The 237,269-nt window shown below is 42.1% G+C and overlaps 11 protein-coding genes and 1 long non-coding RNA gene across 30 annotated transcripts; 5 read left to right on the top strand and 7 right to left on the bottom strand.

Moving 5' to 3' along the window:
- The first annotated feature begins 7,320 nt into the window (after positions 1-7,320).
- Positions 7,321-42,412, top strand: OIT3 (oncoprotein induced transcript 3). Of its 2 annotated transcripts, none has more exons than XM_081913156.1 (9): positions 7,321-7,502; positions 12,402-12,776; positions 15,610-15,720; positions 19,703-19,825; positions 22,476-22,598; positions 26,990-27,150; positions 29,730-30,145; positions 38,304-38,403; positions 39,856-42,412. In XM_081913156.1, the coding sequence occupies exons 1-9, from the start codon at positions 7,433-7,435 to the stop codon at positions 40,030-40,032; spliced, it is 1,656 nt and encodes a 551-aa protein (XP_081769282.1). In that variant the 5' UTR covers positions 7,321-7,432; the 3' UTR covers positions 40,033-42,412. The 2 variants fall into 2 exon arrangements, with proteins under 2 accessions (XP_081769282.1, XP_081769283.1); XM_081913157.1 differs by lacking the exon at positions 7,321-7,502 and adding an exon at positions 9,417-9,449.
- On the bottom strand, positions 32,944-54,007 carry PLA2G12B (phospholipase A2 group XIIB). Of its 5 annotated transcripts, none has more exons than XM_081913211.1 (5): positions 53,659-54,007; positions 49,274-49,362; positions 46,564-46,729; positions 43,079-43,198; positions 32,944-34,482 (listed from the first exon to the last, which is right to left on the bottom strand). In XM_081913211.1, the coding sequence occupies exons 1-4, from the start codon at positions 53,894-53,896 to the stop codon at positions 43,080-43,082; spliced, it is 612 nt and encodes a 203-aa protein (XP_081769337.1). In that variant the 5' UTR covers positions 53,897-54,007; the 3' UTR covers positions 32,944-34,482; position 43,079. The 5 variants fall into 5 exon arrangements, with proteins under 5 accessions (XP_081769337.1, XP_081769336.1, XP_081769338.1 ...); XM_081913210.1 differs by lacking the exon at positions 32,944-34,482 and adding an exon at positions 38,586-39,538; XM_081913212.1 differs by lacking the exon at positions 32,944-34,482 and adding an exon at positions 40,051-40,234.
- Positions 54,008-58,503: 4,496 nt separating this feature from the next.
- On the bottom strand, positions 58,504-68,715 carry LOC309370956. The gene is made up of 2 exons (XR_014168762.1): positions 67,643-68,715; positions 58,504-59,396 (listed from the first exon to the last, which is right to left on the bottom strand). It is a non-coding gene; the product is annotated as an uncharacterized lncRNA (long non-coding RNA).
- Positions 68,716-68,761: 46 nt separating this feature from the next.
- Positions 68,762-96,213, bottom strand: P4HA1 (prolyl 4-hydroxylase subunit alpha 1). 4 transcript variants are annotated; one of them, XM_081913094.1, is made up of 15 exons: positions 95,945-96,213; positions 91,320-91,441; positions 89,716-89,812; positions 89,063-89,214; positions 87,607-87,744; positions 86,373-86,615; positions 83,539-83,747; positions 83,218-83,394; positions 81,045-81,115; positions 75,200-75,299; positions 73,893-73,946; positions 71,337-71,402; positions 70,455-70,523; positions 69,496-69,592; positions 68,762-69,031 (listed from the first exon to the last, which is right to left on the bottom strand). In XM_081913094.1, exons 1-15 carry the CDS (start codon positions 96,196-96,198, stop codon positions 68,961-68,963), a joined length of 1,920 nt encoding a protein of 639 aa, XP_081769220.1. In that variant the 5' UTR covers positions 96,199-96,213; the 3' UTR covers positions 68,762-68,960. The 4 variants fall into 4 exon arrangements, with proteins under 4 accessions (XP_081769220.1, XP_081769222.1, XP_081769221.1 ...); XM_081913096.1 differs by lacking the exon at positions 73,893-73,946 and adding an exon at positions 73,777-73,834 and having other exon boundaries at positions 71,337-71,398; XM_081913095.1 differs by lacking the exon at positions 81,045-81,115 and adding an exon at positions 79,605-79,675.
- A 1,322-nt stretch (positions 96,214-97,535) lies between these two features.
- Positions 97,536-116,859, top strand: NUDT13 (nudix hydrolase 13). 6 transcript variants are annotated; one of them, XR_014168708.1, is made up of 11 exons: positions 101,191-101,278; positions 102,722-102,824; positions 103,689-103,828; positions 105,070-105,177; positions 106,332-106,438; positions 108,114-108,239; positions 109,261-109,372; positions 111,696-111,850; positions 112,623-112,847; positions 115,067-115,125; positions 116,375-116,859. XR_014168708.1 is itself a non-coding variant. In XM_081913036.1 (10 exons), the coding sequence occupies exons 3-10, from the start codon at positions 102,724-102,726 to the stop codon at positions 112,815-112,817; spliced, it is 1,044 nt and encodes a 347-aa protein (XP_081769162.1). In that variant the 5' UTR covers positions 97,536-97,665; positions 101,330-101,423; positions 102,722-102,723; the 3' UTR covers positions 112,818-113,003. The 6 variants fall into 6 exon arrangements, 5 of the variants coding, with proteins under 5 accessions (XP_081769162.1, XP_081769163.1, XP_081769160.1 ...); XM_081913036.1 differs by lacking the exons at positions 101,191-101,278; positions 115,067-115,125; positions 116,375-116,859 and adding exons at positions 97,536-97,665; positions 101,330-101,423 and having other exon boundaries at positions 112,623-113,003; XM_081913034.1 differs by lacking the exon at positions 115,067-115,125 and having other exon boundaries at positions 116,375-116,803.
- Positions 116,860-116,883: 24 nt separating this feature from the next.
- Positions 116,884-126,875, bottom strand: ECD (ecdysoneless cell cycle regulator). Its single transcript, XM_081912974.1, has 14 exons — positions 126,798-126,875; positions 125,604-125,812; positions 124,873-124,990; positions 124,462-124,549; positions 123,973-124,151; positions 123,036-123,228; positions 121,877-122,005; positions 121,448-121,573; positions 120,714-120,799; positions 119,770-119,876; positions 119,440-119,623; positions 118,141-118,208; positions 117,614-117,831; positions 116,884-117,391 (listed from the first exon to the last, which is right to left on the bottom strand). Exons 2-14 carry the CDS (start codon positions 125,800-125,802, stop codon positions 117,167-117,169), a joined length of 1,920 nt encoding a protein of 639 aa, XP_081769100.1. The 5' UTR covers positions 125,803-125,812; positions 126,798-126,875; the 3' UTR covers positions 116,884-117,166.
- Positions 126,876-126,931: 56 nt separating this feature from the next.
- Positions 126,932-144,817, top strand: FAM149B1 (family with sequence similarity 149 member B1). Of its 5 annotated transcripts, none has more exons than XM_081912970.1 (16): positions 126,932-127,072; positions 127,843-127,938; positions 128,872-129,004; positions 130,204-130,346; positions 130,823-130,942; positions 132,264-132,434; positions 133,826-134,013; positions 134,436-134,569; positions 135,081-135,134; positions 136,484-136,596; positions 137,305-137,529; positions 140,532-140,649; positions 141,139-141,264; positions 142,245-142,326; positions 142,430-142,564; positions 143,810-144,817. In XM_081912970.1, exons 1-16 carry the CDS (start codon positions 127,023-127,025, stop codon positions 143,875-143,877), a joined length of 1,956 nt encoding a protein of 651 aa, XP_081769096.1. In that variant the 5' UTR covers positions 126,932-127,022; the 3' UTR covers positions 143,878-144,817. The 5 variants fall into 5 exon arrangements, with proteins under 5 accessions (XP_081769096.1, XP_081769095.1, XP_081769097.1 ...); XM_081912969.1 differs by having other exon boundaries at positions 143,807-144,817; XM_081912971.1 differs by lacking the exon at positions 135,081-135,134 and having other exon boundaries at positions 143,807-144,817.
- A 544-nt stretch (positions 144,818-145,361) lies between these two features.
- DNAJC9 (DnaJ heat shock protein family (Hsp40) member C9) lies at positions 145,362-151,080 on the bottom strand. Its single transcript, XM_081913045.1, has 5 exons — positions 150,770-151,080; positions 148,663-148,803; positions 147,352-147,606; positions 146,601-146,687; positions 145,362-145,877 (listed from the first exon to the last, which is right to left on the bottom strand). The coding sequence occupies exons 1-5, from the start codon at positions 150,947-150,949 to the stop codon at positions 145,758-145,760; spliced, it is 783 nt and encodes a 260-aa protein (XP_081769171.1). The 5' UTR covers positions 150,950-151,080; the 3' UTR covers positions 145,362-145,757.
- A 2,425-nt stretch (positions 151,081-153,505) lies between these two features.
- On the bottom strand, positions 153,506-161,407 carry TFAM (transcription factor A, mitochondrial). The gene is made up of 7 exons (XM_081912573.1): positions 161,239-161,407; positions 158,939-159,072; positions 157,540-157,610; positions 157,238-157,387; positions 155,642-155,737; positions 154,982-155,038; positions 153,506-154,153 (listed from the first exon to the last, which is right to left on the bottom strand). The coding sequence occupies exons 1-7, from the start codon at positions 161,301-161,303 to the stop codon at positions 153,899-153,901; spliced, it is 828 nt and encodes a 275-aa protein (XP_081768699.1). The 5' UTR covers positions 161,304-161,407; the 3' UTR covers positions 153,506-153,898.
- A 2,776-nt stretch (positions 161,408-164,183) lies between these two features.
- UBE2D1 (ubiquitin conjugating enzyme E2 D1) lies at positions 164,184-190,797 on the bottom strand. 2 transcript variants are annotated; one of them, XM_081913060.1, is made up of 7 exons: positions 190,571-190,795; positions 172,589-172,652; positions 172,466-172,497; positions 170,282-170,359; positions 169,154-169,259; positions 168,733-168,826; positions 164,184-167,018 (listed from the first exon to the last, which is right to left on the bottom strand). In XM_081913060.1, exons 1-7 carry the CDS (start codon positions 190,592-190,594, stop codon positions 166,973-166,975), a joined length of 444 nt encoding a protein of 147 aa, XP_081769186.1. In that variant the 5' UTR covers positions 190,595-190,795; the 3' UTR covers positions 164,184-166,972. The 2 variants fall into 2 exon arrangements, with proteins under 2 accessions (XP_081769186.1, XP_081769187.1); XM_081913061.1 differs by lacking the exon at positions 172,589-172,652 and having other exon boundaries at positions 190,571-190,797.
- Positions 190,798-193,181: 2,384 nt separating this feature from the next.
- On the top strand, positions 193,182-200,536 carry CISD1 (CDGSH iron sulfur domain 1). Its single transcript, XM_081913063.1, has 3 exons — positions 193,182-193,330; positions 198,183-198,388; positions 200,128-200,536. The coding sequence occupies exons 1-3, from the start codon at positions 193,300-193,302 to the stop codon at positions 200,215-200,217; spliced, it is 327 nt and encodes a 108-aa protein (XP_081769189.1). The 5' UTR covers positions 193,182-193,299; the 3' UTR covers positions 200,218-200,536.
- Positions 200,537-205,299: 4,763 nt separating this feature from the next.
- Positions 205,300-227,465, top strand: IPMK (inositol polyphosphate multikinase). Its single transcript, XM_081913410.1, has 6 exons — positions 205,300-205,794; positions 211,506-211,591; positions 215,148-215,244; positions 216,038-216,210; positions 219,185-219,266; positions 220,627-227,465. Exons 1-6 carry the CDS (start codon positions 205,587-205,589, stop codon positions 221,244-221,246), a joined length of 1,266 nt encoding a protein of 421 aa, XP_081769536.1. The 5' UTR covers positions 205,300-205,586; the 3' UTR covers positions 221,247-227,465.
- Positions 227,466-237,269: the final 9,804 nt, after the last annotated feature.

Genomic DNA, 237,269 nt, shown 5'->3' with positions numbered 1-237,269 from the left:
TGCAGGAATCACAACCCCTAAGGGATGATGGAAGTTGTGGCTCAGCAACACCTGAAGTTCCCCAACCCCTAACAGTGGAAGCGGGGACTTGTTCTATCAACCTGCACCTTCCTTATGCCTGCTGATCGCAGAGGAGGCTTCTGTACAGCTCTAACGCCATTAGCAGATGGTGCTGTAGGATGTAGGTGCTGACCTGATGTCCGGACAGGTGAGTTGCTGCTGCTTACCAGGAGAAGGAAGGAGGATGGTGGCTGGTGCAGAAGGAGCACCAGATTGGCTGATGCATTTGCACCACACTGACTTCGATAGTGCCTTGCTCCTCCCAGGAAGCACCAGCCAACTCAACAGCCGAGAGGTGAAGTAAGCATCTCCCACCGGACCAATCTGCCTGCAAATGACTACAATAAGATTGGATATCAGGAAAACCCTTGCCCGGCATGTTGCAGTGCCAAATTCAAAACAAGTGAAAAATATTCGTTTATTACCTACACTGTTGAGATTTCCACCATGCTTGACATCTGGAGTTGTTTAGGAACCTTTAGGGGGATAAAATAGACAAGGAAGCAATAAGATTAAGCACTGTCTTCCACCATTACACATCTTTGCTTCAAATTACACACTCCCAACACCTCTCTGCGACAGAAAGGATGTGTGAGCTAAGATCTGCGAGTTCAGTTGTTTAACTTGATCTTCCCTGGAAGTGGCTTTTAGAGGAAGGAAAAAGCACTGGCCCACAAATGCACTGAAAATTAAATGAATAAGCTGCCAAAACCCGCTCAAAACCACTACATGACCTACCTCCACATTACCAAGATACACCTTTTGTTGTTGCCTCTTTTAAAATCTGTGAAGCAGGTGAATTGTTTGCAAGTTGCTTTGACATTTTTCATTGTTGGGAGGAAAAGCCCTGCTCTCTTCCCCTCCATTTTGCCAGAGCGCCCAGGCACCCATTTCCAGCCCCAATTCCTAAATCTACAATCCCAGGATGGGTTCTGTCAAGCAGGAAGATGAAGAAAAATGCAATGGGGTTTTACATCAGCAAAAACCATCTTCACCTACCCCAGAGGGTGTCTACAGTCTCTGCAACTCTTAGCAAGTATCACACTACCTCAGGGGTCAGCAACCTTCTTCAGCCGTGGGCTGGTCCACCATCCATCAGACCATGTGGTGGGCCGGACTATATCCTTTTTTTTGGGGGGGGGGGAATGAATTCCTGTGCCTCACAAATAACCCAGAGATGCATTTTAAATAAAAGCACACTTTCTACTCATGTAAAAACACCAGGCAGGCCCCACAAATAACCCAGAGATGCATTTTAAATACCGTATTTTGTGCACCATAACACTCACTTTTTTCCTCCTAGAAAGTAAGGGGAAATGTCTGTGCGTGTTATGGAGGAAATGCCTACGGGTGGCTGGGGGGATCTGCTGCAGTCGTGAGCAGAGGATCCATGGTTCCTCTTCCTTCCCTCCTCCGTGGCTCGCTTTGAAACAGCAAAGCGGGAGAAGAGCGGCTGAGTGGGGAGGAGAGAGGGACAGAGAGCCTGCTTGCTTTAAAGGAGCAAAGCGGGTTGGTTCCGGTTGGTTCCTTTAAAGCAAGCAATCTCTCTGTCCCTCTCTCCTCCCCACTCAGCTCGCTAAATACCAGCAAAGTTTTTCAGCTCGCTAAGCCGGGGATGAGCGGGGAGGAGGGAGAAAAGCAGAGCCTGCTTGCTTTAAAGGAGCAAAGTGGGAGAGGAGAGGGGCCTTCTCCCCTTATACCCCTCTTCTTCATTATTAGAAGCATCCTTCTCCACCCACCCCACACGTGCTTCTTCTCCCTTTAAACCCCTCTTCTGCATTATTAGCAGCATCCTTCTCCATACACCCCACGCGTGCTCCTTGTCCCTTGAGCATGGATCCACATGGATCCTCAGGATTTTTGCACTGGGTCACCCCAAATTCACCATCAGATCACATAACATGTCCATGGCTACATCTTGCACCAAAAAAATCACGCACCCACTGTTGCCTGGGGCTGCAGTGGTGCAAAAACGTGGTTACAAAGCATGGATCCACATGAATCCTCAGGATTTTTGCATTGGGCTACTCCAATGTCTGTGGCCACAGCATGAACCACAAAAATCATACATCCACTGTTTCGTTTAGAATATTTTTTTTTCTTGTTTTCCTCCTCTAAAAACTACGTGCGTGTTATGGTCGGGTGCGTGTTATAGAGCGAAAAATACGGTAAAAGGACACAGTCTACTCATGTAAAAACACTCTGATTCCCGGACCATCTGTGGGCCAGATTGAGAAGGTGATTGGTCTGCATCTGGCCCACGGGCCTTAGGTTGCCTACCCCTGCACTACCTGGCCAAACGTGACCTGTGCTTTGATATTTAAAACCTCCAGCTGTCACTCAATCCATTGTTGGTGAGAAAGTCCTTAAAAACTGAGCTGCCTTTTGCCCTTCATTGACCATCAGAAAAACCTGCAACTGACCACCTTTGCTGTGTTACTCATGAGGAGACCAGACACAGGTTTGTAACTAACTAGGTCAGCATTGGTCAGCTCCTTTTATTTTCAGTCTGTTTTGTCTATTTGTCCTCTTCCTTTTTTGTTCTCAATAAGACGTCATATAATTTGGATGCTGGGGTCTGACGTTAATGCCAAATTTTAGGATTCTGGTAATCACCCATGTGCCTAGGTTGTTTGGTTCATGCTACAGAGCATGGAAGTTGATAAGAGAGGCACAGCCTGCTCTGATTCCAGGGAGAGCCAGAAGCTGGTGCTACTTTCTGAGTAAACTGAGAGGGATCTGGCTGAGAAGTGCAGAGTGTACTGTCTCAGACATTTTAGTACTTCCTTGGGTGCTCCAGAATTCTCTCCCATCCAGGGGCTTTCATATGGAAAGGTTGCAGGGCAGCAATAGCCAGATAGTTGAGGTGCAGCATGACTCCCCTACAAGGCAATTGTGCAACAGTTGTGCCAATGCAGGCACTCCCCTCCTTCCCCTTATGTTACAATTTGCACCATCAAGCACAATAATGCTAGGAAAAATGGCCACTGTTACATCTAAGGAGACCCCCATCTCCCAGTGTGCAACCTATCATGCCGGCTAGAGGTATAAGCAATAAACCAGCATTGCCCAGCTCACAGGAGAATTCCTTTAGCAGTACAGTAAGGCTCAAGTGCTTCATAATCCAATACAAGACCAGGATAGTGAGAGGTGTCGTCACTTGGTCCCAGGCATCCATCCTCCCCATTGGGATTTGGGCTTAAAAGGCCAAGGAAATTTGTGGGTGTGCAGCTAAGGTGTAGGCAAGCCCAGTTTATGAAATTGTACATTACCGATCATGGACCACTACTAAGGACTTGGCTTCCAGTTCCTAGCACTGTAGAGCATGAGCCAACATGTGAGAACCTTGACTCCAGTCTTAAACCGACATATTTATTATATGCATTTATGTATGTAGTAGCATTCTGTTACATGAGAACCATTTCCTGTTAAGTGTTCCAGCCGAAACACAGATTTCCACCTCAGTGAGAACTACGCCTTTGGTGAGATTATTTGCAGAGAGGTATGTACACAAACGTGTCAATGTGGCTGTTTTCCCATCTCCAGCAATCTTTCCCCCGACTTGGCTGCTTGCCTACAATTAAAATCAGCAAAATGTTTCATTTCATGGCTGTAATCTGAAGATAGCTGATTCCAGGATTTTTTATTATTATGTGGCATTGATCTAATACGTTTGTGAATGATTAATATTCAGGCGAATATTCCATTTCAGGGTGTTTAAAGCTCTTTTGGAATTATAGCTTCCTGTCCACCTTTCCTTCTTTGCTCTGTGGTTGTGACAAAAAGTAACCTTTCAACAAATACCAAGGAAACCCTTCTCCTGGTACAGCCATCTGCAAGAAATTATATATGCAGCCTCCTCTCTATTGGTGACTCCTATTGTGCTTCATAGGCAGTGCTATTTCTCTAGAAAAAAGGTGACAGAACTCATAATGAATGCCTCTCTTATTCTCTTATAATGGCAATGGCGCCCACCTGAGATGTGCTGGGACTGAGTTCTGGTGAGTTCCAGCCGAAAAAAGCCTTATTGATAGGCTGCGCTACTTTGACCTGCATACCTCCCTTTCCTCATCACTCCTTTTGCCTCTCACGCTATCTCTGTGTGGGCAGCCTACTAATGGGTACATCCCATAATATTAGTATTATTTAATAAATAATACCAATCACTTTATCTTGTCCAAGGCAGCTAAAGCAACCAACCAACCAACGACATTAAAACCAATTGCTGGGGGGGGGGGAGAATACATTTAAAACACCCTACCCACATCTAGAAGACCACAGAAAGTTTAAGGCTAAAATGTTAGAGGTAAAACTGTGATGTATCTAGACCCTCCAAGTGTCCCTATTTTTCAGGGATGTCCCTGATTTGGAGAAGCAATCCCAGTTTCTGATTTGATCCCAGAATGTCCCACTTTTCCTTAGGATGTGCCTATTTTCATTGGAGAAATGTTGGAGGGAGGTATCCTACCTCTGAGCCATCTGAAGGCAATCCTGTATAGGGAAGTTTTTTTATATGTTTTAGATTTTTTTAAAAAAATGTTTAATGTTTTATTATTGTTCATATATGTTGGAAGCTGCCAAGAATGGCTGGGGCAACCCAGCAAGATGTGTGGGGTATAAATAGTAAAATTATCATTATGAAATGGGCATCCCTATATTCATCGGAGAAATGTTGGAGGGTATGAATATATCTACAACCTCCATAGTAAAGTATAAGGATGGGGCACTGAAGTGAGATTGTTAAGACAGTTGAGTTTATTTCCCAATTCCATAACTTATCTGCTAATGGTTTCCCTTATTTTATCCATTTTTCTGCTTTGCTGCCTCAGCACTCATTTGCTTTGGATTATTTTTTCCTTGTATCCATCTTTGGTTTTAGTAGTGTTTCAGTTAAAGGCAGGTGGTTTTATTCATGTATATTTTTAACTTTTGCCTGGATAGAATATGAGATCATAAATCCCCAGTGGAACTTGTTTACCAAAATAAGGTCTTCCTAGCTCCTTGACCCCCAGCAATCAATCTTAGAAGCATGTCCAAACTTATCTGGAATATGCAACCTTCAGTTGACTGGCGGCAAGGCCTTGCCACATGTGGCTGGTTCTTGGTGGCCTGAAATAGAGCTGCAGCAAAGTGCTGTTTCTCACATTTCCGTCTCCTGAACCAATGTGAAAGAATACAGAAGGTGAAAACTTCACATTGTTTATGCAAAACAGGATAGTGAAAACGAGGCTGGCAAAGTTCCTTCAATTGGCTGTATAGATGCAGCAAATCAGGACAATTAAGATGGATGCCAGAAAATGGTTGTGCGCCTCTGGTAGAGAGGCACTGTGAAACTGTGGTTGTTTTTAATGTTCTGTTTTATGTATGGTTTAATGTGCTGTTGCACTATCTTGAACCAACAGGATGTAAATGAATAAAGTGGATCCAAGGACAGTCTGAGGCACTGGCCAGTTTCAAGGAGGCGTGATAGAAGAGCTCTTGACAGAAGTACATTTGTGCTTATTCTAAAGCAAGTAGCTGAAAGGCCAATCCTTAATTAAATCTGGCAGAGAAATCTCTGGAGGCTAGGAATCTCACCATCAGCGGGTGATGGAGGACAACATTTCTGCACAATTTTTGTCTTCAAGATTGGGCAAACGAGAGGCTGCTGACCCCTCTTATTCTAAGGGTTTCTCATTGATCAACTACCCTGTAGTTACTACAGAGATACAACTAGTCAAAATGAATAATACCAGCCATCAAGCATGAGCTGAGGCAGGCAGTGAAGAGAAATAACATTTTATGTGTGTGCGTGCTTCAGATCAGAAATTCAGCTGAAAGTTGTCATTTTTTATTTTATTTGATGCTAAAACGAAGACTATATCAGCCTCCAACAACACATAACTTCCCTTGGCTGGCTGTACGGGTGACCTTTCAATGGGACTTTTATGTTTTGGGAGCTGAACGCTGAAGTTCTTACTGCACAATCATTAGAGACCAAGGACACTTTCTAATGGTTGTGCCGTAAGAACTTTGACCTTCCTTCTCACACCCCTTTCGCTAAATGGAGACGACATTAGAATGAGAGCCACGAGTAAGATTTTGATTTGCCCTTAGAGCGCTCCATAAAATAGGCAGACTGACCTTTCCCCAGTGTGGCTGAACAAGTAAACATTGCTGAAGATGCTTCATTTGTGGCTGGTACATATACAGTGGTACCTTGGGTTAAGAACTTAATTCGTTCTGGAGGTCCGTTCTTAACCTGAAACTGTTCTTAACCTGAGGTACCACTTTAGCTAATGGGGCCTCCCGCTGCCACTGCACCACCGCTGCATGATTTCCATTCTTATCCTGAAGCAAAGCTCTTAACCCGAGATACTATTTCTGGGTTAGCGGAATCTGTAACCTGAAGCATCTGTAACCCGAGGTACCACTGTATAATATATCCAGCCACAAATTCATTTTGAGGTAAAAAAATTATGAAACAATCTTTCAATTAAACAACAACAATGCACCCCTATTATGCTGTTTATGAACACCTGCTACCCCTGCCTCAGAAATTTATAACAGCAAATGGAGAAGAATACACAGCACTGAGTTAATAGCTGGGTGTGTAGAGGCTCAGCCCAAGAGTGTGTCTCCTTTCATCTGTGAAAGTGTGGGTGCCTCGCCCAGCTGTTCAGCCCTGAAGGGGGGCAAGAGACCTTAGTATGGCATCCAGCTAGTCTCCCTCAGTGGTAAGTTGGTCTCAGGGTATGGTCTGAAGGCATGTTTTGCTCTATTTTGGCAGAGAGGGGGCGGGGGGATTGGAGTCTCATTGTCTCTTGCTCTCCTATTTCCTCTGATTAAGACACTTTGCTTGTCCTTTCCTCATGACAGGAAACAGAAAAAAAATAAGATGGAGATAATAGCTAGGAGCCATCTTCCTCTCTTCCCACATCTCCACAGGATGCCTGGGTCTCCTTTCCTCAGTGGTCTTTCCAGATAAGATAGCAGGTGTGTCACTTTAGGGCACTTGGACAAGAAAACAATCAGAGGATGGGCTTGGAAACAAAATGAATGTATCTGCGTGTGGGGGAAATAACCCTCTTTGACTCTGAACGGCAGAGCAGCTATGGGGCAGGTCAAGGCTGCAGTTGGGCTCTGCATTCCTTACAGCCTCTTCCTCTGATAAAACCTCCAGGACCCTTAACAGACTCTCTCTTCATGCGAGCTTGCTTCAGGACTCCAGAACCCATTTGGTGTGTCAAGGAGAGAGAGAGAGAGAGAGAGAGAGAGAGAGAGAGAGAGAGAGAGAGAGAGAGAGAGAGAGAGAGAGAGAATACAGGTGAACCCACGTTGCGTGCTTAAAAGGGATTATTTTGACAGAGCACGTGGCCTTGGTCAGAGGGGGATGTTCCTGTTTCTCATTTTGTCCTTGTACCTCCCTGCTAAAGCACAGCCCTTGCAGGAGAACACAGTGGGTAAGTAGACGCAAAGCCATTTATTAGACACTTTGGCAGTCAGTGTTCTTGCAGTGACTTTGCCCTCCTTTTAGGTCTTTTTCCAGCCAAACTGAGCTGTAGTGAACATAGTCCAAAGTTAGCATTGCATGTCAATTGCAAAAGGACCTTGCATTTCCTCTAACACTCTTTGCCCTGAATTTCTTACCGGTGGGAAAATGTGAGCCTTCCCCCAAATATTATGTTTGCCCTGTAAATCTCACAGGCACCTAAACCTAAATCCTAGATTTCTTTTTTTTTTAGAGGCTATACTGTCTGACTTTACATGCTGTTGATCAGAATGAATATATTGTAGTTTGGTTTTTATATTTGATGTACCCTGTCTGAAGGGTGGGTTAAAAATGAGATAGTTACTGCCTTGGATTCTAAGTTGCTTCTCTGTTTCATGTAAGGGAGAACCAACGCCCCTAAACCATATCCTACACCTTTCCCAAAGGACTACAAAAGTCTTAAGATGAAATATATTCTGCTTGTGAGAAAGAAAATGAAATATGATTCTTTTCAAGAAATCGAAATATCCTGCCCAAATCTAAACCGTCATGGCGTTGTCATAAAAACTTTGAGGGCTTCTCCTTACTCTCCTCCACCTGCATCCCTGTGCACAAATCTGATCCTGGGATTTTGGGTCTTAAGGATAGAGAAGAAGAACAGTTTCACTGAGCCAGCAAATTAGTCAAGTTGGCCAACATCCTTCGATATCACCCACTTTCTCAACATCTGTAGAAGAGATTACCATGCTCCCATTCACCACTGAGACAGAATCTGCTCAGTGGGGGACTTTGAATCACAGGTATGCATGGGACACCAAATTCTTAATTTGGGTTCTGAGGCATAACTTCAAATGTGAGAGTAATGTTGAAAAATCCCTGTGGTAGGAGGTAAAATTCAAACAGTTACCAACACCCCATTCTTTGTTCCACCGAGAGCCTAACATTCAAACCATCACATAATGTTGGCTATATGATTGCCTTGTGTATTTTCCCACCGTGGAGCAAGAAAATCTGTGAATGGTGTGTTTGTGTGTATGTTGACTTTGATTAAGAAAATGTCATAAGCACAGACACAGAGAAATACATACACAGAGCTGCATTTCAAGGTAGATTTTTTTTTTTAAGCCAGGAGATCAATTGTGGATTCTCCTGCATAACGTGTCCATTAATTCTTATGAGTGTGAATTGCAGCCACTGCAATATCTATAATCACAGGCAAGTGAAACAAGAACAAACAGTCAGCAATCACAGTTCGTCTGTGTCCAAGTTGTTTTCTCATTAGGTTAAAATGCATATTCTTATTTTCAAATGGCGCTACAGACATTGCAGAATTCCTAAAATTTGGGTTAAATAATGCAACAGTAGCGGGAGAAGCCCAGTGGGAAATAAAGCATCAAAAGGTAGAAAAACTTGATTTGTTCAGTTTTGCTGTGTGCCTAGCCAGAACAATTGCCTTCTTTAAGAGTGAGGATAGTGAAAAGTAATGGATTTGCCTTACTCAGAAAAATATTAGCATAAATCCTGCTTTAATGGTGGACCTGACCAGTCATGGTTAACTGGTGCTTAATCAGGTGTTAAATATATGCAAAGATTTAAGCTGCAAACTTTCACTGCAGAAGCTGTTGGGGGAAGATTAAATACAGGCCTGATGAAAAGTGAAATGAATATTTTTATTACATTCTTCTCTCTGGCGGCTTCCACTTTAAATCTCTATGAAATCCTGCTTCTTAGGAACAGGTTGACTCAGATGCCCTTTGTACATACACAAAGCTCCCACTGCAGGCAACAGCATTTGTGCATGATCAATAAATAGATGGTGCTTAAATGAGATATCTCACCATCATCCAGTTAGGAGAACTTTATTGCAATAGGAGATACAAGCAGAGATGGAGGGCATGGAAAGAACCCACCCTTGAAGGCAGTTCATCAGCTTTACCTGGTACAGAACTGTGGTGCATTTATGAAGAAGGAAGGGTCACAAGGAAAGTAGCACCACTTTCGTCATATCTATTCTGTGCTGACTGTGGTTAGCTCTCAGGTTTGTACTGTGTATCACCTTTAAAACATCTAGGCCCTGCATCCCTAAGAAACTAGCCTCCCTTGAGGTCCTTTCCAGACCTGCAGATCAGAGGGAGAAGGAGGTTGCTTGGAACATGCAGGAGGTCCTTTTCTGTGGTGGCATCCACACCCTCTAGGCCTCGATGCCTACTGAGATCCACCAAGTCACCACATTATATTCTTTCCACCGCTAGGTGAAAGCATCCCAATATGCAAAACCTTTCCTTGGCTATAAAAGGATTGGTGCTGCTGTATTCTGTTTTAGTTATTGCAGTTTTCATTGTTGTTGTTGTTTTTGTTTTGTATATATTTTATCATGTTTTGAATATCATTTTGGCTGTGTGTGTATATCAAACTCTAAGCAAATTATTAACATCAAGGACCAGGGCTGGTCTTTAAGGTCTATGAAGACCTTTAAACACCTGGGAATGGAAAGTATGTAGGAAATTGGTTTGCAAGGTGAGGGAGAACTGCAAGTCATTGCGCCCGATAGCATCGTGAGTCAAGTGTTCTGCTCTGAACTGGGGAGATCAAAGCCACTCTCGTGAACCATTGTCAAGGAGCGCACCATTCTGCCTAGCAGAAAGCACAGACACAAAGAAACGGCAGCTTGGATACCTATTTTAATCTCTTCTTACTGGCAGGAGGCAAGCCAGAGAATGAAGAGGAAGGGCCCAATGGATATGCCAGGGCAAGGAAAGGTGACAGAGAAGATAGCCTCCCAGGATGAGGCAGAGACATTGCAAGACAATTTCTAAGTGCAATTTAACAGACCTGTGGGCCAGCACTATAAAGCCCCCTTTGTAAAATATGACAAGTTTTTAAATTAAAATATAGTGGTGGGTGGGGTAGGGGATAATATTGCTTTGCTGGAAAATAGTACCCAAAGGTATTATTTGATTAAAACGTTTAGAATGAAATACTGTGGTCCCTGGAAAGCCATCTCAGGTGCCATTGGAAAAGCAGGCCCACTGCTGGGATTCCTCCCTAGGAACTTTCCACCGTCATGGGTGCTTCACAGGGGGGTGGGATTTCAGCAGGGGTGTGTGCTTGGCAATAGCCGCAAATCTGCAAGGTCCTAGGTTCCTTCATTGCTTCTCAATGCCCTCTCCCCAAGCAGAGCCAGAAACTACATCAACCCAAGAGCAGACCATTGTAGGGAATTAAAAAAAGGTGCTTGGTGGGGTGTCCCACACCTTAAATGGGAAATAAATCTAATGGCTAGATCCAGTACGTGAGATCATTTTATGCAGCCCTCAGAGCCCCTACTAAATTTTAACCAAGTTCAATGATGTTGGTTTTAATGGTTTGCTAAGGAAGGGGAGGGGGGAATGTGTGGCATTAAAGTATCTTGAAATGATTTAACAACAACAAAACCCTACAAAAACAATTGGAGCAAATTATATATATATATATATATATATGCTTTCGTAGATTTTCACGGGTACAGGAATGCAGGTTTTGGTGTCCTCGGGTGTCTTCCCGTGTAAAAGTTGGGGTGTCTAGGCGACGTTTCGACGAGGTCTCACTCGTCGATGCACCAGCCTGAAGATGACGAGTGTGAGGGGGGTGCAGCATCCGGAGGTGCCACCATGGTTTGGCTACTGGATGGTGTCTGTAATTTATCTGTGGAGAGGGTCTGGGTTTGGGTCTGGTGTGGTTGATTGGTGATGGCGTTCTGTGTGCCTCTGGATCTGGTGTCAGTTTTTGTGGGGAGGGCTAATTTCCAGATGTCTGGCAAGCGGGATGTGTCGTCACGCTTGTTCATGTTGTGAGGGTGTTTCTCTATCTCGATGGCTTCCATGATTATTCTCTTGTGGTGATGTTCCATGTTAAAGAGCAATTTGGAACAGTATTTATAGGAACTCAAACACTGAGATCCTGCTCTGTTCCAGTAACAAGAAGCCGAAAGCACCAGCCTGAAGATGACGAGTGAGACCTCGTCGAAACGTCGCCTAGACACCCCAACTTTTACACGGGAAGACACCCGAGGACACCAAAACCATATATATATATATATATATATATATATATATATATATATATGCAGGTTTTGGTGTCCTCGGGTGTCTTCCCGTGTAAAAGTTGGGGTGTCTAGGCGACGACTTTTACACGGGAAGACACCCGAGGACACCAAAACCTGCATTCCTGTACCCGTGAAAATCTACGAAAGCAAATATATATATATATATATATATATATATATACCAATTGCAACATAGACACAGACTGGAACAAAAGGCTTGTTGAAAAAGAGAGACTTTCAGCAGGCACCAAAAGGACAAGAGATGTTTAACAGGAGGGAGTTTTGAAGGGGAGGTGCTCTCATGATAAAGGCCCGATTCCTACATTGTACAGAATGGACCTCCTGATGAGATGTTATCTGCAGGGGGCTCTCTCTCCTGCAGAGCACAGCGATTGGCTGGGTATATAAAGGGAGAGATGATTGCATCTCTTTTTATGGAATTGTTTGTAATGTGTAACTTAATGGGTGTTAACTTGTAAATGGGAGGCTGTGCTGGAGTGTGCATGCTCTGCAAGGGAGAAGATCTTCCTGCTTTGTGGGCATCCGCTTTACAATGAGGTTGAGGACAGTTTGTGACTCTGAATCAAAGGTCAGTCCTGGGTCTGAGTTGTTGTGTGGAGGATATAATGCGCTCCAAAATAGAGAATTTGGCCCTCTCTGCCTTAGGCGACTGATTATTTGTCTTTTGCTAATCTTCGTTTCACAAGGCTTTCCTCACATATTCTTGGCCTGTATACTGTTGTTCTTTTGATCGCCACAGGGCTCTCTCTTCTTCCCATGTTCCAGCTCTTGATCCTTGCTCTGCCTACATCAGTCTGAATGAACCTTGGAGGAACACCGAACACCACTTCAATGGCTCTCACGACCAGCCCGAGTGTGACAGCCATGTTGACGGGGAATGGTACCGCTTCACTGGGATGGCTGGCGATGCCATGCCCACCTTCTGCATCCCGGAAAACCACTGTGGTACCCATGCTCCAATATGGCTAAATGGTAGCCACCCTCAGGAGTCAGACGGCATTGTCCAGAGGCAGGCCTGTGCCACCTTCAATGGAAACTGCTGCATGTGGAACACAACGGTGGAGGTCAAGGCCTGCCCAGGAGGCTATTATGTCTACCAGTTAACCAAGCCCAGTGTCTGCTTCCATGCCTACTGTGGGCGTAAGTGACCCCCCAAAAACTTCCTTAGTTGTAAAGAGGGATTCCCCTTGGGCATATAATAATGTCTACAACTTAAATGAAGTTCTACGGTACCTGTGTTGTCATGTATGAAAAATCCCTTCATTCAGTTGTTGATTTCACCGTGGGGACTTCTCATATAAAGTTGTTTTCATTCATATATAAAAAAATATAGAACAAAGCTCCCCCTCCTTCCTCAAGCAATTTAAAGCTGGATTTCCAGTTCATCTCAGCATCCCCAGGCAATCTAGTTAATAGCTTCCTGTTGCGTTATTCATTGGTATTTATAGTTTATCACTGAGAAATCTATTTTAGTAATTTATTTCTTCTGGAAAACAATTCCCCCTTGTGCATTGCAATCAGCTGAGGAGGCTTCCTTTTTTATGGTGGGGCTAGAGAATCCTTTCTGAAGTGGCATCCTCTTGCTGAAACTCTTTCCTAGAGAAGGGCAGCTGGCTTCATCCCCTTGTGAACTTCTGGAGGTGTGGCCAAGACCTTCATTTTAAGGAAAGCTTTTGCATTGCTGGATTACTTCATGAGATACCGTAGATTGCTTGCTTTTAGCTGCCTTGTGTGTTTTATACAGCTCTGTTGTTTTGGCTCTTTTTGTAAGTGTTTAAGTTGCTGAACATTTGCCCTTAAACTGGAGAAGACCTGGGTTCAAATTGATGCCCAACCATGAATCTCACAAAGTGACCTTGTGTTATTTTCCTAGCTCTCAGTGAAATCTACCTCACTGGGCTTGTGAGTTTACAATTTGGATGGTAAGGGATCACATATCCTGTCCTGAATTCCTTAGGATGTTGCTGGACTACAATTCCTATCATCCCTGGTCATTGACTATGCTGGCTGGAACTGGTTAGAGTTAAAGAGTCCCACAACACACAGAGGGCAATAGATTTCTCATCTCTGCTTCGAGAACACCTAAAGTAACTTTTTTAAATACTGGCCTATTTTCTAATCTGAATCACTGCTCTCAATTGACAGATGTTATTACTGAACACATTTCTTGTACAACAGACTGAATTAAACTGACACTTTAAAAGAAAGGAGTTAATTTTCTTAAAAGCTGAATAAAACACTCCTTTCCTCCCAGATAATAAAAAATCATTTTTATTGCATTGACGACAAATTCAGCCTTCTGTTCTGGCTCTTACCTTGAAAGTGGAATACACACAGACTGGCTTTGATACAGTGATCATGTCAGTTTGATTTATTCAATGCACAAGGCCATACAACGGGCCCTCAGCCATCGCCTCCAATCATAAAATCTGCGAGTTGTTAAATAATCCCGAGGCACTGACAACTGGATTTCTATTGCAAATAAATGTTGGAGCTATTTGGGATTCCTGCAAATCAGGAATGCGAAAGATGCAAACTGTATGTCACCTTTAAAAAATGCCTCACCTTGGAAAATGTTTTCCTGAAGACAAATGTATTGATTTTCTCCTTTCATGCTCAAAACCTTATCAAACTGAGGTTGCACAGATTAAGGGTTTTGCCAGTACTAGAATCAAATCAATACAGACTCCATGGCTCAGGGAGGGTCAGTATTTGGGCACCAGTGTTTTTAATAGCCATACCAGTCAGAGAATTTCAGCTGGATGAGCTTTTCAAATCCAACTGCTTCAACTGATATTGAGGAATCATCTCTGCTGAAAACAAAACAACACAACCCAGAATAATCAGAATATATCATCAGAAATATTCTTTTCAACGTGTGTTACAAAAATGTTTCTACCACAATTTAAGAAGGATATTGACAAGCTGGAACGTAAGCAAAGGAGGGTGACCAAGTTGATAAAGGATCTGTAAACGAAGCCTTATGAGGAAAGGTTGAGGGAGTTGGGTATGCTTAGCCTGGATAAGAATAGACACAGAGGAGGTGAGGTAGCCATCTCCAAATATCTACTGGTGTAGTGCCTGATTCAGACATACAAGCTTAGCACTGTCGCATCTAGTTCAGCCCTTCACTTGCACCCTATTAATGTAACTGTGAACATGGAAGGTAATTGCATGTTCAGACCCAGAGACCTCCCCACTAAATAAATTCACACATGACTCAAATTTTAGTTTTGGTTGTTGGCAGAATTTAGGCCACAACTTTATTGATTCCAGAAGGTGAGTGGTTGCATAGGCACTGGTTTGACTAGTTCCCTGCACCCTTGCAGGCAGCGCTGACCCAGGGCACCAGCATAGGTCAGCCAAGGGTGAACACCTGGGAAGAAACACCTGGGTGTTCACCACCCAGATGCCCCCCTGGACTTAGGTAAGGGCACAACTCCCTCTCAGGGGTTGACCAAACCAGTTGAGTTGCTGGATTCCTTTAATGGAATACCCTTCACATAGGGATGGCAAGACTGCTCCCCCATCCCTATCACCTGAACCAGTGCCTATCCGCAACCCTACAAGTTGTGACGATTTGCTACACGGCAGGCGAAGCCCAAATGGCAACAGCCAATCAGCCAAGTGGGGAAATTCCTGCCCAACGACAGACAACACACGATGGCATAGCAAGGTCAAAGCACAATGCCCTAAAAATAGGGAGAGGTGGGTGAGTGTTCCGAATGCATGAGCCGTGCATGGGTCCCGTGCATGGGTATAAATAGGTCCCTCGATCCATTTGGACTGCGCCCCATTGGTCAGATTGAACCCAACACCGAGGGACCTACCAATCGGGTGTTGTGGCTAACCAATCAAACCCACCCACAACACAAGGGTTCAATCTCCAGGTCTCACCGCAACACGTGCCCTCTTTTAGGGAGGACACGATTTACTCCTGTATGTTTAACTATCCTCCTTTGTAATTCTGCAGATTTCTATGACATCTGTGACATGATAGATTGCCGGGGTTCTTGTTTGGACACTGGAGACTGCACATGCTCTTTAGGAACAATATTGGGGCCTGACGGACAGACATGCCTTGGTAAGGAAAGACGCAGAAGAGGAGACGAAAGAAGCAAAAGGGAAGTATCAAGGCAGTGGAGAGAGAGAGAGAGAGAGAGAGAGAGAGAGAGAGAGAGAGAGAGAGAGAGAGAGAGAGAAGAAATGAGCAAGTAGCTGAAGGATTCCCCCTCTGCTGTTTCAAAATTCTGTTCATTGTTTTTTCACGATCAGTTTCAGAGTGTTGGATGAACTTTTCACAAGTCATGCTTGCCATTTGCTAGTGGAAATGCAAGTCATCAGGAGTAATCAGTGTATGAGAATGGACTGGAAAACAACCACTACAGAAACAGAGAGGAAAAAGTTAGGAAACAAAGAAGAACGTAGGAGTTAAAAAAAAGAAAACATCTTAAAAATGCACTGCGTCGTGAATCTTAGCTACCCATACTGTAAATCCTTTGTAAATAGGTAAAGGGACCCCTGACCATTAGGTCCAGTCGTGACCGACTCTGGGGTTGCGGCGCTCATCTTGTTTTACTGGCTGAGGGAGCCGGCGTACAGCATGCGGCCAGCATGACTAAGCCGCTTCTGGTGAACCAGAGCAGCGCATGGAAATGCTGTTTACCTTCCCGCCGGAGCGGTACCTATTTATCTACTTGCACTTTGACGTGCTTTTGAACTGCTAGGTTGGCAAGAGCAGAGACTGAGCAACGGGAGCTCACTCCGTTGCAGGGATTCGAACCACTGACCTTCTGATCAGCAAGTCCTAGGCTCCCACAGTGCCACCGGTGTCCCTTTGTAAATAGATCTGTGCAAAATACAGAATAGGAACAGTTCAATAGTCAAAGGTTAGAATAAATCTTTCTCCTAAGGTCTAGGTGCTTTCCTAGTAATCTACCTTCCTTCTCTCTGGCATAGCATGGGCACAGGCATTCAGGAGATCTGCTCTAACCATAGAGCCAGTGTACCATGTGGACAGTCCAAATGTGTAAAGTCCTATGCGCATAGGGCACAAACAGATTGGCTGTCTCCATATGGGGAGTAGAGAGTGTGGCTGTGCTCCAGCGCTGGATCAGACTTTTCAAATACGGTCCATACTGGCCCAGAGCAAATACCAAAACTGATTTGCAGCAACCCCAACCCAATGAATATGCAATCACTAAACTGGGTGTGGAGCCAGCACAAACTGTTTGCACTTAAGTTTGTTGTTGCACCCTTGGAAAACCCGAAGAGATCTCAGCTTCCAGAGGAGAAAAGTGGACGAAGGCAATATTTTGGGGACTAGTTAGGAGGGCTGCGCATTGTTTCCATGCTGCCATGACTACATCCATGGCTTAATTATCCTGGCATCTTGGAGACTGTGCGGAAGCATCTAAAACCTCAATGTCAGACAGTAAATGCTTAGAGCCAGTCAAAGGGCAGCAGCTTTGCTTGCAAAGACCAAATAACATCTCAAGGTTAGTGTAAAGCTAGTCTCATACATATTCACAATCCCAGCACACACCTGCCTCTCATTAGAGACTTTTCCTCTGCTGATCTGTTCAAGTCCTCTCTCACTCTTGGTCAGGTTGTCTCTTATGTGCCTGCAGCCACCAGGGCCGGCCGAATCATGAGGCAAGGTGAAGCAGTGGAAGCCCAAGAGTGCCCAGTTGGCCCTGCCTCCTTTGCAAGAAGCAGCAGTGCCTGTTTCATAATAATAATACCTAATTTGCACTTCATGAACCAGTCTGTGAACTGAAACGCAGCTGCAATTTGAAATTGGCAACTTCTCCTTATTTTGTGAGGCAGTTCTCCAGCAAATAAGCATGGATTAAAATGCATATATTAGGGAAACTCTATGAATGCAATCCTCTCATTCTTCTGCCTGAGATCTCTGAGGCTTACTCGCCTTCCTAATTAGTTTCCTGAGTTCTGCATAATAACAACTTCAGGTATTTTTCAAAAACCATCGCTTTCCTCCTTCCCACATTCTCAAGTTTTCCTTCTGCATTCCCTGTTTCCTAATTGAGGATCCTGGGGAATCTAGCCGGATTGGGTTCTGGCAATGCCACCACAGCATTGAACACCATCATCTGAGAGGTCTTTCATCAATCAAGTTAACTGGTTTAGCTTTTCATTCAACATGCGGTTCCCTGGCTATATGCTATGAATCTAAATTCTCAGCAGCTCTTTTTGAAATTCCTTTTTTCAAGTTTCTTAAGTTACTGCAGCAATCTTCAAGCCATTTATGGCTTGTAAAGTTTGGTTTAATGCCACACTGCCTACTAGCGTGAGCTCTGGTAAATAACAGCTATTCTTTTAAAAAGCTTTTGAAGATCTGGGGTTGCTTTCAGATGAGCATTTGTCATTCTGATGTTTACTGAGCGTTCAACCTGATCTGTATACGCAATGTTTGTGGGGAGGTTAGATGGTGCCAGCTATTTATTGAGCATTCACTCTAATTTGTTTCCATGGTGGGGGGACACGGGTGGTGCTGTGGGTTAAACCATAGAGCCTAGGACTTGCCGATCAGAAGGTCAGCGATTCGAATCCCCGTGACAGGGTGAGCTCCCGTTGCTCAGTCCCTGCTCCTGCCAACCTAGCAGTTCGAAAGCACATCAAAGTGCAAGTAGATAAATAGGTACTGCTCTGGCAGGAAGGTAAACGGTGTTTCTGTGTGCTGCTCTGGTTCGCCAGAACCGGCTTAGTCATGCTGGCCACATGACCCAGAAGCTGTACGCCGGCTCCCTCGGCCAATAAAGCATGATGAGCGCCACAACCCCAGAGTCGGCCACGACTGGACCTAATGGTCAGGGGCCCCTTTACCTTTACCTATTCTACATTTTTCTGCATCACATTCCTTCTCTCAAAAAATCATTTTAAGGGAAAGCCCATTTGTTATGCAAAAACACCAAATGAACTTTAATTGAGCAACTTGAATTTGTGGACATGTAATGGAATTCCACTCAAGGATAGACACAAGTATAGAGGTTCTCTGGGTTTCATCATTGATTAACAGTGCAACCCTACTCAGAATTAAATCCTACTGATTTCAATGGGATTTGCTGCCTAGTAAGCACTACTAATTAATAGAATGCTAATAATAGGGTACTAATGAATCTCTTGTCCTAATAACATCTCCGCTATTCACTCTATGAAATCTGACCTAGTTCCTAGTCTTTATGCACATAGCTGACAAAAGGGATGGCAAAAAACCCCATTGAATTAAAATGCCCTGGAAAGGTTTCATTGAGCTATCTAACTAGAAAAAGAAGATCACTTTCAAGAATATGCTGAATACCTCCCTCTTCTTAGCCCTCTGGAATTTCATGGAAGTTGAAAAACTATAGCATATTTTCATCTAGGAATCAGTGGTCTGGTTTGTCTTGATTTCCCCTTCATCTTTTCTAACGTTAATTTAATTGGGTACAGGGATTTCCAGCATTTATTAAGCAGATTTTCCTCTATATTACTCTACAGAAAATGTAACATAGGGGTTGATCTACACACAGGAAAAACCCACTATAAATAAGTCAGAAATTAAATTGTTATAAAAGAAAAAAAAAACGCTATGGAAAATCGCTTAGAATTCCCTCCCTCCACCGCCATCTGGTGTTGTGTGTTTATAATGCATTCAAAACACAGTTTTTTGACTAATGTTGCTGAGTCCAGATTCAATGAGATTCAAGCTGCACCCAAAGTACTCAGTATACTGCATGTGTGCTGTGTCATGTAGAAGATTCACCCCAAAACAAACAATGGCACAGACATCTGGTTCATATAACTCTTCCGTTTATTTTTGTGTGCCCATGCCCATGTGTGTAATGCAAGTGGGAACACGGCTGTTTCTTTAGACTCAGAATCCTGGCTGTCTTTTCATAACATGTAAGGTGATCCTTATTGCTAGCCTGTGCCGCCTAAAGAAAAAAAAATGATTCCCTGATTCAGATTTCATTAATGGAGCAATTAGCTTGCATATTACACTTCTTAATCACCAGCTTCATATTGTTAAGTTGTGGATTTGTGGCTCCTGTTTCCCCCCACAGATGAAAATGAATGTGAACGGAATAATGGCGGTTGTAGCGAGTTCTGTGTGAACCTCAAGAACTCCTACCGTTGTGAATGTGGAGTTGGGCGAATTCTAGGGAAGGATGGAAAGACTTGCCAGGGTGAGTAAGGATCCCTTGCTCCAGGTCTTGCATGCTTTTTTATACCTGTGACTGACTCCAGCTACAAAAGCTGAGGCTGGTGAACAGACTCTTTGGCTGGGGTATTGTTTAGGGGTTTTCGTTGGGGTGGGTGTTGCTGTTACTCATGCTATTTATTTGTGTATTTTTGTGTCTATAATCATGGTTTATGTGGAAATTGTTCAACTTGCTTGTGTACTTTTTGATGTTTTATTAATTACTTATGACTACTTTTGTTATGTTTGTGTAATTCTTTTCATTTTGTAAGCAGCCTCAAGCATGGAAAACTGGCATACAAATAAAATGATGTATGTATGTCTCCAACAAAACACCTGAAAGGTCACAAGTTTCCCATCCCTGTCTTACAGCATGAGTTGTCTTCCTTAAAAATAATAATAACTACAGTGGTACCTCGCAAGACGAAATTAATTCGTTCTGCGAGTTTTTTCGTTCTGCGGGTTTTTCGTCTTGCGAAGCACAGATTCCCTGGGTATTAACGGTTTTAAGAAAAAGGAAACAAACTCGCAAGACGTTTTCGTCTTGCGAAGCAAGCCCATAGGGAAATTCGTCTTGCGAAGCAAATCAAAAAACGAAAAACTCTTTCGTCTTGCGAGTTTTTCGTCTTACGAGGCATTCGTCTTGCGAGGTACCACTGTAGTTGAATGGAACAACGAAAGAAATGTGAACTACACAATAGGAACTAGAGTACCATAGCAGAGCCCTGTATTGTTAAACACTTCCTCGGTAGCCTCCCAGCTGGAAATTAATGTCATATGATGTTAAGTGCAACTTTACATTTGCTGTGCAGATTTTAAATAAATGCAGCCAGCATCAGTTCTTTGGGACTGCAGAAGGCAGGAAAGTGGGATTTAATCTTCCCTCTCCCTGATTAAACTTCCAAGAATAAAATCTCTTCTGAAAGTGCTGTTTACCTTGGGTAAATTATTGGTGCTATGCCAGTAATTATTGGCGCTTTCCACCAATGCTGTTTCCACTTTTTAAGAAACTGGCACTTTTTTTTTTAATTGGCCCTGGGTTGTTGTCTGCGAATGAATGGTGGAGGGACCACAGGTGTAACCAAGGAAGAAGGCCCTTTAGTTCATCCTCTTCACATTCATGAATAATATACTTGTATCTTCATAATCTAACATTCTGGCCTTTGGGGGGAAAGCACTGGTAGCATCCATTTTAATCATTACTTTTTTGTTTTGTTTTTACTAGGAAGAGTAATTGTTTCCTTTTCAGTAAACGTTGGGAAATTTGTGCTTGCTGTATAGATAGTTTTAAGACTCTGAGGTAATAGGTGACATTTTTCATGCCTTCAATGCTCTCCAGGGAATTTATTGAGCAATATACAATCGAGTTGGTCGGTTTCATATTTACTGATATGCCATGTGGTTTATGAGCCATTCCAGGAAAGATATAATTCACTTTGCAACCACCCCAACATCCATTGCACAGCCACAAAATCTTCAAAGGATACCATTGGTTTTAATGGTCATAATCTCAGAGTGGTGGGGTTTCCTAGCCTAACACATGGGCACTGATTTAAAGCTCATTTGAACTGCCAAGACCTTGTCAGTCTAAGAAATGCCTTGGATGTTTTGAAAACTACCTGGAAATTTTTCATTCTTTCCATATGTACAGAGACTACCCCAAGGCCCACTCTCCACTCCCATCCTGGTGCCCTCCAAATGTTTTGGACTACAACTCCCATCAGCCCCAGCCTGCAGGATGCGAGTTGTAGCCCAAACTAGCTGGAGGACATTAACTTGGAAAAGGCTGCCTTAAAATGGTAGCTGGTCCGTATTTGCTACCGACTGTAAGCTTGGCAGGATCTCCTTTAGGCATGCATTTAACGGTTAACTGTACAGTGGTACCTCTGGTTATGTACTTAATTCATTCCAGAGGTCCATTCTTAACCTGAAACTGTTCTTAACCTGAAGCACCACTTTAGCTAATGGGACCTCCTGCTGCTACCGCACGATTTCTGTTCTCATCCTGAAGCAAAGTTCTCAACCCAAGGTACTATTTCTGGGTTAGCGGAGTCTGTAACCTGAAGCGTATGTAACCTGAAGCGTATGTAACCCGAGGTACCACTGTACACTTAAAAACACAAGTTGTGAAGCCTAAGTTTTACACATTTTAAAAACTTCTTTTTTTAAGAAAACACACAAAACTGAGAAATTGTGGGTGTCTGCAGATTAGGACATTACATTGATTCACAGGGAGCAGGAAGTGTGTGTGCTGTTTGCTGCCTCTTCCTCCAAATTGCTGTAACATCCAGCAGAGAAAGTCTTATGTACAAGTGTCATTTAGATTAATGAGAGCTGCACAAAAACCACAACCTACTTCCTACTCATGTTCTTCCACCATTCATAGTCACAGTTTCCCATTCATGTTCTATTCACAATTCCCATCCATGTTCTTCCACAGTTCCCATTCATATCGATGCGGCTTAGAAAAGATTTTGCCCAGAATGATTTCAAAAGTTAATGGTATAACATATGAAGGTTTATACCACAGATGCAATTGCTATAAAATTCCCTTATGGGCAGATAGAGACTTTCATCACAAGCTGATCTGGGTTGAGCACAGATTTTTGTGTGTCTGACTGTTATCTCTATCCTAGAAATTGAAGGTTGCCACAACAACAATGGGGGCTGCAGCCATGTTTGCATCACGGTAGAAGACACCTACCAGTGTGAGTGCCCACGCGGTCTTGTTTTGTCAGATGACAACCACACTTGTCAAGGTAGGACAACGGAGATCGCTAGCGACAAATAGTACATTGTGGCTGGTGCAGGAGAATGTTGCTGGGGAGCAAATGCACCACCTGATTTCTTTGCCCCCACCCTATTAGAAATGAAATATATTTTGAAGGAGAACCTCCTGAACGCTGAGATCAGATCAACCCATTCCATCTAGCCCTGTACATTGAGGAAGATCTCAGTTATGTTCCCTGACCTAGTTTTGGTTCCTCAACACTTGTCTTGGCTGTGTGCTCACCATGGATCCCTCTTCCCTTGTTCAGTGGTGGTTCTGCTACAGTTCACTCCTGCTGAACCTCCCATTTTGATGGGCAAACACAGTATCCGACACCAGCCTGTCACAGCAAAATGCTGACCCACCTGTGAAATTATGCTGCCCCGCTTTTGTCAGAGGCATTTGGCGGGTTCATCCTGCAGTAGTTTCTTCTTCAAGGACAATAGGTGGGACAAATGTCTCATATGCCCAATAGTGGGCTCATCAGCTTGAATATCTAGTGCAATGGCAAGACTCTCACATGCTGTGCTCCAGAACAAATGTGTTTAAGGAGCAGCCACTGCACTTTATTAAGCAAAACACATTTATGACCACACATACAATAGTTTATGGGAACATAAAATGTAGACCCTGCCTCCAACTGCATAAATACAGCTTTTTATTAATTCTAATTAGGTGCATGGTGATAGAGTTGGTAACAAGGCCAGCAGTTATCCAAAGCAGTTTGCAAATTAATGTTTCACTTTACACTCTTCCTGTAAATTAGGAGTCAACATTACCCTCAATACTGCTGAAAAGAGAGTTATTATATTCCTTGATCAGCTAGGAATTGTTTACGTTTGAGAAAGCACTGAAAGAAATGTACGTTTCTGGGACAGCAGATATGGAGAGGGGAGGGGGCACAAAGACAGTGCTTGTGAATGTTGGCAAGAGTGCGTCTTCAGGGGTAAAGTCAAACTGTTGGGAGAGTTACAGTTGCTGCTATGGCTATGGAGAACGGTATGGGGAGAGACGTGTTTTATTGGAGGTGGGGCAGATGAAGGCATCTGGTTTTGCTGCTACAGATGCAACACAGTCTTTCTTCTCTCATACCTTGGATGGCCATCAGTCATGGATGCTTTAGTTGAGATGACCCTTAGGGTCCCTTCCAACTCTAAGATTCTGCCATTCTATGATTTGCCTCAGAAACATAAGTTGGCCTTCATATGTAAGGTTGGATGAGGGAAAAAAGAGGCCTGGATAGTACACTTTCTTATGTCCCCCCCCCACTTTAAAAATAGCTTCCAATAAGAAATACATATTTTCTGCCCTTGCCTTACTTGCAGTGGCGTAGCGTGGGGGGTGCAGGGGGGCCGGCCGCACCGGGCGCTACATCTGGGGGGCGCCCTCGCACTCGCAGCTCTCTGCTCGAGTGCTAAAATCCACGGGTTAGGGGGCGCAAATTACTTGCCTTGCCCCGGGTGCTGACAACCCACGCTACGCCACTGCTTACTTGATTAATGAGAGACAGGCCCTCAAACTGGGATCCAAACAGCAGAAAAGCACCAAGCATGCTCATTTATCAAAGAGTTTATTGAATGACTTAATAAATGTCCTAAATCAGGTCTGTGAGCTGATCAATTCATCTATGCAAAGTTATCCATCTGCCAGGTATTACTGGAAATGGTTTCCAAATTGTCCCTCTGAAGCTTGAAAGTAATGTTTGCCTCTCCCTTCGCCGCCCCCCCCCCTCCGGCAACCTCCTGCTTTCTGGTTTGTTCTCTGGTATGTGGGATACATAGATTCCTCTTCATTCTTGTGTATCTACCAGAGCAGTTGCTGAAAGACAGAGAACCTTTGCCTTTTCATTTTCTGTTTCTTGGATTGTGGTGTTGTTGTTGCGGGGTGGGTTGTGGTGGGTATTCTTGCTGTTGCTGCTGTTGGTTTTTTAACTTTATTTTAGATTTATGTGGAAATGATGATTTTTGTGGAAATTGTTCAGTCCGGTTGTCCATTTTCTGATGTTTTATTTATTGTTTATGGCTACTTTTGTAATGTTGCATTTACATATTTTTTTTCACATTGAGCATGGTCTGAAAGGAGGCAAACAAATAAAATTATGTATGCTTCAGTCACAACAGCACCCTTGATGAAGCCAGGAGGGAGATGCAGGAATATTACTCTTCTGCATACGTGTGTTCACACTTCAGCATATTGTTTCTTATAAAAACTATTTCCTGGACTGGGCAGATGGTTTAAAAAGTTTTGAACAGTAACATTTGAGGAAAAAGAAAACCGTATTTTATCCAAGATACCAGGAGTCAGAAATCAATGCATCAACTTTAAATGGGGGCAGCACCTGTTTTCATGATTCTGAAAAACCTGGCAAAATCAATGCCTGCTAACTGTTACATTAGCAGGATTCATAAATCTGTACCTTTCCGCACTAAAAATAATTTATAGTCTGTTCATCGCTCAAGCTTGAAAATTATGTGTCAGTGAAACAGTGAAGATTATGTTTCAGAAAATTCCCTAAATATGGATGACAGTGTGTTTGTTTTCCTTCAAATGTTTCCTCACAGAATGTATAGTGATGGCAACAAAGAACACAAACTAGTTAAACTCAAATGGGTAATTATGAAGTGAGTTTTCTGCCTCAGTCAGTAGTAAACTGGAACTTTAACCCATCAGGCTATTTGTGAGGATGGGGAAACATTCCTTGAAAATGTTCCTTCATTGTATATAGGCTGATGGGCACTTTTGATTCTTAGAGGACACTTTATTCTCCAGATACCACTCTAAGGGCCAGAATAATCCAACACCCTCATGGATAGTTAGACTTGATGATAAGTGGTATTGCCTAGTTAGTAAAATGTTCACATATGTAACTAAGGTCAGCAATATGGGGTGAGGCAGGCTGAATAATCAATGTACTCCCAGAGCAATCCTTTCAGGAGACAAATTGGCCAGTGGCTCTTTGCCTATCCAGAATACTCATGAGATAGAAAGATAATGTAACCTTATGCAAAATTGACACAGACACTGGCCTACATCCAAAAAGCTGCTTAGGCTGACACAAGGGGCTTGTACTATCCAAATATAGGTTTTTTGCTTGACCTTTTAAATTTTAAAAAGGTAAAGGTAGAGGGACCCCGTTAAGTCCAGTCATGGACGACTCTGGGGCTGCGGTGCTCATCTTGCTTTACTAGCCGAGGGAGCCGGCGTACAGCTTCCAGGTCATGTGGCCAGCATGACTAAGCCTCTTCTGGCGTACCAGAGCAGTGCACGGAAACGCCGTTTACCTTCCCGCCGGAGCGGTACCTATTTATCTACTTGTACTTCGTGCTTTCGAACTGCTACGTGGGCAGGAGCAAGGACTGAACAATGGGAGCTCACCCCGTTGTGAACAGCTGGCTAGGCTATGTCACAGAATTTTCCTTTCTTTAAGTAGTTTGTCACACCGCATGGAAAGGTGCCGTTAGTCTTTTGTCAAACTTTCTGTTTTACTCATTTCACAGTGCCTTAAAACAAACAAACAAACATTTTATTTCAGTTTTTAAAATGAGAATGACTTTTAAAAAACAAAATACAACAATACAATGCAGCTCAGTCAAGTTCATGTCAAGATTAATAAACATTTCATCTGTCTAATTATATAACAAAATAAGTGCCAAGTGTAAGATACATAAATTAAAGTAAACTTGGTGTGTGTGTGTGTGTGTAGGAATCCATCAAATACAGTTTACCCCAAGGGATCTCTCCAGAATGTTCTATGTGTTGTCAGTGAATTCCAGACATGTTCTCTCTGAGGTAAATATGAAATAAAACTGTGCCATTGGTTTCACAGTTCTAGGCCAATGATACATTTATTTTTCATTATTCATATATACAATAATATATCTTCTTGCCTTCATGCTACAATGGTAGTCTGGCAATTTCTTAATCTGTGAAGATCAGGTTATTGGTGCCAATGCAATGCTAGCCATATGCAGCATCGCCACAAATGGAGGAGAGTTTCCTATCTGGAAGCGATCTTGATTTGTGGAAGATTAGGATAAAAATAAATACCTCCCTCTAATACTGAATCATCACAAAAGTGCACATGACACTACTAGATCTCAGAAATACAACGTAAGCACAGTTAAGCTCTCATCCTGAGGGGTGAGGATGTCACAGTAGAGAAGACAGACAGGTCTCTGGGGGATTAAAGAAGCTGAATCTAAAGCTTAAAATAATCATCACATTTTACAAGCCGGCAGATCAAAGCCAGGTTTCCACCAGGCAAGATGAACCTATATCAGGGAGCATTTGCTGCAGATAAAAGAGGCATCAAAGGAGGACTCATGCAGTTTCTCTAAGTTTCATTTCCAGCTCACTCACTAGATTTGCTCTTTCTTACAGTCCCTGTCCTATGCAGATCTACCTCCATAGAGGTGAACATCCCTAAGGATCTAGTTGGAGGGATGGACCTCTCACTCATCAATGGTTCCTGCAAAGGAGTATCCAATGGAACACATGTCAACATCATCTTCTCCCTGAAATCCTGTGGTACCACTATAGATGTACGTATGAATATTAGCTTTTTCCTGTTGGCTGGAAAGATGTATCTCCATTAGAGACTATCAGTCCTATAACATTGATTCTGTGCAATTCTGGTGCATAGCTGTCAACTTACAGATTTGAAAATAAGGGATCAGCAGCCAAAATAAGGGATTTTCCGGCCCCCTCCGAGCCAAAGGCAGAAAGCCCAGCCAGCAGCCAAATGAAGCCTCAAGCGGTGGTTCCCACAGTGCAGCAACCCGACTAAGGGGATGCAGCAAGGAAAACCACCATCACCTCTCCACTGGGAAGCGCTGAGCAAAGGCGAGTCCCCAGGCAACGCAGCCAATTTGATTGGCACAAGGCATGCAAGCTCTATCCCCCAGTTGTTCTTAGACTCCTGATTAGGTGAGCAACGCAGCCAAGCAACACAGTTGGAGCCTCCCTCCTCCCTGGCCAGCAGGCAGGGAGGGAGAGGAGCTGCTTCCTTTGAAACCCGGGAAATTTAAGGGACATCATCAGTAAGGGACAGCAGCAGGACACAGCGCTAGGATAAGGGATTTTCCCACCAAATAAGGGACGGTTGGCAGCTATGTTCTTGTGTATGTAAGAATATTCTCAAGAGCACATTGACACTGAAAATCTACATTGGTTTTACTTCAACCTTTCCAGAACAATTCCAGGAATGAGTGTTTCTTTTATATTAGATTTCAGTATTAGCCACACCCTTATACCCAACAGCATACTAAATAAGCAAAAGAACAAGAAACACCTCTGTTAAAATTAGTTTTTAAGAAAATATAGTTTGTTATTCACCTGGCAACAGAGGAGACTGAAGCTGCCCTTTGTTGGCTGACAGAATAATGACACCAGCTCTCAGCTTCCTCAGCTGCTACCGATCAATCTTATAGCTATTTAATCGGTTTCCACTCTCTTTTCTGTGTTTAAAGTACATTTAAAGTAAGGTTCTTATGTATTTTTAAAGTACATAAGAAGAGCCCTGCTGGATCACTCAGACACCCGTCAAATCCAGCATCCTGTTCTCAGCATTGTGCCTCTCACAAGCTTTTTAATGAAAATTATCACAGCTGGAGTGATTACTCTCTCTTTTTTTCTTATAGCAATTGACACACATTCAATTCTGAAATTTGGGAGAAAATTCTATTTCCCTTATATTCCATATTCCATACCTGTTTCGCTAAACATCCACAAACCACTGGAAATCTTGTTTGGCCATCCCTAACATTTCAGCATGCTCACACACTTTCCCTCTTATCTTGGTTAGCATACAGACTAGAAACATGTTTTTTTCTAGCAGGTTCGTAGCTTGGGGGCACTCCTGGATCCTTTGTTGCCACTCAAGGCTCAGATGGCCTCAGTGGCCTGGAGTGCCTTCCATCAGCTTTGGCTGGTGGCCCAGCTATGCCCCTATCTGGACAGGGATAGCCTATTTACTGTTGTCTGTGTTCTGGTTAGGACGCGGGTGGCACTGTGGGTTAAACCACAGAGCCTAGGACTTGGCAATCAGAAGGTCAGCGGTTCGAATCCCCATGACAGGGTGAGCTCCCATTGCTCGGTCCATGCTCCTGCCAACCTAGCAGTTCAAAAGCACGTCAAAGTGCAAATAGATAAATAGGTACCACTCTGGCGGGAAGGTAAACAGTGTTTCTGTGCGCTGCTCTGGTTCGCCAGAAGTGGCTTAGTCATGCTAGCCACATGACCCGGAAGCTGTATGCCAGCTCCCTCGGCCAATAAAGCGAGATGAGCGCTGCAACCCCAGAGTCAGCCACGACTGGACCTAATGATCAGGGGTCCCTTTACCTTTACCTTATGCTCTGGTAAGATTACTGCAATACGTTATACATAGGACTGCCTCTGAAGACGCTTTGGAAACTTCAGCTGGTGTAGAATTCAGTGGCCAGGTTGCTCACTGGAGCAAGATGGTTTGAGCATATTACCTGGTCCAACTGCAAAGTGATGGTTTTGACCTATAAACTTTAAATGGCTCAGGACCACAATACCTCAAGGACCGCCTCTTTCCATATGAACCTACCCAGACCCTGAGATCACCTTTTGAGGCCCTTCTTTGTGTTTCTCCTCCTCAAGAGGTCTGGTGGGTGGCAACATGAGAACGGGCCTTCTCTGCAGTGGCTTCCTATCTGTGGAATGCTCTCCCCAGGGAAGTTTACCTGCCGCCTTCATTATACACCTTTAGGTGCCAGGCAAAAATATTCCTTTTTAACCAGGCCTTTGGTTGATCTGATTGACATCCTATGCCCTTTTAAAATGTCGCGGGGTGGGCATTATAGGATTGTTTTGATTATATATATTGTGGTTTTATGTTGATCTTTTCTGTGAACCTCCCTGAAACCTCCAGGTAAAGGGAAGAATATAAATTCAATAAATAAAATAATTAGAATGATTTTTAAAAGCAAATTTTGACAGTACTGTAGAGTTTCTTGTTCCTAGGAAGCTGTCTTCTGTCCCTCTCCCCCTGCACTCTTACAGATTCGCTCAGTCATAATAGAATTGTTCCTCTTCACATATTTCCTTGTCTATGTCCATCTGGCTTCACAACGTTATCTTTCCTTCTCTGCCCTAGGTGGTAAATGACAAAATCATCGCTACCAATATGGTGACTGGCTTGCCCAAGCAAACGCCTGGCAGCAATGGTGACATCATTGTCCGCACAGGGAAGCTGTTGATCCCTGTGACCTGTGAATTCCCTCGCCACTACACCATGTCAGAGGGCTACGTCCCCAACGTGAAGAACTCGCCACTTGAGATTGTGAGCCGCAACCGGGGGGTCTTCCCCTTTACCCTCGAGATATTCAAAGACAATGAGTTTGAAGAGGCCTACGGAGATGCTCGCCCCACCCTTAAACTTCGAGATTCTCTGTATTTTGGAATTGAGCCCTTGGTGCATGTGAGCGGTCTTGAGACATTAGTGGAGAGCTGTTTCGCCACCCCTACCTCCAAGACTGACGAGATCCTGAAGTACTATTTGATTCGAGATGGGTGAGTGTTGGCGCTGCTTCTTTCATTTCCCTGATGTTCAAAAACCCCTGTTCTCGTTGCTGTTTTGGGTCTCTCAGAGCATGGAGGATAACAGAAAGTGCTACCCCTTTCTCAAGGCAAAATGGTTTTTTTCTGCTGCCCATCAGAACAGTCGCCAGCTGTCATGGCTACCCAGGCAAAGCTACCCACGTCATAAAAAGGAACCAGAGGGAGCCGTTGGGTGAGCAAATGGATGTCTTACAACTGCAGTTACAGGAGCCAACTCTCCCTGTGATTGTAATGACTGGTAATTAATTTGGTGCCAAGAGTTAAAGCCATTTGCCCTTCTTTGTAGGCCATCTGGTGACCCACCATTAGAGCATATTTAACCAATTAGCAGAATTGTGATCTTCAGTGATTGGATTACTTCAGTGGGAAGCCTGCTTAAGGCCCTCAATAAGGCATGGGACTTTCCCCCCTTGCAAAATATTCCTTTATAAAATAAGTCCACCTGGACTGGAGATGTACATACTGTAAGTACTCTGGACTTCTTTCACATCTTACTCTCATTATTTGAAGAGGCCATTTTACACATTCCATTTCCCACCCCCAGTAGCAATAATCCCCACCATAGCAATTGCTGGGGCATAGGACTCTTCAGATATAAGTCAGCAGAAAGGATTTGACCAAGTGCTATAATATATACATAGTTCCATCTCTCCATCTTCCCAAGAATGAGTTCCTGGGTAGACTCTTGCAGGGTCAGTTTTCTTGTGAGGAAAGCATTCTGGAGACTTGGGTGACATGTTTCTGCACATAGAGACCAAACAGAGAGTGAAACAGAAATGCTTTCATTCTCCAATCATGAACTCTGTCCTTCCCACTTCTATGTGCTTCTCCTGCAGATGGGGACAAGGATAAATTGCAGTGGCCTGGCATTGCCCTCAAAGGCCTTCAAGCCTATTCTTCACCATCAAGTGCGAAGTCATATGCAAGCCTAGAGAGTTTTGGGGGGTCGAGAGAGTCATTCTGCAAAAGCAAAGAGCATGTTCGCAGCAACATGTGTAGTGGCTTTTAATTGAATTGTTCCTCAAGCAGTTAGCAGTATGTCAGTATCACTACATCAAGACTTATTACTGTTTGGCCCAAGGACTTCTGTGTTTTCTATACGGGTGGCTCATTAAATCTACCAGGATTCCTTCAGGCACTCCGAAACCTCAGGCTCCAAACATCCACTCACTGCCTGCAACTTGGAACATTGTGAATGGTTTGTATGTATTTTTAACGGCAGCAGCAAGGAGAAAAAGAGGAACAACAGATGCATAGGAGAAGACAGGAGGCCGAGCTCTGGGGCTTCCAGAACTCCATGTTAATCATGATGAGCAGCTCCTCCTGTTAAAAGGCTCTGGTATATTTATGGCATGTGTGTCCTGCAACCCGATTGCTGCCTTTATCCTCTAGAGGGCATCTCGAGACAGCAAAATGGAGGCTGGGTGTGATGGAACAGGCATAAGGCTGGCTTCAACATACCTTTTATTTTTATTTTTGCCAGTGTCACAAAGTTGGAGATAATTCTCTGAGCTTCAACGAACAATTTTTGCCGGCTAATGGCCAAAACCAGGATTCAGTTTCACAGATTTAATGCATGGGAGAGAGGGATATGATTAGACATGTTTCAGTGTTAGGAAGGAGAGTGCTGAAATCTTTGGGCACTTATACCAGCTGTTGCTTCAATCTGTCCCAAAATTTATACGGAAACAGGTGAAATCTGTGCCTAGTCCCAGATTGTCTATCAGAGAAAAAAGGTGGGGTTCATGTGGAAATAAGTTACAGTAAGAGCTGTTTGCCAGTAGAACAGACTCCCATGAGAGGTGGTGGACTCTCCTTCAGTGGCCACCTGTCATTTATGATCTGGCTGAGATTCCTGCATTGTAGTTCAAGGTGACTCGGGGTCCCTTCCAACTATACAAGACTAACCAAGAGAGAGACCCCTTCCTGGCTAAGAGTGCCTCTCGCTTCAGTTGCCATTGGAAAGAAGTGTTCAAAAGCTCTGTGAAGTGCACTCAAAGACACACACATACACAGTCCTGCTTGCAGGATTAAGTACCCTCCCAAGCTACACATTTGGGAGCCTTGTGAGATATTTCTGTTGCTAGCCTGCTGCTCCACTATAGATGGCAAGCAAGTCAGGTTGGCTGGATGTTTCCTCACATAAAACACCTCGCTTTGCACATAAAAGACCAGCAAGTCAGGCAGGAGGACTAACTTCTCTTGCTGGTATCTATGTGCAGACAAAGCTAACTACTTGCACCACCACCAATATTATTTTTTTTTACTCTGGTTTCTCCTCAGATCGTTTTTTCACCCTAATTTCTTTTTTCCAAAAACATGTCTTTGTATGGATTGCTTCAGAAATGAGAAAAATTCTTCAAAATATGAAGTAAAACTAAAATATTATCAGAAATTTATAAGATATATCAAAAACTAATTTGTGTAAAACTTTGCCCCTCAAAGGTCAGTACTACTGCATGCCTCTGAGGGCAGCTACCTAGTTGGCCTAATGACAGTACTGGTTCTGTCTATGTGAGGGGAGTCTTTAAAATGGAGGAACATCGAAGCATTTGGGGTGCAATCCTAAACATGTTTACTAGTGATAAGCCTCATAATGGGACTTCCTTCTGATTAAACCGGCATATGATTGCACCGCCAATCCCCCACCTTCAGTCTGAAGTGTTCCAGAGCAGCAATAGATACTGATCATGCATTCCCTCTCTTGTCAAATGAACACACAATCACAAGGGAGTGACTCTGAGACATTTATTTTCATGTTCTTCACCTGCTGTTTAAAGCAAAGCAAAAAGCATCCATACCCCCAAACTGTATAATCAAAACTGAATGTTATACTGCTGTACCCTTGGGGTTTAAACTTGTATAAAATACAAGTTCCCCAGGGGGAGGCAAGGCTAAAATCTGTCACAGCAAAAACAGCAGAAAGTCCTGAAGCACCGTGAAGACTAATAATGTTATATTGTGGCATATTTCATGACTTAATCTCTACTTCAACACATGCAAGGCCTAAGAGGCCTATTTATTTATTTAAAGCATTTTTACCACACGCTTTGGTCAGAAAACAACTCTCAGGACAGGTTACAAAGATCAGTAGTAAAACAGACCTGGTGTACTATTTGACAGACATGACACATAAGCAGAAGGAATGGGAAGAGAGGAGGAGAAAAGCAAACTCGTGCATTACTTCTTAAAGTTGCAGTTCTTATAACACTAAGCTAGGATGGAAATAATTCAAGGAGACTGGTGGAATGGCTGCAGTTGAGAGAGAGAGCATAGGTGGCTGGTCTCCCAGCAAAGATGATGAAGTACCGTAGTTTTGATTTTCTTCTTTCCCTCTGCTCCTCAGTCTGATGTACAGGTACTTTCATTCCAAACAATTAATGAAATTTCCTTTCAGGATTGTTCTTTTAAACGGTACACTTTTGTAATCAATTAAGAACCAACCATGCCTTCAAGGGCACCCTTATTGATGAACACTTCAGTAGCATCTGGTGTTTACCTTGCCTTCTAAGATATGTGGGTATTTGTCTTTTCTAGATGCATCTCATAAATTGTATAAATTCCCTCTAGAGATCCATCTTTGTACCTGCTGCCTTTGGAGCAATTTTAAAACTGCTAACCCTAAACTCATTTTTTAAATAGAAAATTTGCCAGGCACGTAGCCTGTGGTCTGTGAATAACTGCTTGATACCGACTTCATAATTCTTTATTAGATTGCATATAAACAACCCTCAAATATGTAGGCTATTTCCACGCACAAAAAACTTGTAAAGAATTTTTTTTTCTGCTTTGCTGAATTTAAGCAGAATTTTCTGTTTTAACATCTATTTTTAGGCACTGATAAGGTCAATATCCTAGGGAGTCTGAAAAATAAACACTCGCGATAAAGAATTTATACACCATGTTCAGGCTGCATCTGGAGAACTGAGGGAGAAATTCAGTGTCGCCCAATGTTAAGCCTTCCATCAGGACATTTCAGCTTGCCAGATGGAACATTCTTTTCAGTGGGGTGGGGGGTGGGCTGCCAACCCACCTAGAGCCAATTTCATAGGGGGGACCCTGATGTACAGACAGAAATCCCTGCACATGTCTTCTGCCATTGGCAACTGTTCGGTGAATTCCACCCGAATTACAGTGCTCACTTCTGGACACTACATATTGTAAATAACAACAACAACAACAACACATTGACAAAATGGAGCTTTTTCAGAGAGTGGTTATTGGGATGGTGAGGAGTTTTGGAAATTGAGTCCAAGGAAAACCAGTTGGAAGAACTGGGAATGCTTAGCCTGGAGAAGAGGAGATGAAAGAGCGTTATGATAATAGACTTCTGTTACTCTCCTATTTTAGGGTAATCTTCCTATTGGCAAGAGTCAATTAGTCATTTTTAGAGGAGAACACACTGGAAACTTCAGTTTTATTCACAAATTCACTGAACAGGTATCGTGGAGGTGTGGAAGCCAGGTTTTTCTAGTCCTAAAGCAACATTGGTAGTCCTCCACAATCCAAATGAGGTCCCTGTGAACTGCTGCCACTCAATCTTCCTCACACAACTCATTCATACACTTGCCTATTCAGGCAAAACTTGTAGTTGCGATCTACATTCCAGGTGTCCAGTTGCTTGCTGTCTCTCTCATATATCTCTAAACACCCCACCCATCTGAGTGCTTTGCCCCAGCCACTCTTCAAATGGCACATCATGTCCCAGAGGTGGTGTTGTTGTTGTTTAGTCGTTTAGTCGTGTCCGACTCTTCATGACCCCAAGGACCAGAGCACGCCAGGCACTCCTGTCTTCCACTGCCTCCCGCAGTTTGGTCAAACTCATGCTGGTAGCTTCGAGAACACTATCCAACCATCTCGTCCTCTGTCGTCCCCTTCTCCTTGTTCCCTCCATCTTTCCCAACATCAGGGTCTTTTCCAGAGAGTCTTCTCTTCTCATGAGGTGGCCAAAGTATTGGAGCCTCAGCTTCAGGATCTGTCCTTCCAGTGAGCACTCAATATGTCCATGGAGTTTTCTTGGCAGGGATACTGGAGTGGCTTGCCGGTTCCTCCTCCAGGTGGATCACATTTGGTCAAAACTCTCCACTATGACCTGTTCATCTTGGGTGCCCTGCTTGGCATAGTTCATAGCTTCTCTGAGTTATTCAAGCCCCTTCGCCATGGCAAGACAGTGATCCATGAAGGGGTGTTAGTTTGAAGTGATCCAGTTAGTTTGAAGTGATCCAGAGGTGTTAGTTTGTTGTAATATGGCATAAGCTTTGAGGAACATAAATCACAACAGTATATTAATTTTCTCTACATATACGGTATGTTAACCTTTAGACAGCGAGTGCCTGGGATGTGTATCTGCAACAACAACAAGGTTTGGAGCAGGCTTCATATGTCAACTAAAACATTTCCTCCTTTTTGGTGATAATATAAGGAGCAATCAAGTGGCAATCATAATGACTAAAAATGTAATTAAATCCTGCCCAATGAGCCCTTTCTTTCCCACCCCTGGATAAGCAGTTAATTAGCTATTTATGCCATAAGTCCAAGTATTAAATATCATTATACGCAGGGGAAGAGCATAATAGCTCAAGTCTGTTTCTTTCCTCTTCCTATCTACAGCGTTTAGAACATTCAAAGTCCACATTCCTGAGATTAGGTTGCTGGAAAGAAAAATGCCATGTTGTCTTATATTGCAAAACCAGATGGCTTCTTTCTTCTTTTTTTCTTTTTGAAAGGACAGGTTACTGAAAAATAACATCTCATAACATCAATTAATTTTTTTAAAAATCCCCTTCCAGAAAAGATTCTGCTCCTGTAATAAGAAAACACCAGATACAATACATCACATAATTCTGGATTGCCCTCTTCTCAATTAATTCATAGCTGGGGCATTTTCCATAGTATTATATCATACTTTTGAAGGGAATGACATTTACAGTGCATACTTCATCTACTTCCTCTGAATTAATTCCACTAGTTTCAATTCTGGATTAACTGGGTTGAGAATAAGATGCCGTGCCATGTTGATGGAAATTCAGATGAAAACCTACTAAGATAACTGTATGACTCATCCATTTTTTGGTATCACAGGCACCCAAACCTCAGAGGTATAATCATCCCTAAGAATCTCTGTTTGGAGAGAGACAAATAGTTCTTGTGGGAACCAAATACAGCTTGAAATAGGCATTGCCTTGCAAAGTATGCATCTGACTGATTCATTGGCACCTCTGGTCAACTAGATTTGGCAGGCCTGTGTGGAATAAGTGTAGAGCAAGGACTTGAAGGCAAAATGTGGTCCTACAGACCTCTTTATCTGGCTCGTGGGACTCTCCCCCTCTTCCTTGCTAGAATTTGCCTTGAACTCTGATAATGTTTCTTGCTTAACTGGATGTTACCTGGATGGAGGCCATAGAGAGGTGTGCGTGTTTGGATATAGAAACTAGCCTGCTATACAAAGGTAACGTTCACATCCATTGCTCTGTTCCCCGTTGTCTCTGGCCCCACTCTCCATTGGCATGTGGCCCCTGGGAAGTTGTCCAGAAGGAAATCATGGAATCATGGTGCGCAGCCTGGGAGTCATTTTGGACTCACAGCTGAAGATGGAGGCGCAGGTGAATTCTGTGTCCAGGGCAGCTGTCTACCAGCTCCACCTGGTACGCAGGCTAAGACCCTACCTGCCCACAGACTGTCTCGCCAGAGTAGTGCATGCTCTAGTTATCTCCCACTTGGACTACTGCAATGCGCTCTATGTGGGGCTACCTTTGAAGGTGACCCGGAAACTGCAATTAATCCAGAATGCGGCAGCTAGACTGGTGACTGGGAGTGGCTGCCGGGACTACATAACACCAGTATTGAAAGACCTACATTGGCTCCCAGTACGTTTCCGAGCACAATTCAAAGTGTTGATGCTGACCTTTAAAGCCCTAAACGGCCTCGGTCCTGTATACCTGAAGGAGCGTCTCCACCCCATCATTCAGCCCAGCCACTGAGATCCAGTGCCGAGGGCCTTCTAGCGGTTCCCTCATTGAGAGAAGTGAGGTTACAGGGAACCAGACAGAGGGCCTTCTTGGTAGTGGCGCCCACCCTGTGGAATACCCTCCCTTCAGATGTGAAGGAAATAAGCAGATATCCTATTTTTAAAAGACATCTGAAGGCAGCCCTGTTCAGCGAAGTTTTTAATATTTAATGCTGTACTGTTTTTAACATTTGATTGGGAGCCGCCCAGAGTGGCTGGGGAGACTCAGCCAGATGGGCGGGGTAAATAATAATAATAATAATAATAATAATAATAATAATAATAATAATAATAATAAATTATTATCATCATCACCACAGAAATGTAGAAATGTACATCTAGTCCAAGAATCATTTCAAACCCATGGCCCTGAGATTAACAGTCTCATGTTCTGTCTACTGAGCTATCCCAGGTTCAAATGCAGCCCTTGGGCTGAAAAATGATCCTCAGCCTTTATGTAGACCTTCAAGATTTGTGCATATCGTTCTTTCAAGCCACCTTTAACTATGGTTTGTTTCCTGCCTTAGTACCTACAATCCAAGCTGCAAAGCTGTTACAAGACCCAATGAATCAACAGGATAAAGAAAAAGGCTGCTGTGAAAAATTACTTTATTTTTGTGATAATTTGGTGTTTTTGAGAATAATCAGAAAGGGAAGGAAGAGATGATGATGTTTCCAGAGCGCCTTTAGTTCTGAAACTATATTCTTTGAACTAAATGCTAATGTCTGCTTGAGCCAGCTCTTTATTATCTGTTTATCTCTGGTCAAAAAGGTGAACTGAGGATAATCTTGATTGCAATACATTGGCAAATTACTTGGCTTTCAGGGGGGGGGGGAGAGAGGGAGGGAGCATGCTCAGAGATCCACTGTGCATTCTGACAATTTTTCTGGCTGCTTCCCCCCTCCCCCAATTTCTGGCAGTGCTATTGATTCTCACTTCTGTTTTTCCATACGCTCTTCTTTTTTTGATGTTATGCCACTAACACATCTATTAAGCAAGGAGAGCCAGCTTCTCTACCCTGCTGCCTCTGTTCTTGGAGGAATGTGCTGAGATTTCCCCACCCACAGTCTGTGAAAACCATTAACATTTTTCTTTTTCTTCAGCTGTGTTTCTGATGACTCTGTGAAGCAATACACATCTAAAGATCATCTGGCCAAGCACTTCCAAGTGCCAGTGTTCAAATTTGTGGGTAAGGACAACAAGGTGAGTGAAAATGCGTAGCAGCTGCTCCTTTAGCAGTTTGCTAGCAAAACATCTGACACATGCATGGACAATAGATGCAGGAGGTGCCCTTGAAGGATGCAAATCAGAGATGCATTGCCTTCTTCCAGTTCTTCATAAGGGATTTCACTTTAGGAAGAGGATAAGGATAACAGTTTGCTGGTTCCCTGACTTCTGCTTTTATTTCATACTTTCATACTGACAGTGTAGGAATGACAAAGTGGGTGATTGGGAATATATATATGTATACAATGCACACACACATATAATGCAATAGGATGATGCAATATTGTCTCGGGCAGCACTGGCCTCTGTCCCTCTTTCCTTCACTCCCTCCTCTGATGCCCTCTCACGTCTCTGCCTCCCAAAGGCTTGCACAGCTGTTTGTTGCAGCAGCCCTGGTTACAAGCTCCTCAGGCGATTGGTCCTCTGGGGCTGGCCAAGGGGTGCTTCCCAAGCCCCTGTGGGGCAGTGTGAGGAGGCACCTCTCTTTGGAGGTGGAGCTCAGAGACCAGGGGTGGCAGCTGTGGCTGCCCGGAGGACTCCCAAGGAGAGAGGAGAGGAGACTGAGGAAACACTCCACAAGGGATGGTATTTGCAAAAGGGTGAGAGGCTCTGCCAGCTCTGCAGGCAAGGGGTGACATAACCGGGCTCCTGAGCCCCATGGGGTGCTGCAGAAAGAATGTAGTTGGTCAAGGGAGCCGTGGACTCAAAAAGATTGAAAACCACTGGTGTAGATATTCCCTCTACTTGGAAAAGAGACAGAACTTTGTTGAGTGCAGCGGAAGCTGAAACTATGTTATCTGTTTAGCTTGTTGACACCACTTTCAACTCCTGTTCAGGAATTGAATACTGCTGCAACCTAAAATTACGTACAACCTGTCTGGTTTTAAGATCACCACCCTGATCAAAACGTTGTGACCTATCTGTTATGCTTTTTTCCCTTTCTTATTTAAGCTCATTTTCAATGCAAACAATATGCAAAACATGTACGCAAAAGTCTGGCGGTTTGGAGTGGAGGTGTCTGCTGGATCAATACTTAACCTGCTTTGTTTTATGGCATAAAATCCCAGTGCAGCCTTTTCAGTCGATTTCTTCTTCTCGGGAGCAGACTACACTGAAGATAGAAGGAATACTAAGCCCCAGGCAGAATTATTTGTAAGCCTCATAGCCTAAAAGGCTCCGAGCCTAGCAGGTTGCTTCTCTGAACTTCTGTTTCAGACATGCCACTGCAGAAGCCTATAGGTTGCATGTGGTTGTGAGGCAAAACAGGGTGTTTTCTGAGTTTCTGGCTTCTGTACAAATACTGCTACCCCCCACCAACCTGAATTGTTTCCTTTACCTAGCAAATCCCTGGATTCTGCAGATGTGCATGACAGATTCCCCCAGGCCATTTGGGATGCTTCATATTTGTTTATCTCCTTTTGTATTCAGGAAGTGTTCCTCCACTGCCGTGTCCTTGTGTGTGGAGTGACAGAAGAGAGGTCTCGCTGTGCCCAAGGCTGCCGCAGGCGGATGCGCAGATGGGCAGAGTCAGAGGAAGAGGAAGCCAGTCACATGGCTAATAGCATCCTCACAGGTGGTCCCATTAGAATTGACATGGAGAAGTAGATCTATCTCAGCCTTCACCAGCCTAGATCCCACCAGACTATGACCCCCGTTTTGGGCCTACAGCCTCCATGCTGCTTGAGGCTGATGGGAGTTGTAGTCCAAAGCATCTGGAGGGCACCAGGTTGGCAAAGGCTGTCTTATCTTGTGAACATGCTGTCTCACTGATGCTTTCTCCTATGTACCTTTGATAGTGAGCAGTCATCTGTGTTTGGCAAGAAAATAAAGGCAACAAACAAAACAAAACAAAACCATGTGATTTCCTCTTTCCCCAGCGAAAGCCTATGATCTTTGCTAAGGTCAGATTAGATGCAATCTCATCCAAATGCTGTTTGATGTCTGATAATGGATGGTTGGAGCAAAATTAAATGGGCCATTTGAATCACAGGGATGACAATGGTACCAATTTTTGTTAGAAATCATTAGTTCAAAGAGCATGTAAAATGTCCAGATCTATAGCATTTTCATGAACAGGAATTTGGGTTTTTTTACAAGACTACACTGACATAGAGGAGGGGGACACTGTCTGCAACATACCAACAACTTAACTAGCACACTTTATCATTTTTAGGTGTTGAAATCAACACAAACTAAGGGGTGCAGAGGGTGCAGAGTGGTTCAAAATCTAGGAGTTTTGAACCACTTTATAGTATTTAAATGGTGAGATCCTATATCATCATGACCTAGAAAAATCTTTCCTAAAGCCAGATGAACCAGTGGCATAGTAATTTGCAGTCTGGAAAGGTGTTGAAGCTCTTCACAGCGACAGATTCATGAACACCAATCCAAATGTCAGTGTGATAGATCTCACCCAGTAAAAGATGGCTGCATGACCACTGAAGCTCATAGGATTAATTGAAGTTACTGGATTCAGTGAAAAGAAGTGCAATGCAACTCTATTACTGTCTGCTCAGAAGTAAGTACCACCTTGTCCAATAGTGCTTACTCCAAAGTAAGTGTGAATAGGGTTACCAACTTAGTCTCTATTTCCTATTCAATAAATTCTGTGGACTTCAGTGATACTGTTGGGGAACATCTTTCTCTATAGTCCACAAAGTACTTATGCTAGAACCAGGGCCAGTCCTACCATTAGGCAGAAGGGGGCAGCTGCCTTATGCAGCAGATGCTGGGGAATGGGCAGCTGTTGCCTTCAGGGGAGATGCTGCCTTCAGGTGTAATAAAATTAAACTTCCAGTCAAGTTGGTTTCAATATATAGAATGGGGGGAAGGCTCCCTTTTGTCCTTCAACACAAGCAGGAAAATGCCTTTGGCAAGCTCTGGCCAGGAAAGTCCAGAATTCGTGTAGTTCCCCTTTAAAGCCTTTGCATTGTCCTCTTCCTATATCTTCTCTCTACTTTTTGTAAGGATTATTAAGAAATATTTTGTTGGTTGTAGCCAAATGCCTTGCATAGGCTCACAGTCAGCACTGATGTAAGATATATGCACCATGTGTTCAAACTATATAATCTACACTAAAAAAATTAAAAAATAATAAAGGCTTGGAAATAGGTGCTGAAAATTCTATATGTTTTAACTTGCTAACTGTGTATTACTAGGAAGTTCATTAATTGTAGCATTCTTATAGTGTGAAGCTCCATTCTCCATCCCAAATAACATAGCATTTATGTTTTGTAATGTTTTGATCATATTGCTCTCATCATGCACACCTATTGTTAGGAATTTAAAACATAATGATAAAAGACAGTATAGGAAACTGATGTAGGGCTGCCATTATCAGGATTTCAAAGGTGGAATTGACGTATGGGGGGAATTTCCACAAAGCTCAACAACTAACTGATGGACCTACCAAACATCAACCCAGATGGAAGAATGAAATATTGGGAGACAACACACTTATCGCAGGATAGCCTAAATAGGGAGGGGGGTTTATTTAGTTATGGGATCATGGAAAAGAGTAAATACTGTACTGAAAAGAGTAAATTGTGTAAGGCATTCATAATGTAAATGGACGGACAAGTTCAACAGTGTTAAAAACAGCTCCAAAAGTTTCAGATAATCAAGAACCAGAGAACATAAGTTTAGGTACAGCAGGATATGTTTAGAAAAAGAATCATGGTGTTATTTTATCAGAGGGCAACAGGCAAAATATCAAAAACGTTCAAATTTGGGACAAGTGGCAATTTGTGTTTACAGAGAAATAACCCAGAGGGTCTAAGAGTTATATTTTGGAAGAATGAGGATGGTTCTAAAAAAATATATAGTTGTGCCACCCGAAGTTGTAAAATAATAGTAATCCTTTGTAGCTAGAAGAGTGCATCGTAAATGTTACTGGCAAGCTCTGATGTTATTTTGAACTATATATGTTATTTAATAAAAGTTAGTTTTACAATGGCCTACCATAATAAACTTTTCAAATAGTCAATATACCTTTGTTTCTTGTTATTAAGCAATATGTATGTTGCTTCTCTTTAAGTGAAGCAATGCCTTGATGGAAATAAAATTAAGAGTAACTTCAAAACCCACACTGTGATCTTGTCATTGTTCCCTCTTTTTTTGTCTTTTGGGAAATCCCCAGAACCAGCCATTCTGTGTGCTGTTGAGTAGTCCATGATCCAGGACTACTGGTACAACCCTGCACCTGTTTTTCCAATAGAATGGGATTCTCATCACCCTTGACTGGCTCTACACCACTATGGCAGCATTAAATGTCTGGTGATAACAGCCAGTCGGCTGTGTGAATATTTGCTGCGGACATGTACTATAGCCAATGTCACGTTTTCTCTGTATCCTTTGTCACATCTGGAATGCTCACACGTACACACATCGCAGTTAGTCTTCACTGAGGTTTGTCATTATGCCAAACAGATGCTTTGGGAAGGTGAAAGAAGATGTCAGATGGAACAGATGAGGGTGCCGGGCCAAGGCAATCGGTTCCAGTCTTCAAGCTGCAATTAAGGCATTTGCAGTGATCGCAATGATCTGCTCCCCTAATGTAACCGCTGCCAAAAATTGCACCTGTGTAGGGAGTAGAGTGCGGAAGTGGGCGCATGAATTCGGCGCTATCGCTGTCAGGCAGTTTGATGCTCACCTCACAACTCTTCCCGTTCTTCCTCCTGACAAATGCAAGCGCTTCTTTGGCTGTCCATGAAAGGACGGCAGCCCAGAGTCCTGACTGTTTTAAATACGGCGTCGGCTACTGATTCACATGCTGGAACAGAGGAGAAAGAGGAGCATGTCAGGGCCAATCAACAATTTTCACTGTGCGCCTACTGAGGTTTGGTCTGCTTCTCTATAGGCAGCTGCTTGTCAAACAGACAGCTTCATGATCCATCATACCAAGGGGAGCTGGTTTAGCTTAATTGGAACTGCCAGCTGAGAAGTGCTAGGCTATGGAGACACCCTTTACATCCAAAGTGCATGGTTTCCCCTAAAGAATTCCCAGGAATGGTGCTGGGAACTGTAGCTCTGTGGTGGTAAGCTACAGTTCCCAGTTTCCTGTGTCTGGTGTAGCTGATAAGCAGTTTGTCATTTGCACTGCAAATTTCTTTGTTTATTGCTAGGATTTCTACCTCACCTTTCCACAAAATAGCCAAAGACTATTTTGTGGATGCTCACTAGAATATCACACTATAGTCCGGGGGTGGGGAAACCTTCAGCCCAGAAGGCCATATCTTTATCTCCCCTGAACCTCTTGGGCCAACTTTGCCAGGTGGTGATGGGGAACCACTCACTTGTCAATCATCTGAAGTCATGATGATATTGGGTTATTGACGCATGTCATTGTTGACCCATGACGATGGTGCTGTGCCCAGTTCTACCCAAACATCCAACAGCCAGCTGATAGCTGGGTGCTGTGCCTAGGACTCAGCAAGATTTCAAAGCCCAGTGCTTGGGAAGCAGGTTGTCAGGCTGGTTGGGAAGTGCTGCACAAAGCATTCTGCAAGTTCTCCCCTCAGCGCTTGCCAAGCATTAATCATAGGGTTTGCAAAGCCCTTTGCGTAGCGTTTCTGAAGCGCTCACCATCTGGTTGTTGGGTGCTTTGCAAGCACTGCACAAGGAGCTTTTCAGGCACTAGGTGCCTGCAAAGCCCCTTTTGGCCAAGCTCCGCCCTTGCCTTCCCCATCAGGTGTAGGGCAGGTGGGCGTAGCTTGCCCCAAATGCCAAAGCTTGCCAAATGGAGAAGTCTGGCAGGCCAAATTTGGCCTGTAGGAGAAAGGTTTCATACTCCTACTATACTTGACTGTTCCCTTTCTTATTAACAGTTAAACAAGATACTACATTTATAATCAGACTCTCTCACCCTTCTTCTTTTTAAGTAAATAGCAGGTTTGTGTGCATGTGCTGCCTCCTCGAGAGGTCCGAAGGGTGACAACACAAGAATGGGCCTTCTCTGCAGTGTCTTCCCATGTGAGGAATGCTCTCCCCAGGGAAGTTCACCTGGCGCCTTCATTATACACCAGGCAAAAATGTTCCTTTTTAACCAGGCCTTTGGTTGATTTGATTGACATTCTATGCCCTTTTAAATTGTGACTTTTGGGGGGGGCATTATTGTGTTGTTGTTGTTTTGATTATGTATTTTGCAGTTTTATATTTCGCTTTTATTCTGTGAACTGCCCTGAGACCTCCAGGTATAGGGCGGTATATTAATAATAATAATAATAATAATAATAATAATAATAATAATAATAAAAGGTTCCTGCATCCCTGGCAAAGATGTGATCTAGGAGTGCAAGGGGAAGACCCATAATTAAGTAGAGAGTTTCATTACTTCAATTCAATGTAATTTTTGATCCTCATGGTGCAGAGGAAATCTAGGAAAATGGAAAGCTGGTATATCTGAAAGGTTTGAATGGCCGACGGGGAAAATGGTCAAGGATGGTTGAAACTGAGCAACACCTGCAGATTCCCCATCCCTGATGCAAGTGATGAATTGCTAAGATGCTCACAGTACATAATCTTTACAGGGCAACTGGCATGATTTTTTTCTTCGGTTTCTAGTAGGTTGTGTACACCTATAAGTACTAAAACCACACACGTTCCATCATCCTAATGAGACAGGAAGCCAATGATGAGGGAAACTGTCTTAGAGAATCTGCTGAGCGTCTGCATCAGCAGCTCTGAACTTCCCCATTTATCTTAATTGTTACACTTGGAAAATAAATTAGTGACCCCTTTGCCATCTAATTGCTGGAAGCTGAACCAGAGAGGGGTAAATGGTGTTGGGGGCGGGGAGAGAAAGGCTAGACACTGTGGGAACAATATTTTTCAAAGCAGCACACATTAGGCAGTACACTCCTCCCCCTCCCCTGCCCACTTATTAAGATTCCTAGGGAATCTTTCTAAAAATCTGCTCATCTATACAGGAGGAGTGAAGGGGGAGAAATTGATTTAGTTCACATTTTAATGCTAAACCCCCAAATTCTCCCACTACAATACTGAGATGCTTCTTGGAAATTGGCCCATCTCCAGATTTTGCACTGCATTTCTCCAGCCAAAGAATATGTACAAAAATGTAATATTAATGAAAGCTGCTCATAAAAACTCACAGTGAAGGTAACATGCCTTCTGTTGGGGGAAATTGCTCTTGAAAATGAATAAACTAAAAAAAAAAAGTTGACTGCGACAAGGTGTGCATCAGGAGAACCGCACGTAGAAGTGCATACAAATATGCCTGAAGACTTCTTTTTTTTAAAAAAGAAAGGATTGAAAACATATGTAGAAATACAAGCAACCCAATTTAAGACTGGAGAAATGGGAAAAAACAACCAACATGGACACATCTTCCTATCCTTACACTGAGGTAGCTAATTGGCAGCTGATGAACCCAACATTTGCCTGGGGTCAGACACAGACTACATGTTTATGGCCACATCACAACATACATTTAAAGCACTACACTACTACTTTAATTATCCATGGCTTCCCCCAAAAGAATTCTGGGAGCTGTGGTTTGTTAAGGGTACTGAGAGTTGTTACAGGACCTCCTATTTCCCTCATAGAGTTACAGTTCACAAAGTGGTTTTACCTAGTTCCTAGGCAGCTCTGAGAATTGTAGCTTTGTGAGGGGAACTGGGGTCTCCTAAGAACTCTCAGCACCCTTAACAAATGACAGCTCTCAGAATTCTTTGGGCGAAGCCATGGCTGTTTAAAGTGGTAGCGTACTGCTTTAAATGTATGTTATGCAGCTTATGTTTGCCCAGTCCATTTGTAATAGCTCCTGCTAAAGTGTGGTGTCTGAAGTGCTAGCAAGTATCTTTGGTGCTTATTAAAATATAATTTGAAATACCATTACCTGGCATTTTCAGAAAGTAAAATTAAAATTATTTTGCTTTCCCAAAGCAGTTTATGTGCTTCTTCATCAAGCGTAGACTTACCAAGCTAAAGGTTGTCCAATCACAAAAATAATAGCCGATTTGAATTCCTCACACCCAAAAACATGTTTTTGAGACTGAAGAAACTTCACCCCTTCAAAGGACATTCCGTACTGCCTCATTCCCACCAACTGCTTAGGAAGTCAGCCATCACTGAGTTACACTTCCTTCCACTTAATGCATCCCTGGGTGGGAAACTCACCTGCCACCTTGGAGACGAAGCCAAGGCTGCGCTTGAGGTCGGAGCAGATGGACTGCAAACACCAGCGAAACTTGGCATCGCAGCGGTATTTGTTGGCCCCACAGGTATCATAGCATATATCCAGCTGGTTGCAACACTTAGTCATGGCAGGGATACCCATATCCAGCTGTACATGAAAGGAGAGGGAAGAAAAGATTCTCTGACACACAACATTGCTTCCCTCATATTTCTTCTCTGAATGCTGTTTATAAAATTTAATTTTGCATGGATTAGCTGCAACGGATTGAACTGCCTGATACTGACGGTTCTTAGGAGACCAACAGGATGAGAAAAACATGCTGCAGTGAAATTAAACAATAGCTAAACCACAGAGTCTAGGACTTGCCGATCAGAAGGTCGGCAGTTTGAATCCCCGTGACGGGGTGAGCTCCCGTTGCTCAGTCCCTGCTCCTGCCAACCTAGCAGTTCGAAAGCACGTCAAAGTGCAAGTAGATAAATAGGTACCGCTCCGGCGGGAAGGCAAACGGCGTTTCCGTGCACTGCTCTGGCTCGCCAGAAGCGGCTTAGTCATGCTGGCCATGTGACCCAGAAGCTGTACACCGGCTCCCTCGGCCAATAAAGTGAGATGAGCACCGCAACCCCAGAGTTGGTCACAACTGAACCTAATGGTCAGGAGTCCCTTTACCTTTACCTTTATGCCTATCAAATAACCATGTCACTTGTCTTGGGAAACAATGCCATAGTTCCTTGAGCAGAGCTAACATGGTGTCCTTCAGATTTTGTAGGCTCCCAATTCCCCTCAAAGGAGTAACATTGGAAGCGGCCTCATACCAAATCAGACCATTGGTCCACTAAGCTCAGCAGTGCCCACAATGACTGGCAGGAGCTCTCCAAGATTTCAGGAAGGGGTCTCTCCCAGACGTAGTAACCTTGTTGGTTACCTTTGTCTTAAATCAACCTCTGGCCAAGGCTGATGGGAGCTGTGGTCCAAACCATCTGGAGGGCACCAGGTTGGGGAAGGCTGTCCTAACATGTGGTTGCCCATGGCTTTTGACTACAGAGATGGCAGTTAATACAAGAACAGGCTTGTCATCATCCACCTTCGCCACAGATGATCTGAATATGTCAATGAACCACACATATTTCTTTTTTTGGTCAGGTAACACCCTGAACACAGTGAAATATATTTCATTTGCTGACCAGCATCAAAGAAGGACGAATCTTCTCCAAGGAAACATCAAGCCATTTATGGCGAGGCTTCCACTGACAAGGAGCAACTCACGTTTACAGAACAAGGGGACACTGTCATTTATATAGGGTTCTTCAACATCAACTTCGTTGGACTGGTTATGTTGTGCGGATGCCTGATTATCGTCTTCCAAAGCAAGTACTCTATTCCAAACTTAAAAATGCAAAGTTTAATGCTGGTGGTCAACAAAAGAGGTTTAAAGACTCTCTCAAGGCAAATCTTTAAAAATGTGGTAGAAAAACTGACAACTGGGAAACACTGGCCTGAGAGTGCTCCAATTGGAGAACAGCCTTCACCAAAGGTGTCATGGGCTTTGAAGACACTCGAACTCAAAATACTCAAACGAAAGGGAGAAATGTGCTAAGAGGAAGGCAGGTTTGGCAAACCCTCACCATGACCAACTCCCACCTTCTTAAAATAACATAGCACTTGACACACAATTAAGATAATGGCGATTCTCAACTCTTTTAGCAGCTAAGGCAGGCCCGCTGATAAGAGAGAAACAAAGAGCAGCCTGCAGCAGTCTGGAGCAGGGCCAAATCTCTCAGAGAGTTTCCATAGCATGCGGCTGCAGCAATTATAAAATACTTCAAAAACTGACTGGGTCAGTTAAGATAAAATATAAAAGATTAAAAGAAGATTAAAAGAAGTCCGAAGAGCACCAGTAAGCGCGTCTTACCTCGGCGCCATGTTGGCCCCTCCTCCACCTGGAAGCCTATGTCCCCACTGTGGAAGGACGTGTGGATCCAGAATTGGCCTCCACAGTCACTTACAAACCCACTGTTAAAATCCTGTTTATGGAAGACAATCTTAATCGGCTACGAGTGATTGCCAAAGAAGAAGAAAAGAAAAAGATATTGCCCATCAGCCTCAAGCTGCCAGATGCTGAGTCCCTCTGAGGCGATGGTGCCAGTTGGCATTTAGGACCAAAGCCCATCAGTTACAACTCATGCATTCCAATCTGGTCCACATCCAGGTACCATGTCAGCTCTTTGGAGTGCTTTTCCACTCGTTTTTATTACAGATCCCGCTTTCTTTCATTTTTGCCTTTCTGTAATTATGAAGATAATTGGAGTCGTGAATCCTGCATCCATTTATGCAGTTCCCATCCAGAGGATTTATTTGTTCACCACAGCAGCCACCAACAGTTGGAAGCTAAATGCTCGGGTGACTGGCCAATCAAACAGTAAATTATACGGGTAGCAGTCAGTTGAGAAGTGATCGCTTTGTTTGCCATCAGCAGCCAGCCGTCACCTCTGGCACACACAAGGCAGACAGCTTGCACTTGACATCAGGATGAGAGTGGCTGTCTGGGCAAACATTGAGTGGGATACTCTTCCCATTTGAAGAGCCTGGACAGATCAAGGGACAAAAAGCACCAAGCAATCACAACCCTGCCTGAAAAGGCAAGTGTGGTTAGTAAATCATTTCACTGGGTAATGAGATGTTAGCAGTACATACACTTTCGGGTACCTTGAGACCCAGGAAATAGGAGCTGCAGCCATTGGGTTCTGGAGACTTGTAATCTGGCCTGGCCATTGGTGCTTTCCCTGTAAGACAAGTGGATAACACACCCAAAGAAAGCATTAATAGTTCTAGATGTGACAGCCTTGGAAAGGAGGACTTTGTACAAAGCTTATTGCAGGGCTGGTGAGCATCAGGAAAGGACTGGCTTGGCTTTGCCAAAGAGCAAGGAATCAATTTAGTTGGGCATCCTTGGGAACAGGACTAGAAGCAACAGCTGAAGGCCCCAGGGGGCTGGAAGGGCCCTTTAGCACCAGGCGGTAGTGAAACTTGAATCCATCTATGGTAGCCACCTGATCTTTTAAGTGGCCCAAGATGTAAGTCCCTGGAAACCTCTAGTGTTCATTGATCTAATGGCCAGGGCATTGCATCTGGGTGATGTAAGATGGCAGGCGGCCACCATAGATAGGAGTCAAGCTTTGCCTCTGTACAGAAGTGCTGCTGCACAGTAGAAGGTACTGAGTGATGTCACTGCTACAACAAGCAGGATTGGGCCCTGCCCTCGTTGATGGATATTGGAGTCCCCTGACTGGCACTGTTCCAAGTGTCCCCCATAGTCTGTTGCCAAACAAGTTTCATAATATAAAGTTGAAGTCATTCATATCTATACATATCTATATCTTTTATTTCATGCTATTTACAACAGACTAGAATTGCAATTAAAATTTAATTTTGCAAAGGTGTTTTTAAAAATCTAGCAAAGTGGTTAATTCCAACACTCAACATGTAAAACATCCATTTCACATTCAGAATTGAAATACTCATTTTGAAAGGGCGTTTCCTGTCAAAATTCAAGTGTTGACATCTTGTTTTTTATTTTATCTGATGTAAAATGTAGTATTTCAAAAGATGTCAACAGTCAATGAGCAAATATGTGTCTCCCATAAGTAGCATTGCATGCCAACAACCCAATACTGTGGGTTCCTTGTTCTCTGTATGATCCAGTTCATGTATACAATGGAAATGCAACTAGGTCAAGAAATACAATGCATTTCCATCTCAGGGTTTTTGTACCTTCTAAAAACTTGGAAGTCCCCCAAACTTGTAAATATTCCCCGTGTGTGTGTGTGTGTGTGTGTGTGTGTGATGCCTTTTGGTTGCCTAAGCAATGACACTCATACCCTGAAAATATAGGAACCATTCTCTCTTTGTTGCCCTTCAGAGTGGTAGGGGGTGGAAGAGTGGTCTGAGGTACTGCATTATTTACTCTCCAGGAGCCAAATAGTCTGTGGAAGTCCCTGTACTTCAGATACGGACAGAAAGTTCTTCAAACTTTCACTGGTTGCCAACCTAGCTGTCAGCATTCCAAGAACAAATGAGGGGCAAGATGCCATAACCCTCGATGACATGTCAGATGCCATATCATAACAGGATAAATCCCTCCCTTCATTTACTGGCACCGGTCCCCCATCCCCTTGGTGGATGAGCCAATGGAGATCATTGTGAGATCCTGTCTTGTGGGCACCTGGTTGGCCACTGTGAGAACAGGATGCTGGACTAGATGGGCCTGGGGCCTCATCCAGCAGGCCTCTTCTTGCCTTCTTCAAGGATGTCCCACACATGACATGGCTGTTAACCCAGGTTTGCAGTTGAATGTACACCTGACGAACAGCTGAATCTTTGATGAGCGTACTTGTCTGCATTGCATTAAAATGTACAGTGGTACCTCGGGTTAAGAACTTAATTCAATCCGGAGGTCTGCTCTTAACCTGAAACTGTTCTTAACCTGAAGCACCACTTTAGCTAATGGGGCCACCTGCTGCCGCTGCGCCGCCACTGCATGATTTCTGTTCTCATCCTGAAGCAAAGTTCTTAACCCAAGGTACTATTTCTGGGTTAGTGGAGTCTGTAACCTGAAGCGTATGTAACCCGAGGTACCTCTGTACCTCAGTTTTCGAACAGCTTAGTTCACGAACAACTTGGAACCCAAACGCTGCAAAACTGGAAGTAGGTGTTCCTGTTTTCAAACTTTTTTTCGGAAGCCGAACGTGCTCCATTTTGAGTCCCCCTGTGTTTCCTGTTGCGCTGCTAATTTGCATTCCCCCCATTGTAATTCAAACCTTGCAGTGTTCTAAGGTGATATTTGGAGCTTATATTTGGTGCTTTTGTTTTTGCTATTTATTTTGTCTTTTTGTTTTTTGAGGCTTTTTCAGTTAATCTGTTTTTGTGACTGTGTGGATCCCAGTTCAGCAACTGACTGACTGACTGATTGATTGATTGACTGCAGAAATGGATAACAGCCCCCTATGCAAACAATGACTACCATTTGTGCAGGTAAGAAAGAAAATTAATTTTAATTTTTATCATCTACAATACTGTTTTATTTATTTTATAGTACAGTAAATTGATTATTGATTTCATTTTGTGGATCAATGGTCTCATTAGATAGTAAAATTCATGTTAAATTGCTGTTTTAGGGGTTGTTTTTAAAAGTCTGGGACAGATTAATCTCTTTTGCATTACTTTCTATGGGAAAGCATGCCTTGGGTTTTGAACGCTTTGGTTTTGGAACAGACTTCTGGAACAGATTAAGTTTGAGAACCATGGTACCACTGTAATGTGTGAATTGAACCCAAACCATCTGTAGCACTGGGCAGCTGCACATATTACAGAAATACTCAGTCTGCTTGTTGTTTTTTTTAAGATGCAAAGCCTTGAGGAGTTTTTGTGACCCAGAAAAGAAAAATCAAGGTGAATAACAACCGTCCACTCTGGGGAAAGAAATGAGCAGCGAATTGATTAACAGCTCCTGGGGACTCCATTGGTACCAATTTCAGAGGTTAATGGAGTGTGGGAGGCACCATAAAAGCAAAATGTATGGTTGTAACTTGTTAGTCTCAACAAAACAAGAAAAAACAAAGTTTTTGGCCTCCAAAGAGATTGTGGATGTTCTTCACTATCCCCAAACCATTCTAGACAGCAAATGTTTAGTGTTTCTACTCCTAACGAATAAATCTGAGCTGACCAAACCAGCAGTCTTGGCTGTTTTGCTTAAGGCTCTCTATCTAGTGACACAAACAACATGCACAGTTCCGGAAGCTGCATGCAGATGGGAACTGCCCATGTAGCACTAGCTGGTGCAAGCAATTTCTAACCCAGCACCTGGAAGCCTGATTCTCGAAGTCCAGTCTTCATCAATCTGTTGCCCTTCAGATATTTTGGATAGATGGGGATGATGGCATATCCTCCAACATATACCCCACACATCTTACTGGGTTGCCCCAGCCACTCTGAGCAGCTTCCAACATACATAAAGGGATAAGAAAACATTAAACATTAAAAAAAACAACCCTTCCCAATACAGGATTGCCTTCAGACACCTTGGGGGTTGGCTGACTCCGTACCCCCAACATTTCTCCAATGAAATACGGACATTGTAAGGAAAAGCACGACATTCAATGATCAAAACAGAAACAGGGATGGATTCTCTAAATCAGGGGCATCCCTGAAAATTAAGGACACTGGAGGGTTGTTGTCCTAAACATCTGAAGGACAGCAGATTGGCAAAGGCTGCCCTGATCCATTGAACTGGAGAAGACAGGTCTGAATTTTGAAGTATGTGTTGCCTGGTTCAGGGAGAAGTCAAAGGATATATTTATCCATTCTAAATAGGTGAAATGAGGATTACATAAACTATGTTAATGATGATGGCTTGGAAACTTCAAGCAGTATGTAGCCCAGATTAACAAATACGCCTAGCCAAAGTGTGCAAGTTCATCAACCATAATAAGAAAATGACAACAAGATGGCTATGCTCTACCTCCAAGTATACCAGCCACAAGAGTTGCTGTGCTTAGGTCCTGCTTGCAGGGTTGCCACAGGCATCTGGTTGGTCACTGTGAGAACAGGGTGCAGGACATTTTGGGAGCCCTGAAACTTGAATTGTTATGGGGGGGCCCTTTGCAACCAGCAATGAACTAACCACTGTTACGTTCTTCAGTGGGGCTGTTCACCTTTACAACATCTGTGCTATTGACTCTCAAACTTTGGGGTTATTGAAATGCATGCAGCAACAACAAAATAATCAATTTGAGTCGTGCGACTCAATTTGCATCTACTAGAACCATTTTTTAAAAAAAGCATTGTGGACTAAAGTCGCTTCTGGGGCCAGTCCAGGATTATGGGCCCTGAAGCTTAATCTTCATTACTTTCAGAGCAGATCCACCCTTGGCTGGACCTATGGACTCATCCAGCAGGCCTCTTATATAGGAAGCAATATTCTGGTCAACTATTGAGAAGCTGATATAGGTTTGAATTTGCCCAGGCTATCACTAACTGAAATGAAACAAGTGCTAAATAGAAGGGAAAGAAGAGGAGCTTACCATATCTACACCGGTACTGGCAGACGCCGTTCTTCCCTCCTAGCAGCTCTGATACGTAGTCTAAATAGGCATTCACAGTCTCAAAGCCATCCCGGATGGTCCCAATACCCCAATCTGAAAAAGAGGCTTCCTCGGGCACTGCTGATGGATGGGCTGCGTTGTCCTGAATTGTCTCTTCAGTGCCTGTCCCCACGGCCAGAGACATGCAGAGAATCAACAAGACACCGAACAGTTTCATTTTGAGGCAAATCCAGGCACAGGGGAAGTTTAGCGAGACAGTGAGGGGTTAGTGAAAAATGACAACTGAGCTGCTCCGAAGGTTTTACACGGCCTGTGTGTACACCCTTCTCTGGTGGACTTTAAACGCTGCTGCTGGGGCAGCAGGATGAGGTCACCACAGTTAAGAGAGAGCACAAAGTTCAGATACTTTGGACGAAGCATAACTCAGTGCAATGGGTCTGTTGCCCAATATTTAAGGCTGTTTTATTTGCTCCCAGGATCACCCTGGCTCAGAAGATGGCACAGGCCAGGTCCTGTAACCCCAGAAGAACTCCAACAGCATAAAACACATCTGCTTCCAAAGCTCCTTCAACATCTCCCATCAACCCACCTCACTCTCCCCTTGTTGTTGTTTCTTTTCCCTTACTCCAGCACTTCTCAAGTAAAATATGAAGCAGGGAGATGAGGTTGTGATCAGTGGAGCCTAGTCTACCTCCGTTTGCCCTCTTTCAGTCTTCACTTGCCTTCCTTCCTACCTGCAACCATTCTAGTGGTGGTACTGCTTGCCAACCTCCTTCTCCTCAGCCTCAGACCACATTCTCACATTTAAAGAGCTATGATACTGCTTGGCGATGGCTCCCCCAAAGAATTATGGGACCTGTAAGGGTTAAGGGAGCTGAGAATTGTTAGGAGGCCCTTCTTCCACTCACAGAGCTACATTTCCCAGAGTTCCCTGAGGAGAGGTGTTGATTGCTAAATCACCCCGGGAACGGTAGCTCTGCTATGTGCAGGTATTTCAAGTTACGGTAATTACAGACACACGTGTGCGCTCGTAATGTTGACATACACCAGTCAAAGGGACAAGGAAATGGAAGGGGTGTGACTACAGTCACAGAACTGTCCTCAGTCTGAACACTTGTATGTGGATGGGGGAAAGCATGATAACATCAACATGCAACCGGTGGTGTGAAGAGCCTGCTACAATTTTGCTTCAAAAAGGGTTGGAACGAACAGCAGCTATAGCATCATAAACGGGAGAGCTGTAAGAGTCTTCTGTCTCCTGTACCTGAGTTCAATGGGACTTACAGGGAAGCGCATATAGGATTGTAGCCTAACAGATTTGTTGCAGCATGAAACAGTATGTAAAGTTAGTGTAGGTTAGAATTTAAAGCTTATGCCACAATACATCTGTTAGTGTTTGAAAGTGACATATGACTCTTTCTTACCGCTCTCCTTGCTCAGGACTGGTTAGGAAGGAAACAAAATCAGTCTTATCTCTCTCTCTGTGTGTGTGTAAGGCATGGGGCAACCCAGATACATATCAGTGAACTTCATTAGCCTTGGGTCATAATAGCTGCTGGCTGATACCAGATTTATTCAGAGAGTTCCTGACCCAGCATTGACTTTATTTTCTGTTTTAAAGACTCAAAGGGGAGAATTAGCACACATAGATGATGGTGGTGATGATGATGATGCCTTTCCCACCAACTGGGACTCATGGAGGCTTATAGCTAAAATAGAAACAGCTAAAAACATAAGGGAGGGGAAGCAATAATTTAAAAGTCAAATAAACATTAGATAGATGATAGATATAGATAGATGATAGATAGATATAGATAGATGATAGATAGATAGATAGATAGATATAGATAGATGATAGATAGATAGATGATAGATGATAGATAGATAGATGATAGATAGATGATGATGATAGATAGATAGATGATAGATAGATAGATAGATAGATAGATAGATAGATGATAGATGATAGAGATAAATAGATAGACAGATAGATGATAGATAGATGATAGATAGATAGATGATAGATGATAGATAAGATGATTGATGATAGATAGATGATAGATAGATAGATAGATAGATAGATGATAGATAGATAGATGATAGATAGATGATAGATAGATAGATAGATATAGATAGATAGATAGATAGATAGATGATAGATAGATAGATAGATGATAGATATAGACAGATGATAGAGAGAGATAGATAGATAGAGATAGATAGATATAGATATAGCTAGATAGCTTGACAGATGGTAGCTGATAGATACAATATATTAAAACAGACATATAATTGCAATAAAAACATCATAACACCAGCCCTTTCCTTTAAAAGAGTCCATTCCCAAAAGGCTGTTTTAATAGATGAAAGTCTTCACCTGCCAGCAGAAGGACAACAAGGAGAGCCAGTCTAACCTCTCTAGGGAGGGACTTTAATTGTCTGGGAGCAGCCAATAAGAAGGCAGCAGTTTGGGAAAATATGATGTGAAACAACACATCTTTTTACTGTGAAAGGAGTCCGGGTGAGTCCGGCAAACGGCATTATATGGAAAACTTGCCCAATACCACAGAGTCAGCAAAAGCCCCAAAAATCAGGGACAAATTTGCTGCTAAGTGGATACCTTCATTCTACATACCAGCCAAGGGAAGCCTGCGATCCCTCAGTCTGCCTAGCGCTAAGGAGAGACACTGTTGCTGTGCTTCTCCCTTGTCTCCAGGATGAAGGCAAGAAAAAAAAGATGGTATCTTTTAATGGACTGACCCAAGCTTCCAATTTTCTGCAAAGTCACGCATTTAGATCTGGTCATGAAAGCTTGCAAAAAGCGTAACATTAGAGGTGGCATGATAATTTTTAAAAAAGCCGTCGTATATTCGTGAAGAACCTCTTCGTATCTCCTGCTTATTCACATATATTTTCCAGTTAAAGCAGTTATCAGATTGACGTGACCTATCCAGAGCAGATTATGAATGCCCTCTGGTTTTCCTTTTTTTTTAATTTTGAGTATCTGTTATCAGGAAGTGCTGAGGCAGAGGAAAAAAATCAGGTTCAAGAGTCATGTTGCCCAGCCTGCTTCATTTGAAGGAGCAATTAAAGTACCTCTGAGCTGAATCATCTCTCTGCATTCAGGAGGGAGCTACAACGGCACTGTTTTCAGAATCCTTATATACAGGTTGACACTTTTGCTTTATATGGATCTGCCTGTAAGCCCCAAATATCAAATGTGCATCTATTGAACACAATTTAATATATTCAATCCATATTTAACATGTCTCTTTGCTTGGCTCTCCTCTTAACACTAAACCATGATTAGAACAGGGCTTGCTCGCTCTTTTCTCCCATTAAATGAGAACACTACGAACAGAGTCTTGCAATTCGTCACCAGCCATGTTTTTCTGCTGCTTCCTTTAGCACACATTTAAAGTACATTCTGTGCACATTTAAAGCCCTTGGCTTTCCCCTAGAGGATCCTGGGAGATGTAGTTTCCCCCTCAAAGAGCTACAATCCCCAGCATCTTTTAACAGTCAACAGTTCCCAGTATTCTTTGGGGGGAAGACACGTGTGTTGAATGTGCTTTCAATGCACGGGGTGGTAATTTGTTGTGTTAATAATAGCGCCACAGTTACTCTTCAGCCTTACGAAGAATGATGGAGAATCACATAACTGGCGTTTGTATCACACCCTTCCTCTGGAGAGTAAAGCCAACGTTAAGACCCTCCATTTTGTCTTTACAACAATTCTGTAAGGTAGGATGAGGAACTGTGGACAGCCCATAATCCCCTAGTATGCTGCCTTTTTGAGGCCAGGTAGGATCTGAACACCAATTTTCCAGTCTAGGTCCACTCACTTGCAGTAAAAGCAGTTTTTGTGAAGACTTTTGATTCAAAAGTGCCTGTGGCACCAGGCAGCAGCCAAATTGCCAGTTGAAGGTGCTGATGAGTTATGTGGCCCATTTTACAGAATGAAGCACTTCCTGCAAAGTGTTGCCAAGGCCTTGTGTCTGAAATCCTGACAGCTGCTGGCTGTCTGCATTGATAGCACCAAGCTAAATGGACCAATGACTTGACTTTGTGGAAGGCAACTTCCTGCGTTGCTTTAAAAAGCTGCACCTCAGTCATATCTTCAGTACTACATGAGTGTGGGTATCCTGCTCTAAGATGCATCCACTGTATGGATTTAAAAACACCACATCTGTATGATTACTCTAAAAGAGAAATGTGTTTCTAACTTAGAGAAGAAATGAGATGGAGTGGTAGCCAACTATGCATTACTCAGAGTATACCCATTGAAATGAAACATGGCTAAGTCAGTTCCATTGATTACGGCAGGTATTCTCTGAGTAAAGCTTAGTTGAACACCACCAAATATAGGACAAAATGCATTATCCCAATTGGATTCCTAGAAGACAAATTTGTCTTTGCAGTCTTTGCAGAGTAAGCAGGAGCCAGGAATAAGACATGCGGAAAAGTAAACAGCTTCAGCTTTGTACAGTTTCACAGGCAACTGGTTTCATTTGGCAGCAGGAAAAAAATACAGGTTCAGAGAAACAGGTGGGTCAATTGGCCAATCCTCATTATCAAATGATGACCTGAGCAGTATTATTTTGCTCACAATGTTTGCTCCTTTAAACCATCTTTTTAAAAATAACAGTGGGAAGTGAAATGATGATAAACTGGTTCAAAAAGTTCCAGCTGTATTGCCATGTCTAATGTTTATATAGTTAACACTTGTGGGCCCAAATTCACTTAAAGAAATATTCAGATATCACATCAGGCAGTTCAGTTCCAGCTACGAACGCAACTAATAAAATGATTTGTGCAGTCGTGTTTAACAAGTTAATTCAGTATGGCTTTTAATAAAGAGTGTGCTGTACCATAATGATTGCTTCCGATTAAAAGCTTTCCTCCTTACATTGGGATGAACAATGAGCGCAGGAGAGATAAATATTCAATGCTGCAAGGCATCCTCTGAGAAGGGGGTGCAGGCAGAAGCAACGGCAACAACCTGTCAGCTTTCCATATCTAGAATACAGATTTGTCAAAACTGGAACAAGTCTGGCTCATGATAGCTTCACATCTCAATTTTGTCCATTGCAGTGCCAAATGCAGACCTGTTGAGTGTGTTATCAGTGGCTGATTGCCTTGTCCCTGAATTAACACCTCTGCATGGACCCGATCCTAAACTTCTGCCTTCTTGTGGCTGTACTCATTTGTGAGAAAGGCTTGTGGAGTAAACCCTGAGGGGAAAATCTGGATCTGCTGCCTTGTGGGACATCTTTGGGAGAAGAAAAGGCTAAGGAGTCAACCCTACACAAATCCAGAGTGGACTCCCTAAGAAGGTAGGACGGTGCCTTCTTACCACTACTTCCAACAACTCCTTCAGCCGAGTAAGTGCCAAACATATCCTTCTGCTTTCCTTTGGATTACATCAGCAAGGCTCAGGGGAGGGTTGTGTCGCCTGGGCAGCCCACGAGTTCCACACACACTGCCCTGAAGAAGTCACTTTGGTGTTGTTAATACAGCAGAAATGATGCAGGAGGCAGCAGTTCTATGTTCCTGGTCTCTGCAGCCATAGCAGGTGCTGTGATTCTCCAGAAGTTCGACATGAGGCGCACTTCATTCTCTCTCAGGACAGACGAATGTCAACAGAACGTGAACCGAAGCTTGGGAAATTCCCAGTCAGCTCTGCCAGCTCCTCTGCTTTTCTCTGCTGATGTCACCTGTGGCTATTGTGGTCTCACAGGGAATGCAGCCTGCGCTTTGAAAAAACAGACTGGCTGTTGTGTGAGCTCGTGGCTGTTGTGATAAAGCTTAAATGATGCAAAATGGTTGTCGCAGACCAAAGACAGGCAGCTCATTAGCACCTGCCCCTATGGCCGCTAACTAAATACACCATGGTGTATTTACTAATTGCTTTAGAGGACAAAGTTAAAAAATGGCCTAGGAACCAAAAATCTGAAGGATCTCCTAATCAGTTGAGATTGTCGCAGCCTAATCCGGATACTTTCAGTTCAAATCTATGTTTGAGTGGGGGCAAATCAACTGATTTCAAAGGAATTCCTTTCCAGGTTTGTGTGTGTTTTAGGGTTTCAGCTGCACAGCTTGATCATAATCATCTTTACCCAGAGATTTCAATGAGATTTTCTCTTAGCTAAATATGTATGGGAATATAGCATATGCATAGGATCAGGCTGTTTTATTTTTTTTTCCTTTGACATTTTATCAAATCTGGTATCAGATTGGCAAAGTGCTCCCTTTTGCGTAACTCCCTGACCCAGTGCCAAGGGCTTATTGGTCACCCTTCCTGGACAGCTTTGCTTTTCTCCTCTCCCCCACTTCAATGTCAGCAAAGACACAAAATACCCCACCACAGCTTTTTCCTTCTCTCTCATCCCCTCCAAGCCAGAAACATACCTGCCCCTCACTGCCCATTTGAACAATGAACTGAACTCACAAAGACATACAGTGGTACCTCGGGTTACAGATGCTTCAGGTTACAGACGCTTCAGGTTACAGACTCCGCTAACCCAGAAATAGTACCTCGGGTTAAGAACTTTGCTTCAGGATGAGAACAGAAATTGCGCGGCACCAGCGGGAAGCCCCATTAGCTAAAGTAGTACCCCAGGTTAAAAACAGTTTCAGGTTAAGAACGGACCACCAGAATGAATTAAGTTATTAACCCAAGGTACCACTGTATTGCTATGGTTTTCAATGGCTGGCAGACTGGATTCAGAGAGGATAGTGCTTCAAGGTGTTTTAGCCTGCTGCTCACAAAAGTGAGAAGATGGAAACGTAAACTGTGGGGTTGGGGGGGAGCAAGAACAGATTGCAAATGCATACTTCAGATTGGCTCAGAATGAAATGCTTGCATCTGATCGGTTGCAGCAGCTCTTCCTAAGCGCTGCCATAATTATCTGGAACTTTCAACGGCATTTCCGAGGGACTCCTGATCAATCCCCTGGGGGAATTGGGGGACATAATCAAAATGGAGGCCCATAGGGGTCCCCTGTTATTATTTAAAATCCCCTGGGGACAGGGGCGAAAGCATAGGGATGATTGTGATTGGTTGTGCTGCCCAGAGATGATTGGCCAATAGAAGAGATGGACAGAAACAAGTCAGTGTGTCTCTAAATGTTATGTATTGAATATGAATGTAAGGTACCGAGAAGGGACTGCAGTATAGCTTGGGGAGGGTTAGGGTGGGGCAAGTGCCAGCTTCTGCTACAAGGTATGTTTTGCTGATATGCTCTGGGATAGGCAAAAGGTACAGATATTCAGCTTGCTCTAGAACCAAGATGACTGATATAGTTCCTTTGGAGGAATTCAAAGGCTTGTAATTTGCAGCTCCATCACTGATAAATATACATACAGCGAGTGGAGAGACTAGCAGACACGAAAATCTCAGTCCACCAGCTCCCTCAGCTGGCCATGCACCCACAATTGCAGGGAGAATCTCTTTCATGTGTCCTTGAATTAGTCAGGCTCTGTCATTTCTAAACATGTTGATACAGAATCTCTTTAGGTGCGCAGCAGCACAAGGAATGATCTCACTGCTGAATACATCATATGAAAGCAGAGAGGGAGGGAAGTGCCTGAGGCCTTATAGATTCGCAAAACCAGATAACTGTTATTGATACCATATAGCCTAAAGAAACGGTTGCTACAGAAATTTGGGCTTCACGGCAATAACATTTGCAAACGAACTGTTCGAGATCTCTAGATGACTTTTGAGCAGCTGGCCACTGCAGCAAAACCTTATGGCTTAAGCTTGGCTCTGAAGATAACTTGCAAAAAAAATTAAATACACTGAATGGTCCTTCTGCCCCCAGATCACTAGACATCTACACCCCCCTCAATAAAAAGCTTATGTGGATGATGTGGGAGGCCTTTTTGAACAATGTAAGATGGGTGAAGGGGTGGGAGGAATCATCCCAAATAAGGTTTGGATCCGAACATAAATTACAGAAGTTAACAGAAGGAAAGTTTACCACCACTTACCCCAGCATTGCCTCACAACCAGATTAGTCAAGAGGGCTTCCCCAACTTTCCAGAGCTTTCTGCAAGCAGCTGAAGGTAGAAGGAATGGCAAACTTTTCTTCCATGACCTTGCTATAATTAAACTGAATTTTAGGAAGTTTTTGATACTGAAATCTGATTGATTGATAAAAGGCCTATATAAGATGCAACTTGTAACCTGAGTTCATAGGATCAGGACCTAACTACCCTCTGCTCAGAAGCTACACTTACATAAACATCTCTCTTTGAACGTGGCAGTTCCAAAAACTGGGTAACAGAACATACAGGAAAATCTTCACTTTTATTGAGAATCCAGACAAACCACTTCACCACAGCTTCATGCCACTTGACTGAAGAACTTTTTAAGTACCAGCCAACACTTAAAATAGGTTTTCAGAAGCAGGGGATTCGGCTGCCTCCCATCTTATGCTTTTCCTTAATGCAGCTGCCTCCACTCTCACAACAACATTGCAGAATGGAAGGATTGATGCCTATATTCATTGTATATGTGTTCAGAATCTAGTTTATAGGGACATATTTGTAGAAGCATTTTTAACCACAGGCTTGCAACAGCATCCCTATATGCCATGAAAAACAGGATAGGGTCAGTTGTAAAAGATCAAAACGAACTAAGCCAGACCAAGGTTAGCTGTATATTTAGGGCACTCTTGGCACCCTTTTTTTTGGGGGGGGGGGAGGAGTTGATGAAGTCACAGATCTAGTTTCTAACAGGAACTCTACTCTGCAGCCTCTTATAGTTGTTTTAAGTGCGAGTCTTTTAGTTCGTACGCTCTTACAGTTGTTTTAACTGCATGTTTTTATTTGTTTTTAGTTCTTATCTGTTTTAATTATCAGTTTTTATCCATCCATTATCTGTTTAATCTTGTATTTTAGTCAGATGTTTTATCCTATGCTTGTTTCTTTGCCCTTATTTGCTCCAACATTTATCAGTAAAAAAAAAAAATCCTAACTGCTATTTTATTTATATGTTGTTGTTGTTTTATCCTGGTCTGTGACCGTAATAAAGTTCATTCATTCATTCAACAGGAACTAAATTTGCTTGTACCTATTGCAACCTGCAGCCTGTATGGGACGCGGGTGGCGCTGTGGGTAAAACCTCAGCGCCTAGGACTTGCCGATCGTATGGTCGGTGGTTCGAATCCCTGCGGCGGGGTGCGCTCCCATCGTTCGGTCCCAGCGCCTGCCAACCTAGCAGTTCGAAAGCACCCCCGGGTGCAAGTAGATAAATAGGGATCGCTTACCAGCGGGAAGGTAAACGGCGTTCCGTGTGCTGCGCTGGCTCGCCAGATGCAGCTTGTCACGCTGGCCACGTGACCCAGAAGTGTCTGCAAACAGCGCTGGCTCCCGGCCTATAGAGTGAGATGAGCGCACAACCCTAGAGTCTGGCAAGACTGACCTGCAGGTGGCTGCTCAGGAGTTTAAATCTCTGGGCATGCTAACTACTGACCTGGCCAGCTAAGAAACAGGTCTGATGCCTCATCTTCTGCTTAAGTCTTCCTTCAGGCCATAGAAAAGCTAATGGCAGCCCATTTTTAAATTTTCAGCTTCCTTCCCAGTTCAGTTTGAAATGAAGTAGTGAAGCAACTTCCCATTCAATGGCAGCAAGCCATTTTTGCTCAGACGTAGCTCTTATCTAACCAACCAGAATGCTCCATTTGTTTCAGCAGCAAGAGCAGCGCTCCATTTGCTTTCGAGCCACTCCAAAATCACAGGGCAACAGGCTTGTGTCACATGTTTAAAGTATCTTACTCAAAGATCCCATGTCTGGTCCATTTCACTGAAAAATCCTGTGAATTAAACAGAGCCCCCCTTTCCTGCAGTCCATATCCAGTTCTGGTGAATGTTATCATTGCTCTGAACCTGCGGGAAGTAGCCAAAACTATTTAACTATCTAGCATTGTCCATAATTTAAGTCGCGAGATACTATAGAAGAACTGGATTGCAGTGGAAAGCAAAGTCACACCACACTTAAGGGCTGATTGTCCCTATTAATGGCAGAGCTTTTTATTTAGAGCCTGGTATTTTTACTATATATATGATTACCAAAAAATAATACAGTAAGGAAATTTCTGAAAATATCATCGTTGTAAGCCAAAACAGTTGTCATTCATACTTCACAGAGAAGTGCATTCACTTAAGAGTTAAGCTCAGTCTAGTCATGGAAGTGAAAAGTAGGTTTAGTACTTGTTCTTCTTCCACCATGAGGAATGATCCTATCCATTTGCAAAAGTGAAGTGTTCCCGCCCCCGTAGGAAAGGGGAGGCATAAAAGCAAACTTTTTCCAGAAGTAAAGGAAGTACTCTCTTATGTTTCACTTATTCAAACATCGTGGTGATTCACTTTGTAACAAGTGAGCTGATAAACCAGTAAGAACCAAAACGCAAACCTCCTAAGTGCCTAGCCTCCTAAAATCTTACAAGACCGCCTAGAAATCCAAAATATTAGGTTAGATTGCAAAAACAACCCTCATGGATGACGCAACATTTCTTATCCAAACACCCAAAAATATTTAGATGTTTCTGTGATGCATGTTAAGTGTGTGGCATAGAAATACAGCCTTATATAATTTAAAAAAACAAACTACTGGTACTTTAAGTACAAACTCCAGAAAAAACTCTTTTAACACAAATGGATTTCCTTATGTATCACACCTCTAGTTAATCAACAAGAGGTCTCTATTGTTTTGACATGTTCTCCATCTTATATGGCTCGTTTTGCTTTAGCAAAATCCAAACCAAAATTTTAAGCTTCCATCCACTATCAAGATGCCCCACTGCTTAGCTCTTGAGATTTCTCTGCAGTTCATAGTCAATCACACTGTGCAGTAACTCTTGCTTCTTTTAAATGAAAATAAAGAAATGCATTCTTACTTGTTTGGGGAATGGAGTGCTACCATGCAGTTTAAACTTGACAGGAGCAGTGCTCCTAAACCCAGTGTGTTCCTTTGTGTTCCCCATGACCCTTTACAATTCATGGGTTGGGTTTTATTATGGAAAGAAAGTGCATTACTTTTGCACACAAAGAAGAGTGTTCTGTATTCTAAGGACTATGTTCACTATAGCAAGCAAGTGGAGAGTGTTTGAATACAGCATTCAAACACCTATCCTGTTTTGCACAAACATATGGGACCAGTGTTAGTTTCTCCCCCAAGCTAAGAGGGTTCAGCTTTGATTGGTGGCCTTTAAACAGTCATATAAAAGTAATGAGAGATGGAACACCCTTTGGTGAAATTGGGTGTTCCACATTTCCCCCACCCCAAAAAGTTTTGAAATCCAAAACTCCCCAAAACTAGTGGTTTTCCAACTTCACTGTTGGAAAATGTGCCGAATGGAGGTAAATCACTGAAGACCCCTTTTCAATGGAAGTCCAAGTGTATCCTGACTCATTTGGCAGAGTATATTTAGGAATGGAGTGCCAACTGATTGGCAGTACTACTGTTTCTCTACCATGGAGAGAAAAGCCAAGGATAAGAACAGCTGTTGAATTTTAACTTGCCAAGAGGAAGAAATGGTTGAACTTCTGTATCAGAGCAGCTCTAATATAGAACATTTTAAATACCTAAAAGGATTAAGTTGGCATCATCAGCCCATCAACATTTCCCTCAAGGATAAAAGTATCCTGATCGAACATGAATTCATGTCTATAGCATCTTCCAAGAGGCTCATTGTCACAATCATTGCTCCTGCAATACTTCTCAATTTACGCATGCCCCTTTTGGCTGCACACTCCACAATATAATTAAGCTGATGTATTTTACACTTGGAAGTAATAGGCACTAAAAGCAATGAGAGCAAAATGAGTGCTTCAGTTTGAAGTAAATTGCAATGTTTACTGCTTTACCTTAAAATTGTCACTGTCGCACACTGCTTACAGATGTTCTTAAATTAAATCAATTGATTATTTTTAAGTAACCTGAGGCACCCTGAGACAGCTGCAACAAGGAATTTGGGGTGTTTTGCTAATCATTCCAATTAGCTGCAGTTTACCGTAACGTATAGACTCGGACAAACTGTGGTTACTCTTAACTGTGGTTAAAGGAAAAAGCCAACTTCAAACCATGGTTTACAAGCTTGGCATGCTCCCTAAACCATAGTTGAGGCTAACTACAGTTTGTCTGGGTTTGGGTGTAAATGGTAAACTGCTGTCGATTGTAAACAGAAATAAAAACAAACATGAAAGCGTGCCATCTCCTCCTTATGGCTGTGCTGTGGTCTTGGTGGTGGGGAGGAAGTTTTTGAAACTGAGGTTCGTGTACATTAACACTGTGCTATAGTTAGAGTTACATCCAAATCGAGTGGCAAGAGTTCAACGGGAGTTACCATAAAGTAAATGGGCACGGAACTACAGCCTTTACATAATCAAAGGACTGGCCTTTGCTATGACAATTTAAATGAACTAATTAAAGTTATTCTCATATATGTGGATTCCGTCTTCAGATTATTACAGTTCACCCAGGCAATGTGTGTAATCTCCAATTCAAGGTTTCCAAATAGCAACATTTTCTGACTTAGCACACCGCAGCTTCATGTTTTCAACAGTGGGGCTCTCTTCATTCTGGATTGTGTCTGCAGTTATAGCTTCACTCCAAAGGCTTGTTGTTTTTAACTGCAAGCTGCAGAGCCTATCCACAGGCAAACCTATTTCTGAATAGGTGGCATGGTACAGTGGTACCTCAGGTTAAGAACTTAATTTGTTCTGGAGGTCCGTTCTCAACCTGAAACTGTTCTTAACCTGAGGTACCACTTTAGCTAATGGGGCCTCCCGCTGCCGCTGCACCACTGCCACATGATTTCTGTTCTCATCCTGAAGCAAAGTTCTTAACCCGAGGTACTATTTCTGGGTTAGCAGAGTCTGTAACCTGAAGCGTCTGTAACCTGAAGCGTCTGTAACCCGAGGTACCACTGTACTATGTTTCAAGTAGACTCCCATTTTAACTCAAGTTCCTTATTATTCCTGTAATGACTTGTGCTTATGCACCACAGAAAGGCACAAATAAGGCACAATGAGGAACTTCAATGGAAGAGGCATACTTTCCCAATGAAACAAAATGCACCAAGGAGCTATGGTGCACTCAAAATATTCCACCAAAAAATGTGAAGACATACATTGACATTTTAAGGCCGTGGGGCCATTTTAGAAATGGCTGCACTGCAGTCAGAGTAACACACCTACTGCTCTCCAGGGCTGAGTTCTTAATAAAACTAGTTTTGCGTGTTTGTCGCAGAAGTGAGCTGTACATCTTGCTAGTTGTCTTTCCTTTGCCCCCGCACCCTGCCACTAAAGCATACCCTCCTCTAATTCCTAGAGCAAGATTTGCTTTTGCTTTTTTATTATAAGGGAAACAGTTTTTCTAGCTAACATTCAATACACTATTATGCACACCAGTTATTTTGACTGTAAAGCTGGTAGGCCTTGCTCCATGACTGAGGTACAAGCTTTGAGTTCTCTCTTTGTATTACAGTGGTATCTCGGTTTTCAAACATAATCTGTTCTGGAAGACCATTTGAGTTCCAAAACATTCGAAAACCCAATATGGAAAACTCAACACAGAAGCTGTGTGGCATGTTCGACTTCTGAGGCGTGTTCGAAAACAAAAGTATTGACTTCTGGGTTTATGGCGTTCGAGTTCCGAAACGTTCGTCAAAAGAGAGGTTCAAAAACAGAGGTACCACTGTATATCTGTCTTCACCACAAAACCTGGCCAGTATTAAAGTGTGAAAGTACGGGACTAAATGGTTCTCTTTGCTTCAGATTTAGCATGCCATTTATATACTCTCTGTCTCTCCACAGCTTGCAGCAATTTTGGAAAGCCAGTGTCTGTTTATGACACCACAGAATCAAGATGTCATTTACTGCTACCACAGGAATTTTAGGCTGAAGCAAGGTCTTTCAATTAGTAGGTTCAGCTGCATCAGAAACACTTACCTACCTTGTCAGAAGAGATTCTGTATAGGAACCAGCCATGTCTGTCCCAAAATACTGATCCAACTATTGCCAGGAGTAAATGTGTACACAGTGGATTCCAAATCATCCATCTTTGTTCAGGCACAACTTTGGCTGTATTTGACAGCAAGCATCAAAGATACACCAGGCATGCTAAAAGGCTCCAATCAGAGACTTGTCTATAATAATGAAAACCCTTACTCAGAAGAATAAGGAAGACGGCTATGACTAACTTCTTCAGAACTGTGTATGATGCAGAGTTCAAGTTAACATCCTGTGTAAACACAGCCCTAGTTTAGGTAAAAGGCGAGTAAACTGAAACAGAACACATTCAGGGTCCGCAACATACCAAAGTACACGAAACAAAAAGCTTTCAAAAGGATTTAGTATTATAAATATATCATCTTTGTCACAAAACACCTCAGCTGGGGAAAAAGTTTGCCATTTTGGGAATGGAAGTGTGCGTCTGCTCATCATACAAATTGTTTTTATACAAATCAAACTCCGAGACTAAGGCACAATGCTGTGTTTTAAGCCCACGATGTTCTTGTCTCTATGGATCCATAGTGTTTTTTCGCTAGTTACAAAACGATAAAAGCAGCAATCGATTTTTAAAAGGAAGAAGCTGAATCGTGATATGGTTCAGAAGAAGATTCATACTTGGAAAGCAAGTCCTGTCCCTCCCACAAAACTCTTCTTGGAAAGTTGCAAAAAGTACAGAACTGCTTGAGCAACTATATACTTATGTGCATAACTGCTGGCTCACTTCTTTTAGGATCACCGGCCAGGTTCATCCAAGCGGCATTCTTTTAAATATAAAAAAGGAAGACTTTCTGTGTTTGAACTTTCACAACGCTGGAAAAGTCACCCAGAAAGTTAAGGCTCATGGACACAGCCCTTGATCTTTTGCATTCGATGGGGGAGTTTTGCTACGGATGTCAATGGGATGCAGCTCACAGCCCTTGTCTACAGTTCTATAGCCATGGTCAGGCATTCTTAAAAACAAGGAACAGAAGTGGAAGACATGTATAGCATCTTACCCTCCAAGCAAACAAAGTCATTTTGGCCATGGAAACTCAAAACATTCAAAATCAATTACACTCTCTCTATAAAAAATTTAAAACGGTATATTAGCAAAGACATTTGTCCTTATGTAAAAGAAGGTCCAGAGATGAAGAACTGGTTGGCACTGGAGACAAAAGTTGTAGAGGAGTGTTAGTGTAAAACTATCAGTGTTAATCAAGGAAAACTTGGGAGAAAGTTGCAATTTGCACAAAAAGGAAGAGAAAAGGGAGAGGTTTGGATCAGTCCGACTCTGATAAACTACATGGTCTTCGAAATTCTTGCCCACGTTCATGGATCCACTTATTGGATACTACAGGAAAAGGAAGAGAGAAGAGGCACATTTACATACGGTTACTCACACCTGGCTAAACTCAGTGAATCCATATTTGTCTGTAAAACACTGCTCTGGTTACAGAATGGCAACTTCCCAAAGTCTAACTAAAAACATGGCAGGACAAATTACTTCCTATTTATTGTTGAACAATGAGATTATTATTTTTTACCATTACTAACAACCCTGTGAGGTGATTTAACACCTGGTAATATTGATCTGAAAGGATCGATACTGAACTTGCTGTGGAAAACCCCACCTACTTACAATGAATTATACAGTAGCCAGCAAACTGGACTTGCTTAGGTTTCATCTCCCTACCCGTCGCTCTCACATTTCATTTAAGAATGGTATTTTTGTTGTTCTTATCTTTTGCCTATGTGTGTATGTTTCAAAATGCGGCAGCTATGATGTCTGTGCAAATTCTCTGGTTTCATGCTTACCCCATTTGTTTCCGACTAATACTGGACAGGCAGCATGCCTTGTGCTGTAGTCCCCTTCACCACTTGGAAAAAGATTGTACCAAAATACAGCTGTCCCCTGGGAAGATATAAAGCGGAGTTGACTCATTAAACCTCCGTCAGTTTAACTTCTGGAAAATGAAAAGCTAAGGCAGGCTAAAAACAGGCAGAACCACAGGCAACAGCAAAAGTGTGGGAAATGTCCTGATCATTACTCCCTCCCTGCGATTTCTAAGTGCTCCTCAGCGCTATGCTCACACATCACCTATTGAGCCCCTGGCAGCGATGCAAATTTTCGTAAAATTTTGAATTAATCTGCACAGGGTGTTTCGCATCGAAAAATTTTCAGTTTGCACTGGGAAATTTTTCTAGTAATCATAATCATAATGTTTTATTTATACCCCGCCCATCTGGCTGGGCTTCCCCAGCCACTCTGGGCGGCTTCCAACAAAATATTAAAATACAGTAATGCATCAAACATTAAAAGCTTCCCTGAACAGGGCTGGCTTAAGATGTCTGGTAGTTGTTTTTCTCTTTGACATCTGGTGGGAGGGAGTTCCACAGTGTGGGTGCCACTACCAAGAAGGCCCTCCACCTGGTTCCCTGTAACTTGGCTTCTCACAGCGAGGGAAACACCAGAAGGCCCTCGGCGCTGGACCTCAGTGTCAGGGCAGAACGATGGGGGTGGAGATGCTCCTTCAGGTATACTGAACCGAGGCCATTTACGGCTTTAAAGGTCAGCACCAACACTTTGAATTGTGCTTGGAAACGTACTGGGAGCCTAATGCACACTTTACCTCTAAGCCAGGATATGCATAAGTACCAATCTTCTCATTCAGAACATTTCACACAGCTTCATTATATGATGCAGCATAGATGGCTTTTAAGTGGAAGGAAGAGTATGGAGACTGTCAGCTATGATATACAGGTATTTTACCTACCTTTCTAGGCCAAACGCTAGCTCCTACTTCAGGAAATACCGTCGCTCCTCCTGCTGCCACATCACTCATCTGACAAAAGAAATGGTGTGAGCCATTAAGCTAGCCACTCCAAAAAGTAATCCCACAAATTTCACTACTGATCTGATCTCAAGGGCACTGCAGCACTTTGTAGGGGTTTTCTTCGCCATTGATGTTTTGAACAATAAGGCAGATTGAATTTTTTTAAAAGGGGTATGCCTGTACCACATGGATATCTAAAGTACTCCACTAGAAGCACACAGCACTACATTCTAGTACAGGAATCACCAGCCTGTACATGAAAGGAAACCCCATCATTTATGGGGAATACGCTGCGGATGCTGGAATGATACCTGGGCAGGTACAGATTGCACTAAAAGCCTTAAGAGACAGAGGATATTTGTGACAAAGGTACCTAGCTAGACACAGACATTTCATTCATTTAGGTTTGTGACCTGTCTTTCAACTCTCAAGATGTGGTACACCGTAGTTTTCCATTTTAAAAACTAAACAATTGAAGCACTATGGTCCCTAGCAGCAGGCAACCCAGTGATGCTCGCCTGACCTCCCGTGGCCCACATTACTGCTGCACACTGGGAGATAAAGGTGATGTTGGTGCAGGGAAAATGCACCATGGTGACCTCACTGTCACTCTCCTCCCTCCCTTCCCCACCTCCTAGGAAGCACCATCAACATGGGAAACATGCAATCAAGTGAGCGTCGATGCACGGCTACTGGCTATGCTGCCATAACACAAACAGGAGAATTATGAAAAGAACCACACATTTCCTCATAATTTTCACTGCGTGAGAGAAGCTCTTTTGGTGACATGGTTGAATCTTGCCTCCAAAGCACCTTACTTACATAGAATAACCATGTTGCAATTCTGTTGCCTGTACCCAATTCTTTAAAGGCATCCGGCTCATCTTTCTGTGTAGAAAAACATGCAGTACAAGGTCTTACTGTACAAGCGAAACCCAACAACGGCACACAGCATTAGCGCTAGGGTAGACATTTACAAATATGAATTTTTAGAATGCACGATGGGACCTGGCTAGACTTTACTTACTAGGTTATCCTAACATGGCATCTCTCTGATGCTGCGACTGAGAACTCTTAACTCCTTCCAGTGATGGATAACGAGAGAGAATGGAATGAGCCAACAGGAATGAGATTTGGACACTGTAAGTTATTGTTGATGTATTGCTGATGCTTAAGATATCACTAATGACAGTTGTATAATTTCATTAGGCTGCAGAGCAAAGGGAGAGAAGGGAAGCAGAGCTATTCCATTTGTTCTGCTATGAGTTCAGCTGCTCTCCCTCAACTGTCACCTAGAAAGCAGCCCTTCTATCAGGCTATCTGAACAGTTCTGATCCCGGCTGATCAATATAAGAACTGTAAATTTAAGGATGGATGCCTAAGCTTACATGTTTCCTCCTCCCTCCCCATTCGTTTTTCGTCGTGTGTCATGACTTTTTGGTTATAAGCCTGAGTGCAAGGGCTATCTTTTTTTAAAAAAATTGATCTGTAAGCTGCTCTGGGAGTCTTTTTGGATGAAAAGCAGTGTAAATCCAATCTAATCCAAATAACTTTAATGTAGTAGCCATTGGCCATGACAAATCTGAATCAAAAATAAATACAAGCAAAAGGGGTGTTGCGCCACAAATAATGGTCTCTATTTGCATCTCTCCGTCTCCCTTACAGTTCACTGCTATATTGTCCAGGGTCTTCTTTCTGATCTTTTTGGCCGCTAAAGGAAAAAGGGTGACTTTATGAGTCACTGAAATGTTTACATTGCTAAGAACCTTCTCTGCTGGGAAGAGACATCTTTCCTGTAAGGTGAGAAATTGCCTCCTGGGTCCAATGTATAGTGGGCAATATAGTAAATAGTGTAAGGCAGGCATGGGCAACCTTCAGCCCTCCAGATGTTTTGGCCTACAACTCCCATGATCCCTAGCTAACAGGACCAGTGGTCAGGGATGATGGGAACTGTAGTCCAAAACATCTGGAGGGCTGAGTTTGCCTATGCCTGGTGTAAGATGTCTTCCACCTGCGGTTGCACGCATATACAGAGTAACTATGCTTTTTAAAAATAAATACATGAAGTTCTGGGGAACATGGTCTCAGAAATCCCATGAAGATAGCCATCACAATCTAGAAAAGTAACATGACTTTTGAAGGCACGTAATCTTTTTAGGCAGAACAAGTTTCCATTGCTCTCTCCTACATCTGCAGATTAGAGGATTTGGTCTAAAAATCACACAGAACAACCAGGCAACAAGAAATTGTATGCTGACCACCAACTGCAACTCAAGGCAACCAGAAGTTTAAAATATACTTGGCAATTTAAATGATTTATGTCAAAGCAAACAGTGTGCTTTTCTCCCCTAGAATTAGAAGGGATTTTTATCCCACTGCTCAACCCTAATTGCTTTCACATGTACATGCTTGGGAAGAATCCAGTGTTTCCCACACATTATATTATTGGATGCCATTTTAGTATATTAAGGCGGCACTCTTATACACACTTACTTTAAGTCAATGGGTTTTACTTCTGCAAATATGCTGGAAGGGTGCATTATTAGACATATGTATCTGGGAGGAAGATCCATTTAATAAAGTGAGATTTACTTAACAGGATTGCATAGCAAAGATATTCTTTCAAAAATAGTTTGGTTTTTTTTCTAAACGCATGCATGGGAAGAAAAAACAATTAACAACTTGCATCATAATAAGCCAATATAGACTTACTGTATATAATTTTTTAAGAGGGGAATCAAGATTTTTGTTAAGGCAATAATTTTAATGAATGTATGGTGGGCTCAAATGAAAATGTTAATTGACGGTGTTATTTAACACATAAATGTCCCGTAAACCACCATTTGAGATCAGTTGCCCTATTTCTTGTAGCCTTGTCCCAATATAAAATAAATATCCAAGCCTACCTAAACCCATTTGGATTTTTTTTAAAAGCCCTTCACCCTATGGTTGGTTGTGGATATATCACTATGACATAAGAGCTTTGGGGTTTTTTTTTAAATACCATCACCTTAAATGTACCAGCCACCATTTCCTGCAGTTTCCTCCTTTAATCCTTTCATTCACTTAACAGCATTTCACTTTAACATTTTGGTAATATTTGTTATTCTCTGCTGTTCAGATGGTGGTTTAGAGGACTTTAATCATTTCACATTGATTAGATAGAAGACTTGAATGTAACACAAACACTCAATTAAACATTTGTGCCACAGGCCGAAAGGCCTAGGCTTCAAACTATTTCATTTTTCACCCATCTCTTTACTTGCCCGAGCAAAGTCATAGTGGGGCTCATACTGTCCTCCCACTCCATAATTTGCTACCTGGAAGAAAGAAACACAGTGCGTGTAAAGCACAAAGGCAGGACAGAGAAAGACTTACCCTTCCAAAATCAAAATGAGGCTCGTACTGGCCTCCTACGCCGTAGTTGGCGACCTAGAGCAGAAGAAGCACAAACAACCGATGAACTACCCAGGGTGAGAGATGAAGTATCTGCTTCATATGTAAGTTGATGCTTTGCTAACAAGGAGTGTCATAAAATCAAGCCCAGGAACAATGTGTGTGGTGGGGCGCAGCTTCCCTCCCAGCACTGGCACCGATTCTACAAAGCAGTGGCAAGGTTGGAGCTATGAAGGTGCACCATCAGGAACACCTGACTGGCAGGTCCCACCAACTGCAACCACATGGTCCCAACCTCACTGCCACCCTGTCATCTGGTGATGGACAGGTTGTAAGTACAGTGGAATCTTGGTTCCCAAACTTAATCCGTTCCAGGAGTCCATTTGATGGTTTGGGAACCAAGGCATGGCTTCCGATTAGCTGCAGGAGCTTCCTGTTAATCACTTCCAGTTTTCGATCGTCTGGGAGCCTGAACATTCTGGCTCCCAAGGCGTTTGGGAGCCGAAGTTCCACTGTACAAATAATTAACAAACCAATAAAGGCTGAACTATGCCCTCTTTAGGAGTCCCACCAACTTGAGTCTACTCTCCCAAATAAGGAACTAAATTAAGCAACAGCCTGAGGTTTCCCTTTCATTTGCCCTTACTGAAGATTCACCAACTTCATTTTCCATTAAAAAATGATTTTCAAAGTATTAAGACAATGTATTTCAACAATGTAGCTCCCACCCTAATATAACATTTTTTTAAAAAAATATATTTTGCCTGTTTTGCTCAACTGAACTCACCCAAGGAAATACTGAACTGGAGTTTGCATTTTTTAATTTTTCACCATACACTTAAATATTGTGGCTAACTGCATTCTGCATACAAACACAGGTAACAGAGCTCAATATCCCACCCCCCCAATGAAAAGCCATGACTTTAGAGTGAAACAGAGTTGCATGAGTCACACTGCCCCCTCCCACACAAACAACATATTCGAATATGTATTTAAACCAGTATGAGATGAGTTGATGCCAGCAAGATTCTTAATACTCAAGTAGCGTGAGGTTTATCGTTTGATAAAAGCAGTAACAGAAGTGATGTTTTGATTCTCGTTCAGAGCTTGATGTAAGAGTACCCCCAACAAAATTTAAAAATTTGGCTGTATAATTTGGAAGTAATATGATTTGGAAATAATGTGATTGGATTGACCTGTTAATAAAAATTATGTTGTTTTTTTTTTTAAAAAAAGTAGTGTGGGGTTTGGGGGTGGCATTTGGGTTTTTAAATATCTCCTCAGCTCACCTGGAGCTCCTCTGCTGTGGAAACATCCAGTCCTGTAAGATCTTGTATTCTTGCATTAATACGTGCTACTACAGGGTTTTCATATCCAGACAGCCAGGCACTAAACATGGAAACAGATATTATTCCTGACCAGTATGATCAGAGCATCACTTTTCAAGACTAGTAAGAAACAACTTTTTAACTGTGCAAAAATGCCTACAGGCAAATACCGACACTAAATGTGATAGCCGACATCTCAGTAACTCCACTTAATGAACAACTTTCGCCCTATTGGCATATATTGCAGCTCTGCTGTATTTCTTCAAAGCAATCCCCTTTGGTTGGTCACCATCAAGTGAAGTAAGTTGTGACCCAAAATAACACTTGGGAGAGCATGATATACACAGTATTGCAATGTATGACAGACCCTCTTTGATTCACCACAATTGTGAAGGAAATGCTGCAGTGGTACACACTGCAGTTCACATAATAAACCTGTTAAAATTAACTCACATAATAAACCCACTGAAATTAATACAGGTCCATTGGTTAATAAGTTAGGTTCACTGATATCAATGGGTCTCCTCTTAGTTAAACTTAAACACCACCCACTCTCTCCTGTCAAACCAGAGAGCCTGACTGTGAAAAAAGCTCTATCTTGCTTTCTTATATATGCATACACATCATGGTGTATACTTGAACCCTACCTGCACCGATTCAGCTGCTGATGCTGATATATGCGAAAAACAGGAAGCCTCTTGATGCCAGAACTGCACTCAAAATTCCCACCTCTCCACTAAAGAGCTGGCGGAAACAATTGCCCTAGAAACTGTCCAACAAACAGCTAAGGATGAATGGACTAAACCCTGTATTGTCTATCTGTATTTTAATAAGCAACTGGTGGCTTAAAAAGATTACTTTCCACTCTCACCCACAAGTGTAGCAAAAATTCCACTTGCCCCCCTTGCTCCACATGGGGTGTGGGCTCTCCTATATATATTACTAATTATCCTGAAAACCATTTTACTGAGCTTGCAGCAGCATCCCCGATAAGTGGTGCTTCGGATTGTGACCATTGTACAAGGTTACAATTCACTCTACGAGACTAGTTTCCAGAGGGCTAGCCGTGTTTTTGCAACAAAAAACCAACAATGAGTCTCGTGGCACCTTTACAGGCAAACACATTTTATTGTGGAATAAGCTTTCATGGACTAGAGTTGGATTCAAGACTAGATTAGTCACAAGAACTTATTTCCATTCCTACCAGGGACTGTAATGATGGGGTGGACTGTTTGAAGCAGTAAAGTACATGGACTACTCCCAAGTAAAAAGTAGTGTCCAGAAGAAGCGTTCATTTAAATGTGGGCTGAGGGCTGGGGGCAGAGGAATAGCACAATCTTATCTGAAACTGGAGAAGTTGTTAAGTGTTTGGCTCTCTTCCTGCCAAAATTTTTTGCCCTACCAGACACACACGGTTTTTTTTTTAATGCCCTCTCAGCTTCTGCCTCTTTCTATTCTAACCTGAATTTTCTGTTAAGGTTTCTACTCCCCACATATTCTAGAAGCTTGGACAACATTAAAGACCCTAGTTTCACGGTTTGTACACCTTAAAAACAGTAATCAAAAGCTAGTTGTTCGATTAGCAAACGTGATTTTTATGCACCATAGATGGTCAAAGATCCCTTGCAGAAACACATCATGTATATATACTAGTTTGAAAGGATTAAACTTTATCTTCACTACCACTCGAGTTTGTTTAGTACCCTCCTTTTCAAAAGGATCACAGCAAATCTCTAATCAAGAGCGGTAAAATATGACACCACACAGGTTACAGAATCTCAAAGGGTATGGAGAAGGGAGTGCTGAATGTTTGTCCAAAGTCAGTAAGCAAGGAAGTTTAGGGAGGGGGGAAACTATCAGAATGACTGTTAGCATACAGAGCAATTGCAAGCATAAGAAATATAGACAGAGAATGTCCCAAACGCCTTGGTACTCGGACATTTTAACTCCTGAATGCCGCAAACCCGGAAGTGAGTGTTCCAGTTTGTGAAGCCGCGCTTTGGTTTTTGAAGCATTCTGGGAGTCAAACGGACTTGCAGAAGGGGTTCCAGTGCTGTTTCTCTATTACTGTGCCTGCTGTAATGTTTCAGCCTTCTCCTGTAGCCTAATTCGTAAAAATGTTAACTTTCAATTGTTTCAATGCCTTTTTTCTACTTCAACTCAGTCAACATATACCCATCAATTGCATATCCATCAGAAATGGAGTGGGGGGCAGAGAGAGAGAGAGACGTTATCTTGCAAGAGGAACAAGCATATCCTCCCATTTCCTTTCCCAGGAAGATCACTTGTCAACACTTTTCACTTCAGCTCACAGTCATGCGGAAGCTAAAATAATCCTGCAATACCTCTGTATCATTTGTGAGGGAAATTGTGCTCTCTGAACACTGCAATGTGCTATTATTGCTCTTGACAGCATTAAAAAAGCTTTTCCATGTTGAATGTTGTTAAAAGTTAAATTTAGTGGGCATAACAATATTTCTGAGGTTCTCTCCTTTTGAAATAAACTAACACTCAAGAAAGGTACCTTCACTTCCATCAACATTTACTTTCAATCCTTAAAAGATTCAGCATCTTTTCACTGAAGCTTTTAAAAATGGCACCTGGGAAGGACTGTTCCTAAAACTTTAAAAAGTAATGTCGAAAGGCATGCATTTGTCTGGTGGAGACTCCACCATCATGGTCTAAAGAAATTCCTTTAAAGATGTCTCCCCCCCCCCTTCTTTCTAGAGAGGAAACTATATCGTAGAGTAATTGGCTATTTCACAGGCATACATCACAACCAGCAGTTTCCTGAAAGTCAGACTGGCCGAAATATTATGGTACTACATACACATGGCTTGGCTCTAAATGCTGCTTTCCACTGCTGGCAAAATGCCACCGTCATGCAGCCTGCCACGTACTTCAGCACAAACAGTAGTCCTGTCATAAGCAGAGGCATGCCGTTAATATAGAAATGTGTTAGCTAGGAAAGAGCGCTTGGAATGTTTGGGAGGAGGAAGCAAACTTCTATTAAAAATACACGAGAGAGTTTTTGGGTTCCCTGTAAATGTGGCTTTACTAGTTTGCTTTTTTTTTTATTAAAAAAAAATACTAATATCCTTGACAGGAACGAAAACCTACTCCTTCGCCAATAGAGATTTCGGTTTTGAAAAAAATCTGTCTTCTTAATATTGCCTGGTGTGTGAAACTTTTCACAGAACTGCACAAGGCAAAAACGGATTCAAACTGGATAGTCAGAATGCACAGCCCACTGGCAGATATTAACTGCAGTTGACATAAATATTTTGAATGTCCACAATAGGTTCTACTGTGATTTAAACCACCAGGAGAAGAACAGCTCTAAAAGGAGGTTACAGAGGCACAAATTATACCTAACAACTCACACATTAGTTCCACTTTATCACTACTAAAACCACACACATGAAACAGCAGACGTAACAATTAATTACTAAAGGAAAGCAGTCTGCATTTTTGCCTGCTCCTGAATTGTGGCTTTTAATGTATTATAATAGCAAATAATTTTTGAGGCTGCTTACGCCATACTTTTTTATAAGATGAGAAATCCATGAAATTGAATGATTTCACAAACTATTAACAGTATTTATAAGCGCCTCACTGAAATATCTCCTTAAGCCAGTAAGGATTTTTTTTTTTGCCATAAACAGTAACTTTTAATCATATACATTTAAAAGGATGGGAAAAGACGACTACTATATTTAGTACACTAACTATTTAAAAATAGAATCTGAACTAGGAATCTCAAGCTACCATTAACATAGAATGTGCTTCCTGTTTACCATGTGACTCCTAGGAAGTGCTTAAGATTAACACAGGCATCCTGACACAGAAGTCAAAGCAAGCAGACGCTATATAGCATGTCGTTTACATGGATTCTTTCTAAAATAAAACAATGTAGTGTTAATTCTGGTGGGATCATGCAGATAAGAAAGTAAGGTTCATGCATTGACACATATACAGAAGTGTTTAACAAAGCAATCCTATACATGTCTACCCAGAAGTAAGCTCACTGACCTAAAACAGGATTTATTCCAGGTAAGCATGTATGGGATTGCAACTTAAGACTCACGGATTTGAGTGTGGGAGAAACAAGGACATTCCTGAAGTGCTTAACTTTGACTGGTTCTTTACCCACAGAGTTTAAATTTGAGGATTTTCCCCTTTAAGCCTTCCAAAACTTCCAGAGCCACAGAGGTTAGTGTTCTATTTTAAGGCTCCATCCTTTTCACCTAGTTAGCAATTAGTTGAAGGAGGGGGGGGAAGGTAAAGAATCCCACACCATGTTTGACACAAGCCACTGCAAAGAGAACTTCTGTAGCAACTTATCGACATACCAGCGTCCCCTTACCTCTTAGAGACTCTGTAATGTGCTGTGGTCAGTTTCCCAGTCTGGGGGTCATGCACAGTAGCTCGGCTCAGCTACAAAAAGAGAAAGGACAAGGGGCTTACTCTAGTAGCAAGCTTCTTCTGGGCCAAGCCACAGGCAATTAGAAGGGTTCCGATTGGTCTGGATGGAATGTAATGCTCAGATCAGCAAGAACATTTAAAAGGATTACAGTAGCTGCTGCTACCGTTACTCCCCAATTAATCTCAATTGGTTCAGTAAATTTGGTTAGATTGTCCTTTCACTTTTTCCCTCCAAATGGAAAGTTTATGCAAGCCAATTGTTTGCAGAGTTTCACAGAGAACTTCACGGTACCCAGAAGTTTATTGTTTTGCATTGCTGCCTCAGTTTTGCTTTTTGAGAAAAGACAAAGATTTTGCATGAGACTCAGGAGATATACATATGTATTTAAAGATATCATTAAACTCATTGTAGCAACCCTGGGCCATTCACCATCTAACCTACCTCACAAGGTATTAGAATAGGGTTATTTCAGTTAACTGTTGCATGAACTGCCCAGAGTATAAGTATTGTCATTCATAATTTTTTGTAGTGGTCAGTGAATGATCTGGGAGCAGCTGAAGCTAAACAGAGCGGGGACTGATCACTGCCATGCACAAGAGCTTTACGTAAGAGCTAGGTGTAAAGAAATATTAAGCTGTGATTAATTACTATTAATATTGTGTCATGATAAATGGCGAAACCCCACAGCTTTTTTTAGTAAGTGTGAGCAATTGCCAAGAGAAAACTCGTTTAAAATTTATCAAGCCAGTAGTTTAGGTTAATTAAGTCTGATAATCACTTCCCACAACTAGTAGAAGTCTCTCTGGAAATGTGTCACCTGGCTCTAGCAAAACAAAACTGGAATTAGCAATCAAGCAAGATAAAATGATAGTCTTTGTTACGATAGATTTGCAGAAGTGCTACAATATCCCTAAATACAAATAGCTGAAGAGCTGTTTTGCCAAGATCACTTCTCTGTAGATTTCACAGACAGGAAGCAGAGAGCTCATTTTACTAGTGAATTTAATAACTCTGCATGCCTCTTTGACAGTTCTGTGGGAGGCTATCCTTTAAAAACCAAGACATGGAAGACTTTCATGGAGAAAATGGCACTCTGTATTGCAGAAGGAAAAACTGAAATCTCTACCCAAGAAAACACTGAGGCAGATTGGTACAAACTAGGAATACATCCTAAATAAGCATACAAGGACAGAACTTCTGGTTAGAGGAAGAATCTGAGAAACTCAGCAGTAACAGTTTGTTACAATATCTGCAGAGAGCAAAGAAATGGACCAGAAAAATAATAATCAAACTCTTGTGTTTTCTGGTCGTTTTCTCCCCTAATGAGCACCGCAGAGGCACTCATTAAAGGGAAAGAATATACGGCAAGTGAAATCTTACCTTTTGCTAATTCTGTAATGTGCAGTCTCCAAAACGCCTGTTATGGGGTTTGAAATGGTGGCTCGCCTCAGCTGTGAAGCGAACCAATCAGAATAGTTGCATTACAATGTATATTATTGCATCACATCAATCCGACCATTCAGAACCCAATTATGGAGCACAGGCTAAAGTAGGTTGGTTCTCATAGCTATGTATAGCAACAGTACAATATCATGCACAATACTGTATGGAGGAGACCCATTACCAAGCAGGTACTTCTCTTTTTGTAACGTGTAAGAACGCGACTCACCTTCAACTAGCTTGGAATAACAGGGCACTCCCAATAGCCGTATACCCAGCTTTTTACTTTGGTTTCAGTAATTTATCAGCTTGGCTTGTACAATTATGACCAAACAGGATAGCTTACTGTAGGTATTTGAGATACCTACAGGGATGGGGAACCTGTGGTCCTCCAGATGTTGCTGGACTCCCAAGTCTCATCAGTCGCAGCCAGCATGGCCAATGATCATGGATGATGGGAGTTGTAGTCAAGCAACCTATGTGCGCCATAGGTTATGCATCTCTATGAAGTTTTTTGTTGGATCAGGTATACTGAACCGAGCTGGTCTACAAACAACTCACATCTGGCTTCACTCTAGACTGTTTCTCAGGGGCTGATACAGCTTTGAAATGCAAGATGTGACCATGCTTCTTACAGGCAGGCACCTCTTGAATAGTCATTTTGTTAAAAGAAGGAATGTCCACCTGCGTGATGGGTACTGGTACTCCTAATCTGACATGGGGAAGAGTTACAGAGTGCTGGCATATGCCACTTACCTCTTAAGCATGCCTCTGATCAAGGCAACAAGGAACAACCTCTCCTTTCCCAAAGAGACGGTGCGAGTTAGGTTAAAAAAAAGCTTGCAACTCACATGCTTCTACCGGCCAAGGCAGCACCTATTCACAAATTGTTGATGGACTGGTGCTGACGAGGCAAAAACAGCGCATGAGAGACGCACATGCTCTTTCAACACAGCAGGCATCTCCTCCTTTAGAAAATGAGAGGTCACCCCGAAGGCACTTGCATCTAATAACTAGCTTTTTGGCGCAACTTCTCATTTCTCAGATGGGGTGTCTTAAATCAATCTTTTGACCAAGGGGACAGACACGCCCTGGTGACTAGGCCTGCGGGCGGGAGGTTTGTGCCATGGCTGAGAAAATCTTTTGCCAAACTATTTGACCTGGGGGAATAAGTCATCTTTTCCTAAAAACCAAACCAAATAATTAATCGTGTCCATATACAAAGTATAAACAAGATTTTACATATAGGTCTAAAATGGATCAGTCATAAGTTTTCTATTTTTCCAAGGAAAGGCCATCGTTGGGGCCATTTTTAAAAGAATGAAAATCTGCACTGGGTGGATGGTTGAGAAACTATGCCCTGCACTCAATCCTACACTTAAAACTCTTGTCTTCCCTTAAGTTTATTTGGGAGTCCAGGCTATATGCAAAATGGCCATGTGCAAACTTGGGCCAAGGGAAACTCCATTCGGCTTACACACTATGTTTTAACTTCATAATTGCAGAGTAACGAGAAAGCCGGTGATCTACCATCATAGGTATTGTCACTTACAACTGCAGCTGAATCAATACTTCTAATGTACTTAGCAAACAGAATTAAAACAATTAAGAGTAGTGGTAGTAGCAGTAGTAGTAGTATATTAATACAAAGGAGTTATTTTTATCCAGGGGCAGTTCATGCATGCTGCAAAGATTGTGAAGTCCCGCACTATAGTTTTTCAGGATTGTCTTTCACAGCCAGCCACAAAAAGTCCTATCCAGCTTAATTGCTGAGACCTGCAGAGGAAGTTAGGTCAGACTGTTTATCAACCTAACCTGGTACTGCCAACTTTGATAGCCAGTGGCTCACCTTTTATTTTAAATGAACTTTTAAAAACAATCCTTTTTAAAAGCCTTAAAATGCCACGGATTGAACAAGGAATTCCATATGTTGCAGCATGTGCTCTAACATGGAATTATTCTAAAGTGTCAGTTCTTTATACCATGCAGAGGGAATATTTTATTACTTATCCAAAGCAAAGCGTGCCATCATGAAAACAAGGCTGGCCGGGAGAGCTCATGCATTTGTAGCATCGTTAAAGTTATCATGGACAGATGGAGATTCTTTATTTACCCTCGGTTTTGCAAGCTCTTTGACCGTTTCTATTTCTTCGTCAGAGATTATTTCAACAAAGCGAACAATCCGAGGGCGGTCCCATTCATCCTCTTGTTTAACAGGGCCCAGTATGTACCTGGGATTCCCATTCCCATCGTAATAGCGGCAAAAAAGCTTCTTTTGTCTTCTTGGGGTCTGCAAGAAGCAAAATGTTCCAAAAAAGTTTGTAAACAAATGCATAAATATCTGAAACGATATAGTTATCTAGCTGAACCAGCAGATTTTCACCATCTATTTTAAAGCCATTTTAATAAACTGTACATAAAAGATGTCAATTACCATTTTGAGACCCTCCCCGCGGCACAGCATTTCATACTTCTGTCTCTCTGGAAGGTAATCTTTGGAAGGTCCTCTTTTCTGAGTTTTGTTTTCCTTTTCAGTCTGTCCATCGGTTTGGGAAATAGACTTGTTTGCTTCTTTTTCTTTTTCTTTTTCCATGATGTACTCGAAGTATTTCATATTGCCATTAGCTCTCTGGTGCTCTGAATCTATTGGAAAAGAAAGAAATGAGCCCCCTTGTGAAAGGCAAACCATTCAACAAACTTGCTTTTCATGGTTAACTTTCATTTTCTTTTTAAGCATACGCTCAAATCTGAATATTGCCAACATCTAACTCACTAGTATTCTGCCAGCTGTTTTAGTTGTATATTCTCATTAAAGAGACAAGTTCCTAAGTCAAAGAAACAAATGATTGACAGAGTGGTATTTTCACAGCAGTTGTGAATCTTTCCATGAAACAACTCAGAACGAACTTGCTTCTTTAAATTGCTCCAATCCTTGTAAACTAGGGCTGTACTACAGCTATGCTCGTACTAATTTTAAACTACTAGGAAAAATGTTTGTTGAGCTCTAGATGTTTTCTATTGAGATTTTCACCTCAATCTTCATATCTGCTTTGGTCCTTTTTGTTGCTGTTGTTGTAAACTTTCAGAGGTAGCATATGTGGTGACGTCCAATCGCTGTTGGACTCCCATCACCCCTGGCCATTGGCTATTCTTGTATCCAACAACAAATATAGGGTAGCACATCAACTACATTTCTAGCCTTGTCTGTGCTAGAGACTCTCCTCCCTGAAAGAGAGGGGAGTGGTTGTGGGCGGGAGCCCGAGCACCGCCCAGCAGGGGGCGTTGCCCCCTGCCTCCAGCTCACCTGGCTGGCGCTCACGCCCCCCGGTGGCCACCCAACCAGGTGCCGCGGTGGGGGCATGTTCAGCAGCCTTTTGCTGCAACGCCAGCCTTTCCCTGGCCTCATTCCTCATCGTCGTCCCGTCATGAGTCAACTCATCAGGATCTCCTGTGCTAGTGTAGCGTTACAGTTTCACAAAAAGCGTATCCAGCAGATACGCTTTTTGTGAAACTGTAACCACATATGCTACCTCTAAAAGTTTACAACAACAACAAGCAGCAGTAAAGACCTGATCCTACTCATAAAGCACGATGCAATAGCAGATATACATTTACAAAGCCTTGCATGAATAATGCACCATTTCCAACAAGTTTTTTATGATAGCATAACAAGAATGTATTGCAGGCCAACGTGGCAATCCGGGTGTTTTAGGAAAAGATGCTAGAAAAACAGAAGTTGCTACTATCAGAATGAACGTTAAGAGATGTGTCACTTGGTTTTTTTACAATCCTAAGCAAAGAATAAAGTATTATTATTATTTATTTAGCTTATATACCACCTTTTATCAAAAGATCTCAGGACAGTGTACAACATTAAGAACACATTACAGAGCATTAATAATAAAAACGTAATAAAAATCATAGTATCAGACAACATAATAAAATAATCATAATAACAGACCCCCCCACCCCAGCTTTAGCAAGACATAGATTAATTAATGGCTAAACGCCTGGGTAAATAAGTCTTTGCGCATATAAACCAATAGTAGCAATATAAATTAGAATAGAAGATGTGGAATCTAAAACTTGTGCTTGAGCAGGAACTGACATGGGGTGATTGGCTTTTGGAAGCCTCCCCACATCTGAATCAGATTCCAATGAGAATACATTAGTCCCTTCCAGAATCGCAATGACAATCTGAAATGGGTCTATTGGGAGGCCTGCAGCCTCAGTCTGAAAAAAATGGGGAGAGCAAACAGGAGCAGCAGCCTGCAGGGAGGCTTCTAAGCCCTGCTGCATTCCTGTTTGTGCCATCAGGAGCATACAGATGCATGCAATCCTCACCTATTCAGAATTGATCTGATTTATGTTCAGATTTGTTTTGAATGCACAAAAGCTATCAGCTAATGGAAGCAGAGCTGGATTATCTTGCTCCCGGTTGCCCAATACAGAACGCCACTGCTGTTGGCACTAGGAAAAGCTATTGTTTTGAAGACAACTACTATTTAAGAGGGGACGTGGGTGGCGCTGTGGGTTAAACCACAGAGGCTAGGACTTGCCGATCAGAAGGTCGGCGGTTCGAATCCCTGCAACGGGGTGAACTCCTGTTGTTCGGTCCCTCTCCTGCCAACCTAGCAGTTCGAGAGCACATCAAAGTGCAAGTAGATAAATAGGTACCGCTCCGGCGGGAAGGTAAACGGCATTTCCGTGTGCTGCTCTGGTTCGCCAGAAGCGGCTTAGTCATGCTGGCCACATGACCTGGAAGCTGTACGCCGGCTCCCTCAGCCAATAAAGTGAGATGAGCACCGTAACCCCAGAGGCGTCCGCGACTGGACCTAATGGTCAGGGGTCCCTTTACCTTTACCTTACTATTTAAGAAGTTCACAACAATGGCTTTAACCCCGAGATAAATTAACCTTAAAAAAAGGAAGGCAAGTTTCCCACTCCCCACCTGCAGCCATTTGTACCTCTTCAAGACTTCACTGGAGAGACGAGAGGGAATGGGAAGTCCTTCCATGGACTTCCTTAAGTTAACAAATTGCAGGGACAAAGCCTGTTTTGGTAGCAATTGCTCTCTCCTTCAGAAGCCCCCTCCCATCCCACACTGCTCAGGAAGTTCTCCAAACCTTCCAAGAGAAAAGGGGGGAAGGGAGGAGACAGGAAGAAAAAATAGCACTAATCAGCAAACAGATCTTCGATGCACAGCAAAATTAGTGCACAAAATTAGTTATTGCAACCCACAGGAAATATTCAAGTTCTTTAACATACCTAACTCAAGAAGACGCTTGGTAAGCATCACGGCTTTCTCCAGATCTCCCTGCTGGTACACAGCATAACTCAAGTAGTCCAGGACAGAAACCTTGCCAATGGAAGGAGAAACCTCTCCGTCATCCAGCTGTTTTAGAGCTTGCTCCATCCACAGTTCAGTGTGGTAGTAGTCTGCTTCCGTGTATGCAATCTTGCCCAGCTCAAAGCAATCCTCAGCTGTTAGAAATGTCTTATGTTTCACTCCTGTAGGAAACAAGAAGCCAATAATGTTGAATCAAGGTTGCATTACTGAATCATTTCTTCTTCTGAAGCTGCATGCTTCTATTTTTATTATGTGATTAACGACACCTTACAAAGCCTATGACAGAAAGAACAAAAGTTGTGCTAACTATAGCTACTTAATTTTTGTATAGGCTGCAATTTACTGTAAATTAGTGTATTTATCATTAATGTTATAATGATAGTGGTTTTTAGATAGGGATCCTAAAGACCACCAAAACAATCAGTCCAGAGAGTGGGCCCTACTAAACGGTTGTGTTTCCTAAGTCCTAGGGTGTGGAATCTGCCTTCACCTGCCCTGAGAGGGCCACATTCCCTCAGAGGTAATGTGCAGGGTAAAAGAGTCAAACACAGGTGGGGCACCTCACACTTTCAGTCAACAACACACTATTACTATTTGTACTGTGGGAAACTAATCCCAATTGCTCCAATAGGAGTGTTTGCCACGGTCCAATGCAAAAAGCAGGCACTAAGGGCCAAATCTGGATTCGGACCCTAGAAGGGGGTTAAAGAGGGGCTGTAACGTTTTGTCTCCTACTGTTTCACAACCCAGAACCTGCAATACGTATTGCCTAAACAATTTTAATGGACCTTTTTTTGACAACACAAATTGCAGGGGACCTAATCTAGATTGGGATCCTGGCATGGGAGTAATATAGACTTTAACTGCCTGCCCTCTGCAGTGATTTGGAAGCTGAACACAAATCATAGCTATGGTTTGAGTGAAAGAGTAAGCCAGTAATAAAAACAACAACATGCACGCAGAGGGGAAGAGGAAGGAAAATAGTGGTAGAGGTGGACGTAAGGTTCAGTCTTTTAGCAACAAACCATGGTTTAATACGGTATGTGAAACAAACTCTCCCTCCCTAATCACCCACACCCTCAATTGGCTTCTGCAAAGTCGTTTTCTTAACAGTCTTTCCCCATATACTTACAAAAATTACAAAAATTTTACCTGGGAGATTTCCCCTCGATATAGTGTCTGTATCCAAATTATACGTATCCTGGAGCCGTAAGAGAGCTTTGGCAGCACCCGTCTGATCTTCATCATTTGGGAAATACTGGCGTTGAATAGTCATGTTGGAAATGAACCCTAAAGAAAGAAAGAAGCTCTTAGAATCATAGAATTCTCAAGTGTGGTGAGGGATGCTTGAAATCAGGGTGTGTGAGAGAGTTTGAAGGAAGGAGCAGGGAAATAGAGCATGTGGTGAAGGATGCTTGAAATCAGGGTGTGTGTGAAGGAGCAGGGAGAATTGGGCATGTGGTGAAGGATGCTTGAAATTAGGGTGTGTGTATGTGTGAAGGAAGGAGCAGGGAGAATAAGGCATGAGGTGAAGCACCAGGGTGAAATCCGGCATCTCCTTGATTACATTTTTTGTGCCAATTATTGTAATTGATTTTCCAAATCATTACAAATCTTGCCGAATTAATTCAATTTAATACAATTTTCCAAAACCAGCTTCCCACTCCCCTTATAAGATATGTCTAAGATGAACCCATTGCTGCTTATGTTCTCAATTAATCTCTAGATAACATCCCTCAATAACTGATAATATTACCCATCAGCTGCCCCTTTACATCTCTGAATACAGCAAAAAAAAATCAAGTAAACCTTTGTGTGTGTGTGTGTGTGTGTGTGTGTGTGTGTACACACATACATACACACACAGCCCATTGAAGGCCTGGTTGCTAGGGCAACGGTGATAGAAGTGCGACATTTGAGACCAAATGGCCTGGGCATATTTGGGCCACTCCAAGGTAATTGTAGGGTCAAAGATACCAATATGAAGCCATGGGTATTTTACATACAATGACCTGTAACCTTTCTTGATGTATGTAGGAGGATGTTTAAAGATGCTTTGAGGACTCTGTGTGCTGTGTGTTAGTCGCCTATATAAGCTTTGCTCTGATATACCACGGGGCAATCCTTCCAACTAGCAGCTAAGCAGCTGGCTGGCAAGGCAATAGTTTTAATAAATACTGGGTCTCTCCTGGATACTGGACTTGAATTAGTTTCCTTGGTTCTGTGGTTTATTTAAAAGGTGGCCCCCTCACCTGGGTAACAAACAAGGTGGTGCAGAAGTGAATTACACCTGGATTTTTGGTTTTCCCCTCCTCTCACTCATGTCATAAAAACACACAGCACAGTGTTGAAACTCTATTCCTATTCACCACAAAGACTTCTGGCTTCTAGCAGGTACCACAACATGAGTTACTGCTGACACAAAATCCCAAATCTCACTGAGATTTCAGATCTCCTCAGTATGAAATTATTGACCTTTTAGGAGACTAAAGTGGCTAAAGAGAACGGAAACCAGGGATTTTCTGGCCCACCGCTCACTGAATTATCCACTACCCACACAGCTCTCAGCATGAAAGTGAGCTTTCATAATGGCTTTTAAAAAGCCTACCATCAGACATATCCTTCAGGACTAGGTTCTCCAGCTCGCTCCACTCTGTGTTAAGTCGCTTCATCAATTTGAATGCATTCACAGGATGTCCCAAGAACCCCTCTGGGTCTTTCGTTGCAGTGTCTGTCAGCTTATCCAGTTTCTCTGCCCATCTAGAGAGACAAAATGCAACCTAAATATTTTTACTAAGTCACTTTCCGCGTGCCAACATTAATGTTGTGAATTGACATTGGATACCTTGTATTGTTTCATGATCTAAAAGATAAATAAATTGCACGGTCTAAAGATAAATAAAAAGCACAGATTTTCAAAGCCAGCTCATAATGCGACTAGTTTTTAATAGTTTCTTCTCTACATTCTAAATGTTGCAAGTCACTTGGAGATTCCCTGTGTATCAAGTGACTAATAAACTGAATAAATAATGTACATTTATTTATACATACATACATTTCTGTACTTTTTCCAAAGGTTTGAAGTTAAGGAAGTAAAGTTCTTTTTATTATCCACAGCCCATATTTAAACTCTGGATGGCTTACAGCCAACATTTTGCAGAAATAGCAAATATTCCTCCGCCCACAAAAAGTCATATATTATTTGGCCTGGGGCAAATTTTTTGTCACCCACTAAATATTAATATTAAAGCCTGTACATACTTCTTAATCTGTTCCAGCTTGCTCTCTTCTGCCTTGATATAGTCTTTTAGCGAAGTCACCAGGTCTTTCTCCGTATTAATTAAGTCTGTCATGTGACCTAAAAAGATAGTTTAATCCACTCATTATGTCTATGATCAATTACAAAATCTTAACAATATGCTTTAAAAAACAACAACAACCAACAAACCCAAATGCACAAGGAGTTTGCAATTACTTTACACTTTCTAATTCTTACAAAAAAGGTGGAAGGGAAATATTTCTCCCTGCTATTCTTAATTAGTTTTGCCATGTAATCAGAATATATTGTCAGAAAGTTAACCAATATGTCTCAAGTAGAATGTAAGCTGCGAGGCAGCAGTCTGTTTCTCTGAACTAATGTCTTGCAAATATTGCAAAATCACTCTATACTCTCCCTGTGGATTGTGATTTTTCCACATTAGAGAGTTTCTCAGTGGCAGTTTTACAACACATTAAGAATTACTGGTAAGTTTATGCTATCAAGGATTCCCTTCCTCCCCAAATTGCTTTCTGTAGCACACAATATTGATATGAATAGCCAAGGAAAAGGGAATTCAGAAGTGGATACTGGGATGGTAAGAAGACTCATACCCCTTCCCACTCTTCTGGAAAATCAAGTCACCTCCCCGCTTTGAAACCCAAGTTGTCCCCCCAACTGATAAAATATCAAATCATGAATATAACACCATAAACCAAACATCCAACTGAAATATCCGTGCCATTTACTAGTTTCAAATAGGCTTAGGAAACTGAGAAGGGTTGGGTTTGGAATTATTTTTTCAAGCGTCAAATATTTGTCACATTCCATTTATTAGCTATTATGCAAACAAATCTTCCTTTCAATTATACAAACAGTGCAAATTGCCTTTCCCTAGGGCCACTTTTGAAAAGTCAATAGAATTGCTATTTTAAGTCAATAGGACTACTAATTTCTAAGAGCAACTGTATAGTTGGCCATTTGCTGTTAGGGGCAGCCCACAGTGGCTGGGGAAACCCAGTCGGATGGGTGGGGTATAAATAAATTATTATTATTATTATTAGGAATCCTTCCTCTCTTCAGGCTAGAATCGTGACCCAAGTAAACTTGTAACAATTGCCACATGTGGCAGGCAAAAGGGTTTCCCCCCAAATACAGTGGAAAGGTTAAGTTAGGTGAGATATACAACCATATTACACGTTTAACCAATTTGAGTGCATGACCAGCAGATCTGAATACATGAGTATGTATTATTAATAAACAGTTTCATAAATAAAATACAAATATTATTCTCCTAAATGTTCAGTACTACTAACTTCTTCTTTTGCTAAGCACAACACTGTTTCAGTGCTTTTGAATACCTATTTACTGATACTTGGGTACTTTTTGCTGCCATATTTCAAGGTTATCTGTGGGCATTTTTCTGATTTTTATTAAATTTTTAGACTTTATTGTTGGCCATATTTTAGCTCCATTGTCTTCACTAGATCTTGGAAGGGCAACTCATAAATGTTATAAACAAACAATGCAACTGAACGAACCACTTCTGCATCATGATTGCTGAATTGTTTAAAAAATGCTTGACAGTTCTGCTCAAAAGTATTCTCACCAATGGAAGTGAAGAAATCTGTATGGGCATATGAAGAGGGAAGCACAACACAGAGGACTAGAAGGCAACATGATTTTGTGGGCATCATTGTTCTACTGCTCTGCTCTTGCCTTAACAAACGCCTGAAAGAGAAATAAAACAGCACTTTTAAAAATACGGCGTAGTTTTAACAATTATGAGGCTCTTGAGAACAAAGCAAAGGAGCCATTTACATGCTTCTAATAGAACCGTGCACACAAGAAACCACCTGGGCAGCCAAGTCTCTTGGCAGATGTGCAAACAGCACCTCTGGATTGTCGCCAAGCAAACTGGGCTTGTAACATGTCAAGCATAAATGAGCGTCATCTCCCCTGCAGGACTTAACGCACATGAGTGACAACCGTTTCCCAGAGCTACTGATGGTACCGGCTGTGCTTGCACTACTTCTGTAAATGAAGAGGAGAGCATGGAGGTTGTTTCCAAAGCATCCTGGAGTTTAATCTTAGGAGTGCTAAAGGTAAAAGCAACGTACTGCCTCTATCCTTTTTAAAGTCAAGTTCAATCTCAGCACTGTAGTGTTGATGCTTTATTACAAACAGGTGGTAAATAAATGTTGTGAAATAACCAGACAAGGACCCTGTGGCTGGGTTCAACTAAGTTTTTCCACTAGCAGGAGCCAGCTTATCCCCTCTCCCATGCCCCCCCCTCCTTGAAATCGGCTCTGCGGCATAAGCAGAACCCCCAGAACAGTGCACAGCAGAGAGGTCATTCTGTTGCCGCAACAGAATGTCTATTTGTCAGGGTGTTGGGACAAGATGACCTCCAATGCAACAATTGCATTGCATTAAATGGTACAACTGAATTGTGTTAAATGTGCAATTCAAGACCAGAAGGGTGCTGCTATGCTTTCCCACCCACGCAAAGCCATTCCTGAAAATTTTCTTTTAGGTACCAACAGAATAAAAACAACATTTCGGTGTCTGGAGGGAAGGAGATGTTGAGTTCTACCAGCTAATATGAAAGATACAATGAGAAAGTCTCTTAATTAGAATACATATCTGTCTGGAACTTTAGGGGTCGATAGCTTCCTGCCAACCACATCCATATTCCCATCCAACTGCTGTCAATGTCCCCTGGTTTACTTTTATTCTCTCTACCAGAACCTCTTTATGAATGAGTGTTGCTCATCCACATCCTTGCCTGGTTAATATTAGTGAGCCCTTGTTTGGTTCAGGCACTTAGCTCTCCACTGCCTACTATCCCCGCCTTAATATACCCCTTCTGAGCTTCTGCATCAAGGCAATGCTAAGAGGTCAATTTTCTTTCATCCAGAGGCACAGAAGGGTAGCTGAAAACCAGCTGGCAAGCCAGCCTCAGTCCCAGAGTAAATGTTTTACTCAAGTCTGTGAGTTTATAATCCCCAAGTGGTTTGAAAATCACATGGACACATAATGTGGCCTTTCAAGGTAAGGTGGCATTACTGTCATGCCAGTAAACAAACAGAAAATAGGCTTTTGGAGAGTAATTTCACAAAACTGGGATTCATGCGAATCTCAATCACATAACCCATTGTGAAAAATCACCTCACAAGTAGGAATAAAACACACAAATACATTAGTGTATTTGTGAGAGGCAATAAGTAGGCTGATAATTTGTCAAGCAGCAGAGTTTCAGGGTAATACAACATCACAGTAGTATTTTATATTTAGAAGAAGGCCTCAGTTATGTTGAAGTTGGAAGCTGACGCTGCCGTTAACTATCCACCTCTTAGAGATGAAATAATTTCAGGAATGTCAGGGCACTGGAAGCTTCCCTTTAAAAAAACAGGGAGAAACATTTGTGCATTCATAGTAATGCACAAATTCAGTCAAAATGTCTGTTATATTGTCTCAGATATACCACAAATCCCATCTGAATCTGCATCACACTTATACAACGGATACTCATGTTTTTAAGAACAGCACAGGCATACAGTATTAAACAGCTGGACAATGAAGAACATGGAATGTTCCCAATCATTTCCATCATTGCTACTGGACAATTAGAAGCTGAACACACCTCCCATTCATTAGCAGAGAATATAAAATTCTTGGAGCATCATTAGTGTTTGCTTTAGCACAGTGTGTAGTAGACCTTTCACATCCTGCTTCACACTTTGAACTTTTCTAAACTGAACATACAGGGTTTGTGGCCAATGCTAGTCCTACTCAGAGTAGTAGACCCACTGAAGTTACTAGACATGACGCAAACCTCGGTCCTTTAATTTCAATGATCTACTCTGAATTGAACTTAGCTGGATAAAACACATAGTAGTTGTAAAACAGCACATGAGGGTTACGTAGGGTTTTTATTTTTATTTTCTGGGCCTCCCAAATAGATTAAGCCCCTGTTGTAAACAGAAATTGCAACATTGCTTGATTACTTTAAGGGTACAAATCCTTTCAAAACTCTTACAAGGGAAATCAAAATACTGTACATTAATGTAATCACAATAAATCAGGTACGGGGGAACAACGAAAACTCCCGTAATCCCTCTGGCCATTGGCCATGCTGGAGCTAATGGGAGCTGTAGCTCAGTAACATCTGGAGGCCCAAGGTTCTCCACACCTGCAATAAGTAAATACCAAAATGCAGCAAGTGATTAGGACCCTTCCAATATAGGGCCTGTGGGAGAGTAGGAGAGAGTTCAGATGAAGAAGTCACTGATGTTTTCTTCACATGCTTCTTTCATTCTCATGAAACTTCTCCCAGGACAGTTTAACTAGAGAAGACAAGGAGTGTCTTTTTCACCTACCTACCTACCTACCTACCTACCTACCTACCTACCTATGTAATCTAAAACTGTTTCAAGAGTTGAACCCCATTCCAGTATGGAAGTGATTTGGTGGCATGAGCATAGCACAGCCTTTGCTAGGTGGTCTTTTTAGATTATTTTATGCAAGGAAAAAAAGTTTTACAGCTTGCATCTAGCAATTTAAATCAGCTCGGCTGCTAAGAGAATTTTGTGTACGTCGATGCGGGATCTCTTGTCCATAAAGCCTCTTACGCCACACGAGTTTCAGGAAACCCACTTTTACTTTACTGCTGAAGTCTCATATTTAGACTTCGAGTAAGTTCGACAAACTTTTGATTGGCCCAAGTGTGATGCAATACTCCTCAGACACTCAAAAACATTTGAATGCTGATCAAGTAGCACAGTCCCTGATAAAATTAGCCAAAAAAACCCCTGACTCTGCATATCCCCTACATCGAAGCTCAGATTTTTTCATGTCTGTGTGAGCTGCTTAGAAATGCATTCTATTCATACTTAGCAAGCATGAGTAACCAGTCAGCATAAATAGCTTCTCTCCAAAAGTTTGTGAAGCGAGCGAAAGGTTGATGAAAAAAATGCTACTGCCACGTATTTCACCCTCCCCCACTCACGTAACGGACACTCGTTCATCTCAAAAATCTTCCCAAGTGAAGTCTAACAGAAAGTACCAGAGCCTTATCGAAACAGTCAACTTTCTGTGTAAACAGCTCTCTTTCTTATTGGCTCTTCAGTCCCTTCTTGCAGTTTTGTACCCTCTTATTTGCAAAGAGATCAATTTACAAAGGGGAAGGGAGAGAGGTAACCATTGCTTGCTGAGGAATTTCCGCACAAACCAATCCTGCTGGACAAGTTGTATAACACGCTTAAGAAATAACTGGAAACTAAGGCATGTTTGGCGAAGTAAAACTTATTCTCTGGTTAAGTCATGTATCTTGTTTTTTAAAAAGTTTCAACTGTTAGGCCTTGCATGAACGCCAATATCAGAAGAAGCACCGCATGCAAACTTGGATGAATATCATCCGCTCAATGAGTAACAGCCAGAGATGGAGATTCTAGAAGGAAGGAAGGAATCAGGTTTCTCTCATATACTACTCTCAGTATATGCTACTGATTAAAGAAACTCACGGTACTCATTATAGGGCAAAATGAACAGCCTCTGAAGCTCAATTGCTGAAGAGGCTTAGGAGCAATCTTGAGGGTGAAGAGGGAGAGGGGGGAGGAAGACCCACATCCACGTCAGCCCCAAACCCATTTTTCCCTTGGGGCACAGACATGGGCGGATCTGTGCAAGAATTTTGACAAGACTGGGCTGCCCTGGGCGAGTTGCTACTAGGCAAATATTTCCAGGGACTTTTTAATTTTTATTTTGGGGGGAGGGGAGAGGGGCAGAGAGCGCTGTGCCAAGTCCATCGCACTCAGTCCATAGCACATCAGCAGCCTAAAAGAAGGGAAGAGAAAGTGCCGGGGGGGGGGGGAGAGCCGGGCGGATTCCCCAGCAAGAGGGCGAAAGGGGACTTATTCAGGCAGCATGCCTTTGGTGGTGTGGTGGGGAAGCAGAGAGGGGAGCCCAGCAAAGTAGCCACAAAGGAGGACTGTTTGTTAAAAGCACACTTGTGGGGATTGTGTGCTTTTAAAAATAAAAAAAATCAATGCCTAAAATAAAATAAAAAGTACGACATACTTTATGGGGAAGTTAGCTGCTGCGGTTGCTGCTGCTGCAAAGCCAGCTATTTCCCTTCCCGTGGGAAAAGGAGTGGGAAAAGACCCTTCCATGCACGCGACCAGGAGTTGGGGGAAGTGGGTGGGAAATGGGAAGAAAAGCCCCTGCACGCACCTCGGAGGAAAGCCGCCCAAGCTGCTGCTCCTGCTGCCGCTGCTGAGCCCTGTCCGCCTCTCCGCCCGGTCCGGGACTGCACGCAGCAAGGCCCCTTTCGGAATGCTTATGCGGGCCGGGATCCCGCCCACCGCCGGCCCTGGGAGGCGGCCCCTTCGGAGCGCGGCCAGGGAAGCGGCCGCCCGAGCTGTACGTGAGGCCGGGCACAGCAGCGGCGCCCCCGGCGAATGCGCAGGCGCGAGACCCGGCTCCATCCCCTCCTCTCTCTTCTCTTCGTGGGGGACAGTTAGCGCCTTGAATTAATTGGGAAAGGGGTTTTTTCCGAGGGGGCGCGCGCGGCGGAATTGCCCATCGAACACAGCGGGGCTCCTTATGCAGGAGGAAACATGCCCAGGGGTGTGGATACTTCATAACGGGGCGAAAAGCGTGGGGGAAAGAGCTTTAATTTATTATTATTATTATTATTATTATTATTATTATTATTATTATTATTATTATTATTATTATTATTAATCAATAGCGCTGAAAACGCTTCTACGTCGCCAGGCTTCTGCAGACAAGAAAGTGTTCTGTAGGGCATACTGGGTAGCTCAAAACGGACTGATCATTTCATGGTTTCATGGATTGCTCTAGGGGTGGAGGGTTACTCAAGATTAATACCGTAAGCGTAAGTGGGTTGTTCAGATACAGTACTGCCAAGTATGGGTTATTGGCAACAGGGTTTTGTTTTGGATTCCCGCCCCCCCCCCCACCGAAAAGTTCAGCCTGGATGAACTAGAATTAATCTGGAATAAGGGGCTGGCATTCTGATGCTGAAGCTTGCAGGCATGAGGAGTACCCACCCCACAATCGGCACCTAATAATAATAATAATAATAATAATAATAATAATAATAATAATAATAATGGTGTGCTGGTATCTTAATGCCTGTTTTGTATATTCAGGACATTACATTGGGACTGACTCCAGCAGTAACTGCTGCCTTGTGAGATTCGCTTTCATGGTTGTGTTAGTAGTAGTAGTACAGTACAGTGGTATCTCTGGTTAAGAACTTAATTCATTCTGGAGGTCCGTTCTTAACCTGAAACTGTTCTTAACCTGAAGCACCACTTTAGCTAATGGGGCCTCCTGCTGCCGCTGCTGCGTGATTTCTGTTCTCATCCTGAAGCAAAGTTCTTAACCCGAGGTACTATTTCTAGGTTAGCGGAGTCTGTAACCTGAAGTGTCTGTAACCTGAAGCATATATAACCCGAGGTACCACTGTAACAACAACAGTAAGAACCATGTAATTTGCTCAGTCCATATAAATCCTTCCTTCTGGTGTTACCAGAGCGGTGTGGGACTTAACTACACAGAAGCAACTCTTACTTTGGGGTTTTTTAAATAACGAAAAGGCGTATTTGTTTTTCCTTTAGGAGGATGCTCCATGGTGCATTTTTGTGATTTTAAATCTCTGCTGGGGCTTCCTCACCAAAGAGTACTCACCCAAAAAACTGTATCTTAGGCAGCCAGGGAATTCTCCTTTTTATTTTAATATATTTTATTTTTTCCTTTTGCCAGACTAACACCAACAACTCCCACCACCCTTAAAAAGTTATAGTTCCAGAATTCTTTGGTGAAAGCCATGACTGTTAATGGGGCATCATACTGAGTTAAATGCATAGTGCCAATGTGACCATAATGACTTATAAAATCAGTCTCCTTACCCACAGCATAGCACAGTAAGTAATTTTTCAAGTAAACTGTGTTAGAAGCATTATATGTTAATAGACGAAAGCTCCATCTATCTTTCTGCCAAGCAAGCCAGACATTTCCTTTATCATAGACACTACTCTAGTCTTGCTTGTTATAAAGAGATTTATGTGAGCTGTTTTCTCAGTTAATCCTATTAGCCTTGTGGATTAACTGGATAGTGTTTGCTATATTCAAGAAGCTCGTGAGAAACACTCAAGCATAACTCGGCAGTGCTGTATATCATTCGAAGAACAAGTGTGCCGTATCCCCGTAATGGCTCATTTTTAAAATTGTGTATGGATATATATATTCCAGTTAAATGCCTGGCAACCTTTATTACTGTCTTTGAGAACAAAACAAAAAGGATGGCACTATCAATATACTTTGTAAATACTCCCATTTATTTATTTATTTATTTATTTATAGTTTAGTTTAACAATTCATCAGCCAGAGTGCCTTAAGCATACAAATGGCATCCTCAAAGTGGTTGTTTAATCTACACAACTTCAGAGACTTCATTTAACTTTTCCCCCCTATACAGTGATGCCTCGGATTAAGAACTTACTTGTAATTCGTTCTGGAGGTCCGTTCTTAACCTGAAGTACCACTTTAGCTAATGGGGCCTCCCGCTGCCATCACGCAATTTCTGTTCTCATCCTGAAGCAAAGTTCTTAACCCGAGGTACTATTTCTGGGTTAGCGGAGTCTGTAACCTGAAGCGTATGTAACCTGAAGTGTATGTAACCCGAGGTACCACTGTAGACTGAATATTGTTACTGACTCCTCATTCAGTAAGATCAGTGTTGGCTGCAGTACTCAAACAGTTCCAGGCTCTGAGGAGTTCTGGCTGAAAAAAAACCCTGGGTAGAACTGAGGAAATTCTCTGACTGAAATACTGGAGAGCTGCTGCCGGCTGTAGCAGCTCTCCAACATTGAGGTAGAAAGACCAATTACCTGGCTTGGTACAAAGCAGGTACATTTGTTCCTGTGAATGTGATTATGCTGATGGGCCAGTTGCCAGAGAAGCAAGAGGCAGTTAAGGCTGGTCCCCCCCCCCCCCCCGCCTTAATGGTTCACATCAGATGAATACAAAAAGATTTGCGTGGCATCTTACGCATTTATTCTGGATTCTGCTCCAAACCGCACCAAAATCTGGATCCATAAATAAATAGCTGGTTTTGCCCAGGGCCTGGCTCTGAGTTCCACTATCACAACTAGAAAGGTCACCTGCAGTCCCAATACAGAAACCAGAAATTTGAGTTGGCAGTCTTATTGGGAAAATAGAAAACAATAGTATAGCAATTCTGCATAAACACTACTAACGTAAGGGCAGAGGAAGATAAGATCTATGTAATGGTTATATGGGGTTGCTCGTGCGTAAGTTGCCGCCACTCCTGGCTGGGTAGCCTGGTTAAACCTTTCCTGGCTGGACAGCCCTTCACTTCGTGGCTGTTCAGTCGCTAGCAGAATCCGTCAGTGGGCGTTTCTTGAACTTCTTCCAGCAAAGAAGTTCTTTGACGCCAAGTCTACGCCTACTTTCCCTGCGCAGATGTCTTCTGCGCAGGGTGGGTGTGGGTAGCGGAGGACCTGTGCTCTTCCCGCTGGTCTCCAGCGAAGAGTCCTGGAGCCCTCTCTTCGATTCCCCCATCCGCCCCCCTTTATCCCTGGTGTTACGCTGATTTCCTTCCCCAGCTGATGAGTCCCCTCTCTCCCTGCTTGGCCCTTCTCCGGCATCGCTTGGGAGCCCTGCCTCCACTTCTGGCTCCGATGTCAGTTCCCTGACAATCTAGTTCAGCATCCTTTTCCCCAACTAGATGCCTCCGGGAAAGCCACAGGTTGACAAATATTTTGTTGCTGTTGCTTTTAAAAAGCGGCTTGCTCGTTTATTTTTGTGCTGTAATTACTAACAATAATTTCCTGCTATAGTAATTTTTGGTGTTCATTATTGTGTTTGATGAAGGTGTTTTTTTATATTGTAGATAATTTTTTGGGAGAAACACTTTTAGTACATTTGCCTTGCTTTAACACATTTTCTATTGTTAGCTTTATTTTTTGTGTGCCGATGCCTTTCCGGACTCCTTTTGGCTGTGTGAAGCATTGCATAAATTTAAACCATGGGTTGGCAAACTAAGGTCCGCGGGTTGGATCAGGCCCAATTGCCTTCTAGATCTGGCCTGCAGACGGTCCAGGAATCCAGGCAGCCAGCATAGTGCGTGTGTGTGTGATGGTTTTTGCGACTCAGCCAGGCTTGGGGGTCAAAAGTGAGACGGGTGGCTGCTTGAGACAAGCCCCTTCTCCGTCCGTCATGCGCATGCAGCAATATTTTCTTCCAGGGTGGGGAAGAGTGCAAAGGAGCCACAGTTCGGATTTCCACCATGGAGCTGCTGGCGACTGACCTCAGGAAGGGCAGTTGCAGCGGCAGGGGCTTGGAGGTGTTTTGGGACCAACGCCCGCTGGTGTCTGTGGCGGCGGTGCTCCACGCTACAGGAAGCGGGGAGCGCCTGGGCGGCTGCACTCCAAATCAGTTCAGTGCTCTACTAGGGAGGCTGCTTGTTAGCTACATGGTGCAAGCCATGTAAATAGCAGCTGCCTAGCCTTGGACGCGGGTGGCGCTGTGGGTTAAACCACAGAGCCTAGGACTTGCCGATCAGAAGGTCGGTGGTTCAAATCCCCACGACGGGGTGAGCTCCCGTTGCTTGGTCCCTGCTCTTGCCAACCTAGCAGTTCGAAAGCACGTCAAAGTGCAAGTAGATAAATAGGTACCGCTCTGGCGGGAAGGTAAACGGCGTTTCCGTGCGCTGCTCTGGTTCACCAGAAGCGGCTTAGTCATGCTGGCCACATGACCCGGAAGCTGTACGCCGGCTCCCTCAGCCAATAAAGCAAGATGAGCGCCGCAACCCCAGAGTCAGTCATGACTGGACCTAATGGTCAGGGGTCCTTTAGTCTTCCCTCATGCGGGGAAAAGAACGTTTTTGCTTGAGTGGCGCCAGCCTGACTTAGCGTGGCCAACGGCTTTTCCTTTCACCCACGCATGTGCACACGCTCTCCAAGACTGACAGGAATGGTGCACTTACCTCAGCCCTCCACCCCGCCTTACGAGAGAAATAATAACTGTCAACGCGTAAAATGCAAAGGATGCAGCGTGTGTGTATGAGGAAACACACACCCCAAATCACATTTGTGCAACATTGGGGTTGGTCCCAATAAGGGTTTTTGCAAAAAATGTGGGTCATAATCATGGCAACATATAGTCTGGCCCCCCCACAAGGTCTGAGGGATAGTGGACCGGCCCCCTGCTGAAAAAGTTTGCTGACCCCTGATTTAAACCAACGTTGGAGGAAAATGAGGAAGGGGCTGTCCAAATCCTACTAACATTGGTAAGCACTTTAGAGCACTTTCAGCATAGGTACCTCCACTCTTGGTTATGTTGTTAATGGAATTGTACCTGCTGAACTACACTTCCCAGAGGCCCATTTTGAGCCAAAGGATTATGGGTAGTGTAGTTCGGATTAATAGACAAGCTGAACCGAGCGCCAATCAGTGTGGAGTGTTTGCTAAATGCTTCCTGCTGACGGAAATTGCCGTGTGCTTTTATATAACAGTAAGTGAAAAGCTTTCATTTGCCATTCTTGACTACTGTCTGACCCTGCAGGGATTTAAGACTGAGAAGCAGCTTGGAGGAAAAAGCAAATCTGCACTTTTGAGATCTGAAGTTCAACTTCTCTGTGATTGATTTAGCATTTACGGTATGGAAGAACCCGCCACAGAGCCTTCCTGGGACTTTGAATTCCTTCACTGATGACAGAAATCCCGCTTACATATAACTCTTTCTTGCTCTTTGACACTGCACAGATAGAAATAGGACATTTGTAATATGGAACACATCTTGTTTTCAAAACTAAAAATTAATTTCTGAGTGCTTCTCTCTTTCACCTTTCCATATGCCTGAAGACTTTTGTTCGCCTACTGTAGTACTACTGTAGAAGTACTGAGTAAGCTCAGAGGCTGTGACTGATCCAGTGAGTCACATGACTGAGTAGAGATTTCATCCTGGGTTTCTCCCAAATCAGATACTCTTAACTCTGCACCATGTCAGTAAATCATCTTGCAACTGAAGTTACAGCATTTCCATTGTTATTGCATATTTTATACTTTTTAATATTTTTATATACTTTTATCTCTGATCCGCTTTGCAATTTTGAATGGCAAATGGTATAGAAACAGAAATAATAAATAAATCCCATCAAATTTAGTGGGAGTCAAGGGCTTTCTACTGAGTAAACATGCATAGGATTGCATTTTAGTCTCCTGCTTGATAGAATAGCTGCAACTGTAATGCAGGCAGCAGCTATTATTGGCAGATAGTATGGAAGGAAAGTTAATGTACCTTTGTGCTTTTTAAAATACATTCCTTGGGGAGGGAGAGCTACCAGAAAATAAGGACTTTTTTCTGGTAAGTAGGAAGAGCTGGAGCTTCTGCAGCTGTTCCTGAACTCTCTTCAGTCTGTGACTTTTAGGGCAAAGTACAGTTTCTTCTCAAATGTCTGTTGTCAGACAGTAAAGATCTGAGGATACTACAGGATTCTATGACACCCTGTTTGTTTTTTCCTGTTCTGTTTGGATGGTGCAGTTAAGGTGGAACATAAGAAATTCATTTCATGCATAGTTACAGTAGCAAGAGTTTTATTGGCAAAAAAATGGAGACTGTAAATGATACCTTCTGTAGGTGAGCAGACAGAAAATGTGGGTGTTTGCATTAACGGTTTAACTTACAGTTTTTACAAGAACAAGAGAGAGAAAAGGCAGTAAGGCATGCTTGTGGTAAATCGGGTTTTTATTCATTTTTATTGAATATTGAAAGAACTTGATTTTACCAAAAATGCAATATGGGTTCACAGTGTTGATTTCCCTCATTCATAAATGAATTAGAGGATCCATCAGGGTTATTATATGTGTGTGTGTGTGCATATATATCCTTGGGGATGTATATCTGTGCATATGTATAACTCATTAATAATAATATGGTATTTTTCTTGTTTTTAAGCTATGGCACACAAGATGGTAATCACTTTGGTCTATCGAGTGGGATATAGAAGAGCTTCTTCTCTGTATTCCAGGCTGCATTCAACCTATGTCAAGAGGATGAGGTAAATGCTTAACCTGTGGGGAATTTGGGGTTTCCCTTTGTTGAGCCAAATATGCTAGAATTTGTTGTTAATGGAATAAAGCTAGAATTACTCCAGTATGTTTTTACGGCTTACTGTTTTAATTACCCAGACATCTGGTGGCTGAAGACTACTGTTCGTAGCAATCTCTGGATAGAATCGTGTTTTTAATTGTAACTGTTTTTCGTTTTCACTGTAATTGTTTTTAGAAGGTTTTAGAATGTTGGGTTTTGTTGCTGTTGTTACTAAATTATGGATACGTTTGCTGGCATGGGCTTGTTTGGGAGGAAAGGTAAGATATAAATTCAATCAATCAGTCCATAATAGACCTTGTATTACCAGTATTTTTTCAAGTACCTGGAGCACAAAGATGGAGAATGCAACAACAGGTTCTGCCACAGAATACTTTGGATGCAGCCCTGTAACCATATTCCCTGTACAGTGGTACCTCGGGTTACATACGCTTCAGGTTACAAACTCCGCTAACCCAGAAATAGTACCTCGGGTTAAGAACTTTGCTTCAGGATGAGAACAGAAATCGTGCTCCAGCGGCACGGCGGCGGCAGGAGGCCCCATTAGCTAAAGTGGTCTTCAGGTTAAGAACAGTTTCAGGTTAAGAACAGACCTCCAGAACAAATTAAATACTTAACCCGAGGTACCACTGTACTGGGAATAACCCCCATTGATCTGAGATGGACTTACTTCTGTGTAGAAGTAAGTAAGGAAATTACATGTTGGGCTGCAGTAGGAAACTCACCCAGAGAAAATACCGTAGGAACAGATGCGTAGGCTTCCACAGTTAGCCTTCTTCATGTGCTGCACTTTCTGATCCTTTTCAACCTGCAGGTATATGTCCGAGCTAAAAGACAATGATGACGCTTGCAGGAAAGCCTCTAACTTGGGAACTTTCTTCCTGTTTCACAACTACTCTCCCTTACTGCAAGAGAAAGGAAACATGCTCCTGGCGCCAAAGTTAAATGCAGCAGGTAACAAGTTTATTCTGCAACAATCCTTCCTTTTCACGAGAAATGTCCTATCTGTTAAGGTGTTAAAGATGCTTTTAGTGCCTGCTCCCAGAGAACCTGGGAGAACAGTAGATTAAGCAGTGGAAGGTGGTCCATTAGGGCAAAGAAGGCATTGCCCCACTAACCTCAGTCTGCCCCCAGCCAGCCCCCACCTACCAGCCTTATAACTTACAAGCAGTCCAGCGGGAAGCACTGCCTGTCCGCTTCCTTCCACCTCAGCCTCAGTGTTGCCCTTGGAGAACTCATCAGTGAGAAGGATGAGAGAGGACAGGGATAAACCTAGAATTTATTGTCTCTGCCTGTCATTGGTTTTTCCTCCTCCTATGGTTGGCTTCTGTATCACTGAGTTTAAATGGGAGGGGAGAGAGAGAGAGAAGTCAGGGGTTAGAAATTTTTAGCAGGAAGGTATCAGCACTCTAATAAAACTTAAATTCCTGGCGTTCCTTGATGAAACTTTTAAGCATGATGGCAAGGGGTGACATAACTGGGTTTCCCCACAGGTGTGCCGCAGAAAGAATGTAGTAGGTCAAGGGAGCCATGGACTCAAAAAGGTTGAAAACCTCTGTACTAGAGGTGCCACAGGCCTGATCTAGTAAGGCTGTGATTATGTTTCTATGAAATTTTCAACTGTGAAACAAATTTCAAAACAACTTCAGGTTTTGTGATTTATAAAATATACCTGTGGCTTTTGTTTTAGGACAGCGGTCTAGGCCTGGGTGATGTACTGATACATCAGTGATGAAGGATGCTTGAAATCAGGGTGTGAGTGAGTGAAGGAAAGAGCTGTGAGATTGGGCGTGTGGTGAAGGAGTGTGGAGAATCGGGTGGGTGGTGAAGGAGACTTCAGATTGGGCAGGAATGCACTGGAGCCCAGAGGACAAATCAGCTCCTTGGAGAATAGGCTGCCCTGAGAGGAAGGAACTGTGGTGCTGGGGAAGCTAGCGAGCAAGGAGACGGTGCTTGTCTTTCCCCTCTCCTAGCTTGGTGTGTGTGTGTGTGTGTGTGTGTGTGTGTGTTCCATCTCCTCCATTTCAACATAGCGATATATCGTCATATCTCAATGTTTGGCTGGTGATAGATCGCAATGTTGAAAAGCTGACATCGCCCATCCCTACAGCTGTCCCAGATTACAGAAATGTTAACAAATGTTGTGGTGATGTGCCTTTCTAAGCTTCCTCTTCCTCTGTTTGTCTGGTTTTCAGAAATTAAGAGGATTCTAGAGAAGTTCAAACAGAGCGAAGAAAAGATAGAGGATTCCATGCTGGTTGGATGTTCAAATGAGTGCAGGCCGTATTTTGCTTTGGACCTAGGTTAGAATGACCTTTTGTATACTGTTGCATGCAACCCGAATTGCCAATCAGTGAAAGACTGCAGGAGTTCCTGCACTTACCCAGGGTTCAGTTTCCTTGGAATGAAGTTCAGTGGCGACTGTCGTATTTTTAGGATAATTGGCTTTGTTTACACACACAGAAAGAACATAGGATGGAGGGGCTCACAGCATTAACAACCCAACAGATCTTGCTTCTTGATTAGGTTTCCAGCTTCCAGCACCAGCCAGCAAACTCCCAGACACAACTCTGGCTATTGTTCTTCTAACCTAGGATGAGGTGGCATCTAGCCAAGTGCAGGGAGCAAGGAAGCCTATCCACGTCCCTCCTTGGAGAGTGCCATTGCTTAGTTGAGATGCTGATGAGAGCACAACTCCCATCATCCCTCATCATTGGTCCTTCTAGCTAGGGATGGTGGGAGTTGTAGTCCAGCAACAGCTGGTGACCCAAGTATGAGAAACACTGAAGGCAAGGAAACTTGTCTGAGAAGTTCAGCAGCCTGTTCTACTACTAGATTCTAAGCCTCACCGGATACAGGATCACAGGCCTGGAAGGGATCCAAGGATATCATCCAGACTGACCTCCCCAACCCATAACAATACATATATATCCAGCTCTAATCGCGAGGTGGGAGATAACCAGTTCTTCAGCCCCAATAATGTGCCCCAATGTGCATCCTTTTATGCTTAATTGTATTGAATTTGATTTCTTATTTTGGTGCCCATTCACTCACTCAATTTGGAGCCATCCTTCTGGAACACTTCGCAGAAAAGTTACCCTTTCACCATCCTGAATAATATGGTGTCACCTTCAAACTTGTATATAGGCCTCTATTTTTCACATTCGCTTTTCACTGAAGTCGATTTGTCCTAATGTGTCTTCATTTTGTAAGAATATACTGCTTTTGAGATGATGTTGACACCTGAGTGACAGCAGCAGTCTCATCTGGGAGCCGCCCAGAGTGGCTGGGGAAGCCCAGCCAGATGGGTGGGGTGTAAATACTAAATTTATTATTATTATTATCAGCTACAGTGCCATAATCATGTGGTATTGATATAGATCAAAGGGTGTGGGGGTACGTGGGGGTAGGGGTAGTAACTGAGATATCCAATTCCCACAGATTTATTGAATTCCAGGATCCTTGGAAAGATCTGCCCTTGAAGCTGAACTCAATGGATCATTCAGGGAAATGAGGAAAGCTTTCTTCCAGTTAGAAGAAGAAGATGCCAGTTTGATTTCCACGGTAGGATTTTATGTGTAAACACAGAGACTGCTTGTGTTGGATATTATATTACTGTTAGAAAGCTGAAAATCCAGATTTTCTTACCTCTGCAGATTCTGGCCCTGTGAACTCATTTTTCTCTCCCACTTTTTATTCTCCTCACAAATGTCCTTCCAGCCTTATCATCTCTGCCTCATTCCTCCAACCCTCCTTCCATCACTGTAGGCCTGTTTGCCTGCTATCAGGACAGCCCAGCTGACCCAATGACATTCAGAGACCCTGATCAGAGTGGGCTGAATATTTTTAGCCAAAGAACCTGGGGCCTGTCATGCCTTGCCCCTCTGTGATAGTGAGACAGGCTGCCACTTGCTGCTAGAGACTCCACCACACAATCCCTTAGGTCAGGGGTAGGCAACGTAAGGCCCGTGGGCCAGATGCGGCCCAATCGCCTTCTCAAGCCGGCCCGCAGAACGTCCAGGAATCACCGTGTTTTTACATGAATAGAATGTGTTTTATTTAAAATGCATCTCTGGGTTATTTGTGGGGTATAGGAATTTGTTCATTTCCCCCACTCTCAAAATATAGTCTGGCCCACCACATGGTCTGAGGGACGGTGGATCGGCCCACGGCTGAAAAAGGTTGCTGACCCCTGCCTTAGGTGGTTGAACATTGGCTTAGCATCCTAGGTGCACTTTCTGGCATCTCCAGGAAGAGCTGGAAGAGAACCCTACCTGAAATTCTGGAGACCTCCTGCCAGTCAGTGTATACAAGATACTGAACTAGATGGACCTGATTCACTATGATGCAGCTTCCTATGTAGAACACATTGATGTAAGAGGGAGGGTGAAACTGAACCACTTCTTATACTTATTGTGGTTTGGGGCTGGTGCCCACATTTCACTTTACCACATCAAAGTCCCCAAGAAATATTTTTATCTTTTTGGTTGAAGTGTGCCCAGCCCACGGCAATGTCAGCTGTTGTTTATTCACTACACTGCGGGAGAACCAACTCTTAACGGAGCAATTGGGTTGTCCAGGACCAAAGATGTGCATACACTCCACAGTTGTGATGCTCTTACTTGAGGGGCATCAAAGTGGGCTCTTGAAGACAATAAAGCCCTCAAAGTGGTGATTAAGGAAAGCAATCCATTGGGGAGTAATTTAGTCTGATTTTAGAAACCCCCGGCAATACTTGAGAAGCCCGCTCCTGAGAGCAAGTGGACACGGAGGCCAAAGAAGATGGTGGTTGGCTCCTTTTGTTTCCAGGCGAGCATGGGGTATTGGCTAGAGTTTGGTTGTGGGAATCTCAGATCTGTCTCTCATCCATGCAGTTCAGTGGTTATTCTTGGGCAAGCCTCTGCCTAGCCTACTTGACCTGAGGGTTGTTCTGTTAGAGGTTGTGCTACTGTTAGAGGATGTGTGGGGAACCTTGGAGCCTTCAGATGTTTTTGAACTACAACTTCCCTCAGCCCCCCAAGATGGCCAATGATTAGGGATGATGGAAGTTGTGGTTCAGCAACATCTGGCAGGTCAAAGATTCCTCACACCTGTGCCATATGGAAAGAAAATATGCATTTCCTGGAGCAATTTGTTCTTATTTTGTAAACCAAGTTTTGATGGGTGGGGGAGCGGGTTAACAAATGGGTTGCAGTTCTTATCCTCTCAGCGTTCTTCATAACCTGATTGATGTTTATAGGCTCAGGCTCTCCTTCGTTGGCATGATAACAACCAGTATTGTGGGAAAACAGGACAGCTCACAGTGAAGAACCTGGCTGGAAGCAAACGGGTTTGTCAGAGCAGTGAAATAATCTATTACCCACAGGTGGGCACCCTCAAATATTTTTGTCCAGCTGGCATGTGTCTTTGAACTCTGATCATGCCTCTTGCTTGTCTGGATGGGGGACAGAGAAGGGTGTGTGGGTGTATCTAGAAACTAGCCAACTGTACAAATGTAAAATTTGCATCCAGTGCTCCACCTACTTTTGGTTCCCCTCACTGGTGTCACGTGGCCCTTGAAAAGTTGCCAAGAAAGGAGCAGGAATTTATTATATTCACAGGACACCCAGTTATCTGGGCTCTCTGGGCGATGTACAATTGAACCATTTACTGTGATTAAAACAAAAACAAAATAATCAATTAATTGTAATCATAGTATGCTTTGTTGTTGTTGTTTGTTGTCAAATAATATGGAACCCAAAACTGTACAGAGAAAGTTGATCACAAACAGCTAAAATAATCTAAAAGGACAATGCACCTTCTGCCCATCATAAAAGCCATAAAAGTGTCACTTTAATATTTTTAAAGGATTAAGATGGCATTCAAAGGCCTGAGAGAACAGAGAAGTCTTTGCCTGGTGCCTGAATTACGGTATGTTAGGGAAGGTGTCAGACAAGCTTCTCTAGGGAAGCATTGTGTAACAGGGGAACCATCAAGGCCCCCTCCTTCAGAATTCCCCAGTACCATGGATTGGATCCCAATCCTTGCATCTTCAAACACACCCAGCCCCCACTCCACCTGCATAGCTGTTATTTGAAAAAGTTTTAAAGAGACAGAGATGCATTCCACATCTCTTGTTTCCGCAAGAGCACTAAGGTGGACCCTGAGAGTCGGGATGGTGCCAAAGTCTGCAACAGGATCCTGTGTTCTGAACTGCCAATTATTTTGCTCCAGGTCTGCCCATAACAGCCAGAAAAGTGTAAGTGTGGGGGCCTTTGTAGTGGTCGCTTGCATTTTTCACACATCCCGCTCCTGTGGTTGCAGATTGTACTCCATATTGGAATCAGCAGGTTTGATCCCTCTCTTAATTTCTTGTACTTTTTGGCTTTTTTTTTTTACATAAAAAGATGTCTCCAGTCGTTATTACTTTGGTGTCTGATGGGAGTCGATGCCTTCTCGTACGGCAAGCATCGTTTCCTAAAGGGATGTATAGCGCTCTGTCTGGCTTCTGTGATATAGGTAAGGAAACATGTGACACCAGACAGTTAAGTTTGCATGCACAGTATTCTAATTAGAGGCCTGCTGCCTCAGAGCATGTGGTAGAAAACTTGCTAACTAGAGATGATATGTGATGAGTTGTGGGGTACTTAACAAGAATTTGTTCATTGTCTGGCGCGTAACTTATGAACCTGGGGAAGCAACAATTAATGGCTATATTGCACTTACTCTAAAACTAACAATAATTGAGTCAGCTCTTAAGGTACCTTGATGGACTTAGACATTTTGCAAATTGAAAAACACTTGTGTTAGGCTTTTTGCAATTATATTTTCAGCATCAGTGCTGGATGGGCAGTGATTTAAAGCCTGCTTTCTTCAGGGAGTGGTTATGTGATTGAGTTCCCCATGAAAAACTTGGTTGCACAGGCAATCTAACCGTGTCTCTACCTGCCCCTCAGTTAATGTCACATATGATGTCAGGTGTGGGGTACGTCGCCTTGGTTTGGGGAAAACAGCTTTGCAGGTCAAATTGGGTTCCTTTCTTGGCCTAACTTGGTGTTTAGACTGAGTCCTCCTTTAGGACTCATGATAACAGCTGTCTTGTACTGTGTCACACCATTGGTCCAAATAGCACAGTACTGTAAGAGCTGCAGCTCAAAGGTAAAAGTGGATTAATGCCATAAAAGCAAAATTGATTTCTGGAAGGAACTTCATTACTCTTGCATTTTTCCTGCTGAAGATGAAGTCTGAAAAAGGTGCAAGTAGATATGAGAAGGAAGCCATATTCTGCTGTTTTAGATTCCCGTGTTTAGCATTTAGCAGTTAGTGCTGGTGGTGATAAAGATTAGCTGAAGAAAGGAGCTCTGTTAAAGTACTGAGGGAAACCAGCCTGTAAAGGAAACATGTGTATCTCCATTGGTAGTCCCCTGTTCTGTTGGTTCACTTGATCCAAAACACCAGAGTCACTTTTTACAGTGGCTCTCCAGCAATCCACCAGCCAAGTAAATTCTCCACTTGTCAGAATGCATAGTTAAGATCAAGTCTCAACTCTTCCAACTTACTTGGGCACTTGACCAGTAAAAAATAAATAAATTGGTCAGCTGTCCCATCAAGCATTTTTAAATTTATCTTTATTATCACCAAGTTTATAATGAACTAAAAAAGGTGCTGAGATTCACCTTACCTAAGAAACCGGAGGCCTTCCTTCTGGGCATGGTAGACCAGAGGATGGTCAAGAAAGATAGAACTTTCTTTATGTACGCTACTACAGCAGCGAGGATTCTGTTGGCAAAGCACTGGAAGACACAAAATCTACCCACATTGGAAGAATGGCAGACGCAGCTGATGGACTATATGGAACTGGCTGAAATGACTGGCAGAATTCGAGACTCGGGAGAAGAAGAAACGGAGGAAGTTTGGGAAAAATTTAAGGACTATTTGAAAAAGCATTATAAGTTGTATGAATGTTAAAAAATGCTCCTCTCTAGGAAGGTATAGCTTCAGTATCGGCAAATTTCTGAATTGATAAATAAGACACTATAAGACAGAAGTGAGGTAACGAAATATTTTTATTGTGTGGAAATTAAAAATTAATGCAATTGTATTGAAATGTTCACATCAGATAACACGATAAAATGGAAGATATATTGTTATGTATAAAACAAGTTAACAAATTGCTGAGGTTTTGGTTACACAGGGAATGCAGTGCCCGGGAGATGGGGGGAGTCCATTGGATTCATGGAAGTATGTATTTGAAAGTGGAAATTTGTTTATTAAAAACTTAATAAAATATTTATAAAAAAAAATATTATCACCAAGTTTAATCATTGTGTTTATTTGTCAAAAACAAGTTAACTGCTATTGTGAAATAGTGAATTAACTTTTTAAAGACTTGCAATAAATTACCGGTATTATGACTTAATAATGTTAGGTAGGCTTTTCAAAGATGTGAACAATTCATGGAACAGTTCTTGTCATTGGTTTTTATCCTAACTCAACAGGGATGAGTCTGCATTTCATTTAAGAAGAAAACGTAACAGTAAGCAACTATTAAATGCTGGTTTTTCAAAGGCAGTTGTACCACCAGGTAGCAAGCCACCTCTTCAGACACTACCAGCATCAAGCCTTCATGATAAAAAAATGTTGGTCGACTGACGATGCTTGACCAACCCTGCTTGAACTGTTTTAAAATAGGGCATTTAACCTAAAAGGTGGGCTGGAAATCCACTAAGCATAAACAAGAAATGCTTATCGTGCGGTATATCCTCATGCCTACTCAAAAGAAAACTTGTAAGCATTCTCTCAGGATACGATGCTGCCCTTAGAGACTCTTTCTACTCCCAAGGTGAAACTCTGGAAGAGACACTCCGGCGAGAAGTGGCTGAAGAGGTGGGGTTAGAGGTGGAGTCTGTGAGCTATTCTGCATCTCAGCATTGGCCATTCCCAAGCAGCACGCTAATGATTGGCTGCCATGCCCTGGTGAACCCTCAACGGAGCAAGGTAAGGAGGTGGTGGTGGAATCTTTCATTTGACCCACTTACTTTGTTGGACTACAATTCCTATCACCGCTGACCAGTGGCTAAACTGGCTGGAGATGATGAGAGTTGTAGTCCAACAACATCTGGGGACCCAAGGTTACCAAACCAAACTTTATTGATTTGGCTTATCTAAATGTATATGATCAGTGACGTAAAATCCTTCACCATCTTGGTTCTTCTGTGGTTTTGACTACTGAAAACAGTTATGGAGAGCATGAAGATGCATTCGTATTCCCAGCCCTGTTTGTCTATCCAAGCAGCCTGGCAAGCAGAAGTTATTTTCACTGTCTTAAATAGTTGACTCAAATAGATATGTGTGTAAACACACAAACACATACACACATGCATATTTGTCGTTGTTGGCATCTGTCTGGCTCGAGAGACAATGGAGTGTGCCTCTGGGGGTGAGATCAACTTGCTGTGTTAGCAGCACTGAAGTGACCTTTCTGGGGTGCAAGCCTGGGCAGTATGTATGGAGGTCCTGGGCTGCTCATATGACAAGACCCCCCTCTCGGTCTCGCTGATGTGGTCCAAAGGAAAGCAGAGAAATATGTTTGGCACCAGCCAGGCTGCAGGAGTTGCTGTTAAGATAGGTTATTGTTATTAACTTCACATTGAGGTGATTGTGTGACAGGGGCAAGATTGGTACTTGAGGCATCCTGTCTATTAACCACAACACTACTCTAAGCTCTCATTATGACGCTGTTTTTATTTTTAAAACTTTTCATTTGCAGATTAATATCAACAGACAGGAGCTAGAAGCTGCCGAGTGGTTCAGCCATGGGGAAGTGGTGAAAGCTCTTGGGCGGAACCCAAAACCTTCCAAAGACAAGGATGACAACCTCTCATTTTGGGTGCCACCTAAGCAAGCCATAGCCCATCAGCTGATTCAGGAATGGGTCAAAAAGCAAGGTCCTGTACCTACTTAGAGACACTTACTCAATCATTTACTGCTCCAGGTAAATTTCCGAGTGCCAGCTGGCCTCCTAATTTCAGTGACTCCATATGTTAAGATTTTCTGCAGGACATTTATAGGCAGAGAGGGTGGTTCCATTTCACACTTTTGCCTGAGGCTAAAGAATTTGTCCATCAGATCCTGAAGGTGTATATATATCACCAGGGGCGCCGACTTATAAAAAATATTGGGGGGGGGGGCGGGGGCCCATACCGACTTATAAAAAATATTGGGGGGGCCCAAGACCTCCAAACCACTGCTGCTGGGGGAACGAAAGGGGCGAGCCCCGGGCTGCCCCGACCTTAAGTGAACCTGTGAGGGCCCGCCCTTTGCGGCAGCCGATTGGCTGCCGCCGTGGGCGGTGAATATTAATGAGCTAGGGGGAATCCCTGCTTCTCGTGGGGCTGACGCCAGCCCCGCAATATTGTTGATGGGTCGAGAGCCCGCAACCCCACCCCCTCTCTAGATCGGGAGTGGCTTTGTTTTAACTCATTACTGAATGTATTTTAAAAGGTAACTATCGTCAAACAAGGAAAATAAAAAATACCAACATAATTTTGTGATTTTCCAAAGCATAATATAACTAATAATTTTCTTAAATTATTGGGGGGGCGGAGCCCCCCCAAACGAATTTTTGAGGGGGCTCGGGCCCCCTCAGGTCCCATGGAGTCGGCGCCTATGTATATCACCTGGATGGGTTTGTATGGGGGGGGGGAGAGGATGCTAAGGGTCAGTGGCTCTTCCCTGCGGCTTCCAGTGTTTCAGTTCTTGATGGAAATCATTCCCAAGTGCTTTTCTACAGTGTAACTGGTAATTCAGAATTGATCCTAAGTTTAAAACAATGATAGCCAGCCTTTTCGGGCTCATGAGCACATTTGATTCTATAATTTGCAATTGTTGTGGGCACCCCACCCACCCACTCCACAGCCTCTGCTGTTGGCAACAATAAAATGAGTATTTCAGGCCCAAATTCATTGGGAAAAGGAGCGAGGGGCATGGCCAGTGACATGTTGGCAAGCTCTGGTCTAAAGACTCTCACGATGTTTTGTAAAGTTATTTGCTAGATACAATGCCAAAGTTCCAATTAAAAACAAAAGCCTCTCAAAAGCTTACGCCACCAGAAATGTGATTTATTTATTTTATTTAGTGACATTTATATGCTGCTTAATTGTAAAACTTCTAAACAGTTTGAAGTCAGCCGGCAGCTGCAAAACGAATACTCTAGAGTTATTTGTAAAGTTCACCTTAGTAAAGGCGTTCAGCTCTCATCTTCTATTTCACTTCCTCTGTGACAGCCTGCAACTGAATTCCATCTTCCTGGCAGAAAGTAGTTAGACTTGCCTTTAGAATGCGGCTCTTAGTATTTACTGCTATTGCTATAAGCTCTCTGAGGTTTGAACTGTTTCCTACTTCTTTTAAGGAACTGATATATCAAACCAGAATTATTATTATTATTATTATTATTATTATTATTATTATTATTATTATTATTTGCTTCATTGTTTCTCCATGGTAGTTCACAATTTTTCCTGTCCTGGGTGTTGTCTGTGTATAACACTCTCATCCTGCAAATAAAAAGGATTCCATCAGCCCAGATTTCTTCTTTCTGGGAATATTGCCCATACGCTGCTTCCAAGCCAGAGTGCTCAACTGTTTTCTTGTTCGAAAATGCTGGAATAAGGTTGCAGTGATAAATGCGGTTGAAGCACCCATTAGGTTCAACAGCTTATTTAATTAAATGTTCCAGATGGAAACTCAGATCAGTTATATAGAGGTCACATTCAGTTCAGGAGCCTGCTTATCAGTCAAAATGTGGAAGGCACAGCAACTGCCCTGTCCTCAGGAAAGATCAGTAGATGTTTCAACCCAACAGAACTCTGTACTGGGGCCTGCCACTCTCTGAGAAAAAGACCTTATGAAATTCTTGGAACCAAAGTGGAGTGGAGGGTTTCTTTTGGCCTCAACAAATGTTACACTTATCACCCACGACCTCCTATACTTACGTTTGGGAGCAATTGTCCATTCTTTACCATAGATGTTTGATAAATGAACTGTTAAGATTTATTTTAATTGATATTCATGTTTAAGGTAGACCATGCCCTAATTTTCCATGCATGTTGAAAGACTAGCAAATGACTCTGCAAGTATTTTAGCTATCTTGAGAGTCATTACGAGCAGCTGTAATACTTTTTTTTGTTTTTGCATAACCTCCCCTCTCTCTAGGGATGTGTTCCGTTCCAAGAGAAGGGTGGATTTGAATGTCAGTACTTCCTCCTATTGTGGTAAAATGTTTTGATATATTCCTTCTTTTGAGAAAGGCCAGAAGCAGATACTTATTGGTACTTAATAGAAAAGTCAGAAGAAAATAGAAGAAGAAAATACTTCAGGCTTGGTTTTCAAACAGAATGCGTTCCGGGAGTCCGTTCAACTCCTGGAACCGCCCAAAAACCAAAGCATGGCTTCCGATTGGCTGCAGGACGTCTGGCTTCCAAAAATCATTCGAAAAGCAGAACACTCATTTCTGGGTTTCGATCATTTGTTTGGAAGCCAAGGCTTTTGGCTTCCATGGTACAACTGAAAGCTAGTCATTCTTAAGTGGGAAAAGTAATTTCTCCTTTCACCCACCCGTTTTCAGTAGCAACTACTGAAGCTACTAATAGTTGGTGGCAACCTTACGCTTCAGAAAGCTGCTAAATCGGGGTGAGTAACTTGTTGTCCATTCATTGTTCATGGCTTGCAATACCCATCATACCTGACCATTGTCCATAGTGACTGGGGCTGCTGGGAATCAAGAGTCCACTCCTGGACAAAACAGTTGAAGACTTAAGTTCTCCACTGCTCCCACTAATGCCAAACAATGAGTTGTGACATGGAACCACGTGAAGGAAGGAAGCAGCATTGCACTTGAGACACCCCCCCCCACACTTCAGGGTGCAGTTTGTTCTTCAGCTGTAAACTTTCATCATGTATAACTTATGGATATGGAAAAGCAGTATCAAAATTAAAATATACTTCCAGTAACTACTCGAGGACAGAAAGACGGTAAGAGCATTCTAGAACAGCCTTTCTCATCCTGTGGGTCCCCAGATGTTGCTGAACTACAACTCCCATCATCCCTCTGGCAAGGCCAGAGCTCAGGGATGATGGGAGTTGTAGTCCAACAACATCTGGGGACCCACAGGTTGAGAACCGCTGTTCTAGAACCTTCACTTTTTTTGCCTGCAGCTGTTTTTGAATGTTTACCTACGTCAAAGTTGAGTTTTAACAGTGAGGGGTGTTGGAAAGACAATAAAAACAATATTAATGCAAACTATAATGAAGGGAGAAAAGAAAAACATTTTCCCCATTACAATTACTTAATTCTGTATGGATAAAAAAAAGAGCTTGAAGAAAAGGCAGTAATCTGACTTGGTTTTATCATCACTTTTAACAGACGGCGAGTTATTTCATTTGAAATTAGTTTACTTTCACAAGCTGGAGAGATTATGACATCATTTGGCAACTTATTAAATCAACTTGTTCATATTGCAGATGGGGAAGATGAAAGCCAGTTCAAAGGGATATACTTAGGACTTGAGACAGAAGTCAAATCTGACTCAGCTGCATCAGGACTTCAACCTACAGTTGACTCCTTATGTAAAATAGGCTACTGACAGCCTAAATGTTGGCAAGCAAGGTCAATCCTAGTACCAGTGCTGTTCAAACAAACAGAAAATATAGCTGTACAAAGAACACAAAGAAAACCTTAACGGCCGTGATCAGCTCAACAGATTAATGTTGCCTTCTCTGAACTGCTTAACCACACCAATATATGCAGAAAGCTTTTTCCTGCATAATCACTGAATGCCTAATTATCTAATATTGGAGATAAATATAAAGAAGCTACACTGAAAGATAATCAGATTTCCAGTTATTACAACTAGTAAGCAAAAAAAGAAAAAGAAAAGAGGGTAGAGTTGGTGTTTTGATTTTTTGCACTGTCTTTGCAGAAGCACTCTGCGCCCTTCTAATATTTTTAGTACCAAAATTACATGAACAAATTTTCATTTATGTGCCTTTTATTGAATATAAAAAGTCATATAGAAAAATAATTTCAATCCTCCATCTTAATTTCTTATACTGTATACACCCATGCCTTTTTTTAAAAAAGTTGGTTCTGCAAGGGTAGCAAGTGAAACTGCTGCTCACATGTATTTAAAGTAGGTTGCATACTAGGTCTCCTGGGTACTGAAAAGTTTTCATCCCTCACTCAAAAAATAAAAATCCAAGAACTGCTCTTGGGCTTCTGTTATGACATGTAACCAGATTTCTCCATCTGAACCGCTAGTGAGATTTTTTGTCCGTATTTTCAGGCAAATGTACTCCCATGCTTTGTAGGAGATTAGAGGCAGGTCCTGCTAGTCCAGCTTGAGCATTATATGATTCCAGCAGGTTAGTCACAAGGTTCAAGTCTATATCCACAGGTGCCAAGTCAGTGTCTTCTGAACCAATGTTGTCTTCAAAATCACTGTCAGGGTCTTGGGACGAAGATCTTTTACCAGACCCAACCTGTAGAAAAAGGTAAACAGTGAAATTTCAATTACGTTTTTATTTGTTGCACGCAGAGATCTTTAATGAAATCACATAGCTGTTGGCAGAGACAGCCAAATGTTAGAAGCACTATGCAAGGTTAAATTGTAGGGTTTTTTGGAACAACACAATGATTGCATAGTGTACTTCTTTCTTCTTCTCCCTAATCGTCCCTAGATAGGAAATCTAAGTTAAACATACCACTTTGGGCCGACTAGTAAAGCTTTTCCCAATATTGGTGGATGCCAGTTCAGAGTCCATTTCATCCATGTATGATCTGAGACTTCCAGGTGTTTTAATCTGTGATACTGTTTCACCATGACTTTCAGCTTTTAGCTCAGATTCTTCATCACTGTCTAGGAATTCAAACTCCTCCTCTTCTTCTAAATCATCAGAGTCCAACTCTTCTGAATCTGCTCCTAGAAATATAATAGAATCAATGCCCCCAGGGAGAGAGAGAGAGAATGAGAATATATTTGAATAGCCAATAAAACGGTTTGCTAATATTTTGGGAAGAATGTTATATCTGCTTTATGCGTTTATTATTGCTGTTTTACTTTTTGCTGATTATACTTTATTTTGCAATTGGATTGTAGTTTATATATCCTGACCTGGGGATCTAGGGTAAAAGGCAGGTAATAAACAAAGAGATTCAGACAAAAGGATAACATGATTTATATTTCAAGATACTTCTATATCTCAGTTTCCACCACCAGCAGTAAACTCACCCAGTATTTTATCTAATGCATTTGTGAATGAGTCCACATCAAAAGTGACAGAGGCCTCAGCAGAAGACCTGAAAGTAAAAAGTTCGTAATTGCATTTTTTTGTATATCTGGTGTTTGGTATTTGAGAAAGAATATATTGGGCTGGATTCAGCAGAGCCCTGCCATGAATGGAAGGAGTCCTATTTGCAGAAGGAGCTTTAATCCAGTGGATGCTTCTGCAAACAGGAACAGCAAAGCAAATTTTGTAGATTTCCCCGACTGCAGTCCCTTGTGCCACCTCCCACTCTGTTAAGTGGTGGTGGGGCTTCAGAAAGAATCTGGAAAAATCACATCAGCTCCCCTTTTCTAGGAGCAGAGATTTACTCAGGGACCGTTGGACCCAGCCCATTGTATATTAACAGAAAAGCACAGAAATAATTACAAATACAGTGGTAGAATCAGCATAAATGATACTTCAGTTGTACGGTCCAAAGCTTATACTAACTCCTGTATTTGTTGCAGCACAGTAACATTACTATTCAAGAAAAAAACAGGCATCCATGCGTAGTCTGCCTATGAAGGTTGGCAGAATTTGCCAACCAGGATGGTTCAAAGTCTTTCAAAGTAAGACTTTTGACTGAAGACATCCTTCGCCTAAACATTATCGGGCCTGCGTATTTTTAAAGTCATGCACATTGACCAGACAGACATGTAACATATAAAGTCCGCAGACTAATTGCGCAGTCTTCTCCCTGTATATTTCTGGCCTTTTGGGGGGAATTCCAAATACCTGCTGTTTGTATCTTTCTGTCACATCTTTTGGGAGTGTTCCAGCCCACCCAATCCATCAAATATATGAGTGAAAAATGTCTGCACTCATCACATCCATAGTACTTTCCCTCTCTATGGGGGCTTAGGGGAGCTGGCGCCAGTTTCTCCAGCTTATTGCAGCCAACAAGCCAGCCACACTACACAATCCATCAGCCTTACCTGGTGGATCAACTGCTGTGTGTGTGTGAAAGCTTGCGTTGCTGCTGCTGCTGCCAAACTCATGGAGAAATATTGTGTGTGTGTGTGTGTGTGTGTGTGTGTGTTTCCATTTCCTATTTTTGCTACAGTTAACCAGTTCCGGATGAGCCAATTGAACAAAGTAACTAAAGGACCCATTGGCAATTTTGTAAATGCTTAAAAGTTTTTCCATGATGCAAAATTTAGGGAAATTTAAGCCTCTCTGACTTCACTATGTCTGCTTGGAAAACTGAACAACAAATGAAATGACTCCCACTACACAGAAGCTTGATTAGGTACTTAAAAGCATACCATGGCATTTCTGCTCCTTCGTGAGTTGAGACTTTAGATATAAAAGCCTTCATGTTTTCAGTGATCTGCGACAAGTCATAGTTCTGTTCCTCCTCGTCTGAGGTGTAAGAGGATTTGTTTGTGCCCGCTGCCTCCTTAAGAATTTGATCCAGTGTGTCTGGAGAGATCTCCAACCAACTGTCATCTGAAAGAGAAGGACACAATACATGCTGCTTAAAATGTGGCCACTTGTTGCATCTGACAATCACAGCAAAGAAAGACATGGTAAATAGGCACAAAGTCTTCAAGATGTTCGGGTTGTGACTTTGCTCTTTCATTCACTCTTCTTACCATCTTCTGGAGGAAGGCTGGTGGTTTCTTTTCCTAAATCCTCCAAATTAAAGGAAGTTGCTTTCAGTATGTTCAGAATTTCTTCACCTGGGCTATCGGCAACTGAACTACCAAAGAAGACAACACAATTCTAAAAATGCAAATAAAATTTGCTGGGCACACACAATTTATAACCACTTTTCTAGTTGTATAGCTCACTACATTCACAATTATTACATGCTATGTTTCACATACACAGGTGTAGGAAAAACCGTGTACGGGTGTGAAAATCTTGATTATTTTGGTATGAATACATGTGTTTGGAAACCAGCTGTAGCGAAAAATCTAGAAAGGGTTGAAGTCTCTCTGCAGAACATTATCCACTGTACTGGTTTACTATACCTATTTTTTCAGCACGTTTGTAGTACATATTTTTAAGGTTCAGTGTTTATAAACTATGTTTAGGCAGTCTTAATCCGGCTAACAGAAAACTTTTGACACAGTGTTGGTACATTCTTAGAAAAAATATTTGTCAACAATTCCAGATGGCACAATTTCTTTTTGTGGATGCATGTTCACCAAGTCAAAATAAGGGGAAACACAATAAAAGCTATTTGACAGTGAAACAGACTTCCCTAAAGGTGGTGGACTCTCCTTCCTTTGAGGTTTTTAAGCAAAGGATGGATGGCCATCTGTCATGTATAATCTTGTTGAGATTCCTGCACTGCAGGGGGCTGAACTAGATGACCCTCAGGGACCCTTCCAAGTCTACCATTCTATCATTCCATGACTGTATAATCTAGTGGGAACTGTATGTTAGAAATAAATATTTCACAGCACTGAATAATCTACATTTGCGGTATACATACACATTAAGTGCCAGTGTAAGGAAAATACACAGAATTTAAGGAAACTAGAAAAGCTAAGCACAGCGAAATTTATATAAGCCACCTTGGCATTCTTACCTTTGTGGGCTGATTACAGTATGTCGGAAATAATTTTCTGCTCTGTGCAACAGATTGAGATACTGCACAGAACCTTCCAGCTCTCCCTATGAAATTCAAACATAATAGCAGGTCAATACAGTCTGCTCTGATACAGGTATACAAGGAAACGTCCACAATGCAACGTATGTGTGGGGAGGTTCATGAACTCTATAATGCACAATAACTCTCCGGATTGGGAAATGATTTCGAAACACCTCGCCAAAATCCTAATCTATAGCCTGAAGTCCAGAAACAGATTAATTACGAGAAACTGAACCTTCTAGTTGAGCTCTTATATTCACCCTCCAAGACCCTGAAGAATCCTGTTTTGGTTGACTTTGTATAAGTGAAGAAAAAGGTACAATTCCTTTCAGTCTGTGACTCTGGGCGGGAACAAATCTTGTTTCATCTTCAAAGCGCTTAATGCAAATTTGGTTAATGGCCCAGCAGACATGTCCAAGAGGTAGATAGCGATCTACTAGTAGATCGTGGGGGTGTCCCAGGTAGATCGCCGTATGAAGTTTAGTGATCACCTTTGGTCAACCCTCTAAAAAAAGCTCAACTCCTGGCAAAGACAATGGGTAGAGCACAGCCGGTCTCTGTCTCTTGGGAGTTGCACGTGCCTGGCCCAAGGCAACTATGGTGACATAGCTGCAACATGTGACCTGCAATTCACAAAGTTAAATGGTAAAGTGGTTTTTGCAAAATCTCACCTTAAAATAATTGTTTTTCTTGAGACTGTTGAGAAAGGTATCCCACAGTGGTAGATTCAATGTGTGTTCCTTGGAATCATCAGAAGGTGAACTGCACTTGGAACACAGAATTTCAAAACCATGAGCCTGTAAGAGATACAGAGTAAAAGGAGTGATTTATTACAGTCACAGACTTATAAAGTTAGATACATTAACAAAACATACAACTAGCTAAAACAATTAAAAACAAATGAAAAAAGTTTATTTTTTTTATATAAGAAACTGACAAGAATTCACTGAAATCAGGAACATGTTTGCAACCCTCTTGGTAACACGGGTAGAAAATCTCTCAAACTAAGCAATGCCAAATCTTCAGAAAACTATCTCCAGAGAGTTCTTAATGAAGCCAAACAAAAGTTTTGTGTGTGGAAATATCAAGTACAGGCTTACCAATTTCATGCCTAGTTCATATGCTTTGTACTGAGGATGTGAACGAGGAGGCAATGAATATCCACTTCGTCTGTCTGGTACAAACGTCTGTTTAACCAACTGTGCATACAGACACTTCGTAAAAGTAACCTGAAATGATCACAACATTTTATTAAATTTGCAGCTAGTTCATTTGAATGTACCTTGACTAGTATTTCAAGCATTATGGAAACTGGAAAAATACACACAAGATTTTCCAAATATATACTGTTTGACACACTGGGGACTTCCTGTCTAATGACTCATGTTTGATAACCCACAGCTTGATTCATCAGATGCACTAAGATGAATTTGAGTAACATGAGCCTGTAAAGCTTATGCCACAGCACTGTATATCAGTTAGATGCTGAGGTCTGATTATGATCCGCTGATGGTAACACAGTCACAGGCTTTTTCATTGGGGTACTGGTGTTACGGAATGTACTCCCTGCTAAAATACGAGACCCAATTTGTAATGGCATTCTGCTGACTTTTGAAGATATACCTGCTTACACAGGGATTCCCTTGATCATGCAACCTGAGTTTCCCATTTTAATTGCTGTGCCATTTTAACCTGAATTACAGAAATTTTTATGTTTGTGTAACTGGTTTTTATACTTCAAAAACTGCTCAAAGGCCCATTTTGTCACAAAACGTTATATAAATTCATTAATAAATAATATTATTAATCAGCATCACGCTCTCTTAATGCTATAAAATGTTATGGCCAGCATCAAAAGAGCTGCATGCAAATTTCTGCTCAGGCCGTCCCTTTCCATTCCAGTCCTCCAACACATTAACAAAATGACTCATTGCCCTGAGTATCATTAAGCATAGCCTGACTAGACACAGAGAAGAAAAATCAGATGTGAAAGGTTCAGATGTGAAAAAAACCACAGGACTCTTTTGATCCTGAGCCATGCCTACTTCGTGTTTTCTTGATCTATTTTCATACATTTTCTTTGTTCTATTAAACTATGAAAAAAAATTAATGCTTCTCACAAAAGTAGATTTCAATAGGTGCAGTTTCAATCATTTTTGCATTTCTGCTCATCTTATACACAGCAAAAAGATGGCATGAAAGCCCATTTAAAACCTTATGTAAAGCACACATGATGGGACTTGTAGAATCATCACTTACTGAAGTCATTATGCGTGTATCTGGAGGGAAAATTTTGAAAATGCGGCATGCTTTTAAGTCAATGGGGTCTCGCAGATAAAAAGCTTGGACTGCTGCAGATACTAATGCAGGACATTGCTTCAGTACTGCTGCAATACCAGCTGGAAGGTAACAGTGAGCTCGGTGAAGGAAAGTCTGGATTCGCTCAGGATACCTGTGGCACAAAATTGTAACGATGCTGATTAAGACACATAGTTTGAGCATACAGTATAAACCTTGTTTATATGAAGGTAATTTCTCTCCTTTGGTCTAGCAACATACATCTGTATGTCAGATTTAAGGTAGCAAAATATATTGCCGGAAAACTGGAAAACTCAAGCCTATCCACAGTGTTGGATATAGTCAAAGTCTGGACAGAGTCAAAGAAAAATCTGTTTTCTCCCAGACTTCCACAAACCCTACAATTACCCAGGTGAGTCTAATGGGGCTTACTCCCAAGTTAGTATTGGGCTGCAGCCCATGTGTCTTGAAATTCTTTTCTATTCAAAGAGACTCTTGCTTCAGTATCATTTGTAATTTGTCTGCTCTTGAAGGCTGGGGGGGGGGGGAGCCACTACTCTGTGTTAAAATCTGCTAATGCTATTTTCTCATAGACAAATGACTAAAAGACTGGAGTTGCCAGATTTTAGCAATGTATTTCTCCACCTCTCCTTTTTTTTTTGCACAAGCCAGGTGTGAGCATAGCCTTGGATGTCAATGGTTACCCAGTCCTTCCATTACAATATTGTTTGGAAATCTGTTCAGAACATGCAACAAACAGCAACACTGAGAGGAAGCCTAGAAAAAACTCCCATGCCTTTATCATAGAAAACATACCATAACATGGACACCTAAGCAATATGTGAAGCATTCCAGACACTCTAATAGAAACATTTTTTTTACGGATCAGGTCACTTACCCATTGATGCGTTTGTATACTGCTGTTCTAATAGATTTTGCAGCCACAAAGCCACCAGAATGGGCAGATAGCAACTTCAGCGCCTGAGGAATTGTAGGACTGGTAGCAGGTAATAAGGTCTCTTCTTCAGGTGTTTTTGGCAATGGAATTATGCATAATTCCCCACAATGAAAGAACACCTGACAAAAACATACATTTCTTTGCTAAGTCTGAAAGTACTTCATCCAAGTTACAGATCCACAATTTATCATAGTTTACAGAAACAAGAAAACGAAACAGAAACCCCACAACGTTAAAAGTCTTCAACATTGTATTTCTGTAAGATAAACATTGAAAGCATTTTGAGCCACTTGGGTGGGGGGGGGCACTTCCAAGGCAGCACAGGAAAAAATAAAACCATTTTGAACAGGTTAAATAAGCATAGACCATATAAACACAGTCACAGGTTTAGCACTGGTTTGGTATCTGGCACACTTAAATCTCTCTTACCCGATTGCAGCTGTTTTCAGGATTCAACCACTTGGGAAGGAAGTCAGCTGCTTCTATCAAAAGGAATTCACCATCATTATCGTCCACCCTATTGAAATGGAAAATGATGACAGAATTCAATGGGGCTTACGCAGGCACATGTGTATAGGACTGCAGCTTTACTCCTATGTAAACATAAAACATTCTCGTCCTGATTTAGCAAGAATGAAAGAAAATCTATAAATTACTTGGATGTAATCAAACTATGGCCCATTCTTAACTGAATACCCCCCTCCATTGGACACTAGTATAATATAAATCTAATGGTTTAACATATAGAAAACATGCACAATTTTAGCTTAAGCTGCTTCCACGACACCTTAATCAGCAAGTGTCAAATTCTGAATGTAAAAATTGGTAATGAAAAGGTACCTGGCTGCTAATTCTGGAAACTCTTTTGTAATTTCCTTGATAAGGTATACAATAAACCATTCATCTTCAATATTATCCCCAAACTTTGTGAGACCACCAATATGAGCAGGAATATGTTCTAAAAAAGAGAAGGGGAAATGAGACTACAGTATATTACCACCAGACTATTTTCCAGATAGCCTTCGAAATTACCGTCTGTTCCCAATACCTTATAGCAATCCAGCCAAAGTATACTCATTGAAGCTCATAGTATGATCTTATCCTATGCTGCCATCGTCTCCATCTCCTCCCTCCCCCAAGTGTCTATTTTAAAACTGTAAACTCCTTGGGACAGGGCTCTGTGAAAACTGCTCTTTGCAAAACACAATGTAAATAATAGATGGTAACTCTAACAAAACCAATTTGTATTCTATTTTAGAAGTAAATAGGAATGTAATCAAGAGAAGGCTGCAATAAGAGAAGGCTGGAGAGCTCCGTTTCCTCTTACAACAAGGCTGATTTATGATCAGCATAAAAATTTACTCTGCTGCTCAGAATGTTGCACAGAATAACTGTTTAGTGTCTAATTGGGTCAGCATAAATCATGATAATTCAGCATAAAAGCTCAAGGCAGCCTGTATAATGCTACAGAATCACTACCTGCATGTTCTATTGTTTCTTACAGAATTGGGAGACCCTGCTCTAGATTCACAAACATCAAAACAGAATGGAAGCAAATGTAATAGCTTTACCTTTGGCAGGTTTGTACTTCAGATTAAATGGTTGGCTTTGCCAAATATAGGAAACCAGCATGGGTGCAAGGTGTGCCAATATTCTTTCAATGTATTGTTGAAGAATTTTTTGACAGTGCGCAGGGTCTTCTGGTTCATGTGTTAAGAACAACTGGTACTGCACTGCATCTTCTGTCGCTGCAAGGTTCAGTTTCTCCATTCTGTATTTCCTGGAAAAGCACCATTTAGAAATAAATCTTTCAAGACCATTTACACAAGCACAATAAGAACTCCAACACACACCACACTGAAAATGCTGGCAGCACCTTCAAGCAGTGTTCAAAACTCCCATTGTTCTAGGCGCATTTTACAACAAGGAATTTCATTAGGGCGAACAGTTTCTGAGCTCTGGGAGTAGTAATGCACCTAAGATTTCAGGTAAAAACTGCAAAATGGAAGGAAAAAAGGACCTTTTTCTGCTTTCCCACTTCCAGCTACTCTCTTAAGACTGGATAAGAGACTTGCTTAAGAATATTAACGGGGTAGGCAGGGAAGAACTAGACCATGTGAAAAAAGAACATAATATTTTAGCAGCAGTTCATTCATTTTCAGCTTTGTAGTCTTATTATAAAAAGTGTGCCTAAACATTGTTGCACCCGTAACCTGGGTTTAAGGTGCCATTTTGCTCCTAGCTTTCATATCTCAGTTTCTAACAAGTCAAGCTTTTATTGAGAGAACATGCATGCTCCTAATTTTCCTGATTAGGTCAAGGACAGGTATATCCAGACAATTCATAACGAGCACTTTTAAATCAATTTTTCCCTGACTACCAAAACAGCAAGAAGAGTCCCAGAGACAAGAATCTGCCATAGGGAAACCTCTAAATTTTAAAAGCCGGAGAGGATATTATTTTCATCTGTGTTATCATTTGGACACACACACAAAAACCATTAACCCACTCTCCATTCAGCTTACCAGCCCGATTAGCTGTTAAGTGACTGAGTGAAGTCGCTTTGAATTTCCTCTACTTCTGCCTGTTTGCAAAGTGCCCCAACAAAGCATTTGAAAAGAAAATACCACCGCCCCTTTCTATGTCAATACACATACACATAGCTGCTCATGTGTAATCAATAGAATATCTACCTTTGTGATAGTGTACACGAAAACACACACACACCCCACACTCTCTTCCCCACCGGGCGACCCACCGCTCACCTGAGCTGCCACTGACAACAACGCCGCCGCACGCGCCCTGTCACGTCATCGCCGCGCGCCGCCGGCCGCGCTCGCGCCCTCCCCACCACCACCGAGTGGAGGCTTCCGCTGGCCTAGAGCGGACCGGAAGGGCAGGCGGGGCGGGGCGTCGCCATGGCGGCCGAGGGCCGAGCCGGCCAGCCGGCAGCGCCGACAGGGACCGAGATGCAGCGCTGAGGCGGGAGGATGATCTCGCGATACACACGGAAGCCGGTGGCCCCCGACGCCCAGGGGATGTGAGTGGCCTTTCCTTGCTGGCGACGCGACCCTGAGGCGCCTTCCGTCCGGGCGGGGGACCCTTCCGACTCCCCGGCGGCGACCCTGCCGGCGCGGCCTGGTGGGGCGTCCCGGAGGAGACGGAGGCCTCGGGAGGGAGGGGGCGGGTCCAGGCTGTATCTTTCCGGAGTGCCTCGGGAGAAAGCAGGCTCCCCTGACGGGATGCCCTCGCGCCCACCAAAACAGGCGCCTCCACGTGGAAAGCCGCCTTGCTGGAGAGAAAGGTCCCAGCCTAACTTTCACCCTGAAGCCTGTTTTCTAGGCTTAGAGCAGGCATAGGCAAACTCGGCCTTCCAGATGTTTTGGGACTACAACTCCCATCATCCCTAGCTAACAGGACCAGTGGTCAGGGATGATGGGAATTGTAGTCCCAAAACATCTGGAGGGCCAAGTTTGCCTATGCCTGGCTTAGAGTGTTTCTTTTTTTTTCATTGGTGGAGGAACAATCTGCCATACTAACCCACAGGAGCTGATTTACCACCTCCCTGAAAACCAAGGCTGAGATAACAGTGACATCAATAAAATCTTGCCACTGCTACCACCTAGGGCAGAGCTTCCCAAACTTTCTGCTTTGGAATCAGGCATCATTTCACGACACAGTAATTCATCTTGGCCAACAAAGATGAGCGCCGCAATCCCAGAGTCGGTCACGACTGGACCTAATGATCAGGGGTCCCTTTACCTTTACTTAATCACATTTTTACTTTTCTTCCCCCACCCTTTTTTTTAGCCGAGGACTTACAAAAAGTTCCTTAGAACATCATCCCCTGCCAGACTCACTGGATGACAGTTATCCATCTACTGAAAGTCAGGAAGACATTTCAAGGTATTCAGACAGTGTAAAGATTTATGGGGGGAGGTTTGTGAGAAGAGGTTGGAAAATACATTTCTGTTGACTGCTTTCATTTTTTATTCCTATGGTTATTTCCCCCTCCACTTTTAGTAGGTCTGGGACACTTGTTAAACATCCAGTCAAATAGTGACGGTCTGTTGTTTGGCCATGGTCAAATGTTAATCCTATGAAGCCAGCAATGCCCTTTTGGAAAGGCGTAACCTATTGCTTTAATTTGCATCATGGTGTCATCAGATACCAAAGGCAAGAGATAGTCAAACTTTACTGAAAATAAATAAAGTCATTCTTTTTTCCAGTGCTCTAGAATGGGGACATGGTAATACATGGAAATCCCATTTAAGAAGAGGCACCTATTTTCTTGCACTAGATCATAGCTGCTTTTAAAAACAAGTCTTTCTTTTCTAGTTGATATGCATGTTTCATTTTTAGTTGTATAATTGCAACTTGGGGCTCCAGGATAACAAAAAACAACAACAACTGTTCTTAAGTATTGTTCACATACATTGATGTTTAAATAATATTGTTAGAAACAATATAATGTGATTTCATTGTTACCAATCTTTGTTTCATGATGTTTATATAATATTGTTAGTTACAATATAATTTGATTACATTGTTACCAAACTTCCTTTGGTGATGTAACTTTAGCTTCCTTCTTCAGTCCAATAGTGATAAATTAGACTAAAACATATTTTATCGTTAGCAGAACTTCATATGTGTGTCTATTTTATGGTACCTTTAACGTGTATCTGCAGAATTACATTACTTGAAAGATACCTTCCCCACTAGAATCTAAACTGTTCCTCATATACTTCCTATTCACTTTGGAAAGCTTAACTCATATGACTTTTCTTATATTAAGATTCCCTTTCTCTCTTCTCTCTCCACTCCCCCTTTACATTTTAGTGAGTCTGAAAGTACAAAAGATTCAAACTACCAGTCTGTCACTTCAGTAGATGATGGAAACTCATGGTCAGCTAGTCAGAGCTTCACAGGCACCTCTACAGAAGACAGTTCAGTCTTTTCTTGGGGCTATGATGTGAGTAGATTATAATCCTTCAGTTAAAATGAGAATAATCCTTTGAAAAATATTATTGATAAGTTAGATCTCTGTCCTTCACATCATTTCACACATTGGTCCTAACAAATACACTTATGAGTCAGTAGGCCGGCAGATACAACCTTTGACATATTTCAGTTACACTCATGCACATGATTTTTTTGCAGTGAATGATGCAAAAATATTGCAGTCCTAATAGAGTTGTGTGTATTCATTCTTGGAAGTTGGTACAGAATTCAGCATCCTTAAGAACAGTCTTTATCTTAAAAATATTTGCAGGTTTTCCTTCAAAAATTAGAATTGCAATCTGGCACATTGTTTCATATACTTAAATCATCATTTTACCTGAATTGTACCTGGGGCTCAAGAATGCCTTCTCTTATCTGATCCTTCCCAATTCCTCCCTCTTCTGCTCTTCATCTTTGTTAGTTTTGTTATTGTATTGCCGATTAAAATGTAAAAAGTTTCTTGCAAATCAGTCAGTAAAAAATTTCATGACGTAGGACAATACTCAAGTCTGACATATTACTGCTTTAAATAGACCTTGGAAACAAATGACATTCAAATTTAAGCCATCCTGATAAGATTCTGGAAGACTTGGGTCCCGTCCTATAGCAATGTACTTGGTGCAGCCCCATTCCTTTCTGGCCTTGAGTTACATTTTGAGTTGTATTAGCAATTCTTCATTCAGCTTACTCATTTATTCTTTCCTAGTGGGCCCTCAACAAAGAGTGCTCCTATTCAGTGTGTGAGTCTGTCAGTCATAACCTCCCAATATATTGGTTTATGTATTTATTTTTAAAAAATAGATAGATATTCCATTGTTTCTCCCTCTTAGGTTTCCTTAGGGGGGAAAAACATTCTTAGCACACAGTCAGTATTCTCTGCCCACTGAGCATATGCTTTCCTCATTGACCTGGATTTAAAGCCTTGAGTATCCCCCGAGGACCCCTTAACCCTTCAGGTGTGGTGCCTGGAGGAGGCATGGTGAAAAATGAATTATAAATCCCCCCATCTCTTCTCATGCGAGTGTGTGCTACAAGGTTAATTTTATATTTGCTTTATGAAGGAAGTCCTGAGTATCCTGCTAAATTGTGAAACCAGCTAGCTGGTCCACATAATCCCCCAAAGATGTAATTTTGTTTCCCATTTTTATTTCTTCCCCGATTTTTGTTCAGGAATTTGATAAAGCTGCGACGCGGCAAGTACAACAGATATTCAGATATATTGATGAGCTCTTGTATGAACAAAAAACAAGCATGTATGTTGAAGGCCTAGAGGAGGAGTGCCAACAATGGATGTCAAGCTTTCCCCATCTCAGGTATTTTCATGATGTGTTAGTGATGCATTTCACAGTACTAGAAAGCAGCACAAAGCTGTATTTTTCAGCTTCTTCACAACTGCTGTAGAGGTTCAGTTTTCGTTCTAAATGTGCCGCCCTCTCTGCTCTTGTTCCTGAGTGAATCATTATGGACCAACACAGTGGCTGATTCTGCTGTTTCTTTCCAAATCTCTTCTTTGATGCTGAATGACTCAACTGTAAGAAGTGCTTTGTTGGAACATACTAACGTAATGTTGCAGGAGATGATAATTTTATCTTGATGTTGCAAAATAAGTGCTCTTAAAGAGTAGTTGTTGCTTACACCGTCCTTCCCTTACAAGTAAATTCCTTCCTTGAGTTGTAGGTTTTGTATACCTCCTGAATGCTTTAGGTCTTATTTTGTGGATTAGGCATACTTTGCCAGTTTCTCCAAAGCCATTTGTAATTTTTTTAAATAATTCTCTCTTTAATATCAGGATTGTAGGGAAACAAGTAGTGATTCCCACAGACGAAGGTTACGGCTGGTACTCGAGTTCAACTTGCAGCACCTTAGGTTCATCAGATATGACCCCATCACTAGAGAAAGATCCGAGTGAGTAAGTATCAGTGATCTCTAATTCTGCAAAAGGGTTCCATTATCAATGAATGATTGGCAGAGCAAACCTACTGGGGCAAGGTGAGGGGAATGTTTGTGGTGGATGAACTGCCAAGTGCAAAGCCACTGAGCTTTCCCCTTTTGGGCTTTTTTTTTTTTTGTAAAGCTCCCCACCCAACATTTTGCATCAAGGAGGCCTCAGTGGGTAGACCTCATGCCCCACACATGGAGCTTCTGTGGAGAGGGAAACCTGCTAAATCCTATCGCACTTTGAATGCTTTCCCCTCGCCCCGCCCCTGCAGGACCATGGGATTGCACTTTAGGACTGCAGTCTTATATACACTTTACCTTAGATACCTTTACACTTATATACATACATGGGATTGGACTGTGAGCTGCTCTCAGATGAAGCATAAAATGACTTTTAAAAAATAGCATCACTATAACCACCTTATTTTCATTGGAAGAAGAAATTAGTCTTCTTTGTAACTATTTTGTTTATGAAATGTATTTGCCGTTCAGAACAAACCATGATTTTTGAAAGTAGCTATTGCATCAGTAATATATTGCAAGCAACATTAATGTATTTCAGATATTGTCCACATGCCTAGCAAACACTGGTGTTATTTGCTAGGATTCAAAGAATTGAGCAAATGGAGACTTTACTATTGTTTCCTTAGACATCTGCCCTCCATGCCATATGGCAAACTGTTTCTGAAACTTGGTGAGCTTCAGTAACCATTACACATTTATGATATCATATAGGATTCGTCATTTCAAAGGGGAGGGGGGACTTTATAGTAAGGATAGCTTGTACGGTATTGGTAGGATGGTAGTTGATCCCATGTCAGAAGGTGATCACATACCAAGTATAATAAAGGAATTAAATGAATCTCTAAGCAATCTTAGCATTCTACTGTTGGTTGTACTATCTTCTACAATGTCAGAGGGCTCATAAGCTAATTTCTCCACAACTACTTTCTGGAATATATAAGAAAAATGTTTCTGAGATTATTTCTTTACTCTTAGTGCTTAAAAACAAGAGAGAGGGTATAATTGCATTCAGGATAATTAGGTCTTTTTTGGGGGTTTGTTTTCTAAAATGAAAGAAGTCAACTCAAAAGCCTAACATCATTATTATTAAAACTGAATAATTTTTTTCAGCTTTCATTTTATGGTTGGGATTTGATATCTGTCCACTGCTGTTGGGAGAGCTTAAGAGCCTCCATGGGTGAGATTGAAAATCTGCCCTTGTCACCAGTACCATAACTATACCATTGAGATATAAAGTGATCCTTCTTGTTTACTGCCATTTTTTTCAGGTTTAGTATTTTGGGCAAAAAGGTTCCTGTTTCTGTTACTCCTATATGTAAAGAAGACAACATTTCAAAACCACCTGAATTGTGTTTATTGGAGAGTGAAGAAGGAGACGGTGGAGTGATTGTTTCTGAAGGTGTAATGGAGGAATATTTAGCATTTGATCGCAGAGATGTGTAGGTATTGAAAATTTGTTTAACCTAGTCTGCACTGATATTTGCTACTAGTGACTTGGAATTAATTGCTAAAATGTAATTTGTTCCTAACAGTAGAAAATAATAAATTACACAGTGATTTTTGTTGTTGTTCTTCTACTGAAGTGCTCATAATAGCTTTGTAAATCCTTGTTGGTGGCGCCACCCTATAGATTTGGTGATTTTCTCACTAAATAGCTGTTGAGTTTAAAATTGCAGCTTTATTCCTCCCCAGCATCATGATGTTGTTCTTAATGCTGATTATCATGCAGTGTGTATAGTTCTAGGTGGGCAAGTTGCTGAATGGCAGAGGACACACTGGAAACTTGTGAGCCAAAGGACCTGAACTCAAGCTGCACATTTTATTTATGTCTCATTTGAATAAAAGGTCTATTAACATGGTGGATCCAATGCCTTTTTACTAGCATAACTAGTGGAAATGTACTGCTTGCTATTTATGATTCACAAAGTTCCAAAAAAATATATGTGCAGAGAGTTTTTCACCCACTGGACTGACTGGGGATATGATCATCATTTAGTGAATGCTGCCTTCTAGAACAGTTATTCATCTTTATTGTAGTATATCATTCTAGCTGTCTTGATCGTTTGACTTTGGAATGGAGGTAGGGAGTGTTAATTCTGTGATCCAGTCATGGCCACTGAGTCCTGTGCCAAATCCTGGCTAGTCATTGAATCCCTCAAAGTTTTCAATTGCTCAGCAGGAACCCTTTGCGACGGGGAGTATCTTAACCAGGGAAAGCCACAGACTCCGCATTATAGCTGAAACAAATCACTTGGTTTATTAGTGGACAAAGCTTAACGGTATTATGACATGGTAATACAAAAGCTTACAGAAGTTACAGAAAACACATAAGGTGGAATATTTTAAAAGAAGGCAACTTAAAGCAACTTGTGCATAATTTAATTTAAAGCAACTTAATACAATTGGATATCATGTACAAAAAATAATTACTGGTTTATAATTAAACCATTGAAATGAATGAGCATGACTGAGTTAAGACCATTAATTTCAGTGGGTCTGCTCTGAGTAAAACTTTGTTGACTACCACTCTTAAGGGCAGGAGTCACCTAACCATCTCTGTCAGCAGAAGCCCTGTGCAAGGACTTTCACAACAGGGTTTCCTCTCCCCACCTCTTAGGGGCATTGGAAAATCCCCTCCAGAGCAGTGGTGGGGGAGGGGGACTCATTTCATCTGGTAAGCTGCAGGGATTGCTCAGACAGAACAATTAGAAGCGTTCAGCATTGAATTCCACCCATCGGCTCAAATTTTTCAGGTAGGCACAAAGTCACTTCTGGCTATGATTATATAAAATTAAAACAGAACTGTAACATTATCTTGTTTTATTCAAAGGGAAGAAGAGTTGCATGATTGGAAAATGGGTCTTTCACCTGACAGACGGAAATTAGGTTTCCCTCCTATCTCGCCATCCTACTGCATGAGAGATGCTGTCCTTTCCTATGTGTTTGATGATGTCTGGAGTGAAGTCTTGGGCCATATGGAGCAATTAATCTGTAGACACTGGGAAGGGTCAGTCTCAGGTAAATTTCAAGGCTAAAATGCAGTGGATAACATTCTCCAAAGTTTTCCCCGCCCACTTCAAAATGTAGTGTTAAATACCGGTACTTAGCAAGCTATATTGCCCCCCCCCCGAAATACACCTTATGCCTAGAAACAGTTTCAGTCCAGTGAGTCATAGTCTAAGACTCTTGCAGTTTGCTATAAATTGCTTTGGGAAGTCTTATCCTGCGTGGATTTGAATAACCAGATATTTTGGTCCACTGACATGTATGGAACTCCATGTATTCTAGCTCTTTTAAATGTCTCTGATTAAAATCAAAAGAGTATGAAGCCCATTTATGTACTTTTCAAGGAGATAAAAGCCACCTTTCTTAAAATTTTGCTTTATAAGAATCCAAAGTGAACAGTGCATTCTGATTTATGTTTGCCCTATTTCTGGTAGACGATGAGAAGAATGTCATAACTGTTGAAACAAACCGGACAGATTCAGGAAGTCCTTTTATGCAGTTTGAGCCTTTGCCACTGTTATTACCTCGAATGCCGCAAACTAAGATGCCCTCCATCCCTTCAAATCTGGTAAGTTTAAGAAGACACATCAGGTTGAGATGGTGTCTAGGCAAGGAAATTTGTCATGTTAACTTGCCTGAAAATTAGACATTGCAATGGCTTGACTATATCTGTCCTTGCAAAACTTTCACTTTATTATATACTGTCACAACTCTTAAAATTCTATCTACCTTATTTTGAAAATACTTTCCTTCTTTGCGCTTTGATGAAATAAGAGGTATACAGAGTTAGAGGACTGGTTATGGGAGATACCAATTCAATCAATTCCCAGCTTAGTGGGCAACAGAGAGCACTCTTATTTTGCTGCTTGGATGTATAAAGCATCTCTGTTAATTACCTTTGTTTTTTTTAAATGTGTACTAGTTCTTGCTCTGCATACTCTCCATAATAAAGATAAGAACCCAAGGTTTAACTAGTGTTTGTTCCATTTTAACTCGGTTTCTTTCCTTTTTTATTTTCCCCCTTTCACTTCCCTGTATAATCCTCTGTCTTCCTCATGTATACCTTATTGTACGCATAGTACTCAAAACACCGATGTGGCCGCAAAAGCAAAAAGAAGAGAAAAACACCGGAAGTATGTATGATGCAGGGGGTATAGCTCTTTTCTTTCTCCTGTCAGTGTAATATGGCGGGTGGATGATGATGATGATGATGATGATGATGATGATGATGATTTTGCGTTTTCCCAGATGATACAGAAGTATTGTACATTAATTTCAGCAAAACCTACTTCCAAATTAGACAGCTTTGGGTCACACCGTTTCTTGGATTCCTTTGTTATTAAGGAGGCAATGGGACATATGATGCAGTGTCTGGGGAAGGGAGAACCTCATTCACTAGTGTATTAATCAATTTAGTTTAGTCATACATTAATAATATTCCATCTTAGCAAGTTTAGGCTGATCCTGAATAACTTCAGTAACAAACGTCAACGAGATTTGTGCTTACATTTTTTGAGGATTATAGATTTGGCACCCCAGTACTAAGTAGGATTTTTCCTAGTCCCTTTGACCTTTCAAAAACCTACTCCTAAAGGTCAGCTAACTCTAGAGTGGTATTATATTGCATTGGAAGTTATAAGTGAGGGAAGGCTGCAGCAGGCTATGACAGACACCGTGTCTTTTCAGTACAGAAGCTGCTGTAACCAGATATACTTTAGGTGAGAAAATGCTTACAAGGTTGGGGGAGGCCTGCCACAAAGAAGGGGGTGCGGAATGAGGGACCATGCCCTTTCTCCTAACCTGATAAGAGAGGTGGTTGTGAAACACAGTTGCAAGCCCAGCTGACTTACTGATGCTCAAGTTTGATTTCTCTGCCACTGGGTCAGGATGTGGCTCCCAATAATTGCAGCAGGGACCAGTTCAGCAGTTGAGAACAGCAAGTGCCCCCTCTCCCTGTTTCCTAAGATTTACCTCAAGATAATGCATGCTTTGTCAACAATGAGAATTTCAGCAGTCGTACACATGTAGCTGGTAACAAGGGCCACTGAAATCAATCTATCATGCAGTCATGCAGATGTACAAGAACTGAGTAGTTAGTTGGTAGCATATACACAAAGTAGAAATCTAACCATGTTGTCATATGTTTGCTTATGCGTGTGACGTAAACATTTTTTCTCTGCTGAAAGTATTTTGTCCAGATTAATTTATGCTAAGCTTAAATAATTTAATTACCTTGGTTACGAAGCCATGTTATATAATAAACAGTGCGTAATTTAAAAAGATATAAGAACTGCTTATAAGACTATTCATGCCTTGTTACGTGTTAGTTATGAACAAATTGAGGGTATGCACTGCTTTTCTTGAGTCCATTGACATTTACTCTTTTCCAATCCTTTTTTCAGTAAGAGCCGAGATTGGAAATTAAGAAATGCGTATCTTTCATTTAATGCTGAGGGCAAATTTAATTTCTTGTAACCTGCAGGCAAATCTCTCCCAAGGAACGAGCGGTGGTCCACAACGTAATTTGAATGGTTTGATGGTTATTCATGGGATCCCCTTACAGCAAAGGAACTTGCCTCTGATGGATAAAATATTGTAAGAGTAGCCATCTTTTGTTTGTTCTGTATGAAAGCTGCACTGCGAGTTAGAGATATAAGGAAGCAGTTGTGTTGGGATTCAAGTTTTGCTAAGTTTATATTGACTTTTAAACACCTTCCTCCTGCTCTGTGCATCCACAGCTGTGGAGGAACCATTGAATGCTTCTACTCTAGTCCATTTTGGCTTGTCTAAAACTGAGCTAGGCTAAAGATCAAGCTAGCTCAGGTTACTATCAAAACTCCCACATAGAAATCAATTACACCTCTCAACATGCAGAAGATGTAAAATTCATACTTAATATGCTAGTGGATTTGCTCAGTCTAGTGGCTCCTGCACCACAATAGGTGTTGACTAGCATCCCCTTTTCACTGAAATGCAAATGCAAAGGGTTGTAATGCTAGGATGGAATCTGTTGTCCTTCCACATTTTTAAAAACTCATTTTATACTGTGCCTTTCTTCTGTCATGGAGCCGAAGGTGGTGGACTTGTGGTTCACACACCCAGGCATGAACTGAACCTGCTTAGCTTTGACCTCATGTGCCTTCAGACCATCTTACCAGGATACACATGGGCTTTATAGAGCAGAATAGCTGTGCGGTAGCTGCCTTTGTAGTGGTATTGTGCCTCGTTAATTGATGTGGATGGTGCAAAATCAGTTTACGAATATTTCATTTTGCTCCTGTGCTTTCCCCCACTTGGTGCCAGAGACTTGGATGACAGATTGCTTATGAGGCCAGGCTCCACTTCTATCCTGTCAACCAGAGCTCGGCCAAATCGCCCACTTGAGCTCAGTACATCTTCTCTGTCCTATTCTGCACAGTCTGCTAGAAGGCGCAACCCTCCGCCACGTACTCTGCACCCCATCAACACGAGCCATTCTCGCTCAGGGACACCGAGACCCATGGAGGATGTCATCAGGGGAACACGGCTGTAGGTTGATACTTACTTCTGGCTTAATGTCTGCCTTTTGAAATGTTCAGCATGACAGGATCAGATCTTATGGAAGTCGAAGGTGGGGTGGGTGAGACAGGCAGTTGGATAAGTAATATTTGTTATCTAATCTGTTCTGTTTTGCAAAAGGAGGCACTAGACACTGCCTGTGAAAATTGTGGCCATGTTCTAAGCTGTTCTTTTGTAAGATTTCATGTATGAGCTGAAGCCTTTCCTGGTTATCACTTTATTTATGCAGTTATTATTTGATGTTGGGATGCAGATGGTGCTTTGGTGTAAAAAACCACTGAGCCTTGGACTTGCCAATCGGAAGGTTGGCGGTTCGAATCCCCACAACGGGGTGAGCTCCCATTGTTCGGTCCCAGCTCCTGCCAACCTAGCAGTTTGAAAGTGCAAGTAGATAAATAGGTACCGCTCCGGCGGGAATGTAAAGGGCGTTTCCATGCGCTGCTCTGGTTTCACCAGAAGCAGCTTAGTCATGCTGGCCACATGACCTGGAAAAACTAAACGTAGACAAAAGTTGGCTCCCTCGGCCAGTAAAGCGAGATGAGCGCCGCAACCCCAGAGTCATTCGCGACTGGTCTTAACTGTCAGGGGTCCTTTACCTTTACCTTTTTATTATTTGATGATGTAGAGAATCAAAACATCCGCTTCTCCAGCTTATACCTCTTTTGCAGGGAATCACCATTTCCCTATCACCCAAGTCACGCTAGACTGTTGCAAGGAAAATGCAGACTTTCTCCAGCAATAGAGTACAGTGGTACCTTGGTTCTTGAACTTAATCCGTTCCTGGAGTCCGTTCGACTCCTGACATCATTCAAAAACCAAGGCGCGGCTTCTGATTGTCTGCAGGAGCTTCCTGCACTCAATTGGAAGCCTCCTATTGGATATTCAGCTTCTGCAAAACATTCAAAAACAAGAACATTTATTTCTGGGTTTGCGGAGTTCAGGAGCCGATTTATTGGACAACTAAGCCGTTCGGGAACCAAGGTACCACTGTACTACATAAAATGTGGCTGCTTATTATAGCCATCTGAAAGATAGTGCCCATTATATCTTTAGTGCTGGGCAACACAATTCCCCTTCCCATCCAGTTCTTCACATCTGTGCTATTTTATGATCTGCTATTTTTGAAGTAAATCATTTCACCATTGTACTGCTCAAGAGCAGGACTGTTTATGAAACCCTTTAAAATAAGGACAAGAAGGGTAACTCTATTGAGCAGATCCTCTACTTTCCATAAGCCTTTAAAATGTATTATTTAAAAACACAAAGGTTTGTGGAGGCTCTGTTCCTCTGGGGCATGGTACATTTTTCAAAAGCCGCAGAGGGACCTTTATTTATTAAATTTATATATCCCACCCTTCCTCCCAAAGGAGCCCAGGAACAGCACTTCAACCTCCAGAGCGAGTTTATCCTGCATGCACTGCATGTGGATGGCCACACTATGCCATTAGTGCTGAATGAGGACTAGCGCTATTATACCATTAAGAACAGAATCTGCAATAGTTTCAGTTCTTTGTAAACACATATTTGATTCTCTCTCCGCAGTCCTTATGTTCTTGTTGTTTACTTGGAAGTTTAGAGTTTTGTCTCTTCGGGAAATTTCCCCTCGCCCCTTTTTATGGTAGCAGATAAGTTTAGAGTTGCATCATGCTCCCTTGGCTGTTGGCTTTTAGTCTTTGTTTCGTCGTGTTCTTTGATTTTGTGAAGCTGTTTTATTTGTTCATTGCTCAAAGAACATTGTTACAGAGTGGCTCATAAATATAATGGACAAATATTACAGAAGCTCTGCCACGGAGGGGTGCTTGCTGAGCAGTGAGAGGGCCAAGTTATAGGCAGAACAAGGATTTCCTTTGAGTCCAGTATAAAATTGAGAGGCAGTATAGTGGCGCTGAAAGAGATTGACTACTTGAGCTTGGACCAGTTGCAGCTACTCTGTATTTTCCATTCTACAGCCCCAGGTAGAGAGCCCTGCAGTATTCATCCCTCAAGGTAACCAAGGTGTAGACCTAGAAGAAGTAAATGTGACCACAGTTGAAACTTGGACACAAGATGGATTGGTCCCAAAGTGTGCACCACCTACATAATCAATGGACAGGTGCTGACAACTAAAGAGGTTGATGCAGAATCTGCAAAAAGCTTCCCTTTGCCCTCAAGCATCTGTATTACTTGAGTTGAGTTTAACACAACTTGTCTCATCCATTTCAGTCATATATCAAGAAGCATATTATGTCAGACACTTAGCTTCACTGTGTGGCTATATCTGCTTCAGATGCTAGTAACAGCTTGCCTTGTTCCATTGGTATGTTTCTTGTATTTCAGCTCACACATATCACTCTCTTCTCTCGTGATTGAATAATGGATGGCAAGCGAGTATTTTGCCTCAATCCATTCCTGAAGTCTAGGCCTCTGATAAGACTTATTAAGCTATCATTGCAGATACACGTTAAGCTTGAGGCAAATCCGTCAGTTAGGTCACGTTGGCCATTGATTTTTAGAGGTAAAAGAGAAGCAGTGTTTTGAAAGGACTCAATAAGGAAGGCATTTCATAGACTGAAAGCAGTCCTCAAGTTGTGTTGCTGTTAATTGCAGTGAAATAATTTAAATAAATCAGCTTTGAAGAGTGCCAGGTTACCTGTGGAAGACAGTTATTTTCCTCTTTTAGCCTTAAACAAGGAAAAGTGTTGAAGCTTGAAATAGCTGCAATCATTTTGTATTCCTCACTGGTGTTGGTTCAGTATTGGAGAGAAATGTCTACAAAATGCATGCCGATTCCTCCATTTCTCATCTCTGCTGGAGTTTCTCCCACATGGAGCTCACCATTTAAGCCACAATCTCATTGACTCCCCACACTGAAACCCAGTATTTTTCATCAACTTGCATGGACACTTCTTTTTGTTATTTACCTTGAATTCACATCAGTCTCGTAATTTCCAGTGCAAATGTTGTTTTTAGTAATTCTCTTTGGTCTTTTCCAGGTCCACTGCAAATGAGCAACTGTCATCACCTTCCCCAATGCCACTGAGCAGAAATAACCTCCTTCCTCCAATTAGTACCGTAGATATAGCAGATCATTTGGGATCTCAAAAGCAAATGGTAAGCGACCTCTTCTGCTGAAACAATTCTGGTCTTAGAATGACAGGGGATTCTTCAAGCCTCGCCTTGTGGTCCTTACTGTAAGATAGTAAGAATCGGTTTTTGTTTTGTTTTGTTTGAATGAATGTTTATGATTTACAAGAGAATATTATAAAAATAATTGTTGTGCATTTTTTAAAACTAAAACCCACACCCACCCTCAAAGCAAATATTAATTCTTAAGTAGTTATATCTAATTTCTGGGCTGTGAGTAATCTGTTTTTACTTCTTGAGACTATCAACCTTGAAGCAGAATGCTTATATGCAGTGTGTTTACCAGGAGAGTGAAAAGGTTCGTCTCTCTCTGTTATTCATCAGATTAATCAATTGCACCACTGTCTGTTACTGCCTTAATGCAGAGGGTGTGATACCAGTATTTCCAAGCTTTTGCATTTCTTTTAGTGTAAATTTGTATCTAAAACCCATGGCTTTTTTCTCTTCACCATGCAGAAATCTCGGGGGAATGCTAGCCGGGCTCGCAGTGCAATAGCAGATGAAATTAATCATCAACCAGTGCATGAGAGATTTTTATTACCTGATAGTTTCTCCAGGCCCAACACATCGCATGCATTTTGGGTAAGGTGTGTTCAAATTACATTCAAACCTGGAAAGAGTAGATATTCCTCTTGCCATTATCCGTGGCCAGTATCAAAATCCATAGGTCTATGTGTGCAGGTTTCCCTGTTATTTTAAGTGTAGGTAGAAAATCCTTCGGCACTCAATGGTAGATTTTAAGCAAATGAATTAGGATCTGTACAGGTCCCTTCTAATTGTCCCAGGTTGTGTGGCTCCCACACGTATATTAATTAATTTATATAACACCATCTGCGTACATGTAACTTGACAAGGGCTTCCCATCTAAAATAGGCAGAGGGAAACAAGAGGAAGCAAGGAATGGAAACATGGGTAGGTCAGCAGAGGTAGAAAATGGAATCGCTTCAGTTCCATATATCTTGGCTTAGTTTCAGGACAATGGGAGAGAAGGAAAGAGAAACAAGTGTGTGTGTGTGTGTGTGTGTGTGTGTGTGTGTGTGTGTGTGTCTGACTTCCCTCTGAGAATAGATATGAGAGCCTTCAGAGTGGCTTTCAGATTCTTAAAAGTAGCTTTACACAGTGATTACTCTCTGCCTCTCAGTATGTGGAAGCAGCAACATACCAGGACATTACACCTTCTCTCTCCATGCTTAAATTATTGAGATCTCGAGAAACTTTATAGTACAGAGAAGGAAGAGTAGATGGGAATGTGGAAAGAGTGCAGCCTGTTCCCCATCATGCCCTGGAGTGCTGCTCGGCTTTGGGGTAGGGAAGAAGCAGAGCTACAGGAGAACCAGACATGGGGAAGGATTGTGAGCTTTGAGTATTTTGATTCTGCAATAGCCTGATCCAAAATATGGTATCTCTAGTGGTGCAATGGGTCAGTGTGTCTGGTTGGTGATGGTTCAATCCACCCTGGACCAGCTGGGGGCAGGATTCCTGCATTGTAGGGGTTGGACTAATTGATCCTCAGGCTCCCTTCCAACTCTATGATTCTTTAACTTTTTTTTTTGCGCTTTTAGCCAGACTCGCAATATCGTCGCTCTTGCACTGTTATTGATTATGCTAATCAACCACGAAATAGTAAAGGATCTGCTGGCACAGGTACGTGCAAAGTGGAGCATGTATTGCTTAAAATGGCTTTGGTACGCTAACTATATTAATAATATGCCACAGCCTAAGATTGAAATCTCGTATTACGTTACAGATGCTATAAATGTTGGAGTGATGGGAGTCAGTTTAGGGATATCCAGCTCTTCCTATATTAATTCCTTCCACCACCAGGCTCTTGGTAATTTTCTGAATGAGGACGAGGAGGACAAAGAAGACCAACCTCCGCTGGGTAAGAAGTAAGAGGCAACCGATGCCCTTTATTTGGTTGCAAATCATAAAATACTTAGCATTCTCTTTGAAGTTGTTGGCCATTTTGTCAAACGTGTAATTTTGAACCTAGAATAGCATATTTAGGTTATATTCCTGTCGTTTCTACTGTTGAGCATACAAAGCAGGGTTCCAGCTGTGTTTATTCTTTCAGTCTAACCGAGTACCCATGGCACACGCCCTCATACATGACAGCCACGGAAGTCTTCCAAGTTCACACTTCTTCAGCCCTACAAATGTGAATTTCATATTCCAAATGTATATTAATAGACAGCGGCTTTTAGAATGATAGCGGTAGCTTTGAATTGAGACTGAAATTGATATAGGGCTGCCATGTCTTTTCAAATACTTGTATGGAAAGAAGATGAAGCTTCTTCGATCACACCCAGCTGTACTTGCTGTTTTAAAGACACAGATGTCTTGCTCTGTCTTTTAATCCAGCAATATGAACCAAATTTAGGGCAGAGCACTGTTAATTTCCTTTTCCAATTGAGGTCTAGTACCTCCATTGCAGGAGCAGGGGGGTTGCTGTTCTCTTGGTGACTTTGATGCCTTTTGGATAATGTTGTGATTATGTGGGATGGACTGATGATGTGGCTATTTCCTGTGCTAGGCTCTCTGTACTGCTGAAGGATGTAATTACTGTCATTGGTTCCTCTCATCCCAAAGTTGTAAAGGAAGCTACCCTTGTATAAAGTGGGCCTGAGAGCAAACTCAAATGGTACAGTCTTTTCACATGCCTGGGGCATCTTAGAATGCATCCCGGTCAAAATTTGTTTGGAAATGTACGTGTCATTGAGGGCCCCATATACATTATGATATACACTGGCACGAGAGGATCACACCACAAAAGCATGTGCTGTTCTGAATCATTGACAGGTTTATTGTGGCATGAACACTTGTGGGCATAATTTTGGGTTTTATCCAGTGATGTGCCAGCAGGGTGCCACTTCTACAGTGGGACTTAGGTTTCCTCTCCTTCCCCAGCATGCTTCCAAAAATCTCCCCTGGAGGGTCTCCCAACCCTCTGGAACTGATTTTGAGTGTGCATGGGGAGCTGGAGGGGACAGCAGAGGAAGCTCTGTTCTGCATTTGAAGTTCCCTGCACTAGCAAAGCTGCAGTGCTGGATACAGCCCATTACTGCATGCATGAAGTTTGCTTTTAGTACAGTTGCTTTCACAGCTTTTATCTGGTTTTGCTCAGTAGGTCTTCAGTTACATGGCTCTGTGAGAACTCACAGCCGAGGTGGATCGAGAAGCAGACAGGGACTATAACGTTGTGGCAATAAACCATCTATTTCCAAGATGAGGGAATGACTGTAGAAGCTTTTACAATCAGTATTCAACTGTAGCAATATCAAACCTGTTTACAGAAGAAGTCTTAAAACTTTCTTTACAAAACGCCTTATTTTTGTATTGACTTAAAACAAATGCCAAAGACTACAATGTTCTCTCTTATTTTTGTTCCTGTAAATCGGCTATGGTATTCTGTTGGGTGCTGAAAGCATGTGTTCAGGAAATCTGCTAACCTCTAGTATTATTGTTAATACAATCTATTACAAAGAATGTCTGCCTAAAGAATTGGATTCCTCTAGCAGTGATAATGTTGTAACACCAATTGACTTGCCAGTTATTGGCACTTGATGGCAATATATTTAGTAAAATTAAATAAGTGTGCTTGGGCACACTTCCAGTATTTTGTCTTAACTGTATAAAATGTTCTGAGTGCCAGTTGTTTGCATACTTAGAAAAAGCTGCAGGTGATGATGTCCGAAAGGTGGCCAAGATTAAAACTTGGGAGTGCAACAGTTTTGTGTACTACCATCTATACTTTCAGTACTTACTTTCCTTGTTTAAAATGAAGCAAGATGTTTGGTACACACATTATGTACAGCAGGAAGGTTCAGTTTTAATGTTCTCTCATTGGGGAGAGAACACTTTGTTAAGATGGAAATATTTAGAAAAAGCATTGCCTACATTGAATGTTGCATTTAATGTCTGCTGTAATTTTCATGTAACATAAAAAATAGTTCTAGGTCTTACTAGACAAAGTAAGTGCCAGATGACAATTGTATGAAGTTATGTAAATTAAAGATAGCTTTGCATTATATTCTAGATACCATGTGAAAGTTGTAAAAAACTGGTGGGAACAGATTCTTATTAAATTGTAATATGGAATAACTTTTATATACAAATAAAAAAATATTTTCTAAAATGCATTTGAATTGTTATTAAATCCCAATGGGTAGATCTTGGCTTTGAGAATGGTGCAGTCAAGAGTAACTGACCCAAGCAAGCTTCATGGCACAGCAGGGATTTTAACTTGGATCTTCCATCATTAGTCCAATTCTATCACTATAGCTTCTGCTCTGACAAGTTTGTATGTATGTTCATAGTTATAGGCATAAGTGGCACACCGTTGGCAAGACATTTCATACCCTTAGCATGCACTGTTTTTTCACTCACTGCATCAATATTGTCCTCTTGTTTTTTAAAGTCTGGGAGATATTCTCCATCATTCAGGCTGCCCCTCTTGCACAGTTAGAAGGCAGAACCAGCTTCCTAATTTGCTTCTACTGTTGGACGGACTCCCAGACCACACACACCAGCAACAGTGAAGCAAGGTTTTAGATAGCATACTACAGAGCCCAACGAACACCTAAGTTTACCATTTCCCCCTGTCTGCCTCCTACCTTCCTTCTCCAACTGATGCATTTTGGCTACAGCCCATCATGGGCAAGTTCTGACTTTTCACACACTTTTCAAAAACATACTTTATTAAGTTTAATAAATGCCTTTATAAAATCAAACTGACAGTACTTGCCCAAACATATTCCTGCAACATACACTACTGTTTTACATTAATTCAGATGGGATTTTTTTTTTAAAGATTGATGTTTTTTTCATTTTACCAGTTTCTTTTCTGTTCACAGCAATCTTGCTGTACTGCTGCAGTCTGAAATGCCACCTTGACTCCTCCGTGGCATCTTGAAGCATTTAATAGCAGCTTTAGTTCTGCAGCTTGCCTCTTCAGAATGCCTTCTACACAGTGTGAGTTTCAATGAATTGATGAAAGCATCTTGCTTTCCTTGGCTGTCTCAAAGCAAGATTAATGTTAACGGAAGAAATGAAATGAAAGCAGAAAATTAATAAAGTCATTTCATTCCTTTCTTGGGTGCTGTTTTCTTTCCTCCTTTTTTGGATTTGGTTCCATACTTTGCTTCCATCTGAGCCAGAAAATCATCCATTTCCTTTTTTCGATTCTCATTTTTGCTCTGTTAAATGACAAAAACAAGATGGTTAAATGAGCTTACAAGTATTTCTCATGTTTTGACTAAAGATTTGGCATTTAATCAAGTTACTAATAAGGTGGTATACATAAGAAAATGTATATAAATATTTTAAAATAGTGTATGTGCAGAATATTTGAAAGAGATCAGATTGTTGTGAAGTATGAATAATACTGTTCAAGGCGAACTATTTAAAAATGCAACTCTAAGGACAACTGTTGGCGGGCAGTTAACTTTTATTTAGAAATCAGATCACATGTTGCCTCTCCTTGATGCGCAAATTCCCTTAAATATTCAACCCCTTAGTCACAGCCGTATTCAAACCTCATCAGCATGTATGTGAAATTACAGTTGTTATTATTTTGTCCCAACATGCATCACTTTACAACTTATTATACACACTAAATCTCACTTGCAATTTTGTCGCCTTTTGATACCACTATCATGAACAATTTAGTGTCATCTGTAAATCTGGCTGTCTCATTGCTCACCAGCGACTCCTGATCATTTTGGAATAAATTAAATAACACTAGTCTCCGTAAAAAAAATCCCAAGGGGACCTCACTGTTTTTTTGCTATCCTGAACATTAAAATTAGCTCTCCAATGCTGGAGGATTAAATAATTTAAAGTTAAAGGCTCCCTCTACCCTAACAAAAGGTAATACTATCTAACTTGTTAGAATGATTTGTAGCTTTCTCCATTCTTACTTGAATTAGTGCTTTTAGGTCATCTTCCCCTTCACCAAGACCCAGTTCTTCTCTGGATTTTTCTGCCTCTTTAGCTTCTTGTCGAGCCTGAAACATTGACACAGTTGTTGAAGTGAATGCAAAATTTCTTTCTTAACCTATTGCAGCAGCAAGCAATTTATTTGTTATTATTATTATATTGTAAGCATTTCTACCAGGCCATTTTCAACAAATTTGCAGGATGGCTTGAACAACATTAGGAAAACTTGCTTATGCGTCCCAGAGAGAAGAAATGCCAGCAAATGTTTTGCTGCATTGTAGGTAGATTCTAGTGTTTTACATTAAAGGATTACCGCATCATAAATAATAAATAAATGGCAGTATATCATAAAATCCTAGATGATACTCATTTAATACCTAGCAACTATAAAAGGAAGATCAAAAACCAATAGGATGCTGTTACATAAGGATGTTCTGAATTTGGCGTGTTCACTCAGTGCATCAAGATAAAGAAATACAGGCTTTCTCCCCTCTCAAAGAACTGGGTTGAATGGGGGGCGGGTCCCCTTCCAGAAACCAGTAGCTGAAGAAAACAGGCTGTGTTCTCTCTGCAACTCAAGCACTGGTTCAACCCCTGAAAAGATGTTACATTTGAAAAAGTACATTACGTGAAATAGGAAATATGTTTACAGACAGTGGAACAATCAGAACTGGAGTTGATAGTAAGAATTACATATTTTGTCACACAGTCTTTTGCCTCTTGCAAGCCTACCTTCCTTTTTCTTGAATTCATCTTTTGCTTAGACTCTTTTGTAAAGGCTTTGTAAGATGGAAGTTCTCCAGAATCAATGGCATGTTGGATAATCTCTCTTATTCTCGGCTCATCTGTATAATCAACACACAGTACAGATTCCATAATTTTGTCCATATCGCCTTTAAAATCCTCATAGGCTGCTTTAATGTCCACCAGCTCTTCTGCAGAATCTTTGTACTTCTTCTCAAAGTCTTCAATATCTTTTACAGTTATCTAATTTTAAAACAACAACAAAAAGAGTTGAATTCCATGAACGACAATCCTTTTTACCACACTCAAGTTACACACACACATTTTTCCATCCCAAATTCATTGTTAATTTAAAATTTTACTTTTCTGTAATTCGAGTTCATTTTTTAATGGAAGGAAGTGTATTCAAAGCCAGGCAAAGCAAGACGAAACAGATTGGGGCACACACAGGTTGTATTCATCTGCAGTGGAAACATAAGCTTCATTTGGAGAAAATAGCTTGAATCCAATCTGTTTTCTCCAATTGGGGGCTCCCTGTAATTGCTGATCGGTGGGTCCTGGGAGCCCCTTCGAAGGCAAGCTCCCAGCACCAATCATCAGAATGGCGCTGAAAGAACATCTTCAAAGGAGGTTGCTGTAACCACCAATCTGGTTACAATGAGCTCCTTTGAACTTTGGCAGGTGTCAGCCACTTGTCATTGACACCCAAAGGGTCCTGCCCACTTGTCAAAGTTGGCCTGCAAATGGGGGTGGGGGATTAAGGATCCATAAGTCATACTTAGACCCAGGGAAATCGATGGGCTTGACTAAGTCAAGTGTATTGATTTGAATAGGTCCACCCTTGAGTATTTCACTGTTGGATACAACCCACGTTGTACAAACTTGAAAGGATATTTCAGCACTAAAGCATTTCAGAGCTATCATTCCTTGCGACGCCATCTTTTTTTTTTTTTTAGCTGCACCCTGATTACTAGAATAGCATTAAGCAAATTTTTCCAGGGATCAAAGAAATAATGAAAGGGCACTTAACATCTTGAGCTGTGAAAACAGAACATTGTATTTTGAGATTACACACACAAGGTTCAGGTTTGCAAAAATCCATTTTTGCAGCCAGAGAAAAAGTTGGCATCACAAATAACAACCCATTCTGCAGATGAAAGTAAAATAAAGGGGATGAGGGCAAAGGTCCCACAGAAGTTCCATTTGCCTTACGGATAAAAGAAATAGCACTTTCTTTACAGATTTTATCACTCCAGTTGTGAGAGAAGGACCACCATCACATTGAAGAAGACTACCTACTTTTTTGAACAGCAGCCTCCAGTATTCTTCCCAGTTGCGGTCCTGAGTCAGCACAGTTGACTCCTCATCCACAATCCCCTGCTGGTCATACAGAGCCCGCAGTTCCTGGTCACTCAGTACTGCATACACCTTGCCCAGGATCTAAGAAGAGACAAGACAAACCACCTCACTACTCCAGTAAGACACAACCCATGTCATCCCACTTGTCTCACAACTGGCTTCTTTCTTATTCAGGTTATGTTACTATGCTAGCATTCCCTCTAACAGTGGAATTTCCAAGAAGTTGGTTGCCAGTAAGTTTGCAAACAAAATGGGAGTACCCCAAAATTGCAGTGGTTTCAACATACTCAAGGGACTCCGTAGGCAAACAGAAGTGTATAACTATAAAACCCCAAAATAACACCAAACATTGGAGAGAACCAAAATGGGTAGGACAGAAGCCCTAACAGCTTATAGTAAGTTGGACTTGGGTTGAAGTAGAGCTGCCATATTTCAAAAAGTGAAAATCCAGACACAAAAGTTGTTGAGCTTTTTCTGCAAAATTTCAAGAAAATAAGTAAGTTTTTGAGGTGTTTTTAAGGGAATTTGCCATACATCCAGATTTTCAAAGAAAAGGCAAGCACAGGATGTTCCAGCACCTCTCAGGATTAGCACAATTGCTAGAAAAATGGAGGCGTTTGTGATGAGTTCTGGCTCCTCTTTTTCTAAAATAATACCTTTTCCTTTTCTACCATGCATAACCATTAACCACTCCACCCCTGTTATATAGCTATAAAATACTCAGGTTCAGAATTAGCAGTGTGCCCAATCCTTACCCATGTTGTGCTAGGCCACAGAGCAGGGCATGGGCTGGAAAAAAGGGGGAAATGGTCCTCTGGGCTCATGCATTTCCCACCAGGCCTGAACTGGAGCACTGCAACGCGATGTGGCAGGTTCTACTCTCCCCCTCCAAACTAGAAGGTGAAGTGGTCCCTAAGACTGGAAGCAGAACAGGGACCCACCCCCAATAAAGACACACAAGTTGGGGAGGGGAGCTTCCTAAGTATGTAGATACATGCTTGTAAATTAAACGACCTGTTAATCAGTGCCATTTGAGACTGATAGGGTGGAAGGCAGGGACACCAACAGTAGGTGGGGGCAGACAGAGGCAATTCTTTCTAGTTTTGCCCCATTCTCCTCCCTGCTGATGAGGAAGTTGACAGGCAGAACTAGCCCTTGGACTGGTTGTAAGCAAGGAGGCAAGCAGGTGGACTATTGGGGCTAAGGAAGGGCAGGGCTCCTATTGCAGGCCTACCTAGAACAAGGGGACCCTCACGGAGCTGTGCTTTGTTCTCAGGTTTTTTTTTAACACATTTTTTGTTTTTTATCTTTAGCTGTGAACCGGCCTGAGATCTATGGATGAAATTATATACAGTGGTACCTCTGGTTACGTACTTAATTCGTTCTGGAGGTCTGTTCTTAACCTGAAATTGTTCTTAAACTGAGGTACCACTTTAGCTAATGGGGCCTCCCACTGCCGTGCAATTTCTGTTCTCATCCTGAAGCAAAGTTCTTAACCTGAGGAACTATTTCTGGGTTAGGGGAGTCTGTAACCTGAAGCGTCTGTAACCCGAGGTACCACTGTACTGGAAGATGCTAGAGTGGCTGGAGTGACCCAATCAAATCTGTGCAGTACAAATAATAAAATCATCACCACCACCATCATTATTATAAAAAATATTATTCTCATTATTTGGCGGATCCCACTTTGGTCGCATTTCCACCCTAGGAACCCAGGGTGGTACACAATTTTGCAAAATGAGGTAGAGGGTGCAAGTGGCCTATGTCACGACCTGACTTTTAGAAGGCACCTGCAGTTTAGGGAAGTTTCTAATGTTTGATGGTGTTTTTAATATTCTGTTGGGAGGGGCCCAGAGTGGGTGGGGAAACCCAGCCAGATGGGCGGGATATGAATAATAAATTATTATTACTGTATTGTATTATGATTTAAGTCGAGTTTGGTGCCAAGCGAGTCAGAGCAGGATTTGAACCCGGGTTCCGCGGCTAACCAACTCGCAAAACCTCCAGCCGGCGAATCCGAGGCAGGTTTCCCGGCGCCTCCCCTCACCTGGAAATGCCGGGTGGCCGCCTCCTTCCCGTCCGGGTCGGCGCGGTCCGGGTGCACCCGCAGCGAGACCTTGTGGTAGCCGCGGCGGATCTCGTCGGCCGAAGCCTCGCGCCTCACGCCCAGCACCTGGTACAGGTCGGCGGCGCCGAAGGCCCCGCGGCAAAGCTCCAGCAGCCCCATCCCCGAGCCCGAGGAGAGACCACCACCGCGCCTGCGCACGCTCTCTCCCGCTCTCGGCCAGGGGAACAGCCGACGCAACCTGCTGCTGCGCGGGCTCCTGCTTCTCAGCCGCGTCCGCCCGTCCGTTTTCCCGCCCGCCACGCCCACTCTTGCCTCCCCGCGCTGCTTTACGGCCGTCCCGCGAGATGTCGCGAACTTAAAAGGCCAAGAATTAAAGAGAAGGTGGGGGCAGAGAGGAGGAGGAGGAAAGGGGAGAGACTAACCCTAGATATACAAAAAGGTAAAGAGTGACACATAGGCTGCAGTCCCCGTAAGACAATGGAGAGATGCTTGGCCGGGATTCTCCCATACAGGGACGTAGCCAAGCGGAGGCAGCTTCTCCTCATCAGTAAAAATCAATACAAATCAATGCAAATTTGAGGTTTTACCTACCCTAAAAAACAACAACCTACCTATGTTCCTATGCGAGAAGTGAGGTTACAGGGAACCAGGCAGAGGGCCTTCTCGGTAGTGGCACCTGCCCTGCGGAAGGCCCTCCCAGCAGATGTCAAGGAAATAAGCAACTATCTTACTTTTAGAAGACATCTGAAGGCAGCCCTGTTTTGGGAAGTTTTTAATGTTTGATGTTTTATTGTGTTTTTAATACTCTGTTGGGAGCTGCCCAAAGTGGCTGGGGAAACCCAGCCAGATGGGCGGGATAAAAATAATAATTATTATATTATTATATCCCATAATGAAGATGGAGCCTATATAACCCACACGCGTTGTTTTATGTACTGTACTCTAAACCTAGGAAGCTTATAGTGAACTCCATTTGAGACACGGCGTGTTCGCGTTACTCTCATGGATGTGTGCCTCTTCATTTTTCCTATCTCTACCTGTAGAGTCTACCTCTTTCAAAGGCAGCAGTGGCGCGCGGAGCTCGTGGGTTGCCCAGGTCATCCATTGCGCGGCGGCCAAATCCAACGGGTAAACCTATTGGCAGATGGCATTACAGTAGATCTCACTCGTTGCGATTGTGGTTAAAGCAACAGTTGTCATGTTTTTGCTTGGAAAGTACACTAAGCCCGCAACTTCCGCGGGGTTACGTTCCGGAGGCCAGGTCTAAAGCTCAAATCGGGTGTAGTCCAAACACACTGGGTTCAATGGCAGGTGGGACAGCCACTCTTTTTCCCTAGAAGCCAGCCCCCTTTTAATTTTTTTGTCAAGTGCATATAGCCGAACGCACACAAATTAAATGTGCGTAAATTGCAGGTATACTTTATCTCAATAACAGGGCGATATCCATCTGAATCATATTCTGAGTAGATACACTTTACTCAAACGGGCTGGATTTAAGTCTATATTTCAGTGGGTCTGTACAGGCTATGGACTCACTGGATGTCACCCATAAATATTTATTTTTCATTATTTAAAGCAGGCTTTTTTCCTTCATGATTTAGTATGTAAATCTACCTTGCCCTTTTTGAAATGCTCCTCCACTTGATGTTGAAGAGTGTAAGTACTGATAAAGTATCTTGTTTGCGGAGGTGTTTAGTTCCCCCATATATTTTTTCCAAATTTTTTGCTTTGAAATATGTTGCTGACATTCTTCTAATTTTCTTGTTACCTGATTTTTATGATGTTTTTGGCACAGAACCTCTAATGAACAGATTCAAATAATAAGTACAATAAAGATACCAACTAAACATTAGGAACAACTTTTGATAATGGAATATAGACTACTTCAGAAGGTGGTGGGCTCTCCTTAATTGTAGGTACTTAAACAGAGGTAGGATGACCATCTGTTAAACATTCTTTTGCTGAGATTCTTTCATTGCAGGCGGTTGAACAAGATGCCCCTTTGGGTCCTTTCCCAAACTCTACAATTCTCTGATTCTATGAATGAATCTCCATTGATCCAATGGTTCCTGGTGTCTCCAGCCAGTGTTGTAAAAAAACTCCTGTCTGAACTGCAGGAGAATCACTGCCATCAGAGTAGACAATACCAGGATATATGCAGCTTCCTTTTCCCCCTGATACTATAAGCACAGGGATGTCCAACCAGTAGATCGTGATCTACCGGTAGATCCCCAGCTGATTCTGGTAGATCACAGGATCCATATCGTGTACAAAAAGCTATGGGGGGAAAGCTAATAAATCCTCCCCCAAAAAGCTCAACAACTCTGGGCAATCCGCCCACCCCACGCATGCTCCTCCCTCCAATGACAATGGGTAGATCACTGCCAGTTTTTTTATACTGGGAGTAGATCAGTGTCTCTTGGGAGTTGGATATGCCTGCAAGACTGCAGCAAGAATGCCGGTGCAAGTGTTTGGATCAATATGCCAGTTGGGTTTTTTTAACTTGTTTATGTTTAAAATAAGGGTTTATTTGATACAATAAAATGAATTTTGAAAACAATCTTAGACAGAAATGACCTTGTTCTGATTTGAATAAAATGAGAGGAAAAAGTGTTTTATATCAAACTTGCTAGTTTTATTTTTTCTAAGCAATATAAATAAAAGTATGCATTGTCGGTACGTATAAAAATTGAAAAACACTATTGAAAATCTGTGAGTTCAGTAGTTCTTTAATTACAAGGCTGAAATCAGCAAATATACATGCTTTCTCCAGTGATTACATGCATTTACACACAAAATAAACTTGCAGCCTACATTAAATTTCTATTTCTAATTAGCAACTAGACATTATGAATTTATACAGATCACAGGATCTGCGAAAAGAAAATTTATAAGAGAATGCCTATTTACACATTTATGGAAAAAGCACCTCTTCTCTCGTGATTAATCACTGCTTAAATTCTCTCAATCTTGATTTACTCTACTTACTTGACAGTTTTCAAAATAAGTCTAACCTCTGATTTGGGAGCCTTTCCTTTAATGAATAGACTTCACTTCAGTCTCTTTCCACTTGCAATCAGAAATGATGAAATCCAAGTATTTTCCAACTTACTCCTCAGACTGCCTTGCCTTTACTTTCTTTTTCGCTGCAGCTGAGGCAACTTTGCTTCCCGAAGGCTTCTTTAATGTTGTAGCCCTCTTTTTTGAAGCAACCTTTTTTTCAGTTTTCTTTCTTTTTGATAGTTTCCTTCTGTTTTTAAAACGTATAAGATCTTCGCGTCCAATTTCTGCCATTTGCTCCTCCCATGATTTCATTTCATTTTCATAACGGATCTTATCATCCTCAGCAAGTTGCTGATATGTCTGGATATGCACAAAGAAATGGAATTCACATACTGAAAAGTTGTTTGTACTAAGGTAATATACTACAGAAATGTCAGAAATTTACTTCCCACTACTAGAGACATCTCTGAAACATTCAAGGACTAATATTTCATGTGAAAAGTATTTACACATGTTTGTTTCATGCAGCAAAACACCACAAACTGGTTATTATGACCCCTTGTTTCTGCTATGACGCATAATCTTCCTTATGACGAGCACATGCATTTTAAGACACAGTTTCACGTATGGCTTAAAGTGATGCCAGGATCAATCCCTGAAAGCATGATTACTCATACAGTTCCTTCAGGAACACAACCTGAGGCATTTAAACTTTTGGTGGCACAAAGTGCCAAATAGGTAACTGACATTCTGATTTGTATTTCAAATATTACAATTTGAATCAGTAATTCAGCCATACGTAAGTAAGTATTACGATTTGGCTTAGATTTCTAAACATATCTACAGCTACACAAACATATTCATACACTGACTTGATTCAGACTTAACAAGTAACAATGGTGTCGTCCTTCAATGTACTGGCTTACATTATTGAGTCATTATTGAGCCAGAGGAGTTTGAAAACTTTGCTTTTAATTTTAAAATGAACTGTTATCTGGACGCAAGTGGTTGGTCTCCACGGCCAGTTCTTACTATAGGTGAATGGCATGTATTGAATTATTTCACACCTGTACTGCACCTTGACTGTCACTACTAGAACACTTGGCTGCACATTTAAGCATGACAGATTCAAATTCCTAAATTTAAATGTCAATTTATTGGAATTCAAAGTCACTTTTATGACAATACCTTCTTTTGGGAACTGCTCATTTTTTGCCATTCTTCAAATAAATTTTTCATCTTTGCCTACAAGAGAAACGAAAACATACAATATATTTGCTGAAGTTCTGTAGCAGAAATCTCCCTACACCCACCCACCTGCCATATATTTATAATGCAAGATATGCAAAATATGGGTGCTCCCTAAAGTCAGTCTTACTCAGAATAGACCACTCAAAATCTATTATTAAACAATTTAAGTCAATTGAGAAAGACTTAATCCCCCCCTTACAGCTGCACTTGTTTTATTTTTAAAATACCTGCAGGAGAGCTGGCCATGGATCTCCCATTGTCCCAATGAATTGGGCTCTTACTCACAGGCAACATTTAAAGTTTTCATATCCATTATCTGCAACTATCAAGCTAGCTTGGAATTTCAGTATATGTGGCCTGATAATGCCAGATCTTTGACCAGCTGTTCAACAGCTATTGTGTGGAAATCTTGGTCAGGGACACTGCTATGAAAACCCGTGAGGCACTCAAAATACTGTAAAACTCCAACTGGACCTTCAACAGATTATGGTAATAATGGGAAATAGCCATTAAAACAGTTATAATTTTTATTCTCAATACGAAAGACAGAATCTCCAACCTTGTAGCTGTTAAAATGAACAGCCTCCCTTGGTTTACCTGAATTGAGATTCCTTTAGCTTCTTGAAAGTGTTCAGACATAAAAATGTTGAAGGCACTCCGAGGTCTTTTAGGTTTTCCAAGCATTGTTAGTTGCTAAAATGACAAAAGGATATCAGTGAGCACTTTTCTCAGGTGTTACTAAGTTCAGCCATAGAAAACACACACATACACCTTTATGTCTAGGATTCAGGGAATGGCAGACTTGGACATTCAGCAGACCTAGACTTAGACTATGGAGTGCTGCTCTGAAGGACCCTCTGACTTCAGGTGGAAGCTTTTTGAGGGAAGGGTGTAAGAGGCCACCACAAGGCAGGGGAGGCTGAAAAGCCCCGTGCATGCGAGAACATCAGACACATCTGAATCCCAGCTGTACTTGACATACCAATTTCCAAGACAGAATTGAAATCAGAGTTCTCCAAGTCACATTAAAAAGAATATCTTGTTAAAATCCAAAGATTCCTATTAAAACTGGCTTAAGTTAGAAAACCATTGCCATTTCTGTGTACAGAGTTGCAGTGCTTTATGCTGAGTCCTGTAAGACCACAGTAGGGAAAGGTCAGCCATGCTGCTGACATCAAGACGATGACACGGAGATCTGTCAGCGATGTTTTAGCTGAGATTCCTGAATTGCAGGGGGTTGGACTAGATGACCCTTGGGTCCCTTTCCAACTCTTATCATTCTATGATTGGAGCACACAGCACCAATTCTGTGCCAACAGCACTGGTGGCTGTGTGTTTCCATGTCCAATTCAAACAGGTAGTTTTAACCTTTAAAGCCCTAAATCAGGGGCCCCCAACCTTTTTGAGTCTCTTGAGCACATTTGGAATGCTGTAGGTACCACCTGCTCTGGTTGCTTTTCTACCCACTTCCCTGCTCCAGACAGAAAAAGCACAGGTGTAAACATGCAAAGGTGCTTTATGTTTTTATTTTGCTTTTCCAGCGGCTTTGGGTAAAATTCAGACCCAGCAGAATTAAAATAGATGTTATAGAATCTGCATGATTTTACACAGATCCCCCCAAAGCCACAATCAAATCAAAGTTTAAATTGGTAGATGTACTGTAAAAATAAAAATCTGTTCCCTTAGAAGTGAAGTAAGTTCAACACTTAGCTTTTACACCAATGTTAGTTTTTATGCTTTAATACCATTTTATTATTTGTATTGTTTGAAACTCTGTTTCTGTACACCACTTGTGTATTTCCTGAATGTAGAGTGGTTTATATATTCTGGAATTAAAAAAATAGAATAATTTAAAGCTTTTCCTTTTATACTGTTCGTAAGGAGCAATCATAAAATATTAGGCACCAGTTGTAAGTATACAAAAGGAAAAAAGTTGTGTGTAACATCAAAAGACACACCACCTTCATGGGTAACTGGTGTGAGAGCATCATGTGTTTTCTACTGAAACCTTAGTACAAGGTGGCAAGCGTTCTTCAGGTACTTCGACAATGAGATCATATTTCATGACCTATCCTGTTCCTGTGACTAATTTGTTTTAACTGTTTTTATTTCTGAATTTTAAAATGTAACCTGCCCTGGGACCTACCGGTAAAGGGTGTATAATGAAATTATAAAGATTATTTAGGTACTAACCCTCTTTTTTCTTGCTGCTCTTCTTTTGTCCACTTTCCTTCTCTTTTCCTCTTTCAAAGCTGCCTCTTGGGCAGGAGTTAGTTGCGCTTTGTATTTGATCATTTGTTCTTTGTAGATCTGTCTGTCAGTCTTGGCGGCTGCTTCATATGGCTAGAATATGAGCAAACACAATTTTACTAAAACTTGTAAAAAGCATATACAGAACCCTAGGCATTAAGGAGGTCTCTTCAAACCAAGGAAGCAATTTTATTAGTAAAATAGAATAACATTCTGTTCACATGAACACCAAAATCCATGCTTACCTGTTTGTCAGATGCTGGCAGCTCCCTCCAAGCGTGTGCTATCTTTTTTGTGATGTCCACAACACTTACGTCTGCAGAGTAAAAAAAAAAAAACTACAAGGATGAAGATCCTGTCAAACTTAGTGTTAAATTTCAAAAAGAAATTTAAGGAATCAACAAATTCAAATTAACTTCATCACTGATATACAAGTTGGGTTTGACAGACATATATCCAAACTATTTGAAACAAAGCTAAAATTTGGCGTGTATTGTACAAAACGTCATTCTTACTTAGAAGTTAAAACACAGGATTTATAAAAATATTTCTATAATTCCTTAGAGTTCTCAAAAGTGTGGTTTACAATTATGAACATACATTTTAATACAATAGAAACTGAGAGCAATAAAAATAGTGAAAACAATACTTTAAAAGACAGTCTCAAAAAAGATTAACCACACAAATACTATCAAAATCTTGGCAAAATAACATCATACTGGCCACCTACCAAAGCCAGGGGCTGATGACATCTCCCCAGTAGATACCTTAATAACTGGGCTGTGACCAAAAGTCTCACTTCAGCTGAAGTTGGGCAAAAGCACTCTTAGCCACAGCACGGCCACCTGGATATCCAGGAGACACACTGGGCTCAGCAGCACCCCTAAACTGCTAACCTGGTCCTTTAGAAGGTGTGGAAACACATCTAGAACAGGCTATACTTCCACTCTCAATGTGTCTACATGCAACACGAAGTCTTATAATATCAGCAGTTAATCAACTCATGCAACATTAAGTGTGCAAGTTCTCCATACTTCTGGATGCAAGTCTCTCGTTCCCTAAATATATATGTCCATTATGCTGCTTATTCCCAGAACTCCTGCACAGTGACACCACTCTATTCCTTCAAACAATTCCTCAAAACTTGCCGTTTCTGGGCTGTTTCACCTGAAACGGAAATGAAGCCTAAATAAGTGAGGAGTGTTATTTATTTGCTTGCATTCATTCTCTCCTCTTCTCTGTTGATTCACAGGGTTCAGAATTGTTTTTGAGTATATTACTCAGCAAAGTGATATACATACTGATTTTGTGGTATACTTATGATTACCTAACCAAATTTAGGAACATACCACATTCACTTGGCTCTTTCCTTCCAGCATTCTAGATACAGTACAACCTATCTGTTTTTGCAGAATGTGGGCTCACTGATTATCTAAATACAAGCGTACACAATGGCTATACTTAATGCAATGAAAAAAGAGGCTTTGGGGATTAATTTGCTGCACACAGAAAACCAATGATTTAAGCAACTTAGGAGAATCCTGACAAAAAAAATAAAAGGCCAGTCAGTCTTTTAACATATTTTACAAATCAACAACAAAAACTTATATTACAGTGAAGTTTCATTCTTAGTGAGTTCCTTACCTGGATTTTGTTTCTTATAAAAGGGTTGCTGTTCTTTATAAAAGCGAATGTATGCTGTCAGTGGCTGCTTTGGACGGTTATCTGAACTACATTGTTTTGAAAACCATTTCTCTACTGAACAAGTAGCACTGCACCTTTAAAAAAAAGCAAAATTGATACCTATTATAACAGAAGCTTCAGATAAAATCAGACATTACTCCAAGGATAAAAGAATAGTCTGAAATCTAGTGGAAATGAATAATGCAGCTACATTCACAAATATAAAAAATAACAGCCTGATTTAGGCAGTGTGGCATAGTGGTTAGAGTGTTGGACATGGGAGAGCAGGGTTCAAATCCCCACTTGGGTTGTTGTGATTAAATGAGATTGAGGAGAACTGTGTATGTCACTTTGAATTCATTGGGAGAAAAAGATGGGATACAAATGCAATCAATCTTCTACCCAATCGCAGATTTAGCAGACTTTCAAGGACACATTTTGAACTTGAACTTTTCCTAGACTCACCTAAGCATTATATGACCAAACCCGAATGGGTCAAGTGCACACAAACAGAAAGACCTGACACAAAATTACCTCTATGATTTTGGTTTGTACAGCAGACCAGCCAATGCTAGCTCTGCTTTCACCTCTATCCTCTTTAACAAATTGTCATAGGATCAAGCTCAGTTTAGAGATCAGATGCAATCACACACACTTAATTACCCCGCTACAAGTCCTATTAACTACCTAGTTAGCTAATGATTATGTAAACCACTTTAAGGTGTGTTTTTAAAGCAGTGTATAAATTTTATGAAATAAAATAATTTTTGGACATTTTTGTTTGGCAGTTCTAATCAGGATGCCATTAATTTCAACAGACCAACAGCTTTGAAGGTTGAACAAGAGAAATGTACAGTCTGGACCAGATAAAAAGGTATTAACTAAATATAAAACCCTATTACCATGCTCCCTTAATAAAAACCACAGCATTACTTTGTGTGTTGCTGAAGGCTTCTTTTTCTTAATAAAAGTTAGAACCAACTTACTCAGCTGAAGCATATTGGTGGAGAATTAAGTTAGAAGAAAATAGGTGAGAAATTACAGCTGAAATGATGAGGGAAATATGGGGTTCACTTTGATTCCCCTCCAGTCAAGAATCAAGTCTCAAACAAAAATCCTTTCTAATCAAAAGATATAACCACAAGGTGGGTCGTAGCTAATTCTGGCTCATATTCTGAGCAGGGAAAATGAAATACATTTCTGCTCCATAGCACTCAGAAATTCAAGTCAATTTTCAAATAGGTAAGAGTCACCAAGCCTCTTGAGACTCTGACACTTAAGGCTGAAAACAAATTTATGTGCTGGCTGTGTGGGTTCTTCCCAAGGAGGATGCAATTATACTGAAGGCATGGGATATAGATTATGTAAATACATAAATATAGGGATGGTCTGCCTGGGTATTAGCCAAGATTTATGTTGGGGGGGCATGCATAATGTTTGGGGGGGGAGCAGAACTGAGTTATCTGTGACACTATTGGTTAGTTATTTTTATTTACTTGATGGGGGGGCAACTGCCCCCCACTGGAAATGCCCACGATTCTGTGTATCAGGTCAGAGAATGATTTTTGAAGATCTCATTCATATGCACGTCAAGTACAAAGTTACTCTCCCTTGCCTGCCAACTTTCACCAGTGTTTCCAAGACAGGTACTAAGCCTGGTAAGAACACAACGGAGAGAAACAAAGGGTGGTTCAAACTTTTAAAAAATAATTATTTTATTGTACAAGAGCATGTAGACACCCAAAAAGAAAACCAGGTAGCAGAGTAATACAGAATCGCCGAATAAAACCACAACAGCAAACCAGGGTGCCCATGGTGATGATAACGCCAAGGATGCAGGTTCGATCCCCCCATATGGGGCAGCAGCATTGCAGGGGGCTGGACTAGATGACCCTTTGGACCCCCTTCCATCTCTAGAGTTCTACCATTCATTGAATATCAGATTGTATTTTTAAGTATCCTAACTCCGCCTTGAAGAAAGCTGGAAAACAGCTTCCCCTCCTTCCTATTTGAACTCCTTCCCCTGGAAACATCCACAGGGAGACTTCAGTCTCCAGACACCCAGAGCTCGAACCTCGAGATCTGGCAACGGCATGAGGAGGAGCAGTAGCAGCAGCGAAGGACACAGAGCAATTCTGTGCTCCCTTTACCTCACAGGTCAGCGGGCACCGGGTAGGACCGAAAATGGCTTTTTCTTTCATCGAGAAAAGCGAGTGGGGAGATGCCAGGGGAGGATGCCGCCCCGCCGCGGGCAGTGTTACCTGAGGAAATAACGCGGTCCAGAGACAGACGACGACCACACGCGGGACAGCAGCGCCGCCGCCATAGTAGCGCCGTCTCCGCTCGACTCCCCTCAGCCCTCGAGCCTCAGAACCATCGCGCGCCACTGGCGCGGGGCATTGTGGGCAGCCGAGGAAACGACCCGGCGCTCTGCTTATCTGCAATCCGCGCAGTCGCAGCCGGGAGGGGTGAGGGGCGGGGAGGAGAATGACAGGCACCTGCGAGTGCGTGCGCTCGCGAACCTCGAGCAGGAGGAGGTGAGACACAACTATACAAGACCTCACTTCCGGTTCTCTATCGGCGCGCCGCCATATGCGGGGACGAGAGCATAGGGTATAAATATATAAACATAGGGATGGTGTGCTTGGGCACAGCCAAGATTTATGTTAGTGTGGGGCAGGCATTATGTTGGGGTGGGGGAGCAGAACAGAGTTATCTGCAACGCAGCTGGTTAGTTAGTCAGGGCTTGGAACCTTTGTTCCGCTCTGTTGGAGAACCGCGGGTGTTTTAATTCTCTCGTTACGCCGCTTCTCTTGGGGAAGCGGCAGACGCGGGTTCGGATGCTTTTCTGCGCGTGCGCGTCCATCCCGCCGGCGGGGAGGAATGTTTTGAGGAGCGGAGGGGAGGGCGGGAAATCCGGGTGGGAAGGTAGTTTTTGATTGGAGCGCGGTCGGTGGGCGGAGCCAGCGCGCCCTTCTCCGGCTGTGAGGAAAAGGCGGATTTAGTTGCGCGCCTTTCCTAGTTGGGAAGGGGGGAGGGTTTGGTTGGTGGAATCGGATGAGAGGTCGGAGCGCCTCTCATCCCTCGCTGCTAATAGGAGGAGAAGGGGAGAAATAAAGGCAATATTGGATCAATATGGATCAAAAAAAGGATCTCGCAGCTTGGTGGGAGCTGCAGCCCAAGCTCCCCATCTCTGCTCTAAAGTAACTGACAGCAACCTCGTGCCTTTCCTGACCCACTCCTCACCCAGCCTGGCTATTCTCTTAAAGTAGGAAACCCTGGGCAGCCAGTACAAAGCAAAGCTGGACAAATGGATGATGTCCCAGGAAGTTTGCTTTTGCAAATTATTAATTATTATTATTAATTGACCCATCACCTCCTGGCAAATAGAAGGTGAAGAAATGGAGGCAGTGAGAGATTTTACTTTTGGGCTCCATGATCACTGCAGATGGTGACAGCAGCCACGAAATTAAAAGACGCCTGCTTCTTGGGAGGAAAGCAATGACAAACCTAGACATCATCTTAAAAAGCAGAGACATCATCTTGCCGACAAAGCTCCGTATAGTTAAAGGTATGGTTTTCCCAGTAGTGATGTATGGAAGCGAGAGCTGGACCATAAAGAAGGCTGATTGCCGAAGAATTGATGCTTTTGAATTATGGTGCTGGAGGAGACTCTCAAGAGTCCCATGGACTGCAAGAAGAACAAATCTATCCATTATGGTGCCCTGAGTGCTCACTGGAAGGACAGATCGTGAAGCTGAGGCTCCAATACTTTGGCCACCTCATGAGAAGAGAAGACTCCCTGGAAAAGACCCTGATGTTGGGAAAGATGGAGGGCACAAGGAGAAGGGGACAGCAGAGGACGAGATGGTTGGACAGTGTTCTCGAAGCTACCAGCATGAGTTTGACCAAACTGTGGGAGGCAGTGGAAGACAGGAGTGCCTGGCGTGCTCTGGTCCATGGGGTCACAAAGAGTCGGACACAACTAAACAACATTATTAATTGAATTTATATTCCACCCTATACCCAGAGGTCTCAGGCAGTTTTTAGAAAAGATCAGGGTGGTTCAAAGCTATTCTAAGCATAAGAATGTAAGAAGAGCCTGCTGGATCAGGCCAATGGCCTATGTAGTCCAGCAAGCTGTTCTCACAGTGACCAGCCAGATGTCTGGGAAACTAGCAAGCAGAACATGAGCACAAGGGCCCACTCTCCCCCTCCAGTGGTTTCCAGTGACTGGTATTGATTGAATTGGCCTAACCAGCTTCTAAAGCCCTGCAAGTTGGTGGCCATCACTGCCTTCTCCTGAGGGAGCAAGTTCCATTCTTTGACTATGCTGTGTGTGAATAAGTACTTTAAAAAAAAAGTCTGTCCTAAATCTTCCAGCATTTCCCTTCCTTGGAAGTCCATGAGTTCAAGTGCTCTGAGGGAGAAAAAGAATCCTCCATGCCGTGCATAATTTTATAAGCTATCATGTCGCCACTCACTTTCCTTTTCTCTACACTAAAATGTCCCAAATGTTGCAACCTTTCTTTGCAGTGGAATCGCTCTATCCCTTGATCACTTTGGTTGCCCTTTTCTAATTTTTTCCAACTCTACAATATCCCTTTTGAGCTGGGCACAGTACTCCTATGGCTGCACCATAGATTTGCATAACAGCATAATTAATGCTGGCTACACATGCACTTTCACATTAAACTAGTAGTGTTCTTATATAGTAAGAATTCCACAAGCATGTAACAGGAAGTTTTCATTACTTTAAGATAATTGCATCCAATATATTAAGCTGTTTCCTCCTTAGGTGACACGCACCTGGGTTCATAGCTGTCAACTTTTCCCTTTTCTTGCAAGGAATCCTATTCCTATTCAGAATAGGGGAATTTCCCTTAAAAAAAGGGCAACGTTGACAGCTATGTCCTGGTTTGCTTCTGTGAGAACAAGCTATACCCTTAAGGAAAGAACCATGGGAATACAAGAGAGTTCAACACAGCTATTGAGTCATATATTACATATTTAGAACCTGGCACTTTCAGTAATGCCAGCACCCTAGTACATGACTCCAAAAGAACTCGGAGCCTCCTCTAACAGCTTGGATAGCAAAACCACACCTACCCTCCACCAGACGATTGTCACTTGCAAGTTTAAAGTGCTACCACTCCTTTTCTCACTCAAAAGGGTGAAGTTAAGAATAAAACTCGACACACTCAGATTTCAAATCAAATCTTTATTTTCATTCAAGCCTCAGCTGACATCTTTAGGCAGAAAAAATACCACATCAGAAGTAGCTAGAAAGTACGCCTTATTTAACAACTAGAATGACTAAAGATTACACTTCAAGAATTTCAGTGATACAGAGATCCTTTGCTTTAGTCATGCCAATAGTGCCAAGTGAGGAATATACAGAGAATGAGATGGCTCAGTTAGTGCCCTCGCTAAGGCATTGTACAGTATAAACTGGTATTTGGTGGAGGGGACTGAAGCACAGACAACATTTATGCCACCATAATGGAAGCACCAGGACTGAGCAAATGTTTGATACAAGGAGCGGGGCGGGGAAGGAACCTTCACAATGGATCATTTAAACAGCAAAAGAACATTTACCAGGAAATACAAAAATACTTAAGAGGGAATGCTTAACACCCTCAGAAGCTGTGGTTCAAAGAAAGCCAAGAGAATGGAGTTCTTGTCTTCTTAAAGGCGCTACGATTGGCCTGACAGTATGTAAAATAAGTCTCAGAACTTCAGTTTTAAATGTCACTGAAAAGAGAGACAAGTATGGGCTCAACACATTTATTCACAAATAACTCTTATGAAGCAAGAATAAGAGGCTTGCTGATCTGCACCTTTTGCTCAGCCTGAAGACTTTGCATTATGGTAAGTAAATTCCTTTTTGTATGATGCATACTTCAAAGCATAGTAACATCTAAACAGTTTCAAACCAGCCTCCATATAATTTTAGCAAAGCAGAAGATTAAATGTTCTTTCACTTAACAGGCATGCAAATCAAACTACCAAATTACACAAGAGTTTATTGTAAGGGATTAAAGGACTATAAATTATTTAATCCGGGACAAGCCTATCATAAACATCTAAGACAGATAGGGGTAAAAAAGTTTGGGAAATCACTCCATCAGAATATTTTACCACGGGGTAATTTTTTTAGTATTCATGTCAAAATGTGGTGAATAGTTTTGCTTTTCAAGCTATGGCATCCCCTTTTTCAAGTACATTGAAGCAATCATATACTAAATTGAAACACTTATTGGCTATTTATAGAAATTGTTTCTTTCACAGCAAGCAAAGTCACTTACAGAATGCAGTGAATTTTTTTCAGTGCTTATTTCAGAAAGCTTCCATCTTACGATTGTACAGATTGAGGTAAACAACTGAAGCCTAGATGACCATTACGATAAGTAGATACTTATTTCCTAGGCTGTCAGAACTATCCAAGAGTTTCAAGATTAAAATGCTGCACAGGTTTTTTTATTATTATTATTTAAGTCCAGTAATACAAAAAAATAGCCACTGGGATGCTTGCCACATTTCTACCTATTCCAGTTGTGAGCTTTTTGTTTAATTGTTCCTTGGTGTAGCCAAACACTAGGACTCTATTCCCTTCTCTGAAAGGGGTCAAATGGTGTTTATGGTGGCAAAACCTCCTAGTCAAGTAAGTTGTGTTTAGTTAGAATTGCTACAGCCACAAAATAAATGCATTCAATAAGCATTTACTACCTCAGAAGCAACATACTTTTTAAAAAATTAAAGCACTCTTATTTGTAAAATCCCTAAGGCTGTTTTTCTCCTTACGTGCAAGGTGAAGTATACATATAATGGTTTAGAGAGGCATCAGCTTAGTGTGTGGAAGTATAACATCAATATATCGTTATACACGTGAGGGAGAGAAGCATCAGTGACATTTCAACATCAGTTGTTATCAATTTAAGCAAGATTTGGAGATCAGAGAGAAGTTTTTGTAGTGGGTACAAGATCCAAGAACTTAGATCATATACACAACACAATGAATTTGCATGTAAAGTTATGCAACAGCTACCATAATATCAGTTCACAGCAATTTCAAACACACAGGCCAATTCCTCCCAATAGCAATTCACACATTTAACATTAACTTGATCTTTTCAGAGCAAGCACATGTAAAGGATGTGCAAGAGTTAAAGAACAGCCAAGACAAGTAGTAAAAAACACTTTTTATTTATATGGAAAAGCTTCAAGTCAATTTTGTTAAAAGGTCAGAGATTATACTGCCCTTATGGGATAAAAAAGTCAGCTGTGAATAGAACAAAATTAGTTACATTTCTTTCTACAGAGTAGTGCAATTAGTTCACATTGCAATAAAATTAAGTATGCAACAGAATCAAAACCAAGTGTTTCTCCATAATCAGTATACTGAGAATTAGAGTGCAAAGTTTGTTTTAAGAAGTTTATCAGTTTATAGAGAATTCCTCTGGGGAGGAATAGTTCACTCATTTAATAGCAGTTGTATTTTTTTTTCAATACTGTGCAGAAAGTCTAAAGTGAGTTGACTTGCATGGTAAATAAAATATAGTCTATACAGTAAAAAAATACAAATTATACAATGAACTAACAAAGAATGAAATCCAAACACAGACTTACAGGACTGACATCTCAAAGACACACAGAATATCTCTCATGTAACACCTAGTTTTTCAGCAAAAATAATTTGGTTGCTCTACAACTGCATTATGGATCTTGTAGGCTGGAGACAGAGATGTCCACATATCTTTAAAAAACATAATAAATGTCTTTTGCAAAGCATACAAAAAGGATAAATACTCTCATCACAGTCTTCAGGTTAATTTTCGTAGTTATTTCCTTGTTCCAGAAACACACTTATATGGGTGAAAATCAAAAAGGGCTTCATGGTACACTGAAACAGTAAACTGTGCTCCATTTACTTCTAATTTTGAAAAAACCCTAGAATTTACAGTACTCTGGTATATATGAAAAAGTCTTCAAAGTTTACATTGCATATTTCTGTGTCCATTCTCTTGCATGTCTGTTGTATCTGTAAAAGAAAACAAAAGTGAAAACACACAAGCTTAGGATTCACAGTGTTGCCAACAAATTTATTCAAGGGCTTATTTAACAATCTTATTCGGTTATATGTTGCACCCATGCCCCCACTTGGGCAAAAGAGCAGGTGCTGAGCAGAAAGCAAAACAGTCTTGGACGATGCAAAGTCTTAACACCTAAGAGTAGCAGATGGTTTTGGTGCATTTTAATGGTTCTGCATTTTATAGATACAGTATTTTAAAGTGTGTTGATTACTGTTATGTCTTATTTATTATTTTCTATTTTGTGTTTTAATATTATTATTATTTGTATATCATCGTGAAGTCTTTGGAAGGAAGGGTGATTTGGAAATGCAGCTAATAATTAATGATTTTCCAAGGCAAGAGAACCCCATGATGCACACCTATTGCTTCCATTGTATAATATCATGGCTGTCTGCACACAATCAGTGTGCATTTGCATCTTTCCTGGTCTGTCAGTGCTTAGGATACAAGCTGAAAAGCTGTGTACAGATAAAGTCATGGACTGAACATGGTGATGTGGGATGTTATCCAACACTAGTGGAATTTAATGGGTATGACTAATTTAGATTCATTAATTTCAGTGGGTCTTCTCTGAGCTGGATTTAGTTGACTACAAGACATGAATTGCAACTGATTGGACAGTAACCTGATAATAGGCAGCACCACTATGCAAGATACAGACAGGGCTGCACAGAGATTACAACAAGGGATAATTCTGAAGTACAGACTTTGGAGTAGCAATCTGTAACCTTTACAATGCCTTCATATTGCTACACCTCAACATCTTTTCCCCTTTCTCAACCTTACAATTTAAGAGACAGGAGTTTACAAACTGAATTACAACAAATATTATCTAATACGTGGCAGGATTGTTGCCATCTTAATGAATCAAATGTATACACGAATTAGCCTAGTTACCTTCATTAGGCTGAGTACGATACTTACAGTCAGTCGAACAAGCACCTACAATAACAACCATCTCAATCTGCTCACAAACTAGGATGCCACACAGGTAAAGACAGTGAACCTCTTAGCTAGTCTAAATTAGCTTAAAGTCTAGCTCAGTGCAAGGGAAGTATGCTGAACCACAGAGTAAAGATTATATGACTGAACGCAAGGTCAGTTTGATGACACCCTAAAAAGTTCAATGAGGTTCTCTTCCAAACATTTGTAGGGACACAAAGGCGGGTGTCCAGAACTTTGCAAAGCAGTTTGTTATCTAGAAATTGGCTCACACATTAAAGCCAAGCTGGCAGATCAGTGAACTTTAGGATAAGTAATACATCAGAAAAAAGGAAGGAACAAGACTGACATGGTATACAAGTTAAATAATTCTACAGACTAACTGCTGCTTCAATCTGAGGAATGCAAATTTAAAATTTTCTACTTCTGTCCTTAGTGGCCGAAGTATGCAAGATGTCAAAATGGAACACTGTAAACATTCTGTAGTAGTACAATTGTTTGTAAGCTTTTTTTAAAAAAATCCGTTTTTATGCTATGCTAAAAAAAACCCTTATGGATGATATCCAACGTGAGTCCTATTCAAGAGTATACCCGCTGAAATCAATGCAGCTCCTCTGTTGCGTATCACCCTATCAGAGTAGTCAAATCCTAAGTGTGGTGAGAGGCAAAGAATATCAAAACCAACTGATTCAGATTTTTAAAATATATATCCATACTTACTTTTCCTTGTCTGACTTGTAGATTTGTGCAATATCTGGTACTAAAGGGTCATCTGGATTAGGATCACAAAGTAAAGAGCATATGGACAAAAGAACTATATTAAAAAGAAAAAAGATCAGTTAAAGAGTGTTTATGACATGAATGTGATAGTAAAGGTCAAGAGGTAGATGCAAAGTTTTTCTCCTTTATAGTAATGCAGATTTTCAAACTTTATTGAACGATATGTCTTCCAAAATAATAGATGATGTACATGGTCACACAGCCAAATCTGGGTATAAGATCCTGTGGAAAACTTTGAAGATCAAACACCTCTGTCTAGATAATGCCTTCCTTTAAACTAGATGCATTTTCAGCTATAAATCATAATCAGAAGCAGGGATGGTGGTGTTAAATTGGGCATAGTATTTCTCCAAATAGTTACCTTTAGATACAGTCAGAGCAGGTGACCACTGTGACCTCAGGATATCAAGACAAATACTCCCATTACTATTTATGTTTGGATGGTATATTTTTGTTGTGAATGCAATCTGCAACAGAAGAATGGTTACATATTTTTACAGAGTTCTAATCACACACACTGTCCTTTTCTTACTCTGTATTTTATTTCTCCATCTGACATCTCTAAAAGCCGAATACCTTGGCTTGATAACAAATAGTGGTACATTCTGTTACACAATCTGTTACGAATGCACAAGGAGTATTAGCTATAGCTGTTCCCTGGGTAAGATGATATAAAAAGTGCCTTATGGGCTATGTAGAACATGATGATCCAATTCATCTAGCAGCACCTAAATGCAAGCTCCACAGAAAACATACGACCACTTAAACAGATTTAAGCAGTAATTCCTATTTTAACTTTATATATGCAATTCTAGCAAAGTTAAGACTGTCAGAAATCAAGATTAGCAATGGGATAGCGCAAAGATGCATTAAAGCAATTTGCTTATTAAAGGACCAATAGTTTTAAAAAATGCATTTGAGGAAAATGGGGTTCGTTGGAAACGTACCAAGATCAATAATGTCAGAGAAGCTCTGCGCAGAGACCAATAGGTTTAGGTTTATTAAATTTATACATCACTTCCAACTAAAAAAAACCCCAAAGTGATTTACATCCAAAGTAAAATAAAATAGTAAAATCACAAGCATGGTTAGAAATGTGTTTTAACAGAACAATAGGCCAGATTGGTATTCTGCAAAAACCAAGTGTGCGCTTTGTACACTTCACAGAATATCCTGCATCATGGTTACTTTATCTTTTACCTTCCATGGTCAATAAGCTGTGTGCGGAAAGAGTTCCTGGAATAAATAACTCATTTTAAGAGTTTCATAAGGCTCTCGGCTAGGCCCTCTTTAATTCTCTCTTGCTTCAATAAGTTATCTATGCTATTCTATACTCATCCCTCCAATGTATTTAGCCTCCCCAAAACAACGAATACATCAAAACAGATGTCAAACCTTATTCCAAGAAGCACATGCTACATTTAATTTTCATTTATATTTGCGCATTACACTTAATTCTGAAAAGCACATATCACATTTAAAAGATTACCTTTGGTGGTTTGAATGGGTAGTCTGTTGGAAAATGTACTGTGAGAAAAAAGACTCCCCCTTGATATGCACTATCAGGCTGGAAAGCAAGCAAATTAACAAGGTAATGCTTTCATTCTTCACCAGTGTCTCCCTAGTACACTTTGCCCAAGTTCAAAGCCATAGTCCTCCTCTTCTTCAACAACAACAGACATAATCTGTGGCCGCCACACTCTATGCTACAGGAGCCCACACCATGCAGGGCATGATGCAAAAACTAAAATGTAGTATTAGGTCATCATGGATTTTTTGCAAATTCTGCTCATTATTTTTTTTAAAAAAGAAAGTGTTTGCAGGCTCAGATCTAGTGTGTATAGAAGCATAACCCAGAAGAGGTTTCAAAGTATATTCTGCAGAAATCCCCCCACCTGAGAAAAACAAGTTAATGAAGTTCAAAAGGCAGAGCATTGAACACAAAGAAACTGAAGAATACCACAATGTGATGCAAATTTGAGGGGCAGATTTAAAGTATTTTTCCCCACTTCCTTTTTATCAGGGGGATGCAGCTCAAATTACTGAAGAATATACTATATACTATGTGTGTGTGTGTGTGTGTGTGTGAGAGAGAGAGAGAGAGAGAGAGAGAGAGAGATGAACGCAATGGCCGTATCACTTTTAACCATAGAGAAACAAGTGTATCACTTAAAAAAACAACTCCTCAGTATGTTCTTTTTAGGCCACTCCTTCTCTGCACACCTTAGACCACACACAAATTTCTGACTATATGCATCTTTTTAACTTGAGGTTTTTAAAAGCAAATAGGAACAACAGCCCATTTTATTATGAAGGCACGTACCAGAAAGTATATATTAATTAGCAAATTAGGTTTTGAAAACATGCCTATGTAATTCCTATCCAGATATGGCTCTATTTGTTCATATTTGACCTATCATGATATCAATACTATTTTTGTGTTGAAGATAATACAATAAAATGCAAGCTTAATCAAAATGAACTGTAACCAAGCTGAAACTTGAAATAGAAAGGTTATAATGATTAGAAATATACTGTACTTCTTGCTACAAAGGAATATAAAAAAGGGCAAATTAATTATTTCTATAAGCCATAATTATAAACCTTGCTATTAAAATGTAACCAATGTTATGATACTATGGGATTATGTACTCTATTCTGTACCCTACTCATTAATTTTTACCCCCCTAATTGTCTTATATGCATTTTGATTGCAAATGGCTCTGTTGTCAATACAAATACGAGTGGGGCTAGAAGATAATCATTTTTGAAGCAGTCTCATTTATATAGACTTTTGCTTTCAGATTTCTGCATATAACTTGCACTCATATCATAGATATTTCTCCAAAACAGAAGGTGTTCAAAAGTTTGAAATAGGAAAGACCTTTCAATTTTATCAAAAGCTTTTCAGTGCTGAAAAATAACAGAGCTGTTTCTTGCTCAGCAATAGAAATAAAATCTATAATATGTGGTTATATGTATTCCATAACTAAAATAACCTTTCATCAGTCTGATTTTATAAATTCATTTTTATGCATAATTTCTGCATGCCTTATGCTTTACTAAAATAACACTTGTCTGAAGGCAGCTGCTGGACTGGGAAAGTAGTACATTTACGTAAAACAATGTATGACTTCATAGTACAGGAATGTGAATTAGGGAATTCTGAAATAGGGATTACTCTGCCACAGCTGGATATAAACCTAGTGGTAGATTGATCACAAATAAAAACACCAGTGGTCCTTAAACCCATCTTTGTTAGCTCACTTGTTATTTCACATAGCTCTCCACTACCATAGGTCTCTGCAATCCCATCTGTTGGTCCTATTTATTACAGTCTTTGGACTTATCTCTATATGAAAAACATGATTCAGGCTTTAAAAGCAAACAGTACCTTGGCTCAGAGTTCTTGAATGGCTTAATCTCCAGCCCAGCTCTGGAGTTTATTTTTTAATTCCCTATGTTGGCCAACGTGTATAAAGTGTGATAGTGTCTCTCTCGTTGTCTATAAAGTACATCTCTGGTCCACAAATAATCACAGTCTATTTCCTCCTCACATATGATTCTACGATCTAGAAAACATTGACATCTATTGTCTAGAATACAGAAATCCATTAAAGCTTGTTACAGAAGAGGAAGCAGAAGATCAGTTATGTATAAATTGCATACTTACAGGTCCCATAATTGTTGCTTGCCAATGGAACACTGAAAAACACAAAATATTATTCACCTTATTAAGTGTTTAAGCATAACAAAATAGGCAAAAGTATCTTGCCATCAACTATAAAGATCTTACAGTCATCTCCAACAGGTCCTGCTGAACAGTGTGCAGGTGGGTCACGTTGCAGATCACTTAGCTCCTACAGGAAACATGAAAACATTTGCAATGTTACTTAAACAAACCCAAGATTAATTATCCAAATGTGGATCCTCTTTAGGTTTGATCAAGTGCTCCCACAATTTACAACAAAAAGGAAAGAAAAATTTCAATGAAGACAGAGTTTTCCAAATACAATGACAACCAATTCAGCATTAAGCGCTACAATTAAATTAGGCAGCTGATCACCATACTTTACGCATATAATTTACACTTCATTTCCATTAACATGTTATTCAACAAGAAAGTATGCATTCTATGCATTCCACAATATTTTAGTTCTTAAATGGGAAAAACCTGATGTAGGACTTGAAACTCAAGTTGACCACAATATTGTAGCTTGATCTAGTCTGTGACTTGCAAACAGGAACACACAATGCATTGTTATTAAAGCATTTTTATTCTGCTATTTAGCCAAAAAGATTCCCAGAATGGCTTGCAATAAATGGTGCCAAATGCCAGACAGAAAGATCCCTCCTCTCCATCCTCCATGTGCTGTTCTGGGGGTTCCTTCTCTGTGTGTAATCTTTCATTCCATTCCAAGGCCCAAACAATAACCTCCATTTCTTTTCCACAAGATGAATTTCCCCTTTCAAACTTCTGCTTAATTACGATTTACCAAATGAAGCTTGAAACACTGTGGTTCAGCTCTCTCCTCACTACCCGTGTCTTTTGAGGTCTAATGTGGGTGCCCTTCTAACTACCATCAGTACCAGGCACCATGATCAATGATTGCCCAGCAACATCTGGAGGGCATCACACTGATGAGCCCTGGTCTAGCGCAAACATGGGGAACCTCAGGCCCAGAAGCCAAATGCAAACCTCCAGGCACCTATATCTGAGCACACACCCAGGCCACATCTCCCTCTGGCCCTCCATTGCACCCTCAGGTACTTTTCCCTGGTTGAAAAGTCCTTTAACTGCATCTTGCTAGCCTAGATAAAGAAGTGTGGTTTTGTGTGTGTGTGTGCATGTGTGTGTGCGCGTGCGTGCGTGCTTGCATGTATGTGTGCGCATCTGCAGAAACCTCCAGTTTTTGCACAGCTCAAATGTAGCCTACTGTATGAAGGATAGGCTACAAGAGTCAAATTAACTGCTCTGCTCACTTTTGCTTCCACAAGGAATTCAGTGTTTGGATTTTTAAGATTCCTCACCCCAACCTAGTTAGGGCCATTGGCAAATGTCTGCCTTCATAGATATTCAAAAGAGCACCAATCAGGTTTTTGTGTTCTCAGTGGAATATAGGGAAGAGGCAGATGCTTGAGTACATTTAGCCTCATCACTTTAGGTTTTTAAGTTCTCAAAGTTACTTGCTGATCACTTAGATGGGCAATTTTCAATTAGATGAATTCTCTGCACATCATTTTTGAAGGTGCCATTCACAGGGATGTTGCAGCTGACTTCAAGTCTCCAGAATACTGCTCTGGACATTTTACTCACCCACTGCAAACCTAAGTTTAATGAGTTAACTGGTGGCATGCAAAATAGTTGGGTTTGGATATGTGGTTCACCAACCAGCGGTTGATGAGCAGCAGGAAGGTGAGCAAACATAACACCATGCCATCCAGGGGTTCATCCTTATTGGTACAAAATAGATTTCCAGCTATGCTTGAGGAAAAATCACAGTTCAGGATTATTCACATGAACATTTCTTCTGGGAATATTCATTTGAGCAGAGCATATAGAAGGCATGGATGGGAGTGGTAACTCAGTATCCTGGAGCTGTTTGCATTGGCCTCACTGGCATATGTAGGACTCACATGGGACTCTGCTGAATAACTAATGGTATAATGTGGAAGATGCAGGATTTGGAGCAGAGAACCCCATAGGCGTGGGAGCTTTTTGTAGCATTGCTTGCACAGGTATTGAGCACCAGCAGGTGAAAAGAATCTTGCCACCCCGAATAATTGAGATGTTTCTGGGCTTCAACCAAGTACAGCAAGTTTTTAGAGAAGTGAACAATTTTAGGGATGTTTGGTTTCATCTGAAGCTGAAAACTGTAAAGATGTCTTCCTCTGCCTCGAGTTCTGCTGCTTTGTTTAAGAGCTTGCTGGCTTCAATGTTCATGACTCATGGTGCTTGGAAATCTGACGCTTGTGGATCCTCTCTCGAACTGGTAATATCTGGCTTTGCACATATAACTTGTTCTCCCCTCTCAGTGAAACCTGAGCCACTTAGATTAAAAAGGGAACTGCACTTCCAAAAGATTTTGCCATTGGTTTATTCGGACAAGTGTACACTTGAATGACCTCACTGGACTGGCATGCAACTCGTTTCTCTGAATAAAATTAGTTGCAAGTAGATAGGTGAGAGCTCTTTTCTGAAGGTCAAGGAAATTATTATGTGAGAGTAACACGCTGGCTACTATATTCAGATAACAGAGCCAATAGTTTCCCCAAGATTGTTTGGAGTAGGGCAAACTGGTGTTTTTCTGTCTGCCATTTGGAAAAACAGGATTCTTCAAAATAATTTAGATAAGTATGAGAGAAGTGCAAATTTTGTCAGGCTTATACATGTCCTGCTCACCTATGGTAATTAAGCATCATTCCCAGGTGACCAAATAGGGAAGCTTTTACAAACTGGGTATGATATAGCCGAAGCTGAGTACTTTATTTTCTTTTATTCCAGTGATAGTCTCCAGTTTAAATCATCAGAAATACTTAACTTTCGTTCACTGTAATTGCTGAATGTGCCTTGATAGCAAATGTACTGCCTTTTGAACTAAAGCTGACTAGAAGGGGAGGAAGGGAGAATTAGGGGGTTGGGAAACCTTTAAAATAGTTTAAATAACTATTCACTAATGTTGCTGGCGATGACAGCGCTGTTATCTTTTGTAATTATAGAACTGCCTGAAACTCAGTCTTGATACTGTTTGTTACAAATTATGCTCATCTTCTAAACTCTAGTCATGACTTTTGGTTCCAAATTTAGCACTGCCTTTCAGGCAAGAAAGGCTTTAACTACTGGCGGTACAGCTCTTTAAATGGGTTCTGTTAATTAAAAAAATAATTCCCAGCTGCTGCCATATTGGGACATAGCAAAGAGGAAACTAGTTTGAATCAAGGTGAGTACAGAGACAATAAATAAAAACTGATGGATCGTATCATTTTCCATTTAACATTACGAACAGTAAATTTGAAAAAAGGGTTTGTTAAACATTGGCATTTGACAAGGTGCCCCATGATATTCTTGTAAAGAAGCTGGTAAAATGCGGTCTTGACTATGCTACCACTCAGTGGATTTGTAACTGGCTGACTGACCGAACCCAAAGGGTGCTCATCAATGGCTCCTCTTCATCCTGGAGAAGAGTGACTAGTGGGGTGCCACAGGGTTCTGTCTTGGGCCGGGTCTTATTCAACATCTTTATCAATGACTTGGATGATAGACTCAAGGGCATCCTGATCAAATTTGCAGATGACACCAAACTGGGAGGGGTGGCTAACACCCCAGAGGACAGGATCACACTTCAAAACGACCTTGACAGATTAGAGAACTGGGCCAAAACAAACAAGATGAATTTTAACAGGGAGAAATGTAAAGTATTGCACTTGGGCAAAAAAAAATGAGAGGCACAAATACAAGATGGGTGACACCTGGCTTGAGAGCAGTACATGTGAAAAGGATCTAGGAGTCTTGGTTGACCACAAACTTGACATGAGCCAACAGTGTGACGCGGCAGCTAAAAAAGCCAATGCAATTCTGGGCTGCATCAATAGGAGTATAGCATCTAGATCAAGGGAAGTAATAGTGCCACTGTATTCTGCTCTGGTCAGACCTCACCTGGAGTACTGTGTCCAGTTCTGGGCACCACAGTTCAAGAAGGACACTGACAAACTGGAACGTGTCCAGAGGAGGGCAACCAAAATGGTCAAAGGCCTGGAAACGATGCCTTATGAGGAACGGCTAAGGGAGCTGGGCATGTTTAGCCTGGAGAAGAGGAGGCTAAGGGGTGATATGATAGCCATGTTCAAATATATAAAAGGATGTCACATAGAGGAGGGAGAAAGGTTGTTTTCTGCTGCTCCAGAGAAGCGGACACGGAGCAATGGATCCAAACTACAAGAAAGAAGATTCCACCTAAACATTAGGAAGAACTTCCTGACAGTAAGAGTTGTTCGTCAGTGGAATTTGCTGCCAAGGAGTGTGGTGGAGTCTCCTTCTTTGGAGGTCTTTAAGCAGAGGCTTGACAACCATATGTCAGGAGTGCTCTGATGGTGTTTCCTGCTTGGCAGGGGGTTGGACTCGATGGCCCTTGTGGTCTCTTCCAACTCTATGATTCTATGAAACATTTTTGTTGTGGCCCTTTTCAGAAGAGCAGGTACATAAAGCTTGCACCAAGTAACAACAAAACTATTTTTTAGCCTAACAGACAAAAGGTGGTATCCTACTAAGTTCTACTTAAAGTAGGCTTGTAGACTTTAGTTGTGCATAAACCATTGATTTCAGTGGGCCTCCTCTGAGTAGGATACCACACAGATTGTAGGAAAATGTAATGCTAAACAGCGAAGATCACTGCTAGGAGAAATTGCTCCTTTTTAGAATTATAGAAAAGTAGTGCTCATTCATAATGGTACACGAACTTGAAAACAAGACTATACACAAAGGCAACTGGCCAATTCTAATCGGAACCTGAATAAGCTCATAATTTTTTTCTGCATTGGGCTTCACAGTTAATATACACTCAGAAGCGCCTTTCAGCCGAGGACTGATTTGTACATCGAAATTAACCATTTATTTTTGAGTAGCCGATGGGCATGAACAATTTGTAATGGATTTTGAGAATCAAAATGCCTATTCAAGGAAATAGCTCCTGTGATGTTTCATGAGCTTAGAGATGTGAGCGGAAAGGAGGCAGCTAGCAGAGTTAGGGAGAGGCGCAGAGTCTGCCAGCAGGCTCCCTACAGAAGCAGCTGGTTCCAAGAGGCTATTGTTCGGGGAGGATAAGGCCTTGTTGAGGCTTTCTACCACCTGCCTGAGTGCCTGCAGCTGCTCAGGGCAGCCCCCAAACCATCACACCTTGCACTGGTGCAGGCTGCCCTGAAGGGGTGATACCAAAGTACTTTCCCCCCTCTTTGGGTTGCATCTTTAGGATATGTTGAGGACAAGGGTTCACCCTCTTTTAATCGTTTTATAGGTTTTATGTGCTGTATTTGTCTTCTCCTCTGGGGGGTTGTCATGTTCCCTCCTTAAGGCCAGATGGTACTTGCCCCTTTTCCAGGGAATCATTCATCACTCCCTAAGACCCACCCAACCAACTCTCTATGGTTAGCTTTAAGAAGCCAAGGCAGGCAAAGCTCAAGGGGGCAGGCGGTTAGTTGAACTTCTTCAAGCAGCTTGCTCAGATCCTCAGGCTGCAATAATCCAAGCTGATCCAGTACAAATGGAAGAGACAAGGCTCTGGATGCCTTGATTAGACGTGCTCTAACTGTGGCACTCAAAACTATCCAAAGATCTGAGCCATCTTGTCCCTTAAGCGCCCTGCAAAGTTGCCCAGGAACCTTTCCAGATTGTAGCCACGGAAGACGGTTTTGTATGACGAGAGCTGTCTTGTGTCACCCATGCTACATCTAGGGAAAGCTGCTGGGAGTTGTCATCAGATTTTGAATGAAATGCCAACAATATGCAGATGACGCTCAGCTCTGTCTCTGTGTTCCACCTGAAGCGGGAGAGGTGGTTGATAAACTGTATATGGGACAATAAACTGAAGTGGAATCCTGAGAAGACCGAAGTGTTGTGTGTCCCAAGTTCTCACGTCCGGGAGGTGGGGAGACAGCCTATTCTGGCCAGGCCTGCACTCCCCCTGGAGTGCAGCATCGCAAATACTCCTGAATTCAACACTGCCAATGGATGCTCAGGTAATCTTGATGGCTAGGAGTCCTTTTTTTGAACTCCAACCAGATCGCCAGTTACAGCTCCTTTCGGAGAGGAATGACTTGCTTACTGTACTCCATGCTCAGGTATCTTTCAGATTGAACTACTGTAATGCACTCTCTCTGTGGCCGTTCCTTGAAGAAGACTCAGAAACTTCAACTGGTCCAAAATGCAGGAGCCAGATTTAGGTATCACATAAGCCCTGTTTTAAAACAGCTGTGTTGGCTGCCAGTTTGTTTCTGGGCCAAATTCAAAATGCTCACATTGTTTAAAGCCCTAAATTTAGGCCCCAAATGGAGGAAAGACCACGTTCTTCCCTACAAACACTCTCTGGTGTTAAGATCAGCAGACGAAGGCCTCTTTGTAGTTCAAGCCCCCTCAGAAGCATTGTCTAGGACAGTGTTTCCCAACCTTGTGCCTCCAGCTGTTTTTGAACTACAACTCCCATCATCCCTGACTAGCAAGACCAGTGGCAAGGGATGATGGGAATTGTAGTCCAAAAACAGCTGGAGGCACAAGGTTGGGAAACACTGGTCTAGGACTAGGTCATATGCCTCCCTCTCCACTGAGGTGCATCTGACAACTCCAGTATAAAGCTTTCTGCAAATGCTGAAGACACACCTCTTTCCCCTGGTCTTTGACTCCTCAGATGTATATTGTTGGAACCCACCCTATTTTTGTGACTTTAAGTTGTTTAAATTGTTGAAACCTGCCTTGGCACCTAAGCACAACTTTGGATTCAACCTCATAATCAAACCAATGAACTGAGATCAGCACTGATACAGTATCCTGGATCTTAAGAAGACAAACTCTACATTCCATTCTATTGGTCGTATGATCTGTTTATGCCAACTAACCAACGGGTTTTCTAAACTGGATATTCAGTTTTTCCAAGGTTTCAGGTGCTCTTGCAAAACGGTCACTAGGGGATTCACTGGGAAATTGTGGCCTAACGCTGCAAAGTGGTACTTGTTTATTTTTCTTTATCATGACTCCTGTTTCAATTATGCTTTCAAAGCCATTGAGTGGTTCACAATGAAGAAATAAGCCACATTGAAAAGATGTTCTCTGCTTAACGAATCACCAGGTAATTTTGTTATATACTTTCATAGAAGAGCACTGGTGGGATCTTCTTATGCTTTCACAGACGGAGGATGAGTTTGTCTAGTTTCATAATGCTTGAGAGTCTGTTTTTTTAAAAGGATGACACAGCAGCTGATTTAGATGACTTATCCTGAGTAGGATCATTCTTGCAAAAATAGAGTGTGTTCTGGTCCTTGCCTGCTTCTAACCACTCACAATATGAAAAACAGTATTTAAAAATTGTTCTAGGTCTATACCTATCACTTCTTTGCTCCCTTCCCCATATTAAAGCTGTCTTCTTGACCCACATTTGAATCCAAACTGGATGCTTTCTTTGGAGGAAATGGTGTAACACTTTCAGCTGAATTCTCATCACCAAGGGCTTCAGTTTCTATCTCCCCATGCACACACTTTTGATAAAAAACGACAGCAGTGGTGTTTGTTTTGTCACCATGTTAGTGCTGCTACTTGTGCTTGGGTTAGGTATAATTCCTGCTCAGAATCCTCTTATCTGACACTGGAGTCGGTCTGTCTGACACAAGCAAGGAGCCCTCTCTGCACTGCCCTGAAAACAAGTAATGGCTATTTTGCTCCTACAAGCTGAAGTGATGGTCATCACCTTGGATGGCTTTAAAAGAGAATTAGACAAATTCATGGAGGATGAGGCTATCAATCTCCATGTTGTACAGAATGCCTCTGAATGCCAGTTGTTGGGAATCACAAGCAGGGAGAGTGATCCTGCACTTAGGTGCTGCTTAGGGGCTTCCCATAGGCATCTGACTGGCAACCATGAGAAAAGGCTAATAGACTAGATTGGCCTTTGGCCATATCAAGCTGGGTTCTTCTTATGTCATCATCTGTGTTATCTGCAAACCTCAAAACCTATGCCAAAGTTTTGTGCTGGTTTTGTGTCACAAGGATGGGATTTTGTGTTGCAAATGCCATACACAGTGGTGGGTCCTAAGAAAGAAAATCAGGACTATTTCACACCTAAGAATCAAATGCATTTCCCTATAATAAGTGACTTCCAGCATGAATAATTATTTGCAAATATACTTTCCAGAAATGTTTCATGGATTCAAATATTCCCCCATAATCCTGATAAGAATAGCTAGAATGAAATTTTTTAAGAATTCTTTTTGAGTAAAATTTGAGCTATGAGCAAATTAATTCCTTTCTTCTTTCCAGCAGAAAGGAAATAACTCCTTATGGCCAAAGCATCACCTCTGCTGTAGCATTTTCAACAACAGAAGTTGTAATAGAAATGTGAATGTGAACTGCCCACCGAGACCTAGACAGTGGTTCTGCAGATGAGCTGTGTGAATGATTCACTGAGTTGCCAACCACAAATAGAGCCTGCAGAGTTTAAAATTAGCACCCTAATAACCTCTCCAAAGTTGCCAGAGGTTTACTGAACAACTTGGCACTTCAGTACAGTTGAGAAAACACAACAGCGCTTTTTCAATTTACACCACAAAAATACTTCCAGTGTACCCAAGGTAGGGAGATGGGATTGAGAACATATATGGTACTGCCGGGCTGCAAATTGTTAAGACAGATTCTGCTTCAATAATGTTATAGTTCCTTCCTTTTAAACCATTTTCCTTGCCACCCCCCAAACCTCCAATGTAGATTCAACACATCAAATTCCCAGCCACTGGACACTCGTGAACAAACTACACCCCCCTCTCTGACCAGATACAGACCTATGGAAAATATTACTTGAGGGATGTTATAGAAAAGCTTAATGTTGTTATTAAACGGCATGAACAATTCATCCATGTGTAAGAATGATGCCTGGAATCCATGGGATGTACCCTTTTCACACACTTTTCCAGTGTATTTTGGTGTATTTAATGTGTAGCTTATATTTTAAGAACAGCCACAAGCAGGGGGGAAGCAGGACTGGGTCATGCAGAGACAGGGTTCAATGCTCCCCTCTGACATGCCCCTTAAGCTGCTATTAACTTCAGGAGGAAAGCTACCATTGGTGGCAGTGGAAAGCATTACTTCCATGGCTAACAGCATCTTGGGCAGGCAAGAGATTTTTCAATCAAATCACAGTGTGTGTGTAGTTAAACCAGTAATTCCTGCAGTTCCGATTGTGACTAGGGACCCTAGGGATGTTATCATAGGAAAACACACACTTGTTCAATGTATTTAACATCAAATCTTCTTTGGCCCTCAAGATTCTGCAATAGCGACATCACTAATAGTTTATTTAACTCGGCAAGCAGTAGGCTTCCATGAAGACCTGCATTCTAAAATCAATTAAGCTAGCTGGTCTAAATCCAAGATCCTGGTTTCACACACTCTTTACCTATGTTACACAGCAAGGAGAAACCAGTCTAGAATACAACTGCCAGAAGCACGTTAAGTTAGAGAACATTAGCCTTGCTGGGCCTCCCAATCTGGATGTCGTATGGCATCCGGCATGGGCAAGGTAAAAGCCACAGCTGGAAAGCACCAACTGAGAGTTTAAAACTGCACTCTTGATTGTTCCTTTGTAAGCTTGACTTCCATTGGGCATTGTTTAAATTTGGTGCCAAATGCAAGCTGTGCTGCTTTCAGTCTGCATTGGTTCCACGCAGATGCTTCCAATTTATAGTCACAACAAGTCCCATCATTCCTGACTCATGGCCATGCTTGCAGAGGCTGATGGGAGTTGGGAGTCCAACCTCTGTAGGCCATCATGCTAATTACAATACCCTGCTCTATCTAGTGCATTCATTTGCTGACAAGTCTACTTCATTTCCTCATTTCCTCTGTGTATCTGAAGAAGTGTGCATGCACACGAAAGCTCATACCAAGAACTAACTTAGTTGGTCTTTAAGGTGCTACTGGAAGGAATTTTTTTTGTTTCATTTCCTCAAGTCAGTCACCAGCTGCCAGTTGCACAGGGTCCTTTCAAATTATCAACACACCTTCTCTCACATATTAGCTCACTCTTCTAAATAATGACTTTCTTGAATACACCATATATCACTAGGTGGATCAAATTAGTATTAAAGCTGTGCTTTTAGGACAGAAAACCTGTTTCTGGAAAAGGACCTCATACAGGGCAATCTGAGATAGAAACCTATAATACAATTTTTGAAAGTATTCTGACAATACTCATTAAACATAAAAAATTACTATAATGCAATCTCACACAAAACACAATATGAAAGATTAACGTTCAGCATAACTTTGCAGCTTTACCTCTCAGCAGGCACTTCACGTTAAGACGTGTACATTAGTAGAAATATTAATCTCAGCAGGGACTTGAGCTCCATGTACTCTATAATGCCCCCAGCTACTTTTAAAATACAGAACTCCTCCAAGATTAATTGTTTTTATAACTCTGAGATGGAACATGTTGAGCAGAGTTGCATATACATTTTCAGTAACAAGTGCCAGAGGGCAGCTGCTAATCTGCAGAGGTTTGGTGAATAACCATAATATGCATTGTGTTTTTTTTAAATGAAGCAGATGCCAAACCGCACTTGTTAGTCATGTTCAGCTGTTTTACATATTACTCAAAATCGTTCACTTCCAGCATATATTTTTTTACCACGGCTTGAAAAACTTCTTGATATTTGAACTTTTTGAGTTGCCTTTCTTACCCTCTGATTATGAGATCCTTTAGCATTATGTTTTTCAGTTCAGTCTCCATGACTAGGAGCTGTTTATTTGGCAGTTGTGTTACACCAGAATTCTACAAATGTTTCCCCATAGAACGTAAAAACAAATTGTGAATGGACATCTCTTTAACAGTGAGACATTCGAGGAGCCACAGTTATACTTTAAAATTGTATGTCACTGTTCCTCCAAGGAACCCAGGAGAGTATATAAATAGTTATCTAATTTTACCCTCACCACACCTTGTTGGTGCCTAAGGCTGCCTAGTGAACAGCTGAGCAAAGATTTGAACCTGGCTCTCCTCAGTCCAAATCCAATACACTGTACGTGACATCTCAACTGGCTACATCTCCCTGCTACATCTCTTCCCTTCTTAATTAAAAATATTTACAACCAACACTGGTGTAAGTCATTATTTAACTTGGTTCCAGTAATTTCACAAGATGGAATTTGGAACTATTAGATTCTGTGCTTGTTAAACACTTCAATCCAGACTTAACATGAATCTATACATTTTTTCCAGCCACCTTGTTTTTAAAAGCCATGTGTTTTATTTAGAAACCCAAGTATTATCCTGACTTGTATACAATCATTCAAAGTCATTTTGTTTGGCTATATAATTCACACAACTTACATGTTTGCTTATCGTACGCTGCCCTTGCAAATGTGGCCCATACTTTGACAACCACGGTGCTCAGTTTCTCTTAAGCCTCTTGTTAAAAAGGAACTTTCTGCACGTACAATTTGATGGTGAGGCCAACTGGCTTGGCCAATGCCTTTCTGACAGTGCACCCTAAAACATGGTTCTGGTATCCTCTGCACTGCAGAAGAGGTCCTATACCTTTCACATTGGCATTCCTCATCAGATAGGGAAAGGCTTCGTGGAAGATAGAAAGCACTAGTAAAGACAAATGTATTTCTATTAAACTTACCACAAATTCCTTATGATGGCTGCCTTTAAGGCAGCAGATAGAGAACAGCAGCCTGCTTTGTTGGTTATCAAGCAGATATTCCAAACCCTCCTGAACCCTTATCCTTATGGCTGTGCTGAGACACCTCCCACTTTCAGAAATCCCACCACTTCATTTTAAGTTGACAGGCACCTTAACATGGAACATACCTTCAGATATAAATCATTCCCCACATGCTTTTAGGAATTCACTGCCAGATTACTCTTTGGTATTGCTCCCCTTCCCATCCCTTGTAAAAGTGTGTTTTAATTTGTCATTAGTTTATGTAGGCACAGAGGGTACCGAGTGCATTTTGTTTTGCAAAGCTTCTCAAGCACCAGCTGACAGCTGGGTGGAGGGTGAAGTGCGCTAATTATTATATTACTTCCAGCTCTAGAACATAACCATAGTTAAGCATTGGAGGCTGAACACAAGCCGCATTTGCCATTTATGATAGCAGCATGTCAGCCTTACTGCATAACGTCATCTACAATTAGTAGGGATCCTTGTGTTGCCTTGTAAGATTCTGTCCCGGAAAGTGTAAAATTCCGTAACCCTGAAGGGCAGCTGCATCGACAATAGCTCTCCAAATGTCTCTCCCCCCCCCCCCCATTTTACAACCTTTGTCTAAATCACTGCTCTTTTACAGCCAGATTTACTGCATTCCTCATTAGTATTTTATCACTTGGGAGTCTGGCTTGCAGTCATTTGCCCTGCCTGTTTAGGAGGGCTTTGGGGGTGAGAAAAGAATGGAAGTCAAGATGACGCTTAGCAACAGTGTTTTCAGAGTAGGTTCTTCTGTTACCTGGAGCCAGTGAATCACCGAGCCTTCCTCTACTGCTTAGGTAAATGTCTGGTCCTGGTCCACAGGTGAGAAGCTTACCCTGCAACAACCTGCCCATGTCATAGTCAGTCCTTCTGAAAGTGGGCCAGACCTTGAAAAAGAAGATCTGCAACATGGGACTTCTCACCTTACACCATGGTGAATAAAGGAGAAGTGCTGCAGCAGCTCCCTCACCACTGGAGATGCTGGCTGATGAGAGGCAGAAAGGGGCCCATTTTTGGACCTGATGATGTCATCCACTATCTATGCCAGTCATCTCCCTCCCTGCTTTAGCAGGACACTTATTTATTTAACATTGCTGACACTGCGGTAGCTGCCATGGTCTTACAAGCAACAGAGTGAACAGCAATGATTTGCCCCGCCATTTGTCATTCAAGCTGCAGACTGTGCAAGATTTTTATATTATCCATCTTGTTTATTTCAGCACTAAAGAAGCTAGCCGGTGGTTCCTTTGCTGTACTGAAGAACACCATTCAGAATATGCTTGTTCTTCACAGACCACCACATTTTCTTACCATCTAGCTATGTCATGGGGAGATAACTGAAAAGCTTTCAAACTGAAACTTAACTACTATAGTCAAAACAAAAAAAAATCCTTCCAGTAGCACCTTAAAGATCAACTAAGTTAGTTCTTGGTATGAGCTTTCGTGTGCATGCACACTTCTGTGTGCATGCACATGAAAGCTCATACCAAGAACTAACTTAGTTGGTCTTTAAGGTGCTACTGGAAGGAATTTTTTTTGTTTTGACTATGGCAGACCAACACGGCTACCTATCTGTAACTTAACTACTATAGTTCTGGTCACACAATGCAGTGAAGTTCTGCATGCAATTGGGGGGGCAAGCAAGGCACACAATGGTAGTTTTGCTGAAGCTTCCTCTTCAGGTACCTGCACTACTCAAAAAGCAACCTTGTCTTAAGCTACAATGGTATTCATTATTATTTTGACTATGCTATTAGCACACACGGTGCCTTAGAGAGCAACATAGGCAAAAATTGATATGCACCCACCCCAAAGAAGAATACAACTAGAAAAACAGAGGGACAAGAGGATGAGCAGGAATAGATGCTTACCAAAGAATGTGGGTGATGCATATTCAAAACAGAAATTGAACTTTAAATATATATTAATTTAAAAGAGTTTCCTCTTCAGCAGAGAGGGCATTTCAAAGAAAGCTTCCAAAATCTTACTCTATTCTGGTATTTTCAAGGACAACTAAAGAAGCACAAGGAACTACTCACACTTCCCAGACCACAGTTTAAGAACCAATACATTAACCAAACTCTGTAATCTAGCTTAATAGCGTAAAAGGCATAGGGCCAACAGCGAAGCAGCTTAAAAGATGCAACTTTTAATACAAATCCATTTAAATATATGCTTGTAAGATTCCTACTCTACTTTTCCACTACGAAAAGGCCTCAGGGCTATTTACAACCAACATTACAATAAAAACATGTCAAATATCAAAATGCAGCATACTATTTTACAAAACCCTTTATATTATAGTAAAAAAATATTGCTTTTAATTAAAAGCTTGGGTAGCTAAGATAGTCTTGCAACACAGTTCTATGCATAGTACTCAGAAGTAAGTCCCAATTACACTTACCCTGAGGGTGTGTAAAAAATGACAGCCATAGCCTATCACTGAAATTATAATGGAGAGTTCCAGCCACATATAGTTTGCTTCTTGTCACTGACCAGGTAGTAGGATTGAAGTTTGACTGATCAAGTGTCACCAGTTATTGGTCAAATACAAATCTATCAGAAGTGTAACAAGAGAAACTATATTACAATGACAAAGACTTCTGTCTCGGGCCCTAAAGTTCAGCTGACCAAGATAGGAAAAGTACTGAGAATACAACAGAAGAGAATACTACAGACCAATCATGAATAATCTTAAGATACTGACTAAAACTATCCAGGCTCATTCCGGAATACAGGGAAGCAAAGGGTGGTGTTTGCCTCCCTCGTCATGAACATTTCAAATCCAGCATAGGGTAGAAATACTATTCCTTTGTTGATCAGATGCCTTGGAATAAGAGCTACTGCATCTGTGCCAGACACACATGATGGATGCCCCTCAGTCCAGTGTTGGTTGGTACTTACCTTGGCTGGACTGTGGGTCTTTAAAGTGTACCACTAATCTCTTAAGACGGGACACGGGTGGCGCTGTGGGCAAAACCTCAGTGCCTAGGACTTGCTGATTGTAAGGTCGGTGGTTCGAATCCCCGCGGCGGGGTGAGCTCCCGTTGTTCGGTCCCAGCTCCTGCCCACCTAGCAGTTTGAAAGCACCCCTAAGTGCAAGTAGATAAATAGGTACCGCTTTCTAGCGGGAAGGTAAACGGCGTTTCCGTGTGCGGCACTGGTGCTGGCTCGCCAGTTGCAGCTTCGTCACGCTGGCCACGTGACCCGGAAGTGTCTTCGGACAACACCGGCTCCTGGCCTCTTAAGTGAGATGGGCGCACAACCCTAGAGTCGGTCACGACTGGCCCGTACGGGCAGGGGTACCTTTACCTTTAATCTCTTAAGGGAGAGTCTGAAAGGCAACGAGGCTAGTAGACACAGCACCCCTCAATATAGGTGAACTGCAGAAATCATACCAGCATCCAAAATTTACTCTTAAATTGTGGTTGTGCAGAACCACGTAGTTCTGCTCATCCCTTGTTAAAATGTGCAACTGAATTAAAAATACATATTTCACTCTCTATGCCAGTGGTTCAAAACTTTTCTCCCATGGACTGCTTGAAAATTGTTGAAGGTCTTGGTGGACCACTTAATTTTTTCCTGTCTATCATAGCAATTGTAGTGCATTGTGCTAGATATTGTTGTACAAGTTTAAACTGTATTTTTACAGACATGCTGCAGACCACCTGAATGAAGCTCGTCTGCAGACCACAGTTTGGGAACTCCTGCTCTATGCATTAAGAACATCTGCAAGGGAATATTTCCTATACTCAAAGTGCCTTTGAAGCAAGCCCCGATTTCAGTGGGGCTTACTTCCAAGTAAATGTAGTTAAGATTGCAGCCTTGGCACATTTGTAAAATACCCTAAGCAGTAAGCTGCTCCCAGGACAACAAAGTAAAGCTGAAGAGTTATAAGAACAGCCCTGCTGGATCGAGCCAAGCCCTATCCTGTTCCCCACAGTGGCCACAGTTTCCCACAGTAGAAGCCTGTAGGATGCCCACAAAAAGGGCAAAAGGCCTCTCCCACTGTTGTTCCCCAGCAACTCTTATTCAGAGGCCTATTACATCTGATCCTAGAAACAGCATATAGCCTTCATAACTAGGTGCCATTGATAGCTGTCAAAAGAGATTAGAGATAAACGTTTGGCTATCTACGTTGGTGGTCATCAGCACATCTTATGGCAGTGAATTCCATAAATTAGCTATGCAATGTATGACAAAGTACTTTTTCCTGTCCTAGATCTCCTGTCAAAGAGAATCTCCCAAAAGTCAACTGACTGCGTCTGTTGCAATGAGACATCACCTTGGGTAGACCATGAGTCAGACATGTCAATTCTTCTTGCACGTTGAACATAATTTCAGAAATGGTGTTAAGTAGTTCCCCCTTATCTACATTCACAAAGAAACTGTGTTAAGTGACACCAATTACTGATAGCTGTAACATCTATAGAGCTTGCCTCCTTTTTGGCAAACCTTCATTTCTCAGTCCTCCACCTTCCCTAGCTTTTCACTATTAACATTCACTTGACGAGGACAACATTTGAATATCCCTTTCTTTTTTTAGACTATTAGCAAGTACTGAAGCATATCATTCATGTGGAAAACAAGTTAGAAACAAGAAATCCTCCCTCCATAAATGGCAATAGCAGCAATGATGACTACCAAGGGAAAAGGTAGAACACAGGGACATTTCAAAGCAAATGGACAACAGAATGCTCTTTCAGTGAGGCAGGTTCTAGACCCCTAATATTGGGGGGCAGAGGTGGAGCAACCTGTGGTCCTCCAGATTATGTTAGACTCCCAACTCTCATCACTCCCAGCCAGTATGGGAACTGTCATCTGTCCCCATCCATTTTAGGGGAATACACAAAATTACACCCTGTTATCCCAAGCCACAAGTCTCTCTCTGCCCTCATTACATCAACCAGAAAGCATTGCCAGAACGGTATCCATGTGCACTCCCAATTGCTACTAAGGATTAGTGTTTCAACAAACCTACAAGCTAAATGGTAGAGCAGGAGCCCACCCACTTAACACATTTTTAATTAATGTGTGGATTGTGTCACTATATGGTCTACTCACTAGGTGGCACTGAACTTAGTTATGTTTGGGTGAAATCTGGAGCTTCTTGTTGTTTTGGAGACAATTGAGTTCTTATCTAGTTTCCTCACTGGTGTGAGTCCTCCAAACCTTCCAGGACAATTGGCTTGAATGTGAACTAGTTAGGTTTAAATATCATACTGTTCTAGCTGTATGCTAACTACTGCATCAATACTTATTCCTGCCTTGTAATGGAAGAAGTCCAGAACATGGCTGGAAGAACTCGCACTGAACTCCCCTTGCCAGCATTGGCCCAATTTCCCAAATGCTGACCATGGTGTGGGGAGAAGCTGCAGAATGAACTCACACTATCACAGCAACACACAAAAATCTATCCCATGCCTGTGGAGCAACATAATGACGTCTCAGTATGCATTTCCCCAAGCATTCTTTTGCACCCGTTTCCACACTTGGCAGCCTGGAATAAGACAATTCACTAAGACCTTACTTCTTGTTCCTGGGCTACATTAATTCAGATTGCTGGTGGATCGGGAGCCTCTGTATGTGCAAATGCTCTCCTGGGGATTTATTATTTGTTGAATTTATATCTCACCTTTCCACTGACTGGTGGCACAAGGCGGCTGATTATGACCATAACATAAACGCCAATGCAAAGAGCAATCCTGGATGCTAAACCATTTCGATGGCCTAACTAGATACGATAACCCTTGTTTTCCTGTTCTGATGTGATGCGTGTGCGTTGTGTGCGGAGGGTGTGTAATAAAATAAGCACACGCTGTACCCCTCTGCCTCCCATCCGAAGTGGTACAGTCCAGGAAAAAAGGCTGCTATACCATTGTATTGGTACAAACGCGAATATATAAGGCTTGCCTATTGGGGGGCCCGGCCTGTCAGCTTAACGAAGGATTTTTCAGTGACCCCCAAGCGCTTGCTAAACCATTGCAGAAACAAGACGGGGCCCTTACGGCTTCCCTGAAGGTGTCCGTGAAAATATACATGCCATCTTCTATAAAGCAAAAAAAAAAAGGGGGCGGAGGGTGGTCTCAACCGAGGGCCCCCCCCACCCTTAAGCCCCTCCATATAGGCCCACATTCCCCCCACAGCCATCACTCCCCCCCCTCCTGCGGCCCCTCGCGAGACCTGCGCATCCCCTCAGCCCCAAAGCGCGCTCCTCGCCTGTCTATTACTAACCCCCCGAGGCCCGGGCGGCTCGAAGCTCACCCAGTTCCCAACGGACGGCGAGCAGCCCAGCCCAGCCCGGCCCGGCCCACTCGGGTGCTCTCACCTTCTGTATCCGTTTCAGCGCCATGGGGAGCCGGGGATGCGGGCGGGCCGGTCTGGGGAAGCTGCGAGAGGGGGGAAGAGAGAGGAGGAGGAGGAGGCGGCGACGGCGTTGGCTGCTCCAGGAGGGGGCCGGGCTCTCACGGGGCGTGTTAAGGCCGAGGCCGAGGTGCCTCTCCGCTCCCAATCGAAGGGTCTTTTGTTTCCGCTTCTACTAATAGACTTCCACGCCCCGCCCACCGCCTCCTGACGCCCCCGCGCTGCATTCTGGGGCGTGTAGTTCCAGAGGCGCCCCAGCGGCTGCGGCGCGGCGACCCCCGCGGTTCTGCTCCGGGGAGGTGGGTGATGATGGCAGGACCCGGAATTGGTCGGGAGCAGCCCCCCACGCGGCAAAATACTGGGTTGGGGATGACTTTAAAGGTTAAGAGCATTAGGGCTGACTTGCCGCTACATGGCATCATAGGCATCCCTCCTCAGCAAAATATGATTTGAAGCTCCATAAGTAATTATTGCAGATATTCCGAGAAGAGGTAGGCCAGCAGGGAAACACGGTGGAAGCCATTAGATGGGGCTTGAATTTTATTGTGCATCATGAGAGAAACCAGCAGCTGGTAAAGAGCAAGGCACAATTCTTTTGGTCTAAAAAAAAAAAAAACAGAGGCCTCAGAGACAAAGAGAGCTGTGTGATACTTTTATTTAAAAGTTGATGCTGGCTTAGAAAATAGTTTGTTTGACGCTGTGCAAGTTACTCAGTTGTCTTGAAGCAAGCAGTACAGTGAGTGGAAATGCACCTATGGGTTCTGAAATTGCACCCTTGAATCTCTGAAAGCAATATTTACCTATTTTTACTGCTAGACTTTCTATACATTTAAATAGCTGCCTAATAATCAACAGTATTGCATGGCAGACAGACAATCAACATCTCCATTAAGCAGCCTTTCCCATCCTGGTACTATCCAGATGTTTTGGACTTGATAACTCATCAGCACCAGCCAGCATAGCTTGATGGTGAGGGATGATGGGATTAGTAATCCAAAAATCTGGAAGATACAAGGCTGAGGAAGTCTGCTATGGAATTTCTGTCTGCCATATATCTGTAAAGCAGAACCTTTTACAAGAAAGAGGTAGCAGGGCTACTTGGAACAAAATAATAAATATGAGATTTCATTCTGAATATATGCAAATTGCCGGTAAAGGTAAAGGGACCCCTGACCATTAGGTTCAGTCGTGACCGACTCTGGGGTTGTGGCGCTCATCTCGCTTTACTGGCCGAGGGAGCCGGCGTACAGCTGGTCATGTGGCCAGCATGACTAAGCCGCTTCTGGCAAACCAGAGTAGCGCACAGAAACGCCGTTTACCTTCCCGCTGGAGCGGTACCTACATTTATCTACTTGCACTTTGACGTGCTTTCGAACTGCTAGGTTGGCATTAGGTCACCACAATAGTGAAACCATAGATACCACTATCCTGCACACTACACAACTGTTATTGGAAGAATGCATAGGCTATTCTACTGATTTTCTTTATTTTTCCTTTTGCTGCATGTGTGTGAAAGTTGGGGTTGTTCAGCCCATCCTCACCAGTTACATAACAGTAGATCTACTTTTCCAAATAAGCTGGGTATACTAACAACTAAGTACTTTTTAGGATTGCAGCCCAATATCCTATGCATGTGTATGTGGAAGCAGCACTGAATTCAATAAGGCTTACTCCCAGGCAAGTGCTTCTGATGTTGCATCTTAAAGGCACAGGCAACTATAAGTTAGGGATCTGGAACTGATTTTCTTTCTTTCTTTTACACTTTTATATACCTTATGGTAAATTGTGGGTAAGAAATCTAAATCAATAAAATAAAACATATGACGCATCAAAGGCCCCCATCCCTGTTGTAAGTAAAGCATGGAAACCTGTCAGCAGCAGAGGACCTTCTTGATGAAGAAGCAATAGGCAAGCCAGGTGAAAAAGAGGAAAAATTAAGGGAAGGGGCTGTAGCTCAAAGTGGTAGCCCATCTGTTTTGCTTGCACAACTTCTGGGGCATCTCCAGGAGAGCCCCACCTGAAAGGAAATTCCAACATGTTTGCCTTTCTGGATGACAACCTACGCCTGTTGGAATCATCTCTCCTCTCAACTTCTTAACGGTTTCGAGGATCAGTGGCAGCAGGTGCCCCTCAAGACTGGTAGGGTGCAGGTTGACCTGGAAGCAACTCTGCAAGAGCAACACCGAGAAGGAAGAGATGGCAGGCAGTGCCATCCCATGGACTGGTTGCAAGCAGGAAGGCAGGCGCTTCGGTTGGTGGGGCAGTGCCCTCTTAGCCTCTGCTGAGGGACCCTGTCCCCTTGGGCACCTGTCCCCCAAATCTTTCCCGGCTCATTTATTCAGCTGCTTCTCGCATTTGCAGCATTTATGCTCAGGGTGGCCTTGACTGTTCTTCTTCCTCCCCTTCTCCTTTAATCCTCCCGACCACCCCCGAGGTCTCTAAGTCTCCAGCCGCAAGCGATTTTACCCCCGACCCCTGACCTCCCTCCACCCTTCCCGCTAGAGCCGCGCTTGGTAGTTTTGCAGCGCTTGCTCCGCCCCTTGAAGCAGAGAGGCCGCCCCCGGCCGGCGCCATCTTAAAAGCCCTGGCGCGCAGGCGCGTCGCCGCTGGGTGTCACTTCCCTCGCCCCGCCTCGCGCGCCCTTCGCCGGAGCTTCAGAGGGTGGCCGCGCGGCGTTCGTCCGGGGCTGCAGTCATGGGGCTCGGGTCGAATTCTTCCGTGCGGGGTAAGAGCGTGCAAGGTCGCCGGATTGCAGCGGCGCCCTTGCAAGGGGCGGCTTATGTGGGGTTTCTCCGTGGTTCCCGAGCAATGCTTTCCTCCCTTTGACCCGCGTTGCCAACCGAGAGAGAGACCTGTTACCTTCGCGCGAGGCCCTGTGTGCCATGCAAGTTCTCTTTCCCCCTAACGACAGGCATCTTCACGAAAGAGAGAAAAGGCTCCGGGAATGCGGCGCCTGCAACGAGGCGGGCGGGGCATAGTCTTTTTTTAATAAAGTGGCCCCAGCCTGACTGTAATAGGGGCGAGCAGTTTTGCACCTGCGACCTCTGCTGCTCCCTGGGCATTTTTTTTGCAGTGACCTTCAGCAATTCTTTCCCCTCCAGGGCTCCGGTCGCCGCTGTGGAGCGTTGCGCTGCGCAGCAAGAGCAGCAGCGATGCCCCGAGGCTTCTTCAGCCTTCCCTCCTTGACTCATCTTAGCGGGCGTTGGCTAACCGCTCGCCTTTCTCCCCGCACCTGTTTGCTCCGCGGGAGCCCTCGGGCGCCGCGCACTTCCGACAGTCGGGCTTCCCTGCCTGACCTCTGCCTCTCCCGCTCGCTTCTGCGCCGAGAACAAAGGAACTCGTGACTGCGCTGCAAATGCCAAGCGTGTCGGCTGCTGGGATTGTTGTCTCGGGTCTTTAAGCTGAGGCACCGCGTTCCTAGCCGCAATTTGGCTCTTTTGGGAAGGGGGCGTGGTGAAGCTTGGCCTCTTAACTGTTCGTGGTGGACGCCCTTGAAGCTCTTCCGCGGAAACCAGCGCCTTTAACTAATACCTTTGGGGATTAGTGGGGTAGTTTAGTGCTCCTGCTGGGGAAATGTAACTAGGTGTGGGTTAGAGAAAGGTTGCATTCAGGCTCCTGCTCCTAAGGGGAGAGGCTTCAGGGCTTCGTTTGCCTAAAAGTCGCACTTTGATTTGAGGGCCGGCTTTTTGGTCAATAGTGAGCAGAGGGCACTTGGCACATAATCAGAGACTGGCTGGGATTCTCCCCTGTTTTTACTTGTAAGATTTAGCAAACCAACATCAACTAAGGGTTGAATTAGCAAGGATTGCTAATTCATATTTTGGAGAACTATTGCCCAGCTTTGAAAAGAAAAGATTCTAAAGCAGGCTTCCTCAAACTCGGCCCTCCAGATGTTTTTGGCCATGATCCCTAGCTAGCAGGACCAGTGGTCAGGGATGATGGGAACTGTAGTCTCAAAACATATGGAGGGCCGAGTTTGAGGAAGCCTGTTCTAAAGGGACCAAACTGTTATTTGATCCTGTATAAGTAACAATCTTTCAAGTTCCAGGATCTGTAGAGCAAAACTGTCATCTTGTGATGAAAAACAGGATAAAGCAGTCAGGTGCTGTACAACAACACTAAATAAAACACTATTGCTGTAAGAGCTGTTTTCATTATTTGTGTTATTCCCTACTCCATGTCAAGTCTCTCAATTTCAGGCCTTCTCTAAGGACACCTGATGCTCACCCACAGTTGTAATTTTTTGTAAGTGTCTCTGTCCAGCATTTTAGGCAGGTGCTTGTAGGGATCCTGACATCACATATGTTATATAGCTCATTCCTTTTGTATATGATATTCTGTACATTCACCATAGTTCCTCATCACCCATTTTCCTTGCACCCTACAGTGCTCTTGGTGGCAGCACTCCATCCTCCATTTATATTAGTTAAGTTAAATAGTTGGAATCAGAATACTCTTGCCATATTTATCATGGTCTGCGTGATCTGTTCCCTACTATGGTTTATATGTGCCTATGGCACAGGTGTAGCCTTGCAGGTATGTAGTTAGACCCCGCTAACTTTCAACAAGTGCAGGGCATCTGAAAGTTGCAAGCTTCTATCTGTGATGTGTTGGTCCATGCTTTCCTGTGTTCTGTCTGACATGAGCTGGTTGGATTTCATGAGTGTGTAGTTATATACTGTAGAGCTTTTGTTGTTTTGGCATGTGTGGGTATGGAGTTTGTGAGCTGTTTGCCTTACTGAACTTGGAAATAAAACTCGGCACCAAGGACTTTCCCCTATATACAAAAAGATTCAGCAGCAGCTGTGTTGCTCCACTACAGTTGGTTAAATTGAGAGTATAGTGTAACAGTTTTATGAGGCTTGCTAGATATTGACGGTAAGAACTTTACAGTTTCACAGAACTCTAGGCAGGCAGAGATAAAGAAGAGGGAGTAAATAAAATACTTTTGATGCAGATGGAGTTTCTGCCATGCCCTCCAATATGTTGCAGTTTCCAAGATGGTTGTCCATGAAGCCTTTTGCAGAGCTTAGTCTTATTCTCTGTTCAGCATAAAATATCTCTGGTTGTGTGATACGATTTTTCCAGACAATTTTTATGGGAAAAATTCTTCTGTAAATTAGGGTAATTTGCAAATGAGAAGATCTTCCATTTGCTTTAGTAATTTTTTTGATGTCCCAGATCTAAAGAATAACCTAATTCAACATGCTTATTTTACTTTAGTAGACAAAGCTAAAAACTCTGAAACTTCCAAGTTTGGCTAATGGCATCCATACTTTATTACTAATGAGCTTCTGGAATGGAACATTTTCTGCAGAAAAATAACTGGATGTTCTCAAAACATTTTGGTTCTAACTGTAATCAGTCTTCCTAAAACACTGCCTTCATACTGCGATCACACATTGTAAACACAACTTTCTACCATGTCTTCGCTAACAACTTTATCTCTTCCCACCTCTCTTCATTTAATACTGAGCTTGAGAAGAATTCTGTGATTCTGCAAAAGCAGCCCACTGCTGTTTTTTGTTCTTAAGCTGGTCCTGATAAGTGTTATGGACTTGCATATAGGTGATAGGGACAAGTTGGTGGAGCTCAAGCTTCTTACCCTCTGGAATATTTTTTGGTCTGCCTGGAAGCCCTGCTGAAGCTTCTGGGGTAAATAGTTTGGTTGCGTTGACTGCCACCCTTGCTTTAGTGCAGGGGTGGAGAACTTTCAGCTGGCAGGCCTGATTAGGCCTACTAGGCATCCTCATTTGGCCTATGAGACCGTTTTGGCCAAGCTGCAGTAACTGAAAGTGTGTTTATTTGCACTGCTGATCAGCACTCTGAAAGGAACTTCTGAAGATCCAATAATTGGCTGATTGTCAGAAGCCCCTTTCAAAGCCCTGCACAAAATAGTATTTCAAGAAAGGGTTCTGAAGACCACCTAGGAGCAAAAAAGGCCAGTGGACCTCATTGTGACATCAGCTAATTGACAGATGGGAGAGATAACAATCTGGCCTGCTCGGCTAAAAGATGTTCCTACTCCTAATTTAGTGGAACTCCTGAATCAACGTAATGCCTTCTGTTGAAATAACGTGTGGACAAGGTATAAAGTATTATTGCACAAGATTGCATCTTCGGGGTTGCTAATCCAAACACATAAATCCCAATGCGGTCAGTGGGACTTTTAGAATTTTTAATTGGGAAATATTTGCTTGTTTGCAAAGTTACCATATTTTTCGCCCTATAGGACGCACTTCCCCCCTCCAAAAATGAAGGGGAAATGTGTGTGCGTCCTATGGGGCGAATGCAGGCTTTCGCTGAAGCCTGGAGAGCGAGAGGGGTCGATGCGCACCGACCCCTCTCGCTCTCCAGGCTTCAGGAAGCTATCCGCAAGCCTTGGGAGCCCACGGGAGTTCTCACCGGGTTCCCCCGGCTTGTGCAGAGCTGCCTCTTATCTCAAAGCCCCGGCGCGCTGAGCAGTCGCGCCGGGGCTTCGGGTAGCTCTGCGCAAGCCGCAGAAGGGCTTGCAGAGAGCAGCCTGTTCTGGGGGCTGGGGTCGGGGGAAGCTCCAGCCTCGCGCCTTGGGGGGGAAATAATTTTTTTCCCTTTATTTCCCCCCCCAAAAACTAGGTGCGCCTTATGGGCTGGTGCGCCCTATGGGGCGAAAAATACAGTAATCACCTCTGGTTAGCCTGGAAGCTAGTAACATGTATTGTGTCAATGACTGTGATTGATGAATAGGTTGACTTCTCTGTCCTCAACAGAGTACTAGATTAATAATAAATAAATGTACTAGTGACCTTATTTTTACCTGCCAGATAATATTGGAATTCCTTCTCTTCCTATGAGAACCCTTTCCAGGTTATCTCTTGTCTCAATATGTACACTGTAGTTCTATGTAACTCTTTAGATCTAACTTACTTGTTTCTCATTTTGGCATTCCTTAAAGTCATGTGTTAGCTACATTTTTGACCTTTTGAAAATAGTACTTGGAAATGGTTGTGCCCTAAGTTGCATAGGGAGGGGGAAGAAGTATTGAGGGTTAATCATTTCCTTGAGAAGGGAAACACGATTTCTAGTATTCCAAAGTTTATTTACCCCTTCTACTGGGTCTACACAAAAGAAATGAAGTGGTTCCTTTCCATGAGTGTCAGAACAAAAACTAAAACTACAATCGTATATTTGAACTTGATCAAACTCACGACTTGGTATAGAATAGCATTTTAGGGGTTGAATCCAACTAGGTTATACTTGGAGCTAGACCCGCTGAATGGGCCCATGTTAATTATGTCCATTAATTTCAATGTCTGTATTCAGAATAGGTCTAACATTAGATGTAACCCTAAGGCGCTAATCCTGTGCACACTTTGGAAGCAAAATCTTTCTGTGTTTAGTGAGTAGACATGCATGGGAAAGAGTGCTTTCAGTTTATATTCTGGCAGTTTAGGAACACAGATTAAGCCCTACTAAATGCTATGAAGTGTGTATGAGGAGAAAATGAAAATTCTGTCAGACTGTAACTTCTCAGCACCAGTTCACACAAAAGGCCTTAGTGAGTGCTCTTTAACAATTTCTCCATATTTCTGTTTCAGTTGAATGGATTGCAGCCGTTACGTTTGCTGCTGGAGCGGCAGCCGTTGGATATCTTGCTTACAAAAAATTTATCAGCAAGGACAGATGCTGTAATGGGATGGTAAATCTCCATATCCAGAAAGATAACCCAAAGGTAGTTCATGCATTTGATATGGAAGATTTGGGGGAGAAAGCTGTGTACTGCCGGTGTTGGAGGTCTAAGAAGGTAAGAGAAGAAAATGACAAATATCTTGTAACTTTTAAATTACAAATTAGTTGAACCCTCCACAGCCAAAGTACTTACCATATTTTTTGCTCTATAAGAGGCACTTTTCCCTTCCCAAAAAGTAAGGGGAAATATGTGTGCGTCTTATGGAGCGAATGCAGGCGGGAAGCTCTGCTCAGTGTTCCCTTTAAAGAGCCGCGTGGAGCGTGTGTTGAGGCTCTTCGGGGGTTTTCCACGAGGAGAGAGAAGGGCTGCCCATCTCCCTCCTCAGGGAAAAGCCCCCAAGCAGGGCACACTCCACACGCTCTTTAAAGGGAGCATGGTTCTTGGGGAAGCCTCCTGGGCAGGGGGATGAAGGCTACCCCTGCCCGGAAGAGGCTGCGCGCGGCTATCCCATAAGCCAGGACAGCAAGTGGGATCGCTGTGCAATGATCCCGCTTGCTGTCCTGGCTTCTGGGATTCAGAATATTTTTTCCCTTGTTTTCCTCTTCCAAAAACTAGGTGTGTCTTATGGTCTGGTGCATCTTATAGAGCGAAAAATACGGTACTTTTAGTTCATCACAAAGAATCAGAAGGAATAACTGAACATCCAATAATCGGCTATTTCTAGAATCAAAGCAATTTTCCATATGAGGAAGGTTTCCTTCTGAGAGCATGTAACATAAGAGTAAACGCCACTGAATATTAATGTTTAAGCATTCATATTTTAAAAGACAATTGAGAGGGGTAGGTTTTAGTGGGAAAAGAAATACTGCAACAGGAGAATAGGTTGTTCAATATTAGAAGCAAAAAAGGAATTATTATAGTGTAAATTGTAACAGTGGTTGTATAATAAAGCAGAAATGTTGATCAAATATGTTGAAATACTTTGATCCTGTCCTTGTTTTCAAGGCCAAATGTTGATACTAGTCCTCAGACAAATGTATTTTATTTATAATGGCAGGAATTGAAAATTGCAGTTTTTTGACGGGCCTGTGAATGCAAGTATTTTTGCAAGCCAGGCAGAATGACCCTGCTCTCCTGCCCCCCAACCCCAATGTGCTGTTTCTGGGATTCTCCTGACTCTCCAGAATAGATTTTGGAGGAGGAGAGGAGAGTGTAGAAGCCCCATTGCTGGCTTCTGCTAGTGCAGTGGGTTAGTTGAATCTAGGTCTAGGTTTAGTACGGACAAGCCTTCTGTCATATCAGCACAGGAACTGTGATACCTTCTGATGGCCTACTAAATTACTAGATGATAGCATAGCCAAATTTCTTCAGCATTGGCTGTAGACAGCCTTTAACTCTCGACCATGGTTTGTATTAATCATGGTTTGCTTAGCCAACCATGTGTTGGTTTCACAGTTAAGAAAATACACTGTGACTTGGTTCTCCAAAGTGCAACTTGTTTTCCACCTGTGCTGATCTTGTGGCCCTGTTGTTTGGCAGGTACCTGGGAAGGAATAGTCAAACAAACCATGGTTAAGCAAGGCCATTGGGTTGAGAAATAATGCCAACCATAGTCTTCAAAAACAGTGATTCATAAGCCAACTACAAACCATAGCATTACATCCTGAGTTTCTTGCCAGAAAATAAATTATGGCTATCCACTGGGCTGCATTCAGATTTTCAAGTCAACAACACTTAGGCTAAACAAACCATGACTTGGTATAAATCAGGCCACTCTTAGGTTTCCTTGTTGTTTGTGAATTGCTATTTGCTATATATAAAAAAGTAATCTGAAGGCATTTTTTCCTCCCTAGTTTCCATTATGCGATGGGTCTCATACAAACCATAATGATGAAACGGGAGACAATGTGGGACCTCTGATCATCAAGAGAAAAGATGCATAAATGAGGAATGATCTGGACACCGCACAAACAACCGTATTGCAGTGTTTTCTGCTCACTTGTAATTGGTGTAAAAATGAGGTCTTAAGTCATTTCACTGAAGATTTTTAGATGTGTGGTATACAGTATGCTGCAACTGATGTAATTCATGGTGTTTGCCTTGCTTAAACACTACAATGTATGTTAGGAATGAATACTTGTGACCTTGCTTTTGTTTTGTCTTGTAAAATGTACATTCTCATTAAGTGTATTAAAAAAAGACCTTTAGAATGTACTCGGAACTATGTATGGGACGATAATACATTAAATTATTTTCAAATAAGCTGTTGTAAGCTGTCTTTATTGTTCACACCCACAAGCAGTGTAACAATGAAATGACTCATTTTAGTTGTTATTTTTTAACCAAGTGGCATATTTCTTCACCTACTTCAAACATGGTGCTCTAGGAATAGGGCTTCAAAATGTAATGAAAGCATTAAAAAAAAGACTGAATTTATTTTAAGGAAGCATTTTTGACCTACTAATATTTGGTATAATTACTTATGAATGCTTTTGCGTAAGACATAAATAATATGAGAGCATTTCCCCCCATGCAAAATTATGTCAGCTTAAAGCATAATCCTATACATGTCTACTCAGAAATTCATTGATTAATTGCATCTTATTTCCCAATGGGTGGGTATAACATTGGATCCATAATGCAGAGTAATCCTACAGTGGTAGTGGTGGGAAATTGCATGGCAGAAGAACTACCATTTCAAAGCCCTTCTGCTTGCTTTTACAGCAGAAGGTGAAGGAGGTGCTTTTCCTGTGCCCCCCAGGTGGTTGTTTTCCAACAGGAAGGGAAATTACACTGGCTCCAGGGCTGGCATAGATTTTGCCCCCTTTCAGGGGTGCGTTGGGGAAACGAAGTGGCTTTTCATTCTGCCCCTGGCACACTTATTTTTGGCCTCTTTGCCAACAACAGGTATTTCCTCTGCCACACTGCAGAAGCCTCCACTTAGGGAGCATATAACGCCAATCCTGGCCCGACTGCACTGGCTGCCAATTTCTGGGCCCAATTCAAAATGCTGGTTTTGACCTATAAAGCCTTAAATGGCCCAGGAACGCAATACCCCAAGAACCGCCTCTCCCGATATGAACTGACCCCACAATCATCATCTGAGACCCTTCTTCATGTGTCACCTACATAAGATGTCTGGAGGGTGGCATCAAGAGAATGGGTTTTATCTGTAGTGGCTCCACACTTGTGGAATGCTCTCCCCAGGGAGGCTAATGTGGCATTTTCATTATATATGAAAAACATACCTCTTCACCCAGGTCTTTGGCTAATTAAACAATCTATGGCTTTTGAAATCTGTGTGGCAGGGGAATTGTTTTTGGTTGTTGCTATGGTATGCATTTTTGTGTTTTTATATTGCAAACCGCCCTGTGATCCTCTGATAAAGGGCAATATAGAAATTTCATAGAAATGAATAAACTGATAACTGTACCCCTAGGCAGAGGTCAATTAAATGTACTACACAAGAATGACGATGATGTACTGCTGTATTACAAAAAGCAGGTTGAGTAAAACAAGGTCGCTTGCAGGATTTTTACATTTAAGTCTAGAAAAGTTGCAGACCGTTCCAGGCATGAGAATTCTATTTGCACAAGGTGGCATTATTTGGTATGCAGTTTTTAAAGTTATCCGTTCTGCAGTGAGAAGGTGGCTAGCCAGCCTAATGGGAAACACCCACTGCCCATTTACCTAACAGTTGTTCTAGGGCTCCAACCAGATTCCTTGGACTCTGAACTATTGCTCTCAGTCCTACCTGTGACTGTTAGGTTTCAACAGCAAGAAAGCTTCACTCCCAACATACAGCAGACCATTAACAAAAAGTATTCTGTTTAGTAAAAAAAATTTTTTTCCTGGAACTGAGCTCTTGTTTTGCCCTGACTCTAACCCTTTATTTAGTTGTGGGCCCCTCTATGCTCTGGAGGAAATAGTAAAGGCATATATATATATATATTTGGAGTGCATAAGAGGAAGGCATTAAACACTGAGAACTCTGAGTACCACAGATAGTGTGCGTCAGTATGAGACTGCTGGGTCTACAGCACAATTTGTTCACTGCTATTGGGCAGATATTACATGTAGCCTTTTCTTGCCAGTGTGTGACTCCTTTAACAACCTTGAGTTAAATTTATGAAGCTGAATAATTAAATCACTTCTAGTACTGCAAACCTTGTGAATAAATGGCTGCAGGCAGTCATTACTATTTGGCAGCAGCCAGGGTTTCAGCATTGTAGCAACTTATGTTTGTGATAGTCCTTGTTGTCTGTTAGTAACACTGCAGCTTCTACTGTATTTTAGATATTTTACATGCAGAAGCATTTGTCTCCTGTCTTTTTGTTATGTGGCATCCTGGGGCGCTTACAGAAAATTTAAAAAGATACTGAAACTGTTATTATACAAATGCAATCAAATAAAAAAGTTGAGAGAGACTCAAGAAAAGAGCAAAAAGAAAAAAATTGGTTTACCTAACAGAACAATTGCCTAAACAAGGCTTGGGGCACAATTCTAAGTCTAGATCTGCCAGGTTGAGTGGAGTTAGGATCCAGCTGATCAGCTTAACTCCCTTAACCTGGCTCAGCCAGACATAGGCTAGCATATCTCCTCCATGCTGGCTCAGCAGAGCCTATTGGATCTTAAGACCATGTAAACTCTGAAAAAGGGGTGTGGTGGGGGCAGGACAGAAGGGAGTGAAACCTAGGCTGAATCCTAATCACATGCATGTTGGTTATGTGACCTAGGAACCTGGAGTAAATTAAGGCAACGAAAAGAGTGGTGTAACTCAATTTAAAGGCTTGTTTTCCCTCTTCCAGGTTAGGGCAGTTCAGCCTGGTCCTCAATGGCATTTGGATCCGGTGTACGTTTGCTGACTTAGTTTATGTTGGTTCAATTTATACCTGCTTCTTGTGTTTTAAGATTGCTCTCGGTGGTGAAAAGATGGTAAGGTGGAGTCCAGGCAGGGAGTTCCACAGCTTGGGTGCTGTTAAAGGGAAGGGCAGTATTCCTGTCAAATACACCTCCTTGATAGGACAGGTTCTTTATGTATTTTGGTCCCAAGCCATTTATGGTTTTAAACATAATATGTAGCATGTTGACTTATGCAAATAAACTAATCGGTAGTCATTGCAACTGGAGCAACAAAGTTATTGACATTAACCCTATAAAGATCCTGCTGGGCCAAGCCTCTCACAAAACAGGAAATTGTTAATTAGGAAAATATGAAGATTTTAATCTGTTGACAGACAATTTTTTTTGGGGGGGAACGTGGTTCCTTCTCAAACTGAGAGGAGATAATGCCCTTTTCTCTTCCTGTCTTCTGCTCAGGGTGTCCTGTTCAGTTTCCTAGCTACAAAGTCTCTGAATTTTATAGTGTCAGACTTATTAGGAAATGGAGATATATTACACATATGGAGCAAAAGCTGGTGGAAGAAACTACCCATATTTCAATTGCCATATCTTAAATGCATACTTGTGGCATAGTTTCACATGTCATTCAAACTGATTTTACTTGCCATATTTCTGTCCCTGTTCCTCCAAGGAGCTACCGGTAAGTGAAACACACAGTTTCCCCTCCCCTTTATCAGATCAACAATCCTGTGAAGGAGATTAGATGGAGATGAAGTGATTGGCCCAAGGTTATCTAGTGAGTTTCAAAGCTGTGTGGGGATTTTAACCACTCCTAGTTCAACACTCTTAACTATTCTCCCAGAGTGTCCCTTGGTCTGTTGTATGAACCTTTCCTCCATCTTGCCATCCCACCTGCAGAATCCTTGCTCTCTTGCAATATCACGGTGCTTAATGGGTGAAGTAAGAAATGGTGAATTCAAGACTGTGACTTGGATGCTTTGTGTTACTAAACATATTTACTCAAAGTAAGTCCAATGGGGCATTTACAACTTAGGAAGTGTGCTTACTAGAAATGTATCCTCTAGCTGTCTAGCAGAAGTCTAAAGGCTAAAAAAGGCTACCAGTGTGAGGAGAGCAACTTTGCTCAAAGTGAGACATCACTCATGGCCTTCACCTTGAGCCTTATTTAAAATCAGGAGTAGGGGGCCAGTCTTGCCTCAAAGTGAGCTTTGTCAGACCAAGGGTGGGGAACCTTTGATCCCATGTTGCTGAACTTCAATTTCCATTACGGTATATCTAACAATTGACCATGCTAGGCTTGGGCTGCTGAGAGCGGAGTTGGAGTCCACTGTGGCAGAGTTTAGTTTGTAGCAGAACTTGTGGTTTATTACTAGAGCTCAGTTCCGTAAAAATAATATGTACTGGGACCTCCCTTCCGCAGAGCACATGCAGAGTGCTTTCTCCCTCTCACCACGCCCTAGACAACAGTAGGGCTGGCCCACTCATGGGGTGCATGCCCTCCAACTTTTCTCCAATGAAAACATGGACGTCTTAAGGAAAAGTAGGACATTCCAGGATCAAATCGGAAACCGAGGCGGCTTCTGTAAATCCGGGACTGTCCCTGGAAAACAGGGACACTTGGAAGCTCTGCTAATCAGTAGATCCCGGTTGAGATCTTTATCTCTCCATTGTTCTCATAGGAACCAACTTCCAAGAGTCAAAGTCCCTTTGCCCCCAATCAAATATTGTAGAGGGCCGGGCACCCCCAAAGTTGATGGGCATTACCATTCAGATGCGGTGGGGCAGAGCTTACCTGTGCCAATATTTTATTCAATGTTCAATCGAATACCAGTTCAATTCAATATCCAATTATTCAATTTTATCCAAGTTGGCACCCTGATTGCTCCTGATGTAGTAGATCTTCCATGGCGAAGGGGGCACCATTCTCATGTGCCAAAAGGTCTTGGGTCGGCCCCGGACCCCTCAGCTTAGAAGGAAGGTTTACCACCGCACAGAAGGGCGCGGCTGTCAGGTAGCGCTGTGCCCTTGATAACAGCAGCGCTGCCTCTTCCTCGCGTACCGAATAGCCGCGTAGGGGAAACCATTCAGAAGCCGCCCCCCGCCCAAGCCAGGGACGAACGGCTTCAGCCGCCGGTACTGCGCAGGCTCGCTGCGAGCCGCGCAGGCCCAGTAACGCTGAGGTGCTGCCTATCGCTCTCTCTCTCGCTCTCTCTCCTCAGTGCCGCTTAGTCAGTCGACCCGAGCGGTTGAGGCGGCCGAGGGAAGCCTCCGCTCCGCTCGCCTGAGGGAGTGGAAGCACTGCGGGCGGGGGCGCACGCCATGGAGCCGCGGGCCTGGCCTGGGCTGCGAACGGCGAGCGGCGGCAGCGGAGGCAACGGCGGAGGAGGCCCTTGAAGGCGGGGAGGAAGAGGAGGAGGTGGTGGCGGCGGCGGCGGGAGCCTCCGAGGAAATGGCCACCGAGCCCCCGCGCTGTGCGGCGAGCAGGGAGCCCGAGCGGCTTCTTCGGGGCGCCAAGGCGGACGTGCCTCCGGGCTCCGCGGCGTCGTCGTCGGCGGAGGGAGAAGAGGAAGGAGGAGGGAGGAGCGCCCGGCTGCTCAACGGCTGCGTGCCGCTGTCTCACCAGGTGGCTGGGCACATGTACGGCAAGGATAAGGGCGGTAAGTGGCAGGCCTGGGGTGGGTGGGTGGCTGGGTGCGTGTGTGGGGCGGGTCCTAAAGGGAGGCAGGAAGCCGGGCACCCCTTCGGCAGGGAGTGGGAAGTGGGGCTGCTCAGGTACCCCCCCCCAACCCAAGCCATGTCCCTTGGGTCCGCGCTCAGGAATTAGAGTGGGTTTGGATCTGGATACAAAGCAACCAAAGTCCGGTTTTTTCTGCCTTGGGTGTTATTCCCGTCAACGTTTCCAAGTGTGTGTGTGTGTTTATGCACGTTTATGCACGCGCGTGCGTGTTTTTGGTGTGTGGGATCCAGTGCCCTAGTGTTAAATAATAATACCAGGACGAGTTTCGTTTTTGCTTACGACATCGGTGTGTCCTTAACGTTGTGGGTTGCTTGTGTCTCTCTTTCTGACAGCCCTCTCTCTGAGCCGTGTGAGTAATATTCAAGACGTCCCTTGCATGCGTGGGGTTGCTTAATTTTGTCGTCGTCTCTAATCCGGCGAGAGACCGCTTTGAGGTCTTGTAGTGACTTTTTTTTTATGGCTGAATGGTCTTTCCAGGCTCCCCCAATCCAGCCTCTGAACCCAGCTGAAAAAGACTACTGGCTGTGGCTCTATGCAACAATAGTATTAATTAAAAATAGGCATGTTAATTGTAAGCCATCTTGAGCAATATGTGTAGGAAGGACAGGGTGTGTTACTGTATATGACAGCTGAAAATGATGCTCTGAAATGGATTTTCAAAAGTAGAATTTGAAGGTTTTTTAAATCCACGCAGAACTTCAGCTTGCTTTTTTCCTTACAAAACAACACAGTGGTATTCTACTGTCTCTGTTTGTATACACCTTGGTGGTTTACAGTAAAAAAAAAATTTCTTTATTGGGAATGTACTAATGGAGCAATAATGAAATGACACATTCTCCTGCCTAATAAGCTGTTTAAAGCACTTTCTTTTATGGTGTCTTTGTTGTGTTTGCTGCTGCACATTTTTTGTGTTAATTTGGTTTTCTAATAGTATGACCTCCCTGCTCTTTCTAAATCTTCAGGGGTATCTACCTACAAGGTCCCTGCTTTTCTTGTTGATACCTAAGCATGTAGTCTTAATCTGAGGTGTTTTGTAGGTTTAATGTTTATGAATAGGAAGTTTTGAAGCTGGGGAAATGACCTGATTCTCTCTTCACCACCCCACCCCAAAGAAAAAAGGAAATTGGATTGGTAGGTTTGGAAAATAATGCCTGCGATTCTGCTCCAGAAATCCCAAAAGCAGTTACTTTAATTGTGAAATCTTGTTTTGGTTTTCTACAGGAAACAAATTGCATGAAGAATAAACACACTGATGTACTCCTGTTTTGAGTAAACAGAAGATTTGGCATTCATTAGGGAGAAATTTCATCACTGCAGAAAATGTGTTTATCCTTGTATTTACATTGTGTTTTGTGGCAAATGGACATGAATACAATGAGGAACTTAAAGAGATTGTGCCACTTAAAGTGATTTATATGGCAACTGGAGGGGCTTTACATGTGCATATATAAGATGCCGTTACAAGAGACAGATTTTGGTTGTTCTATTTTTCTTTCCTAGGTAGGTTCCTCTAGTCTTTGTATTAAACAAATCAGACATGATCAGCCAGTATTAGACAAATACATCTGCACTAAGATGAAGTGGAAAAGTGCCTGATCACTTAACCATGGTTAGGTTTTTCAGCATACTGGTTGCTTCTCCTCCCATGGCACTTCTTCTCCTTCTTTGGCAGGTATTTGTAAAGTTGCTTGATACCACCCAAAGACCCTACCCGGGTGGGAGAGAGGAAGGAGAACGGATAATGTTTTTGTTTATATGATAATATATTGACCGAGATAGAGGTGAGTCAATGAGCTGGCTGTAACCTGTGCTTAATGCTTCTGGGGATGTTTTGCAAACCAGAGTTCTGGTTGGCAACAAATAGTTGGGTGGGGATTAGCTGTGTTATGAGTATAGTTAGTGGGAATACAGTGGTACCTCGGGTTACATTTGCTTCAGGTTACATGCACTTCAGATTACAGACTCCGCTAACCCAGAAATAGTACCTAGGATAAAGAACTTTGTTTCAGGGTGAGAACAGAAATTGCATGGCAGTGGCGCGGCAGCAGCAGCAGGCCCCATTAGCTAAAGTGGTGCTTCAGGTTAAGAACAGTTTCAGGTTAAGAATGGATCTCCGGAACGAATTAAGTACTTAACCCGAAGTACCACTGTACAGTACTTGAGAGTGAGGTTCTTATGTAGAGGAGTGCTAAGGCTGTGTCTGGGGCATGTTACTGTGGAGATGGAAGTGTGGTTACAGTTTCTATCTCATTTTAATTTGGCTAAAATACTTTCTAAGTGGAATTGTTATTGTATTTAATTTTTACTTGCATTTTTAAAAATTAGGAACATATTTTGTTTTCCTCTTAATTATGCTGCTTTAATGTCTTTATTGTATTTTTGTACTTAAATTTTCAGTTGTAATATTTATTGAGATTTTGGAATTTGATGTTTTAAGATGGGTTGTAATCCACTTAGAGAACTTTTCAAAAATATAATGTTATATAGAAATGATTTGAATAAATAACCTGGGTGCTGTTGCTGAGAAGGCCCTCTAGCAAGTTGTAGATCACCTGATTGATGTATGCCCCCTTTTCTTCAGTAACCGAACTAGATGGTTTCTCTTAACTCATTCACACTTGTAGAGTACTCATACTGAGTTCAAAAAGTGGTGAAAATCAACATTTATTGTATTTGCACCCTATTCTTTCTTCCAGGAAGCTCATAGCAATGTGTTTTAGCACCAAAACAATGTCATGATTCAGGTTAAACTGATAGAGGGTGATTTGCCCAAGGCTGTGCAATAAATTTTGAAGCTGAGCAGGAATTTGAAACTGGGTCTGATACATGTTCAAGCTCAACATGTAAATATTCATCCCCATCATATTCTTGCATTTGCATCTTTATATTTTTATAAGATGCAATTATTCATTTTTATAACATTGTTGACCTGTGAAATGCAGATAGTTACAAAAGCATAGGTTCAAATGGAACAACTGAAAAGCAAGGATTTCACAAGAAAACCGGTTTGCTCCTGAAAGGAGAGGATTTTTAAGTGAGAACATAGATTGCTTAGCTGCAATTTCATGATTAACCTTCCTCACTGACTTCTGCTTAAGCCAACATCCTTCTAAGGTCATAATGTGTGTCTCTTCTCTCGCGGGGGGGGGGGGGGGGGACACACCATGATTGAGAGCTATCCCTGTTGCAGTCAACTTCAGGAATAACAAATTTGCATGGATTATAAGAAGTTGAAGTTCAGGGCTCTGGCATGTACGTGGTAGTGGATACAGAATTTAGCTTCCAGATTTTTTAAAAAAAGTGTTTCCAGCCCTTGTTGACTACAAATATAGGTATGAAAATGCATGGTTAATGCCTTCTGGAATCTCAGAAACTAAAGTGGTGACTGAATGATATTTAAAACAAGAAAATAAGCAACTTTCCTACATTTGCGTAACTCACACAGATCACAAGGTATTTTTGCGTGTGTGATGCAGATCTGGGGTTACCTTGGTGCAGATTTTCAGGGTTTATTTTTTAAGTGCAGAGTGCTTACAGCCCTCCTTATGTTAGCGTAACTGCATTTTATTCCATCCCGTGTATTTTTCTGTTCTCCCAACTCCTCCTCACTGCTGAAATTTAGATTATAAGCTCCTTGATTTTGTATTGTTACTGTGGAGTGTCATGTATATTAGAGTTCTGTGAATGAAAGATACTTTTTAAACACATATTCATAAGGTGAGATCTGCTATATCAGTCTATATTATATTTATACTTTACTTATTCCATAGGTTTTCTTGGGCTATAAGAATACCAATGGCTTTTTGTTGTGCTGGCTATATTTCTTCCAGTATCAGAGCTAGTATGTATGCTTCTGAATGCCAGCTAGGATTGAATCATAGAATCATAAAATTGTAGAGTTGGAAGAAGATAGTGCTACTGCAGTTATGTCCTGCTCATGGGCTTCCCATAGGCATCTCGTAGCCAATGTGGGAAGCATAATGCTGAACTGGAGTTGTTTGATCAGATCCAGCAGGGCTTTATGTATGATTTCCATACATAAAATCATAGAATCACAAATACAAAAAAGTAAACACGACAGCCTATATATTCCACTATTAAACTGTTGAAATAGTGGAGCACATTAAAATACCCTTTTAAGTTTCCCAGTTAAAAATTTGTTGTAGTAAAACTTTGTTTTCGGAAAATAAACAAGCTTGGGCTGAAGTAGTCTTTCATGAGTAAATATTTATGAAGTATTGGGGTCATCACTGAGAAGATCTTACTTCTCTTATCACTGTCCCAGCTTCTTACCTTAAATTGCCTTTCCCTAGTTGCTAGCACACACAGAATTTCAAAAAGTGGAGAGACTCCTATGAGAGTTGCTCTCTCCACTACACTAGAAAAAGGCTGTTCTGACATGTGCTCTGATTACTTAAAATTCTTAATAAAGGGAATTTATAATAGAGGTGGGAAGGGGTAAACACTCATATTTTGCTTGTCTGACAAAGTGGTTTTGATTGTGGCTTCACTCAGGGTTGCATAATGTGACTGTAACAACAAAGATTTATTGCTGAAAATAACATTATGTTCAATTTTACCTAGAAGCTAAAGTTTTACTAATAATAAAGTCCAAAGGCTGATTTTTATAACTATTAACGATTACTAAATAGAAACCTTGGTTATTTTTCAACTAGTGGAGATAACATTTATTGTAGTCTGTTGTCCTAATGGTAATACTGCAGCCTAGAATGAGTCTCAATTTTAATTTGTGACGTTGTGGTTGTATTAATATTGCCTGTCTTGAATGTCTTGAATAACATCATTAGAAAGAAAAAAAACGGCATGATATTGAAGTTTCATTTGGATCCAAAGGGCTTATTCCAGTAGTTGCAAATAAATGTTTAAAGATTAAATTTTAAGTTACCACTGCTGTGAAGAAACTTCAGTGAGATGAAACTGTTCAGAACTAACACTGTTTTGGTGATTGAAAAATAGCAGAGAAGTTAGCTGCAAAATAACAAAACTATTGCTCCACATTTGTCCTGGTTCTTGTGTAGCTAGGCCATGGTTCAGCATTACGTGTGAACCCTTCCCAGCAGCTTATCTATTGTTTCCTTATTGCCGGTCATCCATGATTTGAAGCCATGGCCTGTTGCTTATGAGCCTGTCTTCGTTTTAGCTATGGCTTAGCATTACATGTGAGCTCAGCACTTTCCTTAGCCATAGTTTGCTTGGCTACTCCACTCCAGATGCTCACCAGGGTACAAATGCATGAGGCTAGAGCAGATGGGAAACAGACCAAACTTTGGAGAAACAAACCATAGTTTGACAAATCCGTGGGATAATTTATGGTTAACTACTGATTTGTTAAACAAATCATGGCTTAGCATTACATGCAAACCATGTGTGAAAGATTTGCCTGGTCTTCAGGATAAGTACCAGACTCTAAAGGTAAGGTGTATGTTCTCTGTGTTTTTGATTTCATTTAAAGAAAGCTGCTTCCTAACACGAACTCTTACTTTTCCCCCTAACAAGAACTCTTGTGGTTTTTTTTTAACATTTAGTGTATATACTAGATTATGTTATCATAGTTGGACTCAAAAGCATGCTGAAGTTAAGATGTGAACAAATGTATTTGTTGTTTCCCAGGCATCCTGCAGCATCCTGATGGCACAGTCCTCAAACAATTGCAGCCACCACCTCGAGGGCCCAGAGAACTAGAATTCTATAACAAGGTAATTGTTTTCTAATTCATCCTCTAACTGAAGTTATGCTTTTTTGTTGTTGAATTGAAGCACCCCTCTGTTTAATTATCACTGGGAACCTCTGTGCATAACCTTACTGTCCCAACTTAGCACATACTGTAAATGGCAAACTCAATATGGTAGTCTTGATCAGTGTCAGAGACTGATTATATGGGAGGAAGATGACATACTTTGGATCTTTTGACATCAGTGGGTCTTGATTATGACTAGTGTTTGATGTCTTCCACTGTCAGTAATGTTGGTGTGCATCCCTTTATTGACAGTCTCAGAGGTCATCTTGTGTACACAGCAGACACACTGGTAGTTTCATCATGTGCCTGTCTGGTTGTTGGGCATCTATCCATAACTTTCCCCTTGTTTTCCTATACAGTCATACTTCGGGTTGCGAACGTGATCCATGCGGGAGGCATGTTCACAACCCGCAGCACCGCGTCTTTGCACACACATGACGTGATTCGGTGCTTATGCGCAAAGTGTGATTTAGCGATTTTGCACATGCGCGAGCACCAAAACCCGGAAATAATCCGTTCCGGTACTTCTGGGTTCGGCGCAGTCTGTAACACGAAAACACACAACCTGCAGCGTTCACAACCGGAGGTATGACTGTATTCCCTAAGTGAGCTTCATTCTAGCTGTGATGTGGCCCCATTGGCAACTGCTTATTTGATTATCTAGGGGGCTATTTAGGCATGGAGCCTCTGGAGGAACGAAGACTGGTTTATGCATTGAAGAGGGAGTGGTACACTGCACCAAATAAGGTGTGATATTGGAGTAAAAGCCAGTTTGGCTAAGGGGGTGCTAGAATGCTCCTGCTACCCTGTTTCCTTGAAATCACTGTATAGGAACCTGGGGCTATGTAGCTAGTTACTGGATCTCATGGCATAGGTGGCACATCTTTGAAGTTAAATTTTGGTTGTCAGTAGAAATAAATGGTTGTCAGAAGCAAATAAATGTTGAAACCATTCTTGGGGAATGAAATTACAACATATGTTTGGTTGAGTCAGAGTGAATTATGTACTTTCTACCAGAGTTGCCTAAAGTAACATTAGTGTGCACGTGGAGAGAAAATGTAAATAGTTCATTAATATATGAGCTCTTGGAACAGTTTGTGCTGAAACATTTGGTGCAAATGATTCCATTCCCTATTAAAGCCAAAGACAGTGTGATCCTCATTTAGGAAATGTCTCCTATAACAAAGTATTTTTTTCTGCTAATCAGACCTTATAACTTCTTCAGTATAAGTAATTTGATTATTTTACTATTCCTATAGCTGGATGCCTATATTGACTTGGTTTTTAGGGGGTGGGGGATTTGGAAAAGGAATAAATTCACTAGAGTTTGAAGTGTGTTCACAATAATAATTTAGAGTCCTAAAGTTAACCTGTTAGCAAGCTTCAGCTTTTTCCTGACCTACATAGGAGACAGGCAAGGCAGCCTGTGATCTGTCACCTGATTTCTCTTGGTGACAGAAAATCCAATAGTTGAGGCAGACAAGAGTTTGAAGGCATTTTTTCCTTTATAAGTATATATAATGGACAACAGTAATTTGTAAATCCAGCAACTCAGTTGTATGGTCTTGTTCATTTCCTTTTTAAGTGTAACTAGAATAACAGGGGGACACAGGTGGCGCTGTGGGTTAAAGCCTCAGCGCCTAGGACTTGCCGATCGAAAGGTTGGCGGTTCGAATCCCTGCGGCGGGGTGCGCTCCCGCTGCTCTGTCCCAGCGCCTGCCAACCTAGCAGTTCGAAAGCACCTCCGGGTGCAAGTAGATAAATAGGGACCGCTTACCAGCGGGAAGGTAAACGGCGTTTCCGTGTGTGGCTCTGGCTCGCCAGAGCAGCGATGTCACGCTGGCCACGTGACCCGGAAGTGTCTCCAGACAGCGCTGGCCCCTGGCCTCTTAAGTGAGATGGGCGCACAACCCCAGAGTCTGTCAAGACTGGCCCGTACGGGCAGGGGTACCTTTACCTTTAGAATAACAGGACTGACTGTCATTCTGTCTCTGAAAAGTATTTGCTCAGCATTTTGCCTCTGCAGTTGTTATTGCCAACTAAGGGTCAAAATTTAATATTGAATAAAAAATTTAAAATTGCATTGGTGTCACATTAGGAATTAGCTATTGAGTTGCATGTTTTAATATTCTTTCTGTTTCTCATTGATGGTGTGGCTTTGCTGCAACTGAATGACAAGTCATGAACAAAATGAATAATTGCATCCTCTAACAAAAATAATGTATCTTATGGCAGTAGAAACAATGCACTTTAATTGTTTTACAAATTCAATCAACGATAAAGCTGCTAATGTTACAGTACACAAGTTTTGCAGTCCACTCTACTTCACCTCCCCCTCCTCCCCCTCCCCCCCCTTCTTGGAAGCATAAACCCACATGGTAGGCTATGTTAAGAGTTCCTGTATTTACTGGATGCTTTCTAGGGTTATAACCGGGACGCGGGTGGCGCTGTGGGTTAAACCACAGAGCCTAGGACTTGCCAATCAGAAGGTTGGCGGTTCAAATCCCCTCAACGGGGTGAGCTCCCGTTGCTCGGTCCCAGCTCCTGCCAACCTAGCAGTTCGAAAGCACGTCAAAGTGCAAGTAGATAAATAGGTACTGCTCTGGCGGGAAGGTAAGCGACGTTTCCGTGCGCTGCTCTGGTTCGCCAGAAGTGTCTTAGTCATGCTGGCCACATGACCCGGAAGCTGTACGCCTGCTCCCTCGGCCAATAAAGTGAGATGAGCGCCGCAACCCCAGAGTCGGTCACAACTGAACCTAATGGTCAGGCGTCCCTTTACCTTACTTCTAGGGTTATACCAATCCAATATAATCCTTTAAAGGACATTTAGTTTAGGAATTTGGGGTGGGGTGGGAGAATGCAGTTGATTAATTCATCACTGAAAGATTATCCTCCTCATACTTGATTTTGCCATAACTGAAGGTGAAAGGGAGACCAGACTTGTCTCCCTGTGCCCCATCCTGCCACTAGTACACCTAAGAATGTTTTGATTAGATTGACTCATGCCACACAGAATCCCTAAGCACACATTTGTGTGCTTTAGTGCTGTCAAACTCTGAACTTCAATTTGGGGTGGGGTTTTTTTTGATAGCAAAATACTTATTTTTTTTATAAAAGACTTAACAGTAGGCAAACGTTCTGGCACAATTTACAGAATTTATTCTGAAAGACACTTTGTTTCCTTTCTAAATGGATATTTCTCATTGAGTGTGAGGTTTTAAACATACAGAGGGTAAGATTCAACTAACAAGTCCTGTTAGTGGAAGCCCTGAGCAAGGTCTTTAGGTTGTGTATCCCTGAAACTGGTTGGGTGCTGGTGGTTGGAAGAAGCGCTGGGACAGCTTGCAGGGGTACGAGAATGAATTGTTCCATCTGGCAAGCCGAAATGCTTGTGCTGAAGACTACTTTAGCATGATGTTGAATTCCCCCCATAAGTTCTAAATATCCAAATGTAGAGTGCCACAAGAGGGAATTGAGTGGTTTGTTGCAGTTCAAACATATTTCTTTTATTTCAGGTGTATGCTGCTGACTGTGAAGACTCTGTGTTTCTAGAACTCCAAAAATATTTGCCAAAATATTATGGAACCTGGTCATCACCTACTGCACCCAACGGTAATGCTGTTAGACAGTGCAATAAGCACTAATTTTTTGGCAACCGCTTGGGAGATGGCTCTGAAAATGCCAGAAACTAAGTACCCAAGCACAGTGTGATAAATCACTATCATGTGGAACATCATGAAACAATATATTGCTATGCTTTGTAGATGGAAAAATGTCATGTAAATAAGGGCTGTTTTCTGCAAACTCAATTGATTCTTCAGTAAGATCCAGTTTAGCACATTTAGGTCTATTGCAGAATTTGTATGTCAAAATACACCTTCTACTGCTAACAGCAACAGGGGTACTACTAGTAAGGTACAGTAGTCTTGCAGGAAGATAATAAGATGACCACTGCCAAGAATAAATGTTGGCAATTTAAAGCATGCTAAAGGGCTTATTATTATCTTTTATCATTTTATACTTTCTCAGAATGTTAGTTACAATTTGCTTCATTCAAAGGATGGTTACTGTAATTACTTACGTTCTTACACAGGAAGCTGAAGCTGACCTGGACAGCAGATTTCATAATAAAAATAATTTATAAAACACTACTATTATATTAACTTATACAACACTGTCTGATAGTGAGAAGGGATATAAAAATAGACACAATGAAATAAAATCACAGACTAAAAGGAATCATTGTTGGGAATTAGATGGTTAATATAATGCTTGTTGTAATATACCACCACCAGGAGGATGCCATCTTAGGGTCACTCCTGTACTTGTGTACTTTCCACTGACCTCTAATGATTGGGTTGGTTAGATTATGACATTGATCTGGTTTATTCTGAATTGTTAACAGATTTGTACCTGAAACTGGAAGATGTGACACACAGATTTAAAAAGCCATGTATAATGGATGTAAAAATAGGCCAGAAAAGCTATGATCCATATGCTTCCGCTGAGAAGATTAAGCAACAAGTCAGCAAGTACCCATTAATGGAAGAGATTGGGTTCTTGGTGCTAGGCATGAGGGTAAGATGCAGTTCATCATTGGATTTTAAATCTTTTTATGCTCTTGACAACATGGGGGCAACTAAAATTATGTCTAGATGATATTTTCAACAAAACAACAACACCACAAACTGGCTTATAAGTATAAAACCAAATTTACTAGAATAATAGCTAGAATAGAGATAGACTTATAAGTACAACTCTATCTTAACAAGTTACATGTACAGTAAACGTTATATGGACTGGATAAATGAACCGTTCAGCAAGTAGCGTAAGTCCAATCACGGAACAGCAACCCCTGTGCCACCACAACGGCAAGGGTAGCATCCAGTGCCAGATAACAAACAAGACTCTGGCACGCTAACTAGTTATGCGACCCCGAGCTCCTTTTGCCTACTTGTGTTATTCTCACCAGGGTGGTGGCTTTGATTTTCCTTCCCGTGATTGATCCATGTACATGGCTTTGTGTTTCCAACTCAAGACCCATTGAAGAACATCTCATCCAGTTCAATCTTTGAAAAACAGCTTTGAAAAACTTTTTCATATTCTCCAGTGTGCTACCCTTGCCGTTGTGGCGGCACGGGGTTACCGTTCCGTGATTGGACTTAGGCTACTTTTTGAACGGTTCATTTATCCAGTCTGTATAACGTTTACTGTATCTGTAACTTGTTAAGATAGAGTTGTACATTTATCCACTCCATGTTTACAGTATCTCCAGGCTTTGTCTTGCACATGGCACCTTAGTATGTTTGTTGTTTGAATGGTTATAAGACTATCTCTATTCTAGCTATTCTAGTAAATTTGGTTTTATCCTTATAAGCCGGTTTGTGGTGGTGGTGTTTTGTTGTATTATTATCACTGTCACCACATTTGATAATTTGTGTATATAGATGATATTTTCCCCATGGAAAGATGTCAGCATGCTTTGGGTTTGAATGTTTTCTGTCATGACGTATTCCCTGCTTCCCTTATTGTAGGGAGATGTAGGTGACTGAATTGAGACAATCTGCATTAACTTCTCATTAATAATAATAATAATGAGAAAAGAAGTGGGTAGGGTTGACGATCCAAAGGAAGACCTATTATTGATTTCTCCTTTGAGTACAATAATCTGAACAGCATCTTCAAGATTTTCTTTTTTCTTTTGATAAAGAAGATTGTACTTAGTCTAGATGTGGACTTTGATAATATATTTCTTTTTATCTCCCTGGTTTTCTCATACAGCTCTATCCTTCCTCCTTTATCATATTATATTCTCAGTAGTTCCACCTCTTGCCCCCCATACGTACGTTCCATTTCATTGTTCTACTCAATAACACCAGCAAATAGCTAGATTTGTTAACTTCATATTCATAACTTCATATGGGTTGCATTCAGAAATTTAAGCTGTTCACAGCAGTCCTCCAGAGAGCTAACATGTTGTGTTGATAGCTTGGCTATCCCTTCAGGCCTTTGGTGCAGCATGGTGATAAACTGCAACAGTCTTGCATAGCATTGTGTTAGTGAAGCATTAATTGACTTTTAATGTGAAAGATTTGGCTTTTAACTGTATAAACTGAATTCTGATGCTGAAGCGCATTCAAAACCTTAAAAATTAGCCTTCAGGCAATTGTAATTTCCCTAGCCAAGTAGAAGAAAAGAAACAACATGTTTTCTGTTTGGTCCCCATGGAGACCTCAATGAGGCTCTAGTTATTAACATATTTTATCAGTATATTACTGAAGGTGGATGATGTTGTTTGGCACTTGAATTTGACAGGCATTTTTGGTCTGTGTTCATAGATGTTTAGGGAGCTATTAATGTTCTGTACTGTATGTGATGTTCAAGTTCTTTAGTATTATTTTGCTGTCCAGTTGCTTTCTTATAGTGCCAAACACATGTTCATTAACATTTGGTGGGAGAAGTGTATTATTCCTTTATCACAATCTTGCTGACTTCAGTCAATTGGATTCCAACCATTCCCAAACTCCCTGTTAAAGCAGCCCTGTATTTGTGCTTAACTTTCAGATCTGGTGTAGCAGAATAAATGTCCTAGGTACATTCTGGATTGGCATAAAATATGTCAGCAAAAAAAATCTGCTCCTTTAATATAATGAAAATGGGCAGATTTGGATAGAGACATAGATTGCAAAAATATATATAAGCTGTATTTCCAATGTCTGTATGCATCTCTCTGAGATTTTAATTGGAACACCATGGTCTGAAGCCTGTATAATAATAATAATGATAATAATTTTATTATTTATACCCTGCCCATTTGGCTGGGTTTCTGGTGGACCTTGCTGGATGCACTGTCAACTGCTTCTGTTTGTGTAGTTACTGAGAATGAAAAATAAGTATCAGTTCATTTGCTGTCCCATTAACAGATATAATTTAAATGTTGGTTTAGTTATCTTATTCTAGATAATATATTTTTTTGTTTCTAAACGTGCTGCTATTAGTGGTTATATGCACACATATTTTTATATTCATTTGATTTCTATTTTTATGCAGCATGTTTATTGTTTTCCAGACTGACTTGTTTTGCAATGATGTTTGATCACAAACTTATATGTCTGAGTTTAGATTCCCTGTAGAATACTAAGCTATCCTCTGTCACTGGCCTATATCCGAAGACTACATAGGTCAGTTGATTCTGGGGCATCCGAGTAGACATTGTGAACACCCATAACTTTATTTGCACTGGTTTCTTGTTATTGGACTGTAAAGTATAGAGAGGTATATAACATAACATCTCACTGATGTAATATTCCATTGAAAAAGCTATATCTGAATATACAAAGTTTATGATGTTTTCAATGTGAACTTGCTGAGTTTGGATTGCTAGATAGATCCAGCTCATGAAATAGTTTCAGAGATGTATGGATAAAGCATTTTGTGGGGAAAAACCACCTTCTTTTGTATGCTGAAGAGTACATTGGAAATAGTCCTAGGACAAAGACATTTTTTCAGAAATCAGATGGCAAAATTACATTACTATTTTGTGTGTTTTAAGGTTTATCGCGCCCATTCTGACAGCTATGAGACGCAAAACCAGCACTATGGAAGAGGCTTAACGAAAGAGACAGTAAAAGATGGTAATGTTTGGATTTAGACCAGGTTGTAGTACTACTATTTTAGGCCTTTATTACGAGACTGTGTGCTTATAACCTACGTGTAGCTTGTCTCATAGGGCAATATTATAAAACCCTCTAGCATGCAGGATTGCCAGGGAAGGGAAGGAAGTGGGATCATTCTGGCTTGGGGTTAAAGGTGGGAGAGCTCAGATGGGGGAAACGTGTGTATCTCTGACTTAGCTTCAGATGAGGGAGTTAAGGCAGCATAGCCTGCTTATACCAGGAACCTCCTAACTCACATGGAGATGCACTGGATCCTAACCTGCTCATTCTAACTTGAGATCCTGCTATAGGATTGCACCCCATGAATATTTTATAGTGCAGTCCCAGCTCTTTAGTTATAAGTTCTGAGCATTGATAGTATGTTTTGAGGGTTTAAAATGATTCCCATAAACTCTCACAATAATCCTGGAAACTAGGTCACTTGTACAGTGCAATCACAACTCACTTAAGCAGCACACGCATGCAGAATTGTGCATAGTCAAAAGCTGCCTGCTGGAAGGGGGGCGGGGATCTCACGGAGGAGCTCCCTGCATCCCCACTGCCAGGGGAAGAAGAAATCTTGCCTTGGCAGCAAGACGAGTGGGGAAGCAGTAGAAACAGATGGAGGAGGAAGAAACCTGGTTCCTTCAGCTGCAGAAGGGAGGAGAAAGGCAGACAGGGAAAGAGGCAGGCAGAAGCTGCAACACTGTTCCAGCTTTTTGCTTCTGCCTATATGTCTCTGGGTTGGCCTCTCTCTTCCCTTCTGCAGCGGGGATTTTTTTCATCCTCACTTCCCTGCTCACCATGCAGCTGAGAGAGGTGGGTTTCTTCTTCCTCTGTCTGCCTCTCACCTCCCTTCTGTCTTAAGTCTCCCCCCACTCGTCTGCTGTAACTGTTACCCAGAAGGAAACTGCTGCCTGAGCTGAGTGTGTATAATTGAATTTGCGCAAGTAAAATGTGTGGAAGATGTGATCATGCTATAGTATTCCCATAGTGCATTGGGTGGATAAAACTGAAAGATGAGGGCTTGCTTAAGTGCATGTAAGAAGTGAGACTTGAGCCAGAGAACACCAGAATAAATCGGACACACTTGCTCTGAAACCTTTAACATTGCAATTAATATTTTGATGATGGGAAATCTGAATTGGGGCACTTGTCTGAATTTTGGGGGGGCATATTATCCGCTGACTGTGAATAGCAACTTAAACCTGAATTCTGTTATATGAATAGCTGAGAATTTGTTGTCAATTTTGCTTTTTGGAAGCTAGGCACCATTGCTATACTGCAGTTTGAACTTTCCAGTCAGTGGCTATTAATTTTACTGGTTTCTTTCTTGCAGGTGTGGCTCAGTTTTTCCATAATGGATTCTGCCTGAGAAAAGATGCTGTAGCTGCCAGTATTCAAAAGATTAAAGAAATACTGCAGTGGTTTGAGAAGCAGAAGCAGCTTAACTTTTATGCAAGTTCTTTACTATTTGTCTATGATGGCTTGTATCCGATGACAACTACATGGTTAAATGATGGCAGTCTGGTCGAGAAGGGAAGAGTGTCCAAGGGTCAAGTGCCAAGTGGTGGTACATTGGAATATAATAATAACATTCGTGTCATCAGTTCTACAGAGAATGGCAAGGTAGAGACCTCTGTAGGCAAAGGCTTCTCTAAAATGTATGCACTTCACAAAAGGCACCAGAGTCAAATTTCCCTTAAAGTTGAAACTGTGGAACAAGACAACATATGGAAGAGCAGTGCTTGCCTTTCACAAGAACATCTGAATGGAAATGTTATACCTCAGCTGGAAAAAGTTTTCTGCCACATGCCTACTACGCTGCCAGAAAGCATGGAGGTTGAAGTCAGGATGATAGATTTTGCGCATGTGTTCCCCAGCAACACACACGATGAGGGCTATATTCATGGTCTGAAGAATTTAATTACCGTCCTTCAAAATATTTTAGATACTTAAACTTTTTGCTATGATTTCTACTGGGGGCCAATTATAATGAAAAGCAACAACATTTCTGCACTTGTGATTCTGTTATATGTTGGTTTGTATTGTTCTACATTTTACTTGTCTTTGTACTTTTGGTAGGATGATCAAGTATTTTATAATCTTACTCAGGAAAATTATTCTGTAGTTTCTTACAGTTTAGTGAGAGAGAAGCTAATGAGATTTAACTGGTAATCGTAGGAACTTGCATTTAACTTGTGAAGCTTAGCTAAAATTGGGGGATGATTTGTGTCAGATAAAATGGTAGAGCTTTCTCATACCCTTAAATATTTTTAGCTTAATCAGAGTCCATCCATGCAGCCAGAACACTGAGCCATATCTCTAAATAACGGGTTATTAGGAGGAGAATAGAATATTATCGTTAGGTGTTTACTACATCTTTAGAACTGGAGCATTTCTGAGGGATAAATACTTAGAAATCTATATTCTAAATGAACCAGCATTTTAGTGTGAGGTGATCATACTGCTTCGTTCTTAAAACTGGGTAGGTATGTTCCTCTTTTCATGGCTAAACTTAAAAGTATACTCGAACAGTGTAATTTATTATGAGTGCTATTGAAAAGTTTTTCAAAACTTATGAAATAGGAGTTGTTTGCCATGTAAAGATGTTAAATGCTGTTTTGAAACATTTGTGTCAGATTTTGTGCCCTATTTTGTTTGTAAGCTTTATATTTAGATATTCAACTAGGAGTTGCTTTGGACATTGCAGAAAAACAGCAAAATAATATATCCTAGTGAGTCTACAATGTCTAAAGTCAGTTATAAAAATAAGGTAGTACTATGGCCATTCATTGTGTGGGCAGTTTTGTAAAATTGCACAACCAGTTGTTAAGATAGTTTTAAGAGGTTGCAGTTGGAGAGAGTATTTAAAGAGCTCTCCAGTCTCTTGAGTTGCATCCTCTTGAAATCCTCTCATCCAAGGAATGTATGAACACTAGAAATAAGTCCATGGTGAAAAATGGCCATTATAAGCCCAGGGTCTTCAAAATTATTAAATTGCCTCTGGGGAGAATAAGGACTGCTTTATCAGACATAATACTACACATCGATAAATACAAGCAGATGGAAGCCAGAGACTCAAGTAGAGGATGTTTAAAGCTTACACCCACATTTTGGAACAAACCACAGTTTCTGTTAATTCCAAATACAGGATTTTTAATTTTTTTCTTCTAAAGCTGAGTTAGTTCAGTTGAACCAGAATTGCACTGCGGCTTAATGTTGTAGTTTCAATAAGCCACAGTTTACCTGTATTACAATATAACGGGAAACTGCATTTTGGAACGAACCATAAACTGTAGCTATAAATGCTTTCTTGTGCTCAAACAGGAAGGGAGAATTTGTGAGTCCGAGGCTTGTGTCTGCTTGCTCTCTTAGCGTTACATTTGAAATGGGCCTTATCGTGCAAACGTTGGGCTGATACAAGAGGGCTTCCTTCTGGCAGCATGTGCATCTCCATAAACATAAAAAAGGCAGAAAGGAGAGTATGGACCTCATTCAACTAATGTGTCCTGGTAGTGGAAGCCTGTGCAAGGACTTTCTTTAGCTCCAATGGCTCTAGAGTGTTAGGAGACCCCCAAAGCAGTAGGAGGTAGAGTGTGAATGTTTTGTCTGGCAAGCTTGAGTACTTGTGCTGATTAATGATTGGCATAGCTCTACAATGAATTTCTCCCTGGGTGACATTGCACGACACCCCACAGCAATTCTCATGGGCATGTTTCAGAATCTGTCTACCATAGAAATGGTTGCAAGTCAAATCCAGTGATACAAGATGGAAAATTGTACAAATCAGAAAATTTTCTGGAAAATCTTTCAGTGCTTTATTTTTTTTCATGGAATTTTTTTCCCTTTTTGTAAGTTTATTAATAACTAGATGCCAGCTGCAAATTCAGTATGAGGCAAGCTTGGCAGTTTTGACATTTTTAGCTTTGTTTATGAAACACAGGTAAATTAGATCACTTTTTATAAGCCATCAGAAAAAAAATTCTAGCACAAATTATGCTATGTAAATTAAGTTTACTTAATTTGCATAGGAAAAAATATCCTCTACCACCTCCTGAAATTCACGTCGCTGGAAAATACTTTTTAACCAAATGTCCATTTTCTAGTTGTGCCATTAAGGAGAACACTTTGCTTGACTTCAAAACTACCAAGAACCAGAGGCTTCTGTCACTGAGCAGGTCCCACTTAGAAGCACCTAACAGCAGTGCTGTAAGGGAATTATGCAAACAGACACTCTCTCCTGAATTTGATCACCCTCCCCCGAACTTTTTAGAAGGAAAGCTACAAATTTAGGATTAATTTCAATGTTCTGCTAATACTGTTTCATTGTATGGTGTTTTGTAGGCTAATTGGACATAAGAATTTATCAGAGTTTTGTGTTTTCACTTTCTAAGGTTCACTAGAATACTGATTTTAATTGGAAGCAACGTGGTAAATATACATGGACTTTTTATTTCCTACCAAAACAATTCTACATCGATAAACAGTTTTCACATAGGTTATAAAGTGAGCCTTAATTAATAAAAGCCTATGTCAAAGGTGATACTACCATCTTTAAGATTGATTAGAAGAATTCAGTGTTCTGTGAAGTAATTTAAAGCATATTCTGGAAAAAGTTACACTATTCTGTCCTATCGAGCTACCTTTGTCACAATTAGCTTATTTTATAGTAGCTTATGTTATCTGTGTCTGTTTTCTGTTTAACACAGAATCTTTACACTCACACACACACATATGGGTATGTCTAATGTAGGCAGGTATTTATTCTTTCTTGTCCTGTACCATTTCACATCTGTAGGGCAGTAATCTGTGTGCTCTGTAATATTAGTATTATAATTGTTCATTGCTGTGCTGCTTACACTATTTAATGTAACTAGAACATTGTAGGATCAGCTTACAGAAAGCACTCCTATCTAATTTTCAGTTTTTATAGTTGCAATTGTAATAGAATTATACTTATTTTTATTCAGTTGGAAGAGTACTTTAAATTAAAAACTGGGTACAGCTAAAAGTAACCCATTCAAATGTAGACTGCAGAAATGGTAAATTCAGAACTTATGTGACTTTCATGGGAGGACAGAAAAGAGAATAAAAACTCAGAATGGGATAGTATGCTTTCCTTTATGTTAGCATAGTCTCACCATTGTTTATGGACTAATTTCATTATTTCCATTTCTTGTTCATAGGAAGCCTTGTAGAGTGATGCTTTAATAGCATAAGCTTGGGTACGTAATTGTGAAAGTTCTCATTTCATAGATTTCCTGATTCTGTAGCTTATTGTGTATGTTGGAACTTGGATGTACACAGGAATGCCTGGTACACACAGAGCCTTCCCTATTCACCTAATGAAGGAGGCAAGTTGATTTTATGTGCAAAAAACATATGCCCACCTCTAATTGAAGTGGATATGAAAACCTGTGTATTATGAGAACTTTGTGTATATATCAGAGCACCTACAGGGCTTGAAGTTGGAGCCCTTGTGTAGCGTAAGGAGTATTTAAATGTGTCTCTTTGGAAGGAAGAATGACTGATGTAAACACTAACGAAGATGACTCCACAGCTACAGTCTCTGTAAATGACATTGATTTTGAAAAATTGGCTCTTGTCACAAGGACACTTCTTAGTATCGCTTCTGATGTGTTTGTGAAAATACTCCTTTTAAATGTATTTTGTGGGAAATTATGTACAATCTTACCTGATAAGAATTTAAATTATATAATTTTTTAATAGCAAAACATTTTCATTCTTGGTATTTTTGGATATTAGTGGTTCCTGGTGCATATATTCAAATGAAATTTAAAATAATGGTATTATGAAATGTTAAAATATTTTAACTAACTAGTTTTACAGAACTATGAAATTGTGTATAATTGTGTTTTCACATGGAGGCTGTATTTTCAAACTGAAATTATTTTTGTTCTATTGTACAGGAGAACTATTTTTGCGTATCCCATACATTACATACCATTCCATAAAAGATCCTTAAATTTTAGGAAGAGACTATTTTCACTTAAATTGTGGATTGAATGAACAATTTGGCAGGTTACAAGTAGGTCCTATGCATGCTTACCTGGGAATAAGTCCCTCTGCGTTATGTGGCATTTCTTAATAAGCATGCATAGCACCGTGGCCATAGTCTGCCATAGCAGAACTGAATAAGGGTAACTTAGGAATGTGACTGGTTGTCACTAAGGGTGCAAAATATTGCACGGATTTTGAGGGAAACATATTTCAGTATTAAATACTAATCTAGAGAGAGAGAGAGAGAGAGAGAGAGAGAGAGAGAGAGAGAGAGAAGAGGGCACAACCACTATAGACCATGAGCCGAAACCCTTCTAAATTCCTTTATATTATGGCCCTTTTAAAGGACTGCAACTGATGCAAAACACTCCTTTCGACCTGTTCATATTAGCTATTTTAATTTTTTTTATAGTTTACACTATTTGCAATAACCGTCCCTGCTGAGTGCCTTCTGCTTCAGGTTTGGTACCTTTTAAATGACCTCACGTAGCATCTATTGTGATGTAATGGAATGCTTTAAGGGAGAGTTGAATGACTGTATTGATTATGTCCCACTAATGTTGGAGAGTATGGTTTCAATAGTTAGCTTCTTTTGATCCAAAACAAATTCATTCGGAAAACTGCCACGCTTTGTGTTTAGTTCCACAATAATAGTGAATTGTGAGCCATGCTTAAAAACCTATGAGTGAATCACATAATGAATTACTTAAGCCCCCCCTCTCCCAGTTATGTTGTCTGGCTCGCATGTTACCAAATGAGCCAGAAAGGTTGAGGAGGCATCTATAGCAACAGGACTTGGGAACGGGGCATTCTGAAGGGGTGGGAACTGTGGCTTTGGCTCACCCACCCCATATCCCTTCTCAAGTGGCCCTACCTCAAAACTTTGCTTTCTGTGGACATACTGCCTTTACTCAACAATGACAAAACCCCGGGGGCTTAATACACAATCATACGCATCCATGTGCCTTGCCGGTACTCAAAAGAAGCATTGGATTTCAATTCCTGAAAAGAGGCGACCTCATCTGTGTGGTTGTGAACCAGTCCTTAGGGTGCTTGAATCTGGCCATATGTGAATCTTTTTGAAGAGAGCCTTCTGTAGCATATTGTGTGGAAAGGAATTTGAATAAGAGTTTAGGTTGGAGATGCTGAAGAAGGCAGCAGAAAATAATTTATTCACTCAACGTGTATCTTTTTGCAGACCGTATCCATCCAAAAGCCTTACATTCAGTTTTGTTTTGCCTGTTTTCTATGTACTGTTCATGCTGGTAAACCATTGAATTGGAGCATAGAGTGATGAACTCATTCAGCTGTGAAATATTATTACATTATATATCCAGGAGCTAAATACTGCACATTTGTAATTGTTAATTGTGGTTTTGTTAGCTGAAGTTAATGCACACTTTAAAAAATTAAAACTTTCATACTATGAATATTTCTACTAACCTTCCCTAGGTAGCAACTCTGAGTAGTTTTGTATGTAGGTATAGAAAATTAATTTTTGTTTGCCATTTAGAGAAGTGACGCCTGTACATTTAGAGTTTGTTGGAGATTAATCTTTACGTGAAATCCAGCAACGGGAAAGAGAAAGCAACAGCGGTTTGGGGAACAAACGAACATTTACACACATTGTCTAAATCATTGTCTAAATATGCTTTTGAAACATGTATAAATGTTGGCACTGGAAAAAAAATCTGAACTGGCTGAACTGACTTTGAACTAAAATGTCCAAATATGATTAATATTGCACATCTGCATATGAATGATACCAGAGTGCACATAAGCACTTTAATATTCTGAGAACTGTACTGGAAAATATATGGAAGCATGTGAAATTGCACCTGGAGCTGGATTAACTGGTGGGGGTGGGAGGGGGGATTTTACAGTTTAAATGTACGTGAATGAATGAATGTAATCTGGCCTCATTTTCTCTAGCTCAAAAAGTTGAAATTGTGTTGTGCAATGTCCTTTTTTTGGTGTTTGACTGTAACTGATATTTTGGGAGGATTGTTGTTGGACTGCAGAGGTATGTGTTTTATAGTAAAAAAAAATCTGTTATGCTATATACCAATTCTTTTGTAATTTATGTGATATTTAGGTGATTCTAATAGCTGTATATTAGGCTGACTATTAAATTGTCTTTTAAGTTACCTTGAATGCATTGTCCTTGACTTCTTAAGCAATGTATTGCTTCAATTGTGAGAAAACATTCTCCCACTTTTTTAGTTTCTGTTGCCAGGTGAGTTCTTCCTCTCTTAGCTGTTTAGTTCCTCCAAGATACTGATGAAGGTGTGTACTACCAAGTCCCTCATACTTGTGTTACTAAGTTACTAATATCAATGCACTTCACACTTATTAATGTACATCACACCTAGGCAGTATTATTAAACAAAAAAAAACTTTTGGCCTGAGGAGCTTACTGTCTAAAACTGTGTGTTAGAGACAGAGTTATGTAGAAGTAGATTGGTTCTCTGTTCCAGCATTAGCAAAGTTCTGACTGATGGGCACTAGGAACAGGAGGAGATTTTCTGTAGTGATACTATAGTTGTGGAATTCTTTCTCCAGGGAAGTCTGGCGATCTCCTCTGAGGGCACTTGAATTTTTATTATTATTATGTAAGGGAATTTACGATTGACATTATTATGTTTCTACTGCATGCTTGCTGTGTTTCGCTGGCTTTTAATCCTGGTGTGTATTTGTATTCATAGTGCTTTGTTTGATTTTTAACACTGTCTTTTCTTCTAATGTTGCCTTTGAGCTGTTTTAATTAGTTCTGAAAAGCAGTCTGTAAATAAATGCATAAATAAGAGCAACAGGAAGAATATGTGCAAAGGCAACGAGATGTGCTTGGATTTCACCTTTGTAGGAAGAGAGAGCCAAAGGTGGTATCCACTAGCAATTTTCTATTATGGAAGGAAAGTGTCTGCAAGACTGCAAAGGAGGGAATTCATCCTCCTCCCTGAAGTGCCCAGCACCCCCTAAAATCTTCTCTGGAAGGACTCCCAACTCTCTGGAGCAGATATACAGGGGTGAAGGGTACTGTACTGTGGAGGGGGAATTGCCAAAAAACATCTGCTTCTCAGTATTACTGATTCCTTCTGTCAGTGAATGGTCACCCTTAAGGAAGTAAGCAGTATGCCTGGTAAAGGATTATGAGAGGTGATTTTTGAGGCAGTTTTGGTTTTCATTTATTACATATACATCCCTTTCTTTTATATAACTTGAAGCCAGTGGCCAAGGGTTCCCTGGAAGCCAGTGTGGTGTAGTGGTTAAGAGCGGTAGGCTTGTAATCTGGTGAACCGGGTTCGTGTCTCCACTCCTCCACAAGCAACTGCTGGGTGACCTTGGGCCAGTCACACTTCTTTGAAGTCTCTCAGCCCCACTCACCTCACAGAGTGTTTCTTGTGGGGGAGGAAGGGAAAGGAGATTGTTAGCCGCTTTGGGACTCCTTCGGGTAGTGATAAAGTGGGATATCAAATCCAAACTCCTCCTCTTCTCCCAAGCCCTGACCAGACCCACTTAACTTTAGCAAGGTGGCTGTGTCATTTGCCTTCAGATCGTAATCCTACCCTAGTTGTGAATGGAAGAGTTAATTTGCTACAACAGAAAGGCAGGGAAGAGGTGGCCATAGTAGTCGAGGTGGAAGATGACAAGAGCAAAAGAAGTAGTGCTTGCCAAGGAGGTGAAGGAGGACTGGATTTCTGGAATATTGTACAGGGAGAAGCAGTTTAAGATTACGTTTTTACTAAGTTAGGAGTGGCAGCTGAAAGGTGTGGCAAATGAAAAATTGCATATTCCTGTGCAATGTGTGTGTGCTTCTTACAGCTCGTTTTGCTGCTTTCCCCGTGTTTTTTCTCACCAGGGCAGCATGGAGGCAGAACAGATCTACACATTTATTGTAAGAAACTTGTTCCTATTTTACCCTCTTAAAATTTGATTTTTTTGACGAAAGTTTAAGATATTTTCCCATTGACCTTCAGTAACAATAGATCTACGGGTATATCTATCTATCATCTATCTATCTATCTATCTATCTATCTATCTAATCTATCATCTATCATCATTTATCTCTATCCCAGGGTTATTTACACTAAAGGGAAATAAAAAACAAAGATGTAAATAAAACAGACCCCAATCTTGAACTACTTAGAGGTATGCCTCAATAATAATAATAATAATAATAATAATAATAATAATAATAATAATAAATTTTATTTATATCCCGCCCTCCCCAGCCGAAGCCGGGCTCAGGGCGGCTAACAACACCAAAATAGTGCGACATTATAAAAACATTATAAAAATTAATTAAAATCAAGATTGATGGCAGCCATAAAGTTTTGTAAAGGTTGCCAGAGGAGGGAGTCAGGCTGCGCCCTAACCAAAGGCCTGGCGGAACAGCTCTGTCTTGCAGGCCCTACGGAAGGATGTCAAGTCCTGCAGGGCCCTTGTCTCTTGTGACAGAGCATTCCACCAGGTTGGAGCCGCAGCCGAAAAGGCCCTGGCTCTAGTTGAGGCTAGCCTAACCTCTCTGTGGCCTGGGACCTTCAAGGTGTTTTTGTTTGAAGACCGTAGGTTCCTCTGTGGGGCATACCAGGAGAGGCGGTCCCGTAGGTACGAGGGTCCTAGGCCGTATAGGGCTTTGAAGGTTAAAACCAGCACCTTAAACCTGATCCTGTACTCCACCGGGAGCCAGTGCAGCTGGTATAGCACTGGATGAATGTGATCTCGCAGCGAAGACCCCGTAAGGAGTCTCGCTGCGGCATTCTGCACCCGCTGGAGTTTTTGGGTCAGTCTCAAGGGCAGCCCCACGTAGAGCGAGTTACAATAATCCAGTCTGGAGGTGACCGTCGCGTGGATCACAGTAGCTAGGTCAGGGCGAGAGAGGTAAGGAGCCAACTGCTTAGCTTGGCGGAGATGAAAAAATGCCGCCTTTGTAATAGCTGCAATCTGCGCCTCCATGGAGAGGGAGGTATCGAAGATTACACCCAAACTCTTAACGGACGGTGCTGGCACTAATTGCACCCCCGCAAGAGATGGGAGCTGCCCCCTCAGTCCCATATCATCCTGTCCCAGCCAGAGGACCTCTGTCTTCGAAGGATTTAACTTCAACCGGCTCCCACGCAACCATCCAGCCACAGCTTCCAAGCATCTGATCAGTGTGTCTGGGGCCGAGTCAGGATGGCCATCCATCAACAGATAGAGTTGGGTGTCATCAGCATACTGATGGCAGCCCAGCCCAAAACTCCTGACAAGCTGGGCGAGGGGGCGCATAAAGATGTTAAAAAGCATCGGGGAGAGAATCGCACCCTGAGGCACTCCACACACCAAGGAGTGGCACGATGACAATTCCCCCCCAAGCGCCACCCTCTGTCCCCGACCAGAGAGAAACGAGCGCAGCCATTGAAGGACTGTGCCCTGGATCCCCACGTCGGCAAGGCGGTGGTCCAGAAGTTCATGATCGACCATGTCAAAAGCTGCTGACAAATCTAGAAGAATCAGCAGCCCCGACCCGCCTCGATCCAGCTGTCTACGAAGATCATCTGTTAGGGCAACCAGAGCCGTCTCGGTCCCATGGCCAGCGCGGAAGCCGGACTGGAATGGATCCAGAGCCGATGTTTCATCCAGAAACCCACCAAGCTGTTCAGCAACCGCTCTCTCAATCACCTTACCCAGGAACGGAAGATTCGAAACCGGGCGGTAATTGGATAGATCTAAAGGATCTAATGATGTTTTCTTTAAGAGCGGGCGCACCACTGCCTCCTTCAGTTCCCCTGGGAACGTCCCCGTGCCAAGGGACAAATTGATGATATCCCCCAGGAGGGCCCGCACCTCGTCTGGACACGCTCTAATCAGCCAAGACGGGCACGGGTCAAGAGGACAGGTGGTGGGCTTTCCAGCTCGGAGGAGTCTGTCCACATCGGCTGGGGATATCCGGTCGAAGTGGTCCAATACTGGACCCGAGGACAGTCGAGGGGCCTCCAATTCCTTTATTGTATCCAAATTGGCAGGGAGGTCATGGCGGAGCGACAAGACCTTCTCCGCAAAAAAGCTCGCAAATGCCTCACAGCTGTGTGTCAATTTGTTATTTAAATTTGGCTGTCCTTCGAGGGACGTTAAAGACCGAATTATACTAAATAATTGCGCCGGGCGAGAGCTAGCGGATGCAATGGAGGCCGAGAAGTAGGACTTCTTAGTGGCCTTCACAGCCATCTCGTAGGTTTTCATAAAAACCCTATAAGATGTTCTTGAAGCTCCGTCATGGGCACGCCGCCATACTCGCTCTAGCCGTCTGAGGTCCCGCTTCATTTTCCGGAGCTCCTCGGTAAACCAGGGAGCCCGGTTTCTGCGGGGTCGCAGAGGGCGCTTAGGTGCGATCTCATTGATGGCTGCCAGGAGATGGGTATTCCAGCCCTCAACAAGCTCAGTCAATGAGTCGCCAGGGGGAGAAAGGTCCCGCAAGGCTTGACGGAATCTATCAGGATCCATCAGCCTCTGCGGGCGAGCCCAAATCGGCTCGCCACCTAAGCAGGGTGGGGGTGGAACGTCAATCCTGGCTTTCAGAGCGTAGTGATCAGACCATGGCACCTTCATCGAAGGAAACATGATCACATCTATACCAGCGCCAAAGATCAAATCCAGCGTGTGGCCTGCTTGATGTGTGGGGCCCGAAACAAACTGGGAGAGCCCTAGTGTCGCCATGGAAGACACCAGGTCCAGAGCCTGTGAGGAGGGAGTGGCATCAGCATGGATGTTGAAGTCCCCCAATACCAATAGGTTAGGGAACTCCAAGGCCCAGCCGGCCACCGCCTCCAGCAGGCCTGGCAGGGTGGCTGCTGGTGCGCTAGGTGGCCGGTACACCAGCCAGACAGCCAAGCTCACCTCGGAGCCCCACACTAGGCCAACACATTCAATGCCGGGGATCGATGGCGATGGTAGAGCCCTGAAAGAACAATCTTCCCGGATTAATAATGCCACCCCTCCCCCCCGGCCCACAGTCCGCGACTGGTGGAGGACGGAGAAACCTGGGGGCGCCATCTCTCGTAAAGTAACAGTATCCCCTTCGCGCACCCAGGTCTCCGTCACACAAGCCAGGTCGACCCCCTGCGAGATGAAGAAATCTCGCAGGGTGGCGGTTTTGTTGCCTATAGACCTGGCATTGCACAACACCAGTGACGGAGGTGAGTAATCTTTGCTCACCCTACCCTCGTCTCTCGGGATGGGGCGCAGATTGGAAGGGGTACGAGCATATCCGTATCTCGATCCCCTTCGCCTATGACATCTGCCCCCATCGCCATACCTCCCTCGCCCCTCCACAGTAGGAATCCCAAGCCTCATATTTGCCTCCATTTACAGAATATAAAAGCAAACAAACAAACAAACAAAATTACACTGAAACAAACCAATCCCCACCCCACTCCACAATCACCCCACCCCAACCCAAAATAAACCAAAACAAAATAAAAATACATAGATAAAAACCACAGCTTATGGTGGTACAACAAATCAAAAAATAAAAACAGTTTAAAACATATAAAAACACTTCAAACAACCGCTGCAGCAGCACTAGTGTCCTCCAAAGCTGCGGCCATGGTGAGCGTGGGCCCCGCCCCCTGGCCTGATGGAGAGTGGGCCTGCAGGAGGAGGAGCCCTCCCCCCAAACGCACGGCAAAGCGGCAGCAGCAATGTTCCGAGGCCTCCTGAGGTGGAGTCTGAGGCCCGCCCCCAGGCCCAAGATGGAGAATGGGCTTGCAGGGGGAGCGGTCCTCCCCAAGACTCACCGGCAGAGCGGCAGCAGCAGTGTCCCGGGCCTCCTTGGAGTCTTTTATGGATGCAGCAGCAGCGATGTCCCTGGCCTCAATGAGGCCTCTTAAAGCCGTGGCGAAGGTGAGCCTGGGCCCCGCCCCCTAGGCCAGATGGAATTGGCCTGAGGAGGGAGAGGCCTTACACTCCAAACACTCACGATGCAGCGGCAGCGATGTCCCTGGCCTCAATGAGGCCTCTTAAAGCCGTCAACATTGACTGTGACGAACACTTGTCCAAGGGGTTTTGGGAAACTTGAGTCCAGCTTGCTCAACATTTCTATTAAATCAGTGAGCCTAGTCAAGGACTAGTTGACTGCTTTAACAGAGTGAAGAAGCAAATACTTCGGTTTCCTCTATACACACACACACACACACACACACACCAGCTCAAGTGCAACCTGTTCAGGCAAGTTAGAAATGTAAGAATTGTTGGAAAGTCCCCTGCTGTTTCCCTTACTACAGCTCTTCTGATTCTTTGTGGAAGTTTGATTTCTGTACATTTCAGATGCAGTAGCCTGCAGGACAGCACAGCATGTACTATTTCAGAGGGAATGAATGTTTAAACCTCTAATTTTTTTGCCAGTGGGAAATACAGGAGCTGTGGAGTGCCACTAATGTATCTTAATTGCCATAACTTTGGATCTCAATGGGAAAAAAACAGTTTACAAAGTACTTACAACCCCCCAGCCCACCCCCCAAAAAATAATCTTGAAGAAAGGGGAAAGAATGAAGTTCAAGGATGACTTCTCAGAAGTGGGAATGGTGGTGCCTCTCTAAAAAATAGACTACAAAGGTGAAGGGAAAATGTTAACACGGAAAAGATTTCTGCTCTGGTGGTGGTTTTCGACACAAGGTAATATTACCTTGTGTCGATTGCAGTAGACATTTGTATCACCACCCTGTTCATTGTTTTATTGTTATACTCTGGTTGCAGTTTGGCATAATATAGCCACCTGGGAGAAAACACTGCTAAAACTGCTTTACATACTTGTTTAAATCCTTTCCATCTTTCTGCAAGAAAGGAATTTACAGATAATCTCACTGTGGGAAATACAGCAGATGTAAGGTTTTCTTTTGAGTCCCCTATTACCCTTATTGCCACATGCATGCATGGTTTTCAGAACTGATTTATTATTTCCTACAATAAAGATGTTTGGGTTTTCCCTCCCTTTCGGAGAATCAAGATGACATTGGTGATCTCCTTCAGCCTGTTCTCTTTTGATGGTATTTGTAGTCCATTGTGAAATTGCAGTCACGGTCACAGTGCAATAAATTCCACCTGCTGCTATGAGGGTGCTAAAACCCACAGCGTTTTCATCTGATTTAGGGCTGGTACACGCAACCTGCCTACCAAGTGGGATCTACTTGCAGTGTCCCTTATTCTGGTGTCCATTTTGGGGTCTGCCTTGTTTGCATTAAGCAGAGTGAGCAGAACTGCACTTTAACCCCAGATCTTTTCGATGTGTGGTAAATGATGCCATGGAACAGGCAGGTTGCCACGTTCTTGCTAAGTCAGCTGAGAACGGTAAAAAAGTGGAAAGACTGGCCCGGTCAGCATTGACTATCTGCACCAACACATGTAGCCAGTCTTTTTTTTTCTGAGGGGATGCAGGGGTACACATACCCCTAAACATTTTGTGAATCTACTTTTGTCTATTTACCATATTTCCCCCGATTTGAACTATAAAATGGTGATTTTCTTGAGTTAAAATGAGAGCACCCCTAAACATTTTCTTTAGGGGAAAAAAAGCACTGCATGTAGCTGCTGGAAAATTCAGTTCATTAGCTCAGAAGAGCACACGCAAACACTCATTACAACCCGTTGTTCTTTTATTATCCAATACGCCAACAACGGCATGTATCAAACACAGCCGCAACACACCTCCATCAGTTGCTAGTATAACCCTCACAACAGTTGTATCCCATATTTGGGTCAGCCCGATTCAGTGCTTCTACTTCTTAAGTAGATAATACTCAGGGCCGGATTTAGGTTTGACGAGGCCCTAAGCTACTGAAGGTAATGGGGCCCTTTATATGTCCAGCTGTCCTTTGTCAACAACAAATTGTCACTGTTTTTTTGTGTTGAATATATGCTATATGGTCATTTATGGACCTAATAGGTATCTAAAGCCATTTTATTTGTTTTTTATCTTATATTTTGGAAATGTAAATCCAGTTTTTTTTCCTTTAAATTTTTCTGGGGCCCCCAAAAGAGTGGGGCCCTAAGCTATAGCTTGTTTAGCTTATATGTAAATCCGGCACTTATTAATAGCTTATCTGTACTTTGACTGAAGATTTTCCATTGTGGGTTTTTGTTTGTTTGTTTGCATTCCTTGTTTTCTTCTTTATATTAACACTGCTGTTGTGTGGTGATTAAGAAAATGGTAGGTTCCATGGAGATGCCATTCCCACCAACCCCCACACCTTTGCCACAGTCCGGGAGCAAGCACATGTCCCAAGGTTCCTTGTTAATACATACTTGCCCACAAGCTATTCAAAAAGGTCAAGGGGCATGGCCTACCTTGACTAGACAACTCTTCCCTGTGCCAATGCTATTGTTACACAGATACGGTATTTCAACTAGGAGAATTAACTGTCCAATGCGGTACTTTCTGTTTGAGATCAAGCTTCGTGCTCCTGTACATCCTAGCAGAGAGATCAGCACGTGCTCTTTGTCAATCGTAAAAATGCCCTTGTAGTTGCTGTTAAAAGTTTCTATCAAATAAGGGAGAGTGCAGTGTAAGGTTGGCAAACAACCACCAGATGGTGCTGTGTTCAAAATTTGCTACCTAGAGACTATTACAGCTAGTGGAAATGCTATACTGTACGTATCTTTATTAATGATGCAGTTAATTCTGGAAAGTTTTTTTGTGCTACATAAATGTGTTGCCTACTTGAGTTTCAGTTTCTTCCAGTATGATGATCTGGAGTAACGGCTGAGCTGCTTCCTAATAAGAGTTATTCTGCATCCCTCTAAATATAAGACAGCACATTAAAACTGTCTTGCGTTGAGTTTACCTCTGTGCATTCTCTGACCTTATAAATATGGCTCAGATGTCACCTACAATAATATAGTTTTAATAAGGTTGCTGCAAAAGCAAAGAATAATTATGCTCCTGCATAATGAGGAGTTGGGATAATTGGCATACAAGTGAATTATTAATTGGTGTTTAGAGAAATTGTGCCCCTGTGAGGGCAAAAATAGAGGCACATGTCCCTTACAGAGTCTCAAAGTTACATTTAATAGCCTGGTAAACAATGGCTGACCATTGTATACTCATCTGTTGGTTTAGCAGTTGATAGTGCACTGGAGTAAACAGAGGTAAGACTTGATGTGAAATACTTCCATAAAAACAACCTTAGACAAACAGACATTACTTGTGGAAGTAAGTGTTGTCTGTTAGACACCTGGTGTAATGGAATTCCACAGAGCCCCTTCTAGACAGATGTATTTAACAAATTTAGAAACTGCTTTATGATCTAAAATAAATGAATACATTATAAAAACAAATAAAACAATTTCTACAAACTAAATTCTACATTCCTGCAATCTTTAAAAACTTATATACGTAATTTTATTTGTAGGCCGCCTTTCCATAGTTTAAACCATACTCAAGGTGACTTTTTGTTGTTGTTTAGTTGTTTAGTCATGTCCGACTCTTCCTGACCCCATGGACCAGAGCACACCAGACACTCCTGTCTTCCATAACTACAACATAACAAAAAAACAGTCGAACATTAAATAAAACATTTTAAAAAATACAAAACCAAACTCAACAATTTCCACGCAAGTCACAAGAAAATCTAAAATAAAGATATAAGACATCAATGACAACACCCCTCTCCCCAGAAAATACTTTAACCCAAAATCTGTTCAGCAGTTTAAGGTTTTGTAGCTGTAGTCCAGCCTCCTACCCCCCCAAGCCAGGTCAAAAAGGCCTGCAAGGCAGGGAGCAGCTCTTCCAGGACACACAGCCAAGATGGTTTCTGGCCTCTTTAGCAGCCTCAGTTTCAGCAGCTATATGATTGATATTCCTTATTAAACCAAAATTTCTTCTGTAGGTGCCAAAATATGCTGCTGGCAGCTTTCTAATTTGGGTAAATGTACAGTTTGGGCTCCTTCAAAGAATCATGGGAACTGTAGCCAACCCCTCACAGA

Source organism: Podarcis melisellensis (assembly GCF_964234715.1).
Source record: "Podarcis melisellensis genome assembly, chromosome: 5".
Classification (NCBI taxonomy): Eukaryota; Metazoa; Chordata; class Lepidosauria; order Squamata; family Lacertidae; genus Podarcis; species Podarcis melisellensis.
This window is presented reverse-complemented; position numbering and strand designations above follow the sequence as displayed.

What these genes read in the sequence shown, in the direction of transcription:
- OIT3 (XM_081913156.1), top strand. Translation starts at nt 7,433, where the DNA reads ATGTTCCTGTTTCTCATTTTGTCCTTGTACCTCCCTGCTAAAGCACAG. An exon ending in TGACAACCACACTTGTCAAG is followed by an intron (nt 22,599 to 26,989) that starts GTAGGACAACGG and finishes TCTTTCTTACAG; the next exon opens with TCCCTGTCCTATGCAGATCT. An exon ending in TTGTGGGTAAGGACAACAAG is followed by an intron (nt 38,404 to 39,855) that starts GTGAGTGAAAAT and finishes TTTTGTATTCAG; the next exon opens with GAAGTGTTCCTCCACTGCCG.
- PLA2G12B (XM_081913211.1), bottom strand. Translation starts at nt 53,896, where the DNA reads ATGAAACTGTTCGGTGTCTTGTTGATTCTCTGCATGTCTCTGGCCGTG. An exon ending in CCAGTACCGGTGTAGATATG is followed by an intron (nt 49,363 to 53,658) that starts GTAAGCTCCTCT and finishes CTTGTCTTACAG; the next exon opens with GGAAAGCACCAATGGCCAGG. An exon ending in CTTCGTCTCCAAGGTGGCAG is followed by an intron (nt 43,199 to 46,563) that starts GTGAGTTTCCCA and finishes CCTCTGTTCCAG; the next exon opens with CATGTGAATCAGTAGCCGAC.
- P4HA1 (XM_081913094.1), bottom strand. Translation starts at nt 96,198, where the DNA reads ATGGAGCCGGGTCTCGCGCCTGCGCATTCGCCGGGGGCGCCGCTGCTG. An exon ending in CATTACAGAATTAGCAAAAG is followed by an intron (nt 75,300 to 81,044) that starts GTAAGATTTCAC and finishes TTCCATGTTTAG; the next exon opens with TGCCTGGCTGTCTGGATATG. An exon ending in TTGCAACATGGTTATTCTAT is followed by an intron (nt 70,524 to 71,336) that starts GTAAGTAAGGTG and finishes TTCTTTTGTCAG; the next exon opens with ATGAGTGATGTGGCAGCAGG.
- NUDT13 (XM_081913034.1), top strand. Translation starts at nt 101,236, where the DNA reads ATGCTTCCTGCTGACGGAAATTGCCGTGTGCTTTTATATAACA. An exon ending in ACCTATGTCAAGAGGATGAG is followed by an intron (nt 102,825 to 103,688) that starts GTAAATGCTTAA and finishes TTCAACCTGCAG; the next exon opens with GTATATGTCCGAGCTAAAAG. An exon ending in TGAACCCTCAACGGAGCAAG is followed by an intron (nt 111,851 to 112,622) that starts GTAAGGAGGTGG and finishes TTTCATTTGCAG; the next exon opens with ATTAATATCAACAGACAGGA.
- ECD (XM_081912974.1), bottom strand. Translation starts at nt 125,802, where the DNA reads ATGGAGAAACTGAACCTTGCAGCGACAGAAGATGCAGTGCAGTACCAG. An exon ending in ACTGTAATCAGCCCACAAAG is followed by an intron (nt 119,877 to 120,713) that starts GTAAGAATGCCA and finishes CTTCTTTGGTAG; the next exon opens with TTCAGTTGCCGATAGCCCAG. An exon ending in TGCATTAGATAAAATACTGG is followed by an intron (nt 117,832 to 118,140) that starts GTGAGTTTACTG and finishes TTATATTTCTAG; the next exon opens with GAGCAGATTCAGAAGAGTTG.
- FAM149B1 (XM_081912969.1), top strand. Translation starts at nt 127,023, where the DNA reads ATGATCTCGCGATACACACGGAAGCCGGTGGCCCCCGACGCCCAGGGG. An exon ending in AGTCAGGAAGACATTTCAAG is followed by an intron (nt 127,939 to 128,871) that starts GTATTCAGACAG and finishes TTTACATTTTAG; the next exon opens with TGAGTCTGAAAGTACAAAAG. An exon ending in TAAAGGATCTGCTGGCACAG is followed by an intron (nt 142,327 to 142,429) that starts GTACGTGCAAAG and finishes ATTACGTTACAG; the next exon opens with ATGCTATAAATGTTGGAGTG.
- DNAJC9 (XM_081913045.1), bottom strand. Translation starts at nt 150,949, where the DNA reads ATGGGGCTGCTGGAGCTTTGCCGCGGGGCCTTCGGCGCCGCCGACCTG. An exon ending in CGGCCACCCGGCATTTCCAG is followed by an intron (nt 148,804 to 150,769) that starts GTGAGGGGAGGC and finishes GTCTCTTCTTAG; the next exon opens with ATCCTGGGCAAGGTGTATGC. An exon ending in TGAATTCAAGAAAAAGGAAG is followed by an intron (nt 146,688 to 147,351) that starts GTAGGCTTGCAA and finishes TCAATGTTTCAG; the next exon opens with GCTCGACAAGAAGCTAAAGA.
- TFAM (XM_081912573.1), bottom strand. Translation starts at nt 161,303, where the DNA reads ATGGCGGCGGCGCTGCTGTCCCGCGTGTGGTCGTCGTCTGTCTCTGGA. An exon ending in GGACCGCGTTATTTCCTCAG is followed by an intron (nt 159,073 to 161,238) that starts GTAACACTGCCC and finishes TTTTTTTTAAAG; the next exon opens with GTGCAGTGCTACTTGTTCAG. An exon ending in CTAAAGGAATCTCAATTCAG is followed by an intron (nt 155,039 to 155,641) that starts GTAAACCAAGGG and finishes TTTCTCTTGTAG; the next exon opens with GCAAAGATGAAAAATTTATT.
- UBE2D1 (XM_081913060.1), bottom strand. Translation starts at nt 190,594, where the DNA reads ATGGCGCTGAAACGGATACAGAAG. An exon ending in AAGCAACAATTATGGGACCT is followed by an intron (nt 170,360 to 172,465) that starts GTAAGTATGCAA and finishes CTTGCTTTCCAG; the next exon opens with CCTGATAGTGCATATCAAGG. An exon ending in TACAAGTCAGACAAGGAAAA is followed by an intron (nt 167,019 to 168,732) that starts GTAAGTATGGAT and finishes TTTCTTTTACAG; the next exon opens with ATACAACAGACATGCAAGAG.
- CISD1 (XM_081913063.1), top strand. Translation starts at nt 193,300, where the DNA reads ATGGGGCTCGGGTCGAATTCTTCCGTGCGGG. An exon ending in GTCGAATTCTTCCGTGCGGG is followed by an intron (nt 193,331 to 198,182) that starts GTAAGAGCGTGC and finishes TTTCTGTTTCAG; the next exon opens with TTGAATGGATTGCAGCCGTT. An exon ending in GGTGTTGGAGGTCTAAGAAG is followed by an intron (nt 198,389 to 200,127) that starts GTAAGAGAAGAA and finishes TTTCCTCCCTAG; the next exon opens with TTTCCATTATGCGATGGGTC.
- IPMK (XM_081913410.1), top strand. Translation starts at nt 205,587, where the DNA reads ATGGCCACCGAGCCCCCGCGCTGTGCGGCGAGCAGGGAGCCCGAGCGG. An exon ending in AACTAGAATTCTATAACAAG is followed by an intron (nt 211,592 to 215,147) that starts GTAATTGTTTTC and finishes CTTTTATTTCAG; the next exon opens with GTGTATGCTGCTGACTGTGA. An exon ending in ATCACCTACTGCACCCAACG is followed by an intron (nt 215,245 to 216,037) that starts GTAATGCTGTTA and finishes AATTGTTAACAG; the next exon opens with ATTTGTACCTGAAACTGGAA.